The 288,358-nt window shown below is 42.2% G+C and overlaps 1 protein-coding gene across 1 annotated transcript; it reads left to right on the top strand.

The window, feature by feature from the left end:
• The first annotated feature begins 98,083 nt into the window (after positions 1-98,083).
• Positions 98,084-268,565, top strand: FGFRL1 (fibroblast growth factor receptor like 1). Its single transcript, XM_069744916.1, has 7 exons — positions 98,084-98,232; positions 105,088-105,182; positions 199,684-199,956; positions 256,806-256,886; positions 259,298-259,582; positions 260,788-261,141; positions 263,748-268,565. The coding sequence occupies exons 2-7, from the start codon at positions 105,122-105,124 to the stop codon at positions 264,146-264,148; spliced, it is 1,455 nt and encodes a 484-aa protein (XP_069601017.1). The 5' UTR covers positions 98,084-98,232; positions 105,088-105,121; the 3' UTR covers positions 264,149-268,565.
• The last annotated feature ends 19,793 nt before the right edge of the window (positions 268,566-288,358 follow it).

Raw genomic sequence — 288,358 nt, 5'->3', positions numbered from 1 at the left:
AACAACTGTTAAGAGGAGACTTTGTGCCTTCATGGTAAAATAGCTGCTAGGAAACCACTGCTAAGGACAGGCAGCAAGCAGAAGAGACTAATTTGGGCTAAAGAACACAAGGAATGGACATTAGGCCAGAGGAAATCTGTGCTTTGGTCTGATGAGTCCAAATTTGAGATCTTTGGTTTCAACCACAGTGTCTTTGTGCGACGCAGAAAAGGTGAATGGATTGACTCTACATGCCTGGTTCTTCAGACAGAAAGGCCCACAAACAAACAGCAACTGAAAACCACCGCAGTGAAGGCCTGGCAGAGCATCAAAAAGAAGGAAACACAGCGTCTGGTGATGTCCATGAGTTCAAGACTTCAGGCAGTCATTGCCAACAAAGGGTTTTCAACCAAGTACTAGAAATGAACACTTTATTTAAAATTATTTAATCTGTCCAATTACTTTTGGTCCCTTTAAAAACAGGGTGGCACATGTTAAGGAGCTGAAACTCCTAAACCCTTCATCCAATTTTAATGTGGACACCCTCAAATGAAAGCTGAAAGTCTGAACTTCAACTGCATCTGAATTGTTTTGTATAAAATTCATTGTGGTAATGTCTACAACCAAAATTAGAAAAATGTTGTCTCTGTCCAAATATATATGGACTTAACTGTATATATATATATAGATATATATATATATCTATAGATATATCTATAGATATATATATATATATATATATATTACACTGATGACTGTTTTTTTTTACTTTTAGCAAATTTGAGAAAGACCCAGGCTCGGGTCGAAACGTGATGAAATTGCTTGAAAGAGAAAAAAATCTTTTCTGCCTTTTTTAATTTGTAATTTAACACTGTGGTGGTGAACTATTTTGCAGAAGAAACTGTATTCTTTGAAATATTTCTCGTGAGTGCAGCTGTTAACCATATACTCTTTCTCCTCCGGTACTGATCCTTTTCATTCCTTCATTTCCCAATTTGATTAATACAGATTTTCCTATTACTGAGATAGGAGATGATGTTGATCAAAAAGTTCTATGGAAGAACTGTCACTGTCATTTTAGGAGAACTTGCAGCAGAATGTCCCATTCTGCCTCTAGCTCCTCCCTCTCCATATAATTTCAAAATCACCAACTGTCATTTCCTATCTCAGAAATGGGGAAATCTGTCTTCACTGAATATTGATATTACGTATTTTAACAAGCAGTAAATTGCAAAAGTGCTTGTTATTTCCAGCACTATACATCAATACCCGTTTTTGAAGAAGGGGAATAACCCTTTAAATGCCTCTGGATCAATTTTTCCATGCCGTTTACTAGACTACACCCACGTGAAACCACTGATGCTGTTTATGGATCACAAGTGGAGTTTTATTTTTATCCAATGGCGCTTCTATCAAGGCAAGGATTCCCCCCTAGAGTTTTATATTAGGACCAGATATGTATTCATAGCTCATGACTTCTTATTAAAGGGACCTCTATGAAGTGTGATAGGATTACTATGAGTCACTTTATATTTATTTTATTTTCCTTTGCTCGCCGCTTAAGGTATTTAGACGGCTCCATCTGTTCTGCTCTGACTCACTTATCGTAAATTGGTCCCCCAGAATGAAGAGTTCTCATCACATTGCTGGATGAGCGGTATGTGACACTACATGCATTACATCAAGTGGAAAACTGGGGCTGGGCTCCACCATGGAATATGTAATCCTCGTGCTGAGAACTGGAATGGCACGGCCTCTGTTCATCCTTGGAATAAACCCTAAGAAATCATTTCACTACATGGGTCCTCCCAGCTGATATTTTTGCTTCCAGGCATGCAATGACATAATATTATCATCTATTTAAATCTTAAAGGCCCAGAAAATAACATCTAATGTTGCAAAAATATGGAAAAAAAATCACTTAATAGGGAGTTCCACAAATTGTGACTCATTAAAACCAGAAACTACAATTGAGATGCATTGTCTTATGGGAGCTTCTGGTAGTCTGAAAAATCACTTTCTGTCTCATCAGAAGCTTAGGGTATGTGTACACGTTCAGGATTTACAGAAGAAAATTCTACTGAAAATCCTGATGTGTTGGTTGGAAAAACCGTAGTAAATTATGAGAGTTATATTGCTATATATTTGGTATATTATTTTCAAGCATATTACATCCTTTATAGACACAGATCTTATCCCACTCATTATTATAGCTGCAAAAATTAACATGCTGCATATTTAAATCAGCTGTAAATCTGCTTAGGAAGTTGCCATGGATATTGCACCCCCCCTCCCCCCCCCCCCCCCCCCCCCCAGGTACAAACAGCACTCAGCCACCCCAGAAAAGGCGCATCTCTAAGATGTGCCAGCTTCGGCACTTAGCCTCCTCCCACTTGCCCTGTAGCAGTGGCATATGGGGTAATAGTTGTGAATGAATGCCAGTTTATTTTCCCACACTCCAGAGTTCAGCACGGATCAGGCTGTGAGAGAGCGCAAAATCAGTGACATCAGTGCTAGTCTCTGAAGCAGCACCGGCAGCATCTCATTTATTCATCAGTGGTTTACAGCTGGGGTGGTCGCATCTCGGCACCGTCCTGGCTGTAAGCTGTATATCCCCATATATGGATAACGGCGTGGGACACAATGACGGACAGGTATGGTACATTGTTGCTTTTTTATTTTATATTTATTACAGGAGATTGAGGGTGTTGCAGGAATTAGGTGTATAATAAAATGGGAAAACTGTGTTTAGTGTTTTATTTCATGAAAAGACTTTATTCTGGCTGTGTCTTTATTTAACATGTAACGACTATATGACTAGTAATGGAGAGGTATCTTATTGACACCTCTCCATTACTAAGCCGTGGGCTTGATGTCACCTTACAATACAAAGGTGACATCAACCCCACAAATATTACCCCACTTGCCACCGCTACAGGGCAAGTGGGAAGAGCGAGGCTAAGTGCCAGAATTGGTGCATCTTAGAGATGCGCCTTTTCTGGGGCTGCTGAGTCCTGATGTTTTTAGCCAGGGGGTCGATATCCATGGCTCCTTCCTAGGTTATTAATATCAGCCCACAGCTGTCTGCATAGCCTTTGCTGGTTATTAATTATGGGGGACCCTACATCATTTTTGGGGGGGTCCCCCATTTTAATAGCCAGTAAATGCTAAGTATTCAGCTGTGAGCTGATATTAATAGTCTGGGAAGCTCCATGGGTATTACCCCGTTCCCAGGCTATAAACATCTGCCCCCTGTCACTGGCTTTCCCTCTGCTGGTTTTGCAAATTGCGCGGGAGCCCACGTCATTTTTTTCCATAAAATAATCATTTATTAATTAAGTACATGTCCAGTAATTTGCACACACACTGTACTAATTGTATTTGTCATCTATATATCTACCTATTCTATATGTATTTACGGTATGTAATCCATCTCTTCTATCCTGTCGGCTCCTGCAGTGATTTTACAGAAGGCGGCAGATGTATAACTGACTTTTCTGCTATCTTTCTGTGCAATATAAATACATATAAATATATGTGTGTGTGTATGTTACTGACATGTGTATATATATGTATATATATATACTAGATGGTGGCTCGATTCTAACGCATGAGGTATTCTACAATATGTATGTTTATTTATGAAGATTTAAGAATAATGCAATGACTACACAGGATTTTCCGGGTAAAATATATACATTATCAGTGAAGCGGTGTTTAAATCCCACTCCAATTTCGCTGATTGGTCGCAGCCAGCCAGGCGCAACCAATCAGCGCAGTGGGGTTCAAATTCCCCCCAATTCGCGGCCGAACTGCGCCTGTTGCTGATTGGTAGCTGCCGGCCGGGCACGACCAATCAGCGAAGCGGTGTTTAAATCCCACGCCAATATCTCTGATTGGTCACGGCCGGGCCATGCGCAACCAATCAGCAAAGCGTGGTTCAAATCTCGAGCCAATTCACGGCCGGACTGCACCTGTCATTGATTGGTCGCGGCCGGCTGGGCACGAACAATCAGCGAAGCAGTGTTTAAATCCTGCGCCAATATCTCTGGTCGCGCCCGGCCAGCCACGACCAATCAGCAAAGCGTGGTTCAAATCCCGGGCCAATTCGCAGTTGGACTGCGCCTGTAACTGATTGGTCGCGGGCAGCTGGCAAGACCAATCAGTGATGCGGGATTTCCGTTACAGACAAACAGACAGAATTAGACGATTATGTAGTAGATACCCGATGCGTTTGAATCGGGCCACCATCTAGTATTCATATAAACATTGGTGCTTACATTTATGTTTTAACCTATTGGACACACTGCCATTGTTTTTCTCCTGTCTTTATTTTAAGAGTCAAAACTTTATTAGTCATCTATCGCTGTATGACAGCTTGTTTTGTACAGGATGACTTATAGTTTTCAAAGACACCATTTATTTTACCATATGATAAACTTAAAAATGGGGAAAATTTCTATCCTCTACCTTACACACTGTCCTCCATGTTGTTTTCTCCCTCACAGACTGTCCTCCATGTTATTCTCTCCCTCACAAACTGTCCTCCATGTTATTCTCTCCCTCACAGACTGTCCTCCATGATATTCTCTCCCTCACAGACTGTCCTCCATGTTATTCTCGCCCTCACAGACTGTCCTCCATGTTATTCTCTCCCTCATATGTAGTCCTCCATGTTATTCTCTCCCTCACAGACTGTCCTTCATGTTATTCTCGCCCTTACAGACTGTCCTCCATGTCATTCTCTCCCTCACAGACTGTCCTCCATGTTATTCTCTCCCTCACACACTGTCCTCCATGTTATTCTCGCCCTCACAGACTGACCTCCATGTTATTCTCGCCTTCACAGACTGACCTTCATGTTATTCTCGCCCTCACAGACTGTCCTCCATGTTATTCTCTCCATCACAGACTGTCCTCCATGTTATTCTCTCCCTCACAGACAGTCCTCCATGTTAATCTCTCAAACACACACTGTCCTCCATGTTATTTTCTCCCTCACAGACTGTCCTCCGTGTTATTCTCTCCCTCACAGACTGTCCTCCATGTTATTCTCTCCCTCACAGACTGTCCTCCATGTTATTCTCTCCCTCACAGACTGTCCTCCATGTTATTTTCTCCCTCACAGACTGTTCTCCATGTTATTCTTTCCCTCACAGACTGTCCTCCATGATATTCTCTCCCTCACAGACTGTCCTCCATGTTATTCTCGCCCTCACACACTGTCCTCCATGTTATTCTCGCCCTCACAGACTGACCTTCATGTTATTCTCGCCCTCACAGACTGTCCTCCATGTTATTCTCTCCCTCATATGTAGTCCTCCATGTTATTCTCTCCCTCACAGACTGTCCTTCATGTTATTCTCGCCCTTACAGACTGTCCTCCATGTCATTCTCTCCCTCACAGACTGTCCTCCATGTTATTCTCTCCCTCACACACTGTCCTCCATGTTATTCTCGCCCTCACAGACTGACCTTCATGTTATTCTCGCCCTCACAGACTGTCCTCCATGTTATTCTCTCCATCACAGACTGTCCTCCATGTTATTCTCTCCCTCACAGACAGTCCTCCATGTTAATCTCTCAAACACACACTGTCCTCCATGTTATTTTCTCCCTCACAGACTGTCCTCCATGTTATTCTCTCCCTCACAGACTGTCCTCCATGTTATTCTCTCCCTCACAGACTGTCCTCCATGTTATTCTCTCCCTCACAGACTGTCCTCCATGTTATTTTCTCCCTCACAGACTGTTCTCCATGTTATTCTTTCCCTCACAGACTGTCCTCCATGTTATTCTCTCCCTCACAGACTGTCCTCCATGTTATTCTCTCCGTTACACACTGTCCTCCATGTTATTCTCTCTTTCACAGACTGTCCTCCATGTTATTCTCTCCCTCACATACTGTCCTCCATGATATTCTCTCCCTCACAGACTGTCCTTCATGTTATTCTCTCCCTCATATGCTGTCCTCCATGTTATTCTCTCCCTCACAGACTGTCCTCCATGTTATTCTCTCAAACACACTGTCCTCCATGTTATTCTTTCCCTCACAGACTGACCTCCGTGTTATTCTTGCCCTCACAGACTGACCTTCATGTTATTCTCACCCTCACAGACTGTCCTCCATGTTGTTCTCTCCATCACAGACTGTCCTCCCTGTTATTCTCTCCCTCACAGACTGTCCTCCATGTTATTCTCTCAAACACACATTGTCCTCCATGTTATTTTCTCCCTCACAGACTGTCTTCCATGTTATTCTCTCCCTCACAGACTGTCCTCCATGTTATTCTCTCCCTCACAGACTGTCCTCCATGTTATTCTCTCCCTCACAGACTGTCCTCCATGTTATTCTCTCTTTTACACACTTTCCTCCATGTTATTCTCTCCCTCACAGACTGTCCTCCATGTTATTCTCTCCCTCACAGACTGTCCTCAATGTTATTCTCTCCCTCACAGACTGTCCTCCATGTTGTTCTCTCCATCACAGACTGTCCTCCCTGTTATTCTCTCCCTCACAGACTGTCCTCCATGTTATTCTCTCCCTCACAGACTGTCCTCCATGTTATTTTCTCCCTCACAGACTGTTCTCCATGTTATTCTTTCCCTCACAGACTGTCCTCCATGATATTCTCTCCCTCACAGACTGTCCTCCATGTTATTCTCGCCCTCACACACTGTCCTCCATGTTATTCTCGCCCTCACAGACTGACCTTCATGTTATTCTCGCCCTCACAGACTGTCCTCCATGTTATTCTCTCCCTCATATGTAGTCCTCCATGTTATTCTCTCCCTCACAGACTGTCCTTCATGTTATTCTCGCCCTTACAGACTGTCCTCCATGTCATTCTCTCCCTCACAGACTGTCCTCCATGTTATTCTCTCCCTCACACACTGTCCTCCATGTTATTCTCACCCTCACAGACTGACCTTCATGTTATTCTCGCCCTCACAGACTGTCCTCCATGTTATTCTCTCCATCACAGACTGTCCTCCATGTTATTCTCTCCCTCACAGACAGTCCTCCATGTTAATCTCTCAAACACACACTGTCCTCCATGTTATTTTCTCCCTCACAGACTGTCCTCCATGTTATTCTCTCCCTCACAGACTGTCCTCCATGTTATTCTCTCCCTCACAGACTGTCCTCCATGTTATTCTCTCCCTCACAGACTGTCCTCCATGTTATTTTCTCCCTCACAGACTGTTCTCCATGTTATTCTTTCCCTCAAAGACTGTCCTCCATGTTATTCTCTCCCTCACAGACTGTCCTCCATGTTATTCTCTCCGTTACACACTGTCCTCCATGTTATTCTCTCTTTCACAGACTGTCCTCCATGTTATTCTCTCCCTCACATACTGTCCTCCATGATATTCTCTCCCTCACAGACTGTCCTTCATGTTATTCTCTCCCTCATATGCTGTCCTCCATGTTATTCTCTCCCTCACAGACTGTCCTCCATGTTATTCTCTCAAACACACTGTCCTCCATGTTATTCTTTCCCTCACAGACTGACCTCCGTGTTATTCTTGCCCTCACAGACTGACCTTCATGTTATTCTCACCCTCACAGACTGTCCTCCATGTTGTTCTCTCCATCACAGACTGTCCTCCCTGTTATTCTCTCCCTCACAGACTGTCCTCCATGTTATTCTCTCCCTCACAGACTGTCCTCCATGTTATTCTCTCCCTCGCAGACTGTCCTCCATGTTATTCTCTCCCTCACAGACTGTCCTCCATGTTATTCTCTCAAACACACATTGTCCTCCATGTTATTTTCTCCCTCACAGACTGTCTTCCATGTTATTCTCTCCCTCACAGACTGTCCTCCATGTTATTCTCTCCCTCACAGACTGTCCTCCATGTTATTCTCTCCCTCACAGACTGTCCTCCATGTTATTCTCTCTTTTACACACTTTCCTCCATGTTATTCTCTCCCTCACAGACTGTCCTCCATGTTATTCTCTCCCTCACAGACTGTCCTCAATGTTATTCTCTCAAACACACTGTCCTCCATGTTATTCTTTCCCTCACAGACTGACCTCCGTGTTATTCTTGCCCTCACAGACTGACCTTCATGTTATTCTCACCCTCACAGACTGTCCTCCATGTTGTTCTCTCCATCACAGACTGTCCTCCATGTTATTCTCTCCCTCGCAGACTGTCCTCCATGTTATTCTCTCCCTCACAGACTGTCCTCCATGTTATTCTCTCAAACACACATTGTCCTCCATGTTATTTTCTCCCTCACAGACTGTCTTCCATGTTATTCTCTCCCTCACAGACTGTCCTCCATGTTATTCTCTCCCTCACAGACTGTCCTCCATGTTATTCTCTCCCTCACAGACTGTCCTCCATGTTATTCTCTCTTTTACACACTTTCCTCCATGTTATTCTCTCCCTCACAGACTGTCCTCCATGTTATTCTCTCCCTCACAGACTGTCCTCAATGTTATTCTCTCCCTCACAGACTGTCCTCCATGTTGTTCTCTCCATCACAGACTGTCCTCCCTGTTATTCTCTCCCTCACAGACTGTCCTCCATGTTATTCTCTCCCTCACAGACTGTCCTCCATGTTATTCTCTCCCTCGCAGACTGTCCTCCATGTTATTCTCTCCCTCACAGACTGTCCTCCATGTTATTCTCTCAAACACACATTGTCCTCCATGTTATTTTCTCCCTCACAGACTGTCTTCCATGTTATTCTCTCCCTCACAGACTGTCCTCCATGTTATTCTCTCCCTCACAGACTGTCCTCCATGTTATTCTCTCCCTCACAGACTGTCCTCCATGTTATTCTCTCTTTTACACACTTTCCTCCATGTTATTCTCTCCCTCACAGACTGTCCTCCATGTTATTCTCTCCCTCACAGACTGTCCTCAATGTTATTCTCTCAAACACACTGTCCTCCATGTTATTCTTTCCCTCACAGACTGACCTCCGTGTTATTCTTGCCCTCACAGACTGACCTTCATGTTATTCTCACCCTCACAGACTGTCCTCCATGTTGTTCTCTCCATCACAGACTGTCCTCCATGTTATTCTCTCCCTCGCAGACTGTCCTCCATGTTATTCTCTCCCTCACAGACTGTCCTCCATGTTATTCTCTCAAACACACATTGTCCTCCATGTTATTTTCTCCCTCACAGACTGTCTTCCATGTTATTCTCTCCCTCACAGACTGTCCTCCATGTTATTCTCTCCCTCACAGACTGTCCTCCATGTTATTCTCTCCCTCACAGACTGTCCTCCATGTTATTCTCTCTTTTACACACTTTCCTCCATGTTATTCTCTCCCTCACAGACTGTCCTCCATGTTATTCTCTCCCTCACAGACTGTCCTCAATGTTATTCTCTCCCTCACAGACTGTCCTCCATGTTGTTCTCTCCATCACAGACTGTCCTCCCTGTTATTCTCTCCCTCACAGACTGTCCTCCATGTTATTCTCTCCCTCACAGACTGTCCTCCATGTTATTCTCTCCTTTACACACTGTCCTCCATGTTATTCTCTCCCTCGCAGACTGTCCTCCATGTTATTCTCTCCCTCACAGACTGTCCTCCATGTTATTCTCTCAAACACACATTGTCCTCCATGTTATTTTCTCCCTCACAGACTGTCTTCCATGTTATTCTCTCCCTCACAGACTGTCCTCCATGTTATTCTCTCCCTCACAGACTGTCCTCCATGTTATTCTCTCCCTCACAGACTGTCCTCCATGTTATTCTCTCTTTTACACACTTTCCTCCATGTTATTCTCTCCCTCACAGACTGTCCTCCATGTTATTCTCTCCCTCACAGACTGTCCTCAATGTTATTCTCTCCCTCACAGACTTTCCTTCATGTTTTTCTCGTTCTAGTATATGTATGTAGTTTATTTATAAACAGTGATTGGTCGACGCCGGCCGGAGACTGTCCTCCATGATATTTTCTCCCTCACAGACTGTCCTCCATGTTATTCTCTCCCTCACAGACTTTCCTCCATGCTATTCTCTCCCTCACAGACTGTCCTCCATGTTATTCTCTCCCTCACAGACTGTTCTCCATGTTATTCTCTCCTTCACAAACTGTCTTCCATGTTATTCTCTCCCTCACAAACTGTCTTCCATGTTATTCTCTCCCTCACACACTGTCCTCCATGTTATTTTCTCCCTCACAGACTGTTTTCCATAGCAATGTGGGCATCATATCCCTGTTAAAAAAAGAATTAAAATAAAAAATAGTTATACTCACCTTCCGGAGCCCCCGGATCCAGGAGAAGCGGCCGGATCCAGGAGAAGCGGTTACTGACGCTCCTCGCGCGCTCCGGTCTCAAGAGTGCATTCCGGTCTCACGAGATGATGACACAGCGGTCTCGCGAGACCGCATGTCATCTCGCGAGATCGCAATGCATTGAGCGGCCACCGGAGTGTTGCGAGGAGCTGTAAAGGCCGGTTCTGGATGCGGGGGCCGAAAGGACGGTGAGTATATAACGATTTTTTATTTTTTTTAATTATTTTTAACATTAGATCTTTTTACTATTGATACTGCATAGGCAGCCTCAATAGTAAAACGTTGGTCACACAGGGTTACTAGCAGTGTTAAGGGAGTGCGTTAAACGCAGCCTTTAACCCTGTGTGAGCGCTGACTGGAGGGGAGTATGGAGCGGGCACTGACTGCGGGGAGGATGGAGCGGCCATTTTTCCGCCCGTCGCTGATTGGTTGTGGCTGTTTTGCCGCGATCAATCAGCGACTTGGATTTCCATGACAGACAGAGGCCGCGACCAATGAATATCCGTGACAGAAAGACAGACAGACAGACGGAAGTGACCCTTAGACAATTATATAGTAGATATATATATATATATATATGTAGTTTATGTGTATATTTCTATTCTATCTACTCTATTCTAACCTGTCAGTGTGATTTTACTGTACACCGCACATGAATTACCGGCTTTTCAAAGGACACCGGTGCATAAAATACGGACAGCACTCGCATGGTGCACTCATCCGTTTTTCTCGTAAATAAGTATAAGCCCTAAAGGTCTGCATATATATGCAATTGCATTATTTTAGAACTTTATTTTTCTTTTTCCACCTGAAAATATTTCAGTTCATTTTTTCAACATAATTGTACAGATAGGTGACATTAAAAGGTGGAAAAAGTTCTGAAATTATTATTTTTGGCAGAATTTGATTTTACGTAACAAAAATCTACACGGGGCGTGTAGTCTTTTTATATCCACTTTCTTTTTTTTTTAACTTCTTCAGACTTCGAAAGCTGTGATGTGGCTATAAAAAAAAAAGTGACCTGACCGTTCGCCACTATTTTAAAAACGGTACATATTTTTTTAAAAAATCACGCTGGCGGCGGAGCAGTTGCAAAAACTGCAAGAAAGATGACAAAGCAGATGCTCAAGGAAAAATACAAAAAGTCATGTGCCCACACCCTAAAAAGTAATTACATGAACGCACTATAAACTTTACTTTTTAATATAGTGGGCGGAATTAATAGATTTTTTTTTCTCCCTTAAAAGGCAATCTATTGCTCTATCTTTCCCTTTTACCTTCCTGTATATAGTAAATTTCATTGCTCAACTTTTATGCTGCGGAAATGAGACTCTCCCCTCCATATAGTTCTGGAGCAGAGGTGTCCACGGCAGGTGCAGATATAATCCACATGACATTTATCCTCTCCTTATCGTTTTTTCTATGCAAAACATTTCCTTATCTCACATAGAAGGTGTGAATTGTAATCTCATACATGCAGCATTTTACAATGTCATATTCATGTAAGTTACCACATTAAGTCACAATATATTGTTCACACATGGCATAATTCCTGCTGATATTACTGCATCAAAAAAAGAATGTTGGCAGGAAAAATGCTACATTTTTTGCTTTTTTTATGAATATTTTTGAGCGCTTTTTTTTAAATAGGTGAAAAATGCTGCAGCTACGTTAAAAGAATAGACATGCTGCAGATTTTAAAAAAAAAGGCTCAAATCTGCAAGGGTATGGTATTCTCATCTTCCTAATGATACTAAAATAAAATTTTCCTATTCTTTATCACGGAGCTGTCGACTGCAGTAATTTTCCTTTCGATCTGTAATTTACTTCTGGATTACCTGCCAAATATATGTTAGCACGAAGTAGAGGACAAATGGAATAAAATGTGAGACGGCGGGATTACACTATAGCAAATTTATTTGGAGAGGTTTGACATGGAGATGTAGAGTTCTACATAAGAGGTGCAGTGAAAAACGGTAAAAAAATTGGAAGATTTGCTTAATTTTTCACTTTTGATTTATGGGCACAAATAATAAAAAAAAACAATTTCAAAGGATTATACATAGTTTCTAACAGTCTATGAGAAATATTACATAATTAAAATGCCCCAAGATCCTGAAACGTTATCATGATCACAAGTCTAGCAAATTCAATCTTTCGAACTTATTAACTCCTGATGAAGGTAGAGACCTGCGAAACACATTGATGCCCTTTATGTATGTGTTTTTTTTAATTATAATATTGATGTTCTTTTTTACTTTAGTACTGAATACTTTTATTCAAATAAATACTATTGCATTGGTAGGAGTTCACTATTTTTGTTGGTCGCTAATAAGTAGATTTGAAATGTGGAACTGGAGGGATGGAAACGCGATTCTGCTAAAAAAAAGTAACTGACGCTGAATGAGAAGCCCTTGGTGTCAATGATAGCTAAGTATAACTTTATTTTCTTCTTGTTTTTACATAAAATAGATGAGCCAATCGATTTGAGCTGAATTAATGCATTTTAAGAAATTTGCAGGACCTGGCAAATTTAAACAATTTGCAATTTGATTCATGCAAATCACCATAAAAATGACTGCTACACCCATTTTACACAGACAAAAAGACTGCATCATCAAGAGCACTTTCACCTGACCTCAGACGCAGGCCCATAATGTCTTGCATCAATCACATCACATGATATAGCCCAGACCATCAGAAAGGACTATCATAGTCTGTATAAAAGCCAAGGCAGAGAATGCAGCAGCCACTTTAGGGTGAATCTGGAAAGTGAGAAGATGTCAGAGATTTAAACAATAGAGATAGGGAGAGGAAGCCATAAAAGAATGAATAAACACTACACATAATGTGTGACAGCAAAACATTGAAATACAGCTACCATTCTTTTACCCATATCCATATAGGCCTGTATTTGTGTTAAAGAAGTTTAAAAGTTTTCATTCCTAGGAGACCTCAGACTGTTACACATATCTTTTCAGGGAAAATGGAGACTTCGTACTTGCAATTTGCCGCAAATCAATTTGCTAAAAATCTAATTTTGGGGGAAAAAAATTGAGTTTCGAAAGATTTACTCATCACTAATGATCAAATCATATTTCCTTAGTTCCAGACAAAAAAATGTCTGGGTATCAAATTTGGATAAAGTAAAAAAAAATTTTAAGAAAATTAAAAACAAGAAACAGATTAAAGAAATTGTGATCACGAGTGGTTTAAACTATATCTAAAGGACAGCAGAGAAGCTGCAGAAAAAAGTAATCTTAAAAAAAAAGTCTTTCCCTAAACTTTTTTGTTCCCCAAATTTTCAAATGTTTCTAATTAGTTGGAGGTTTTCCCAGTGAGGGTTTTGCTCATATTGATCTAAAAAAAATTTTAAAAATGAAAAACTCACAATAATTAAACAATGGTCTGTCCCAAAAGAGATACCAAAAATTCCAGAAGTGTGTTCTCCTGTGTCCTTTGGCTTTAAAATAGACGTCAATCTGTTTCCAGCCTATTTTTCAAAGGAGGATTTAAATGGAGCCTTTAAATGTTTGCGTTGACCTCTAGGGTTTCTCTGGTATAAGAACAGCTGTTTTAAGTCTTGAAGCTTCTGACAAACCTTTGTGAGGGCCATGGCAGGGACTGCTGATCCCAGAACAAGATTAGGACAAATAGGGAATCTATGAATGTCTCTGTGTCACTGACATTGATTAAGAAGTCCTGTTCAATATGGCGCAGTGCAAGTTACATGGGCAAATATTTGACTTGGCCGATCCTGGAGGTATTTGCTCATTGGTCAGCAAATAGCATCTTCCTCCATTAAAGCTGAATGGATAACAAAGGCGAGAAAACAGGAGAAGGTAAGATAATACTCTTGTATCTATTTTCCTCATTAAGTATTTGACTGAAGCATTTATCTAAAAACTTTGCCTATTAAATGGATTTCCTGTTGCAGACAACCCTTTTCAAATACGCTATTAGTGTCTTTTGAGTTAATGAAAGGGGTTGACGATTGCAGACCTCATATTTAGGTCTTGTGGTAAATATTAGCTGCCCTTTTTAAAGGAGGACGCCTTGGTGAAATGGGAGTCAAGACTTTTGAAAAAGGCAAATTTTATCCAGTATAGCATGTGAGGTATAGACAGCAATCTCAGTGTCTCCTATGTGATGTGTATAAAGCCATCTCGGTGTCTCCTATGTTATATATACATACAACAGTTTTGGTGTCTCCTATGTGATGTGTATACAGCAGTTTCGATGTATCATATGTGGTGTATATACAGTTGTCTCGGTGTCTCCTGTTTTTTCTGTATACATCTGTCTAAGTGTCTCCTATGTGATGTACTTACAGTTCTCTCTAGGTCTTCTATGTGATGCATATACAAGAAGACACAAAAGCGCACAGAGAGGTCAAAAAATACTCTGTTGTAAAAAAGTCACAGTAAATAAGCAAGTGCTAGTCAAAAAATGAAAAAATACAGGGTATTTAGTTAATACGTTTTTTTGCAAAAAAAAGTATGTTAAGCTGCTCCACCAAACGCCAAGGTATACCCATAATAGAGCAGTCCTATCTAATGTATATAATCCCTATCTGATGTATTTAAAAACCTGATCATCTGTATAGTACCTGTATGAGCAGGGTTCAGAGAGAAAATATCCATGTAGAACATGCAGGATGGAACAGCTACAATGCAAATGACCCACAGAGGAGTGGTGGACTCCCCAGTCTTGTAGAAACAAGAGAACAATTATAAAACCAAAAACACATGAGCTACTTGCACAGTGAACAAGTCTGTAGAAACCTGTTCACACCACCAAAGAACTTGAAGACACAAAAGCGCACAGAGAGGTAAAAAAATACTCTGTTGTAAAAAAGTCACGGTAAATAAGCAAGTACTAGTCAAAAAATGAAAAAATACAGGGTATTTAGTTAATACGTTTTTTTGAAAAAAAAGTATATTAAGCTGCTCCACCAAACGCCAAGGTATACCCTGTTGTGAATTCTGTTGTCGAACTCCCTCCTGTGGTCGTGAATGGTACTTCGGCGAGTTCTGTCCATGGACTCCCTCTGGTGGCTGTGAGTGAAGCTGCTGCTTCTGAGGTTCCTTACTCAGGTGACGTGGTTTATCCATTGGTTGGCTGCTCTATTTAACTCCACTCAGATCGTTACTCCATGCCAGCTGTCAATGTTCCTGCATTGGTTCAGTTCGCTCTTGGATCTTTCTGGTGACCTGTCTTCTCCAGCAGAAGCTAAGTTCCTGATAGTTATTATTTGTTCATTGTTTCCTTGTCCAGCTGGTTATCATGATTTTGTCTTGCTAGCTGGAAGCTCTGGGATGCAGAGTGGCATCTCCGCACCGTTAGTCGGTGCGGAGGTCTTTTTGCACACTCTGCGTGGTCTTTTGTAGTTTTTTGTGCTGACCGCAAAGATTCCTTTCCTATCCTCTGTCTGTTTAGTAAGTCTGGCCTCCCTTTGCTGAAACCTGTTTCATTTCTGCGTTTGTGACTTTCATCTTTACTCACAGCCAATATATGTGGGGGGCTGCCTTTTCCTTTGGGGAATTTCTCTGAGGCAAGGTAGGCTTCATTTTCTATCTCTAGGGCTAGCTAGCTCTTAGGCTGTGAAGAGGCGTCTAGGGAGAGTCAGGAACGCTCCACGGCTATTTCTAGTTGTTGTGATAGGATTAGGGCCTGCGGTCAGCAGAGCTCCCACATCCCAGAGCTTGTCCTGTGTGAGTTTAACTATCAGGTCGTGTCGGGTGCTCCTAACCACCAGGTCATAACAATACCCATAATAGAGCAGTCCTATCTAATGTATATAATCCCTATCTGATGTATTTAAAATGCATATACAGCAGACTCTCAGTGTCTTCTATATGATGTATACAGCTGTCTTGGTGTTTCCTATGTGATGTATATATAGATGTCTAGGTGTCTCCTATGTGATGTACATACAGCAGACTCGAGGTCTCCTATGTGATGTATATACAGCAGACTCTCAGTGTGTCCTATGTGATGTATTTACAAGTTTTAGTGACTCCTATGTGATGTATACAGCTGTCTCGGGGTCTCCTATGTGATGTATATACAGCAGACTCTCAGTGTCTCCTATATGATGTATTTATAGCAGTCTTGGTGTCTCCTATATGATGTATTTACAACAGTCTCGGTGTCTCCAATATCAGGGGTGTCAAACTGCATTCCTCGAGGGCTGCAAACAGGTCATGTTTTCAGGATTTCCTTGCATTGCACAGGTGATAATTTAATCACCTGCAGAGAATGATTCCAGCACCTTGTGCAATGCTAAGGAAATCTTGAAAACACGCATGGTTTGAGGCCCTCAAGGAATGCAGTTTGACACCTCTGTCCTATACGATGCATACAGCTGTCTTGGTGTGTCCTATGTGATGAATATAGAGCAGGCTCAGTATATCCTATGTTATGTATATAGCAGTCTTGTTAAAACCATAAATTTACTTGTATAGTAATATTACCAGGAACATTTTTATTACATTACCTTTGTGTATGGATTTGTTATTTGATGACTGTATGTTTGTATAATTTGGCTACCATGAGTCACAAACAGAAGGCACAGCACAGGTACTGTCCAAGTTAAGACCGGCCCTAGAGGAACCTTCAACGACTTTATCATTGGACACCAGACAACCTCCAATAATGGGATCTAATATTTACATGGCAGTCATATGTATGTAACAGGTATTAGGTGACAGCTCACAGCTGTTACCACGGAAGGTTTTCATATAGCTTTTCACAAAAGTTTAATGGCACATTATTATTTAAAGCGGGAGGAAAAAGGAATGTTGTGAGATTGATATAAAAAATAAACAAAAGTAAGGGGAAATGAAAATTATTATCTTTTAAGAGTAATTATCATTTTTTTTAATTTTTTTGTAACTCAATAGTGCACCTGAAAATAATAAACTTTGTTGAATATCTTATTAGAGAAATCTGCCTCTTTCTCCTCCTGGACTGATCTTTTATTCTCAAAATGTGTCTTTGGTGAATACAGATTTTCCCATTATGGAGATAAGAGATGACAGTTGGTGCTGATAAAAATTCTACAGAGATCTGTAACTGTTGCTTCAGAATGTCTGTCTAAAGGTACCTTTACACTAAACGACTTACCAACGATCACGACCAGTGATACGACCTGGCCGTGATCGTTGGTAAGTCGTTGTGTGGTCGCTGGGGAGCTGTCACACAGACAGCTCTCTCCAGTGACCAACGATCAGGGGAACGACTTCGGCATAGTTGAAACTGTCTTCAACTATGCCGAAGTCCCCCTGCAGCACCCGGGTAACCAGGGTAAACATTGGGTTACTAAGTGCAGGGCCGCGCTTAGTAACCCGATATTTACCCTGGTTACTATTGTTAAAGTAAAAAAATAAAAACACTACATACTCACATTCTGATGTCTGTCACGACCCCCGCCGGCGTCCACAGGGTTAAAACTGCTTTCGGCAGGAGCGCTGCTAATGGACGCGCTGCTGCCGAGATGCACTGACTGTGTCAGCGCCGACAGTAACAGCGGTGACGTCACCGCTGTGCTCTGCTTTACGGCCGGTGCTGACACAGTCAGTGCATCTCGGCAGCAGCGCGTGCATTAGCAGCGCTCTTGCCGAAAGCAGTTTTAACCCTGTGGACGCCGGGGGACGTGACAGACATCAGAATGTGAGTATGTACTGTTTTTTTTTTTAACTTTTACAATGGTAACCAGGGTAAATATCGGGTTACTAAGCGTGGCCCTGCGCTTAGTAACCCGATATTTACCCTGGTTACAAGTGAACACATCGCTGGATCGGCGTCACACACGCCGATCCAGCGATGACAGCGGGTGATCAGCGACCAAAAAATGGTCCTGATTAGGGTTGAGCGACTTTTCCTTTTTTCAGGTCGAGCCGGGTTTCACGAAACCCGACTTTCTCAAAAGTCGGGTCGAGTGAAATCGGCCGATCCAATTGAAAAGTCGGGGTCGGGGATCGGCCGAAACTCGAAACCCAATGCAAGTCTATGGGGTTTTTTTTTTTATATTTACTTCAGGGCGATATAGCAGAAAAGCCGGTAATTCAATTACCGGCTTTTCATTTCTCCTGCCAAAACCCGACATGATATGAGACATGGTTTACATACAGTAAACCATGTCATATCCCCCTTTTTTTTGCATATTCCACACTACTAACATTAGTAGTGTGTATATGCAAAATTTCGGCGCTCTAGCTCTTAAATTTAAGGGTTAAATCGCGGAAAAAATTGGCATGGGCTCCCGTGCAATTTTCTCCGCCAGAGTAGTAAAGCCAGTGACTGAGGGCAGATATTAATAGCCTGGAGAGGGTCCACGGTTATTGGCCCCCCCTGGCTAAAAACATCTGCCCCCAGCCACCCCAGAAAAGGCACATCTGTAAGATGCGCCTATTCTGGCACTTGGCCACTCTCTTCCCATTCCCGTGTAGCGGTGGGATATGGGGCAATGAAGGGTTAATGCCACCTTGCTATTGTAAGGTGACATTAAGCCAGAATAATAATGGAGAGGCGTCAATTATGACACCTATCCATTATTAATCCAATTGTATGAAAAAGTTAAAAAAAACACACACATTATTAAAAAGTATTTTAATTAAATAAACACACCGTTTGTTTTAATATTTTATTATACAGGTAATCCACCCGAAGACCCTCGTTCTGTAACAAATAAAAAATAATAAATCAACAATATACATACCTTCCGTAGATCTGTAACGTCCCACGTTGTAAATCCACCTGAAGGGGTTAAAATATTTTACAGCCAGGAGCTCTGCTAATGCAGCTGTTCTCGTGGCTGTAAACCCCAGCGAATGAAGGTAATGTAGGTCAATGACCTGTGGTTACCTTCATTCCCGGTGATGCGCCCCCTGCTGGATGTCCTCACATGACCTGGGAACTTTTCCCACGCTCCAGGGACATCCAGCAGGGAGCGCATCACCGCGAATGAAGCTTTTCTGCTATATCGCCCTGAAGTAAATATAAATATATATATATATATATATGTGTTTCTATGACATATATATATATATATAAAACGAAACCCGACTTTGGACTATAGATCGCCGACCGCCGACCCGATCCCAGAGTGGGATCGGGTCGCGTTTCACGAAACCCGACTTTGCTAAAAGTCGGCGACTTTTGAAAAGTGCCGATCTGTTTTGCTCAACCCTAGTCCTGATCATTCCCCAACGACCAACGATCTCCCAGCAGGGGCCTGATCGTTGGTCGCTGTCACACATAACGAGATCGTTAGCGGGATCGTTGCTACATCACCAAAAGCGTGACGTTGCAACGTCATAACGATATCGTTATGTGTGACTCCAGCTTAACTCCAGCTCCTCCTCTCTCCATAGAATTTTAACCCCTTTCTGCCATCTGACGTACTATCCCATCGAGGTGACCTGGGACTTAAATCCCAGGGACGGGATAGTACGTCATAGGCGATCGGACGCACTCACGGGGGGAGCGCGGCCGATCGCCGCCGGGTGTCAGCTGATTATTACAGCTGACATTTGGCACTATGTCACGTACTGCTCCTGGTACATTAACCCCCGCAACACTGCGATAAAACATGACCGCAACGTTCCGGTGGCATAGAGAAGCATTGTGCAGGGAGGGGGTTCCCTGCGTGCTTCCCTGAGACCCTTGGAACAACGTGATGTGATTGTGTTGTTCCTAGTGTCTCCTCCCTGCAGGCCCCGGATCCAAAATGGCCGCGGGGCTCCTTCCGGGTCCTGCAGGGACAAGGCTTGCAAGCGCCTGCAAAGGCTTGCAAGCGCCTTGCAATATAGCATGATGTCCCACCCTGGGACAAAGTAAAAAAAAAAATATTTACATGTGTAAAAAAAAAAAAAATTCCTAAATAAAGAAAAAAAAGTATTGTTCCAATAAATACATTTCTTTATCTAAATAAAAAAAACTATAAAAGTACACATATTTAGTATTGCTGCCTCCGTAATGACCTGACCTATAAAACTGGCCCACTAGTTAACCCCTTCAGTGAACACCGTAAAAAAAAAAAAACAAACGAGGCAAAAAACGCTTTATTATCATACCGCCGAACAAAAAGTGGAATAACACGCGATGAAAAAGACGGATATAAATAAACATGGTACCGCTGAAAACGTCATCTTGTCCCACAAAAAACAAGCCACAATACAGCATCATCAGCAAAAAAATAAAAGTTATAATCATCAGAATAAAGCAATGCAAAAATATTTTTTTTTATATAAAAAAGTTTTTATTGCAAAAAAGCACCAATACAATAAAAAATGACATAAATGAGGTATCGCTGTAATCGTACTGACCCGAAGAATAAAACTGCTTTATCAATTTTACCACATGCGGAATGGTATAAACGCCCTGGTTTTTGGTCATTCTGCCTCACAATCGGAATAAGAAGCGATCAAAAAATGTCACGTGCCCGAAAATGGTACCAATACAAACGTCAACTCGTCCCACAAAAAACAGGACCTCCCATGACGCTGTGAACCAAAATATGGAAAAATTATAGCTCTCAAAATGTGGAGACGCAAAAAGCTATTTTTTGCAATAAAAAGCATCTTTTAGTGTGTGACAGCTGCCAATCATAAAAATTCCTCGAAAAAAGCTATAAATAGTAAATCAAACCCCCCTTTATCACCCCCTAAGTTAGGGAAAAATAATAAAATTTAAAAAATGTATTTATTTCCATTTCCCCATCAGGGTTAGGGTTGGGGCTAAAGTTAGAGTTAGGGCTACAGTTAGGGTTGGGCTAAAGTTAGGGTTAAGGTTGGGGCTAAAGTTAGGGTTAGGGCTACAGTTAGGGTTGGGGCTACAGTTAGGGTTGGGGCTAAAGTTAGGGTTAGGGTTGGAGCAAAATTTAGGGTTGGGGCTAAAGTTTGGGTTAGGGTTGGGGCTAAAGTTAGGGTTATAGTTGGGGCTAAAGTTAGGGTTAGGGTTGGGGCTAAAGTTAGGGTTATAGTTGGGGCTAAAGTTAGGGTTAGGGTTGGGGCTAAAGTTAGGGTTAGGGTTGGGGATAAAGTTAGGGTTAGGGTTGGGGATAAAGTTAGGGTTAGGGCTTGGATTGCATTTACTGTTGGGATTAGGGTTAGGGGTGTGTCAGGGTTAGGAGTATCATTAGGGTTATGGTTGGGATTAGGGTTAGTGGTGTGTTGGGGTTAGGGGTGTGTTTTGGTTAGGGGTGTGGTTGAGATTAGGGTTAGGAGCGTGTTCGGGTTAGGGGTGTGGTTAGGGTTATGGTTAGGGTTGGGATTAGGGTTAGGGGTGTGTTCAGGTTAGGTTAGGAGTTAGAATTGGGGGGTTTCCACTGTTTAGGCACATCAGGGGCTCTCCAAACGTGACATGGCGTCCGATCTCAATTCCAGCCTATTCTGCGTAGAAAAGGTAAAACAGTGCTCCTTCCCTTCAAAGCTCTCCCGTGCGCCCAAACAGGGATTTACCCAAACATATGCGGTATCAGCGTACTCAGAACAAATTGGACAACAACTTTTGGGGTCCAATTTCTCCTGTTACCCTTGGGAAAATACAAAACTTGGGGCTTAAAAATAATTTTTGTGGAAAAAAAGATTTTTTATTTTCACGGCTCTGCGTTATAAACTGTAGTGAAACATTTGGGGGTTCAAAGTTCTCACAATACATCTAGATAAGTTCCTTAGGGGGTCTAGTTTCCAGTATGGGGTCACTTGTAGGGGGTTTCTACTGTTTAGGTACATCAGGGGCTCTGCAAATGCAACATGACACCTGCAGACCAATCCATCTAAGTCTGCATTCCAAATGGTGCTCCTTCCCTTCCGAGCTCTGCCATGCACCCAAACAGTGGTTTCCCCCCACATATGGGGTATCAGCGTACTCAGTACAAATTGTACAACAACTTTTGCGGTCCAATTTCTCCTGTTACCCTTGGGAAAATACAAAACTGGGGGCTAAAAAATAATTTTTGTGGAAAAAAAGATTTTTTATTTTCATGGCTCTGCGTTATAAACTGTAGTGAAACACTTGGGGGTTCAAAGTTCTCACAACACATCTAGATAAGTTCCTTAGGGGGTCTAGTTTCCAGTATGGGGTCACTTGTTGGGTGTTTCTACTGTTTAGGCACATCAGGGGCTCTCAAAACGCGACATGGCATCTTATCTCAATTCCAGTCAATTTTGCATTGAAAAGTCAAACAGCGCTCTTTCCCTCCCGAGCTCTGCGGTGCGCCCAACCGGTGTTTTACCCCCACATATAGGATATCGGCGTTCTCAGGACAAATTGCACAACTTTTGGGGTCCAATTTCTCCTGTTACCCTTGGGAAAATAAAAAATTGGGGGTGAAAATATCATCTTTGTGAAGAAATATGATTTTTTATTTTTACGGCTCAACATTATAAACTTCTGTGAAGCACTTGGTGGGTCAAAGTGATCACCACACATCTAGATAAGTTCCTTAGGGGGTCTACTTTCCAAAATGGTGTCACTTGTGGTGGGGGGTCAATGTTTAGGCACATCAGGGGCTCTCCAAACGCAACATGATGTCCCATCTCAATTTCAGTCAATCTTGCATTGAAAAGTCAAAATGCGCTCCCTTCCTTCCGAGCTCTGCCATGCACCCGACAGTGGTTTACCCCCACATATGGGGAATCAGCGTACTTAGGACAAATTGTACAACAACTTTTGGGGTCCAATTTCTCCTGTTTCCTTTGGTAAAATAAAACAAATTGGAGCTGAAGTTAATTTTTTGTGAGAAAAAGTTAAATGTTCATTTTTTTCTAAACATTCCAAAAATTCCTGTGAAACACCTGAAGGGTTAATATACTTCTTGAATGTGGTTTTGAGCACCTGGAGGGGTGCATATTTTAGAATGGTGTCACACTTGGGTATTTTCTATCATATAGGTCCCTCAAAGTGACTTAAAATGTGATGTGGTCCCTAAAAAAAATGGTGTTGTAAAAATGAGAAATTGCTGGTCAACTTTTAACCTTTATAACTCCCTAACAAAAAAAATGTTGGTTCCAAAATTGTGCTGATGTAAAGTAGACATGTGGGAAATGTTACTTATTAAGTATTTTGTGTGACATATCTCTGTGAGTTAAGGGCATAAAAATTCAAAGTTGGAAAGTTGCAAAATTTTCAAAATTTTCACCAAATTTCCATTTTTTTTCGCAAATAAACACAGGTAATATCAAAGAAATGTTACGACTATCATGAAGTACAATATGAAAACAGTGTCAGAATTATCAGGATCCGTTGAAGCGTTTCAGAGTTATAACCTCATAAAGGGACAGTGGTCAGAATTGTAAAAATTGGCCCGGTCATTAACGTGCAAACCACCCTTGGGGGTTACGGGGTTAAAAACACCAACTGGTATATATCTCATTAATTAGAAAAAGTATTGTCGCTGAATACAGATTTTACAGCTGTTACCCATGAATTGAGAGTGAAAGATCAGTCCAGGAGGAGAAAGAAGCAGATTTCTCTTATAAGATATATTACAAAATGGCGTATATTCAAGTATATTTTTGATTAATTAACTAAAAATTAAAATGATGGTTACTCTATAACCAAAAATAGTAAGAGGATGTTCACACTTTGCATTTTTGCATAGTTTTTTTCTGCACCAAAAATCAGTGTTGGAAGGAAAAATGCTCAATAAAAAAGTGTGCATTTTTGTCACATTTTTACATGCGTTCCTCACCCATTCATTTTAATGGAAAAACAAAGCAAGTCTCAAAATATGCAGCGTATGCATGAGATTTCAGAAATCTCATGGATTATATTGCTGATTGAAAAACACTGCATGTATCACTCCAGGGCCTTTATTTGCCACTAGGCACTCGAGGGCACGTGCTTAGGGCGGGGACGATGCGGGGGGCAGCACCAGAGCAAGGTTTTTTGTTTTTTTTTATAAAGTCCGGCAGGGTCACCTTAAGATGCGGAAAAACTGCCCGGTCTGCTGCAAAGGCGACTTTCACAGCAGCGATTCTTGCCAAAGTCACTGCCGATAGTGTCATACTCACCAAAGTGGGAGGCAGCGCTAAAAGTGCCTAGGGCAGCAGAAACTCTAAATACGGCGCTGTATCACGCACCAAATACACTATGGAAAATATGCAGCAAAAAAAACGCAAAATATGCCAAGTGTGAACATGCCATATTTTTTCATCAGTAGAGCTAGCCATAGATAAAGCATTATTGGTAACTAAAAACAATTACCATATTTTTCTGACCATAAGACACACTTTTTTTCCTCCAAATTTGGGAGGAAAGTGTGGGTGCGTCTTATGCTCGGAATGTAGCATGTGGGGAGGGGGGGCAACGGCTAGTGTTATCCCACTTCAGGAGGCAGAAAAATGTCCCCGCTGCCCGGAATCGGCGCTGGGGAAACCACATGGTCCAGATGATTAAGTGCAGCGAATATTCATTAGCCGCTTCCCCGCCCACCTATCAGCTGAGCAGTGAGCAAGGAGCAGCAAATGAATACTCCTTCACAGGGACACACATGGTTTCCCCAGCGCTAGATTCCTGCAGCAGCTGGGGAGATCTGTGTGTCCGGGGGAGGAGGAGGCAGCAGCAGGGTGGCAGAGGAAAGGAGATGGAGATCGCTGCATACCTGCCTGGGCAGGAGGTTGAGTGCTGCTGTGCACAAGGAGGACCTGTGTGATGTCAGAAGTGGGCGGGCTGGAGCATCACATGGCAGTTCAGAGCCCTCCCTCTTCTTGACATCATCACAGGTCCTTCAGACTCCAACACTAGAATCTGCTGGCTTCCTCTTATAACCTGTGCTGTCACATCTGTGCTGGAAAGGCAACAAGAGGGAGGGCTCTGTGTGTGCAGTCATGGGATGCTTTTACCTCACCACAGTGTGGCTGGCTGCCACAATTAAGAGGTTAGTCTTTGCAAAACACAATAAAGCACTCTGCCACTCCTTTGGTGAACTATAACTTCCAGCATGTCATAGCATCTGCAGGACCTGCTGGGAGTTATAGTTCTTCCATGGGATTTTAAAGCAGCACTCCAGTGTTATTTTGCAGTGCTGGAGTGGTGCTTTCAAGCCCTGTGCCCCCATTCTTATACTCACCCTCCAGCATCTTCATATAGTACTTCACAGACACCACACTGGTCCCGCAGCTTCCAACATAATAACATACTATTATATATAATAACACCACATATACTAGTATGTTATTTATGTTATTAGATACTTTACCACATTTTTTTGCTTCAAATATTTTTTTCCCTATTTTCCACCTCTAAAACCTGGGTGCGCCTTATAGTCCGATGTGTCTTATAGTCCAAAAAATACGGTAATTCCTACCATTAAGAATCTGCTCCATCTGCTTTCACAGATGCCACTCGTACCTATGATCTTCTATTGGGCCATGCACATGATCCATGTTTTTCCTTGGACCGACTGGTCAGCAGAGAAAATTGGAGACAGGTCCGATTTTGATCCACGTGTCAGATGATCAAAATGCAATGCAAGTGAGTGGGTCCGATTTTTGTGGACTGACAGAATGGAGAAGGTGAAGAAACTTCTTCTTTCTCTCTTCCGACAAAAACTGATGCCACGCGGATCAAACTCTGATCCAAATAATTGGACCATTTTTCTCGGATGCGCATAAATCGGTCGTGTGGCCCAACCCTTACAGCGACAGCTTCCTTGAAAGTTAAAGTCTATAGTCAAACAAAGATGGTTTGCTTAATAAGTTTCACACATAACTGGGAACAGGAACCACAGACATGAGGGAAGCAGAGTAAAACAAGACAGAATTCAGGTAATAGGTTTTAGGCAGGATAAACATGCAGTACAGAAGAAGACATTATTATAAAATTGATGTCCTCTTGTAAGGGGTGTTGCACACCCGTCCTGGGTATCCCAGGCTCCACTTCCTTCCCCAGTGTTCATTGCACCATGTTACGCTCCACGTCCGGTTTTGTAGGTTGTCCAGTGTGGGATCAGTAACATAATCTCCCTGAACCTATGTAAGTCCCATGTAGACACGCACCTGTGTCTTGGCATTGAGTCTCTAGACCTCTACATCTGGTGTGCTCCACCATTGCTGCATTTTTTGTTTGTGTTTCCAGTTGCATTTCATTTCTGTTGGGTTCCTCTTCAACCATCCTGCTGCTCCTGAGATCCCTCAGTTTACCAAGTCTTTGGTGCCCATTTGTCTTCCAGCTTGCTGCATCAACAGCTGGGGTCCGTGTGCCCACCTGGACCTGGGACTCATTCAGACATGAGTGATTTTTCTTGCGTTTTTGATCAGAGTCATCAGAGCTTGGTCAGTGTAAGTTCTTACCATCACGGTTTGGTCAAAGTTTCTTCAATTGTTCATGTTTTGAGATAAAAAAAGAGGTTTCTAAAGCTTCTCCTATCTAACAGTCAATGAAAATCAGACAGCACATACTGTAGATGACATCTGAGTGCTGTCTGATTTTTTTCACTGACCCATAAACTTGCATCGCCAATTTTTGATCCAAGACTCGGATCCATATGGAGACCATGCTTTTGGGTAGACTACTTAGTCCAAGGAAAATATCAGACACGTGAACTACCCCATAGATCATCAGGTACGAGTGCTATCCGTGAAAAACACACAGCTCTCGTACAAGAAAAACTTATGTCTGAATGAGCATTTAGGCTGAGGGACTTTTTGCGTAGGTATTTTGTGAAGTGTATCGGCTAGAAGAATCCAACCTTATTTCGCGGCAAAAAAAATCTGAAGAATTTGCTGAGGATTTGAATTAGAATTTCACAAACATTGAAAGTGGTGAAATCTGCACTGAAAATCTGCAAAATGAATTTCGATGTTGAAATTTTGTCAGTTTGCATACGCAAGGCTGGTACTGTCTTCCGCTGACATGGAGAGTCTGCAGCATTTTTGCTACCTATGCTTTTACCTTTAATACTTGGTAATATAAAATTATTGAAATATTAATTGAAGGTTGGGGGAAAAGGTAATTTTAGATCCTGTCTGTAGAGTTTGTTCCACTGAGGAATATTTGTGGAGCGCCTTAAACACCTTAGACATAATTAGAGGTATTTACTAAGTGTTGCTCAAGTAAATTGGAAGGCAATTACGGTACTTAATGACAAATTAGCGATTCTGGTGATTTAATAGGAATGGCTCGAGTGTCTTGGCGTGACGCTGATGTGATTGTGTCTGGGATACGTCATTACAACACTATTCCTAAATTAGCATTGCACTCGCAGACGAGACAATATTTTCCACAGAAACCTTTAGATATTGGAGGTTTTCTGTTCACTTTTGGAAACATTCCCAGACCAAACTGGGACACTGTCCACGTTGTCCAATAAATGATCCATTACTTTTCAGTGTGGATGTATTCCACGCCATTTTCAGTAGCCTCTTTATGCCACCCAAATATCTAGGTACATGTTGGACTATAGTAATTCCAAGTGCTGATGAATCACCTCTGACTCTTTTGGATACTCCACATATTCGATTGTGTCTGATCTCTGATATCTGGATCTTGGCTTAGTCCACTATTCTCACGTGTCTTTCAAGCTAGAGCACATTTGATCCTTCGGTTTTTGACGTGTTGGACCACACTCTCCAATCTCCATCTCTTCATTCTACCCTCCCAGCAATCAATGGAGAAGGACATTCTAGTCAAAAGAATAAATACAACAAAGTGAAGAGGAAGGCCATCAACCAAATGGCTTGGTACAAGCAAAATAATGATGGAGAAGACTCAGGAGGACCTATCTAGGCTTGTACAGAATCGATCTTCATACAGATTGTTCATCCATCAAGTCGCCATTGCTTGAGATTGAGCCAAAAGCAGTTAAATAAATAGCTTGTTCCTAGTGACTTTTGACCTCAGCAATCACACCTTCATCCATCCCTTTAAGCTTTCTCCTCTCATGCAAGTTGTCCAAGTATATTTGACCTGGCCATATATCCTGATAGCAGCTGACGTTGTGATAAAATCAGGCGCTATAGGTAACCAAGTAATTCTTTTCCTGGATATCACAGCAAAATCCTGAAAGTGCCGACCCTTAGGGCTTGTGCACATGATTGTTTAAATTGGACGAGTGCTATCGATTTTATTCTAGGGACTATGGACTATGCACATGGCCAATTCTTTTCTCGAACTGAGTGATCTGAGGAAACAAAATCACAGAATGCATTATTTGCATTCGAGCTTCGGATGGCTCTCACTCATTCAAGTCTATGGGACCAAAAAAATAAAAAATTGGACTGCAATCAGATGACATCCAATGGAACATGGTCCGATTTTTACTGACTGATATAATGGAGAAGGTAGACAATTTTTTTTTCTCTCCACCACTGAGAAAATCAGATCAGATTCTGATGACAGCCTGATTAGCATAAATCAGACCGGTTTTCTCGGATGAAGAAAAAAAACGTCGTGTGACCCGAGCCTTAAAAGGATGATATGTTGGGGCCATCTTCGGATACCAGGGCTGATGAAGTCAGTCTATCAGTGTATTGGTACTGTTAGCTTAGCAATGGTGTATATTCGAGGGTGGCCTGCCATCAAAGTAATCTCCAACAACATAATTTAGGTAGCCCAGACCAACCTTAAGGGATCACTTTTAGTTCTGGTACAGGATCCTGGTTCTTTGTGTTCAAATTGTCCTCAAAAGACTGTGAAAGTTGCGTCTTGCACAAGTGCAATAAAAATGTTGGCACAGTTCATCAAGGAAGTCTTCACGCTGCATGCATGCATTGCCCTAATTGTGGTTTAGGGTCAAGCTGGGTAAACAACTGTCCTGACAAAGGAATCATTCCCCGTGTAGTAATGTTCTTGGTCAGCACGACAGGCGGCACAACCATCGAATAACATCTTCTCCGTGCAACATGATATCACTGAGCAACTAAGAAATGGTTGAATTTTATAAGTGCTTGGACAAAAACAATTCTTGAAACCCTCTTCTTTTTTTAAAATGGGAAATAATTAGCAGGACACAAGTGACAGTCTATCCCAGTGTAAAGCTCTCTGCCAGCTGCCGTGAGTAGGGTCTTCAAAGCTTCCTCCCGGAATGTATGGCATAGATGTAGGACGCTGGTGGCAGCTGTACCGGGTGGAGTTGGTTTTCAATCCGCCACCATGTAATGGTAAACAGCAGTTCAATTTGTTTCACATCACCAAGGACAAGACATTACTGATGAAGGAGCAATTCATGAAAGACAATGACATCTCAGCTCTTACGGGAGGGATTTGTACATAGGCCCAAGTCCTGTGCTGTTCCTTCCATAGACAATGGACAGCAATGTGCAGGCAGGATCATCACTTAGTTAATGAAGGATGGGGAGACAGTCAGATCAGTGCCCCCTTGCTTGCTAATTTTGTAAAAGCAACAGCAAAAATAAAATTCCCATGCAGGTTCACTATGCAAACTATAAAAACACATTACTCCGCTGCACAAGAATATAACTAGTCTAATACTGTCCCGTATGTACAAGAATATAACTACTATAATACTGCTCCTATGTACAAGAATATAACTACTATAATACTGCTCCTATGTACAAGAATATAACTACTATAATACTGCTCCTATATACAAGAATATAACTACTATAATACTGCCCCCTATGTACAAGAATATAACTACTTTAATACTGCTCCTATGTACAAGAATATAACTACTATAATACTGCTCCTATGTACAAGAATATAACTACTATAATACTGCCCCCTATGTACAACAATATAGCTACTATAATACTGTCCCTATGTACAACAATATAACTACTATAATACTGCCCCTATGTACAAGAATATAACTACTATAATACTGCTCCTATGTACAAGAAAATAACTACTATAATACTGCTCCTATGTACAAGAATATAACTACTATAATACTGCCCCTATGTACAACAATATGGCTACTATAATACTGTCCCTATGTACAACAATATAACTACTATAATACTGCCCCTATGTACAAGAATATAACTACTATAATACTGCTCCTATGTACAAGAAAATAACTACTATAATACTGCTCCTATGTACAAGAATATAACTACTATAATACTGCCCCTATGTACAAGAATATAACTACTATAATACTGCTCCTATTTACAAGAATATAACTACTATAATACTGCTCCTATGTACAAGAATATAACTACTATAATACTGCTCCTATTTACAAGAATATAACTACTATAATACTGCACCTATGTACAAGAATATAACTACTATAATACTGCTCCTATCTACAAGAATATAACTACTATAATACTGCTCCTATGTACAAGAATATAACTACTATAATACTGCCTCTATGTACAAGAAAATAACTACTATAAAACTGCCCCATGTACAAGAATTTTAACTACTATAATACTGCTCCTATGTACAGGAATATAACTACTATAATACTGCCCCTATGTACAAGAATAGAACTACTAGAATATTGCCCTCTATGTATAAGAATATAACTACTATAATACTGCTCCTATGTACAACAATATAACTTCTATAATACTGCCACTATGTACAAGAATATAACTACTATAATACTGCCCCTATGTACAAGAATATAACTACTATAATACTGCCCATAAGTACAAGAATATAACTAGTATAATGCTGCTCCTATGTACCAGAATATAACTATGATAATACTGCCCCCTATACACAAGAATATAACTACTATAATACTGCCCATAAGTACAAGAATATAACTATTATAATACTGCCCTCTATGTACAAAGATCAGTACAATAATTATACCGTAACTACTCAGTGGGTGCTATTACTGTGAGAATAAATTGACACAAAGCACCAGAATGAGCAGAGAGATCAAGGGGAATAAGAGTAGAAAGTGACCTTCTGGTTCAGCCATGTAAAGGTTATATTGCTGCTCTGTATAAGCACAAGTCTCAGAAAACATCACAATGAAGGTGCCTAGATTGTTGTAAGAATCACAGCCGTCTTTATACCACACTGTCAGCAATACAACGGAGATTGCAGCAGTATAAATACAGAAAATATTCCTAAACACATGCTTGTAGCTTACAATCGCTCCTTACTGGCGACAGTCTACTGCGTTACATACTGTAGATGATAAGATTGGAAGAACTTGTAGATCCATCAAGTTCAAACTTTAAAACTAACGCATAAATAAAAAAAAGGGCGCAAAACCCCCACTGGACGGTTATCAATTCCACATTTCAGGGCAAAAATACCCTAGACTTTTTGGTATGTGGGTATTGGGCTCGGTCTTACACCTAGCGTCCAATTTGTAGAGGCAGTGCTGCTTTATGAAATGACGGTAAAGGTGGCAGAGACAGGAAGGAATATTTTAAAGTTACATTTTTCAACACATTTTTCAAATAAATTTTTGATTTAATTGACCCAAACAAATCATTGGAACAATTTTTTGGTCGACAGCCCATTTTAGGTAAAAAAGAAAAATTGGAGTTTCTGACTCTTCTCCTTTTAAAATGATTATGAGGGAATCATGCAAGAAATAATAAATTAAAGGTGTTACCCAGGATGACGATATTGTTATCTTATCCTTCGGGCAGGAGCAAATCACACACTGATCAGAGTGTGAACGTAGTTTGCTCTGATTTTCTTGGATGTGGAGAAGATGGAGAAAAAAAATCTCTCCGTCTTCTCCATTCTGATCAGTGGTTGAAATCGGTCTGCGCTAAGATGTAGTCCAATGTTTTCTACGGACTCATTGACTTGCATGGCCCATACGAATATCTAGTTGCAAATTTTTGCTTGGACTGGCACTATCCGAGGAAAATATCAGACATGGAATAACATTTGTCTGAGTGCATTCTGATGCTTTGTCAGATTGCAATCGGACTCGAAAATATGGTCGTCTGCACCAGCCCTTAGGAGAGGTCATCAAAATTAGATCAGTGGACGTTGTACTCTTGGTATTCCCACCAATTAGCAGTTAGCAGATCCCGTAAAGAAGTGCTGAGGCTCACACTAGACAGATGTTATCAACTGGTATTTTTTTAATCGTTTATGAAGTTGGTCATATCAGTTTTCACATCTTCTTGCTCAACTAACTGCCTGCAACTCTTGAGGGAAAGGTTGGCTCAACCGTCACAATTCGTATTACTCTGATGCCCTCTTATTACATCCTTTTATTGCAATATATTATGTTATTATATATCAAAACGCCTCAGCCCAAGCAAAGTGGTTTGTGGGAGCCCACCTTGACACTCAGCATCACGGACAAATGTCCTGGTTCACTCTCGCCCCGGCCTACAGCTAAGTGCTTGGGTTGTAGACAGTGTTGCATCTCAGCACAATTCTCATTATTTCATCTAAACATCATCCCAGGATCTAAAATTACATCACAGAGACAGTCCTAAGGCCAGATTGGTAGGAAATTTGCCTGTGGATCTTGAAGCTTTAGGGTTTGTCTAGTGTGACAGGTGTTTACTGAGGCTGGAGATCTGGAGAAGAACAGTTACCTGTAAACACTTGAACTTCCATTAACCTTGTAAATCTGATAATCTGATACCCTGTTGGGTCACCAAACTGTTCGAGATCACTGAGGATTTTTTTTAAAACCTAGATCAATATATCTGTTATAGAAAGACAGGAAAGTGGTCTATGAAGATCATGTTTCAATCGTTCCAGCCTAAAACCTTAAGATGTAGATTATTCTTCATCTTGGACCTAATCATAGAAAGGTTGGAGGAGATAACACCACAGACAGCTCATCCAGAAACTGTCTACAAAGGATGCCTCTACACATAAGACATATATTCTTTGGTAAGACATCAAGATCAAGTCCAGCGCCCCAGGGTCCTGGTCGTTGCAGTAATGTCATTTTCCTCTAGGGGAGAGGGGTGCTACGTTTGGAGGCAAAGAAGGACATCTGCATCCAGGTATCACAAACATGCAACACATTTCACACTCCCAGCCACCAGGGAGAGCTCTGCTCCTATTTATTAGTTCACTCCCCACACTTTGGTAAAACTGGTGACCTGTAGGGAAAGTTAGAGAGTTGCTGGCTGAGCTTCGCTCAGGTAGTTGGTCCCTGGGATGGGTGGGATCCTGTCAGAGATCGAGGAAGAAGGACGCGGAGCTGTGCATGCCCTGAGAGCTGCAGCTTCTAGAAAGAGACACTGATCAAGAACTGTATTTCAGAGAAGGTGAAAGAAGTCGTAGCAAAGGAGTGGATACCAGGAGGAGATCAGCCCTACACAGGCTGCCTCCTTCTGAGGCGCAGGATCCCGGTAGCTGGAACACCGAGGGAGCAACGATCCTTTATGCCTTGCTCCAGAGACCGGCAGGACAGCTAATTTCATGTTACCTGTCCGCCCCTGCACCCAGGAGGCAAGGTGGCACCCCTTAGAGGCTGGGGCATAATAGAGTCCCTGGAAAATGCCTCAAGCCACCGGTCATACAGGTTTGTCCTATCCATCTGGAGGACAGAGAGAGAGACATAACATCTACAACATCTGTGAGGACCTTATGAGAAGCTTAGCAGTAAGGGACTACAACAACACAGCCCTAGAGGAAGGCTACTGATTTCCACCTGGATAAGGGGACTCTGGCCTCCAAACCGTCCGGACTCTGTCTGCCATATTATCTGGTGCTCTGGACTGTGGACGCTGAAGTCTTCAGTAAAGGTAAGTGCAGCGCCCCAGAGTCCTGGTCGTTGCAGTAATGTCGCTCTGCCACTAAGGGGAGTGATGTTGTGTCTGATTGCACTAAAGGAGTTCACCTGACCAGGTATCACAGTCACACATTACACTTCACACTCTGGCCACCAGGGGGAGCAAAAGGCACTATGTATTAGGCAACTCCTCACACTCTGGTAAAACTGGGGGTTGGACAGGAAGTTAGGGAGAACGCAGCCTGGGAGAGCTCCAGGGAGGACCTGTCAGGGGTGGTTTCATGGCAGGTACCTAGCAGAAAAGACAGACAGCTACAGAGCCGCGCCTGCACTACCTTGCGGCGGCATCCTAAGGAAGGACACGAAGCGAAGGATATTGTGGAGAAGTGAGAAACGAAATCGCAGCACAAGGAGATAACCAGTAGGAGTCGTGCCCCGAGATCGGCTACATCCTACTGAGGCGCATAGCCAGTGGCCGGAATGCCGAGGAAGTAACAGACTTCAAGCATTACTTCAAACAGCGGCAGGACAGTTGATCATAGGTTGGCTGTCTACCTTACATCACCTAAGCAGACATAGGGGGCAAAGTTGGAGAGGGGCGTCTCTAGGGTCCCAGAATAGCTCCGAGCCTACCCGTCATACGGGTGCGTCCTAGCCAGATAAACTTGGGGGACGGAGAAGAGAAAGAACCAACACGAAAGTTGTGAGGACTATCCCGAATGCTCAGCAGGGAAGGACTACAACACACAGGCGCTAGTTGGTAGGCACTAATTTCCACCTGCAAAGGGAACTCTGATTGTGCCTTCGAACCGGCCGGACTCAGCCAGCCCTGTTAGCAGTGCTCTGGATTACGGATCCCGAAGTCTTCAATAAAAAGGTAAAGAGACTGCAACCCTGTGTCATCGTTATTAACTGTGCCTCACATCATCGCCACCTACACTACTGGGAAGCTCTGGGGATATACTTCACCTGTGGGCAGGTATACCATCTAGCTGCCATTCCATCACCCCAGCGGACCCCTAAGCAGCGTCAGTTACCCTGACCGAATACCACAGGTGGCGTCACAAACACTTGACAAACTTTCATCACCCCTTTTATTGGACGCCCCTTAGCAGGGTCACAGACCGGGTTCAGCCACCGTGACAACCCCAGTACCGAGACAGAGAGGACCGGTATCGAGTACCCCGCGGCCCTGCGTCTGGGGGCGCTCCATAAAGAGACTGCAACCTTGTGTCCTCGTTCTCTGCACCTCTCACCATCCACGATCCACACACTGGGAAGCCCTAGGGATACACTTCACCTGTGGGAAGGTATACCATCTAGGTGCCATAACATCACCCAAGCGTTGGTCACCCTGACTGAATACCACAGGTGGCGTCACAAACATTTCCCCTTTAAAGACCTTTCCCTTTTATTATTATTATTATTATTATTTATTTATATAGCACCATTGATTCCGTGGTGCTGTACATGAGAAGGGGTTACATACAAGTTACAAATATCACATACAGTAAACAAACTAACAATGACGGACTGATACAGAGGGGCGAGGACCCTGCCCTTGCGGGCTTACATTCTACAGGATTATGGGGAAGGAGACAGTAGGTTGAGGGTTGCAGGAGCAATGGGGGGTGATAAAGGGGGGGGGGCATTTACCTTTTTTTTTTATTTTGATCACTGTGAGGTTATCACAGTGATCAAAATGTGCCTGGAACGAATCTGCCAGCCGGCAGATTCGGCGGGCGCACTGCGCATGCGCCCGCCATTTTGGAAGATGGCGGCGCCCAGGGAGAAGACGGCCGGACGGACACTGGGAGGCCCGGTAAGTATAAGGGGGGGAGATTAGGGCACGGGGGGGCGTCGGAGCATGGGGGGTGGCATCGGAGCATGGGGGGGGTGGGATTGGAGCACGGGGGGGCAGCCACACTGCAGCGGTTCTGCACCACAAACCGCAGAAAACCCGCAGATATTTTTTTCGTCTGCGGGTTTTACTGCGGGTTTGACCTCACAATGGAGGTCAATGGGTGCAGAACCGCTGCAGTTCCGCAAAAAGAAGTGACATGGTACTTCTTTTTTACCGCAGCTATTCAGCGCGGCTTTTTTGGGGATTTTCCGCAATGTGGGCACAGCAGTTCCTGTTTTCCATAGGGTACATTGTAATGTACCCTGCATGGAAAACAGCTGCGGACCCGCAGCGGGAAAATCGCGGCGGTTCCGCATTAAAAAAAGGATGGTGTGAACATGGCCTAACACCTCCTCACTACTACTGCCCCCACCATTACACCTCCTCACTACTACTGCCCCCACCATTCCACCTCCTCACTACTACTGCCCTCACCATTACACCTCCTCACTACTACAGCCCTCACCATTCCACCTCCTCACTACTACTGCCCCCACCATTACACCTCCTCACTACTACTGCCCCCACCATTCCACCTCCTCACTACTACTGCCCCCACCATTACACCTCCTCACTACTACTGCCCCCACCATTACACCTCCTCACTACTACTGCCCCCACCATTACACCTCCTCACTACTACTGCCCCCACCATTACACCTCCTCACTACTACTGCCCTCACCATTACACCTCCTCACTACTACTGCCCTCACCATTACACCTCCTCACTACTACTGCCCCCACCATTACACCTCCTCACTACTACTGCCCCCACCATTCCACCTCCTCACTACTACTGCCCCCACCATTCCACCTCCTCACTACTACTGCCCCCACCATTACACCTCCTCACTACTACTGCCCCCACCATTACACCTCCTCACTACTACTGCCCCCACCATTCCACCTCCTCACTACTACTGCCCCCACCATTCCACCTCCTCACTACTACTGCCCCCACCATTCCACCTCCTCACTACTACTGCCCCCACCATTCCACCTCCTCACTACTACAGCCCTCACCATTCCACCTCCTCACTACTACTGCCCCCACCATTCCACCTCCTCACTACTACTGCCCCCACCATTCCACCTCCTCACTACTACTGCCCCCACCATTACACCTCCTCACTACTACTGCCCCCACCATTACACCTCCTCACTACTACTGCCCCCACCATTACACCTCCTCACTACTACTGCCCTCACCATTACACCTCCTCACTACTACTGCCCCCACCATTACACCTCCTCACTACTACTGCCCCCACCATTCCACCTCCTCACTACTACTGCCCCCACCATTCCACCTCCTCACTACTACTGCCCCCACCATTACACCTCCTCACTACTACTGCCCTCACCATTACACCTCCTCACTACTACTGCCCCCACCATTCCACCTCCTCACTACTACTGCCCTCACCATTACACCTCCTCACTACTACTGCCCCCACCATTACACCTCCTCACTACTACTGCCCCCACCATTCCACCTCCTCACTACTACTGCCCCACCATTCCACCTCCTCACTACTACTGCCCCCACCATTCCACCTCCTCACTACTACTGCCCCCACCATTACACCTCCTCACTACTACTGCCCCCACCATTACACCTCCTCACTACTACTGCCCCCACCATTACACCTCCTCACTACTACTGCCCTCACCATTACACCTCCTCACTACTACTGCCCCCACCATTACACCTCCTCACTACTACTGCCCCCACCATTCCACCTCACTACTACTGCCCCCACCATTCCACCTCCTCACTACTACTGCCCTCACCATTACACCTCCTCACTACTACTGCCCCCACCATTACACCTCCTCACTACTACTGCCCTCACCATTACACCTCCTCACTACTACTGCCCCCACCATTACACCTCCTCACTACTACTGCCCCCACCATTCCACCTCCTCACTACTACTGCCCTCACCATTACACCTCCTCACTACTACTGCCCCCACCATTACACCTCCTCACTACTACTGCCCTCACCATTACACCTCACTACTACTGCCCCCACCATTACACCTCCTCACTACTACTGCCCTCACCATTACACCTCCTCACTACTACTGCCCCCACCATTCCACCTCCTCACTACTACTGCCCCCACCATTCCACCTCCTCACTACTACTGCCCCCACCATTCCACCTCCTCACTACTACTGCCCCCACCATTCCACCTCCTCACTACTACTGCCCTCACCATTACACCTCCTCACTACTACTGCCCCCACCATTCCACCTCCTCACTACTACTGCCCCCACCATTCCACCTCCTCACTACTACTGCCCCCACCATTCCACCTCCTCACTACTACTGCCCCCACCATTCCACCTCCTCACTACTACTGCCCTCACCATTCCACCTCCTCACTACTACTGCCCTCACCATTCCATCTCCTCACTACTACTGCCCTCACCATTACACCTCCTCACTACTACTGCCCCCACCATTCCACCTCCTCACTACTACTGCCCCCACCATTCCACCTCCTCACTACTACTGCCCCCACCATTCCACCTCCTCACTACTACTGCCCTCACCATTCCACCTCCTCACTACTACTGCCCCCACCACTCCACCTCCTCACTACTACTGCCCCCACCATTCCACCTCCTCACTACTACTGCCCCCACCATTCCACCTCCTCACTACTACTGCCCCCACCATTACACCTCCTCACTACTACTGCCCCCACCATTACACCTCCTCACTACTACTGCCCCCACCATTACACCTCCTCACTACTACTGCCCCCACCATTACACCTCCTCACTACTACTGCCCCCACCATTACACCTCCTCACTACTACTGCCCTCACCATTACACCTCCTCACTACTACTGCCCCCACCATTCCACCTCCTCACTACTACTGCCCTCACCATTCCACCTCCTCACTACTACTGCCCCCACCATTCCACCTCCTCACTACTACTGCCCTTACCATTCCACCTCCTCACTACTACTGCCCTCACCATTACACCTCCTCACTACTACTGCCCTCACCATTCCACCTCCTCACTACTACTGCCCCCACCATTCCACCTCCTCACTACTACTGCCCCCACCATTCCACCTCCTCACTACTACTGCCCCCACCATTCCACCTCCTCACTACTACTGCCCCCACCATTCCACCTCCTCACTACTACTGCCCCCACCATTCCACCTCCTCACTACTACTGCCCCCACCATTCCACCTCCTCACTACTACTGCCCCCACCATTCCACCTCCTCACTACTACTGCCCCCACCATTCCACCTCCTCACTACTACTGCCCCCACCATTCCACCTCCTCACTACTACTGCCCTTACCATTCCACCTCCTCACTACTACTGCCCTCACCATTACACCTCCTCACTACTACTGCCCTCACCATTCCACCTCCTCACTACTACTGCCCCCACCATTCCACCTCCTCACTACTACTGCCCTCACCATTCCACCTCCTCACTACTACTGCCCCCACCATTACACCTCCTCACTACTACTGCCCCCACCATTCCACCTCCTCACTACTACTGCCCCCACCATTCCACCTCCTCACTACTACTGCCCCCACCATTCCACCTCCTCACTACTACTGCCCCCACCATTCCACCTCCTCACTACTACTGCCCCCACCATTTCACCTCCTCACTACTACTGCCCCCACCATTCCACCTCCTCACTACTACTGCCCCCACCATTCCACCTCCTCACTACTACTGCCCCCACCATTACACCTCCTCACTACTACTGCCCCCACCATTACACCTCCTCACTACTACTGCCCCCACCATTACACCTCCTCACTACTACTGCCCCCACCATTACACCTCCTCACTACTACTGCCCCCACCATTACACCTCCTCACTACTACTGCCCCCACCATTACACCTCCTCACTACTACTGCCCCCACCATTACACCTCCTCACTACTACTGCCCCCACCATTACACCTCCTCACTACTACTGCCCCCACCATTACACCTCCTCACTACTACTGCCCCCACCATTACACCTCCTCACTACTACTGCCCCCACCATTACACCTCCTCACTACTACTGCCCCCACCATTACACCTCCTCACTACTACTGCCCCCACCATTACACCTCCTCACTACTACTGCCCCCACCATTACACCTCCTCACTACTACTGCCCCCACCATTACACCTCCTCACTACTACTGCCCCCACCATTACACCTCCTCACTACTACTGCCCCCACCATTACACCTCCTCACTACTACTGCCCCCACCATTACACCTCCTCACTACTACTGCCCTCACCATTACACCTCCTCACTACTACTGCCCCCACCATTACACCTCCTCACTACTACTGCCCCCACCATTACACCTCCTCACTACTACTGCCCTCACCATTACACCTCCTCACTACTACTGCCCCCACCATTACACCTCCTCACTACTACTGCCCTCACCATTACACCTCCTCACTACTACTGCCCCCACCATTACACCTCCTCACTACTACTGCCCCCACCATTACACCTCCTCACTACTACTGCCCCCACCATTACACCTCCTCACTACTACTGCCCCCACCATTACACCTCCTCACTACTACTGCCCTCACCATTACACCTCCTCACTACTACTGCCCCCACCATTACACCTCCTCACTACTACTGCCCTCACCATTACACCTCCTCACTACTACTGCCCCTACCATTACACCTCCTCACTACTACTGCCCTCACCATTACACCTCCTCACTACTACTGCCCCCACCATTACACCTCCTCACTACTACTGCCCTCACCATTACACCTCACTACTACTGCCCCCACCATTACACCTCCTCACTACTACTGCCCTCACCATTACACCTCCTCACTACTACTGCCCCCACCATTACATCTCCTCACTACTACTGCCCCCACCATTCCACCTCCTCACTACTACTGCCCCCACCTTTTACACGGACGTCCCAGGGCCACGGACTGGGTCAGCCAGTACCGAGTACCCCACGGGCCCATGGGGGCGCTTCACAAGAGGAGGCTACTATCGACAAAGCATGGTGTCAACAATCATGACACATTCCTACACAGCATGGAAGTAATAATGTCCAAACTGGAAACCCTATCAAAGGGGATTTGTACATGATGTCATTTAGATGTCGGCACAGTCACCGAATTATACCAGGCGAAACCTCATCTGCAAAACACCAAAGTCTGTTTTCAAGCCTGAATCCCCCTGAAAAAGACATTGTTTACAGATACCCTAAGGGAACTTTTTTAGGGTTTTTTTTAAAAACACTAATATAATGGGATAAGGCTAAGTATACTTAAAAAGTAATATTGAGCCTACAAGAAAAAGTTCCCATTTGCTCAAAGTTTACATCTGAGATGCTGAAGGACAAACTGTTCCCATGCAGATTAGTCTGTCATCAGAAATGGTCAGGAGTGACCCACGCACACCTAATGTCTATGGCCAACTTAAGGTCACAGTGTCCCTAGTGGGTTAATGATCACCTGGGGGTGTAAAATAAATTCTATCTCGTCCTGTGCTGCTTCTAACAACACCCAATAGTGTTGTATTCCAGATATTCCCATCCTGAAGGAATGTGTGAGCTCAGCTGACTCAGGCAGTGGTGGGATTCACACCTTCTCCTCCTCCATGAGACACCACCAAACCGTTCTCATCAAACAATGACATTTGCAGATGTTTATCTGACCCCTAGCATTTAGACATGGTGGGAATCTGGTGGGTTTTATCTTCTTAAAGTAAATGTATGCATACCGGCGGCACACAGCAGGGTATGGCGAAATGATCTTCTGAACATGGCTGCATAGATTGTAAATTGTAGGTGAAACTATGAGACAACTTCTACAAGACCACAACCTAAAATATGGCTCAATTGTCAATTTTGTGAACCCAATGAGGAAATTAAAATTTATCAGTTCCTGCTGTAATATTTAGATTAATTATAACATTTTTTTACAGTTGTACAACTCTTGGCTAAAGGAAGACGACTGCCATACATCTTCGTTGCAAGAGGTCATCAAGAGAGACTTGAATGAGAGCAAAGTGAGTGAGAAGCTGTCATGACAAGGTTTGGAAAGAGTGAACGGTTGAACAGGTTGTCTCATGACTTGAACCCTTTGTCCATATACTGTTTTATGATATTTGGGAGCAGATTCATTAAGACTAATTTTACGCACCCAGTCTTAACGAAGGGCTCACTGGAGTACGAGGTACCAAATTCATTAAGAAAAACATTCCACTCAATAAATTTAGTGTATCTTCTCAGTGGCGTATGCCTCGCCAGAAATGCTACTCCTGTTAGATCCTGGAGTAGTATAGTTAGCGTAGGGAACACACTTTTAATGAATATGATGGATGCTCCTCCCCAGCTCCACCTATTTTGGTGGCGTGAAAAAGCCAAGTCACTACATTTGTGCACAACTTCATTAGCACAGCTAGTGCTGTCTGAGTATTCAGTAAGCTTTACATTAAGTTACCAAACATATTTCTGGAATTTGCTAGTGAGGGATATGTAAAAAAATAAGGGATATAAAATGGTTTCCTGTATGTAAACCATGTCACATATCCTGTCGGGTTTGATAAGGAGATAGCAAAAGCCGGCAATTGAATTACCGTCTTTTCTGCGATCTAGCGCTGTATTAAATATAAATATATGTATATATATGTGTCTCACTGACATATGTATATAGACTGTATATATGTTTTTACGAATATTTGAGGCCATGGATCCATTCTATGTCCATTTTGCAAGAATCTTTTCGGCAAGCATTTATCCAGTTTGCCTGTTCATCACTTCTGACTGCGGTTGAACATTTGTTTGCTGATTGCTTATGTCTCTGCTATTGCCATCTGTCTCCTGGTAGCATGCAATGCTGCCATTAACCATTTGTTTTCTGCAAGTCCAGGCTTGACTTCTTCAGTTCCTGTGCACATTCACTCTCCCAACTTTGTTTCTTCTACTGTATTCTGCTTTTCTTGCCTCCCTCCATACACTGATCTACTGGTCCTCAGTAGAGTTGAGCGACCTTGACCTTTTTAGAGTCGAGCCGGGTTTCGCGAAACCCGACTATCTCAAAAGTCGGGTCGAGTGAAATCGGCCGATTATGACGTAAAGTCGGGATCGACCGAAACACGAAACCCAATGCAAGTCAATGGGGCAGCATAGTCGGCAGTGAGTGGGGGCCAGGAAAACACCTAGAGTGCCCATTTTAATGTCAAAACCATCCATTCTTCTTAATGAAGCTTGTCAAGCGTAATTTACCTTATAATAATTGGAAGGCATTTGAAATTGGGGTTCATTTGGCTAAAGTTGTGGTGGGTAGGGCTGGTTCAAGTAATTAGTGGGCCCAGGAAATCTGGACCACGTCACGGCAGTGGAGCAGGGAGAGGTAAGTATTTCAACTTTGCAAGTGCAGTGAACCTGAGCAAGCAGGGGGGGCCCACTCGTTGGCATTGGCACTGGCACAGGGCCCCTCAAAGTACAGCGGTGTGTTTGCACGGCGGGGGCGCCTCCCACCGGCAGCAACACTTTTGCGTACCATGAGAGGCCCTGTGCCAGTGACGTCGCCAACTAGTATTCCTCCCCCCACCTGATGAAGGAACCTGCACTTTCATCTGCACCTTCCTGTTTGTCCCCGTGTAAGGTGGTATGGTATGCGGGAAGGGGGACCTGACTTTCAGCAGGGTCACAATCTTGCAGTGTAGCGTGCACGGGAAATGTTGCGTTATGGGTCAATGTACCAGCAGACTCATCTATCACTGGCTGGGCAATGGGCAGGATGAGGAGGAAACACAGATATAGGCCCAAAGAATAAAGTGGGCTAAATGCAGTTCAAAATTGGTAACACAGGACTAATCAGGGGGCATTGCAGTGGAGGACAACTGGAATGAGAGGCTGACACAGAGAGTAGGCCCAAATCAGTAAGTAGTCGAAATGCAGTTCAAAATTGGCAACAGTAGTAAACAGGCGGCACAGCTTTGTTCAGTGGAGGAGAACAGCAAGGAGTGGCAGACACCGATAGTAGGCCCCAACCCAACTAGTAGGCCAAATGCAGTCTAACATTAACAACTACTTAACGAGCGCCTGAAAACGGAATTTCAGGACAGGAAACCAGGAGAACAGCAAGGAGCGGCAGACACCGATAGTAGGCCCCAAACCAACTAGTACGCCAAATGCAGTTGTTCCGTTTAACCACAATTTAATGAGAGCCTGAAGATAGAAGTTCAGGAAAGGCAACCTGGAGAACACCTTGGAGTGTAACACACCATCTCTCTACACCCCATACCCAATTTGTAGGCCTAATGCAGCGTAGTTTCCAACAACTACTAAACGAGAGCATGATGATCGAAGCATTGGCGAGGAAACCTGGGGAACACCTTGGAGTGGAACACACCATCTCTCTACAGTGGAACACACCATCTCTCTACACCCCATACCCAATTTGTAGGCCTAATGCAGCGTAGTTTCCAACAACTACTAAACGAGAGCCGGAAGATCGAAGCTCAGGAAAGGCAACCTGGGGAACACCTTGGAGTGGAACACACCATCTCTCTACACCCCATACCCAATTTGTAGGCCCAATGCAGCGAAGTTTCCAACAACTACTAAACGAGAGCCGGAAGATCGAAGCTCAGGAAAGGCAACCTGGGGAACACCTTGGAGTGTAACAAACCCTCTCTCTACACCACGGAAGGGCTGATTCTTAGGAAGGAAGGCTGTCGGAAAGAAGCAGGGCGCGTCCGAGGGTGATTATATTCTTATTAGGTATATACTCACCCTCGGACGCGCCCTGCTTCTTTATTTGTAATGAATGTTTATTTGCAATGTGGTTTTGACTTACTCTATTTTTTTGGTAAATAATGATTTTATTATTTTCATTGTTTTGCATCTTCTTGGCAATAATATAAAGAAGACGCGACAGGACAACACTCGGTGGATGTCATATCTGTGTTTAAAATTGAAAAAACCTTTCAGTTAACTACTTGCAGGAGAAAGTTATTGTAGCTGGTGGCCATTTTTAGTACTGTACCAGATTTTTGTTGTATGTGTTTGTTTTTAATGTTAAAATGTCTGCATTTGATATCTCTCCAGTATTTTCTTTTTTATAAGCAAAATACTTATTTTTATATTTTCTGATGTTGGTTCCAGGGGTACACGGGCAGCAGTGGTGTGGTCAGTGGAGGACTAGTGGAAGGAGTGACCGCAGACAGGCATCGAAGGCCTAAAATAATAACACATGGCTGTAGGCAATTTTAAATTGGTTCCAGGGGTACACGGGCAGCAGTGGTGTGGTCAGTGGAGGCCTAGTGGAAGGAGTGACCGCAGACAGGCATCGAAGGCCTAAAATAATAACACATGGCTGTAGGCAATTTTAAATTGGTTCCAGGGGTACACGGGCAGCAGTGGTGTGGTCAGTGGAGGCCTAGTGGAAGGAGTGACCGCAGACAGGCATCGAAGGCCTAAAATAATAACACATGGCTGTAGGCAATTTTAAATTGGTTCCAGGGGTACACGGGCAGCAGTGGTGTGGTCAGTGGAGGCCTAGTGGAAGGAGTGACCGCAGACAGGCATCGAAGGCCTAAAATAATAACACATGGCTGTAGGCAATTTTAAATTGGTTCCAGGGGTACACGGGCAGCAGTGGTGTGGTCAGTGGAGGCCTAGTGGAAGGAGGGACCGCAGACAGGCTTCGAAGCCCTAACATAATAAATTGGGCTGGCTGTAGGCAATTTTAAATTGGTTCCAGGGGTACACGGGCAGCAGTGGTGTGGTCAGTGGAGGCCTAGTGGAAGGAGTGACCACAGACAGGCATCGAAGGCCTAACATAACAAAAATGTCAATACAATGGTATTGTCAGTGGCAGGCATTGAAGGATGTCAGCGCATAGACTAAACATTGGTGGAGCTGTGAGATAATTTTTCAAGTGGTAGAGCACTGTTTGAGCTGGGGGGGGGGAACTGTCTTGTGGCCGGCGGTACAGGCCCAGGGCCCCTCATATTACAACGGTGTGTCTGACGTTGGGTGCGCACCACCACCGCCAGAGACACTTTATTGTACTAGGAGGGACCGAGTGGCAGTGCCGTCGACCAAAAGCGGGCTCACCCACCTCTTCAGACAAACTGCACTCTCACGGGTGCTGTCGCCAAGTGTCGATACCAAGGCCCCGTGTGGGGAGTTTGGCCATTTAGTGAGGTGTAAACATGTCGTATGCTGGACAATCAGGTGCAGAAAATTACGAGATTGGAAAAGGCATTCAGAATAGTCCACAGGCAAGACCTTTTCATAGGAAAGCTAGGTGTCAGCCGGGCAAGGTGGGGCAAAAGATTTCGAAATCCAGTTGTGGTTCATTTTAATGAAGGTTAGATCATCTACATTTTGGGTAGCCAGACGAGTCCTTTTTTCTGTTAGTATTGAACCTGCAGCACTGAATACTCTTTCTGATAGGACACTAGCTGCCGGGCAAGCAAGCTCCTGCAATGCATATTCTGCCAATTCTGGCCAGGTGTCTAATTTTGATGCCCAGTAATCAAATGGGAATGACGGTTGAGGGAGAACATCGATAAGGGATGAAAAATAGTTTGTAACCATACTGGACAAATGTTGTCTCCTGTCACTTTGAATTGATGCTGCAGTACCTGTCCTGTCTGCGGTCATAGCAAAATCACTCCACAACCTGGTCAGAAAACCCCTCTGGCCAACGCCACTTCTGATTTCTGCCCCTCTAACTCCTCTGGTCTGCTGGCCCCTGCAGCTCGTGTGAGAACGATCACGGGCGCTGTGTGCACGGAATGCCAGAAGCAAACGGTCAACAAGAGTTGATTGTTTGGTTGCTAATATTAGTTCCAAGTTCTCATGTGGCATTATATTTTGCAATTTGCCTTTATAGCGAGGATCAAGGAGGCAGGCCAACCAGTAATCGTCATCATTCATCATTTTAGTTATGCGTGTGTCCCTTTTGAGGATACGTAAGGCATAATCCGCCATGTGGGCCAAAGTTCCAGTTCTCAAATCTGCGGTTGTGCTTGGTTGAGGGGCAGTTTCAGGCAAATCCACGTCACTTGTGTCCCTCAAAAAACCAGAACCCGGCCTTGCCGCGCCACCAATTTCCAGTGGCCCCGGAAAAGCTTCCTCATTAAAAATATAATCATCCCCATCATCCTCCTCGTCCTCCTCCTCCTCTTCGCCCGCTACCTCGTCCTGTACACTGCCCTGGCCAGACAATGGCTGACTGTCATCAAGGCTTTCCTCTTCCTCAGCTGCAGACGCCTGATCCTTTATGTGCGTCAAACTTTGCATCAGCAGACGCATTAGGGGGATGCTCATGCTTATTATGGCGTTGTCTGCACTAACCAGCCATGTGCATTCCTCAAAACACTGAAGGACTTGACACATGTCTTGAATCTTCGACCACTGCACACCTGACAACTCCATGTCTGCCATCCTACTGCCTGCCCGTGTATGTGTATCCTCCCACAAAAACATAACAGCCCGCCTCTGTTCACACAGTCTCTGAAGCATGTGCAGTGTTGAGTTCCACGTTGTTGCAACGTCTATGATTAGGCGATGCTGGGGAAGGTTCAAAGAACGCTGATAGGTCTGCATACGGCTGGAGTGTACGGGCGAACGGCGGATATGTGAGCAAAGTCCACGCACTTTGAGGAGCAGGTCGGATAACCCCGGATAACTTTTCAGGAAGCACTGCACCACCAGGTTTAAGGTGTGAGCCAGGCAAGGAATGTGTTTCAGTTGGGAAAGGGAGATGGCAGCCATGAAATTCCTTCCGTTATCACTCACTACCTTGCCTGCCTCAAGATCTACAGTGCCCAGCCACGACTGCGTTTCTTTCTGCAAGAACTCGGACAGAACTTCCGCGGTGCGTCTGTTGTCGCCCAAACACTTCATAGCCAATACAGCCTGCTGACGTTTGCCAGTAGCTGCCCCATAATGGGAGACCTGGTGTGCAACAGTGGCAGCTGCGGATGGAGTGGTTGTGCGACTGCGGTCTGTGGACGAGCTCTCGCTTCTGCAGGAGGACGAAGAGGAGGAGGAGGGGGTGCGAACGGCTACAGCCAATTGTTTCCTAGACCGTGGGCTAGGCAGAACTGTCCCAAACTTGCTGTCCCCTGTGGACCCTGCATCCACCACATTTACCCAGTGTGCCGTGATGGACACGTAACGTCCCTGGCCATGCCTACTGGTCCATGCATCTGTTGTCAGGTGCACCTTTGTGCTCACAGATTGCCTGAGTGCATGGACGATGCGCTCTTTAACATGCTGGTGGAGGGCTGGGATGGCTTTTCTGGAAAAAAAGTGTCGACTGGGTAGCTCGTAGTGTGGTACAGCGTAGTCCATCAGGGTTTTGAAAGCTTCGCTTTCAACTAACCGGTAGGGCATCATCTCTAACGAGATTAGTCTAGCTATGTGTGCGTTCAAACCCTGTGTACGCGGATGCGAGGCTAAATACTTCCTTTTTCTAACCATAGTCTCATGTAGGGTGAGCTGGACTGGAGAGCTGGAGATCGTGGAACTAGCGGGGGTGCCGGTGGACATGGCAGACTGAGAGACGGTGGGAGATGGTATTGTTGCCGCTGGTGCCCTAGATGCAGTGTTTCCTACTACGAAACTGGTGATTCCCTGACCCTGACTGCTTTGGCCTGGCAAAGAAACCTGCACAGATACTGCAGGTGGTGCGGAAAATGGTGGCCCTACACTGCCGGAAGGGATGTTGCGTTGCTGACTAGCTTCATTGGCCGAGGGTGCTACAACCTTAAGGGACGTTTGGTAGTTAGTCCAGGCTTGCAAATGCATGGTGGTTAAATGTCTATGCATGCAACTTGTATTGAGACTTTTCAGATTCTGTCCTCTGCTTAAGGTAGTTGAACATTTTTGACAGATGACTTTGCGCTGATCAATTGGATGTTGTTTAAAAAAATGCCAGACTGCACTCTTTCTAGCATCGGATACCTTTTCAGGCATTGCAGACTGAGCTTTAACCGGATGGCCACGCTGTCCTCCAACAGGTTTTGGCTTTGCCACGCGTTTTGGGCAAGATACGGGCCCGGCAGATGGAACCTGTTGCGATGTTGATGCCTGCTGCGGCCCCTCCTCCTCCGCTTCAGAACTGCTGCCGCCTGCACCCTGTTCCCCCAATGGCTGCCAATCGGGGTCAAGAACTGGGTCATCTATTACCTCTTCTTGTAGCTCGTGTGCAACTTCGTCTGTGTCACCGTGTCGGTCGGTGGTATAGCGTTCGTGATGGGGCAACATAGTCTCATCAGGGTCTGATTCTTGATCAGCACCCTGCGAGGGCAATGTTGTGGTCTGAGTCAAAGGACCAGCATAGTAGTCTGGCTGTGGCTGTGCATCAGTGCACTCCATGTCAGATTCAACTTGTAATGGGCATGGACTGTTAACTGCTTCACTTTCTAAGCCAGGGACGGTATGTGTAAAGACCTCCATGGAGTAACCCGTTGTGTCGCCTGCTGCATTCTTCTCTGTTGTTGTTTTTGCTGAAGAGGACAAGGAAGCGACTTGTCCCTGACCGTGAACATCCACTAACGACTCGCTGCTTTGACATTTACCAGTTTCACGAGAGGAGGCAAAAGAGCTAGAGGCTGAGTCAGCAAGATAAGCCAAAACTTGCTCTTGCTGCTCCGGCTTTAAAAGCGGTTTTCCTACTCCCAGAAAAGGGAGCGTTCGAGGCCTTGTGTAGCCTGACGACGAACCTGGCTCCACAGCTCCAGACTTAGGTGCAATATTTTTTTTCCCACGACCAGCTGATGCTCCACCACTACCACTACCCTCATTACCAGCTGACAATGAACGCCCCCGGCCACGACCTCTTCCACCATACTTCCTCATTGTTTTAAAAACGTAAACAAACTAACGGTATTTGTTGCTGTCACACAAATTACACGGTGAGCTATAACTTCAGTATGATTTAGCTACCCCTTTACAGGTGAGTGAGACCACAACGAAAATCAGGCACAATGTTACACACTCTGTTGTTGGTGGCAACAAATGAGAGAGATGCCACACACGCAAGACTGTCACTGAAGTACAAATGTAAATATTAATCTCCCACTGATTTGATTTTTTTTTTTTTTTTAAGGGAGACTTTAGGAAAAAAAAAAAAATAGAATAAAATGATTTTTTCAGGAAGAATTTAGAAACCAAATAAAATAAAATGATTTTTTCAGGGAGAATTTAGAAAACAAATAAAACAAAGCCTTTCTATGGCCCACTGAGTGAGAGATGACGCACACAGGAGTCAGGAGTGGCACACAAGCCCAGAGGCCAATATTTATCTCCCACTGATTGATGTAGTGATTTTTTCAGGTAGATTTTGGAACCCAAATCAAGCTAAAAAAAATAATAGGCTTTCTATGGCCCACAATTGGAGAGAGAGAGAGAGATGGCACACCCAGGAGTCAAGACTGGCACACAAGCAGAAAGGGCAATATTAATCTCCCACTGATTTGTTTTTTTTTGTTTTTTCAGGGAGACTTTAGGAAAAAAAAAATAGAATAAAATGATTTTTTCAGGAAGAATTTAGAAACCAAATAAAATAAAATGATTTTTTCAGGGAGAATTTAGAAAACAAATAAAACAAAAAAAGGCTTTCTATGGCCCACTGAGTGAGAGATGACGCACACAGGAGTCAGGAGTGGCACACAAGCCCAGAGGCCAATATTTATCTCCCACTGATTGATGTAGTGATTTTTTCAGGTAGATTTTGGAACCCAAATCAAGCTAAAAAAATAATAGGCTTTCTATGGCCCACAATTGGAGAGAGAGAGAGAGATGGCACACCCAGGAGTCAAGACTGGCACACAAGCAGAAAGGGCAATATTAATCTCCCACTGATTTGTTTTGTTTTTGTTTTTTTCAGGGAGACTTTAGGAAAAAAAAATAATAGAATAAAATGATTTTTTTCAGGAAGAATTTAGAAACCAAATAAAATAAAATGATTTTTTCAGGGAGAATTTAGAAAACAAATAAAACACCAACTGCACCCCAGCTTATCTTATGCGTGCAAGACCCGGCCAATTACCAATCGATCTAGAAATGGGAATTCTGAAACCAGACGCAGAAGTTCAAGACTTCAATTGGGATATCATACGGCAAAAGCAGTATCGCCAAGTGCAAGAGAGTGTGGAAAGAAGCGTTCAGCAAACTAGAGAAAGACAAGAGCGAACTTTCAACCAGAATGCTCTAGCGACCCCATTAAGACCGGGTGACCAAGTGCTCAAGAGAAATCGTCGAACCAATAAACTGGACAATCAGTGGGAAGCCGTACCCTACACAGTTTTACCAACAAGAGTGGATAATCCTAAAATGTGTCTCATTAGCAAAAACGGAGGCTTAACATCTGTACTAGTGTCAAGAGACAATCTTAAATTATGTCCGGAAGCATTGAAAGAGCCAGACGTTGTCCAGCCAGAACCAGAAGTTATTCAACCCATACAGGTTCAACCAGTAAAGGAAAAAGAAGAGGAAGTGTATCACACCTGTATAGGAGACTTTCCCAAAACCCTACTAACATACCATGGTGCAGTAGTGGTTCCCATGGTGGCCTTTTATCCAACACCGAACCCAATACCAGAAGTCCCAAGACAGGAAGAGGCTGACCCCGTACTACAGGAGGTTCCAGGCCAGGAAGAACAGATTCCTGAAAAGAGTAATCCCATTCACGGTGGACTTGCCAACTCCATAGTTATGGAATTATCTTTAGCAGAGCGGGCAGATACTACATCCGCAGTAGACAGTAGTACTCCACATGAAGAGATACCGCTATTACGTAGATCACAGCGTAGTACCCAGGGTCAATTACCGGCTAGGTATGCAGATTACCAACTATAAAGCTCATAATGTGAATTGTATATATGTTATGCCGTATATAGTTAAACAGAAAATGTAGTATAGTCATTGTTATCAGTCTGCAACGTTTAAGCCCAGTACCTACAGAGACTTGTCTGTATGAACTTCTTGCATATTCTTGAACTTGTTATCAGCCCGGAGGCACTAAATCAAAGCTCCGGAAAGACTGCTTTTTTAACTTTGCTTTTTCCTCTTTTTGAACTTTCTTTAGACTTTATATTGACAACTTCGTTGGAAAAATGGAACTAAATTCCTGGACACTAAGTACAGTGCCTTTCCTAATACCTTCAAGGATAGAACTGTATTAATGGACGCTATTTGAAGTGACTTTTTACAGAACTCTATTTTTGTTTCCTTGAGTGGTTTTTGTAACTTTTCATTTTTAAGACTCTGTACATATTAATTGTTATTTCAAAATGTTATCGTCCCACAGTCCCGGAGTACTGTTCTTAACTAAGGGGGAATGTGGCACCCCTAGGGGTATTTTCCACAAAAATAGTTACTGACAGTAAATACAAATACTAAAATAGCAAGACTGCACTACCACCTCCGGCCAGAAGGGGGAGCTCCAGAGACTCCCCTTGATCCATTCTGGTCTGAGAGAAGAAATGGCAGTTGGGCTAAGGAGCTGAAAGTGAGAGGTCATACAGTTGAATATCTAACAGCCCTGTGACTGTTACCAGGCCTAAATCACCGGCCTGAGGAGAAGAGGGATAGAGAAAAAGGACATTGTGAGAACCGGGTAGCATTAATCACTACCCAGAACAGGCGCAAAGACGGATACCGGATCCGTGGCTGTATTCATTACATATAATACAGCAACCGGAAAAACGTGAGGTGATATCAGCTTCACTAGGGCCGGACGCAGCATCAGATACAGAGTTCAGCGGTACTCCCAGAGGGGGTAAACCGATAAAAGGACTCGGGTTGCCCGTCGAACCAGGACCCGGAGGGGACAGATTGGGCCGGCACCCAGTTCACATACAGCAGCAGGGCCACACAGAAATTGCGCACAATAAGAGGCGAAGACCCCGGCAGGGTCAAAGTAACTCAGAGTTCCCATACAGACTCCGGTGACAGGACTGGTTGTAAATCCCTTTATGTTGAAGTAAACTGGTTAAACGTTTCAGTGCCTCAGTCTTTCATTTGGACAATAGTCATCTATCCAGGATCGGGATCGTCACCGCTGGGAGAACCTGCTGATGATCAAGTAAGTGCCTGTCCCCTCATGATACCCCTTACACTGTGCATTGCCTGAGGCCACAGCACCGGGTCAAGCCACCCGTGACATCCCCCTCAAGAGACAGACTCCATTGGTCCGGTGCTGGGTATCCCGGTCTCCTGGGCGTCACATCCTCATACCTAATTGACTGGACATTCAGCGTCTCCCTTTCACACACCACCTCGTCACATCGCCCCCTATCTGTCGGAGTCCCGCAAGGTTCAGTTCTAGGGCCCCTGCTCTTCTCCATTTACACCTTTGGCCTGAGACAGCTCATAGAATCTCATGGCTTTCAGTATCACCTCTATGCCGATGACATACAGATCTACATCTCTGGACCAGATATCACCACCCTACTAACCAGAATCCCTCAATGTCTATCCGCTATTTCATCCTTCTTCTCCGCTAGATTTCTAAAACTTAACATGGACAAAACAGAATTCATCGTCTTTCCCCATCTCACACGACCTCCCCAACGAACCTATCCATTGCAGTAAACGGCTGCCCACTCTCCCCAGTCCCACAAGCCCGCTGTCTTGGGGTAATCCTTGACACCGATCTCGCCTTCAAACCACATATCCAAGCCCTTTCCACTTCCTGCCGCCTCCAACTCAAAAATATTTCACAGATCCGTACATTCCTAAACCAAGAATCTGCAAAAACCCTAGTCCATGCCCTCATCATCTCCCACCTCGACTACTGCAACCTCCTGCTCTGTGGCCTCCCCTCGAACACTCTCGCACCCCTTCAATCTATTCTATACTCTGCTGCCCGACTAATCCACCTGTCCCCCCGCTATTCCCCGGCCTCTCCCCTCTGTCAATCCCTGCACTGGCTCCCCATCACTCAGAGACTCCAGTACAAAAGCCTAACCATGACATACAAAGCCATCCACAACCTGTCTCCTCCATACATCTGTGACCTCGTCTCCCGGTACTTTCCTGCACGCAACCTCCGATCCTCACAAGATCTCCTTCTCTACTCCCCTCTTATCTCCTCTTCCCACAATCGCATACAAGATTTCTCTCGTGCATCCCCCCTACTCTGGAACCCTCTACCACAACACATCAGACTCTCGCCTACCATGGAATCCTTCAAAAAGAACCTAAAGACCCACCTCTTCCAACAAGCCTACAACCTGCAGTAACCACCAAATGACCAAACCGCTGCACGACCAGCTCTACCCTCACCTACTGTATCCTCACCCATCCCTTGTAGATTGTGAGCCCTCGCGGGCAGGGTCCTCTCTCCTCCTGTACCAGTTGTGACTTGTATTGTTCAAGATTATTGTACTTGTTTTTATTATGTATACCCCTCCTCACATGTAAAGCGCCATAGAAAAAATATAATAATAATAAATAATAATAATAATATCACCTGGTGATTATCATTGCTCTGACACAGCAGCACGAGCCTGGTAGTCTGACTCCACCTACTCCTGTGATAAGCAGCTCACTGTCTATGGACATTGTATATAGCCTGATGGGGTGGGGTTAGCTTTCTCAGCTCTGCTACATTGCTAAATCTAAAAGCTCTGATTGTGTCAGAAAGGCTGCACCCAGTAAGTTAAATGATACATCATTGGATTCAGTGACTCTTTGCCTACATAATGCTGCTCTCAGATGAGGTAGTAAAAACCTGCAGAAAGATTCCCTTTAAGTTAGCTTCTGTGCTCGTTAACTAACCGGATCAGAAAGAACTCCAACCTTGGCAGCTAACCTTTTAAGTGCCATGATTGGGACCTTTCTTGTATGTGTGATTACTGCCGACAGCCTGAGGGCAAATAAATGTGCCCATGGCTATGTCTTCTGAAATTATGTTAGGGAACACATTATGTATTTTACTAGGAAGATGTATAACATATAGTACTGACATAAATACATTATATAAAAGCTATGAATAGTAATATTACTTCCACATGTTTAATGTGGCCATAACCATCAGAACCAATTATTTAAAATTAGTAATGAACAATGTATAAACAAAGGCTTAAAATATTCTAGAATTATAATTACTCTCACTCTTTTTACACACACAAAAAATCATAATAATAACAATAATTGCAGATTGGTGAGTTAATGCAAAAGTTAAAAAAATAACTTATTAGTTCTGGAATTATGAGCTGCAAAACCTGAAGCCAAAATGGCTTTGTTCTTAAGTGGTTAATGGTAGCTGGGACTATCATCCTGAATAGGCAAGGCTGTGTTCCCACCATGAGCATTGTAAGAAAGTCCTTACTGAGAGCTGGAAGAGCCAGGAAAAATATGTAGACAATCCTCTTATCAAGCTGAGACTGAAGTTTATTTGGAGATTTTGCAGCAGAACAGCACATGGAATAGTCAGTGAGATGAAGCGTGCAGGCGCGAACAGGAGTCCAGACAGACAAAGTGACGCTGGGATATCTGGCGATGGTTTGGCCCTAGCCTCGATGGAATGGCCCCGAACAACAGTAACAGGGGCTTTTTATAGATGATACAGACAAAGAAAGCACATTGCGGCAAAAAGGGCGTGTACATGATAATAACATCATATTGCGGAAAAGCACAAAGGACAAAACAATGGTTAAATGTAATGACTTTGAGGCTCTTTTCCCCAAAGTCAATTAGAACTCGTAAATTCCATGTTCCTTTTAACCACAGTCATTAATTACATTACATGTCTATTTTCCAATATCACTACAACAAATGCACTTGTTTATTACGTTACCCTTTTTCTGATCCAAATAACCTGTGTGAATGCCAGACATATCTGCTAATGACCATGATCTCATATTGTGTCTCCAATCTGTCTGACTTTCAGAAGAAATAATAATAATAATCTTTATTTTTATATAGCGCTAACATATTCTATGGACCTATCACCTATGTTTTTAAAAAAGAATGGAACCAAATTCTCACTAATTGCTCTATAAATTTAATGAAATTAATCATTAAAAATGAGGGAATGAGGCTGGAGGAAGTCCAGAAAAATGTGAGCGATATGAAAAAGACCCTGGAAGAATATAAAACCCAGCTGCAGTATGATTTGTCAATTAAACAATTGCAGGATAATGTGTGTGCCTTTGAGGATGAAATTACAGATCGTAAAAGACGCAAATTTGAAAGAGACCTGAACGACTATTCAACTGATAATGTTTATGAATGGGGGAAATGGGAAAATAAATACAAATCACCCAAATCCATCCTGAAAAATAGTCGAGCACGCCAGAGACCAACCAATAGACCTCAGGTGTATTTTTCCTCTACTGAGCCCGAGTCATCAGACAGTAATGCTAGTATATCGGATCTGGCTACAACCAGTAACACGCATGAAAGAAGAAAGGGAAATTATAAGGTGTCAAAAAACAGAAAAGACGTGGCGGAAGGAAACACAAAAGAACATCTAGGGGTAACGACACGTCACAGGAGGAAATACAGACAATAGAAAGAGAAAATAATGTATTGAACCTATCGTCACATGAGTTTACTCAGGATCATTTGGATGTACTGGCCTTGGGTCTCAACTTCATTCCTGATGCTAATTTCAACTTATTTTTAACAATTTTGGATATTAATAAATTTATTAGGAATTTGACAATAAAGAAACATTTTTTCTCAGACCATGAAGTAGTATCGGAGGATATGGGGAATCCAATAATTAATGAATTTGAGAGTCTAGATTTTAGGGAACAAGTTGCCCTGAATTGTTTACTGAAATTATCGAAAGAACAACAAGTAACATCGGTAGAGGGACCTGAGAATTTTTCAAGAACTTTCAAAACAAAAAATCCTTACTTTTACCCGATTCAATCAAGAGCTGAATGTATGGACAGATTTCAGGAATTAATTGAAAAGGATCTTAAGAATCTTCAAGATTCTAGCCCTATTAGAACCCATAAGAATAACTTGTCACATAAACAACGTAAAGCATTGGAGGAGTTAAAAAATATGAAGGATATTGTTATAAAAAAGAGTGACAAAGGGGGACTTATTGTAATTATGGACATAGGGGATTATAAAGAAAAAATGACTGAACTTTTGTCTGACACTGCCACGTATAAAAAATTGAAAGAAAATCCAACTAAAAAAATCAATGAGCAAACAGCCAATTTAATTGCTGAAGGTGTTAGTTTGGCAGTGCTAGACAAAAAACAAGCAGATTATATTTACGTACAATACCCAAAACTTCCTGTTATGTATGGCCTCCCAAAGGTGCACAAAAGGGATGGCTTTCCATCAATGCGTCCTATAGTTTCGGGTATTGGATCAGGTCTGGAACATCTATGTGAATGGGTGGACTCTTTGCTTCAGCCCTTGGTATTGAGAATGCCAGGGTATATTAAGGACTCACGAGAAGTATTGAAAATCTTTAAACATAAAAAATGGGAACAAAGTTACACATGGCTCAGTTGTGATGTTGTATCTTTGTATACAAGTATACCACATGAGGTGGCAATAAGAGCCTTACAATTTCACCTCACTGAATGTGGAGATTACTCTCAGAATTTAATTGATTTCTGTTTACAGGTTATATCTTTTCTTATGAAACATAATGTGTTCACATTTGGGGATGAGATATATGTGCAGACATCAGGAGTTCCAATGGGAGCGAAATATTCCCCATCTTTGGCTAATCTAACCATGGCTTTATGGGAACAGGAGTATATTTACTCAGCCAGTAATCCATTCATTGATTACATCTCCTGGTATGGCAGATACATCGATGACACCCTCATTATTTGGGGGGGCGATGTGTCTGCCATACCGGGATTTGTAGAATATATAAATAATAATAACTTTGGTATAAAGTTCACTTATGTCTGGGACCCTTGCAGTATCTCATTTTTTGATCTTGACCTGTGCGGTATAAATGGTGAATTCATTGTAAGTAATACGCACATTAAACCGATAAGTGGGAATACTATCTTGCATGCTGCTAGCAGTCACCCTGCTCACACAATCAAAGCTATACCAGTTGGCGAATTCACCAGATCTAAACGTAATTGCAGTAGGGAGGAAGACAGACTCAAGGAATATGGGGATTTTATAGAAAAAAATTCAGTGACCGTAAATATCCGTATTGGTCGCTTGATAGGGCCAAAAAAATAGTGAACAAGAAATGCAGGGATGATTTATTAACATCAAATAAAAATAACCTATCTGCGAGACACAATTATAATAATAAGCCCCATGTATGTCTTCAGTACAGCCCCCAATTTGGACAAATTAAGAATATTATTAATAATAGATTACCCATCCTCTATGAGGATCATATTCTTACGGATATCCTGAAGGATGGAGTTAATGTGGTTGCAAGAAAAGCTCAAACTATAGGGGATATTGTTGCTCCAAATACTATTACAATTAAACCTGAAGGGAGTACATGGTTGGAGTATAAAGGTTTCTTTAAATGCGGCACAACAGCGTGTAGTACGTGTGCACACTCTATAACTGGGAACACATTTACGAACTCAGAAAAAAATAAGAGTTATAAAATAAATAACTATATCAATTGCCATACAAAAAATGTAGTATATAAAGTGGAGTACACAGCCTGTCAATTAGCATATATAGGCTGCACAACACGTAAACTTAAAACGCGCATTACGGAACATATCAGAGACGCTAATATCTCTAATTTTACCACCAGGAATGTATCCATGGTTTCCAAACATTTTAATACAGTACATAGGGGAGACATTAAAACGTTAAAAGTTCAGGGTATTGAAAAAGTTCACTCACATAGACGTGGAGGTGACACTAAAAGGCGGCTACTTACCAGAGAAGCCTTTTGGATGTATAATTTAAATACCCGTTCCCCTGCAGGTCTTAATAAAAGAAATGAAATTTTGTATCATTACTGTTAATAAAGAATTTTTTTGATGCTATTTCTATACATGTCTCCTGTATTTAAGCTCATTTGACTGCGGTCTTTAGGACCTTATGCACCATCATGTGACTCTGGTATAGTGGCTAAAATTTTGTTTTCCATTTCTCTTTTTGGGGTCAAAATAGAAGGAATGACATTTTATATTATCATTGTTAATATTTTATATTAGTATTTACTATTTGTATATATTTTCTGCTATTTTCCGCTTTGTCTTGCGATAGAATTTATGCAGCAGTGACCTGCAGGACCTGTCTATTTGTCATGTGATTTCAATGGAATATGTGATAGGTCCATAGTATATATATAAGCAAGACCAAACGTGGAATGTATATGGGCATGAATAAGATCCTGCGTGATCGAAACGCGTTGCCTACATTCATGTAACCACCGGTGTCCTTAGTAACCTGTAAGGATGTCCTTTTAAATGAAGATGGACTAATAAAGATTTTCACCATTTTTTGAGCTGGAGTTTCCACGTTTTCGTATATTGCTGCTGCTTGGCGTCTCGGTCTGGACGCATCTCCGTGCTCAATCATCTATGGTCTGGTTGGTGAGCTGGCTACGGCTTTGTGCCGTTTTTTTCTCTTTATTATAGCTAACATTCTGCAGCGCTTTACAGTTTTGTACACATTATCATCACTGTCCCCGATGGGGCTCACAATCTAAATTCCCTATCAGTATGTCTTTGGAATGTGGGAGGAAACCGGAGAACCCGGAGGAAACCCACGCAAACATGAGAAGTACATCTTATTAGCTTTTTAGAAGCAGAATTAGTTAGTTTATAACTTTGCACAAGATGACTGCTAGAGCCAACATGGCTGTTCAGTATACTATGACTGACCATTCTCTTACAAGCATTTGATGAATTTTTGATGATGCCAATTTTCTGCATGCACCCATTAAGTAAAATAGGTTATTTGCATTTTTTTTAATACGAAGCTGTAGTCAAAAACTCATTGTGAGAATGTAGCCCGATAGTGATTGAAATATGTCTAAAAAAAAGTCTCACGTCTCGCTGTACATGATGCACATGTAACTTGAGTGACGCAATTTTATTTTCTCCCCATAGGGGTCATTGGAAGTGTCATCTTACGGTTATACAACTGTCAAATGGTGACAGTGGTGCTATTGCAGTATGTGCCATAACCCACAACCGCGATCGACTCTATTCGTGCAGTAAACATTCCGCCGGGTGCTACGAAGGATTTGAACAATGATTGTTTGGCATCACGGTCATGTAATCTATAGTGAAGGTCAACTCGAGGAATCGTAGTTGCGAAGTAAACAGTGCAAAAGAAAGGCAAACAGTAAAGTCCACCAGGCAGCGAGATAAGCAAGACAGCAGTTTATTGCCCTTGTGTATTACTCCTCTGCTACTTGTTTTATATTCTAGAAGTCAGGAGGACTCCGGGCACTGACCACCTCATACCAGATGCTGGCGGCAAATAAAACTCTGACCATATTTAGGAGCCTTGAAGCCCTCCCTGATCCTGAGTTGAGTGTAGAGGACAACAGACCACTGCTCCTCTCAGAGGTTCACAATGCAAAAAGGACAGTTCCAAAGGAGATAAAAAATTGGACCCTCTGGGCCATATAGGCTAAAATCTGAAAACAACACTTCTCAATCACCGCCTTAGTCCATATTTTTTGAGTGCAATGAATGTGTCATGGCAATGTTGTAGGATATTCCGAGGCTAGGAGCTCCTTCCCTATCCCTAAAGCTAGGATTGCCCTAGCTATCCCTGCTCTCTGGATTACTTCTAATGGTGAAGACGTCGGTGCCACATGCCTTGCTGAGCTCTTATATCAGCCCTTATCTGTCCCCTCCCCACTAAGGAAAGTGGAGAGTAGAGGTGCATAAGAAAACACAAACCAGCCTAACAAGGCAAGATATACAGGTATAAATGAAAATATCAAAGATACAAATATGTACTCACAAACAGAGTGGAACATCGGGAAGTAAAGGAAGGAAAAAAACAAATAGGAGAGGATGAGGATATGCACATAGACAATCACCAAGCAACAGTCTTCTCGGCAACACTCCAAACGCCTCCTCAAACAACCAACACCTCCAACTCCAGAACCAGGCAGTATTAAACTAACATTGGCAATCCCTGATTGACAGAGGAGAATATATATAGTAGAGGGGAGAGGCCAACACTGAACAGATAAGATCTTCAAAGCATGGTAGTTCCAGGAGCTCTCAAATGAACAGATTAACCCCTGCACTGCTAAGAGAAACCTACACTGTCTATTATTATGATGGGGAAGTACTGCTAATTAGTGCAGCAGTACGTGAAATCAGACTCCGCGGTTTTCTGGCCCCTCTTTGTTGTGGTAAACCAATTACAGAATTAATCTAAATGCCACCGTACACATTAGGCTAGGTTCACATTGCGTTAGGGCAATCCGTTAAGCGCATAGCGCTAGCGGATTGCGGTAACGCATTGTTTCTCTAGGGTCCACGTTTGCCGTCCCCGCTCTGCGCTAGCGAGGGACGGACCTCGGACGCTGCAAGCAAGCAGCATCCGAGGTCCGTCACAAAAGAACGGCACATCGCTAGCGTGTGCCGAAAATGGCATGCGCTAGCGATGCGCTACAGGCACAAATCAGATTGCTGTCAATGGGTGCGCTAACAGACCCGTTGCATGGCGTTAATTGCGACATTTTCGCCGTGCAACGCAGTCCGTTAGCGTTAACCCATTAACGAATGTGAACCTAGCCTTAGAGTCTAATGATTATATGTATATAAGTTTGAAGTCAGTGTATCAAAACCATAAGGCAGATTTCGAAAGAAAAAGTTTGATAAACTTTTCTATCCTTGTTTCTACTTCTGGGTCTATTCCTTGAGGAATGGGTTCCTCCGAAGCTAATCTGAAGGACGTTTACTAGACAAGGAGTTGTGCGACCATATGTGACCCCTATTACTTCTTTAGTTCAGCTCAAAAATGAATTTGTAGTCCATAAAAGTGTCCGCACATCATGAACAACATTCCTGTGAACCCAAACAATGTAATAAATTCATCTTCCATGAGAGGATCTGCAACGGATTCCATGATTTCATACGTGACTGCACTGAATCCACAGAGATTGTATTATTCATAGACATCCCGATGACAACCACTGCTATGACGTTTGCTCCTTTTTATTGTTCGTTTGCTTCCTAGGCGCAAAGTTAAGCAACTTTCATAATAGTCTTCATTAAAAATATTCTTCCATTTTCCAGCTGCAGAGAATCTAAGTTCTTTATCTAGCGGAGTGCTCTGAAAAATGTTACAAATCTAACAAAGATCCTGGTTCTGACAGCTCTCTCTGCTTCTTCTGTTCCCTTCTCTCAGTGTTAGAGATAGCAGCAGGATAAGGGTTGATCTGCAATGGAGAGGTGAGAAAGTGCCTCAGGGAGGGCAGAGAAAATGATCTATAGATAAGGAGGAAAGCACATGAAGAGAAAATCAGTGCAGGATAGAAGCTGTGTCAAGTCAGGACATCTTCTATGCTGGATCCACACAGACCCCACATCCAGCCTGGGAGAGAAACTTTTACCTATGTGCACATGTCAGGAATGTTTGCAGAAAATTCCTGACCCAAACCGGACTTTTTCCCGCAGGAAATCCGCATGCATTTTTTGCACGTTTTTGCGCGTTTTTGTTCGAATTTTTCATGTTTTTTTTTATTTTTTTCATGGAAAAAAATGCAACATGTGCACAAAAATTGCAGATTGCATTCTATTAATAGGATGTTTAATGGATATGGTTTTTCACAGTTTTATCGCGTTTTTATAGCGAAAAAAATTGAAAAAAAACACGAAATATCCGGAACGTATGCACATAGCCTTAAAAGAGAAAAATCTGAAACTTGGATCGGGATATAAACTACTTATCTGGGGTTTCTGAAAATAAATGCATGAAGGAATGAATAATGAAGATGGAAACTTACTGAAATTTAATTAACGATTTTATTTTTCTATGTGACTAAAGCCTTAAAAGGTACTTTCCAATTTTGGGTTAATAATGGTTAAAGGAATTGTCCACTTTTTATTTTATTTTCTTGCTTAAGTGAATGTATTTTAGGCTAAAAATATTTTTTTGCAATGGGGTTTCAATAAAAAGTTTGCCTTCTGTAACCTCTGTGTCGCACGGTCTATTGTTGGCTGCAGAATGAGTTAACTGAGAATCTATCAGAGAGCTCAGTCTGAGATCTTGTAACTCTTTTGTGTATCATTTTTTTAGCTTCTCTGAGCTGATTTAGGACCACAGACCTCATCAAAACTGAATGTGTCAGGACCCAAAGAGTCTGTAAAAGCCAAACGATGCCAAAGTTATATTGAAACCCAATTGCAAAAATTATTTTTAACCCAAAATATATGTGCATAAAATAAAAAACATGGTCCCGAAAAGTGGACAATAGTGATGAGCGAAAGTGGTCGGATAAGGCGACAATACTTGAATTCCTATGCAGTAAAACTGTACAGAACAAGCCCTGCTGTTTCCAGTCTAGACAATGCTCTGTGAGCGGCACATGAGAAGCAGCTGCACAAATCTGCCCGCTGCACACAGAGTATCAGCCTGGAGCGGTTTTTCTCACCTTTCCTTACCAAGTGGCTCATTTTACAAGGGTATGACAGCAATGTGGGGAAAAAAGGGGGAGAATAGTCAAAGTTGCTATCCAAAAATTTGGTAAAACTGGGATGTGGGAGCGGGTGGTGGACATATAAGCCGTCACCCATCTTCCCTAGATAAGAAAATGCCACATGTCTGGTTTACTCTGGAATTCGAGGATGGAATTCTATAAAATTCCAATCACAACGTCATTGCCGGTAATTTTTTCATTTTCGGCTGATACGTTCTGCTTTCACAACAATGGATTCCCAGATATTCCCCGTCCTCATCTAGAGAAGCATTTCCAGGGGTGTAACGAGAAGGGGCCTTAATGCAAAATCCTTAACAGGGTTCTCAACTATCACGGGTCTTTAGCAGCATGGTACTTCACACTTCCAATTTTTTAGTGTATGAGAAAATCGGACCTAATATTCTGATAAGACTGATCTGCATTTGGTCAGAGTTTGATCAGAGTTTGGTCAGAGTTTGATCAGAGTTTGGTAAGCGTTTGTTCAAAGCTTGGTCAAGGTTTGGTCAGATTTGATCAGAGTTTAGTCAGAGTTTGATCAGAGTTTGGTCAGAGTTTGGACAGAGTTTGGTTACGGTTTTGTCAAAGTTTGGTCAGAGTTTGGTCAGAGTTTGGCCAGAGTTTGGTCAGCGTTTGCTCAGAGTTTGATCAGAGTTTGATCAGAGTTTGGTCAGAGTTGATCAGAGTTTGGTCAGAGTTTGGTCAGATTTGATCAGAGTTTAGTCAGAGTTTGGTCAAAGTTTGGTCAGAGTGTGGTCAAAATTTTGTCAGAGTTTGATTAGAGTTTGGTCACAGTTTGGTCAGAGTTTGATGAAAGTTTGGTCAGATTTGATCAGAGTTTGGTCAGAGTTTGATCAGAGTTTGGTCAGAATTTGGTCACAGTTTGGTTAGAGTTTGGTCAGAATTTGGTCACAGTTTGGTTAGAGTTTGGTCAGAATTTGATCTGAGTTTGATCATTGCTTGGTCACAGTTTGGTCACAGTTTGATCAGAGTTTGATTAGAGTTTGGTCAGAGTTTGGTCAGAGTTTGATCAGCGTTTAGTCAGAGTTTGGTCAGAGATTTGCCAGAGTTTGGTCAGAGTTTTTATCTGCGTTTGGTCAGAGTTTGGTCAGAGTTTGGTCAGAGTTTGATTAGAGTTTGATCAGAGTTTGATATGAGTTTGGACAGAGTTTGGTCAGAGTCTGATTAGCGTTTGAAGTCATAGTGTGGTACGAGTGTCGTCTAATTTTCTCGTACATGTAGAAATGAAAAAAAAAAAGTTTCTCCACCTTCTCCATTCTGACAGTCTGTGAAAATCGGACCTCACTCAGATTTCATCCCAGTGCCGTCCAATTTTTCTCACAGACCCATTGACTTGCATTGCTGATTTTGATCCAACCCTTGGCTCAAAATCGGACGTGTCTCCAACATTTTCCGTAGACCTCTCAGAAAAAGTCAAACATGTGAATAACCCCAAAGAATATCACATGTAGTCGTGAAAAACACTGATACGCAAAAATTGGACGTGAGAACGAGCCCTTATAATGGCAAAAGGGACCTATTGAGTAATCCTCGGTCCCGGGGTCCGGGTGAGACTGCAACCCCTGCACCGTCTATTCTTACACCTCATTTTTACCTAGATCATTAAGAACCCGAGCACAGGAGCCCTGGCATTTTCCCATGTTTGCCTGGTTTGCCGTGCTACCATCAATCTCTCCTGGATAGAGAAATAACTCCTCAACGGTTAAAAAAAAATATTTGTAATAATAAAAAAAGGGCAACTCAGCGACTCACGTCTATCTTTGATGGTCTCATTTTATGTACATTTAAAAAAAAAAATCAAATTATTTTTTTACCATATTTATTGTTATTAATATTATTTTTTTTACTGTTATTTTATATATATTTTACTGTTTTTTTTTCTGTTGATTTTCTTTGCAGGTGTAAATAATTTGCCAAAGCTGGAACATCTCTCATCCCCTATGACTGGAATAAAGGCAAAAATGAGGCAAGGACCTTGGACCAGCTTTGTTTGTTATTCAGTAAAGTTTGGCTGTCTAGCAGGGGCGCAGGACTGAACAGCTGCATACATGAAACCACCCAACCAAATGTCTTTCTCGGCGTTTAACCCCTGCACGACCCTAGCCCGGGACGCATGGCTCTAGACTCGACGCACCTGTGTGCTTAGCCGTGATGAATGAAATTTCAATCCAGGGTGAGACGGGCGAGAGGGGCTTCACCGGGGTCCCCCAGTCAATCGAGAAGCAAACTGAGTGCGGCGAGTCTGTCTGTGCTTGTCTCCCGGCCCATTGTGTTAGTGACTGAGGGGTTGAAAGATTTAACGACTGCAGTCTACGTTCAGACATGTTTTAATGCAGCGAGTATGCAGCCTGACGTTTTATTGTGTCCCGGCCTCCCCGCCCCATGCACAATAAATGTGCTATACGACTGATAAAAAGAAAAACCCTCTTGGCTTCTGGATCCAACGCTCTAATGAGGAGACCAAACTTACGTCTTATTGCATTAGGTCGGACAGGAATACTCGCGGCATTGGGTTACCATTGTGGACGCTCACGGTTCATGACTTCATCGTGGGATTGGCAAAGTTCGGGAAGAGTTCTAGGAATAGACTGAAAGTCCATGCGGACCGCCGCCGGCCTACGGAACGTTACACACCCTTAATAAAATTTGTCACACTTGCACCTAATTTACCAGCGCTGGGAATAAACATCTGACGAAAATAGAAAAGGCATTCTGGAAGTTTGCAAAAGTTTTTATGTCGTGGGAGTTGGACTGTGAGTTATGCGGAGGTTTTAGGCAGGGGCTCAGCAATTACATCATTTGTCTGTAGCCCGGGAACAGTATTGTCAGGACATCGGATCTGCCAACACATCGCAACGTACTCGCTACAGATGAACTGCAAAACACTATTAACGCCGACCGCCATATACAGGAGAACAGGAAAGAAGCAGCACCTAGTGATGAGCGAACGTGCTCGGGTAGCACCTTACCGGAGCATGCTCGTGTCCTAACCGAGTGACTTCGGCATGCTCGAATAATATATTTACGTGTCTCGTGGCTGATCGACAGCCATAACACATGCAGGGATTGCCTAACAGCCGTGAGACATGCAGCCGTGGGGACTCGAACATATAATTCAAGCACGCCGATGTCACTCGGTTAGCAGCCGAGCATGCTCAGATAAGGTGTTATCCGAGCATGCGCGTGTGCTAACCGAGTGACTTTGTCATGCTCGACGTTCGCTCATCAACAGCAGCACCCTTCCCAAAAATATACACAGTATGGGTGCAGTCAGGAAAGTATCCCGGTCCAGAGACACACCAAAAACCCAAGTAAAAAGTAGAAGCCTGCAGACAGCACTGTATATAGGATCATAGGAGGAGCATCAACTCCTTCACGACACGGCCAATTTCCCTTTTTGCATTTCCATTTTTTCTTCCCAGAGCCATAATTTTGTTATTTTTCTATCCACATAGACATACGAGGGATTTTTTTTTGCGGGACGAGTTGTACTTTTGAATGACACCATACAGAGTACTAGAAAATGGAAAATAAAAATTCAAAGTGGGGAGAAATTGTGAAAAAAAATTCGATTCTGACATTGTTTTTTGGGACTTGTTTTTACAGTCTACTTTTTGTGATAGAAATGACCTGAAAATATAATTACGGTAATCTCAAAAGTGCGATTACCGCGATACCCAACATGTCCAGTTTTTTATAATTAATTTAGCGGTGGAAAAAAAATCAGAGGTTTGAAATAACAAAATTTGAAGTTCTGTCCCAGTTTTTCCAGGCTCGTAACTTTTTTATTTTTCAGTCGATGTAGCTGGGAGAGGGATTATTTTTGAACGGTGAGATGACTTTTTATTGATAGCATTTTTGGATTGATGCAACAATTTGATCGCTTGTTACAACAATTTTTGTGGAAATGCAGTGACCCAAAAAACATAACTTTGGCATTATGGATTTTTTTCCCACTTACAGTGTTTATTGATCAGGTTAATTTTTATTATATTTTGATAGATCAGACTTTTCTGAATGCGGCGATTCAACATTTGTGTTTTTATTTACAATTTTTGCATATCTTTATTTTTAATTTTTAATCCCTTACCGACATGCGCCGTACTAATATTGCTCTGTGGGAACTGCGTTCCCGGAAAAAAAACAGTACTAGTATGGGGCATCAATCGCATGGCCTCACGCTGTGCACTGCAGCGATCAGGTGGTGCGGGTGTCACATGTATGTGACAGCTGACACTCCGCAGTAACATTTAACCCCTCAGATGCCACTTTTCATCATGAAAATAAAAAAATAAACAATAAAAGTACAAATATTTGGTATGCCGCGTCCGTAACAACCCGCTCTAGAAAACTGTCCCACTAGTTAACCCTTTCAGTGAACACAGTAAAAAATAAAAATAAAAAAACGAGGCAAAAAACAATGCTTTATCATCATACCACCAAACTAAAACTGCAATAAAACGCTATTAAAAAGATGAATGTAACTAAAAATGGTACCAATGAAAATTACATCTTGTCACGCAAAAAACAAGCTGCGATACAGCTCCATCAGCACAAAAATAAAAAACTAGCTTTTACAATAAAAAGCCAAACATAGAAACCCGATGTAAATCTGGTATCGCTGTAATCGCACCGACCCGAAGAATAAAGTCACCTAATCGCTTATACCGCACGAGGAACAGCATAAACAATAAATAAAACCAATTCTTCACCAGCTGTTGATTTTGTCATTCTGCCTCCCAAAGATTGCAGTAAGGCTTGACCCACATTTATCCTGCGCTCTGCGTTGAGCTCTCACACTGGGGTTTCTGTGTAAATTTTTGAATATATAATGAGGTAGATGGAGACATTGTAGATGCCGTCTGACCTGTGGTCCGGCAGTGTCTGTCTTTTTAGGATTGCATAAAAGTGCCGTCGGCTACAGTTTTGTGCACTTCTGAAAAGGACACTACTGTACAGAGGCCAGATGGAGTCCAGAGTAATTATGATGCCTCATTACAGTGAATGGATCCATCTGGGGTTTCATCTGTCACGTCAATCAGAGATTTAGATGGAAACCTCGATGTAAGTGCTCAGCGTAGAGTGCCGGATAAATGTGATCATAAATGCTGTGTAAAATGTTCCCAATAAAAGCTTCAACTTCATCCACAAAAAAGCAAGTCCTCCCTCAGGTTCGTCATCTGTCAGTGGAAATAAAGGGGGCTTCCACGTTACTGGCAGCACCAAGGCTCCGGAAAAGATAAATGACTCCTCACCCGCCAGAAGAAATTCAGCAAATTCTCCTCTCCCAAATCCAAATGCCCCCTCTCTTCTGAGCCCCAGTGTGCCTAAACCACATTTACCATCCATGTTTGACATTTCTGTAGTGATGAGAGCCCGCCTAATTACAGGTGGTGGTCTCCAGAATGAGCTGGGCATAATGAACTGGTGACGGCAACAGCAGTTTCCAATTTTCATGGAGTCAAAATCGTCACTACATCTGTAGATAAATTCCCAAAGGCCGGGGTAACACTTGCAACTGCAATGCAGGAAACTCGCCTCAATACCCGAAACTGCCACCGGCACTCGGGACCGGAGTGTGCGGCTGCATGTATTTCTATGAAGCTGAAAGCTCCGGTCTGAACCGCCGGTGGCAGTGCCGGGTATTGAGGCGAGAGACTCTCGCGAGTTTTTCGCATTGCAGTTGCAAGTGTGACCCCGGCCAAAGGGTTATAATTTCCAAAATGGGGTCACGTAAGGGGGAATTCTGCTTTTCTAGCACTTAGGGGCTCTTAATATGGAATCCGCAAACTATTCTAGGAGGCAAATAGTGTTCTGTCCCCACTGAGTCTCTCTGTATGGCTAAGTAGTACTGTACAGCCACATATGGGGTATTTCTACATTCAGTAGAAATTGTGGGACAAATTTTGGTGCCATTTACCCATTTCCCAGTATGAAAATGTAAAACTTGGGGCTAACACACAATCTTGGGGGTAAAAATGTAAATTATTTTTTCTTCACTGCTCAATGGTATAAAAGTCTGTGACACACCTGTGGTGTCAATATAATCAGTGCACCTCTAGATGAATTCATTGAGAAGTTTAGTTGGTAAAATTGAGTCATATATCGGGAGGTTCAGCTGTGTTGGCACCTCAGGGGCACTGCCAATGTAACATGGCACCCTCAAACAAGTGCAGCAAAATCTGCACTGTAATATGGCGTTTCTTCCCTTCTGAGCTTTGCACTGTGCCTCAAAAGTAGTTTTCGATGACCTATGACTATCGTAGAACTCATGAGAAATTGCACAGCAAATTTTGGGGTAAATTTTCTCTTGTTACCCTTGTGAAAATACAAAATTTGGAGCTAAAAAAGATTTTTGTGGGAAACATATGATTTTTTTTATTTTTACGGCTTAATATTATAAACTTCTGCAAAGCACCTGGGGGTTCATGATAAGCTCCCAAAGAAGTCTAGTTTCCAAAATGGTGCCACTTGTGTAGGGTTTTCACTGTTTAGGCACATTAGGGTCTCTCCAAATGAGACATGGCATCTACTAATTATTCCAGCAAATTTTACATTCAAAAAGTGAAATGGCGCTCCTTCCCTTCCAAGCCCTGCCGTGCGCCCAAACAGTAGATTTCCCCCACATATGGAGTATCAGCACAAATCTGCACAATAAATTGTAAGGTCCATTTTCTACACTTACTTAAAGTTAAAAAAACAGGACTAAAGGAATATTTTTGTGAAAGAAAAGTAAATGTTTATTTTTTCCTTCCACATTCCAAAAATTCATATGAAGCACCTGAAGGGTTAATAAACTTCTTGAATGTGGTTTTGAGCACCTTGAGGGGTGCAGTTTTTAGAATGGTAGACATGTGGGAAATGTTATTTATGAACTATTTTGTGTGACATAACTCTCTAATTTAAGGGCACAAAAATTAAAAGTTTGAAAATTGCAAAAAATTCAACATTTTTGCCCAATTTCCATTTTTTTCATAAATAAATGCAAGTTATAGTGTAGACATTTTACCATTATCATGATGTACAATATGCCATGAAAAAACAATGTCAGAATCACCAGGATCCGTTAAAGCGTTCCAGAGTTAAAACCTCATAAATTGACAGTGGTCAGAATTGTAAAAATTGTCTCGGTCAATGTAGGAAGTAGAGAACTTTTTAATTTGTTTATGTTGGTTCTGGATGGTTTGTTGGACATTGGGCTGCTGTCTTGGGGTTATATTTGAGCCAGAGTTTTCCTTCACTCCATATATCCTATCATTGGCACCTTCATGTCACCTGCACCTCAAAAACATCTGTGAAATACGGCATATTTAGACCAAGGAAACCGTAAAACCTCTTATTTTTGCTCGAATTCGTTCTTGTGTTGACTACTGCAGTTCACTACTTATGATTCTTCCCCTCACTGAACTATCCTCTCGCCAATCTATCCTCATTAAAGCATAGAGGCTCAGCATCATGTCCAATTATTACACCGATGCCTTTATGCTCTAGAAATCATTGCCCATCAGACGGAGTACAATATAAACATATCACACTCACAAAGCTCTCCACAGTGCTGCACCACCCTACATCTCCTCCCTCATCACTGTCATTCACTCTTCTCTTGCTCTCTATTTTGCTAATGTTATACAGTAAAATGTATCATCCTCCACAATCCGAACCTTCTGCTTTTGTCTTCAAAACTTTTCTCATGCTGCACGGGATCTCTGGAATGCACTACCCCAGAAAATATATTTCTACCTTGTGTATTACCCCTACTTTCTTATAGATTGGTAACCCTTGTGAGCAGGGCAAATTGTAAATTGTTGTGGTAAATGGTGGCATAATGTAAATTTTTATTTATTTTACTCACTTAGATATTATTATTATTATTATTTATTATTATAGCGCCATTTATTCCATGGCGCTTTACATGTGAGGAGGGGTATACATAATAAAAACAGGTACAATAATCTTGAACAATACAATTCACAACTGGTACAGGAGGAGAGAGGACCCTGCCCTCGAGGGTTCACAATCTACAAGAGATGGGTGAGGGTAGAGCTGGTCGTGCAGTGGTTTGGTTGATCGGTGGTTACTGCAGGTTGTAGGCCTGCCGGAAGAGGTAGGTCTTCAGGTTCTTTTTGAAGGTTTCAATGGTAGATGAAAGTCTGATATGTTGTGGTAGAGAGTTGAAGAGTAGGGGTGATGGCGAGAGAAATCTTGTATGCGATTGTGGTAAGAGGAGATAAGAGAGAAGTAGAGAAGGAGATCTTGTGTGGATCGGAGGTTGTGTGCAGGAAAGTATCGGTAGACGAGGTCACAGATGTATGGAGGAGACAGGTTGTGGATGGCTTTGTACGTCATGGTTATGGTTTTGTAGTGGAGTCTCTGGGTAATGGGGAGCCAGTGAAGGGATTGACAGAGGGGAGAGGCCGGGGAATAGCGGGGGGACAGGTGGATTAGTCGGGCAGCAGAGTTTAGAATAGATTGGAGGGGTGCGAGAGTGTTAGAGGGGAGGTCACAGAGCAGGAGGTTACAGTAATCGAGGCGAGATGTGTGGAGCCAGAAGAGCATGATTCCATATGTTGTGTGTTGACCATTCTTGTATAGTAGAGCTCCTCTACTATTGAAGCTCTGTCTCTGTACACTGTTTATGTCCAGCTACCACCGGCGCCTTACGATTGTACGATTATCGGTTGTACGATTGCTAGACCCTTGATGGACAACCCCTTTTAAATATGGTTTACGTGAAGTGTCAAACTCAGCTTTAAAAGTACTTTATTAGAAGTATATGATCTACTATCTTCTCCGTTCTCTCATCCTACTGACATCCTTTTATTTGGATTTTTTGAGCTTCTTTTGGGAAGACAGAACGTTCGATCTATTTTAGGAACCGCTTGACATTCTAAGTTAAGAGATTTTACATGATCACCGACATGGGTATGTCACCACCTCTTCAAGTTTACAAGTCTACACAACTCTGGACTCCAACAGGGACCAAATGACATCTAATTTTGGACCCTACAAATACTTACTGGAGGACTCTGATCAGAATCTTTGTAAATAGTGTACATCACATTCCTCATCATGAACTGATCTTGAGTCTTTATTATAATCCAGAGTTGCCTTCACAATTCTGCTGGCTTCACATCTCAAACCCCCCCAGAATATTTATTATTTTATCTTGTATTTACAAAGTTACTTAGCTGTTTATGTAATTCCTATAGAGAACCTCATGTAGCTCAGACATGTCACATTGCTCCTAAGCCACTGGTTGGGAAACTAACAATTCTAAAGGAGAATATTCAGCGTTTTAGAGCTTAGACCCTAAGGACAGTACTAACCATCGAAGGTATCTTCACACTGAACGATATCGCTAGCGATCCGTGACGTTGCAGCGTCCTGGCTAGCGATATCGTTGAGTTTGACAGGCAGCAGCGATCAGGATCCTGCTGTGCCATCGTTGGTCGGAGCAGAAAGTCCAGAACTTTATTTCGTCGCTGGACTCCCTGCAGACATCGCTGAATTGGCGTGTGTGACGCCGATTCAGCGATGTCTTCACTGGTAACCAGGGTAAACATCGGGTTACTAAACGCAGGGCTGCGCTTAGTAACCCGATATTTACCATGGTTACCAGTGTAAACGTAAAAAAAAAAAAAACAACTGTAAAAGACTTCCTCCACCATTGTCCAGTTGCCATCTTGTCCCATCAGCGATCATTGTATAGATTCTTGTTGCGGGCAAGCCATTTGGTCTTTTCACCAATCACTTAGTGTCTAAGATGCCTGAACACCAGTTATATGTGTACGTCGCTCGGTTTGGCTATGAATTTGGCTGTTTTTATTTTTAACACAGATTTCACTTCGCTAATTTGACTCCTAGGTCTACTTGATCGTCTTTACAATTACCTAGCTCATCTGTCAACTCTCCTTAGCTTACAAGGCAATATGTACTCGCCATCCCTGGTACCACATCTGTATCTGCCTGTGCAGCGCCCCAGAGATCTGGTCATTGCGGTATGACACTCTGCCACTAAGGGGAGTGATGGTACGTCTGATGGCACTTAAGGAGTTCTCCTGACCAGGTATCACCAGAACACATTACACTTCACACTCCGGCCACTAGGGGAGAAAAAGGCTTGATTTAATGGGCCACTCCTCACACTGGTAAAACTAGGGGTTGGGGAGGAAGTTAGTCAGAAGCTGACTGGGGTGGATTCAGGCAACATCCTGTGGCAGGGGGTGTTGCAGGGAGAAGACACAGGGGGTCCCTGTCAGGCGTGGGAACCTGGTAGGTGCCTAGCGAATAGAGCAGAACGTAACAGAGCCGCGCCTGCACTTCCTTGCGGCGGCATCCTAAGAAAAAGACACGAAGGGAAGGATATTGTGGAACAGTGTAAACGAGATCAAGCACAAAGGAGTACCAGTAGGAGTCGTGTCGTGAGACTGAGGCAACATCCTACTGAGGCGCGTAGCCGGTGGCCGGAACACCGCGGGAGTAACTGACTCTAGGCCTTACTTCGAACTCCGCAGGACAGTTAATTATAGGTTGGCTGTCTACCTTAAATTTCCTAAGAAGACATAGGGGGCAACAGTGGGAGAGGGGCGTCTCTAGGGTCCCGGAAGACCTCCAGGCCTTCCCGTCATACGGGTGCATCCTAGCCAAAACACACTGGGGGACAAGAAACTAGTAACATCTGGAACTAAAGAAAGAGAGAGAGCTGTAGAGAACGAACGAAGGAGAACAGCAGTTGTGAGGACTATTCCGAATGCTCAGCAGGGTAGGACTACAACACACAGGCGCTAGTGGTGGGCAACGATTTCCATCTGCGAGGGAAACTCTGGAAGTGCCCATCAGACCGGCAGGTCTCTGATAGCCCTGTTAAACGTGCTCTGGATTGAGGATCCTGAAGTCTTCAGTAAAGAGGTAAAGAGACTGCAACCTTGTGTCCTCGTTATTGTCTGCACCTCACACCATCACCATCCACCTTACTGGGAAGCCCTGGGGACATACTTCACCTGTGGGAAGGTATACCATCCAGCTGCCATTCCATCACCCCAGCGGACCCCATAGCAGCGTCGGTCACCCTGACCGAACACCACAGGTGGCGTCACGAACCCCTGACAGACTGCACCACCTTTATTGGACGCCCCTTAGCAGGGTCACAAACCGGGTCTAGCCACCGTGACAGCCTCAGAACCGAACCTAGAGAGGCCCGGTACCGAGAACGCGTGGCCCTGTGTCTGAGGGGCGCTCCAACTGAATCCCATTACCATTTATAATTCCTCCAATCTGGAAGAATGTCCTTTTTGCCAGCCACTATCTTGCATATCAACTATCAGACCTGGTAGAAACCTAACCAAAGTTGGGGAAAACGGGGATCACTGAGTAAAATTATGCCCTCCGGTTGGGTCTTTACCGGAGTATTGCAGGAATAAGACTATTAAATGGATTGCACCAAAGACAGTGAAGAACCAACGCCTTCAAAATTTGGTGCTGGAGAAGGATGTTATCAATACCACAGGTGGCAAGAATAACAAACAAATCAATTTTGGAACAAATTAAGCCAGATATGTCACTCGAAGCAGGGATCACCAAGCTATGACTTACCTACTTTGGACACATCATACGAAGAGAACAATCAGTGGAGAAGGACATCATAGTGGGAAAAATAGAAGGAGCAAGACGAAGAGTAAGACCAGCAACCCAATGGCTTGATACTATCAAGATAATGGTGGAGAAGACCGTGGCGGACCTAACTAGGCTTGCACAAGATCGATCTTCCTAAGGATCTTTCATCCATCAAGTTGCCATGAAGTGTGGTCAAGCCTAAGGCTGTTAAATAATAAATAAATCATCTGGTTGTCGGCTATTTAGACCCCCACAGAACTCCTCCTGAGTTCTACCTGAATGGAATGAAGAGCAAGACCAGCAACCCAATGGCTTGATACTATCAAGATAATGGTGGAGAAGACCGTGGTGGACCTATCTAGGCTTGCACAAGATCGATTTTCCTAAAGATCGCTCATCCACCAAGCTGCCATGAATCGAGATCAAACCTAAGGCTGTTAAATAACAATAAATAAATCATCTGGGTGTCGGCTGTTTGGACCCCCACAGATCTCATACTGAGTTCTACCTGAATGGAATGGAGGTCGAGAGTGCACGCCACCGCATCATGCTTTCTCTATGGGACTGTCAGAGATAGCCAAGCATTATACATGAGTTATTGCATACAAAGCCCCTATTTCAAGATCTCTGGGTGTCGAAATGGTCAGACAGCCGGGTATCAGAAATGGCTATAGAAAAAATAAAAGAAGAAAAGAGAGCACTCACCGACTGCTGTGATGATTACAAAGACCCGTTGAAGCGCCGTTAGCGCGAAACGGCCGTAGTCTTCAGGAACCACATTTTCTCCCTGCCGCCTGTTTGAAATTTGTATGTTATAGCCACAATAAAGTAAGGACAATCATCACAGCAGTCGGTGAGTGCTCTCTTTTCTTCTTTTATTTTTTCTATGGTATTTGTGCGATTTTCAGAGTATGCACCCAGATACTGTCAAGGTAGCTGCAGATTTCTCCACGGGAACTATTACCGGTCATTTAGGCTGATGTGCGGCAACTTGTTTTTCTATTTTTTGGATCAGAAATGGCTATGCATAGGGAATAAGTTATAAAGCTCTTTGAGAGAAACACTCTTCTAGTAGGCCATCACTAAAAGTATGGGTGATCTTCTCATAGAGTGTTACTGTATTTTCTTGTTTAGCACACGGTTGCCCCAGAGGTATAGACTTTGGTGTTCGAGGATTAACGCGAGGCTTTTAATCATGGCATAAACTGTTTATATATAGAGCAGAACAAATCGAGGATCATATAACAATTTACATCTCCATCTTATCCAGCACCGAGAAACCACAATTATCCCGAAAACAGGAAAAAGGAGATCAATAACATAAAAAAAAAATCACATTGTTCTTGCCACAATTAAAATCTTCTCACAGTCAAGAGTTAGAAAAACAAAGCCGCGAGTTTACGTGTGATGTCGGCCAATAAACAAGTGATTTTCTACATTTCCATAAACACATCTCAATGTTTAGAGATTTGCACAAATTACCATTCCAAACAGAATTCTGCTGATTAGATTTTCATCCCTCAGTCTGGAGCGGCCCCGGGATGTCAAAAGAAATTGTGAAAATTTAATTAATGTGCAAAGAAGAGGAAGGATTCATCGTTGCAACCCAAGACATCTTGGACGCTCGAAAGGGATTCTAAAAAAAGGTTGTCCAGCTTGGAATATCCATTTCCATATACCCTGTCAAAGAATTGTAAGGGGGGTCCTCTGTTCAGGATCTCCATCTCTTGCATCCTGAACAGATCTCTCTCTGGAGGACCAGAGGACCCGTCACAGTGCGATACTTAATTTTTCCTGAAGAGGCACTGCAGGGAAAATGAAAACTTACTACTAAGTTTCCCTATCAAATCACAGTTGATCAGTGGTGATTACAGCAGGAGGACACTTTGTGATCTGCTAACGGTCCAGGGATTGCAATAAAGATTATTAGAAGTAGAGAACTCCTCCACGGTGGCGTTGGACAAAAAAATGAAATTTGGGTTGCCCATTTATGTGCTTTTCCAAGATTTCTAGGACCTGTCATTTGCTAAAAGAAAATTCTATTAAATACCAAGTAAAAATCCCTGAGGTCGCTTGATTATGCCTCTTTTTTCCATTTTTTTCTGCGTGGTTCCAATGTGGAGATATTAACAACTTGTTGCTTTCGGTATGTGAAATTTTTGCTTGCAGACCAACTCGGAATTTCTTCAGAGTCTTCTCTGGGGGTGTTAGCTTTTACCCCTCCCTCCCAGAAGCTGCCAATCAGAGCTCAGACTGAGACTGAGAGACTACTGGATCAGCTGCCCAGCTGTTATTGGAAGCAACTGGGAGGGAGAAGACTGTAAAGAAGCGCCCGGTTGGATTACAAACAGAGATTTCACATACTGTGTTTTTCAAAAGTAATAAATGTGAATATCTCTGTGATGGAGCATCGCAGAGCAAAATGGGAACAAGGTGCAAAATCAGGGGAGCTCGGCGGTTTTTACAGACTAACTCATTTTCTTTTAGCAAGTGATAAGAACCCTTCACAATTTTCATATTTTGAATAAATTTGGTCTAAAGCGTAATTGGATCAAAAGTCCTCAAAGTGGATGAAAAGAACCAAAGCAAGCTAGTCAAAAATATTAGACTCTGTCCTTCTTTTAAATGAGGAAAATGATCCAATATCACATGTCTGTGAGTGGCAAAAGTATGTGAACCTTTGATTTCAGTATCTGGGGTGACCTCGTGTAGCAATAATGACGTATGTTAGAATGGCAATTGAAAAATGAAATCCTGGTGATAACTCTAAAGGTCACTGAACTCCACATATATGGAATGAAAGTTATCAGCAATATCCATATCACACCTGTTATTGCAGTGTCATCCAGATTAGGAAATAGATGGATGGATAGATAGATAGATAGATAGATAGATAGATAGATAGATAGATAGATAACAGATAGATAATAGATAGATAGATAGATAGATAGATAGATAGATAGATAGATAGATAGATAACAGATAGATAATAGATAGATAGATAGATAGATAGATAGATAGATAGATAGATAGATAGATAGATAGATAGATAATAGATAGATATATAGTAGATAGATAGATAATAGATAGATAGATGATAGATAGATAGATAATAGATGATAGATAGATAGATAGATAGATAGATAGATAATAGATGATAGATAGATAGATAGATAGATAGATAGATAGATAGATAATAGATAATAGATGATAGATAGATAGATAATAGATGATAGATAGATAGATAGATAGATAGATAGATAATAGATAATAGATGATAGATAGATAGATAGATAGATAGATAGATAGATAGATAATAGATGATAGATAGATAGATAGATAGATAGATAGATAGATAATAGATAATAGATGATAGATAGATAGATAGATAGATAGATAGATAATAGATGATAGATAGATAGATAGATAGATAGATAGATAGATAATAGATAGATGATAGATACATAGATAGATAGACAATAGATAGATGATAGATAGATAGATAATAGATAGATGATAGATAGATAGATGATATATAGATAATAGATAGACAATAGATAGATGATAGATAGATAGATAGATGATATATAGATAATAGATAGACAATAGATAGATGATAGATAGATAGATAATAGATAGATGATAGATAGATAGATGATATATAGATAATAGATATATAATAGATAGATGGTAGATAGATAATGGATAGATGATAGATAGATAGATAGATAGATAGATAGATAGATAGATAGATAGATAGATAGATAGATAATAGATAGATGATAGATAGATAATAGATAGATGGTAGATAGATAGATAGATGATAGGTAGATGGTAGATAGATAGATAGATAGATAGATAGATAGATAGATAGATAGATAGATGATAGATAGATAGAAGATAGATAGATAATGGATAGATGATTGATAGATAGATAGATAGATAGATAGATAGATAGATAGATAATAGAGAAAAAATAGATAGATAAATAGATAGATAATAGATAGTAGGCAGATAGATTTTCCTCCCCAGGCTTCCTTCTCTCATTACTCTTTTTGTGTGAATTATGACCCTTCTTGCTCAAGTCTGAAGGCGCACATCCCAATCTCATTGATCTACAGTTTTGTCTCTTTTTTCCTTGGCCGGACTGTATTTTCTGTGCAATAGTCCGTTACACGAGGAATATACAGCACTCATGCCATGGATAATGCTGTGCCCCTCCCCCACACCACGATTGACATCCATGGAAAATGCGTTAAACATACGGTCTCCCACCGTCGTCTGTAGGGGGGGGGCAGCGCCATGATAATCATAGAGACGGGATTATATTGTACTGCTAATCGCATGTCGTCTTAAATTGCCTAGCAACTTGTACCAATAGATTTTCCACTTGAGATGTTTACATTGTGTGATTTATAGGAAAGCAATAAGCCACGACAGGCGATGCATTAAGGGATTTGGATGCACACCCTGGGTGTGGTCCTTCGCCCTCAGCAATCTGGACGTGCGGCTAAATCCTTTAATACACACCCCGCAATGTAATAACTCAATAACAAGCCTGAGATTGAAGGAAATTAACAATTAGTCGAGGGGGGAGGGGACAATTAGGAAGGGAGAATAGAGTCATTACATGGGAAAAGATTCATCATTGTTACTATAAAGCCTCCGAATACATCACGTGCCATCATAGAGTAATTGTATCCGGTTACATTCTATCAATAGATCACCCACAGTGATCGCAAACAGCTATAATCAGAAAATGATCTACTGTGTAAACTAGGTGTTTGTGTTATTGTGTTACATGCATTTTGTTTTTTTCCCAAAATCTGTATTAAAAATAAAAATTAGAAATCTTGCAATTCTCACACCTGCCACCGGGGCTTTGTTAGATTCTTAACTTCCTATTGTTTCAGGAAACAACACATGTACATAGCCAAAATGGTCAACCCACGACTATATCTTTTTTTATTGGAGGATCTGATGAGCGTGTGCACGGATGTTACCTGTTATTGTAATCCTGTTTCTTATCATAAGGAAAGTGTTGTAAACTCTGGAAGGGACTAGGAGTCTAAAATAGCCCCAGTGGCCAGTGTGAAAATTGCAAAATTACTATTTTTTTTTTTATAAAGATTATCAGATAAAAAAAAACATTAACAAAACGATAAGTTATTTTCTGCTGATAGCTTTCCATTAAGATATCCACCTAGAGCTGCGGCGCCCCTTAGGTAACTGATGGCTGACTACATCTGACATTGGAGGAAAGTTAGGACACCCCCTTGTACATCCGATGGTCAGACCAGACCATAATTATCTTAGAGGTCCTTTCACATTCGTGATAAAACTGTAATTTTTTTTTACTGCAGTTCTGCACTGTAATATGTAAAGCAATAGAGGAGGACATGATGGTTGTCTCTAGACCATTTACACAGAACTCATGGCAAGTGTGCTAATATCCTTCTAAGGCCTTAGTCACATGTCAAGACAGATGGCAACACAGATGGCATACATGCATTGTCTGTTGGAACCCAAACCACCAGAATTTCTTCTTTCTTGATGATCACCGTTAACTTTTCCCCAGCCATAATAACTTCCCACCCATAAAAAACCTCCGCTATGCTCCCTTTCTTCATCTGAGTTATTACTATTACTTATTTTTAGAGCACCATTGATTCCATGATGCTGATGAAGTGGCTGCTCCAGCTGTGGTGCAGTGGCAGCTCCGGTGGTGATGAGGTGGCAGCTCTGGTGGTGATGAGGTGGCACTCTGGTGGTGATGAAGTGGCAGCTCTGGTGATGGTGAGGTGGCAGTTCCAATGGTGATGAGGTGGCAGCTCCAGTGGTGATGAGGTGGCAGTTCCGGTGGTGAGGAGGTGGCAGTTCCAGTGGTGGTGAGGTGGCAGTTCCGATAGTGATGAGGTGGCAGCTCCAGTGGTGATGAGGTGGCAGCTCCGATGGTGATGAGGTGGCAGCTCCAGTGGTGATGAGGTGGCAGCTCCGGTGGTGGTGAGGTGACAGTTCCGGTGGTGATGAGGTGAGAGTTCCAGTGGTGATGAGGTGGCAGCTCCGGTGGTGATGAGGTGGCAGTTCCAGTGGTGGTGAGGTGGCAGTTTTGATGGTGATGAGGTGGCAGCTTCAGTTGTGGTGTGGTGGCAGCTCCGTTGGTGATGAGGTGGCAGCTCCGGTGGTGATGAGGTGGCAGCCACGGTGGTGATGAGCTGGCAGCACCGGTGGTGGGGAGGTGGCACCTTAGGCCGTAAACTTTCTTGAAGAGAGTTTTCAAGTTCCGTCTGAAGGTTCCAAATATGGCAGATAATTGGACGTGTTAGGGCACAGAGTTCCAGAGGATGAGGGATACCCAGGAGAAGTCTTGGAGGTAACTGGGTGAGGAACGTATGAGTATGGAGGAGAAAAGGAGGTCTTGGGAGGATCGGAGGAAACGTGTTGGAAGATATTAGATTAATTGAAAGATACATGGAAGAGATGGCTTTGTAAGTCAGTGTAAGCCGTTTTAACTGGGTACGTTGTTGAATTAGAAGCCAATGAAGGGATTTGCAGAGGCGAAAAATGGAGGAGTAACGAGGAGAAAGGTGGATTAATCCAACAGCGGAGCTAAGGATGAACTGGAGAGGTGCGAGAGTGTTAACAGGAAGGCCACAGAGGATATTGTAGTAGTTAAGGCAAGAGATGATGAGGACATATACAAACATTTCAGTAGTTTCAGGGTTAAGGAATGCTTTATGCATGTTTTGTGAGGTTTTAGCACAGCTCAAGAGATTTACCAACTTCTCCAGGGGTCCAGGATGTCGCCTGTTCTCTGAAGCCTCCTAGTTATTTTGGGAAAGTTGTCAATTTTAAGTACATTAACGTTTTGGCCCTAGTCCCGAATCTTTGTCAGAATGTGGCGGATTGCTGAAAGAAACAGATGCATGTGGAGGAAGCGCTGAGGTAGAGCGTCCATAGTCGTACATGTAATGGTGCCGTATAGAGGAAAGGAGTCAAGCAGGTATTTAAATACACGTACTGAGTTGGGGGCATGACAGAGATGTGTGTGGGTGTAGCTGGGTATGTCACGATGACGTCAATGAAGCCGTGGGGTTTACACTCGGTGAATACATCTCCGTAAATTAGGCGGGCTCTCATAGCTCCAGAAATAACAAGCATGTGGACGTCAAATATGTTTTAGGCACATTGAACTCAGAAAGGAGGGGGTATTTGGATTTGGGAGCGCAGAATTTGCAATGTCTTTGGCGGGTGAGGAGCCATTTTGCTTTTCCAGAGCCTTTGTGCTATCAAGAACGTGGAAGCCCTCTATATTTCCGTTAACAGATGACAGACCTGAGTGGGGACTTGTATTTTGTGGATTGAGTTGAAGCTTTTATTGGGCACATTTTACATAATGTTTGGGATAACATTTATCCTGTGCTCTACCCTAAGCACTTACTTTGGGGTTTCCATCTAAATCTCTGAGTGACGTGATTCAGATGAAACCCTTGAGGGATCAATTCACTATAATGAGGCAGCAAAGTTACGCTGGACTCCATCTGGCCTCTGTTCAGTGGTGTCCTTCTTTACAGAAGTGCACAAAACAGTGGCCGATGGCACTTTTATGCAATCCTAAAAAGACGGACACTGCCGGATCACAGGTCCTATGGTTCCTACAGTGCCTCCTCATTATAGGGAATCTTCCGCCAGAGGTTCCATCTGAATCACATATTTCAGAGATTTACATGGAAACCCAGGTGTAAGCGCTCAGCACAGAGCACAGGATAAATGTGTGCCGAGCCTTAATGCGATCTTTGGGAGGCAGAATGAAAAAATCAACAGCATGTGAAAAATTGGTTTGATTTATTTTTTACGCCGTTCCTCATGCGATATAAGTGACTAGATGACTTTATTCTTCTGGTCGGTGCGATTACAACAATACCAGATTTATATCGGGTTTTTATGTTTGGCTGCTGTCACACACTAAAATACTTAAAAAAACAAAAAAAAAACCAAGTTTTGTATTACCATATTTTGAGAGCTATAATTTTTCCATATTTCGGCTGACAGAGTTCATGTGACGCCTTGTTTTTTGAGGGACGAGTTGACGTTTTTATTTGTACCATTTTCGACCAGATACCATTTTTTGATCGCATTGTATTCTGATTTTCAGGAGGTAGAATGAACAAAAACCAGCAATTCAGGAATTGCATCTTTTTTGTTTTTATGTTGTTCGGTGTGTGGTAAAATTGATATAGAAGCTTTATTCTTCGGGTCAGTTCGATTACAGAGATAGCTTATTTATATGGTTGCGCTTTTACACAATAAAACTATTTTATGGAACAGAGAATTATTTTTGCATTGCTTTATTCTGAGAGCTATAACTTTTTTATTTCTCCTCTGATGGAGCTGTATCGCGTCTTGTTTTTTGCGGACCAAGATGACGTTTTCAGCGGTACATGTTTATTTTCAATCGACTTTTTGATTGTTTTATTCCACTTTTTATTTAGTGGTATGATGAAAAAGTATAGTTTTTTGCCAATTTTTTAATTTTTTTTTATGGTGTTCACTAAAGGGATTAACAAGTGTGACAGTTTTATAGTTCAGGTTGTTCCGGACGCGGTGACACCAAACGTGTACTTTTTTCTGATATATATATATATATACTGTATAGTACTTAAGGTACCGTCACATTAAGCGACGCTGCAGCGATCTAGACAACGATCCCGATCGCTGTAGCGTCGCTGTGTGGTCGTTGGAGAGCTGTCACACAGACCGCTCTCCAGCGACCAACGATGCTGAAGTCCCCTGGTAACCAGGGTAAACATCGGGTTACTAAGCGGAGGGCCGCGCTTAGTAACCCAATGTTTACCCTGGTTACCAGCGTAAATGTAAAACAAAAAACAAACACTACATACTTACATTCCGGTGTCTGTCCTCTCCGGTGCTCTGCTTCTCTGCACTAAGCGCCGGCCGGAAAGCAGAGCACAGCGGTGACGTCACCGCTGTGCTTTCCGGCCGCTGCGCTTACACAGTGCAGTGAAGCAGAGAACCGGAGAGGACAGACGCCGGAATGTAAGTATGTAGTGTTTTTTTTTTTTTTACGTTTACGCTGGTAACCAGGGTAAACATTGGGTTACTAAGCGCGGCGCTGCGCTTAGTAACCCGATATTTACCCTGGTTACCAGTGAAGACATCGCTGAATCGGTGTCTGCGGGAGATCCAGCGACGAAATAAAGTTCTGGACTTTCTGCTCCGACCAACGATGGCACAGCAAGATCCAGATCGCGGCTGCCTGTCAAACACAACGATATCGCTATCCAGGATGCTGCAACGTCACGGATCGCTAGCGATATCGTTCAGTGTGAAGGTACCTTTATATGACTCTGATCACTGGCATAAAGCATCACAATACCCCAGCACTGCAATGCATTGGTGGCCGGCTGCTACAGTGATGTTGCTTTTCCTTCGAGGAAGGTAATGTCATGCTCAGAGGCAATGGAGTTCTCTTCACCAGGTAAGGCACCCACCCACAACCTATTCCAAATCCAGGCCAGGAGGGGGAGCTCAGGACCCGGATTCAGGGGAGCTTCCCAAGGCTTTATGTATCCTGACCTAAGGAGGAGCTAGTTAGTCTCCAGGAGGGAGAGAGAGAAGAAGGAAGTCTGGAACTGAGTGCAGACAGAGAGGCCTGGCAGCCATGAGGGAGCTGCAGCCTCTGGAAGGACACATAACCTGGAAGGGTTGGCTGTGGAGTAGCCAGAAGGGAAGGAGCACAGGAGAGGAACAGAGCTCAGAGGGGAACTGTGGCAGGGCACCCTCAGAGCTGAAGCGCAGTACTGGGAACCGGGAGCTCGAGGCTTTTGTGGGACTCTAGGACACAGAGCAGAACCGGAGGGTACGACAATACACGATAACTGCGCGCACCACGCCTGAGACGCAGCAGCAACTAAGGAGCCCGGGGCATGATAGAGTCCCTGTAAAAAGGCCCAAGCTGCCCGTCATGCAGGTACCTGTCTTAGGACAGGGGGAATAGAGGACTCTGCAGGAAGCGTCAGGCAGCAGGGACCTCACCTTTAACGGCGTTGGAAAGGCTCACGGACCTCTACTGGAACAAGGGAACCCTCCATTGCCTCTGAGCCGGCCGGACCACCATCACCCATGCCTGGTACCCTGGACTGTGACCTACCAGACTTACAGCTTGTCTCCTCCATTTATTCATCGGCACATACCACATCTTGACCACACACCATAGGACCCCTGGGGACCCCGCTTCACCTGTGGGAAGTGTAACACCCGTGCTGCCACAACATCCCCCAGGGGACCCCTTTAATGCAGCGCCGGTCCAACTACTGACCGAACTCCACAGGTGGCGTCACGACAAACTTTGAACATTTTCCCCTCTAACGTTGAGGCCAGGGCCACAGACCGGGTCACATCCCCCTTGCGACCTGACCCGGTACCGAGTACCCCACTGCCCTGTGGGCGACTCAATTACACCTGTTAGTGATTCACTGACAGAAGCCTCTTAGACCATAATCTAAACAGGCCACCATAGCTGGCAGACTGAGAGGTCGTCATGATGATCTCGAGTTGTCATGACAACGATCGGCAGCCCACAGGGCCCTCTAAATGCTGAGATCATTACTGATCGTGTCATTTGGGGGGGTTAATAGCCAGGATCTTGGCAATTACTTAAGCCAAGGCGATAAAAAAGTCAAAATGGCAGAATTTAATTTTATTGGTCACCTCACTTCCCTACAATAAAAAAATGCAACAAAAACATTGCATGTACCCCATATTGGCAGCAATAAAAGCGTCACAAAAGAAAATAAAAGCCCTCGATCAATAAAAAGATGATACAAACCAAAAAAACGATATTTTTTTACAATATGCAGAATTTTTTTTCCATCACTTACAATGAATAAAATCAGCACGAGTTTGATATTGCCGTAATTGCCCCTGATCTGAACACTCATCTCTCTGGATCATTTTCATGCACAATAAATGGAGTAAAAACAATAGCCAAAAAATAATTTTAAATTTTTTTTTTTTCACCATGAGATTTTTTTTTTCTTATCGTGCAGGGCATTATATGATGTCATACAAAAGTACAAAAAGAAAAAAACAAAAAGAAAAACAAAGTCTCATCCAAAATTTGGATGGCACTCGTCAATGAGTCCGTGGAGAAAAAAAAAAAATCAGACTGAAGGCGGATGACATATGAGTGCGGTCCGATTTCCACCATCTGACACAATGGAGAAGATGGAGAATTTTTTTCTCCATCTTCTCCTTATTGAGAAAATGAGTCCAACCGTGCTAATCACACTCTGATCAGCGTCGGCACAGTGTCATCCGATTTTCCCAGATGAGGATCAGATTTGAAAGAAAAATGTCTCCATCTTCTCCGTTCGGTAAGTCAGTGAAAATCGGACTGCGCTCACATGTTATCCGACTGCAGTCCGATCTTTTACACGGGTTCATTGGCTTGTTATAGCCGAGTCTGATCTGAATGTTGGAGGCAATTCGTGCTGATTTGGTCAGGGGAAAAAATTGGATGTGCACAGCCCCGTAGAATAACGTTGGCCCGGTGCCATCCATGTTTGGTCAGACAGAAAATACTGTCTGATACATCGTGCAGAGGGGATGGAATAAAGCAAAAACTAAAGACCATGACCTGCACGGTGGTACGTGTGACCGTCGCTCTCCCTGTGTTTTCCAAGACTGGAGATGAGCAAACATTGACTCCTGTGACTTGAGGAACCACAAAATGACGTTTCTCTACACAAGGACCACCGTGTTTGATTCCATGCTCTCAGCCAGTCCCCCGACATGAGATGAAAGCCTTCAATTCATCATCACATGACAAGGACAACCCTGCACCAAAATGAGCAGAGGTTCTTCAAGGGGGATCCAATGTGACAAACAGCTGTGACTCTTTAAGGCTCTGTCTACACTTGTCTATATTCCCCCTCCATGTCTGTACTGACCCTGTACGCTGGGAGCAGTCATGGGGAACCGAAAATGGATCCTTTCTAGTGATGAGCGAATATACTCATTACTCGAGATTTCTCGAGCACGCTCGGGGGTCCTCCGAGTATTTTTTTAGTGCTCGGAGATTTAGTTTTCATCGCCGCAGCTGAATGATTTACATCTGTTAGCCAGCTTACGTACATGTGGGGGTTCCCTAGTTGCTAGGGAACCCCCACATGTAATCAAGCTGGCTAACAGATGTAAATCATTCAGCTGCGGCGATGAAAACTAAATCTCCGAGCACTAAAAAATACTCGGAGGACCCCCGAGCGTGCTCGAGAAATCTCGAGTAACGAGTATATTCGCTCATCACTAGTCTTTTCCCTATCCGTTCCCGCAAAGCTGGAAGCTACAATTGTCCACAGTATCTGAAAAATGAAGATTTCCAAGGCCGACCCCTGAGGAACAAGCCCAGAGCATTATCCTCCTCCAGCATATGTACAGGGGCACAGTGTAGTCAGGGGGCAACGTTCTCCTGCAATTTCCAAACCCAGGCTCCTCCATCCGAGAAGTGTGATCCATCACTGCCCGGAATTTTGGCTTAATTTTGCTTGAAATGTGACATTTGTGGAATTCAACATTTTTGTGATTTTTTTGATTTTTGGCAGCTGTACCCCAGTCTTGGACAACTCCGTCAACTTTTTTTTTAAAAGTAGGAATGGCTGGAGGGGAAGAGGGCCCCCCGATAAAATCATCATAACATTCGCTGCTCTGAATTTTTATTTTTATCGCTAATCGTACAGACCTGGAGATCATTTTCACCTCAAAATAAAAACCTTAAAAATATTACTTTGAAAACAATGGTGGAATTTTTTGTTTTTTTTTCAAAATGTCACCTAAATTTGGAATTTTTATTCTCCCATTATTAAGTTCATTAAATGGTAAAATGAATGGAATCATTGTAAACTACAAATCATCCTCCACAAGAACTAGCCCCGGTACGGCCATAGTGATGGAGAAGTAGAAAAAAAAAGTTATGGCTCTTGGAAGAAGAGGAGGAAAAAACGACAGCAGAAAAAAAACAACTAAAAATCGTTGCAAAGGGGGTTTAAATTCTGAAAACTCCCAATTGGCTATTTCCTCTTGTTTTGATATTTGGTCAACTTTTTACATCCATTGGTTAAGTGACGGGTATATCACTAGGGGGGAATTAGGATCCTTATGACCGCAAGCGTCTGAATAATAAACTTTAGATTTAGGGGTGTAAATAAGGGTGAGGGCTCGTGTAGAAGGCTGATTTTCCCGATCGAGCACTATCTGTGATTTTCTCGCATAGCACTCGTTCTACTGGTTCGGATAAAGTGTTATCTGAGCATGCTCGGGTGCTAACCGAGTGTTTTCGGCATGCTCGAATAATATGTTTGAGTCCCGGCGGCTCGTACCCATGATATTCTATGGAGCTTTGAACATGTCCAATTTTTTTCTCGGACCGAGTAATCCACGGAAAAAAAAATTGATGACCTTGATGATCCGAGTTGGGGAGCGCAGGGACAGTGAATCTGGCCACATCCATTGCAGTGCTTGCGAGATGCAAAGCAAAAAGCTTTCAAGTGCTGAGCTTCTTGCCAAGAAGACTCCATTGCAGAGGTATCATCCACATGATAGGATCATGGATGGGGCACACATCTTACCTATAGTGCAAGTATTAGGACTAAACAGTGAGCGTCCATCCGGACCTTGATATCCCATCCTCCGCGAGTTCTCCAGATTCTGCACCTGTGCAAACCCCATTATATGGAAATGACAGACGCTGCGAGATCTTCTTCCTGAGCAAACGGTTCTGTTACTAGTTAATCCGAGCAATCATCTCCTGTCCACCGCTCTATCCGCCTCCATCCATCATATGCATCTACATGAGAGCAGATTACACTGGTGGAGCATGTGATTTAGGACCTCTTCCACTTTGAACATTCTCTAGAGAAACCCTTTGGCACTGCTCAGAGGCTTTTTGGCTTTTTTCAGAGAAACTGTATGACATACAAACGTTTGTTGCCATTTGGAAACCATCAGCAAGTTGCTATTGACTGTTTCTGTTGCTCAAACTCTAGGTTGCACAAAGAGACAGGAACACTGGTGCCTTATGAGTTATTACTTTGAAACGATCAGCTTTCTGCTGTTTACCGATTCTGTTATTCTTAGATTTTTATTCTTACTATAAGTTGTATGCTTAAATGTACTATTTTCTAAAGCAATCTCCTTTATAGGGGACCTGTTACTTGCTTAAAAAATGTAGTTATCCCTTGGCTCCCCTGATTCTGACGCTCTTTTCCGTTTTGCTCTACGTCGCTCCATTGCAGAGATATTCACATTTGTTGCTTTTGGAGTGCAGAATGTGAAATTTCTGTTCATAGTACCACTGGGCGTTTCTGCAAAGTCTCCCATGGGGACTCGGCTCAGGATCTAATCTAGCAATTTTTCAGTGTTAGAAACTGCCGAGTTTGTGATTATCAGGCACTGGGAGGGTATGGTGAAAGCAGAAAACTCTAAAGAAACGCCCAGTTGCACTACAAACAGCGATTTCACATACTGCTCTCCAAAAGCAATAAATGTGAATATCTCCGCAATGGAGCGACGTAGAGCAAAATGGAAAAAAACAACGGAATCAGGGGAGCGCAGGGATTTTTAAAAAAATAAGGTATTTAACTCAAATTTTTGTAGCAAGTAACGGGTCCTCTTTAAGTGATGAACACCTATAAAGTATGAAATGACCCTTTTTTATGATAAAACATTTTGAACTCACCTTTCACCAGAATGGGGCTCTTTTATGCCAGCTGCAGTGGAGGAGCATTAAGCATAAACTACAGCCACTCCTTTCGTTACAACAGTACAATAGAAAGAGAATAAATAGGGATAAAAGTGGGCCACATGGTGGGCGTCCCAGTGGTCAAACCCTCATTAGATAGGTGATGTCTTTCATCTACCACAATTTTGACCACCAGAGAACTGGAGAACCCCATAAACGTCAACTTTGGGTTGACTATGAATAAGCCTACCCTCTTTTTGACTCCCATTGTGGGATTGTCTGGGGGAAAGTTGGGAACGTTGGCTAAGTAAGCCTCCATGCTTAGACCCCCCCCCAAACCCTGATTTTAGGCTGCAACAGAGTTCAAAGTTCAAACCAATAAAGCTGCAGAGAATCCAGGTGAAATATGGACACTAAATGTGACGCTGACCGACCCCATGCCATGAAAATTTACAAAAGGGGATGTGAGAACAGCAAATCATTCACAGCCAACATCAGAGCGCACTTACCACATTACACAGAATAAGATTACTGGATCCATCAACAGCACCTTGCTGACAGTTTCCTATAACAATATTTTTTTTTAAAGTTAACTAAAAGCGAAGCATAAAAAGTAATGAAGACGTGTTAAGCCTGTGCTGGATCCTACGTGTGCATAGTATACGGCGATCGAGCGTGGGGGGGCGCACGTAGAAGAAGGGACCACGCTGGTGCTCAGTGACCACTCGTCATCGCAGTTATGTCCACAAGTAAAGCCGGATAATCCCAAACATGTCCGAAAAAAAATCACCTGTTATGAAAGGGGCTGGTGGGGGGACACTGCGGCCCCCGGTCGTTATTCAGGCTTCGATTTCACTCTTTTTCATCACAGGATCATATGATGAAAGAGGCGGCCGGCCGTATACTGCCATCATTACCCACCATAAACAGTATAGACATCAAAGCCTGGAAAATAATCCGGGGCAACTCATATTTGTGTCTGGCGTGGTATGTCCTGTGTATGTGTGCTATGCCGGGCTGGGGAGGGGGTCCGCACAGGGAGGGCACATTCTATGGGGGGACGGAACAGACCTCATCTATGGGATAGTCATCAGTGATGGCTGCTTTACAGTATTATTCCAGTAGGGCACAGCCCAGACCAGTGACACCAGCTCACCTGCACTGGGAGCCTAAAGTCAGGCTGTTGTTCTCATGTCAATGATTTTTCATGGGACGAGCTCGGTCAACGCAAAATCACAGAGTCGTGATCACTATGATCTGAGTGCTCTTGTTTATTTTACTCACCTAATAATTCCACAGTATTATCAGCACTGTCCCTATTGGGGCTCACAATCTAGATTCCCTATCAGTATGGAGTGTGGGAGGAAACAGTGCTAACCACTGAGCCACCATGCTGCCCACTGCACATTGCTAACCACTGAATCACCATGCTGCCCACTGCACATTGCTAACCACTGAATCACCATGCTGCCCACTGCACATTGCTAACCACTGAGCCACCATGCTGCCCACTGCACATTGCTAACCACTGAGCCACCATGCTGCCCACTGCACATTGCTAACCACTGAGCCACCATGCTGCCCACTGCACATTGCTAACCACTGAGCCACCATGCTGCCCACTGCACATTGCTAACCACTGAATCACCATGCTGCCCACTGCACATTGCTAACCACTGAGCCACCATGCTGCCCACTGCACATTGCTAACCACTGAGCCACCATGCTGCCCACTGCACATTGCTAACCACTGAATCACCATGCTGCCCACTGCACATTGCTAACCACTGAGCCACCATGCTGCCCACTGCACATTGCTAACCACTGAGCCACCATGCTGCCCACTGCACATTGCTAACCACTGAGCCACCATGCTGCCCACTGCACATTGCTAACCACTGAGCCACCATGCTGCCCACTGCACATTGCTAACCACTGAATCACCATGCTGCCCACTGCACATTGCTAACCACTGAGCCACCATGCTGCCCACTGCACATTGCTAACCACTGAGCCACCATGCTGCCCACTGCACATTGCTAACCACTGAGCCACCATGCTGCCCACTGCACATTGCTAACCACTGAGCCACAATGCTGCCCACTGCACATTGCTAACCACTGAGCCACCATGCTGCCCACTGCACATTGCTAACCACTGAGCCACAATGCTGTCCTCTGCACAGTGCTAACAACTGAGCCACCATGCTGCCCATTGCACAGTGCTAACCACTGAGCCACAATGCTGCCCACTACACATTGCTAACCACTGAGTCACCATGCTGCCCACTGCACATTGCTAACCACTGAGCCACCATGCTGCCCACTGCACATTGCTAACCACTGAGCCACAATGCTGCCCTCTGCACAGTGCTAACAACTGAGCCACCATGCTGCCCATTGCACAGTGCTAACCACTGAGCCACCATGCTGCCCACTGCACATTGCTAACCACTGAGCCACCATGCTGCCCACTGCACATTGCTAACCACTGAGTCACCATGCTGCCCACTGCAATGCTAACCATTGAGCCACCATACTGCTCATTGCACAGTGCTAACCACTGAGCCACCATGCTGCCCACTGCACATTGCTAACCACTGAGCCACAATGCTGCCCTCTGCACAGTGCTAACAACTGAGCCACCATGCTGCCCATTGCACAGTGCTAACCACTGAGCCACCATGCTGCCCACTGCTAACCACTGAGCCACCATGCTGCCCATTGCAGTGCTAACCACTGAGCCACCATGCTGCCCACTGCACATTGCTAACCACTGAGCCACCATGCTGCCCACTGCACATTGCTAACCACTGAGCCACCATGCTGCCCACTGCACATTGCTAACCACTGAGTCACCATGCTGCCCACTGCACATTGCTAACCACTGAGCCACCATGCTGCCCACTGCACATTGCTAACCACTGAGTCACCATGCTGCCCACTGCAATGCTAACCATTGAGCCACCATGCTGCTCATTGCACAGTGCTAACCACTGAGCCACCATGCTGCCCACTGCACATTGCTAACCACTGAGCCACAATGCTGCCCTCTGCACAGTGCTAACAACTGAGCCACCATGCTGCCCATTGCTCAGTGCTAACCACTGAGCCACCATGCTGCCCACTGCACATTGCTAACCACTGAGCCACCATGCTGCCCACTGCACATTGCTAACCACTGAGTCACCATGCTGCCCACTGCAATGCTAACCATTGAGCCACCATGCTGCTCATTGCACAGTGCTAACCACTGAGCCACCATGCTGCCCACTGCACATTGCTAACCACTGAGCCACCATGCTGCCCACTGCACATTGCTAACCACTGAGCCACAATGCTGCCCTCTGCACAGTGCTAACAACTGAGCCACCATGCTGCCCACTGCACAGTGCTAACCACTGAGCCACCATGCTGCCCACTGCTAACCACTGAGCCACCATGCTGCCCATTGCACAGTGCTAACCACTGAGCCACCATGCTGCCCACTGCACAGTGCTAACCACTGAGCCACCATGCTGCCCACTGCACATTGCTAACCACTGAGCCACCATGCTGCCCATTGCACACTGCTAACCACTGAGCCACCATGCTGCCCTAGTGTTGGATCAAAATCAACAATGCAAGTCAACAGGACCGTGAAAAAAAACGGCCGCACTCGGGTGCCATCTGAGTTTCCCACTGTCACATAGGAGAAGGTGGAGACACTTTTTTTCTCCACCTATGAGAAAATTGGATGTCTCCTGGACCAAACTCAGCTGACAATAATCCGTCTATTGTTCTCGTGAGAAGCTGATATCTGAATGAGGCGCAATACACGGCACTCGGGTCAATATCAGACAGATCGCTGCGATTTCATGCAGACTGCTCGGCCCGAAAAAGATCACGGAAATGTAAAACGCGCCGTAGACTTCATAGGTGAAAAACAGCCGTGTGAATGAGGCCGTACGGCACAGAATGATCTCTGTCCCCGCATAATGGCAGGGCTGAGATCAGTAACACGCTGCTGCTATTCACTGATCCGGGTTTCCTTTTCCTTCTGACTGTTATTATGGCTGCTGAGGGCAGTGTGAGGATAACATTGGTCAGTACAGATGTAGCAGAGCTGGGGCGGTGTGAGGATAATGCCTTCCAGCAATGGTCAGAACAGATGTATGATATATATATATGTGTGGTGTGTATATACCATATGTGTGCGTACAAGTGTATGTATACATACAGGGCCGTATTTAGAGTTTCTGCTGCCCTAGGCACTTTTAGTGCTGCCTCCCCTTTGGTGAGTATGACACTATCGGCAGTGACTTTGGCAAAAATCGCTGATGTGAAAGTCGCCTTTTGCTGCAGATCCGGCAGTTTTTCCGCATCTGCTGCGTAACGGATCACTAACGGCAACACTGCGTTCGGCCTCATTCATTCCCTATGGGATTTATGGCACTTGCCGCGATCCGGCAAATGCGGTATCATACCTCCCAACTTTTGAAGAAGGGAAAGAAGGATAAAGTTTGTGGCGCGCCGCGGCAAAATTTAGGCCTCGCCTCTGACCACACCCATTTCACAACTAGTCACACCCATATTCACACCCCCAACCACACCCATTTAGCACTGCTGATCACACTGTTTCATAAACAATAATTATAAACAAAAAAAAAATATGGCCACACAGTGCTCCATACTGTATAATGGCCCCACATGATGCTCCATACTGTATAATGGCCACACATGATGTTCCATGCTGTATAATGGTCACACAGTGCTCTATACTGTATAATGGCCCCACAGTGCACCATACTGTATAATGGCCCCACAGTGCTCTATACTGTATAATGGCCCCACAGTGCACCATACTGTATAATGGCCACACAGTGCTCCATACTGTATAATGGCCACACATGATGTTCCATGCTGTATAATGGTCACACAGTGCTCCATACTGTATAACGACCCCACATGATGCTCAATACTGTATAATGGCCACACAGTGCTCTATACTGTATAATGGCCCCACAGTGCTCCATACTGTATAATGGCCCCACAGTGCTCCATACTGTATAATGGCCACACATGTTGTTCCATACTTTATAATGGCCACACAGTGCTGTATACTGTATAATGGCCACACAGTGCTCCATACTGTATAATGGCCACACAGTGCTCCATACTGTATAATGGCCACACATGATGTTCCATGCTGTATAATGGCCACACAGTGCTCCTTACTGTATAACGACCCCACATAATGCTCAATACTGTATAATGGCTACACATGATGCTCCATACTGTATAATGGCCCCAAAATGCTTTATACTGTATAATGGCCACACATGATGTTCCATACTGTATAATGGCTACACATGATGCTCCATACGGCATAATGGCCACACAGTGCTCCATACTGTATAATGACCCCACATGATGCTCAATACTGTATAATGGCTACACATGATGCTCCATACTGTATAATGGCCACACATGATGTTCCATACTGTATAATGGCCACACATGATGTTCCATACTGTATAATGGCCACACATGATGTTCCATACTGTATAATGGCCACACATGATGCTCCGTACTGCATAATGGCCACACAGCGCTCCATACTGTATAATGACCCCACATGATGCTCCATACTGTATAATGGCCACATATAATGCTCAATACTGTATAATGGGCACACATGATGCTCCATACCTTATAATGGCCACACATGATGCTCCATACTGCATAATGGCCCCCTCCCACCCATCTTGTATGCATGGCTCATCTCATCCCCCTCCCATCCTGTATGCATGGCTCATCTCCCCCTCCCATCCTGTATGCATGGCTCATCTCCCCCCCATCTTGTATGCATGGCTCATCTCCCCCTCCCATCCTGTATGCATGGCTCATCTCCCCCTCCCATCCTGTATGCATGGCTCATCTCCCCCTCCCCCATGCATGGCTCATCTCACCCCCCCCCCCCCCCCTCCATCCTGTATGCATGGCTCATCTCCCCATCCCTCCCATCTTGCATGCATGGCTCATCTCCCCCTCCCATCCTGCATGCATGGCTCATCTCTCCCCCCCCATCCTGTATGCATGGCTCATCTCCCCTCCTATCCTGTATGCATGGCTCATCTCCCCTCCTATCCTGTATGCATGGCTCATCTCCCCCTCCTATCCTGTATGCATGGCTAATCTCCCCCTCCCATCCTGTATGCATAGCTCATCTTACCCCCTCCCATCCTGTATGCATGGCTAATCTCACCCCCACCTCCCATCCTGTATGCATGGCTCATCTCACCCCCCCCCCCCCCCATCCTGGATGCATGGCACGGCTCCCCGCTCCCATCTTGCATGGCTCGGCTCCCCGTCCTCCTTCATCCTTCCCCCGTCCTCCCTGGCTGTCATACTCACCTTCCCCACACCGCGCCGAACATCCCTCCATCTCTGTCCCGGAGCAGCACCTTCTTCCTGCGTAAGCGGTCATGTGGTACCGCTCATTAAGGTCATGAATATGCATCCATATTCATCACCTTAATGAGCGGTACCATGTGACCGCTCACACAGGACGAGCTGCCAGCGCTGAGACCAGGCATCGCTGGAGTAGGGTGAGTATGAAGTCTTCAAGGAGGCAGGCAGGCCGGGGGGGAACGGTCGGTTGGGATGTATCCCTGAACTTTAATTAAAAGAAAAAGCAGAAACACAACTTGCTCAGGTGCCGTCCCCCCGCATTGTCCCGCCCTAGGCACGTGCCCTCAAGTGCCTAGTGGCAAATACGGGCCTGTATACCTATATGTGTGTGTATATATGTATGTGTATATATATATATATATATATAAAGTGTGTGTGTGTGTGTGTGTGTGTGTGTGTGTGTGTGTGTGTGTGTGTGTGTGTGTGTGTGTGTGTGTGTGTGTGTGTGTGTGTGTGTTAGGCATTTAGGACAACATTGGATCATTCAGAGATCCACAATGAACTTCTGGAGTGAGTTTGCTGCACTGAAAGTAAAGAGGCCGAATAATATTGCACGCCCCACTCTTCAGTTTTTGAATTTCCACGAAAATTTAAAATAACCAATAAATTTTGTTCAACTTCACATTTGTGTTCCAGTTGTTGTTGATTCTTCACCAAAAGTTTTACATTTGGCATCTTTATGTTTGAAGCATGATATGTGGGAAAAGGTTGAAAGGTTCCAGGGGGCCGAATACTTTCGCAAGGCAGTGTATGTATGTATATATATTCAGTATATATATATATATTTTTTTTAGAAAGGCTCAGTGTGAGCTGAAACGTCACAATGCCATATGGGTCTGAATGAAATCCTCTTTCATCACTTTTAGGCCGGGGTTACACTAGTGCACAATACAGACGCGTGTTAGGTGAGAACATTTTGCACAGCACTCGGCCCGGTGTTAATCTATGGGGCAGCTCACAGCACCGTTTATTTTCTCGGACGTATTCAGCACGCTGCGATTTCGCCAATACAAGTTGCGCATTCGTGTGCGGATATTGCGGATTTCCTGTGTTTTTTGTGCGGATTCCTATTAAGGAACAGGTGTAAAACGCTGCGGAATCCGCACAAAGAATTGACATGCTGTGGAAGATAATCTGCGGTATTTTCCACACCATGGGCGCTGTGGATTTGGCTTTCCATAGGTTTACATGGTACAGTACAATGCATGGAAGACTGCTGTGCATCCTCCTCCTCCTCCCAGCACTGGTGCTGTTCTGCACTGATGTAGCAGAGCTGACTTTCACGCTTTAACCCTTCAGGACACGTCTGCCCCCTCCTGCCCTCACAGCAGGCTGGATCTGCTTTCCTGCCCCTGTGTAGATATATATATATATATAGTGTGTTGGGGCCGGTGACAATACAACCAGTCTGGACGGTCCAATATCCTTTGTGGCCAACAGAAACAGCTGAGACTTTGTTGCAATGTGTCAGTGCAGGTAATCGCATCAGTCAGCAGCACAGTCTATTGCTGCACATCCAGGAGTTGTCAGCCCCGCCGCATCCTGCCCGGGGTTATCCCGTCCGCCGTGTCCTCCGGCTGCCCGGGGCTCCGCCGCTCGCTGACGGCCGCCGTGTCCTCCGGCTGCCCGGGGCTCCGCCGCTCGCTGACGGCCGCCGTGTTGCTCTTCCCCGGGGATCGCTTTACCTTGCGCTCACAGTCACACACAACCGAGCAGCTAAGGGTTAAAACTCTAGACACTTTCATTGGCTGACAAGGAGAGCAGTCCACGCCGATTGGGTGAAAGTTTTGAAGTGGGAGGGGCTTGTGTTCTTGCTTGCGGTCCCTGGAATCACAAAGCCTGCGGGGAGCGCACAGGACGGAGCGGGGATCCCGGGGCTCTGTGTGACCGGGGCCAGCGGGGAGGAGGAGGACCGGAGCAGGGAGGCAGGCTGCTCCGCACCGCCGGGATATACCGGGGATATTACCGCACGGAGGAGGAGAGCCCGCACTGCACGGACTGCCCGGAGGTGGGTGATCGGTGGCGGCAGCAGCGCTCCAGATACACGGCATCCATCCATCACTCACCATGTGCTCCTGCATCTGATGGAGGCACCGACCACATACAATGACCGGCAGCACCGAGATAGCAGACTGCAGCCACTATATGTCACCTACCCCAGAGTACAGCCACCTATATACAGGGCACTATATGTCACCTACCCCAGAGTACAGCCACCTATACACAGTGCACTATATGTCACCTACCCCAGAGTACAGCCACCTATACACAGTGCACTATATGTCACCTCCCCCAGAGTACAGCCACCTATATACAGGGCGCTATATGTCACCTACCCCAGAGTACAGCCACCTATATACAGGGCACTATATGTCACCTACCCCAGAGTACAGCCACCTATATACAGGGCACTATATGTCACCTACCCCAGAGTACAGCCACCTATACACAGTGCACTATATGTCACCTACCCCAGAGTACAGCCACCTATACACAGTGCACTATATGTCACCTACCCCAGAGTACAGCCACCTATATACAGTGCACTATATGTCACCTACCCCAGAGTACAGCCACCTATATACAGGGCACTATATGTCACCTACCCCAGAGTACAGCCACCTATACACAGTGCACTATATGTCACCTACCCCAGAGTACAGCCACCTATACACAGTGCACTATATGTCACCTACCCCAGAGTACAGCCACCTATATACAGGGCACTATATGTCACCTACCCCAGAGTACAGCCACCTATATACAGTGCACTATATGTCACCTACCCCAGAGTACAGCCACCTATATACAGTGCACTATATGTCACCTACCCCAGAGTACAGCCACCTATATACAGTGCACTATATGTCACCTACCCCAGAGTACAGCCACCTATACACAGTGCACTATATGTCACCTACCCCAGAGTACAGCCACCTATATACAGTGCACTATATGTCACCTACCCCAGAGTACAGCCACCTATACACAGTGCACTATATGTCACCTACCCCAGAGTACAGCCACCTATATACAGTGCACTATATGTCACCTACCCCAGAGTACAGCCACCTATACACAGGGCACTATATGTCACCTACCCCAGAGTATAGCCACCTATACACAGGGCACTATATGTCACCTACCCCAGAGTACAGCCACCTATACACAGGGCACTATATGTCACCTACCCCAGAGTACAGCCACCTATATACAGTGCACTATATGTCACCTACCCCAGAGTACAGCCACCTATATACAGTGCACTATATGTCACCTACCCCAGAGTACAGCCACCTATACACAGTGCACTATATGTCACCTACCCCAGAGTACAGCCACCTATACACAGGGCACTATATGTCACCTACCCCAGAGTACAGCCACCTATATACAGGGCACTATATGTCACCTACCCCAGAGTACAGCCACCTATATACAGTGCACTATATGTCACCTACCCCAGAGTACAGCCACCTATACACAGGGCACTATATGTCACCTACCCCAGAGTACAGCCACCTATATACAGGGCACTATATGTCACCTACCCCAGAGTACAGCCACCTATATACAGTGCACTATATGTCACCTACCCCAGAGTACAGCCACCTATATACAGGGCGCTATATGTCACCTACCCCAGAGTACAGCCACCTATATACAGGGCGCTATATGTCACCTCCCCCAGAGTACAGCCACCTATACACAGTGCACTATATGTCACCTACCCCAGAGTACAGCCACCTATATACAGGGCGCTATATGTCACCTCCCCCAGAGTACAGCCACCTATACACAGTGCACTATATGTCACCTACCCCAGAGTACAGCCACCTATACACAGTGCACTATATGTCACCTACCCCAGAGTACAGCCACCTATATACAGTGCACTATATGTCACCTCCCCCAGAGTACAGCCACCTATACACAGGGCACTATATGTCACCTACCCCAGAGTACAGCCACCTATACACAGTGCACTATATGTCACCTACCCCAGAGTACAGCCACCTATATACAGTGCACTATATGTCACCTCCCCCAGAGTACAGCCACCTATACACAGGGCACTATATGTCACCTACCCCAGAGTACAGCCACCTATATACAGTGCACTATATGTCACCTACCCCAGAGTACAGCCACCTATATACAGGGCACTATATGTCACCTACCCCAGAGTACAGCCACCTATACACAGGGCACTATATGTCACCTACCCCAGAGTACAGCCACCTATATACAGGGCACTATATGTCACCTACCCCAGAGTACAGCCACCTATACACAGTGCACTATATGTCACCTACCCCAGAGTACAGCCACCTATACACAGGGCGCTATATGTCACCTACCCCAGAGTACAGCCACCTATATACAGGGCGCTATATGTCACCTACCCCAGAGTACAGCCACCTATATACAGGGCGCTATATGTCACCTCCCCCAGAGTACAGCCACCTATACACAGGCGCTATATGTCACCTACCCCAGAGTACAGCCACCTATACACAGTGCACTATATGTCACCTACCCCAGAGTACAGCCACCTATACACAGTGCACTATATGTCACCTACCCCAGAGTACAGCCACCTATACACAGTGCACTATATGTCACCTACCCCAGAGTACAGCCACCTATATACAGGGCACTATATGTCACCTACCCCAGAGTACAGCCACCTATATACAGGGCACTATATGTCACCTACCCCAGAGTACAGCCACCTATATACAGTGCACTATATGTCACCTACCCCAGAGTACAGCCACCTATATACAGGGCAGTATATGTCACCTACCCCAGAGTACAGCCACCTATACACAGTGCACTATATGTCACCTACCCCAGAGTACAGCCACCTATACACAGTGCACCATATGTCACCTACCCCAGAGTACAGCCACCTATACACAGTGCACTATATGTCACCTACCCCAGAGTACAGCCACCTATATACAGGGCAGTATATGTCACCTACCCCAGAGTACAGCCACCTATACACAGTGCACTATATGTCACCTACCCCAGAGTACAGCCACCTATACACAGTGCACTATATGTCACCTACCCCAGAGTACAGCCACCTATACACAGGACGCTATATGTCACCTACCCCAGAGTACAGCCACCTATATACAGGCACTATATGTCACCTACCCCAGAGTACAGCCACCTATACACAGGGCAGTATATGTCACCTACCCCAGAGTACAGCCACCTATACACAGGCACTATATGTCACCTACCCCAGAGTACAGCCACCTATACACAGGGCGCTATATGTCACCTACCCCAGAGTACAGCCACCTATACACAGGCACTATATGTCACCTACCCCAGAGTACAGCCACCTATACACAGGGCGCTATATGTCACCTACCCCAGAGTACAGCCACCTATACACAGGGCGCTATATGTCACCTACCCCAGAGTACAGCCACCTATACACAGGCACTATATGTCACCTACCCCAGAGTACAGCCACCTATACACAGGGCGCTATATGTCACCTACCCCAGAGTACAGCCACCTATATACAGGGCACTATATGTCACCTACCCCAGAGTACAGCCACCTATACACAACTTCTAACCCTGTAGTGTCCCATACTTCATAGCATAAGGCTCAAGAACAATCACTTGCCTTGAAAATGACATTTAACACAAAATACCAAATAAGCAAGTAATGCTTATAAATCATAAAGAATCTAATAAAAATAGCTTTTAATCTATAGAATAAACGTTTAGCAGTTGCTGCAGCAGTGAAGATATACAGCGCCCCATATACCATGGGATAAAGCATGAGAATGACAATGACCACTAACCAAGAAAATGCTATGTTAGCCACAGAGCCCCCCATGAGAACAACCACTAAACTATAGAACCCCATAACTCCTATAATATCCTGTAACCATATACAGTGCCATATGGTTATAATATCCTATAAGGATTACCACTAACCCATAAGGTGCCATTCTAATATCCTCTAGGAGTAATGTGTAGCCCATGCAGGACCCTATAAGAATTACAGCTAACCCACACAGTGCCGTATAACCCTTAATAGCCCTAGAAGAATCGCTAACCCATATAGTGTGTTACACCCCATCGAAAATTACATTGAACCTATAAAGGTCCCTAGACCCAACCACTAACCCGCACAGTGTGCTCTGACCTATAGATTGTGAAAAGCTGCATATGGATAACCAGTAACCCGTGTGTAAATCCTATAGCAATGCTTTGTGCAGTGCATGTGAAATGTTTCCGCTGTGGACATCTGTTACCATGTGCTGGTGTTCATATATGTAAAGACTTAACCTGTTCTATACAAGTGTATTTTATATATACTCTCCATCTGTGTATGCAACCCTTCATCTGTGTGGTGCTTTGTACATACAATACATAGAGGGCCCTATACAGGCAGCCCGCACACAGGTGCCCTATACAGGCAGCCGGCGCACAGGTGCCCTATACAGGCAGCCGGCGCACAGGTGCCCTATACAGGCAGCCGGCGCACAGGTGCCCTATACAGGCAGCCGGCGCACAGGTGCCCTATACAGACTGCCTGCACACAGGTGCCCTATACAGGCAGCCGGCACACAGGTGCCCTATACAGGCAGCCGGCGCACAGGTGCCCTATACAGGCAGCCGGCGCACAGGTGCCCTATACAGGCAGCCGGCGCACAGGTGCCCTATACAGACTGCCTGCACACAGGTGCCCTATACAGGCAGCCAGCACACAGGTGCCCTATACAGGCAACCCGCACACAGGTGCCCTATACAGGCAGCCGGCGCACAGGTGCCCTATACAGGCAGCCTGCGTACAGGTGCCCTAAACAGGCAACCCGCACATAGGTGCCCTATACAGGCAGCCCACGCACAGGTGCCCTATACAGGCAGTATAGGGTTCTGGTGGCGTTTTTAGGGTCTCTGAGTAGAGGGTTCTGGTGGCGTTTTTAGGGTCTCTGAGTATTGGGCTCTCGGGGGCGTTTTTAGGGTCTCTGAGTATTGGGCTCTCGGGGGCGTTTTTAGGGTCTCTGAGTATAGGGTTCTGGTGGCGTTTTTAGGGTCTCTGAGTATAGGGTTCTGGTGGCGTTTTTAGGGTCTGAATTTGGATTTGAGTCCGGGACTCTTTCTGCGTTTTGAGCTGTTGTATCTCTGCAGTAGATTTTTCCGCACGGAATCTGCAGAACTTCTTTTCTCTGTGGCGCAGACGAAAACGTGTGCAGCATGTGAGGTGGGTTTACGGAAACCCCATTCATGAGCATGGGATACGGATCAGACGTGGATTTTGAAGAACGCATGCGATCAGGACCCATTACTCCAGTATAAATCAGCCCTAAAATAGATCCATTTTCTCCCCCCCCCCCGAGTCGCTTATATTTACTTTAAACCTCCCGGAATTTGATATTTTGACTAAGAAACGCGTCTGAGCGCGATACACAAATGCCCTGTGTTCACCAGGATCCCCCCCGGCCCGGACCTTACCCACTGAATGCAGCTTTTCATTCTCAACCCATCAACGTGACTGCAATCGTATAGGGAGTCGAGCGCTGGGCCGGTATAGACCACGGGATTAACCCCTTAGGCTGTTGTATATTTTGGCTGACAAGGGGTTAAGAGCCCCCTCCTCCGCCTCCTCTTCTTTTTTGCTAAATTTGTCTTCCAGATTGTAGGTGTAATTATTTAACTTGTTGGACTCAATACCAGGATTGTTGTGTGTCCCCAGGGTGGGAAGCGTTTACAAGAGCCAGGAATTTTGACACTGTTTAGAGAGCGAGAGTTTAGCAGTGTACTTGGCTGCAATTAATGTGCACCTCTGGGCTGTTTGTGCAACGCGTTTGTAAGTCGAGACGCCCTTTGACACGCGCGTCGTAGGATGCGTTGGTGGAGACGGTCGCGTGGTCACATGTGCGTACGGGGGGGGGGTTTAGATTGCAAGCATTTGTGGCCAGGGCGATGTCGTTGGTAATAAAACAAAAAACAAAAAAACCCCCCAAAAAACGAATTATAACCGCAGCTAATAGGAAGAACAATAACCGCACCCTCATAAGGATTTTAAGAAATTCTGTCTAATAGAGTGTCAGTTCTTAGGGTCACCATTAATGCAGCAGACCTCTCTATGTGCTCCACAATGCATTTATTTTAAAATAATTTTCCAGAATTGCAGTATTAATAATTTATTAAAGCACTTTTACTGTGTTTTTTTTTTAAAGAAAAAATAAAGCGCTATTATTATTATTATTATTATTATTATTATTATTACACCTCTGTGCTGACAGGATATTTTCAGTCATTCCATCAGTCGTAGATTGTAAGTTCTTGGGTTTAGAGATCAGGTATTTTCTCTATCTAGCCACTGATTTGTGTCCCATGCCTAAGAAACAAAAATTTCTTGTTGTTTTTTTTTTTTTTTTGCAATGTTGTACAGCATTACAGACTATGGCGGCGCTATGTTATTACTATTATTACTAATTAGTTGTATTAATAATAAGAGTTGGTCATTAGGATTGCGTATTTAGTTTGGTTAGTTTATTGACTGTTGATTTATTTTTTGGGCATTTTTTCTCGTAATTACATACAGTTTTTTTTATGCACATATGTACATTTTAGGGTCATAGAAATTTTTATATCATATTCATATCATTTTTTTTTCAGACATATAAAAAAAATAAATAAGATTTGTGATGTCTGAACACCTGTAACTGGAAAGATACAGAATTTTCAGATTAATGTTAATTAATGAAACTAAATTTTAATTAATTTTCATATTAAATTTAATTATTTAATATTATTTAATTGTATTAAATATTGGACATATTTAATTCTATATATATATATATTTTTTATTTTAGGTATTTGAAAGATTTTTCCACCAGAGCTCCCAACATGGAATTCCAGTTTGCTTTCCTTATTGTTGGACTTATTGCATTTTGCGACTCTGCGAGAGGTAAGATTGATGGCTGTAAATACGTCAGGCATGATGCATGAAAAAAAACAAAAAACGGATCTGGAGAGAGAAGTTGGCCATAACAGCCAATCAGATGGCAGCATTTCCTAATCTATTGCTGGTTAAAAAAAAATGAAAGTTGATTGGTCACTCTAGGTGATATTTGCATATTTGTCTGCAAATGGGTTTTCTTTGATTACCAATGAGCTTTATTTCTGGTGGTTTCCTTTAAAAATATTTGTGACACTTTTGTTTTTTTTTTAGTCTTGTTCTTTGCTTTGTGTTTAAGCTTCGGTCAAGTCACATTTGTGATGTGTTATCAATGCAAAAAAAAAAAAATCCAATTTGCGATATTGCCTTTTTGATTAGTGATTCTTTTTTGTATTATTCTGGAGCTAAACACGAATGTTTTCCTTCACTGACAGCATGCAGAGATCCTAAAAACCATAAAAATGCGATTTAAAAAGTTGGATAGCTATTTATTATGTGAGGAGTTTGTGGTATTCCTTTTAGCTTTGACAAAGTTTTTAAAAAGTTTTGGAAGATGATTTTTTTTTTTTTGTGTAGGCTAATTTGGAGTGGAATCCACCAGGATCCGCTTGGAAGAAGTGACATGCATTTTCCAAATCTAAAAAAAAAAAACACTACAGAAAAGCTCTTATGAACCTATGAACAGTAAAGAGGATTTTCCATAGAAATGAATAGGAAGAGTTTTCCAAGCTTTATTTTAAGCCAAAAAGAACAAAGCTTCAGGCAGTGTTCAAATTCAGTTTTTTTTTTTTTGTGGTGTGGATTCTCTCCAGTAACTTCCTTAAAAAAGGCTTGAAACACTAATTTGTTTTCATTTTAATGTTAAATCGCTTTGTCATTCGTATGAGGAGTATTTTTTTAAACATGTTTTTCCCCAATTCAGTTTTCGAAAAAAAAAAATCAAACAAACAAACAAAAAAGCAAAAAAAACAAACAAAACAAAAAACTGTAAAAAAAAAAAAGTGAAAACCTAGGAGTGCAAAAACTGGACACTTATGGCCTGGTGACAATTGTTGTAGGTTTTAAAGGGACATAATCATTCTTGGAAATTAGTGCATAAACAGTAATAAAAAACCAAAACAAACAAAAGTGAACAGTTGTTAGAAAATGTTATCAGTTGTGATTACAGAAATGCCCCTCTAAATGGGTCTTTAAGCCGTAAAGATAGTAGAAGATAATGGTTCCACTAATGGATTCATCAGAAGGAGCTTTTAATCCCCTTTTGTTTTTCCTGGGGGGTAAAGCAAACAAACAATCTTGTCCTTCCCACCCCCCCCCCAAGTGTGAATTATGACGGCTCCTGTGGTGCGGGCCCCTTTGTTATCACTGTGGCAGGATAATGGCTGCTGCTGAAGAGATCACTTCCTTATCATGGAGGAAGCCAGACACTAAGTGCTTTATGACCTTTTAAGAAATTGTCCCACTGGGAGTAGATTGTAGGTTTTGGGATGTGGTAATGGTGGCTCCCATGTACAGAAGCAGATGAGTTTGGGTCAGGACACCGTCTGCCGGTGCGGACAGACCGTCATTCACACACACGGTCCTCTAAAAAAAAGACCACGGTCATCCTCTCAGTTTCTACTCTAAAAATTAGTGATCAGCGAGCGTGCCCGGATAAAGTGTGATTCGACCATGTTTGAGTGGTATACGTGTCTTTGGTGTGCTTGAAAACAAAATGCTTGAGTCTCCGCGGCTGTTGGACAGCCATAACACATGCACGATTGCCAACAAACATGTGTTATGGCTGTCAAACAGACGTGAGACATGCAGCCATGGGGACTCAAAACATATTTTTCGGGCACGCCAAAAATACTCAATTAGGACATGAGAGTGGTCAGATGCCACCTTATCTGAGCATGTGCTCTCATGATTAGTGCTCGGATATGCTCCAAGTATAGCGGGTGCCCGAGAGACATGTTCGGGTCCCCATGTCTGACAGCCACCATACATGCGAGGATTGCCCGTGTATATCAGGCAATCCCCCAACGTGTAACACGGGGACCTGAACATGTCACTCGAGCACCCGCGATACTCATGCCTGATCATCCTCGTAAACTCAAATAATGAGCATGTATTAGATGACTGGCGGCGAAATAATTGATCGGCAGTCTTCTTGGCCGACTCTCCCAAGGTTCTTCCCTCAGATGAACTCCTGTGTTCTCTATGAGAAGGCCACCAGCTGACACTTCGGCGGTTTACCTCCCAGGAAAACATTATGAACGCCAGTCCGAAATCACATTTCCCCCCACAATAAGTTGTCGGCTGCACTCATACATGTTTTAGAAAGTCTGTCAAACCCATCTAATGTGTATGGAGGGAATGAGGATGTGTTCACACAGATTCTTTTTGAAGAGGTTTTGGAGCAGAAATTCCAAGAGGGGGCTATTCATCAAAGCTTTTCAGTAGATTTCTGTGGAAAAATGTTTTGAAATGTCACAAAAAAATGCCACTCCTGGCGTTTTTACGTCATTTCTGCCCCAGCTTCGACAAAGTGGCGTGTGGCGACCCCCCGCTAGTCAAATCCGTGACGAATGTTGGAGTCCGCTGCGCCACAAATCTTACACCTGCAGAGGCAGCAGTAAGATTTGTGGTGAGGCGCTCATAGCGGTGCACGCCACTACTTGTGTCTCTTAATGAATCAGGAGCGTCCGCTCCATCATGCCACCGAGAGAATCGTCGGTCTTGATGAATCAGGGCCCAAGTTTTTGAGTTACAAGATTTGAGGAGGATTTTGGAGCATTTTGGCTCCAAAAACTCAGCAAAAAGACCAACCCTAAGGATGTGTTCACACGTTGCGCTGTGGCTGCGGTTTTTTTCTTCAGGCAAAACCTGATCTCTTGGCCGTAAAGAAGTTGCTTACAAAAAGTATGTGTTAGGCTAAGTTCACACTAGCTATTTTTACTGCTTTTTTATGCTAGTTTTCAGCTGTGTCTTAAGGTACCGTCACACTGGACGATATCGCTAGCGATCTGTGACGTTGCAGCGTCCTGGCTAGCGATATCGTCCAGTGTGACAGGTAGCAGCGATCAGGCCCCTGCTGTGATATCGCTGGTCGGGGCAGAAAGTCCAGAACTTTGTTTCGTCGCTGGACGTCCCGCAGACATCGCTGAATCGGCGTGTGTGACACCGATTCAGCGATGTCTTCGCTGGTAACCAGGGTAAACATCGGGTTACTAAACGCAGGGCCGCGCTTAGTAACCTGATGTTTACCCTGGTTACCATCGTTAAAGTAAAAAAAACAACCACTACATACTTACCTTCCGCTGTCTGTCCTCGGCGCTGTGCTTCTCTGCTCTGGCTGTGAGCGCCGGGCAGCCGGAAAACAGAGCGGTGACGTCACCGCTCTGCTTTCCGGCCGCTGTGCTCAGTCAGTGCAGGAAAGCACAGCGCCGAGGACAGACAGCAGAAGGTAAGTATGTACTGTTTGGATTTTTTTACTTTAACGATGGTAACCAGGGTAAACATCGGGTTACTAAGCGTGGCCATGCGCTTAGTAACCCGATGTTTACCCTGGTTACCGGCATAGTTGGTCGCTGGAGAGCTGTCTGTGTGACAGCTCTCCAGCGACCAAACAGCGACGCTGCAGCGATCCGGATCGTTGTCGGTATCGCTGCAGCGTCGCTAAAGGTACCGTCACACTAGACAATATCGCTAGCGATCCGTGACGTTGCAGCGTCCTCGCTAGCGATATCGTCCAGTGTGACAGGCAGCAGCGATCAGGCCCCTGCTGTGCTGTCGCTGGTCGGGGAAGAAAGTCCAGAACTTTATTTGGTCGCTGGACTCCCCGCAGACATCGCTGAATCGGCGTGTGTGACACCGATTCAGCGATGTCTTCACTGGTAACCAGGGTAAACATCGGGTAACTAAGCGCAGGGCCGCGCTTAGTAACCCGATGTTTACCCTGGTTACCATCCTAAAAGTAAAAAAAAAACAAACACTACATACTTACCTACAGCCGTCTGTCCTCCAGCGCTGTGCTCTGCACTCCTCCTGCTCTGGCTGTGAGCGTCGGTCAGCCGGAAAGCAGAGCGGTGACGTCACCGCTCTGCTTTCCGGCCGCTGTGCTCACAGCCAGTACAGGAGGAGTGCAGAGCACAGCGCTGGAGGACAGACAGCGGTAGGTAAGTATGTAGTGTTTGTTTTTTTTTACTTTTAGGATGGTAACCAGGGTAAACATCGGGTTACTAAGCGCGGCCCTGCGCTTAGTTACCCGATGTTTACCCTGGTTACCAGCATCGTTGGTCGCTGGAGAGCGGTCTGTGTGACAGCTCTCCAGCGACCAAACAGCGACGCTGCAGCGATCCGGATCGTTGTCGGTATCGCTGCAGCGTCGCTAAGTGTGACGGTACCTTTAGTGTGACGGTACCTTTACAGTACCAGCAAAGCCCATGAGATTTCAGAAATCTCATGCGCACACATTGGTGTTTTTGTCATCAGTATCTTGTGCTTTCCATGTTTTTTGGACATAGAGCATGTCACTTCTTTCAGCGTATTTTTGAGGTGTGAGATTGGACAATTCCGGTGGCTGACCAAGGTGTGAGATTGTGGAAAATGCAGGTGGCTGACCAAGGTGTGAGATTGGACAATGGCGGTGGCTGACCGAGTTGTGAGATTGGACAACGCCTGAGCAACTCAATGGCTGACCAAAGTGTGAAAGTTAAACAGTGTCCTACAAACTCAATGCATTGCCAGTGTCTTAGGTTCAGATTGCGTTAGGGCAATCCGTTTAGCGCTAAGCGCTAGCGGATTGCGCTAACGCAATGTATTTTTCGGGGTCGCGTTTAACGTCCCCGCTAGCGCAGATCCCCGATCTGCGAGAGCGGGGAACGGACATCGGGCGCGCCTCGGACGCTGCAAGCTAGCGATGCGCGTTACCATTTCTGCCAATGGGCGCGCTAACGGACGCGTTGCACGGCGTTAATTTCGCCGTGCAACGCTGTCCGTTAGCGTGGTCCCATTAATGCAATGGGAACCATAGGGTAAATTATTCCAGAACAATTTACCTGCCTCATCTGTTACATTTGTATATGAATTTTTCATGAACATATGTCTTGCATTGGTGACCTGTTTTCCTGCTTCTGTGGCGAGAGCAAATCTGAACTTTGGGATCATGAAAAACACAGCAAAAAACGTACCAAACATTTTGTTTTGACGCTCCTTCTTTTCTGCTAATGAGTGCAGGTTTTGCTGCAGAAAAAAAGCATGCCTAGTGTGGGCTTAGCCTCTTAGTTTTTGCTGCTTTTTTTCTTGTCTCTTGTGCATGCTGATAACGTTTAGTGCCACCACATCTTCTTCAGGTGTTTTCACCAAAAATGTAGCAAAACCTGATAGGCTGTGTTTTTTTTTGCTGTGTTTTTGCATTTGCTCATCACTTTCTATGGGTGAAAAAACACTGCAAAAACTCTGAAAGAAGTGACACGCTGCAGTTTTTAAAAACGCACGAGTTTTCTAATTGTCAGGAAAAAAAAAATGTGCAGGAGATTTCTGAAATCTCATCGCTTTTGGTGGCATTGTAAAACGCAGCTTAAAATTTACATAAGAAAAAAACGCATCAAAAAGCGCAGGTATCAGGTTTTTTCTGTGCTTTTGGTACAAAAAAACCTAAGGAAGTTTTTTTTTTTTTTTTTTTTTTTTTAATAGGGGGGGGGTACACTAAACTTAATTAGCATTCAGAGGAGACTATAAAAACACAGCAAAAAACGCAACAAACATGTGAACACAGCGTAAAACAAATTTCGACATTGCAATGAAGTGGTTTTTGGTGCTGATCGACTTTGAAAAAAATAAAAGTCTTAAAAACTTCTGTGTGAACCAAGCCTTAACGGATTACATCCCCTTGTGTGAGTTTTTCGGTTTCGGCACCCTGCCCCCACCCGCTGTGTTGGCTTCCTCACAACCTGTACTTGATCCTGTAATGGTGTGGATCACTTAGTGAAGCGTACAAAAGTGTGAAACTACACAGATTTCTACCCGAACAAAGCCGGAGACTGAGGGGAAAGGGGGGGATGGACGGGTGCAGAAAAACACGCAGCACATCTGGCTTAATTTTCATGTTACGTTCTGGCGCTACAAATTTCTCCATAATTTGTAAATTCATTTCCTGAATCTGCAAGTTCTCAATGAAGGCGTTACTTGTGTCGGCCATGTTGGAATTCCTCTCAGTCACATCTATCCACTTTATGTAGCAGGTGTCGGTAGCCCCGGGCTCGGCCGCTGATGGTGCGCTACATGTGCCGTCAGTCCATGCAGTGTAATAATGAGGCCGGAGCTTTCTGTATTACAACAGCGACATATTTGTGCTAAGACCCCCATCACGGGAGCATGGCGGTACCTGGTACAGTAGTAATGTGACTTTACCTCAGGATGTCGCTCACAAAGGAGCTTTTGTTGGCTCGGTGGAAGCTAGAATTTATTCTGTGAGCTACTGTTTAATTTTTTTTTTTTTCCTGAGCAATATTTTTGAAGCCTGAGTGAAATATGTTATTGGCTTCTTTTATTTATTTTTTTTTTAATTTTATTTATTTATTTTTTCTCCTCTTGCTTCAAGAGCGTTTTTTCTTGACTAGTAGTGATGAGCGATGGTGCTCGGATAAGGTGTTATCTGATCATGCTCGGGTGCTCACTTTGGCGCGCTCGAATACTATGTTCGAGTCCCCACGGCTGTTCGACAGACGCAACACATGCAGGGTTTCCCTGTTTGTTAGGTGAATGTATCGCGGCTGTCGAACAGACGCGAGACATGCAGCCGCGGTGACTCGCACATATTTTTCAAGCACCCCGAAGACACTGTTAGCACCAGAGCATGCTCAGATAACACCTTATCCGACCACGTGCGCTCATCACTAATGACAAGCCCTGAAAAACAGAAAAATAAATCCCAAATATTGTGAAATGGTGACTTGGCAACGCTAAGATGATGGTGGTGATGCCAAACTTTTTAAAGTGGTTACGAAAAGTTCAGAAATTAATTTAAAAAAATGTTTTGTCGCCTCTTTTTTTTTTTTAATCTTTCTATTGATGGAGCCATTTTACGGTTCTATTTTTTGGTATGTGCGATGTTTTGATGGCTTTTTGTTGCTTTGTTTAGGGTAGATGGGGCAATGGAAAACACATTTCTGGCTTTTTTGTTTCTTCATGGCATTTAGGCTATGTGCACACGTTGCGGATTAGCCTTAGGAATTTCTGGTGCGGATTCTGCCTCTCCTGGCAGAAAGCACACCTGCGGATTTGTCGCGTTTTTTTTTTTTTTTGCGGATTTGCTGCGTTTTTTACCCCTGCGGCTTTCTATAATGGAATGGGTACAAAAACGCTGCAGATTCGCAAAAAAAGAAGTGACATGCTGCTTCTTTTAAACCGCAGCGCTTCCGCAGCAGATTTTCCGCAAAGTGTGCACAGCATTTTTTTTTCTCATTGATTTAAATTGTACTGTAAATCAATTGCGGATCTGCAGCGTTTCTGCACCACAAAATCGCTGTGGATCCGCAGAGAATCCGCAACGTGTGCACATACCCTTACCTCTGTATTAACCCCACATCTGCAGTTTATTTTTACCAAAAACGCCACAAACCATATTTCTGTGAATGTAGTTTTGTGACAAGAAGGGCAAAAAATGCATCATTATAGGGGCAAAAAAATGCCTTCTAACCACAACATAGCAATATATCTAAGGCCATGTTCACACGCTCAGTATTTGGTCAGCTCAGTATTTTACCTCAGTATTTGGTCAGTATTTTACCTCAGTATTTGTAAGCCAAAATCAGGAGAGGAAAAGTATAATAGAAACCCATCACCATTCACCACTTCTGTATTTATCACCCACTTCTGGTTGGCTACAAATACTGAGGTAAAATACTGACCAAATACTGAACGTGTGAACGTGGCCTAATCGTGTGCTGTGATCTGTCTTTATTGCCCATAGCAGCCAATCAGAGTGCAGCTTTCATTTCTTAAACTGCTCTGGTGAAATGAAAGCTGAGTTCTGATTGGTCGCTCTGGGCTACAAAGGCTGCACTTTTGTTATGCAGAGAATATGGCTGCCCAGTTATAAATCACTCCTTACTATTTAAAGGGGGACTCTACTGCAGAAGAGCTCAACACGCACCATTTATTAGATAGACACAACCTGCAAAAACAGCGTCACGTGCAGCCATTCCTTTGCGTTCTAGGGCAGCTTTAACCTTGCGGGCAGATATCAATTCTTCCGCTATCGCCTGGCCAAGCGGTTTTTGGTTTATGGTACAAAATATTCATTGCGGGTGGTTTTAGATCGTCAGATAGGAAAAATGAATACATTAATGTTTTGTTTTGTTTTTTTTTGTTTTTAGAAATACATTATTTTTCAAGGGATCCTAATATAGCAGAGCTGTGTTTGTCAATGAGAAAATAAGATTTCATTTTTAATATAGATTTTTTTTTTCTTTTAATTTTACATTACTATGTCCCGTAAAAAATTATTATATTATTATTATTTTTTTTTTTTTAGAATTTTCAGAAATTAAATTTAGATTTTCATTTATTTTTTTGATTAATTAGACTTGGTCAGATGTTCTCTATCATTATAATGTTATAGACTTTTGCTCTGGATGTGTAAGTATAGGCTCGGTGGCCATAATTACAGGCGGCTGACCCCAGGCGGTTGGAGAGCTGTTACGGTATTTTGTTTGTTCTCTGTCTATTCTGGATCTGAACTTTGGACGGGTGAATTGCCCAATACTCCACAAAGACAATATTGTGTTTTTACTTTTATTTTGTTTTCCAAATCATTAGCTATGTCGTTTGTTTTTTTGCGAAACATGGCAGTAGCTATGTTTGTCCTGAAAATCAGGCATAGTGGCCATATATTTCCTATGGATTTATCCGTTTTTGGATGTCTCATTCCTTATGGCCGTCATTATTCCCCTTCTGTCAGATGTTTCAAAAACTCTTGGAAAACTTTTCCTATTAATAGTGAGTTTTTTTTTTTAGACATTTTTTTAGACATTTTTTAGAGTGAGGTTTTTTTTAAACATTTTTTCTTTCCTGAAGAGTTTTTCAAAAACACCTGGTGGATAAAAAAAAGCGCATGCCGCCTGATGGTAATACTGTCCAATCCCAATCAAAAGGCTGCAAATAATCTGGAAAATTCTTCTCCAAAACCCTTCAAAACTTCTTCAGTAAAAAGAAAAACTTCTCCAAAAAGAAACATCTCTTAAGGGTATGTTCACACTTTGTTTTTTATTTTTTTAGGAGTTTTTGGAGCAGAAACTGTGCGGAAACCCTCCAAAGTCCTCCTCAAAACTCCTAAAAAAAATTTGGAGTTTCTGCTCATTTTCCACTCCAAAAACTCAGCAATCAGACTCAGACCCTCGGGGTACATGTTCACACTGTAAATTATAAAAAAAAAAAAAAATAGCAAAAGACAGTGTGGGCATGCCTTATGTTATGCCAAGGTGATCGTCTGATGGAGCCCCTCTAGAGGCTCTAGGACTTTACAGTTCCTCTGTAGCGGCCACTAGAGGTGAAATACGGTATTACAGCACGTACAGAGATCATAATAATGGCAGCTCGTGTCATCTATGGATGGTGGGGCTTGTAGGTCCGTGAGATGGGAATGAGGAAAAATGTATCTGGTCACTGACCATCAATACAAGAGCAGGGAAGGACTTGGGTAGCGACTGTGTTGAGCACTGGGCCGCGGAGCTTACACTCTAGCAATGCAGCCATATATGACAGATGTGTTGTGACACGAAGTGACATCAGCCATAATTCCAGCTTTCTCCGTCGCCCTCATAGTTCTGTAGGTGCAGTTTCTCAGAATGTAAGTGATGTTGATCCATTAGATTAGGGGGCGCTTCTGTAGGGTGCTGGTGAATCTTATACTGGGGGGACTGGTGCTGGCTACAGCGGAGGATTCAGGTATAGGGTCTGTGCCCGGCCCCCTGCACTGGTGACACCGGATATATGGAGCCTCCATAATCTTATATCCTGGCTCCTATGTTAGCAGCCGCTCAGGACCCCCGGGGGTCTGCACTCGTGTCCAGCTCCGTAATTAGGGGCACAAGACACAAGCAGGTTATCTGCTCCAAGAAACTGGATTTTTTTTCCTTATTCAATAAATAATTCATGCATCAAACGTCTTTTGTTCTATCCTTCTTTGTTTCCATACAACATACTTCTTTATTTCTTTCTCTCTTTCTTTCTTTCTTTCTATCGTACTTTTCTTTCTATCTTTTTCTTTCTTTCTATCTTTTTCTCTTTCTTTCTTTCTTTCTTTCTATCGTACTTTTCTTTCTATCTTTCTTTCTTTTTCTTTCTTTCTTTCTCTTTCTTTCTTTCTTTCTTTCTTTTTCTTTCTTTCTTTCTTTCTTTCTTTCTTTCTTTCTTTCTTTCTTTCTTTCTTTCTTTCTTTCTCTTTCTTTCTTTCTTTCTTTCTTTCTTTCTTTCTTTCTTTCTTTCTTTCTTTCTTTCTTTCTTTCTTTCTTTCTTTCTTTCTTTCTTTCTTTCTTTCTATCGTACTTTTCTTTCTATCTTTTTCTTTCTTTCTTTCTTTCTTTCTTTCTTTCTTTCTTTCTTTCTTTCTTTTTCTTTCTTTCTTTCTTTCTTTCTTTCTTTCCATACAAATTCCATACATCACACACTTTTTTCTTTCCTTCTTTCCATCCATTGTACTTTTTCATTTCCATATATCCTTCTTTTTTTCCAACCATCGTAGTTCTTTCTTTCTGTCCTTCTTTGTTTCCATACATCACACTTTTTTTTTCTTTAATTCTATCAATCCATTGTATAGGATGGGCCATATATGGGGATACACCTGGGTGGGCCATGTATATGGATGCACCTAAATAAAATGGGAATGGTTGGTGATATCAACTTCCTGTTTGTGGCACATTAGTATATGGGAGGGGGGAAACTTTTCAAGATGGGCGGTGACCACCTTGTCCCACCCTGTACTTCATTTCCATATATTGTTTTTCTTTCCATCCATCATAGTTATTTCTTTTTTTCCTTCTTTCTTTCCATCATCGTACTTTTTTCCTTGATTGTTTCCATCCATTGTACTTCTTTCTTTCCTTCCTTCCTTCCTTCCTTCCTTCCTTCCTTCCTTCCTTCCTTCCTTCCTTCCTTCCTTCCTTCCTTCCTTCCTTCCTTCCTTCCTTCCTTCCTTCCTTCCTTCCTTCCTTCCTTCCTTCCTTCCTTCCTTCCTTCCTTCCTTCCTTCCTTCCTTCCTTCCTTCCTTCCTTCCCTGATTTCTAGGCCCCAATACTGATTAAAGTTGTCCTACCTGCAGATATTGCTGGGTTGGTTGATAGTCCAATGTGTATGGGGGTCTCTGGACTCTTCTCCCGCTGGATAATGTCAGGAATAAGAAGGATCCGGCCTGTTGAATTTCAGCACCCATCATTATACTCTCCACAAGATAAGCCACTATCAGAGGAGTCTGGCAATGGCTCCCTCACACAGAGGACAGGAGTGTTTGACTGAGCAGAAGGTTTCTGAATATGGGGAAGATGAATGACAAAGCTGTCAGCCAAATTCTCTGTCATATCCAATGCGTATAATGTCTTTAATGGCTTTAATGGGGTGTGCGTTTTTTTTTTTTAAGCCTGCCCCTCTGCTGTAGCTTGTGTTAGGAAAATAAACTCTGCTTTTCCCACCATACCTGGGTCCAGGGCTGAGTCTCCACCACAGCTCCCGATGCCTGACATTGTCTGGACTTCTGTACGTCTCTTCAATAGCTTGATCTTCAAAACTAGGTAGCTGACGTACCAAAGGAAATTTTGGGAAGTTCTTATCACCTGGTTCTTGTCAAAGTCAGATTGACTCTTGGAAAAGACGTCTCGTTGCCCCTTAAGTGTACATTTATCTGTCCACCTCCGTCTTTGAGCCCTTGTTTGTGTCTGTGAGGCACCGCCTAACGCAAATGTCAGGAAATTCCGAAAGAAAGTTTCATATTCCAATCACTCTTTTTAATCTCCGACATGCAGGTATGTTTAATACATCTACATTTCATTTCTTTTTAAGACGCCGGTTAAAACTATGCCTTCAAACCTGTCGAAAGAAATAAAAACACGTCTGGGTTTCTTAATTTGGAAAAGTCTGCCATCTTTTCCCCTCCCAGTGTTTATTAAGAGTGGATTTCAAGAGAGATGTTTAGTTTTCCAGAGACAAGAAAAACCTGTGACCGCATTATGTGGAGGCACGTTGCAGATAAATGCAGCCGTTAATTAGCCGGTAATTTGGGGCGCGAGACGTTTCGTATGAGGCCTTTACTGAAAAGAGCCTTTGAATTAATAACATAATAATCATTATTTTGGACAATTCCTGGCAATACATTTAGGAATCTGTCAGATGACATCTGGCGCTACTAATGGATTTATAAGAATCCCTTACAGTAAACTTTTTGGAAACAGATATTTTTTGGGGTGGAATAGAGGGGCTAGATCGGGGGTTAGGATTTTTTTTTACCAATTTTTGCCATTAAAGTAAACCTGTCAGCAGATTTGGCCGATAAGAGATGCGGCCATCACCTTTCAGGGTTGATATACAGCATTCTATAATGCTGTATATCTGCCCCCAACCCGACCTGCAAGAGAAGAGAAATAACTTTTATTATACTCACCTAAGCGGCGGTCCGATGGGCGGCTCTGGTCTTGGTCCGGCACCTCCCATCTTCTTACGATCCCCGTCCTCCTCCTTACTTCGTGTGGATGACGCGTCTCCTTGGCACCGAGCTCAAAAAAATATGGAAAGGAAGTCTTCTCAGCAGAACCAAAGCTCCTTCTCTAGACAGCACTGTTTGGGGTTTTTTGCTTCTCATCAGGACAAGGTACTGGTTGGCTGAATGAAAAGCCTAAAAACAGCCCAGGGAAAGTACAATCTCTCATTTTTGCAACCTAACTATGTATAGAGAATTATTTTCAAGGATATACTCCATGGGAGAAATTAAGCAAAGCTACTCTACGCCCCACTTTTTCAGCCAACCCAGTACCCTGCTTTGTACTGATGAGTGTCAAAAAGCCTTGCTATCTACAGACAGGCCTCTGGTTTGACTGGTATGAGTTGGTTTCCATTTTGTCCCATGAAGCATTGCTTTGAAAATCAGTCTCTCTACATAGTTGGGTTTCATCATTGAGAGCCAGTACTACGAATCTCAAGATTCTGTAATGGAGGTATTTCAATAATGGTCACCGTTCTGAGTTTTTCATGAATAGCACGCACTAAGGGTGGGTCTAGAGGACTAAGCTTAGCCACCAATGATCTAAAGATGCCCATACATAGTAGAATAATGTTGATGAAAATGGAAGTTTTTCAAGCATATAGAATGTTTGAGTGATGAGTTTTTGATGAAAAACATGCACTATGGGTGGATCTAGAAGACCAAGCTTGGTCACCCTGTTTTAAAGATACCCATACATAGTTTTTCAAGCATAATGAATGTTTGCGGGTGAGTTTTTGATGAAAAACATGCACTATGGGTGAATCTAGAAGACCAAGTTTGGTCACCACTGGTCTAATAATGCCCATACATTGTAGACTAAGGTTGATGAAAATTGATGTTTCTCAAGCATGATGATTGTTAGTCCATGTTTTTCATTAAAATCTCACCCCACAAACATTCATTATGCTTAAAAAGCATCCATTTTCATCAACCTCGCTTTGCAATGTATGGGCATCTTTAGACCAGAAGTGATCAAGCTTGGTCTTCTAAATCCATCCATAGTGCATATGTTTCATCAAAAACCCACCATACGAACATTCATTATGCTTGAAAAAGTCCATCTTCATCAACCTTGGTCTACATGGGCATCTTTAGACCAGTGATGACCTACTGTAGTTTTGGTCTTCTAGATTCACCCATCGTGCATGTTTTTTCATCAAAAACTCACCCCACGATGGGTGGATCTAGAAGACCAAGCTTGGTCACCACTGGTCTAAAGGTGCCCTTAGATTATAGACGAAGGTTGATGAAGATGGACTTTTTCAAGCATAATGAATGTTCGTCAGATGAAATTTAACAACAAATTATTGTTTTATCAAAATGATTAGACACCAATACGGTCTCACCCCAAAGCCCCCCCATACCCAGTAGAGGAAAGATCATCTATTGCAGCTGTATCACCTGACAATCTGATGAGTATAGGTGCCTCTTGTCTTTCCATGTAGAGAAGGATAGGGCAGTTGGAATTTTAGCCTCCAATTCTTTTTGTTTTAAGGGAACTTTAGACAACACATGGCCACATGATTGACTCCGGTTTCTTAAAAAAGACAAACAATTAAAGTGCCGAAACCTTAAAGGCGTCATCGCTTCTAGAGTCCGGAGGAGTGAAAGTAGATTCCTGGGGATGAATGTTACTACTTTTATAGAAATGGTAGATTTGAAATTTCCGCCACTGCTGCCACATATCTACCGGAAGATCAGATAGGTTTGCCCTAACCTCTCCCAGCCTGAGATTGTTGTGTTCTTACTAGAGGTTTTCCATCAATTATCCAGAGTTTGCAGGTTAATAGCGATTTTGTCTATTATGCCGATGTCCATATGTATCTCCATCATGACATCAGCTAGATTCCTGCCCGGGGGGAATTAAAAAAAAAAAAAAAAAGACCACATCACTTGTGACATCAAGTAACCTCAACACATGTTCTTCATCAAGTCAAAATTGACTACTGCCACTTTTTAAGAGTTCACTTCATCCGATGCCCGTGGATAACCTGATTTGGCTTATGTCCTACGGCAGGAGTTGCCTTTTGGAATCTGTCTCCAAAATCTTCTCCATCGAACCCCCCCCCATTCCTTAAGTAACACCAGGAACTTAGAGAGTGCGAATCCCTTGGGCGAGATCAGACGTGGCATGTAACAAGGTAATAGATGTCTTCTGACATTGTGTTCATTCATTTTTTTTTTTTTCTCTTCTCGTTTTTTTTTTTTTTTTTCCACTTTTCTCCGAGTCAAATAAACATCATCTGTACGGTGTTGCCCTGATTAGACAGTCGTTCCATTGTATCCCAACAGAAACATATTATTCCTCCGTTCCGTGAACAACCTAGAATTTTCATTTCATCAAAGACTCTTCAATTATCGGGAGGAAATCTGGCCAGGTTCTGTAGGCTACGTCTTCCATCCAGTACGTAGCTTGTGTATATATATATGTATTCACCTTTTTTATTTTTTATTTTTTTGCTCCGAAAAAATTGAAAATTTTTCCTTTCTCTCCAAAAAGGCTTATTCTGTTTTCTGTTCCTGCTGAGATTTTTTTTTTCCCCTCTGCGTAACTCAAGAAGTCAAAGTGGTTTTTCGTTTTTGGCAGCCGTCTTGAGTTATTTCCCCCCCCTTTTCTAGCCTCCTTCTTCCCATCTGGTAAATTTAGTTCACAAGCGTTTCATGGAATTTGAGGTGTCGCATCACCAAAGGGTACATAGCGAAAAAAAATTGAACTCCCCCCTTCCTTCTTCCCTTCCCTAAAACTGCAGTGACTTCTGGTGTTGGCTTTACGTCTCGGAGCTGATGCTCGAGAATGAAAAACGCGCTGTTTGTAAAATAGTTTCCCGTTACCCACAAATATGACTCCGCTCATATTCTGGACGTTCTTTATGATGCCAGTAAATTGCAAACGGAATTTTGGCAAGCGTTGGGTCCTTACATGCTGATTCTATTTTTACTTTTTTTTCTTCTTTTCTTTTTTTTTTTTTTGTTTCCCCACTCCCGTCCAGGTACTATCAGTTTCTGTTGTCCAAAAATAGTAGTTGAATTGAATAAAGCAAGTAATGTCTACGGTTATTATAAATAATGTTATTCGAGGTACATTCTATTCTGTAATCGATGACGGCTGCAGAAGCGGAGTGTGCTGATCTTGTAGAGGGAAGTGACCTGTACTTTTGTGAATCTGAGGGTGTAGATGAAGGGGTTGTATCGTGAAAAAGGCAGCAAAAAGATATGGTGAAGCAGGCAATGAGAGCTTAGGAATAATAATGGCTGCAAGACACCAATGAACTGATTTTGAGGGAGAAAGTGACCTGTTCACCAAAGCATAAACGGTAAGTAAGTTTGTTAGTGGGTAAGAGAGAAATTATAGTGAGCAAAGAAATGTATGTAGCAGGGTAACATTTGTGGTAAGAGAGAGAGTATATAAAACCGTACAGCCAATTAAATAGAGAATGATGACAGCAGCAGAAGAGTAGTGTGTTGATAGTGTGGGAGGCAGTGACCTGTTCATTCATGTGATTCTTTTAGTGAAAATAGGCATACTGTAATAGAGTAGCATAATATTTGTTGATGCATGAATAGCAATGGTCTCAATCAGATGATAGTGAAGAGGGCAGCAGCAGAAGTGTAGTGGGATGAATGTGTGGAATGCAGTGACCTCTGCATTCATGTAATCAGTTTAGGGAAAATAGTGGTACTGTAATAAAAAGCATGAGATTAGTATGATACGGGTTGGTGCAGGAATAGCCATGGCGGCAATAGGATGATAATGAAGATGTCAGCAGCAGAAGAAAAGTGTGATGAATGTGTGGGAAGCAGTGACCTGTTCATTCATGGGATTATTTTAGTGAAAACAGTAGTACTGTAATAAACATGCAATAGAGTAGTATAATATGGGTTGGTGCAGGGATATCCATGGCGGCAATCAGATCATAGTGAGTCAGCGGCAGAAGAGTAGTGTGATGAATGTGTTGGAAGCAGTGACCTTTTCAGTCATGTGGCCGTTTTAGTGAAAATAGTGGTACTGTAATAGAAAAGTAATAAAACAGTATAAATATGGGTTGGGGCATGAATAGCAGTGGTGGCAATTAGATTATAGTGAGTCAGCGGCAGAAGAGTAGTTTGATGAATGTGTTGGAAGCAGTGACCTGTTCATTCCAGGGATTATTTGAGTGATAACAGAAGTGCTCTAGTAGTGAAGCAGTAGAGTAGTATCATATGGGTTGATGTAGGAATGGCAGTGTTGGCAATCAGATCATGGTGAAGATGACAGCAGCTGTAGAAGAGCATGATGATCTTGTAGGAGGCAGTGACTTGCACTTTCATGTCAGTATATGATTGAGGACGGTCCTGCATATGATAGAGCAATGTAAGGAAATGATCTGGAGAGACAATACAATAAAGGAGCATTAAAATTTTAACAACCGCAGGAGAGGAGTGTGCTGATTTTGATGGAGTAAAGTGACCTGTATGTGATTTTTTTTTTTTTTTGTAAATGGGCACAGGGCTACAGCCTGCAGCTATAATGACCACTTGGAATGGAGAAGCCATAACCACAGTCTAATAAAACAAGACAATAGCGGGTAATTAACCCCATATTATGCCCACGCTTCTATTTTGTGCATTAATTAGTGTTGGTATTACAGCCCAGCGGGAGTTTTATAAGATGTTTGTTTTTCTAACCAGTTTTGATTGAAGGAGACACAGTAGCTATAAACCAGTTGTGGGTGAATGGCCCAGTACTGTATGTGTGAATGACCGAGCGCTATCTCGGGGGGCTAATGGCTGCATTCATGGCTTGCCAGCCCCTGTCATTTCACTCACTCTCTCCTTTCTGCAGTGTGAATGCCTGAATGGATTTTGCTTTGGCAATTAAGCAGCCCCCATTGTCCTGCCAGTCTCTGCCCTTTCCAGGGCATGATGGATTTATAAGTTATCCACTTTATCATTCTGAGCATGCAGCGCCTTCTTATTATAACTGGATGTAACATAAACACTATCAGAAGGCGAGAACCTGAACGTTCGCCCCTAAGATCCTATTATTTTCCAGAGGATGTCATCCACCTTTCATAATTCCTGCCAGTCTAGTTGCTGAATGATATATCGCTTGTAAACAAATATCAGTCTTTGTATTTTATGTTTTTTTTTTCTATTTTTTTTTTAAATCTATTTGATATTCTGAGTTATAGCCTGGATTATACTCCAGAGCTGCTTGCACAATTCTGCTAGATAGTTTTGAACATGCTGCAAACTTAGTGTAAAGGTACCGTCACACTAAGCGACGCTGCAGCGATACCGACAACGATCCGGATCGCTGCAGCGTCGCTGTTTGGTCGCTGGAGAGCTGTCACACAGACCGCTCTCCAGCGACCAACGATCCCAAGGTCCCCGGGTAACCAGGGTAAACATCGGGTTACTAAGCGCAGGGCCGCACTTAGTAATCCGATGTTTACCCTGGTTACCAGCGTAAAAGTAAAAAAAACAAATGCTTCATACTTACCTACCGCTGTCTGTTCCCCGGTGCTGTGCTTCTCTACACTGTGTAAGCGCCGGCCGTAAAGCAGAGCGCCGAGGGACAGACAGCGGAAGGTAAGTATGTAGTGTTTTTTTTTTTTTTTACTTTTACGCTGGTAACCAGGGTAAACATCGGGTTACTAAGCGCTTCCCTGCGCTTAGTAACCCGATGTTTACCCTGGTTACCAGCGAAGACATCGCTGAATCGGCGTCACACACGCCGATTCAGCGATGTCAGAAGGAAGTCCAGCGACGAAATAAAGTTCTGGACTTTCTGCAGCGACCAACGACATCACAGCAGGATCCAGATCGCTGCTGTGTGTCAAACTGAACGATATCGCTATCCAGGATGCTGCAACGTCACGGATCGCTAGCGATATCGTTCAGTGTGACGGTACCTTTAGACTCCTCCAACTAATAGCTCAACTATAAGTTACACATATAACTTTACTAAAAAGACACTTCTCTGAAACATTGGGGCGAATGTACACAGTGAGTGCACCAGCAGAATAGTGAGTGCAGCTCTAGGGTATAATACAGGATATAACTCAGGATCAGTAATGTATGTACACAGTGACTGCACCAGCAGAATAGTGAGTGCAGCTCTGGGGTATAATACAGGATATAACTCAGGATCAGTAATGTAATGTATGTACACAGTGACTGCACCAGCAGAATAGTGAGTGCAGCTCTGGAGTATAATACAGGATGTAACTCAGGATCAGTAATGTAATGTATGTACACAGTGACTGCACCAGCAGAATAGTGAGTGCAGCTCTAGGGTATAATACAGGATATAACTCAGGATCAGTAATGTATGTACACAGTGACTGCACCAGCAGAATAGTGAGTGCAGCTCTGGGGTATAATACAGGATATAACTCAGGATCAGTAATGTAATGTATGTACACAGTGACTGCACCAGCAGAATAGTGAGTGCAGCTCTAGGGTATAATACAGGATATAACTCAGGATCAGTAATGTAATGTATGTACACAGTGAGGCCGGCGTCACACTTGCGAGTTTTACGGACGTAAGAGCGCAGAAACTACGTCCGTAAAACTCGCAAAAAATACGGCACAATTATTCTCTATGCCCCTGCTCCTATCTGCCGTATTAAACTGATCAGTATTATACGGCTTTCTACGGCCGTAGAAAATCGCAGCATGCTGCGTTTGTCACCGTATTGCGCAAATAAAACGTCAATGAAAGTCTATGGAAGCCCCAAAAATACGGATTACACACGGACCAGCAGTGTGACTTGTGAGGAATACGCAGCGCTGTTAGAGAGAAAAGCCGGCAATTCATTGCGGTGTACAGTAAAATCACACTGACAGCTTCCAGTAGAATAGGTAGAATAAATGTGTACACATAGAATAGGTTATATATATATATATATATATATATACCTATTCTATGTCATTGAGACACATATATGTATATATATATTAATATTTCATCCAGCGCGATATAGCAGAAAGTCGGTAATTCAATTACCGGCTTTTGCTTTCTCCTTCCTAAACCCGACATGATACGAGACATGGTTACATACAGTAAACCATCTCATATCCCCATTTTTTTTGCATATTCCACACTACTAATGTTAGTAGTGTGTCTATGCAAAATTTGGCCGTTCTAGCTATTAAATTAAGGGGTTAAATGGCGGAAAAATTTGGCGTGGGCTCCCGCACAATTTTCTCCGCCAGAGTGGTAAAGCCAGTGACTGAGGGCAGATATTAATAGCCTGGAGAGGGTCCATGGTTATTGGCCCCCCCCTGGCTAAAAACATCTGCCCCCAGCCACCCCAGAAAAGGCACATCTGGAAGATGCGCCTATTCTGGCACTTGGCCACTCTCTTCCCATTCCCGTGTAGCGGTGGGATATGGGGTAATGAAGGGTTAATGTCACCTTGCTATTGTACGGTGACATTAAGCCAAATTAATAATGGAGAGGCGTCAGTTATGACACCTATTCATTATTAATCCAATACTAGTAAAGGGTTAAAAAAACACACATTATTAAAAATTAATTTAATGAAAAAAACACAAAGGTTGTTGTAATAATTTATTCTACTCTCAATCCACTCACTGAAGACCCTCGATCTGTAAATAAAAAAAAAAAAATAAACCAAGAATATACATACCTTCCGAGGATCTGTAAGGTCCAACGATGTAAATCCATCTGAAGGGGTTAAAATATTTGGCAGGCAGGAGTTCTGTTAATGCAGCGCTACTCCTGCCTGCAAAACCCCAGCGAATGAAGGTAAAGTAGGTCATTGACCTATATTTAGCTTCATTTGCGGTGAGGCGCCCTCTGCTGGCTGTTCCTAGATCGTTGGAACTTTCCTAGAAAGCTCCCTGGCTCGAGATCATAAGAGGGCGCCCTCTGCTGGTTGTCCTCAGATGTGCCTTTCCTGGGGTGGCTGGGGGCAGATGTTTTTAGCCAGGGGGGGGGGGGGCAATAACCGTGGACCCTCTCCAGGCTATTAATATCTGCCCTCAGTCACTGGCTTTACTACTCTGGCGGAGAAAATTGTGCGGTAGCCCACTGCAATTTTTTCCGACATTTAACCCCTTAATTTACTAGCTAGAACGGCCAAATTTTGCATAGACACACTACTAACATTAATAGTGTGGAATATGCAAAAAAAATGGGGATATGAGATGGTTTACTGTATGCAACCATGTCTCATATCATGTCGGGTTTTAGGAAGGAGATGGCAAAAGCCGGTAATTGAATTACTGGCTTTCTGCTATATCGCGCTGGAAGAAACATTAATATATATATACATATATGTGTCTACTGATATATATATATATATATATATATATATATATATATATATATATATATATATATATATATATATATATATATATATATATATATATATATATTAGACAGTATATATGGGTCTTTTTTTTTTTTAACACATGGATCCCTTGTATAGCCGTATGTCGGTTTTGCAAGCCTGCGATAAAAACACGCATTACGGCTGCCATACGGATTACATACGGAGGATGCCATGTGCAAAAAACGGTGACACACCCTGCCTACGGAGGAGCTACGGACCACTATTTTCGGGACTTTTCAGCATATTACGGCCGTAATATACGGACCGTATTTTCATACGCTGTGTGTGACGCCGGCCTGACTGCACCAGCAGAATAGTGAGTGCATTTCTGGGGTATAATACAGGATGTAACTCAGGATCAGTAATGTATGTACACAGTGACTGCACCAGCAGAATAGTGAGTGCAGCTCTGGGGTATAATACAGGATGTAACTCAGGATCAGTAATGTATCTACACAGTGACTGCACCAGCAGAATAGTGAGTGCAGCTCTGGGGTATAATACAGGATGTAACTCAGGATCAGTAATGTGTGTACACAGTGACTGCACCAGCAGAATAGTGAGTGCAACTCTGGAGTATAATACAGGATGTAACTCAGGATCAGTAATGTATGTACACAGTGACTGCACCAGCAGAATAGTGAGTGCAGCTCTGGGGTATAATACAGGATGTAACTCAGGATCAGTAATGTATCTACACAGTGACTGCACCAGCAGAATAGTGAGTGCAGCTCTGGGGTATAATACAGGATGTAACTCAGGATCAGTAATGTGTGTACACAGTGACTGCACCAGCAGAATAGTGAGTGCAGCTCTGGGGTATAATACAGGATGTAACTCAGGATCAGTAATGTATGTACACAGTGACTGCACCAGTAGAATAGTGAGTGCAGCTCTGGGGTATAATACAGGATGTAACTCAGGATCAGTAATGTATGTACACAGTGACTGCACCAGCAGAATAGTGAGTGCAGCTCTGAAGTATACTTTGTCTCCCTGCAGCCATTGGTTTCTTCATTGTGTTTGTATAGCATGTGATGGGATCCCGTCTGTTGAATACAAATCCACCAAATATTTCACAATAACCTAATTCGGCAGTCCAGCTCCTCCAACAAACGCCATAATTTTTAGAAAACCTCCACTTCCTTTCCATCCACCTGAAGACGTAAGAGACCTGCATGAGACCGTATATAATGTAAGGGCCCTTTATATAAAGGAGGAGGGAAAAAGGAGCATTTGTTGGGTCTCCCCCAGTGGCCGCCTAATAGAGTCTTGTTTATCCTGTCCGCCACTGACTCCCCTTAGGTTTACTACCAGTATTTGGCCAGAGGAAATGAATTAACATAATTTACTGTTTTTAAAACAAGACACATAGTGAACCCACTTCCCCTACCCAACTAGGAGCCTCTTTACAGAGTCTGGGTCCATTTACTGAGAACAATCACATGATTATGAGACATGCAATGTTAGTGTCCTCCACCACTATGGTAGATTCAGACTCCGTTTTTGTCAGTTTGTAAACTTTAAAATAAATAAATTTTGGGCTTATATATACCTTAGCGAAAATGTCCTCCACCCAGCTTCTCACAGATCAGAAAGGAAAATCTGCTCATGGGTTAATTTGCCAAAACCATAGAACATCGGGTCTGGTGGCCCAACCTCACAGCATCTTACATGCCTGTGGCCCAGTTGGACATATACAGCTGGTCTTATAAGCTCATATGACCAAGCTCAATCTTGCTGGAAATCATTAGTGTTGTCACGTAAAGTTAGTTTGGCTAAATCGGTGTACTTGATTTGTTCCTACTGATCTTCCTGAATGACTATCGGGATTACTATGACACACAGGCCGAGCTGGAGGAGTTCAGAAGGTCTATATTGTGGGTGATACTCGCAGTTATTTACAGCTCCAGACAAAGAGAATCCACAGGCCGAGTTCATAAGTCAACTGCTGTGTACTCTCCAGCAGGGTGTCTGGAATTTCTGGAGCTCCTGGATGAAGGAATAAATATTAGCGTAGGTCTGAACATCTTTCCTACATCACCTCGAAGATTTGTGAGCCTTGGGGGTAATTAGATGGTTAACTGAAAAGGGAGTGAGCAGTTTAAGGTCAAGGGTAGGTGACTTAACAACCTTTCTTAGCAAGTTTTGTAACAACAGGGCAGGTCTCTGGTGCCATGGGGGTCTTTAATTCTATGAACATGGTTTTTGACGGAAACCACATTGCTGGCTCCCCAGCTGTTCTTCTTGTCACTTAACAAATGGTATGCTGAGAAGCAAATTGTAGGCTTCGGGAAGCTCCTGGCTTTGGGAAAAATAAACATTTTTGGGGCCTAAAATTAGCTGAAGTATGACCTCCGCATCTCCTTGGTTTTCTCATCTTTAGTGCTGAAGCATTTATGGATTCACTGTCTACTGCCACCTTACCAGTCACTATGGCTCCATGGTATTTTGAGAAACAAGTTGTAGGTCTTGGGAAAGTCCTTGTTTTTGGGAAACAAAGACTTTTTCAAACTTATTGTATCAGTTCAAGTTTGACCTTCGCATGGGCGTAGACACAGAGTAAGTCTTCCCCTAGGCTTTCTCATCTTTAATGCTGAACCATTCATGGATCTACCACCTATAGTCTCCTTACCAGACACTAAAGGTCCATGGTATTTTGAGAAGCAAATCGTAGGCCTTGGAAAGCCCTTGTCTTTGTGAAATAAAGATTCTTTCATACTTATTATAGTTAGTTCTAGTATGACCTTTGTATGGGCTGAGACACAGTGGAAGGTTTGTTTTCCTTGGCTTCCTGTTCTTTAGAGCTGAACCATTTATGGATCCACCATCTACCACCACTTTACCTGTCACTATGGGCTTTTGGTATGTTGAGAAGCAAGCTGTAGGCCTTGGGAATCTCCTGTCTTTGGTAAAATATTAGATCTAGAATGACCACTGCACGAACTGAGCTGTAGTAGAAGTCTGTTGTCTTTGGTTTCCTTTTCTTTGGCACTGAACCATTCGTGGCACAACCACCTTCTGCCACCTTATCAGTCGTCACCACGGATTCATGGTGTATTGAGAAGCAAGTCGTAGACTTCAAGAAACCTGTTGGGAATAAAAAACTTGTATGTGCTTATTGTATTACTTCTAATATGACCTTTGCATGGACTGATGCATAGTGGAAGCCTTGTTCTTTTTGTTTCAGCCCTAAAGATATGAAAACCAATCATGGATCCACCACCTTCGGCCAACTTTAGTTGTGACATCATGGTGTCTAGTGACATATTGGTTTCTCTTGGGCCGTGAGGGAAATCGGTTTGTGCCGGCTCCTGTTAATAGACTGGAGTAACCTGGTCGAATAGTTTACTTATACATTTTTGCACATTCTTTCATAGTCGGTCACCAAAAGTTGAGTTTTTGGAGTTGGTGCTTCCCAAACACTTTAGGATCCTGTTGGTTTATCCTGCTGTTTTCATATAATTGCACTAATATTTTATCAGCACTGAAAACTGGCAGAAAACCTTTTTGGACAACCACGTAAATGAGTCATGGAGTAAAAGTCTTTGTTTATTTCCGACCCTACGAACTGATCTTCCATCCATTGCAACGTCCGATTGGCCTTGGGATAATTTCTGTATAGTTGGAGAAATACAGAAGTATAGTAAGGTCACCTATTCTTCTAATGATGATATATCAGAACTTGGATGTTTTACGGAGCCAAAATACAGCTGTTTCCACCAATCCCACCTAGTCCTCTTCTGTTCTTGTGAAATTCCACATTATATTGCAGTGTTTTGCCGGATTATGAGACTTTCCAGATACTAGATTAAAGGAATTTAACTCTAATATGACTGGCAGAAATTCGATTTTAGAAAAGCAACATAGTCTTCTTTGTGGATTTCTGTGACTCAAAAATGGGAAATTTGGTAAAAGACATCAATTTTTGATTTTTCTTTTAATTTTTGCTTAATGTTTTGCCTTTTATTAAAAAAAGTACATTAGGAGGTTCTCAGACTTATTTGCACGTAAAATGATATTTTCTCTATAAAATTAGGGAAAGTCTTGTTCAATTCACTGTTAAGTAGGAAACTCAATCAAAACTTTCTTCAAACAGTCCCGAAGCTTCATTTCAAGTTTAGCAGGTCGTATTTATAAAGGGAAAAGTGGGGGAAGGTTAGCCCTATTACTCACTGTTGGTTACTCATAATATATCTTCCCCATCATCATTTTATTACCCTTTTGCAAATATGAGATTAGCTCAGGGCTCCCTCCAGCTCGAATGGTAATGAATGTTCTCCGCCACCAGGTTCAAGTTAATTGTTCACACCTGTAACTTGTGGCCTGGACGTGATGTGTAAGGTATGACAAGTAAATTAAGGCCAGATATAAAATAGGGACGGCGCGCTTTCATGTTCCATTCGAGAACACTGGATATACTGTTTGCCTTCTGTAATGGGAGTTGGCACGCAGACGTAGTCAGGTAGTGACTGAACAGTAATAGGATTTCCTGTTGTACCTCTCGTTTGATTGAATCGGTAACATAGGGAGCTCTGATGAGGCGCCACAAAGAGGCTCGCAGTATACGGTTTCACGCGGACTGGAAAGAGTGTGAAAATGTCATGAAAATAATATTACCCCACTGTTAGAATTGCTTCAGCTGCTCCACAATCTTCATACCATTGTGTACTTTTAATTTACATCTTAATTCGAACCAAACGGTGAACTGGGTTTCAAAAATATTTGGATGGAAGATCTGTGGAAACGATATGCTTCGGGTAATTGTAAGGCTTTCATGAAATGATCTTGCCATAATTACTGTGAAATGCCTTTTTTTCCCCCCTAGAATTAATTAAGGCTTTACAGAAAGGTTTATAATGTATAGGAAATTCCTGATGGTATGGTCCAGGTGGTGGAGGGATGACGGAACAGTCGGTCGTTTGCTTGGAGAGGGCCAAGAATAGAGTGAGCCTTTGTATTCTGAAGTTTTTAGCAAGAATCTATGATATTCTATGGTAGACTTTGACAATTTCATAGTATGGACTTTTTTTTAAAAGAAATATGAATATAGAAAAATATCTAATTTTTGTAAGCCCTGCAACATGATTGAAAAAATTATTCAAGTGAGGAGAAAATACCACTTGGTCTCACTGATGTAACAGTGACATCAGGCGGGGTGGCGAGGTGCGGGTTTGTCACAAGTAGTGGCAGCGGTGGGATTCTGCGTGATCTCTCTGATGTCCTTCTTCACAAGTCCAATCCAGAGCCTGTCATGTAGCCAAATCAGTTCTCATACTTTCCACTGACAAGGGCTAATAGCCCGAATCACCGTGTCTGCAAATTTATTTGGCTTTTATTCCAAGTCATATTGCAAGACTTGTTAAAGGGTCAATAGTGACTTGTAGGATCGCTGCTTCCAACAGGTGGTGCTATAGAGTTCAAGTCATCTTCCTCTCTGAAGAGGCAATTTGCATATGAAAAATTATTGGATCTTTTCCTGAAAATCTGTCTTTGGGGTCTCATCCTCCTCAAAAGCATCTGTCCTATGTGTATGGAGGACTCTCAATTCTCCATAATAGCAGATGTTGAGGAAAAATTGGATCCAATAATTGTTCCTCCAGCAGTGGCGTATTCCCTTTTCCCTCTAGATTGTGGTTGAGTCAGGAGAAATCTCGGATTCAGCTTTTTGCTATTATTTATTTAACGGCCTTTGGCAAAGTTTTAAGCCATGGCGATCAATGAACGCTCTGCAGGAAGATCAATATTGTGCAAGCCTATATAGGTCCACCAAGGTCTTCTCTGCCGTTTTCTTGATAGTATCAAGCCATTGGGTTGCTGGTCTTTCTCTTTGCCTTGCTTCTTCTATTCTTCCGACCATGATGTCCTCCTTCAGTGATTGCTCTCTTCTTATCAAAAGTAGGCAAGTCGTAGCTTGGTGATCCTTGCTTCAAGTGACATGTCTGGCTTGATTTGTTCCAAAATTGATTTATTTGTTCTTCTTGCCATCCATGGTATTGATAACCTCTTTCTCCAGCACCACATTTCAAAGGCGTCAATTTTTCTTCTGTCTTGTTTCTTTATCGTCCAGCTTTCCCATCCATATGTTACCACAGAAAAGACCAAACTATATACGTCTTCGGTGTCTTCGTCACCGGTGAAATCTTCCTCGATTTGAAGACCTTCTCCAGTGACTTTATTGATGATTTGCTCCTAGCTGTTCTCCTATTGACTTTTTTTTTGCCAAACCTATTAAAAATATCCATAAAATTAAACATTGTTGGTTGCCTTTTTCCAATTCAGAGAGGATCCTGTCTTGTTGTAGGAGCTATATATATATATACGCAGTTTGGGGTGGGAAATCCTGCTGACAGAATCACCTTTACAACCTCTATAGATATATATTTTTTGTGATTATTACTTACCATATATGATCTTTATATTTTGTACATCACAATATAATTTTTTTTTAAAAACACCTATCACTGCCGATTTTTTTTTTTTTTATTTTATTTTTTGAGTTTTCTTCAATCTTAAGTTTCTCTTTTTTTTTTTTTGTAGAACAATGGAACAGTGTATATAAGATCGTGTTATCGGCCCGGGTACAATGTTTATTTTTCAGCTAGTGTTGACATAGGTAAAAATTGCAGCATCTGATATTAATTTCAACCAGCTCTCCAATTAGAGGCCTGTTAGCCGTACAAGTCTTCATTTATAAAGCTGTGTTTTTTTTTTTTCGGTACAGGAAGGTGGTTTTGGCAGTTTGCTGCAAACTGTACTCACAACACAAAGCCTTTACTGTGCCATTAACATTTGTAGTCAATTATATGTGCAGGTCATCTATATGGGACACTGTGCAGAGGAGCATAGACTTGTACTGACTTCTTTAGCACAAGGCTAAGTACATTTTTGGGTTTTATTTGACTGCAGTTCCTGGCATGCATAGAACCTACTGGTATTTCATCCTGTCTTCTGGAGAACACCGGTCCTTTGACAAGCAATATACAAGTCAAAATGACTGTTTAGCATAGACATAGATATTTTACCATCATGGTTATGTCTTTGTCTTGTTCTTATTGGGTTCATTTTGATATTGTAATAAGTATGTCTTTTTAAAGGGTTTGTGCATGATTAGTTTTTTTTGCCTTGTTGACTATACTTAGAAGAGAAAAACCTTAAGAGTTGGAGGCTTCCCTTTAGTAGTCAACCCTGGTTCTACTGGTTCTAAGCTCTGGTTCTGATCATTACTGGATCTCCGGGAAGTCCGGTGTAAATAGAAGGTTAGTGACTATAGTTAACTACATTGACCTTGTGAGATGAACTAGAACTCACATGGTGCCAATTCATCAAAGTTTTTTTCTGGACAGGGTGAGGCTACGCCAACCCGAACAGTTCATGAAAAGTGCTGTCATTTTTCATGCCAGGAATGAGTTTGGCTCCTCGTTCTGCAGCAAAATTGACGTAATATAAGCTATACTAGTCTTAGTGTTACGGAATTGGCCACATAATCTGTGAACAACTTGGTCCAGAATTTAGGCAACACGAACAACGAAGAATGTTGTCATTGGAAGGGGACGAAAAGGATCCAGCCTGTTAGATTTCCAATGTACAATTAATTTGTTTTCCGAGGAGATAAGCCATTGTCAGAAGAACCTGGCAGTGGATTTCTTAACGAGAACATACAGTCATGGCCAAAAGTATTGACACCCCTGCAATTCTGTCAGATAATACTCGTTTTCTTCCTGAAATTGATTGCAAACACAAATTATTTGGTATTATTATCTTCATTTAATTTGTCTTAAATGAAAAAACACAAAAATAATTGTCCTAAATCCAAATTGGATATAATTTCACGCCAAACATAAAAAAGGGGGTGGACAAAAGTATTGGCACTGTTCGAAAAATCATGTGATGCTTCTTTTATTTGTGTAATTAACAACACCTGTAACTTACCTGTGGCACCTAACAGGTGTTGGCAATAACTAAATCACACTTGCAGCCAGTTGACATGGATTAAAGTTGACTCAACCTCTGTCCTGTGTCCTTGTGTGTAACACATTGAGCATGGAGAAAAGAAAGAAGACCAAAGAACTGTCTGAGGACTTGAGAAACCAAATTGTGAGGAAGCATGAGCAATCTCAAGGCTACAAGTCCATCTCCAAAGACCTGAATGTTCCTGTGTCTTCCATGCGCAGTGTCATCAAGAAGTTTAAAGCCCATGGCACTGTGGCTAACCTCCCTAGATGTGGTCGGAAAAGAAAAATTGACAAGAGATTTCAATGCAAGATTGTGCGGATGTTGGATAAAGAACCTCGACTAACATCCAAACAAGTTCAAGCTGCCCTGCAGTCTGAGGGTACAACAGTGTCAACCCGTACTATCCTTCGGCATCTGAATGAAAAGGGACTGTATGGTAGGAGACCCAGGAAGACCCCACTTCTTACCCCGAGACATAAAAAAGCCAGGCTGGAGTTTGCCAAAACTTACCTGAAAAAGCCTAAAACGTTTTGGAAGAATGTTCTCTGGTCAGATGAGACAAAAGTAGAGCGTTTTGGGCAAAGGCATCAACATAGAGTTTACAGAAGAAAAAAAGAGGCATTCAAATAAAAGAACACAGTCCCTACAGTCAAGCATGGCGGAGTTTCCCAGATATTTTGGGGTTGCTTTGCTGCCTCTGGCACTGGACTGCTTGACCGTGTGCATGGCATAATGAAGTCTGAAGACTACCAACAAATTTTGCAGCATAATGTAGCACCCAGTGTGAGAAAGCTGGGTCTCCCTCAGAGGTCATGGGTCTTCCAGCAGGACAATGACCCAAAACACACTTCAAAAAGCACTAGAAAATGGTTTGAGAGAAAGCACTGGAGACTTCTAAGGTGGCCAGCAATGAGTCCAGACCTGAATCCCATAGAACACCTGTGGAGAGATCTAAAAATGACAGTTTGAAGAAGGCACCCTTCCAATATCAGCAGTTTGCCAAAGAAGAATGGTGTAAAATTCCAGCAGAGCATTGTAAGAAACTCATTGATGGTTACCGGAAGCGGTTGGTTGCAGTTATTTTGGCTAAAGGTTGTGCAACCAAGTATTAGGCTGAGGGTGCCAATACTTTTGTCTGGCCCATTTTTGGAGTTTTGTGTGAAATGATCAATGTTTTGCTTTTTGCTTCATTCTCTTTTGTGTTTTTTTTCATTTAAGACAAATTAAATGAAGATAGTAATACCAAATAATTTGTGTTTGCAATCATTTTCAGGAAGAAAACGAGTATTATCTGACAGAATTGCAGGGGTGTCAATACTTTTGCCCATGACTGTAGGAGCGTTGGCCAAGCATTCCTGTATATGGTTGAGTCTGCCGAACAGTTTGGCTCACAGCCATCTAATGTCTATGGGTGCTGTAAGGCTGGCCATACACATCAAATAGCTACTTCTTATGACCACCTTCATTACTGAGTTTGCAGAGAGGAGTAATCACCTACCAGACAACTTTGGGACAGCTTGTTTTCCCAGAGAACAGATCGATGGAGTATGTTAACCTTAAACTGCTTGATCCTTCTCACCCTTGACACTTGCCATCAAGGGGAATCATGACACCCACATACACATTAGATGGTCTGTTGGCCCTGACAAAATATGTAGGATCTATCTATATTTCAAGATCTATCTCATTTCACGTTGGCCATCGATTTGCAGATGCTTTGCTGACGCTGATACCAGACACTTTGTCTCCCTCAAACCTTGAAATGTGCTCTTACACATTAGACTTATGTGATAATTGGAAGGTCCCAATGATATTGATGGTTTGGCCCATTATGCCCCTCCTCACATGAAAAAGCGCCATGGAATAAATGGCGCTATAATAATAAATAATAATAATTCAAATAATGATGTAGAAATATTTGGCATATGTCGAAGGAAGTCAACATGTCCAATAGTCTGCTCTCACGAGAGGTAAACCAAAGGCTTTTTCCCCTCTCCCCGAAGAAGCCATTTATGCCCAGATGAACTGAGCATGCATGTGTATGGGAATTCATCATATGTCAGCTGAAAAGTATTGAAATTGCATGACAATCTTAAAAAAACATCTTCCAAATTAGGACTATGGTAATCGGAAAACTGTTTTTGATGAATGATTCTTTTGTGGTTGATGTGTCAGCCCAGTCCTTATCAAGCTTATCAGATCCTAGAATATTCTGAAACACAATCTGATCCTTATTTTTTTTTTAACTATGCAAATGTAGATTATTCCATTTTTTTTTTTTTTTTATGAAGATGACTTGGTCTGATCCTTTTATGAAGTAGAGCTTTCAACTCTCTCGCCTTTTTTGAGACTTCTTTGAAAAATCTTCCGGATCTGAAACCAGTCCCAGTCCAGCTTCCATTTGTCATGTGTGACTTGTTATATTATGTTTGTCCTGGTGAGTGTAGTCCTCTTTGTAGCACTTGATAACTTTTTTAGCCCTCCAAACATAACCCACTAGCCTTTATTTTTTTGAAGCTCCGATTACATAAAACAACATTATGGAAGGTGGCGCTTGTACATGTGAGACTTTAGAAAAACAACGGTCTCTGTTTCATTGTGCTAAGGCCACAAATCTTTTCTTAATTAAAGTCTTAATTTTCTGTTTGTTTTTCCATTTATTTTTTAAGTGACCCCCAAATTAATTTTACGGTTTTCTATTACAGAAATCCGAGATATTGAGAATGTACTTGACCTTTTCTACTAAAATGTCATTCTTCTGGAGGTCCTACTGCTTAGATCACGATAGGAAAAAAATAATTGTAAAAAAATATTATGTTTTCTTTAGAAATGTTTTCCCTTGAATGGCAGTGTCCCCCTAGTCAGTCTTTGAAGGCCAACAAACAAGATTCTTTAATCATTTATTTTGTAATAGACTATTGCTCTAGACCTACAAGTAATGCAGTGTTTTGCCTAGTGCATGATCCGCGCAGGCCATACATGACACATGGATTCAATGTTTTATCCTCCGCCCCCGCAGAGCCTGCACTAGACATAACATAGCTTATCAATTTTGACTACAGCATTTCTTTAAGTGATGAACGGCTCTTAGACAACTTCTGACCGACTTTTCCGAGTCCTTTTCCATCATGTCAAAATGTTCTATTGGAAGGAATGCAAACATATGATGTCGATCAAAAAGATTTCTGAAACAAATCTATAAATAATATACCAGAACTCGTTGTTCATTTATAATATTGGTGTTTTTTGTATCATCAGATCCCCAAAAACACTGTAAATTTTATATGTGGATCAGCTAGGCGAGCATAGCCGGTGGGGATCGGATAGTCACATAAAAACGTTTAGCCTGTGGTCACATTATTGGTCCGGGATATTTTTCTCCAAAACTGTAGATGATCCTCTCAGAAGAAAGTAGTAAATTCCCAAAAGATAGGTTTACCTTCTGTTCCATCTTGGACTCCTAATCTGTTCTTAGCTAGATGTACACGAGCATAGCCGGTGGGGATCGGATAGTCACATAAAAACGTTTACCCTGTGGTCACATTATTGGTCCGGGATATTTTTCTCCAAAACTGTAGATGATCCTCTCAGAAGAAAGTAGTAAATTCCCAAAAGATAGGTTTACCTTCTGTTCCATCTCGGACTCCCTAATCTGTTCTTAGCTAGATGTACACCATCCTAAGAAGGGCAGAATGTGGCTTGTGAAGGTTTTTTTGTAGAACACAATAAAAAAAAATGATGGTAAGAAAGGTTGTAAATCTGCTATTTTATGTGAATACCTCCTGAATTTCCCAGCAATGGGTATATGTGGAATCATAGGGTCAAGAATTTTTTGGACACCCTTTATTTAGCCTTTTCTAATCTCTTAGAGTTGTTTCACTTCTTAGAGCTTTCTTTTCACTTGTTCACTGTTCATAAGATTTTTTTTTTTCCATCTTTTTTTTTATTGTGACTCCTTATCTTGAACTTTTGGCTTCTTTCGTAAATATTTGAGAAGGTATCAAAACCCCCCAAAAATGCTCTGGCTTGCCAACGATGTGGGAGTTCTATCGAAGCCTCGAACTAGTTAATGAGATACGCGATGACAAGGAACTCCCGGCCATATCAGTTTTTTTTTTGCAGGCGCTGTGTTCTTTTATTTTTAAAAGCGCTGATTGGGATGATCAGACACATTCTCATGCTTCTTACATGACCTTCCCCCTTCTTTTTTGAAGTCAGAGTTTAATAAGCTTGGGGTGTGAAGAGTCTTGAGGTAGCCAGTAAAAGGATCTGCCATTGTTTCATCATTGCCATTATAAGCCTCCCGGAATGACTTGGCTCTTAGAGCGTAGACCCGGCATTTACACTTCGAGAAAGGAAACTCTATGTCAGAGGATCTCAACTCAAATTATGGTGGTGAATCAGCTCTACCACCCAAGGTTCAGGACTTTATTAGTGATGTGCCTCCTGTTTATAGATTTACTATATTAGCCTTCACATAAATTAAATTTTTTTTCGATTTATTGGAGCAGTGGAAGCTTCGTGAAGCCATTATCCGGTTGTATAAAAGATTTGTCTGGAAAAAACGTTATCAGGACGTCATCGTGCTGGCTTTAGAGTAAATTTGCAATAGGACCTTCTTACTGTTGCTGGTTCGTGCTCCAAACTTTTTTTTTTTTTTAGCCCATTCCTTGTAGGAACCATTAGGTTCATGATCCCAAGGCCATTTCAACATTTTTAATTTTTTCCAGACGCCCAGACTGACTACTGGATGACTGATCCAACCGAGTCACCTGCTGACTACTGTGTTGGTCACTAAGCACCAGGTGAGATCATTTTAGGTATTTCCTTCATTAAAGTGTCTCAAGCCTTCTCTAATGAATAGATACATAAAATTATTTTTTCTTTCATTTTAAAGAGATCGTCCAGAATTAGAAAAAAAAATAACATGGCTGCTTTCTTCCGAAAACAGCGCCACTATTGTCCACAGGTTGTGTGCGGTATTGCAGTTCTGTTCCATTCACTTCGCTGCAGCTGATTTGCTGCATGCAGCCTATGGGCAGTTGTGTGACACCATGCTGTAATGATGACGTTGCACTGGGCCTATGAATCAAAAGACATCCCAACAGGTCGGAGAAGGTTTCCAGATGGATCATCAATATGGCCTATAAACAAGGGTTTTGCAAATATTTTTACTAAACTCTAAAAATTTACTAAAGAAAATACATAGTCGGCCTCCTCTCCCAATCTGCTTCTGGAGGTTCCCAAATGGTCTCCATGTTTCGTCTTATAGAAGACACATCACCACTTGTGACCAATGCACCATTATTGTGGCAGTTGATTGTCTGCAGCAGTCACGTCTTATTACCGAGAAAAGTGGAAGCTAGGAAACTAGTGGTGGGGTGGGATGTGGGAACAATAAGTGAAAATATATTTTTGTCTACCATTTCCACTACCTCCTTACCACGCAAGGACCCCCCTCTAGTTTTGTAGCTTCCTCTTCTGGTGGGACTGAGACGTGACTACTGCAGACAGTGAGCAAAAGGGATTTCAGGGCCCAGATCTAGCGGCCGCATCGGTTGTCAATGGCTGCCGGACCAGAGCCTTGCACATCTCCTTCTACTTGTGATATTCCTAGCGCCTCATCTGATTACTATCCTACCGTGACATCCTGCAACATAATAAAGGTCTGTAATATTATATATATATCTCTATATAATTTTTTTTTTAAATTCTAATATGGGTTCTTCATGGTGTACAAAAAAATAAATAAATACAATAAATAAATAAAAATATAGTATATTTATTATTATATTATATTGTGTATATATGTATGTGTGTGTATATATATATATATATATATATATATATATATATATATATATATATATATATATATATATATATATATATATATATATACTGTATATATATTATATTTTTTTTTCTTTTTTGCACCACAAAGGACCCATATTAGAATTAAAAAATTATATACAATGTGTATGATATGTAATATATTTAATGTATTAGAATGTATAATTTTAATATTAAATTATTATTAATTCTATTATTTTTGCTATTACTACTTTTTACCATGCAAATTGCCTCTTCTGAGAAAAAGAGGACTTAAACTCTATAGCGCCACCTATTGGAAGTAGCGATCCTACAAGTCACAATCGACCCTTTAAACGAGTCGTGCAATATGACTTAGGATAAAAGCCAAATCAGTATCTCAATTCGCAGACACGGTGTTTCGGGCTGTTGGCCCTCGTCAGTGAGAACTGATTTGGCTAGGTGAGAGGCTCTGGACTGGGGTCTAAGGGGTATCGTGTCTCCTTATGGAGAGTGACATACCAGCTGGCTTGTCTAGGTAAGGAGACTTATTCGCTGTGCAATGCTCCTCTGGGAAATATAATATGCAAATTGCCTCTTCTGAGAAAAAGAGGACTTAACTCTATACTTTTTTCCATTTTTTTTTAAATTATACGCATTAAATATGAATCCAGGACACACACTAATTGCCTGTACAATTCCAGATATTCCCAACATTTAACGCGCAATCATTAATTATTAAATATTCAATGTTATTGAACCTCTAGTACAAATGATATTTCGTATTGATTTTTCTTTTTTTATTTCTCCTTTTAATTTCTTTTCATGTACTTTTCTCTCCCAGTTTTCTTTTATTCGCGGCGCCTTTTCCCTCTATATCTGGAGGATCGTCTGATCCATTATTCGCAGCGGCTTTCGCCATGTTGGCTTTTGTCCTGTTTATTTGATATACCTGAACACCTGGTGCACGGTGAAGTCCTAGCAAGTTTGCACACCTCCAGGTTCCTCTCTCCAGCGTCCCAGCGTCTTTCATCTTCCAGAGCTTTTGTTCCTTATTTCCTTTACCCCTAAAAAGGATATTTTCAACAAGGCGTATTAATCCCCTATGGCTGGCCCCCCATGAGTGGTAGTCTGGAAATGAAAACCCTACCTTGCTAAAATAACATGATTGCCGGGCTCTCCTATCCATCTGCATTCCCTGACTTAAGTATTCATTGCAAATCTCCCATGGTTTTAAAACTCCTTCCTTTGTTTTGTTCTGCTCTAAAGGCTTGATTGAAAGTGACTGTGGCAGCAGTAATGCCTGGCTGACTCTGCAGAAAACAAGCCCCGGCCTCATTTGCACACTGGAGTTGAAAGAAGCTTCCATTATCTGTGCTCATGGCGGCCAACGAAATCATCCATATTGTGTCAGTACAGAGAATTCCCATTCTAAGGATAACTCAGGTGAAATTCTTCTCGACTCTGAGACTAATGTTCCTGCAACTGAAAGGCTTGTGCAAATATTATCCATTACCCGTGTCTCTGGGATGGAGCGTGAATGCGAAATAGCAGAGTCTTTAGTTTCAGGAGTCACAATTGAGTAATGACGGAATTTTCTTTTTAAAGCAGACTTGGTTCATGGAGTGTTTGCTGATATTCCCCGTTCCTGTCTGAAGAGTCTGCCATATATCACTCAATCTGTTTTCTATCTTGAATTGCCTACTCTGGTACATCACCCTCTCACTTTCCTCAACACTTTTTAACAGCTACGAGGAAAGTAGTAGAGTTTTGTGTAAATCTGTCTATCTATCTTATCTATCTACCATATATATCTATAACAAAAACTACATCTACAGAATGGGAAGAATAGAACTGAGCAACAGCACGTATGAAAAAGACTTGGGTATACTAAGAGATCACAGGCTGCACATGAGTCAACAGCGTGATGCAGTAGCAAAAAAGGCCAACACAGTTCTGGGATGTATTAAGAGAAGCATAGAGTCTAGATTACGTGAAGTAATTATCCCCCTCTATTCGTCCTTGGTCAGGCCTCATCTGGAATACTGTGTCCAGTTCTGGACATCACATTAAAAAAAAAAAAAAAATTGAAAAATTAGAGCAGTTCAGAGAAGAGCTACCAGGATGGTGAGCGGACTGCAAAGTATGTCCTACAAGGATTGGTTAAAGGATCTTGGAATGTTTAGATGGCAAAAAAGAAGGCTTAGAGGAGACTTAATAGCTGTCTGCAAATATCTGAAGGGCTGTCACAGTGTAGAGAGATCATCCTTATTCTCATTTATACATGGAGGCACGAGAAGCAATGGAATGAAACTGAAAGGGAGAAGATACAGATTAGATATTAGAAGAAACTTTTTGACAGTGAGGGTGATCATTGAGTGGAACAGGCTGCCTCGAGAGGTGGTGAGTTCTCCTTCGATGGAAGTTTTCAAACAGCGGCTGGACAGACATCTGTCAGAGATGGGTTAGTGAATCCTGCATTGACATGATGATCCTGGAGGTCCCATCCAACTCTAATATTATATCTATCTATTTATCTAATATCTTTCATTCTGTTTTTTTCATCTGACATCATCCATAATTCTGGATAATATGAACCGATCATCTTTCTTTTCTTCCGCCAAGTTTAATTCCTCTTCCTCCGTAGATCCTATGTATTGCCATTTGGCACTGTGTAGAACTACATGCATGTACGTAAAGAATAAGTGGTTAATGGAACGAGCTGAGGACTTTCCGTCTGCATAGATTACACAAATTATGGTTGTTTTGAGTTTACAGAGATGTTTTATGTCTGGATTAAGCCTTTTCAGTGCTGACATTAGTCCGTCCATGACAAAATCAATCTGACCGTGAAATTCCTTTATCTCGCATATTATATGTAAGACATTTTTTTTTCTTCTGCACACTGCTCCACGCGGCTGCATATTTCTAGAAGCATTGACTTAGCTGGTGTCATTCCTCAGCTGCAGTCTCTGTGCCTGTCTTTCTGTCTTCCCTGGGCAGCGCTCTCCTGCCGAGAGACAGACAGGTTTAATCTCCCCGGTTTCACCAGCTGGAGAACTCCCAGTAGGTTCCTCTTCCAGCCGGAGCCCATTGGGTCACCTGTGCCCTCTCATCGATTAAAACTTTGAAGCCCGAGACATCACACGGTCTTGGCATGAGTTTCATCAGCTATTGAAGACGGTCTCGTTTCGTGAACCGGTGTCTGGAAAAAGTCTATGGCATAGGGAGAATGAGCTGCCTCCTAAATGAATTATGCACATTCATACATCTTGAAAGGCCCTTATTATCGCAGCGGGGGGTCTCTTTTTAATCGAAATCTAAAGCGCGACGTGAATTTATATTTCGTGTGCTGTATACTGTATGTGTTCCCTTGTAATTCCTTTCTAAATAGAAAATATCATTGAACGTGTAAATTTAAAGGGGTTCTCCGCTAGCCTCTGGACAATAAAATTACCAGAAAGTGTCCCCTTGTTTGCAACTCCTTGTGATCAGCTTTAATCCATTAGTAAATTTAGCAGTAAGTATTCAGTTTCCCTACAGCACCACCGCAGGGAAAAAGAAGTATTACACAACGCCCAACCAGATCGATAGGGTGTCTGTGTAATGTGGGACAGGACAGGTCCTCCAGCGAGAGAGACGCTCTATGTAATCATTCTTTACTCTGGCTAAGAAGTGAGGATCCAAGTCAGATGACTTACCCCAATTAAGTCAGAATTACCTAACTGGGGGTGTAAAGTAAACCTTAAATTGAAGGTTAGCCTGATGATGTAACCTGAGTGTTTCCTAAACTAGTCCTCGAGGAATTCCATCACCTCACGTCTTAAGGATTTCCTGTATAGCTATACATGTGCTAATTATTAATGTAGTGAAATTACTGATCAAATCACCCGGCTGGTTGGGAATTTATAATAAGGATTGGATAGAAAAAAAACTGATGTAGACAGTTTATAGCCTTTTGGTCTAATATTAGGTTATCTTTATAGAAAGGATAGATAAGTAGTTGGTAGACATCTGACACCACTTATCTCAAAAGAGGACTTCAAAAAGAGGCCCCTTTTTACGGCAAATGGTGGCTCTATCCCGTTTCTTTATTGATGTTGTTACAAAGATGGAGTAAAGCCCCCATATACATTAGATGGCTGTTGGCTGAATGAGGGTTTGGTGGGCAACCATCTCAGCTGTCTCTTCCTTCTATCGCTCAACCAAGTTCTCCTGTGTTCTCTGAGAGTGCAGTTGCTCCGACCTAATTTTTCCTGACAATTATCAGAGGGTTTAACCAACATTATTCAATTGTGTTTGGGGGAATCTAATAACGGTAGTCTTGTGACACTCTAAATTCAGGTCAGTAGTCTGACCTTCAGTGTCGTCATTTAGGTCCATGTGCAAACTGTGAAATACAGCTTCCTGATCCCAGTCCAAAGCCTGTTTCACACGTTTGGTGTTCATGGTTCAAGTATATCCCTAGATGTTCAAGTTGGCTTCTGGTTTTCTGACCCGAATTTAATAGCCTCCGACTGTTGAGATTGAGTTCAGGTCAGGACACCCATAGCTGGTCCTTACATCATGATTCATACTTGGACCATGAATGTCAGACCATGAATTGTGGTGTTGTGTTTTCCCCAAATTTCCAGTTTTTACCAGGCTGAAGAGAGACAGTTTTGTTTTGCTTCACTTCTCATAGGAACTCCTTGAACTGCCTGGAAATAATATATCACTTTGCTTCTTCAATTTGTCCTTGTATGTCTTCCACTCCCTTCCCCCCACCTCTACACTTTCCATTCATTGAGATAAGAAACCTAGTGAAAGACAGTGCAAAGCACCATGTCCATTCACTACTCTACTGAGTGGGAAATTTGATATAGTGCAGTGAGTGAGTGGTTCCACAGACATGAACCATTGGGGAAAGGATGCAAGAGCTGGTCTAAGGGTACCGTCACACAGTGCAATTTTGATCGCTACGACGGCACGATTCGTGACGTTCGAGCGATATAGTTACGATATCGCAGTGTCTGACACGCTCCTGCGATCAGGGACCCCGCTGAGAATCGTACGTCGTAGCAGATCGTTTGAAACTTTCTTTCGTCGTCTAGTGTCCCGCTGTGGCGGCATGATCGCATGGTGTAACATATATCGTATACGATGTGCGCATAGTAACCAACGGCTTCTACATCGCACATACGTCATGAAATTATCGCTCCAGCGTCGTAGATTGCAATGTGTGACAGCAGTCTACGACGCTGGAGCGATATTGTTACGATGCTGGAGCGTCACGGATCGTACCGTTGTAGCGATGAAAATTGCACTGTGTGACGGTACCCTAAGTCTTCAGTATCCTGTGAATCACCGGGGTGGTGCAGGTTATGCTTCTGCTTTCAGCTTTTAGTATAATACCATCTTAATGGAAGTCTTGCTGGTGTTATCATTCCCTGTCTGCAAAAAAAAAACAAAAAAAACAATCTGGTGTTTTGTATTTTAGAAGGGAATATAATGACATTTCTGGATATAGGATCCTTAGTGTGTGCCTGGTCTTGACAAAAAAATGAGCCTTAGACTCTACCATAGCTTGGGTCATCAAATGGATAGTCTTCTAATGAATATCTGGAGGACTGTTGACCCAATATTGAACTTACGGTGTCATCAATATCTTTGGTTTGTAAAAAAAAAAATCTGGATCATTGAATTTGGAAAAATAAATAACCTTTTTGGCAGGTCACACACACTCCATCAACTTTCTATTATGTCCCCCTGAAAGCCTCTATGGATGTTTTGGGGTAATGCTGCATTCCTGGAGAAACCAGGAGGCTTCTGAAGCACCTCGGAGATTTGTCAACTCATCTAGGAGTCTGGGAAGGTTTTTTTTCGGAAACCTTCCATACATTTCAGGAAAGTTTTCAAATGTGCCCTGAACAGCATTCACGTAGTAAATGGCACTACTGTGTTTGCGCTCTACTAGGCATTCCCTGATATGACCCCAGGGGAGTATCTAGTGGGGTAGGTATCGCACTCGTCCCATATCTATATTTTTCATTATAAAGTACTTTTCAACTTTATTGAGGATCTTTGGCTCTAAGACTAGTTTTTCTTGTTCAGAATTTTATTTTGCACCTGACTTTTACTAAAGTTGGAAGAGCTGCACCTGGTCCACAGGCCAATGGTTGGTTTGACCCAGGTCTATTGTTATACGTTTTCTATTGTTTCAATTGTTCTCTTCAGTCATTTCATAAGGAGAAACGTTTCCGCCTGTTCCAATCTCTGTGACTTGCTCCGTATCTAATTATTCAGCGCCCTGTGAAATTTTCCTGTTCTCCTGAGACACAAGTGTCTCGTGCTTTGTCATTAGATAACAGTGCTTTCCCCGACACAAGCAAGGTCACTAGACATGTCAGACACACAGACTACAAAAAATCATTCTGTGCACAGATTACGGGGCCTCAGCTGACATCCTCTGACTCCTTCTCTCCAGATTATTTCCCAGTATCAGGACATTTTAATGGGAGATTAAGTTAAATAAAGACCAATTACTTGCATAACTAGATACTTAGGTCAACTAAGAGTGACCATGATTGTTTTTCTTCATTTATTTTATTGACATACATATGGTTATCATATTCCACAGCGCTTTACAGACATCATCACTGTCCCCATTAGGGCTCACAATTTAGATTAGCTATCACTATGTCTTTTGAGTGTGGGAGGAAACTGGAGAACCTGAAGGAAACCTAAGCAAACACGGGAAGAACATAAAAGGTCCTTGCAGATGTCTTGGGTGGGATTTGTACCCAGAACCACAATGCCAACAACTAAGCCACCGTGCTGACCATATCTAAAGGTACCGTCACACTCAGCCACGCTGCAGCGATATAGACAACGAGCCGATCGCTGCAGCGTCACTGTTTAGGTCGCTGTAGAGAAGTCAAACACACCAGAACGGTGCAGGAGCGATCCAGTGACATAACGGCGACTCACTTATCGTTGTAGCTGGTTGTTAGTAAAACATTGCTGGCATCGTTGCTTTTGCTGTCAAACACGACGATACATGCCGACCTGACGACCAAATAAAGTTCTGGACTTCTAGCTGCGACCAGCGATATCACAGCGGGATCCAGATCGCTGCTGCGTGTCAAACACAACGAGATCGCTCTCTAGGACGCTGCAACGTCACGGATCGTTGTCGTTCTCGTTGTAAAGTTGCTGAGTGTGAAGGTACCTTTAGCTTGTAATAATATATCATTCCATGTGTGCTTACTTTTAGAGTATGTGATGATGAGATTCTTCGTCATGGGAACAATTCTGGAAAAATATAGTACTAAGTTGCAGCAGAGATAATATGGTGCAACCTCTGGTCATTTGCTTAGAGTAACATATTGAAAGAGTGGTGGAAGTCGAATGGGCAAGAACCTTTGGTTACAACCTTTAGCATTGTTTGAGCCCCTACATGACTCTTTGACTTACCTAGGGTTTTGGGTATTATGTTTTACAAACTTCAAAGGTATCCATACTTTCATGGCTGTATAGTCGAGAAGCCAAGGTTCTGACTCTATCACCTCTATTTTTCTGTGCTCGCGACTCCTTCAAAAATGGCCAATAGTTAGTAATTACAAATACATACTAGTAAATGGATTTGTGTCACTTCCATGCATCTGTGTGTCACTGTCCGTGATGTACAGACTTTCTGTGGGTCTCCTGACCCGTACTTGGCATAGACATACAGTATATGAGGTTATCAGATCAGCATACCCTTGGGTAGTCCATGACCACGGAGGTGTAGATGCGTGGACGCGACTGATAGAACTAGCTCCGACACCATAACTCCAACTCCGCAGCCCTGTATGACTGACCATAGACTTCATTATTTCATCCACCCCGATACTTAAATATTCTTTCCATGACATAGTTCATCAAGAAGTGGATAAAGTGTTAAATTTTGGTTGCACGACTGCTTGGTAAAGGTTTCGAAATGCTCCCATTAGATTCTTTGTAAATAGAAGTCAATACCGCCAAGCTCCCAAGAGTCGGGTAAGTGTTCCAACCTGAAATAAAGGAAGCAAAAGAGGGGGAGGCAAACTATTCAGATCTTAGTCGGCCATATCCTTTTTTTTTTTCTTTCCTGCAAGACCTAAGTAGGAGCCAAGTTCTGGACAGTACCGTTTAGTGGCCTGCAGTATACAATAGCCACATAAAAGACTGTAAAGGGGGGAGAAACTCTCTCTAGAGGTAATTCCGTTTTTTTGAATAGCGTGATACCTGAATTATTGGCTTTAAAAAGAGCTTTTTTTCAATCAAGCAGATAAATGGATACTTAATGGATGCTTGGGGGGGCAGAAAATTGGCAGTCGAGACACAGAAGGTCCTTGTTTGACTTTTAACTACCGAGCCAAAGCCCCTGACCTTGTGTGATTGTCGGTAAAAGAAGCTGCTTAGTAAGATTGAACTGGCTGCTCGCTTCTCTCGGAGGTGGGAATCGGTGTGTAATGACAGGTACAACAGGGTTGCGATGACAGATTCATTCAAACAATATTCGGAGACTGAATATGGCCTTTAGATCGTCAGCGAGCATTTGGCAGCCCCCACTTGCGACATAGAGGGGGAAAAAAAGGGGGAATAAGGGATTTGGCGGGGTCCGTGCCAGCGCTGACGTAAGGCAGGTGACTCGGGTTGATTTATTGCCACAAGTGAATACTTTGACACAAAGCAAAATGTTGTGTATTCACTGTTATTTCCTAAGCTGTGCCGCCATGTCGCTGCCGTGCTTAATTGCCTTCTGTTCAGGGCCACTTACCAACTGGAGGGCTGCAATGAAAATTTATAAAAAAAATTAAAAAAATAACATTATTTTAGTCATTTTTCTTCTTTGTCTAACCAGGTGTGTTTTGCCTGCAATGGGTTCCATTATGGTAAAAACAAAAAATATAGTCTAGGCCCTGTTTTTAGGATAAAAGAAATACTCGGCACAGTATTAAAGGAGCTATTTTAGACTGGAAAAAAAATCAGCATCACTTTTGTCTATATCCTTTGTCTGGTATAGCTCATTAATCAAATTTAACAGAAGGAGGGAGAGATGGAGGTACAGATGGTGCTGCTTTCTGTTAAGGGTTTCATCTCACCCCAGTGTTGGATTCACAGCTACAATGCACAATACTGCTGTGTGATGGATTCCAAGCTGCTGCTTCTAACTATAGGTTTGCGTGTAGAAAAGCCGCGGAGACACCATCACGTGTTTCTCAACGCAAGCAATAAATAGCCAGGTCTTTCATCGGGAAGGAACAACCACGGGGAGGGTAGCATCCAAAAAGGAAAACCACCTATGCCAAAACATGGTATCCATCCACAAACAGCTGTTTTGGGGTATTTGCCCCTCATCAGCGTGGAGTAGGAAACTGGCTATTAGGAGCAGTGCCTAGTGAAAGGACTATAAACATAAGGATGAATGACCTTGGGGAGATCAAAACATCCAACACCGCGGAGACACCATCACGTGTTTCTCAACGCAGTGATCCAGAACACTGCCCCCATCCCTTATGGAAAATATCCAAATGCATGTAGAAAAGCCACAGAGACACCATCACGTGTTTCTCAACGCAAGCAATAAATAGCCAGGTCTTTCACCGGGAAGGAACAACCACGGATGTTCTGGATCACTGCGTTGAGAAACACGTGATGGTGTCTCCGCGGTGTTGGATGTTTTGATCTCCTCGAGGTCATTCATCCTTATGTTTATAGTCCTTTCTAACTATAGGTTCACACTATAAAAATCGAGTTTCACCAAGAAAGCGTAGAAGATATTTTTCTCATTTGTCATCCAGATACAATTCGTATTTATTAATCAGCAAAATTTACAATACCAAACACCGTTTTCTATGTTATAGCATTATATATATATTTATTTATTATTATAGCGCCATTTATCCCATGGTTCTTTACATGTGAAGAGGGGTATACATAATAAAAACAAGTACAATAATCTTAATACAAGTCACGACTGGTACAAGAGGAGAGAGGACCCTGCCCACGAAGGCTCACAATCTACAAGGGATGGGTGAGGATACAGTAGGCGAGGGTAGAGCTGGTCATGCAGCAGTTTGGTTGATCGGTGATTACTGCAGGTTGTAGGCTTGTCGGAAGAGGTGGGTCTTCAGGTTCTTTTTTAAGGTTTCGATGGTAGGCGAGAGTCTGATATGTTGTGGTAGAGGGTTCCAGAGTAAGGGTGATGCGCGAGAGAAATCTTGTATACGATTGTGGGAAGAGGAGATAAGAGGGGAGTAGAGAAGGAGATCTTGTGAGGATCGGAGGTTGCGTGCAGGAAAGTACCGGGAGGTGACAGGTTGTGGATGGCTTTGTATGTCATGGTTAGGATTTTGTACTGGAGTCTCTGGGCAATGGGGAGCCAGTGAAGGGATTGACAGAGGGGAGAGGCCGGGGAATAGCGGGGGGACAGGTGGATTAGTCGGGCAGCAGAGTTTAGAATAGATTGGAGGGGTGCGAGAATGATCGAGGGGAGGCCACAGAGCAGGAGGTTGCAGTAGTCGAGGCGAGAGATGATGAGGGCATGGACTAGGGTTTTTGCAGATTCTTGGTTTAGGAATGTACGGATCCGTGAAATATTTTTGAGTTGGAGGCGGCAGGAAGTGGAAAGGGCTTAGATATGTGGTTTAAAGGAGAGATCAGTGTCAAGGCTTACCCCGAGGCAGCGAGCTTGTGGGACTAGGGAGAGTGGGCAGCCGTTAACTGTAATGGATAGGTTCGTTGGGGGGGTCGCGTGAGATGGGGGAAAGATGATGAATTCTGTTTTGTCAATGTTAAGTTTTAGAAATCTAGCGGAGAAGAAGGATGAAATAGCGGACAGGCATTGAGGGATTCTGGTTAGTAGGGAGGTGATATCTGGTCCAGAGATGTAGATCTGTGTGTGTCATCAGAATTGCAATGTATTCATAAAAAAAAAGTATGCTATATGGTGGATTCATATACCATCTGATTTTTTTTTTTTTTTTCCTGCACACATATGGGGAAGTCTCATACAGCACATAGAAGAAACTGGTGTATGCTGTGAATTTTTCACAAGCGGATTTGGTCCATGAAACAAAAACAAAAGCGCTCTGCACTGCTCTATTGAATAATGCTGGTCTGAGTGCCATTCATTTTATCACAAACCAAAAGTGCGCTCATATGAACCTACTCTGAAGATGTGTTTTAGAGATAAAGGGAGCAAGTAGCTCTCATGTCTGTATGGGAGCCATTATAGCAGCTTGTCTCTCCCCAGTAGCTCAGAGACAATTACAAATTGGAGCCTAAAGAGGAGAAACTGGTGAAAAATCCAGGATACAAGTAATGTAATGGGCAAAAATAGTGTCAATCATCATGTACACACAAGAGTTTATGAAAAGTTATCTGGATTGACAGGTTGTCACCTCCTATAATGAAGCAATATCAAAGCTCTTCCCATAATGGAACAGCTAAGAAAATGATGGCTGGAAATGATGTATCATAGGATCTTAAAAATATTTATTCTATATTAATTTATATATATAACTGGAGTTGTAATGAGTGCACATTTAGATGTTTTGGTAGTGGGAAATGATGGACACCTAAATTCTTGTTTTCCCACTCACAAAGTATTGTTGAATTAATAGATCTTGGAATGAAAATAAATTCCACAATTGAATGCGTTAAAAAAAAAAAAAAATGTTCCTGTGCTGAGATAATCTTGTAAACGTGTCCCTGCTGTGTACTGTGTAATGGCCGTGTCTCACCATACAGGATCATGGTCTGATCATACCACAGCTCCTGGGCAGGGGAGGACGCAAAAGAGAGTATACAGACATTACAGAGCGAGATTGCAAATTATTCGTTTTGTGAAGCAAAACATTTTGCTGCCTGTTTTTAAGCAATATTTTACCTAAAAGAAAGAATTATTTGTGATCCCCTGCTGTCTTGTCTGTATACTCTTTTTTTTTTTTTTTGTTTCCTCTCCTGCTCAGGAACATCTCAGCACAGGAACATTTTTTATAAACGCAACCAATTGTGGAATTTAATATTATTCAAAGATCTGTTGATTTAAAATGTTAATTAAAATTAACGTTGTTCATGGGAAAACCTTGTTTTGGTGAGAAGCAATATATTGTATACTGATGAGATTTTAGGGATGTGCTTTACAGCTCCTAGGCAGCCAAGTTGAAGTATGACATCTTCTTAATTGATGTAGTTGTCGTTCACTGACTTGCTAGCGTGAGATCCAGGAAAATCACTGTAGCCACTAGAGAAGGCTCCCACTATAATGAGAGAATAACGTCAACATGTGGGATGCTATCCCCTTCACATTACTGCACAGTAATGAGGGACTGTGATTGAGCAAGACCTTCAGGGTCACAGCTCAGTTCCTAGGAGGTCTTCCTGTGGAGGAGTCAAGAGGAACCCAGCTGTGGAAACAGTGCAGTCTGGGGTCTTTATCTTCTGCAACACATTCAATTGGTTGGCTTTTTTCTTACATGTTTTTACATGGTTGATAGCTGTATACAAACCCATTAATCATAGTATACTCCCAACACTCCTACGTCATGTGAAAAGTGAGGAGTCCTTCCCGGTCATTTGGTGTAAGAAAGCGTGGTTTGTACTGTTTAGATTTTTTTCCCACTGCATGGTGAATGGTCTTTTAACAAGCTACAGTCTCAGCCCTCTACAAAAGCACCATCACCATCCTAAAGTATTCTCCTCATCATCTGTAGTCATAGGTATGTACACTGATGCCACCACCATCTCAAAGTGGCCTCTTCAACAGCCTTTAGCCACAGTCCCATAATTTTGTTTCACCACCAACTCCGAGATATCTCCTCAACAATTTGTAGCCACAATCCTGTATTTAGGTTTCACCCCCATGTCAGAGATACCTCATCAACCACCTGTAGCCATAGTCCTGTACTTAAATTTCACAATTTCACAGTTACTTTCTCAACAATCTGTAACGACAGTCCCGTACTTACAATTCACCCCAATCTGAAAAATACCTCCTCAACCACCTTTAGCCACAGTCCAATGCTTAGGTTGCACCACTGTCTCAGAGAGATTTCCTCAACCACCTGTAGCCAAAGTTTAATACTTTAAGTGCCACGACCATCTCGGGGTTATCTCCTCAACCATTTTTTGCCACAGTCCAGTACTTATTGTAGGTGTCACCACCGCCTCAGAGATATTTCCTCAATCATCTGTAGCCATTTTCCAATTTATAAGTTCCAGCACCATGTCAGAGATAACTCCTCAACCAAGTGCACCAGAAGTCAAGTACTTAGGTGCCACCACCATCTCAGAGATATCTCCTTAACCACCTGTAGCCACAGTCCTGTAATTATGTTCCTCAGAAGCCACCTACTTAACCATCTGAAGAAGAGACCTACATTAACGAGTTAGTGATTCGTCTTGATCCCTTCAGTTCATGTAATTTAAGATGATCTCCAAGCAGGTTCTTCTCTTCCAGACAGAAATGACTAAACAATTCACTTTGAGCAGCTGACTTTGTGTTCTGGGATGTGTGAAGTTGACTTTTGGTCATGCTTGTACATGTGAGTTTTACATGATTGATACATGTTCAGGAATGAGGGGCCATCGCATGTCATTCAGCCAGGTCTGCGTAATTGGATGGACCTATTTTGTAGTACATAGGGACATAGGGATATACTATTCTTTCTTTTTTTACTTGTCACTCTGTACTTTTCTCTCTGTTTTCGCAGCTGAGGTATGACCACCCTCATACCGATGGAAGAGGGTCATAATTGCTGAATTCTTAGCTGTGTTTCACACCTGTTCACACCAGCTGCCCTGTCTCTTCACTTCAGGAACATAAACAAAATCTACGGAAAGCTTATGTAAAAAATTCCAAAAATGCTAAAAGAAATGGTAAAGACATTGATTGAGGCTGTGAACAAAAGTTGATGATGTTGTCATCATAAATTGTTGATTCTATGGTCTATTAGATAAATATATTGGGTTCAATCATCTATTGGTGTGGTGGTCATATATACGCTGGTAATGAGGGCCAATATGAGGATTAAGGAGCACCTTAAAGATCACCTCTGAGTAGATAAAGAATGTATTTTACTTTACCAGCTTTTTTTTTAACATTTTCTTTTGAAGGGGAAACTTTTTAACTTTTTGTTTGGCCCAGGGCTGTATAGTCTGAGTCGGTGTCCATTTTGGTGGAGTTGATAAAAAGTGGACTGACTCAGATTTCTAAACTATATAATAAATTGGGTACAGTAGTTCACTGCAGTCTGTGCTGTACATTTTTTTTCATAAAAGTTATGAAAAGACCTATAAATGTTTGTTCTTTCCTGATCTAAGCATCTAGGCTTTTAGTTGAGGTGAATTCACTTTATGTACATGCTCAGTAGTGACCAGTGTTGTGGAGTTGGAGTCAGGGAAATTGAGGAGTCGGATGTTTGGCTTACCGACTCCACAGCCCTGGTTAGGACAACGGACTGACCAGGCTTGGAAAGAAACTCCTCTTACTCCTGTTTGCATTAGATGGTAAAACTAAAAATTTGAAGAAATCTAGAGGAAAGTCAAAATTCATTTTGAAAAGATGGAAATTTGCAATCCAGTTTTTCTTTTTAATTAATTTCGTCATCAAAACTTCTACAGATATTTTGATCTCGTTAGTTTTGGGCTGTGCCTATTAAAGTGTTACAATGCCATAACACAGAGAGTGGAGTGTAGCTACCAAATTTTTCAGATTCCACCAGCCTTAGCTGGCGCTGTGTAATCTCCGACTCCTTTCGATATCGCTTTCCCGGCTTGTGAACTGTGAGTTCCCAGTACTTCTGCCTCCCCGCCTATAATATCTGCTCCTCGGATGCTGGAATGTAGGCCATGTCTGAGCTCATAGCCCTCTTATCAGCTGAAATGTAAAGATAAATCTGAGTGGTGCGAAGACGTCCACATGTAAATATTCCTCACATTTGCTTTATCTGTTGGACGTACATAAAATAAAGCACAAAATAACTGACATATTAGTATTCCTGTCACTAAAGCATAGCTCACCTGCCTTTTTAGTTCTTCTTTATTTTTTCTATAATCCTTTTTTGTAGTTTTTTTTTTTTTTATTCATTATTTGCTTTTTATTGAAGTATCGGTAACTTTGCTTTTTTTTGTTGTCTTGTAGTTTTTTTTGTCTTTAAAGCGAACCTGTCACCAGTTTTGGCCGATATGAGGTAAAACCACCACTTTTCAGGCCTGATATACAGCATTATGTAATGATGTATATAAACCCCCAACCCGATCTGAAAGGGAAGAAAAAGAGATTTTATTATACTCACCTGTTGGTCGGTCCGGTCTGATGGGCGTCTATGCTCTTGGTCTGACGCCTCAACTTCTTACGATCGCCGTGTTGCTTCGTGTGGCTCTCTTTTTCTTGTCTTGCAGGTCAGGTTGGGTCAGCCTTGGAAGGTGGTGGTCTTACCTCATGATCTGCCAAATCTGGTGACAGGTTCGCTTTAAAGAAGGCCTCCCTTGACTTTTTTTTTTTTTTTACTATATTTACCTAGTGCCTCTGTCTCCGGAATCCAGCGTCGTTCTGCTCCTCTTCTCAGTGACATCACTTCTCTTCACGCTAGCCGGCTCACGCTATGCGTCAGCTGGAAGTCTCTTTTAGGGCTTGTGCAGAGCGTTGTTTCAGTCCTAGTGCAAAACTGCACATGTCCGAAATTTTTCCTTGGACTCAGTGGTTCAAAGAAAAAAAACCGCATCATTTGCCTCCGATAATCAGAGTTCACTGTTCAATGCAAGACTATGGGTCCGTGAAGAACATCGGATGACATCCAAGTGTTGTCCAATTTTCACGGACTGACGGAATGGAGAATTTTTTTTTTTTTTCCGTATCTGAAGAAACTGATCCCACTCTGATCAGAGTCTGACTAGCATAATCGGACTGCTTTTCTTGGATGGAAAACATACGGTCGTGTCACCCTAACCTTACTATGTAAGTCTATGGAGCTTTGTGTTGACTCCCGATAGGTCTACATTGTAAAAGCCACTTCCGGGTTGCATTGCTTTCTATGTTTGCAGAGCGGTGAAGTCACTGAGAATCGGAGACGAACGGTGCTGGATCTCGGAGAAAACGGCAGTAAATGAGTATATCATCACACCCCTACTATGCTACATGCACATATACACAGATGTAATTAACAAAAAATATTCATTGAAAGGCTTCTTTAACCAGTTTTTGCAACTTTTCGGCATCAAAAGTCGTAAATCCTATAGAAAGTCCCGAAAATGCGCCAAATTGATAACGCCTTTGGAAACCTTCCTCCAGTCAGGGACTGGAGTGAAATGCCCAATTGGTAAAAGTCACATTTCAAAGTATCTGTAAATGTAATAAAATATCTGGATAAGCAATGTTGTCGAGGAGAAATTAAAATAAAAAAGACTTAAAAAAGAAAAAATGAAAGACAACTTAAAAATTGACAAATTACTCGAGAAAAATGAAGGAAGAGCAATGATGAATTGGGGTGATAATGTTCATATTCTAGCATTTGTAATTAGAAATAGAATAGTAGAAAAAAAATAACAAATATTAGATTAAGAAATATTAAATTATTACAAATTCATAATTTTAAAATGAAAAAAAAAAAAAAAAACGTACAGGTTTTCTCATACCATATTGTTTTTCGGAGAAAAAAAAATACGTTGGAAAAAGAGCTAAAAAAATTAACCCATTTTACAAAAAAAAAATGTAATTCTGCGGAGCTGATTAGAATTTTTGTGTATATTGAGTAATTTTGTCTTGTCTTGATTTGTCACTTTTTTGATGTTACATCATGTTTTTTTTTTTTTTTTTTTTCGGTGGGGGGGAAGGAATTTCTTTAGACATTTTCAAATTGGGTCTATCCCCCACCCTATAGGGAGAATATTACCAATGAATCCACGCTGGAAAAACGTATAGGAAGTAGAAAAAAAATGTTTTGTATATAGTATTTATTTTACAAAATTAGAATCGTAGACAAGAAAGAAACAACAAGAAAATCTAAAATACTCAGTATGGATGTATTAAACCTAAGCTGGTAGAAGCACATATAACTCTTCTTCAGGATGTGAGGGTTCTCTCCAATTCTACAAGTGATAACTTGTGAATTTGGAGATTGGCGTCGTTTTTCGTTTAGTCTGTGCACGCAAATGTAGAGATTAGCTGTGAATATGCTCTGTTGTTTTATGGGTTTGATTAGAGAATTTTATAGAGGAGCGAGGAAAAGTGAGTGGAAAGCTGGAGAGATTAGAGAGACAATGCCGCAGCCCGGGCTTCCTGTTTGGATCCTGGATGCGTCTCTGTACAAGTAAAGCTTGTGAAAATACCCACATCCACTCAACATAAAGGAAGACTTTTCTCCAGACTTAGATGGCATGTTGATAGATTGTTATCATTAGTGAGTGGCTTTAGAGGGCATGACCCGTGGTCTCCTTCTGAACCATCATAACTGCTGCTGATTTCACACTAATCCGCGGAATTCTCAAATGTTAAGTGGAGACAGAAACCGAAGAGCTGGAGACTTTGAGAACTTGGAGACTTGACTTCTGCCTTGAGTAACTAACATTTTGAATCCATTGTTCCTGCAATACTGGAAGGAGATGGCCATATACAATCTAACCAAACATTTCAGGGCACCTTCTCACCTACTTTTTTCATCTATATCTGACCTTCTAACTAGAAGGTTGGAATATAAACCACTTGGCCACTCCAAGGGTGCAGTGAGCGATAGTCTTGGTTTGAACAATAATTTTCACACACAACCCAAGTACAGATGTAGTTCTGTTTTTGAAAAAAAATTCTGTGTTTTTCCAGTCCTGTAAAACCTAGCTTGGATTTTCTTATTGGCCAATGCTAAGAACTTCCATAGACATTCTAAAAATTCAGATACATCTTATAAGAGCACCCTAAGTGAAATGATTAATACATTTAGTATCTCCCCTACATGGCCAAGTTCTAGGTTAGGTCCAAAAAACATTAAGTTCAGTTGTTTTCAATGGACAAATTTTCGGTGAGAGCTGTGGATGGACAAGATCCTTATGTCAAGGAAATCTTTGTCCTTCATTGAGTGTAAATATCTGGAGGTCTACAAGATCCACTGTGAACTCTCTAAAGGCCCACATACATTTTAGACGATTGATATCAGTAGGATCAGCGGAGAGCCTAATGTATATAGGCCTCCTGACTCTCCCAGGACAGATGATGTCGAGGGAGAGAAGTAGCCATCACTTTGGATTTCCGATGACTGATCATTTTGTTCTCCGGAAGATAAGTTGAGGAGGGGTGAGACAACGACTCCTTCATGGAGAATACAGAAGATCTTGGTCGAGCGTTGCTGTGTGGAGGGCTTGGGAATGATATTCTGAATGATTATTCAGCCTCCAGCTATATATTGTGTATGGGGGACTCTGAGTAGAAAAGTTCTATAATAATTTTATTTATATAGCGCCAACATATTCCGCAGCGCTTTACAAATTATAGAGGGGACTTGTACAGACAATAGACATTACAGCATAACAGAAATACAGTTCAAAACAGATACCAGGAGGAGTGAGGGCCCTGCTCGCAAGCTTACAAACTATGGGAATGTCCAAAACTGGCCACCATATGCTCTTGAGTGAAGTAAAAAAAATGTCCTCGTCTTTACGGACAAGCCATAGCACACACAGAATATATTTTGCTTGCTTTTGGGTTTTGACAAGTGTATTGAGCATCAGGTACGTACAGCCTCACACCATACTGATTTTACTGTCTGGCACCTACAACCCCTTTCGGAAACTTTCCTGTGTTCTTACATTTTTACGAGTTTAGTATCGGTAGCAGCTTTTGTCTGTGGATGTGAACATGATACTTTTACCAGATGGCAAGTATTCATCTGTATTGTTTGATGGATCCAAGTTGTGGTTTGTTATCACCTTTAACATATTGTTCCAGTGTACCCTGCTGAGATCTGGCTCTCACCTGTACTCCCGGCATCAGATATCTTATTATAACATCGTCTATACAGCTATATTACTGCCGCCAGACATGTTCTCATGGTGTAAGCTGAAGATAGTTATGTATGAATTAGATAACATCGAGAACCTAAGGTACACATTATTTGGTGTAGTAACGTTGAAATACCTACGGCAGGTTCACCGGCTGCCTTTTTTATTATTTAATCTTTGTATTTATATTCACGCTTTTATGTATAAATCCATTTTTTCTGATCTATCTATAGTGTTTTCTTACAGTTTGTAACTATGTCATTTCTATTTTTCCACATATTGGGACAGATTTATCAACAAAGATGACTGAGACGTTAGTGTCAAGAAAAAAATTAGATTAATGTAAATTACAATGATCTACTACCGATTCCCCTCTATGTAAGATAGCGTGTTGCTAAGTATCACTGCATATCAGCCGGGTGCTACAAATAAATTTAGAATGAAAGATCATGGAGTCATCCACGTCACATGGAATGTTTCGTAGAAAATTACATTTTCACTATGTGGGACTATGTCCTTGTTCATTGTTGAATTCTTCATCTCATCAGTACCAATCATTTTCTGCCCTTGTAGGTTATTTGTGGCCATAATCCTACCCTCATGTGGACATCTTTAAGCAGATCGTTTTGAAGTCATGCTTTGTCTGAATTTTGGTAGTACCTCCATGATTTTCTATCCATGCATAGTGAATTCTCCCCTAAAATTCCACCTTTCAGGTGGTTGGCTCGCTAAAGGTTGAGTACTTTGTTAAAAGGTTATATGGCTAGTGGATGATTTTTGACAAAGTTTGAGGCCTCAGATTAATCAAGAATGGCGTTGTACTTGCCAGTCTTGATGAAGAGTCCACTGGAGTAAGATGCACCAAATTTATGTAAGGAGTTGTCTAGTTCTTTATATTAATGGCCCATCCTTAGGGTAGATTATAAATAACAGATCATTGGAGGTGCAACACTTGGCACCCCACTAATCATCTGTTCTAGATGCCGGCGGCGGTCCATCAACTGCTCAGTAGCCACAGATGGGTCCTGCACATCCATCTACTGTATTTTTCAGACTATGAGACTCACTTTTTTTTTTCTCAAAATTTTTTGGGAAAATGTGGGTGCGTCTTATAGTCGGAATATTCTTACCAGTAGTGTGGTGACAGCAAGAGTCAGGCCCCCGCACCACAAGCACTGCCGAACGAGCTGCACCAGTCTGGGTTGGGAGTGATATCGCCAGACCATCGAACACCCCTTGTGACCATGCTCCACCAGCGCTGCCGATTTTCCCCTGGTAAGCTGAATTCGGAATGTTAGACGGACCATCATTTGACGCATTAATTTTTTTTTCATATTTTCCTTCTGAAAATTTGGGGTGCTTCTTATTGTCTAAAATATACGGTATATTCAAATGGATTGGAGTGGATCTGCTGTAACCTTCTGTGGCCTGTGTTTCGCTCTGAAACTGATCACTTCTGGCTGCCACCAAGAATTGTTGATCAGTGGAGTGCTTGTTGTCTGGAGTGCCGGTTGTCGCAGCCCCAACGATCTCATATTGATGACCGGTCCTAAGGATAGATCATCAATATAAAGTATTGTAAAACACCTTAAAAAAGCGTGGACCTCCTAATGAATATGGACCATCTTTCAGCTGACGAGCGCCAGCGTGAGAAATGTACTCCAGTCCTTTACTGTTACTGGTGAGAGAAAAGCAGTGAGGAGTACTTTACCACAACGGTTAGTTCTAAAGAGTTTTCATGTTACCATACTATAGTTTTCTTCCCATACTATATAGTGAAGCTTTCCAAAAGTCCAAGTCTAAACCCAAATTTCTTCTGATTTTTAACTTTTTACCTATTTTCTTTATTGGGCCACCCTTCTAGAAGAACATTGTCCTTCTTCCAGAAGGTTATTTTCTGAAAGCGTGAATGCTCAAAAGATGAGTAAATGTAGAACATTTTCCCATGGTTCATTATATGACATAATAGGTTTTGCGTCTCGTATAGAAAATTAGGCTTTTGAGGATTTTTATTTCCCTTTTGCAATCAGTGATCATTTTCTTTAATTGTAAGACAGCTTAGAGGCGACAGTGGGGAAAAGAGCGAAGCTCAAAGATGCTACTGGCAAGAAGTTAAATAAATAGGGCTTTTAAGAAGAAACCGGAGAAGTCGAGGATTACAATCACACAGGATGGTTATTTATTTAAGGCTCGGCTGTGTTATTTCATCTCAGCTGTGCACTGAGGTGTTTATGAATCTCCTCTGTGATTGCAGCTAAAGCAAGCAAGGCTTTTAATTTTTACATTAAATCAATGAAGTTAGGACCCTGGAGTTAGCTTGAAGTTCCCGGCAATGTCTGTGTATGGGTCTTTGTTCTGCACCTCACCATGATGACGGTGGCTTGAAGGACCAAGGTTCTTTGGTGGCATTCATAATATTTTGAAGATATATGACTTCTACAGAACTCCTCAACATCCATAATCCAAACACTAAGATTGATAGTTTTCAAGGAGAAATGTACCAAGCCAAGGCTGCCAGTAATGTTTTGTTAATCATCTGTGTTCCAGGATCTTTAGAGGCTTGGATAAGAGTGTCTCCATGTTGTGTATGCAGCAGTCTGCTGTGGCCTCTGAGATATCGGTCAGGTTATTTCCTTTTACAGACCAGTTTCCGATAAAAAGAGAAGCTTATTTTATTATTATTATTATTATTATTATTTATTTATATAGCACCATTGATTCCATGGTGCTGTACATGAGAAGGGGATACATACAAGTTACAGATATCAACTTACAGTAAACAAACTAACAATGACAGACTGATACAGAGGGGCGAGGACCCTGCCCTTGCGGGCTTACATTCTATAGGATTATGGGGAAGGAGACAGTAGGTTGAGGGTTGCAGGAGCTCCGATGTTGGTGAGGCGGTAGTTTCGGTAGTGATGAGGAGGCAGCGGGGTCAGTGCAGGCTGTAGGCTTTCCTGAAGAGATGGGTTTTCAGGTTCCGTCTGAAGGATCCGAATGTGGTTGATAGTCGGACGTGTTGGGGCAGAGAATTCCAGAGGATGGGGGATATTCGAGGGAAGTCTTGGAGGCGATTGGATGAGGAGCGAATAAGTGCGGAGGAGAGAAGGAGGTCTTGGGAGGACCGGAGATTACGTGAGGGAAGAGATCGGGAGATTAGTTCAGAGATATATGGAGGAGACAGGCTATGGATGGCTTTGTAGGTCAGTATTAGTAATTTGAACTGGATATGCTGAGGGAATGGGAGTCAGTGAAGAGATTTGCAGAGGGGGGAAGCGGAGAAGTAGCGAGGAGAGAGATGAATTAGTCGGGGAGCAGAGTTAAGGATGGACTGGAGAGGTGCAAGGGTGTTAGCAGGGAGGCCGCAGAAAAGGATGTTGCAGTAGTCAAGGCGGGAGATGATGAGGGCATGCACTAGCATTTTAGTAGATTGACGGTTGAGGAAAGGACGGATTCTGGAGATATTTTTGAACTGGAGGCGACAGGAGGTGGACAGAGCTTGGATGTGCGGTTTGAAAGACAGGGCAGAGTCAAAGGTTACTCCGAGGCAGCGGACTTCCGGTACGGGGGAAAGCATGATGTCATTGATTGCGATAGATAGGTCCGGTAAGGAAGATCTATGAGATGGAGGAAAGATGATGAGTTCACATTTGTCCACATTGAGTTTGAGGAAGCGAGAGGAGAAGGAGGATATGGCTGATAGACACTCTGGGATTCTGGACAGCAGAGCGGTGACGTCTTGGCCACAGAGGTAGATCTGAGTGTCATCAGCATAGAGGTGGTACTGGAATCCATGGGACTTTGAGTTGTCCCAGGCCAAGTGTATAGATTGAGAAGAGTAGGGGTCCTAGAACAGAGCCTTGGGGGACTCCAACAGAGAGAGGGTGGGATAAGGAGGTAGTGTGGAATTGGGAGACGCTGAATGTGCGGTTGGAAAGGTATGAGGAGATCCAGGATAGGGCGAGGTCTTTGATACCAAAGGAGGAGAGGATCTGTAGTAGGAGGCAGTGGTCAACTGTGTCGAAAGCAGAGGACAGGTCTAGAAGGAGGAGTATAGAGTATTGTCCGTTAGCTTTGGCGGTAAGTAGGTCGTTAGTGATTTTGGTCAGGGCTGTCTCAGTTGAGTGATGGGGGCGGAAACCAGATTGTAGATTGTCAAAGAGCAAGTTAGATGAGCGGTGGGAGGAAAGTTCAGAGTGGACACGCTGCTCCAGGAGTTTGGAAACGAATGGGAGCAGCGATATTGGGAGATAGCTGGACATAGCAGTTGGATCGAGGGTTGGCTTTTTAAGGATAGGCGTGATTGACCGACTGGGGAGTATCAATATGCCCAGATGAAGCATGCTTTTAAAGCTCAAAACAAGGGCGATGGTATTGAGATCCAAGAGGACATAGTTTTGGAATACGTGTGTGGGGAAGGGTCCGCAAGGGGAGTCATTTCCACCCTTTATAAGGACCTACTGCATGCCTATTTGCTGGATTTCCCTCTAAAGGCGAGAGCTAAGTGGGAAAGAGATTTAGGCCCAATGGAGAATGAAACCTGGGAGTCGGTGTTGGAGTGGGTTCCACGAGTGTCACTAAGTGAGCCGTATAGACTATCGCAGCTGTACATCTTGCACAGAGTCTATAAATCACCGGAAGTGTTACACAGAGCGGGGTTGCGTGCTGACTCTGAATGCCCGAGATGTGGGACTGAGAATGCAGGAATATACCACATGATGTGGACATGTCCAAGATTGGTTGCTTTTTGGCTGGTGGTACTGAGCCGTGTGGAAGGGGCGTATAAATGTAGAGTGCCGAGAGATCCGATGGTGTGCCTACTGGGATATGTGGAGGAAATTAGAGTGGATAACACCTGGAAGATAGCAATAGCTAGGCTATTATATATGGCTAGGAAGGTGATAGCAAGGAATTGGATTAAGGAGGAGCCGCCTACAAGGGGTGAATTCCTGAAATATGTTAAATATGGTCTCAGTCTGGAAAAGGGGGTTTACAAAAGACGTGGGAAAACAGAAATGTTTGACAAAATGTGGTCTCCGTGGCTCGAGCTGGGATGAGTAGGTATGGGAAATGGGTGAATGAAGACCTTTTGAAGGGGGGAGAGTGCTAGAGGAAAAAGCGGTCATAAGTGAGTCAAGCGGCTCAAAGAGCCATCAATACTGGTAATAAAAGTATAATTGGGAAGGAGCTGTCATGGGAGGGGGAGGTTTGGGGTTTGTTGGGATTGTTGGGGGTTTGGAAAATGAAGAAACTTTGTAATATATTGGAAAATCCATAACATGTAATGTTCATGTTTATTTTCAATAAAAATCTATTTAAATAAAAAAAAGGATAGGCGTGATTGTGGCATGTTTGAAAGCAGAAGGGTAGGTGCTAGAAGTTAGTGATAGGTTGAAGAGGTGGGTTAGGGATGGGATAAGTATGGTGGTGAGGTTGGGGAGGAGGTGGGATGGGATGTGGTCGAGCGCACAGGTGGTGAGGTGCGATTTGGAGAGGAGACAATTAAGCCCCCCTTCAGTGATGTTGGATAGGGAGGTTATGGGGTTTGGGCATTGGTCTGGTATACAAAGGGGTTGTGGTTGAACAATGAAGACTTGCCTTGTCTGGTCGATCTTATTTTTAAAGTGTGTGGCAAAGTCCTCAGCAGAGATGAGGGAGTTTGGAGGTGGCAGTGGGGGGCGGAGGAGGGAGTTAAAGGTTTTGAGTAACTGTTTGGAGTTGGAAGATACGAGGGTTGTGAAGTAGGCCTGTTTAGCAGAGGTGAGAGCAGATTTAAAAGCTAGTGTTGCTTGTTTGAATACAGTGAAGTCATCTTGCGAGTGTGTTTTCTTCCAACGCCGCTCTGCAATCCTGGACACTTGCCGGAGCTTTTTAGTGGTGTTATTGTGCCAAGGTTGTCTATTGATACGTCGCACTCTGCCCTGGACGAGAGGGGCAACCGTGTCAATAGCAGATGCGAGAGTGGCATTGTAGAAAGCAGCGGCACTGTCTGTGTCGTGGAGTGAGGATATGGATGCCAGTGGTAGGATGGAGTCAGAGAGTGTGTGGGTGTCTGCGGGGGTGCGCATGTTGCTGAACAAGGGTGACCGGTGAGGAGGACAGGGATGAGAAAGTGAGCAGATGGTGGTCGGATAGAGGGAGAGGGGAGGTGGTGAAGTTAGATAGAGAGCAGAGACAGGTGAATGCCAGGTCTAATGTATGTCCATCTGTGTGGGTGGCTGTGGAGGACCACTGAGTAAGTCCAAAGGATGAAGTAAAGGACAAGTTTGGAGGCTGTTGACTGAAGGGTACCAATGGGGATGTTGAAGTCACCCATGATGATGGTGGGAATGTCAGCCGAGAGAAAGTGAAGAAGCCAGGTGGAGAATTGGTCAATAAAGGCAGTGGCCAGGCCTGGAGGTCGGTATATGACGGCCACTTGGAGGTTGTAGGGAGAGTAGATGCGGACAGAGTGGACTTCAAAAGAAGGGAAGATAAGGGAGGGAAGAGGTGGGATTGTGTTATAGGTACAGTTTGAAGAAAGGACCCACTCCACCATGTCTGTTGCCGGGGCGAGGGGTGTGGGTGAAGTGGGGGCCTCCGTAACACAGCGCAGCAGGTGAGGCGGTGTCAGAGGGTGTTAGCCATGTTTCTGTGAGGCCGAGGAAGGCAAGATTGCGAGACAGAAAAAGGTTGTGAATCACATGAAGCTTATTGCAGATTGAGCGGGCATTCCTGAGTGCTCCAGAGAGAAGGAGCAGGGGGGTGGGCATTAGGGGCATGGGTTTTATGTTGGAAAGATTGCGGTAGTTCATATTAGATAGGAAGCGATAGGAAGGGGTAGTAACGGGAGGCATGAGGGTTGGGAGATATGTCTCCAGCAATGAGGAGAAGCAGCGAAAGGGAGAGCAGGTGGGAGAAAGAGAGTGGCCAGCTTATTTTATGTTTTCTTAGGACAGATTTGAGGTTGAGGAGCAGGTCAGCAGGGGAGGATAGGTGGGGAGGTAAGAGGGAAGGGGAGATGATTATTAGGCTAGAGAGTGCTGGGGTTTGTGATATCGAAGGAGAGAGAGGGTAAGTGGAACAAACACTGTAAGGGCATAGGTAAACATGGTGAAGGAGTAAGATGGGTTAATAGAAAAGCTAGGTCCAAGTAATAAGAAGTGCTTACACAGCAGACATACCCAAAAAAGACAGATACATAGAGTGGAGTCCTGACTCCTGCCGTTACTAACTGCCGTTGAAATAACTGCGGCGTCTTTATGCTTAGCTGCATGATGCTTTGCTGCAGGGATGCGTGTGCCTGACCCCACATGCACCCCTTAAGATGCTACTAAATTTATAGGACTGAGTAAAGGATCAGGTGAGAGGGATTGTGGGTCCTTATTTGGAATAAATTAGCAATTGGCCAACGCCCCAGGGGAGGTTACATGATCAAAGGCACTGAGCCTGGCTGCAACCATATGCTCTAACACCTTGAACACGATAATATCTCCTGTGACCCCAGCATGGATGTACAGCAGTAAGTAATACAATACAACAAATGAAATTAGCAAACATTCAGCAGGTACATTAAAGGCAGTGTTGCAGGATGATAGGCAGCAGATAACGGCGAGCAGAGATGTTTGTACCGTTAAAGGGGAAGGTTGCAGGATGATAGGCAGCAGATAAGAGCGAGCAGAGATGTTTGTACCGTTAAAGGGGAAGGTTGCAGGATGGTAGGTGGCAGATAACAGCAAGCAGAGATGTTTGTACCATTAAAGGGGAAGGTTGCAGGATGATAGGCAGCAGATAACAGCAAGCAGAGATATTTGTACCATTAAAGGGGAAGGTTGCAGGATGATAGGCAGCAGATAAGAGCGAGCAGAGATGTTTGTGCCTGTATGAAGAGAGGAGATGGACGTCAACTCCTGGCCGTCGAAACAACTGCGGCGTCTCCATGCCTAGCCGAGCAATGCCTTGCTGCAGGCATGCGCGCGCCCGACCCCACACGCGTGCACCCCCCAAGATTCTACCAAATTTATTCTTATTTATAGCTTATCTATATAGCTCCTTAGCTCTAATGGCTAATGCATCATACTCTACCAAGCTTTATTTTTTTTTTTTACTTCAACATGAACTTAAAGAAATGCTCTAAATCCCACTCTGCATGCTGGGATCCCACTTCTCAAAAGTTTGGAATCGGAAGTTCAAACTTTTAAAAGTAAAGGTACCATCACACTAGACGATATCGCTAGCGATCCGTGACGTTGCAGCGTCCTCGCTAGCGATATCGTCCAGTGTGACAGGCAGCAGCGATCAGGCCCCTGCTGTGATGTCGCTGGTCGGGGAAGAAAGTCCAGAACTTTATTTCGTCGCTGGACTCCCCGCAGACACCGCTGGATCGGCGTGTGTGACACCGATTCAGCGATGTCTTCACTGGTAACCAGGGTAAACATCGGGTAACTAAGCGCAGGGCCGAGCTTAGTAACCCGATGTTTACCCTGGTTACCATCCTAAAAGTAAAAAAAAAAAAAACACTACATACTTACCTACCGCTGTCTGTCCTCCAGCGCTGTGCTCTGCTCTCCTCCTGTACTGGCTGTGAGCGTCGGTCAGCCGGAAAGCAGAGCGGTGACGTCACCGCTCTGCTTTCCGGCCGCTGTGCTCACACAGACAGTACAGGAGGAGTGCAGAGCACAGCGCTGGAGGACAGACGGCTGTAGGTAAGTATGTAGTGTTTGTTTTTTTTTACTTTTAGGATGGTAACCAGGGTAAACATTGGGTTACTAAGCGCGGCCCTGCGCTTAGTTACCCGATGTTTACCCTGGTTACCGGCATCGTTGGTCGCTGGAGAGCGGTCTGTGTGACAGCTCTCCAGCGACCAAACAGCGACGCTGCAGCGATCCGGATCGTTGTCGGTATCGCTGCAGCGTCGCTAAGTGTGACGGTACCTTAAGTCTAGTTCCGGTTTTCCTACATAAAAAGGGCAGCCCCAGACTCATGATAAATACTCTAACGGGAATCTTTCAGCTGATTTTTGCTATGTAATCTTAGAACAGCATGGCGTAAGGGGAGAGAGTCTGATTTCAACGATGTATCACTTACTGGGCAGCATGGTACAGTTTTGATAGAATCACTGTTTTCCCTGTAACAATGGTCAGAATGCTGAGCTGTGTATAACTGTGTATAACCCCGCCCTCACCACTGATTGGCAGCTTTCTGTTTACACTGTCAGCAAGCTGCCAATCGGTGTTGGGGACGGGATTACACAGATCAGCCTGACTGGTCTGCATGTGATACCTAGTCCTGCACTGATAATCTCCTGTTAATAAAATACTGATTTTTGTATTGAAACTTCAACACACAGCCCCAGATATGTAGTGAATCTGGCTTTCTTTCTCTATATTATATTGCTCTCAAATTATATAGCAAAAACCTTCTTACAGATTCCCTTTAAGAATAGTTGATCATTATGAAACGCCCAGAAAACTCTAAGTGTGTGTGTAAAAGATGTGTGTTTTGTTTTTTTTGCCGCAGTGCATTAAAAATAAAAAAATAAAATGTTTGTAATAGTTGCGCAGAGCTGTAACCGACTGTCTCATTGAAAATGAAGAAAATAGAAGTGCGCATGCTTGATCCCCACTCCATTTACATAGGTCTCTTAAGAGCCCCGTTCATGAGTTTAATAGGGGTCCCAACATTTAGACCTCTAGTGATCAAAGGAATGCTGTCAAATCTTGGTCTGATGTCTTGATTTATTATTTTTCTACCATTTTGGGTATACAAGTCCATTACAGACTAACGTGTCTGCATGGTTATATACTACAATCAATCTGCGTGGTCTCATCCTCCATCCTGATTTTACTCCCTTCCTTAGTATCCATTTGTTTTAGTTTACTTCTGCTCCCAGTCATATTGTTCAGGACATGCTGGGAGTTGTAGTTTTTAGAACTGGGGAGCCATCAAGTTGTGATCACCTACTATGAAGAAGGCATCTAATAAGACAGTCATTAATATCTTGAGAGACCGGTTAATTAATGTGTTATCGTATTTTTTGACCTCCCCAAAAAAACAAAATCTTGAAAATTATTTTACCTTAAGATTTAATTTAATCCTTAAAATATAAGAAATAAAATATAAAAAAAAAACAGGCTGGCATTTTGGCGTCAAACATTGTAAAGCTATGGAAGCGTAAATGATTTTCGTTTACTGACTCAGTGTTCAGGATGATGCCAAGAAATCCTGCATTTTTCTAAGGCAGTAGAGATCTTCAGGAAATTGGAGCCCTTCTATATTGTTGACCATTACCATTTGAATTGGTTTGAATTCTGATGAGTATCCTGATATAATCTGATGGACCATCCTAAAAAAAGTCAATGAAGTGGTTCTTTTTACTTGCAGCCTTTGTGATCGGCCAGGATCATGTTCTTCAAAGGATGCCTGTCTATTTCAAGTCACCAAGTCCATATCACAGCCGAACATTAGAGTCACCCGATAGGCCTTGCATCCAGCTTCACGTCTTCCTTCCCAGTCTTGTTTTTTTTTCTTCCTTTTTGTGGGTAAGAAATAAGGAATAAAGACGCTTTGTACATTCTTGGAGTCCATTCTGCCCAATCGATTATGACGGCTGGATTGGTTACCAGCTCCTGATAACCTGTTTAGTTTGTCTTGGGACCTCGTGGAATGTTTAGAATCTTCTTGGTTCTTATTTCGGGAGAATGATGTAATCTGCAGGACTCTGAAACACAAATCCTTTTGGGAGAAGATTACTGACTCTAAAAATCGGGGCTATTGGATTTCCATGCTTTGCAGTGGACAATACTAATGGTTCATCATTTCTGTATCTGTTTTCATTCGAGATTACATATGATGTTCCTTGAATCATAGATAGCTTGGTCTTCTCTTTCTCCTTGGGTGGATTTTGAATGATACATTCTTTTTGGCAATGTTTGGAAATATAGACAACATAGAAAGACTGTGTTTCTGTTCCCTCCTAAGCCGTGTATATCTGTATGCAGGTTGAATTAAAAAAAAGCTGAAAACAATGATACCTTGACATCTATGATGTCTTATTGCAGAGGAATACATGTTTTTCTTAATATATAAATAAGCTGTTAAGATCTATGGGCGGGACACAGATCTCATAGAGAATCTGCCTCCAGATCTTAAGTGGGAGGGGGCTATCAGTGTAAGACATCTAATGACTTAGTCTGTTCTCCTGATCTACATGTCTCACACTAGTAACACCATCTTTCATTTATAATAAGCTCTGGAGGCAGATTCTCAGGGATATCTATGTCCGGTCCATAGATCTTAACAACTTATTTACATATTAAGAAAATAGTGGATTTCTTTGGAATAAGACATCAAGATATCATTTTATTCAACTCTCTATGACCTACATGCCCATATAGATGTCTTAGGGTACCGTCACACTATAACATTTCGATCGCTACGACGGTACGATTCGTGACGTTCCAGCGATATCGGTACGATATCGCTGTGTCTGACACGCAGCAGTGATCAGGGATCCTGCTGAGAATCGTACGTCGTAGCAGATCGTATGGAACTTTCTTTCATCGCTGGATCTCCCGCTGTCATCGCTAGATCGGTGTGTGTGACACCGATCTAGCGATGCGATCCAGCGATGCGTTCGCTTGTAACCAGGGTAAACATCGGGTAACTAAGCGCAGGACCGCGCTTAGTTACCCGATGTTTACCCTGGTTACAAGCGTTAAACTAAAAAAAAAAAAAACAGCACATACTTACATTCTGGTGTCCGTCAGGTCCCTTGCCGTCTCTGCTTCCCGCACTGTGACTGCCGGCCGTAAAGTGAAAGCAGAGCACAGCGGCTGTGCTTTCACTTTCACTTTACGGCCGGCAGTCACTGAGTGCGGGAAGCAGAGACGGCAAGGGACCTGACCGGACACCAGAATGTAAGTATGTGCTGTTTGTTTTTTTTTAGTTTAACGCTTGTAACCAGGGTAAACATCGGGTAACTAAGCGCGGTCCTGCGCTTAGTTACCCGATGTTTACCCTGGTTACCCAGGGACCTCGGCATCGTTGGTCGCTGGAGAGCTGTCTGTGTGACAGCTCCCCAGCGACCACACTACGATTTACCTACGATCACGGCCAGGCCATATCGCTGGTCGTGATCGTAGGTAAATCGTATAGTGTGACGGTACCCTTAGGGTAGATCCTACAGACTGATGCCCTTTAACTCTTAATCGGATTGACTCTTCCTTAACTGAGGCATTGATGGCTACTTTTAGTCTAAAGAACCTCCTAGTTCTTAACCCTTGCACTACATCAAGATTATATGGTCTTTCCATATAGGATTCCCAGGTTGTGGTCGTTGGAAAAGTCACCAATTGGCAGTGCGTACAGTGGTGAAAAACCAGAGGAGAAGATGAAAGCACAACCAGAAGACAGGTCATGGGTCAAAACTAGGAGGTTTGTCAACAAGCAACAGGGGCAAGACTGAGGCAAAGTCCAATGTTGAAGCTAAGGCCAATGTTATAGTTAAGGTGGCCAAATAGTAATCAACCAACTTTTGTCACTCCTGACTCTCTGATGCACATGAGTACTTGGCACAGCTATGAGTGCAAGTGTTGTGGATTATGTGTAGAGCAGAGTGCACCACTGCCAAACATCTCCGACAGTGGCTTACTTTCGGAAAAGACAGAAGGATGAGACTTCTAAATTCAGAATGACTTATCCTTCTCTCCTGAACTCTTGGTTCCGGAAAAGTCAGGAGGCTTCAACATACATTTGGTGGATAGTAACAGCTCAGACATCTGCCGAAGTTGAATTAAGAGCAGTCTACTCGTTTTCATGATAAAATGGGGCTATGTTTAAAGACCTGGTGACTTTGGGTAAAAGAGTGGTGGTCAAACGGGGTGAAGTGCGTCTTTAGTATATACAAAGTAAAATCTTCCCTTGACATGCTGTATGTTGAGGTTTTCTAATGGATTATTGAGTACCGAAGCTGTCCTGAGTGTAAAATGGTTGAATGGAAGATATGAGGAGGGTATAAACAAAAGACTTGTCTTATACAGTTGCTTCTTCTAGTGAGCAGAATCCAGTCATTTGTTTTTGCCAATCTGCTCTTATCCAAGATAGTAATCTCAGTAATGGAAAAAGAATTTGCTTTACTGTTCTTTATGATGTTCAAGACTACTACCAAGAACAAACTTTATAAAAGCAGCCTCATTCAAACTCATTACAGCTCCTACTAAGGAGATGACAAGTTTACCTTGGCGCCAACAGTTTTATAGCTGGCATCAAACATAGAACCAATGACTAATGTAAAAATAAAAATGTTAGTACTTTATTACTCATCTACATATCATTCATACAGTTTTAACCACATTTATCGCAATGGGATTCTTGTCATCTTCAGGCTATATCTGTTTTCTTTTAGGCTTACAGAGAGCCTTCAAAATGTCAAGGCAGTATTCGGTTATCTGGTCCTGGACAAAGTGCGACCTGCATCATGTGATGTGTTAGTTATGGGAGTACTATTATGGAAAATGTACTTTCAAATAAGTATCTTACATGGTACAGCTTTGGAGAAATAACTGGATTGATGGAAGAATATCCACCCAGGAAACTTCTTGTAGAATTGGGCTTTTTACCATTTGCTGTTTTTTACCAGGTGCATTATCCAAGTTTTTTAAAACCGACATAATTTAGAGGAACGTCCTGAAGAGATTTATCAACAAATCAAGTAATATGAATTTCCTAAAATACAATTATACTTAGACAACAAATAGCATTAAAGACATAAAGAAGACCACACGAGGCAGAACCTTTTGAACTTAGCTAACATGACATTTACGATACCCAAATCCCGCTCTTGTTTGGTAGTTTTGTTCTATTGCCAGACTTCACCCTCCACAGAAGACTTTATTGGTTTTGCTCCTCGTGTGTTGTGTCTATTGAGTGTCTTGCACATGAATCTTGTTTTTTCTTGCTTTGAACGTGTCCTCAAAGCCTCACAGATTCTTATCCATGCAGAAATATTTGCACTTAAAATATACATCCTATTTCGGTAATATAAAGAAGCCTCCGCCATTAGCTTTACATTTTGTAATTGCCGGCGTCTTATCATAGTCCACCCATTCTGGTCTAATCTTAGAGATATTCCGGTATGTATGTGCAGCCAGGGTTGCTCTTCCATAGAGTGCAGTTCGCAAATATTTCACAAGTAAGTAACTATAAAGACTACTTTTTGTAGATGATGGCCACTATGGATTTGTAGACTTTCTCGAAATCTTCTCTGAAGTTATTTGACTTACAGACTTCAATTATTGATTCATGGATACGCAATGGAATATTATTCTGGATCATTGAGGGTCGAAAAATAGGTTGCGATCTACTTGTAAACCATAGACTGGAAACCGGTGGATCTTGTTCTTTGGCCACAAATCTATATGCCTCTTCATATTATAGGTGCATGATTTTTTTTTTCAAGTGGATGTCAAATTGTAAAGTATCTTGTAAGTCTGGAGATTAAGTGAAATGTCACTGAGCTGAATGATTTCATTACTGTCTGAGAGTCAGGAGTCTCCAGTGGCTCCCTCATGGCAGATGTATCGAAAGATGGACCAGGAATATTGGATTTCATCATTTTACATATATTTTATGGGAGACAGGCATTTTCCAGAAGAGACATATATGATTCTCTTTCAATTTATGCAAATTGCCTCTTCTGAGAAAAAGAGGACTTAAACTCTATAGCGCCACCTGTTGGAAGTAGCGATCCTACAAGTCACAATCAACTCTTTAACGAGTCGTGCAATATGACTTAGGATAAAAGCCAAATTAGTATCTCATTTCGCAGACATGGTGTTTCGGGCTGTTGGCCCTCGTCAGTGCGAAGCATGAGAACTAATTTGGCTAGGTGAGAGGCTCTGGACTGGGGTCTAAGGGGTATCGTTTCTCCCTATTGCACGGCGAATAAGCCTCCTTACCTTGACAAGCCAGAGATGGTATGTCACTCTCCATAAGGAGAAACGATACCCCTTAGATCTCTTTCAATTGGAACTAATATGCCAGGCTTGATTTGACTGGCAGAGTTAACTGTTGACTGAACGGTATGCATGGGTAACTTTGTGCTGGTGTGGGACACTAACAATGCAACCAATATGCTCCAGTAAAAGTAAAAGTGGGGCAGAGGAAAAGGAGAACTTTGGTCATCTATGAAGTTACTGTTGGCAGCCATCTGTTCCACCCGATTTGGGGAGAGTAGACTAAGCCACTACTAAAGGCCTGTGGAGGTGGCTGGTCTTCCGAAAGAGTAAAAAAAAGTTGGGTGTTGAAATTCAACATGACTGATCCTTCTCTCCTGACAAAAGTTGTCGAGGCAGAGCTAGGACCTTAGATGGTCTACAGATCCCTACGAAATCAGCAAGTTAGAACATATTTTCTCCAATGTGTATCGAGAACATAACAGTAGTTATTTTTTACCACTATGGGGGTGAGAGGGACAGGGACATATGGAAAAGGGTTCATGACCCTAGCCCCTAAAAACACTTAACCAAGACACCGCACTAAAAGTAGCTGGCCAATATTTTTTGGAAAATAAGGTTTGATGCATGTATGGAACCTACGGTAGACCTTTCAGTGTTCAACTCTTTAGACCATTCTGCTCACAATGCTTATTGAGGAGCCATGTACCATATCGAGCAAAGAAAAAACAAAGCCTGGCCATTCAGTGGGTTGGCAGAGCATGACTTGTAATGACTCGGTTGCGGCTGGTGAGGCTTAGCAGAGACATTGTGAAGCAGACGGGAGAACAATCTGTTTTGAAAGGTGTTGAATTTAGGAAAAGCCTGGCAGGCAGACAGATTGTCTCAATAGCTTACGTTGGTTGAGCACATTGATCCCTCTTCCTGGACTCCTAATGTAATTGTGATTTAGGTAGGCTTGTTAGTCATCTCTTGGCAGACGGATTCTCAGCGCAAAGAGAGAAAGGAATCAAATTCTTTTGTCTTCTGCAATCTGCCATGGAAAGATGAAAAAAAAATGAAAGCAAAATCAAACCGCCTCTGTTATGTATGTTGCTCCTCGAAATGAAGGAACCATATCGGCTTTTGTTTTCTTGTCTCGTGGGTCACATTTCCCTGTGCACTTCGGTGGCACCAAAGTAGACGAGTTCTACCGGGGATGTGGTGATTTTTCACATTCTTCAGGAATTTGAAGAAAATGGTGAATCAGCTGGGACGTTGGGTACGTAAAGGTGCTGAGGTCATTTCAGGAGCTTCGTCATCTTGACAAGATGAGAGACTAGGGTAACCCATAATTACTCACTTCCTTTCCCCATCTTGGAAGGACCCTAAAAATGTAGATTAAGGAAAATGCAAGTCGTGAACACTTTGGCAAGTGCATTCACAATAATAATAAAAAAAAGGCTTGGATAAAAAAAATTTTTTTTTAGTTTTTTTTTTTTTAAAGGCTATAACCATGCAAACCCATTGATCTGCATGGGAGCTGGATACACAATGATTGGTGATTCTTAATAATAAAAAAAAATTATTTTGTAAAATCACTTTTAACAATTTTAGATTCAAAGGAGCGCTAGAAATAAATTGGTTTCAGAGTTTTCTTTCAACAGATGAGTGTGCTGTTTGCTTTGACCTGATGGTGTTTTCACAATGAACGCCGCTGCTTGCACAGAGATTCCATTGAGGCCATTGTATTTTCTCTCTATGTCACATTAACATTGCCTGGCTGGATAGCACATGCCATGGTTGTGGGTAGGCTTATTTTGTCCACATGTTGCAAAAACAGTAAGATTAAAACCCTTTGGTGTTTATCTCACATTTTAGTTTTTAATTCCTCCAGTTGTTTGTATTGTGTCAGGCAGTGTGCGAGCACAAAAACAACCCAGATAACAGACAAAAGGTATCACCACATGTTCAGGTCTATGTTTCAGCCTCTAAGGCCCAGTATTATAGTAGTTATATTCTTGTATATAGGAGCAGTATTATAGTAGTTATATTCTTGTACATAGAGGCAGTATTATAGTAGTTATATTCTTGTACATGGGGGCAGTATTATAGTAGTTATATTCTTGTATATAGGAGCAGTATTATAGTAGTTATATTCTTGTACATAGGGGCAGTATTATAGTAGTTATATTCTTGTATATAGGAGCAGTATTATAGTAGTTATATTCTTGTACATAGGGGCAGTATTATAGTAGTTATATTGTTGTACATAGGAGCAGTATTATAGTAGTTATATTCTTATACATGGGGGCAGTATTATAGTAGTTATATTCTTGTATATAGGAGCAGTATTATAGTAGTTATATTCTTGTACATAGGAGCAGTATTATAGTAGTTACATTCTTGTACATAGGGGCAGTATTATAGTAGTTATATTCTTGTATATAGGAGCAGTATTATAGTAGTTATATTCTTGTACATAGGGGCAGTATTATAGTAGTTATATTCTTGTATATAGGAGCAGTATTATAGTAGTTATATTCTTGTACATAGTGGCAATATTATAGTAATTATATTCTTGTACATAGGGGCAGTATTATAGTAGTTATATTCTTGTACATAGGGGCAGTATTATAGTAGTTATATTCTTGTACATAGGGGCAGTATTATAGTAGTTATATTCTTGTACATAGGAGCAGTATTATAGTAATTATATTCTTGTACATAGCAGCAGTATTATAGTAGTTATATTCTTGTACATAGGGGCAGTATTATAGTAGTTATATTCTTGTACATAGGGGGCAATATTACAGTAGTTATATTCTTGTACATAGGAGCAGTATTATAGTAGTTATATTCTTATACAAAGGGGCAGTATTATAGTAGTTATATTCTTGTACATAGGGGCAGTATTATAGTAATTATATTCTTGTACATAGGGGCAGTATAATAGTAATTATATTCTTGTACATAGGGCAGTATTATAGTAGTTATATTCTTGCACATAGGGAGCAGTATTATAGTAGTTATATTCTTATACAAAGGGGCAGTATTATAGTAGTTATATTCTTGTACATAGGGGCAGTATTATAGTAGTTATATTCTTGTACATAGGGGCAGTATTATAGTAGTTATATTCTTGTACATAGGGGCAGTATTATAGTAGTTCTATTCTTGCACATAGGGAGCAGTATTATAGTAGTTATACTATACAAAGGGGCAGTATTATAGTAGTTATATTCTTGTACATAGAGGCAGTATTATAGTAGTTATATTCTTGTACATAGGGGCAGTATTATAGTAGTTATATTCTTGTACAAAGGGGCAGTATTATAGTAGTTATATTGTACATAGGTGCAGTATTATAGTAGTTATATTCTTGTATATAGGGGCAGTATTATAGTAGTCATGTTCTTGTACATAGGGGCAGTATTATAGTAGTTATATTCTTGTACATAGGGGCAGTATTATAGTAGTTATATTCTTGTACATAGGAGCAGTATTATAGTAGTTATATTCTTGTACATAGCAGTATTATAGTAGTTATATTCTTGTACATAGGGGCAGTATTATAGTAGTTATATTCTTGTACATAGGAGCAGTATTATAGTAGTTATATTCTTGTACAAAGGGGCAGTATTATAGTAGTTATATTGTACATAGGTGCAGTATTATAGTAGTTATATTCTTGTACATAGGAGCAGTATTATAGTAGTTATATTCTTGTACATAGGGGCAGTATTATAGTAGTTATATTCTTGTACATAGGAGCAGTATTACAGTAGTTATATTCTTGTACATAGGAGCAGTATTATGGTAGTTATATTCTTGTGCATAGGGGCAGTATTATAGTAGTTTTATTCTTGTACATAGGAGCAGTATTATAGTAGTTATATTCTTGTACATAGGAGCAGTATTATAGTAGTTATATTCTTGTACATAGGAGCAGTATTATAGTAGTTATATTCTTGTGCATAGGGGCAGTATTATAGTAGTTTTATTCTTGTACATAGGAGCAGTATTATAGTAGTTATATTTTTGTACATAGGGGCAGTATTATAGTAGTTATATTCTTGTACATAGGAGCAGTATTATAGTAGTTATATTCTTGTACATAGCAGTATTATAGTAGTTATATTCTTGTACAAAGGGGCAGTATTATAGTAGTTATGCTCTTGTACATAGGAGCAGTATTATAGTAGTTATATTCTTGTACATAGCAGTATTATAGTAGTTATATTCTTGTACATAGGAGCAGTATTATAGTAGTTATGCTCTTGTACATAGGGGCAGTATTATAGTAGTTATATTCTTGTACATAGGAGCAGTATTATAGTAGTTATATTCTTGTGCATAGGGGCAGTATTATAGTAGTTATATTCTTGTGCATAGGGGCAGTATTATAGTAGTTTTATTCTTGTACATAGGAGCAGTATTATAGTAGTTATGCTCTTGTACATTCCTTTTACCCCAATCCTCATTACAGCTCATAAAAGTGCCCTACTCCACAGGGGGCACCAGTGAGCACAGAAAACATAATCTGTTAAATAGTGTGAAACTCGACCTCTGTTCTTGGACATCCTGGGACGACAATCTCAATATTTTTCATCCTTTCCCCCAAGTTTTATTATGAACGTATAATACTCCCACCCATGTCTGAAACAAACATTGTGCAGGGAACGCCCAGAACGGCTTGGAGTACATGTAATGTAATTGTGACAAGAGATTTCATGCCCTGTCTCCTGTAATACAATAAGAGGTGTTTTCTTGTCTGTTGATTTGCTCCTTGTGTGGCATCTCCTTGTAATTAACCTGAGGAGTGATTTTGCTTTACTAATTTGTAGGAAGCAGTTTGTGTCATCTGCTGGCGCCCCGGGGCCCTTCTCGATAAGGTTGTGTTCCAGTTTTCTTTCACTACTGAACAAATGTGAGCACTTTTTTATCGTAAATTCCTGTAGGACATTGTCAAATTTGTTTGGCAGCTCTTTCGGATACGTATTTGTAAATCTAAGTGCACTTTAGGCCATTTTTACTCCAGAAAAGGATTTTGGCTCTATGTGTGATTGCATGATTAGATAGTTGGGTTATTCTCCACTTGGATCTAACCTTGTTGTGAAAGCAGGAATCTATGTAATGTTCAATGTATAATTAATTAAAGTGGAGTTGAATTTTACAAAAATCCGCTTTTGCCAACATGTGGATTTTTAGCAATTCGCTTCCGAATGTGGATTCGGCAAATGTGTTCATCAAAAGGTTAAAAATATGTAAAAAATCCTTAGATCCCAGCTCTCCTCAACTTGACTTGTATGGTCCTCATCACATCTTCTTTTTCCTGTTGCTCGCGCTAAAATCTGTAGGCCTTTTGCGCTAAGCCTGGACTTTCTACCATAACGAGGCTCCGTCCGGTTCTGCGCATGCGCGCACAAGGTCGGGTCGCACATCGTGACGTTATGCGCTCGTGCACAACTCTCCCAAGCCTCTTCAGCCCAAGTAGCCGAGATTAGTAGATGGAAAGAGGACAGGTTGGATTACGGGTGAGGAGTGGAAGGGCTGGAGAGTTGAGAAGATTTTTTTTCTTTTAATCTTTTTTATATATTATATTTATTATGCCCTGGGGTTAGTTAATAAGGGACATTAAATTTGCAGAGGATACCTTCTCCAGGAATCAAATTTCTAGTCGAATTTGAAATTTTGCCTGATCAGCTAATCTCCAATAATGGGGTGTTTTGTTATAGATTTTTTTTTTTAATAAAAAAAACCCTGAGTTGAACTAAAAACAATAAATTGTCACCCTTAACCCCTTAAATATCTAGTGTTTTTCTCTGACAAATGGCTTCTGTAACCTATCTGCTCCCTAGAGGAGGCAGATGAGTCAGGGACACAGTTTGGATGACATAGGAAGAAAAATTCATTCTTCAGTGAGATGTGTTTTATATTCTACATTTTCGCTGGTTTGGAAAACAAAAAACGATAAATGTCTGGAGCCTGGCCGTACCATATCGCATAACCGTGACCGGTTGTCATTGGCATTACGAAACACTAGTGTCATCTCTTCACTTTCCTATGGAACCATTAGCAGCTTGTAAGTGGATGAAGTAATGTGCTAGACGTGTGGTTTTTCTTTTCAACACTTGGTTATGTATTGCCATCTTGTTATTCATGTTCGCACGAGACTTTACTGTTGGAGATCTGCTCAATTAACTTTTATTTTTCTATAAAAGGCTTGTGCTACAGAAGGTGACACTATTGTGAGGACAATGTTAATTCTCTACATTGTTTTATAGTACTATTGTTTTTTTGTGCTATGAATCGTCGTTTTTAACCTTTTGAAAAACTTACTCGGAATCTTCTACGTGCCCTTCATTTTTTTACTGCAAAAATGTCGAACACTTGCTGCTTCTGTCTCCTGGATCCCATTATGGAACTCCTGGGTATTACATAATATCTTGAGCCGTCTGAACATCCCATGTTGAATGTCACTAAAATGACTAATTTGCTGATGAGTCAACCAAAAAAGATCGTCTGATCCTACCAAAACCCACCTACTGAGTAAATCCCTCTAGTTACATTAATTCTAGTTTCTCAAGGTTAAAGAGTATTCATGTTTATTCACTGATCTTGGGTGGAGAAAGATAGACACATACTAATAACTAGTTAAAATTTATTGAGATTTTTGAGGCTTTTATCTTAGCAGCAGGTCAATGAAATAGTTTCAAGTCAAGGTTAAAGGCACTCAATGTATTTTAGACCAAAGTCGATGAAAAAGGAAGATTTGAACCATAGCCAAAATACTTTTGTTTAAAGTTGGCCTTGGTCCCATTTTTCATCTGATAACCGAGGGCCTTTTGTCCACCGATGATCTTTCTTTGTTCTGGAAAATTGGTAATTCTTTGCCTGGGGTCATTGAACATGTATGACGTAATGATTGTTCCTTCAGAGGTTCTCCAACCATCAACCAAGTCTTATCGTAATGGATATGGCCTCCTATAGAGTTTCACTGTGAGTTACTGAAGGTCTTCTAAAAACTATACTGCAAAACTTTGAGCACTTAACCAAAATGTCAAATATTCATAGTTGGGATTGTAGTATGGAAGAATTTACACCATGTACACAAAATTCTGAGTTATAAATATATTCTTGAAGTATCACAATTTGTGAGGACAAGGGGTCCTACAATGACTTTTGTAGTGGACTTAAGGGTTCCTACTGTAGTTTCAGTGGTGGTTCTAATATATCTTCATCTGTCGTTAGGTGGGCAGTCGGTTAAAAAAAAATGTAGAGATAATCTTGATCTGAAAGTTAAATTCCAAAATTCAACCAAACTGTAGTCTGAGGGCCATCTAGCACCCTGATCAGAGGGTCACATAATTGTTAAGGACTTTGTATTAGTCATTTAACGCTTGTCTCAAAGTTGTATTTTTGGCAAGAACACCCCCCCGTATACACATATCACTTGCTTGGCCAGAGTGCTGATGTTGGAGTGCAACACTGTATTCCCTTTCCATGAAAGGTCTAGATTTCACACTCCAGGTGTTCCCATGGCGGAAGGTCAAGTGTTGAAGACTAGAACAGAATCATGAACCCTGGGGCCAAATGCAACTGGTTGCCTGCAGTTGACCTGTGACAGCTCAGCCGGTTAAACGTGTGACCTGTTTAAGTACAGATAAGTTGACTCGGGGTCGTTATTCTGTCACATCAGGCAATCTCTTGAGGTCTTCAGAATAGAATAGACAGCCAAGAATAGAGTCAGAATGTTTCTGTCTGCACTTCATTACATTTTTATTCTGGCAGGAACAAACACATTGACAAAATCCTATCTGCTATGTTGATGTCACAGGTGTGGCCTGGGAATGCTCTGACGGCTGGTCCTCTGGCAGTTTCATTATTACATATCAATACATCTGGACCCATCATCTGGTCCTTATCAATCTGTAATAGATAAGTGACAAATATCTCTGCAAACAAAAACTTATTTAGACAGTCATGTATGCAGCTTTTTGGTTAGACTCTATTAATTAGATACAGAATCATTAAACCTTCCTTGTTCAACTTTGTTGAATTCCTATGAAATTCCAGAAATTACCCCACATGCAATATGTTGCCTCTTCAGAGAAGAAGAGGACTTGAACTTTATAGCGCCACATGTTTGAAGGCACAATCCTACAAGTCACTATTAACCCTTTAAGGAGTCTTGCAATATGATTTAGGATAAAAGCTAAATCGGAATCTCAATTTGCAGACACTGTGTTTTGGGCTATTGGCCTTCAGCAGTGCAAAGTATGAGAACTGATTAGGCAAGGTGCCAGAGCTTTTCACCTAGTCAAATGAGTTGTCATACTTTGCACTCCAGAGCCTCTCACCTAGCCAAATCAGTTCTCTTACTTTGCACCTCCAGAGCTTCTCTCCTAGCCAAGTCAGTTCTCATACTTTCCACTCCTCCTTACCTTGGCATGCCAGAGCCGGTATGCCACTCTCCACAAGGAGAAACATTACCCCTTAGACCTCAGCCAACATGCAATGGGAAGACTTAATGCTGATCTTATAGTACTTTATATACAGCAGGGAGAGTTCTTGCAAATCGATTCACAAGACATGGACTATCGGACATGTTTGTAATGTCTGAACTCTGAGAACTGCCTCCTCCCTGGTGGCATTCGCGGCTCCTCAAAAGTAGAGCCTTGGATCTTAGTAGATGGTTCTCAGGTCTCCCGTCTGACGTCCAGAGATTACTGACGTGACTGATGGACCTGGCCCCCTACGAATTGTTGCACACCAGCAGCAGGTGGAGAATCTAATGTCAGCACCAATGAAGCCAAAGCCGTTTTTTGGGTTCTTCACCTTGAAAATACGTCTTGTAGTTTTTGTTCCATCATATCAAAACATCTTGTTAGCTGCTGAGTATATTGGCTGCTAGCGTTCTCTTTGTCATATTTGATTTACGAACCTAATTTGAAAAAAGTTTTTTTAAATGACTTTCGAGAAGCCTGTAGTTCTTATGAGCTATTAAAACTACGTTGGACAGAACAATCTTGCCAAGAAGCTGGGTCAATTCTTCTTGGAAAAGAAAAAGGAAAGCAATCTTTATTTTAACAGTGTCTAAGGTTTCACTCTAGGTTCCATAAATATTTGTTGGTGTTCCTTCTTCTAAGACCCTCACGTGCCCCTTGGCAGTAGCGAGTGCTCTCTACTGAACAGTGAATGTAAATATATTCATTGGAGATAACCAGAAACTGAAGGGTGCCAAGGGACTGCCGCCAAGGAATCGGATCCCGGTTAAGATTTGAAGAATGTTCCTAATTTTTGTACAATGCGACCTGCCAAGCAGTAATAGTCCAGGAGGCCTCGGTGTAAGAGACACAATTTTCTACAATGTGTTATAGAAATACACTTTTTTTTAAAATAATGGCTTTGCAGTGGGAAAATACATTCTCCACCATGATGAAAATTTATTTTAAAAACAGACGTTCTCTAAGTGTCATTGTGGGAACGTGTACCTTTTACTCGTCTACTTAAATCCGTTGGATTTTTTGGGAGGCAGGTGGTTGTTTCCACAATGTAGACCAGTGCCTTAAATTTGGGTAAGTGGTGAAAAAGAAATAAAGTTATATTACTGAGGTGTCAAAAGGTTTTCTTGTTCATAGAAACCAATCAGATTTAGTTTTTTTGTCATTTAGTTTATCAGCAAAACTATTGAGAGCTGTAATTCCATATTCGATTCTATTTATTTATTTATTTTGTGTACTTTTCTTTAATTTCTTACTACTGTACTTTTCCATTTTTTTTTAATTTGGCCAAATACTCTTTTTTGACTTCCACATGACCAAAAACTATCAGTTAAGAGAACGGTAGTACATGGTGGATCCACTGGAGAAGTACCTGTCCTAACTCTATGTTCTCTCTTATTCACACGTCTGTCTTTCAGCCACATGGTCCATATGTTTTTTCCATGGATAGAATATTTATTTTTTTATAGTCTTTGGGCATATTCACATCTTTTTTTTTCTTTTTTTTGCTAATGCATGGATCCGAGAAGTTTAATTTTTTTTTTGCATATGAGAAAAATTGGTACCAACTGGATGGTACAAACGGAAAAACTGACTAAAAATGTATGAAATTTTTAATTTTGGTACATTGATAAAAAAAAAAAAACTTGCAAGCAAAAAAAACTAAACTTAGTCTCAATGAGGCACATGGCCTCACAATGGGTCAGAGGGGCTCATCCCGGTACCTAATGGCAGTCAGGGTACCTCTGGCACATGGAGGGCTGTGCGACCCTCCAAAGAATTGCCACATCACACCATTAATGACCCACTTCTAAACCGGTCATGATGGAGGATGTTGCAGGCAGCAGATTGCTCTCCACGGCATCTCCAGGCTCTGTCACGTGCTTAGTATGAACCTGCTCTCATCCGTGAAGACCACAGGGCGCCAATATCGAATCTGGTGTTGGGTTGTAAGCACAACACCCACTTGTGGACATCGGGCCCTCATATTACCCTCATGGAGTCTGTTTCTGACAGTTTGAGGAGACACATGGATGTTACTGGCATGCTGGAGGTCATTTTGCAGGGTTCGGGCACAGAGAAGGAGGTAGCGGTCCTGCTGCTGGGTTGTTTCCCTGCTATGTCCCCCTCCATGTCTCCTGGTATTCTGGCTGTCTACTGGTATCTGCTTGGGCTCTGGACACAGCTACCCTTGTTGCCACAGCTCGCTGATGAGCCATCCTGGATGAGCTGCACTATCTGACCAACTTCTGTGGGTTATAGACACCGCCTCATGCTACTGGGCTGTACCTCTAGGGGTGAGAGCAATGACAAAATGTAAAAGTGACCAAAACAGCCAAAAAGGGTAAGAACACAGAAATGGTCTGTGGTCACCCCCTGCAGAACCATTCCTTTATAGGGTTTGTCTTGCTAACTGTCGATCATTTCTGCCTGTTGGCTGTTCCATTTGCACAACAGCAGTAGAAATTGTTTCACAATCTGTGTTGCTTCATAACTGGATGGATTTATTTCACAGAAGTGTGATTGACTTGGAGTTGCATTGTATTTAAGTGTTCCTTATACTTTTTTGAGCAGTTCGTGCATGTGTGTGAGTCTCTATCTATCTATCTAGTAGGGAATATCTTCTAAGGAGGAGAGAAGGTTTTTCCACCAACATAGAAGAGGATTCTTTACTGTTAGGGCAGTGAGAATCTGGAATTGCTTGCCTGAGGAGGTGGTGATGGCGAACTCAGTCGAGGGGTTCAAGAGAGGCCTGGATGTCTTCTTGGAGCAGAACAATATTGTATCATACAATTATTAGGTTCTGTAGAAGGACGTAGATTTGGGGATTTATTATGATGGAATATAGGCTGAACTGGATGGACAAATGTCTTTTTTCGGCCTTACTAACTATGTTACTATGTTACTATGTAAGTCCTCAAGATTGTACTAATAGGGTTATTACATTAGTCCATTAATTTTTTTGCCACTTTATTAGGTTCTTAAAATTCTAAAAGCGCAAAATAATGTATTAAACATTTAATATAAAATAAAGTAATATAAATTGCATTGTTATTATTATTATCAATCATGCTTTTTATGGCCTTTTCCAAAATGTTGTAGATTTTTTTTCCCATACCTTTGCCAGGGAATAAGAAAAAAAGTAAATGCCGCACGAACCACGAAAATGCACACAAAGTGCTGACAAGTGGGAACTATTCACAACTCAAGGATTTTACTTAATCAGCCTCGTGCGCCATGTTAAATGAGACCCGCTGCTTTGATGCTGGGTGTCTTTCGACTGGCAGAAAACCAGATTATCAAACTTACAATTTCAACACTGTTCTACGCGGGAGTCTTCTTTGACCTTGTTAACAGGACCCCATAAATAGTTGCTCTAGATTCTGATTGGCTGCGGGGGGACTTCGTCCTCCTCTCTCAGCTGTTCTTTAGCATTAGCCATGCAGACCGGCTTCATCATGGCAGACACCTGCCTAGCATGCGTAGACATCCAGCTTCTGGGCTTCTCTGGATGGCTTTCCACTTTGATGTACGGTGATGACATTGTTATGACCATTGTATATGTGCGCCGGCTCCCGCATACATCACAAATATAGAACAGGGATGATCGGTAGATGTTCCCTGGAGGCGACGTGCATCACCCCTGCTGAGCTGGAATGGGACATGAGCTTACATTAGGAAATCCTCACAACCGCCATTACTGATTGCGAAAAGGAAAAATTAGTATCCGTGCAGTTCCTAAATACGTTCTACATTGACGTAAAGAATCTGGGGGCAAATATTTTGTTCACCTCGCTGAGCATTTTAGACCAGGATTAGAAACCCGTGACCATGGCTATCCATAAACATCGCCACCCCTCTTTACAGGTTGTGTCTTGTAACTCTATTCAATCCACTTCTGTGGAGCGGATCTGCAATACCAGACCCACCCTATAGACAGGGGTGGCACTGTACAACCCCCTTGAATTTATATATTCATCTAAACAGAGACGTCACTGGACCCAATGCAAAATATGTATTATGGCTCCACTGCAACCATGGTCTATATCCATTATCGATCTATCTATCTTACATAGTGCCATTCATTTTCACGTGTGGAGAGTGTTAAGCAGGTGTAAGGAGACTTAAAGGCCATATAATGCTCCTCTGGGAAATTAAATTTGCAAATAGCGTTTTTCAGAGAGGAAGAGGACTTAAACTCTAACGCCACCTATTGGATTTAACAGTCCTAACAGTCAATATCGACCTTTTAATGAGCCTTCCCACAAGACTTAGGATAAGAAGGCAAACCAGACATGCTATTTGCAGACACGTGTTTTGGAGTGTTTGCCCCTCAGCAGTGCAGATTTGGCCGGGTGAGAGGCCACCTAACCAACTCCAAAATTTGCACTGAGGATGGGCAAACGCCCAGAAACATGTGTCTGCAAATTAAGTGTCTGGTTGGTTTTACTTCTTATCCGAAGTCATGTGGCAAGGCTCGTTGAAGGGTCGATATTGACTTTTGAGATTGCTACGTCCATTAGACGGCGCTAGAGTTTAAGTCCTCTTCCTCTCTGAAGAGACTATTTGCATAATAAATTTCCAAAGCGCATTAAAGACTTCATAACTGTCCCCATTGGGACTCACAATCTATATGCCTTTGGTGTGTTCGAAGAAACAGGAGGAAATCCACACAAACACTGGGAGATCATGCAAACTCCTTGCAGATGTTGTCCTTGGTGGGATTTGAACCTGGAATCCAACTACATAGATAATGAGATCGATAGATTGATCTAGCCATCTGTCTATCAATCTATCTATTGATGGATTTATTAATCTATCGATCTATCCATCTGTCGATCGATCTATCCATCTGTCTGTCGATCGATCTGTCCATTTGTTGATCGTTCTATCTATCATCTGTCGATCGCTCGATCTGTCCATCTGTTTATCGATCGATCTGTCCATCTGTCTGTCCATCGATCTGTCCATTTGTCAGTCGATCGATCTATCATCTGTCGATCGAGCGATCTGTCCATCTGTTTATCGATCGATCTGTCGGTCGATCGATTGGTCCATCTGCCGGTCAATGGATCGATCTCATTATCACAGCCTGTCAACTCATTTTTGGAATTTCCTCTTTACAATTAAATGTAATGTTAATTACTAGTCTTTGAACTGTATTTCAGCAAATCGTCTCCAAGGAACATTTTCATGACAAGGATGGAGGCCATATGTGCATTTCTCCAGCTAAACTCTCCTTCAAGTGCAGGAATGATCTCAGGACACATACTCTCTCCCCAGGATACCATTAAAAGTGGTTCACAGAAAGTTAGGAATGTGGAGAGGGATTTTGTCAGTGCCTTGAGGTGCAAAACATTTCCCACAGTACACATGATGCTGCTAATTATATGCAGAAAATACACACAGAGCCATGGCGCTAGCATCTGGTACCTGAGGTACTGGCGGCTGAGTGGAGTAAACAATGTGTATACACGGTAGTGTCACCCATGGCAATCAGTAGAATTCTAGAATAGAATGCTGTGTGTAACCGTCAGGTAATAGATACGCAGCATCTGATTGGTTGCCGCTCGCACCAACCATTTCCTATCAGAACCAACTCTTGTATTCTTATTATTCTGAAAGTATTTTATTACTGTAAAAAAAATCTGTTTAGGTCCATTACTAAATTTTTTTTAACAAAAATATATCATAAATGAAGCAAAAAAATAAACTTTTTGGGCAGGACTTTGTTATGGTTATTTTTAAAAACCAGAAAAGCAATAATTTAGGTGTTGTCCACATCTGCATTGGAGGCTCCATCCATCACATCATATTTGGTGTGTGTGGGGGGGTAATGTTTATGTTTTGAAAGCATGTTTCATTTTGAGGCCTGTGAGGCAGTGAGGGGAATTGTATATGAAGGTGGTAATTACAGCTACAGCTGTGGTTACAATGCAAAAGAAGAGTGTAGATTTAGTCAAGCTATTTGACTAAGATTTAGGAAAACCTGACATGGGCTTTTATTTTTGCAGAGATCTGTAGGAAGATAGTGGGACGGATCCCTCCCTCCACATTTGGTCTTGGGAGTGGCCCACATCCTCGATTCCCATTTAAACCTTCAGTTAAGGTTTGGGTGTGTCAATGTTTGGTTTGCAAGTTGCAGAGCAGGAGGCTCTGTGGAGGCCTCTCTGTGTGAGACTGAACACTGGCCACAGCCAGAGAAAGCAAAGCTATTGCTGGTTGTGTCAATGTTTGGTTTGCAAGTTGCAGAGCAGGAGGCTCTGTGGAGGCCTATCTGTGTGAGACTGAACACTGGCCACAGCCAGAGAAGGCAAAGCTATTGCTGCACCCGTGAGTTGCATACATGGTGGTACAGTCGCCCACTGTAACAGATTGATACGGACTGTTATGGACGATCCGGCTGTGAACGGCAGGATAATGTTTGAGTCTAAATCTAAATTGCCAAATTAAAGACATTTAAGTTGAACTATCTGGGGTCCGTGCCTCGTTGCCGCATCATCGTGAAAGTCACTGTTCTACAGGCCTTTATCGTGAAATATTTATTGGTTTTCATTCATTATTTTTTGGGTTGCTGTTCAGATAGGTATATTGGTCACTCTATACCTGTATCCTGTTTCCATATTCATTTTTGCTGCATATTTGTGCTGGGATTATCTAGATAAATATCATGTCGCTGTCTATTAAAGCCTTTTATTCACTTACTGTATATTGCTGCATCCCCTCTAGGCATGAGTCACCTTACATTTTTTTACGTTTTTTTTTTTTTTGTCATTTATTAATGTTAATCAAATATTTTATTATATTATGCACTTATTTATCCTATATTATTTTCTGAAGCCTGTATGTACTTCTCTTGCGAGTACGCTGAGTTTTATGTACCCCATAGAATTGCATTCGATGGTGAAAATCCGCATGTGCATTTCCACTAAATACCAAAACATAACAAAAACAAAGCGGCTTAAAGGGATATTCCCTTCCCAAAGATCCTATCCCGATATGTAGTAGGTGTAATAATAATAATATTAGTATATACCTCCGATTAGGAATGTAGTATAGTTTTTCTGATTCGCTATGTCTTTCCTCATGTGCAATAATTACAGGACCTTAGGTGTCCATGGATGCCACCACTGATAGTGACAGTTAGCTAGTTGCTAGTGGACGTAACCATGGATACCTAAGGTCCTGCATTGCCTGCACATGAGAAAAGAGACATAGGAAATCAGAAAAACTCTACTACATTTCTAATTGGAGGTAATATTATTATTACACCTACAAAATATTGGGATAGGAGCTTGTAGACGGGAATATTCCCTTTTAAATTAAAACATGACAAACCAAAAAAAAAAAGGGGAAAAAACAATAAAAATGCATGTACCGTATATAGTCGAGTATAAGCCGACCCGAGTATAAGCCGACCCCCCTAATTTTGCCACAAAAAACTGGGAAAACTTATTGACTCGAGTATAAGCCTAGGGTGGAAATGCAGCATTTACCGGTGAATTTCAAAAATAAAAATAGATCATTATTTCCCCATAGCTGTGCCATATAGTGCTCTGCACCGTTCATTGTGCCCCATTGCTGTGCCATATACGGTGCTCTGCACCGTTCATTGTGCCCCATTGCTGTGCCATATACGGTGCTCTGCACCGTTCATTGTGCCCCATTGCTGTGCCATATACAGTGCTCTGCACCGTTCATTGTGCCCCATATCTGTGCCCATATACAGTGCTCTGCTCCGTTCATTGTGCCCCATTGCTGTGCCATATATGGTGCTCTGCACCGTTCATTGTGCTCCATTGCTGTGCCATATACGGTGCTTTGCACCGTTCATTGTGCCCCATTGCTGTGCCATATACGGTGCTCTGCACCGTTCATTGTGCCCCATATCTGTGCCCATATACGGTGCTCTGCACCGTTCATTGTGCCCCATTGCTGTGCCATATACGGTGCTTTGCACCGTTCATTGTGCCCCATTGCTGTGCCATATACGGTGCTCTGCACCGTTCATTGTGCCCCATATCTGTGCCCATATACGGTGCTCTGCACCGTTCATTGTGCCCCATTGCTGTGCCATATACGGTGCTCTGCACCGTTCATTGTGCCCCATAGAAATCTCTGCCGCCGCTGCTGCAATAAAAAAAAACAACACATACTCACCTCCCTTGATTGCAGCTCCCGGCGTCTCGTTCCGGCGCCTCCATCTTCCCGGCGTCTCTGCTCTGACTGATCAGGCAGTGGGCGCCGCGCACACTGTATGCGTCATCGTGCCCTCTGCCTGAACAGTCAGAGCGCAGACGCCGGGAAGATGGAGGCGCCGGCCGGGAAGATGGAGCGGCGCCCGGCGGCTGGAACGAGGACAGGTGAATATGCTATACTCACCTAGTCCTGGCGATCCTCGCGCTGTCCCTCTGCCTGGTCTTCGGTGCCGCAGCTCTTCCTGTCAGCGGTCACCGGCACCGCTGATTAGAGGAATGAATAGGCGGCTCCGCCCCTATGGGAGGTGGAGCCGCTTATTCATATCTCTAATGAGCGGTCCCACGTGACCGCTGAAGAGGGGAAGAAGCTGCAGCACAGAAGCCCGTGGGACGGCAGGGACAGCGCGAGGATCGCTGGGACTAGGTAAGTATACCTCAGCGCCCTCACCCCCTCACCCGCCGACCCTGCCACCCACATTGACTCGAGTATAAGCCGAGAGGGGCACTTTCAGCCCAAAAATTTGGGCTGAAAATCTCGGCTTATACTCGAGTATATACGGTAATAAGCACATGCTCAAAAAATTAAAGTAACCAAATTTACTTAGTAGGTGAAGAAATCAGGAACTCGCCAAATACCTATCGTGGGAACGTAGCCATGGAATTTGCATGGTTTGGTGCAGGCTCAGCTCCTGAGCCCACTCCATAGACCTGCATCCGACAATAGGACGTAGGGGTTAAAATTGAATAACTTGTTCTGTCTTTTCTAATAAACCTTGAATTCATCTCGTAAACATCGGCCTCCACCATTAATTAGGAGCTCATAATTTCCTTCCGCAAAGTAGAAGCCAGCCAAAAAAAAAAAAAAAAGAAAAGAAATAAAAATAGCAGCAGTTTATCGGACTGTGTAAGAATGCCGCCGCACATGACCATAGCTATGCTTTGATAAATGGTTAGTCCTGCGTGTGCCAGTATGGCATCAGACGGCCTTTTCTATGTGCTCAGGGTTTGTTTGTATTGGCCGGGATTCCAATTCTGGATGGGGCCCATTCTAATCCTCCGCAGAATATACATTGAATGTTGCACAGCTGTTGACTGAACAGGTGCACGACTCCTCTCTTTTTCACACAATTGCCGCTGCAGTTGCTTATCCTTTACTGACACCAATACATTGCCACTTTTGTCTCCGTCTGGGAAAGGAGAGACGTAAAAAAAAGAAGAAAAAAATAATAAACTGCTTGCTATAGATTTTCTGAGCCTTCGTATCACATTGCGAAAAATTGGGTACGGAAAAGAACCAAAGAAAAGAGAGTGGTTACTGATTTGAGCCAAAAATATTAAAACGTTTGAACTTAAGGGGTCAATTAAAAAAAAAAAAAAAGTCAAAAAAATTCTTAATAGATAAATAATAAATCATGATAAGTTTTAAAACTAAATGATGTGAATATTATTTTTTTATTTAATATTTGTATTTTTATTATTCTTTACTTTCTTTTTTTTTTTCTCTTTCCCTTTTTGCCAGATTGGTTTAATTACAATAAATAGAATTTTTAATAAACAAGCCAAAAACTAAAATTATTTCATTTCACTTATAGAACCAGCAGAAAAAGACTTGTAAATTAAGGGCACCAAAAGTTTTTTTTTTTTTAATAGTATGAGCTTTCCAACAGAACACAATTAAAGGGCATCTGTGAGTAGGATGAATCTTCCTAAGCCGTCCATATGGGCATGTAGGTCATAGGAAGTTGAACAAAATGATACCTTGATATCTCCAATCTGATGTCTAATACCAGAGAAATTCACTGAGCAGTTAAGATCTATGGGAGGGACATAGATCTCCCTGAGAATCTGCCTCCAGAGCTTATTATAAATGGTAAATGGTACATTACCAGTGTGAGACTTGACATTCTGCTCTCCTGATCGACATGTCTCACACTGGGAATATTTAAAACAAGCTATGGGGGCAGATTCTCAGGAAGATCTATGTCCGGCCCATAGATCTTAACAGCTCATTTACATATTTTAAAAAAACCTGGGATTTCTCTGGGATAAGACATCGGATCACAGATATCAAGGTATCATTTTATTCAGCTTCCTTTGACCTACATGGCCATGAAGACGGCTTAGGAGCGTTGATCCTACTGACAGATTCACTTTAAGGCATCGGGATTTAGCTAGATATTGTGTCACATGGAATGGTATGAGAAATTCTCTTATTTTTTTTTGCAGGTGGTCTCATCACTTCCCAAGTCAGTCAAATAATTTTTTTTTTCCGCTCCTGTCATCAGACGAGGGTGAAAAATTCAGTGTGTACATATGGGTATATCATTAAACATACCAGAGCTCAGTGGAGGAGCTAAGCAGCTGATGTATTAAATATATACTGTGATAAGCCACTGCATTAAAAGTCAAATTTCAGAGGCTAATTATGTTGACTTAACGACGGCCCGAATTTCAGAATTACTAATCTGCTTATCTCTTTAACACCATTAGCGCAAAAAAAAAATATTTTGAAAATTTTAATATGCGTCTGTGCTTGTGTGTGAAATATTACCGCTTACTGTAGTATTTCTATCTATGTCTAGTCTTTTTTTATAGTAATATTTTTTTTAATTAAAAAAAACCTATAAAAAATAAAAAAAATAAATAAATAAACCATATCGATCTGGTTGTCAAATTTTTGTTAATTTTTTTTCTTTTTTTATTAAGCAGAGTATTAATCAAATGTATTTTGTTATAAAAGCAACATAAATAAATCACTGATACCGCCAATCTGAGCTTTATATCTTTTCTAGGTTTATGGTACAAAGGCTTCAGTAATGCCCTTTAGGCCTCATTCTGATGTCACTGATTTTTTTTTTTTTTGTCATATGCAAAAAAAAAAAGACTGATTTTCATCATTGTGTCTGTTTTTACCGTTGTTGTTTTATTTTTAATTTTCTCATGAAAGAAAATTAAAAATAAAATTGCAAAGTTTCAGGTACCAATGACAAGGGTAAAAAATGGATGGCATCCGTTCGCAGACCCATAGAATTGTATGGGTGATTTTGATCCATGACTGATCAAATTTTGGACATTACTCGTTTTTTTTTTCTGTGTTGACCACCAGAGCCACATAGACTAGGTACATGTTCTATTCTTAAAAAATACGGATAGAACTAGTACGGTATATGAAAAATGGACATCTGAAAAATGGAGGCCTTAAAGAGAAGCCATCGTATCTCCTGACGTGTTTATTTTGGAAAAGATTATGAATTATCATACTATACCGATTCCTGAGAATTATTCCTTTTTTTTTGCACTCCTACTAGAAATTTCTAATAAATAGGTGTTTCCTGTTGGGGGCGTGTCCAAATCTACTGTCCAATCAGTAGGGACACGCCCATATGACAAAGGGAATGGTAAAATCCAGTTGTCAATTTAATTATACATTTCCAGGAAGAATAGCACAATAGAAAAAAAGCTCCATAATCCTCATTTCTTAATCATTACAAGTATTTACTAAAGCAGAAATGCCAAAAGTGGTCCTCTTTAGTGAGACTTGCACAATCCCTTTTTTTTTTTTTTTGTTTTTGAAGAAGAAGAAGAAGAAAAGTCCCAAGATGACCAGAAAATTTTCTTCTACTGGGACCTATAATAGATGTTGAAACTTTAGAGAAAGTGTTTGGCTTTCCTACAGCACTCCCACAGGGCAAATGAAGTATTACACAATTCTTATTGAAATAAGTGTTCTGTTTATGTAATACATGGACGTGCCAGGTCCTTTAGAGTGAGATTCTGTACTCTATAGCCACGGGCATAACTGTAGTGGGTTCAGGGGTAGTAATGGCACCTTGTGGCCAGGAGGAGTCAAATTGAGCGGCTGATCGTGCACGCGCAATGACACTCCATTCCAGCTGGTCATCTCTTAAAATTTAGCCAAAGCAGGTCCCTTGCAGGATAAGGCCGGTTTCCTATCGTTGGACTATTTTGGGTATAATAATACATTTTAGTCTCGGATTCATAGGCTAAAGATCAAATATGGCCGGAGCTATGTCCTCTCGACTCAATGCCAGCATAAAGCTAAATGTTGGCTGGACCTCTGCGGATTGTAGGCTGCTGTCCAGTTTTTCCAGTTCCAAAGCACTAAATCTAATTTTTTTCCGTTCATAACATAAGATGGACATAAGAATTCTAACAAAAGGGTAACCGGCACCTGACCTCGTATCATCGAGATAATTTTTTTAGATTAACCCTATTGTCTTATTAATAAATATATATTTTTTTGCTTTTCATATGTGTGCAGCTTTGGTTGGAGGATTTGTGCCAATGGGCATCTAAACGTGAAAAATAGTTAGCAGCCGGAGGGCAGCGATTTAGCAAGCACACGCGGAATTCAAATGTATCACGTTGCTATAAAGTGCAGCGTAGGCGCATCGTAGTATAAAACCACATGAAGATTCCATAATCGCCTTTATACACTGTGCTGGCTCAGCGCTGACATATGTAGTGATTTTTTTTTTTGTAAGGATGAAAACTCGACACAAAAATAAAATTAAACTTGTTTTAATCATTGGATAATTTTTGGACCATTTTAAAAAAAATATTACCCGGTAACTTCCAAAATAATCCATTTTAATTTTTTTTAAGTTAATTGGAACAAAAGCCAAAATAAAAAAAGGCACTGGAAAGATTGAATATGTGCATGTATGTGTGTATATACATAAATTTTATTGGATAGATATCTAGAAAGGCAAAAATTAAAGGTCATTGACATGGAAGTGGTGATGGGGCTGGGGCCTGGCTCCAGTACTGAGAATCCATACTTGATTTATTGCCTTTTCAACTATTCCATGTAACCAAATGAAGACCAATTGACTCTTTGCCTCCAGTACTATTTAAAAAAAAATACATTTTGTAAATTTTTTTTTTCAATTTCGATTTTATATATATATATATATTAGCTGAAGAGCCCGGTGTTGCCTGGGCATAGTAAATATCTGTGGTTAGTTATAGCACCTCACGTCTCTTATTTTCCCATCACGCCTCTCATTTTCCCTCTCACTCCTCTTATTTTCTCCCTCACTCCTCTCATTCCCCCCTAACACTTGTCATTTCGACCTCACATCTGTCATTTTCCGATCACTACACTATTTTCCCTCATTCCTCTCATTTTGCACTCACACCTTTTCATTTTCACCTCAGTATATACATGTTTTTACTCCCTTATATATAGTATACACCTGTATGTCATCTCCTCCTGTATATATTATATACCTATATGGTCATCTCCTCCTGTATATAGTATATACCTGCTGTATGTCATCTCCTGTATATAGTATATACCTGTGTTAGGTGTCGAGTTCCCGCCTCTGCACAGGGGGAATCTCGAACCATCTCTGCTGCGGTCTCCCATTCTTCTCCAGCCGCAGTGGAGTCTGCTCAGCGCAGACGTCGGTCTCAGCGTCTTGCTCAGTCTCACTGCATAGGGTTACTGCTGCTTTTCCAGCTTCTGCCATTGAAGCCAGTGCTGGGCAGTGGCGAGCAGACGCTTCTGGGGCTAAGTCCTACTTTGCACACACTGAGCATGCCCAGGGCAAGATCTCTCAGTGGAGATCTAGGGTCACATGCACTGGTACTGCAGCAATTCCATTGGTCCTTCTTTGAAGGGTCCTGTACGTGCTGCAGCTATTTAAGGCTCACATGGCCGCACGGCCATGCGCTAGTGTACATTTGTAAACGTGTGTGTGTTGTGAGTGAAAGTCGCTCTTTAAATAACCCTCCCTATTGGATGACTGTTCGTGGAAGGTGGATGTTTGCTATCTAGCGCCCGACTTATCCAACAGCACGTTACACACTAATACAGCGTCTAGTTGCTGTGTCCGCCAGTGCGGCGCCTTGCGCTTTCACAGCGCTTTCCTGACCCAAGCCTGGGTGGTTAGTGGCGTCCGCCAGTGCGGCACCGCACGCACTCTCGTGCATTCCTTTGTTATTATTTTGGTTACGCTGACATCCCAGTTGCGGTGTTGACCGCAAGTAGTCTTCACAAACTCAGATCCCAAGTCATAGGACTGAGCTCGGAGACTCCTTGCTTGTGCTCTTGTGTGCGGTACCGCGGCCCTGTGACTTAACAGGGTTCGCTTCCTTCACACAGGGTGAAGTTAACCCGTGTGTATTCACATTGTACCGCCATATAGTCCGTCATTACTTGGCAGCAGGTTCCATCTCTGCACGGTGGACCCTGGGTTGCGAACGCACCTTATTCTACCTATATTATTTGGTGCGTTCCGCTAGCCCTAACAACCTGCTGTATGTCATCTCCTTCTGTATATTGTATATACCTGTTTGTCATCTCCTCCTGTATATAGTATATACCTGTATGTCATCTCTTCTGTATCTATATATATATATATATATATATATATATATATATATATATATATAATTGTCTAAGGGGTACTTTCGTCTGTCTTTCTGTCGGCAACTCCCGTCACGGAAATCCCCTGTCGCTGATTGGTCTCGCCAGCTGCCTGTCATGGCTGCCGCGACCAATTAGCGACGGGCACAGTCCGATTAGTCCCTCCCTGCCAGCGGTAACGGACCGCGTTATGCCGCGGGCAATGCACTCCATAACCGCTGCTATTAACCCTGTGTGACCAAGTTTTTACTATTGATGCTGCCTATGCAGCATCAATAGTAAAAAGATCTAATGTTAAAAATATTTAAAAAAACAAACAAAAAACCTGCTATTCTCACCTTCTGTAGTCCGACGATGTGCTCGCGCCTGCCGCCAGCTTCCGTTCCCAGAGATGTATTGCGAAATTACCCAGAAGACTTAGCGGTCTCGCGAGACCGCTAAGTCATCTAGGTAAGTTTGCAATGTATCCTGGGAAGAAAGATGGCGGCAGCCGCGCGCGCATCACCAGAGCTTTGCTGGATCCCGCCGGCGGGTGAGTAGATAACTATTTTTTATTTTAATTATTTTTTTTAACAGGAATATGGTGCCCACACTGCTATATACTACATGGCCAGTGTTAGATACCGCGTGGCTGCTATATACTACCTGGCCAGTGTTATATACTATGTGGGCTGTGTTAGATACCGCGTGGCTGCTATATACTACCTGGCCAGTGTTAGATACTATGTGGGCTGTGTTCTATACTGCGTGGGCTGCGTTATATACTACATGGCTGCTATATACTACATGGGCTGTGCTATATACTGCGTGCTATATACTACGTGGCCACTGTTAGATACTATGTGGGCTGTGTTATATATTACATGGCCAGTGTTACATACTACGTGGGCTGTGTTATATACTACGTGGGCAGTGTTATTTACTGCGTGGCCTATATTCATGCATCGGCTATTCTACAATATGTATGTATGTATGTATATAGCAGCCACATGGTATATACCACAGGCCACATAGTACTCCTATATACTAAGTAGCCTGTGCTATATACTATGTGGCTGGTATATACATATATACATACATAATCTAGAATACCCGATGCGTTAGAATCGGGCCACCATCTAGTATTGTATATACCTGTATGTCATCTCCTCCTATTTATCGTATATACCTGTATGTCATCTCCCCTGTATATAGTATATACCTGCTGTATGTCATCTCCTCCTGTATATACCTGTGTGTCATCGCCTCTTTTATATAGTATATACCTGTAAGTCATCTCCTCCTGTTTATAGTATATACCTGTGTGTCATCTCCTCCTGTATATAGTATATACCTGTGTGTCATCTCCTGTATATAGTATATATCTGTGTGTCATCTCCCCTGTATATAGTATATATCTGTGTGTCATCTCTTCCTGTATTAGACCGCGTTCACACGTTATTTGGTCAGTATTTTTACCTCAGTATTTGTAAGCTAAATTGGCAGCCTGATAAATCCCCAGCCAACAGGAAGCCGTATATATTAGCTCACACATACACATAATAGACAGGTCATGTGACTGACAGCTGCCGTATTTCCTATATGGTACATTTATTGCTCTTGTAGTTTGTCTGCTTATTAATCAGATTTTTATTTTTGAAGGATAATACCAGACTTGTGTGTGTTTTAGGGCGAGTTTCATGTGTCAAGTTGTGTGTGTTGAGTTTTGTGTGGCAACATGCGTGTAGCAACTTTTTGTGTGTCGAGTTGCATGTGACAGGTTAGTGTAGCAAGTTGTGTGCAGCAAGTTTTGCGCATGGCGAGTTTTGCGCGTGGCGAGTTTTATGTGTGGTGCGTTTTGAGTATGTGCAAGTTTTGTGCGAGGCAACGTTTGCATGTGTTGCAACTTTTGTGCATGTGGCAATTTTTCCGCGTGTGCAAGTTTTGCGTGTGGCGAGTTTTCCATGAGGTGAGTTTTGCACGTGTGGCTAGTTTTGCATGTGGCGAATTTTGCACGTGGCGAGTTTTGAGCGGCGACTTTTGTGTTTCGACTTTTATGTGGTGAGGTTGGTATATGTGTGCTGAGGGTGGTATATGTGTTCAAGCACGTGGTAGTGTGTGGTGCATTATGTGTGCGTGTTCATATCCCCGTGTGTGGTGAGTATCCCATGTCGGGGCCCCACCTTAGCAACTGTACGGTATATACTCTTTAGCGCCATCGCTCTCATTCTTTAAGTCCCCTTGTTCACATCTGGCAGCTGTCAATTTGCCTCCAACACTTTTCCTTTCACTTTTTCCCCATTATGTAGATAGGGGCAAAATTGTTTGGTGAATTGGAAAGCGCGGGGTTAAAATTTTGCCTCACAACATAGCCTATGACGCTCTCGGGGTCCAGATGTGTGAGTGTGCAAAATTTTGTGGCGGTAGCTGCGACGGTGCAGATGCCAGACCAGGACATACACACACACACACACACACATACATACACACATTCAGCTTTATATATTAGATATATATATTTTTTATGTATTAAAACAGTATTACAGGTAAAGTGGATCTCCACGAATCCCACCTTAGGCTCTATTTTGAAACAAAAAAAATGGTATAATTTTTGTAAAAAAATTTGGGAAAATTTAATTTACTAATTTAAACTTTTTTCCTCTTGCAGGTCCTCCACGCATTTCGGACAAAGTGATCCACCGGCAAACCGTAAGATTAGGAAGAACCATCAGACTGTTATGTCCAGTTGAAGGAGACCCCCCACCCCTTACAATGTGGATGAAAGATGGACGCTCAATCCATAGTGGTTGGACCAGGTTTAGGGCATATGGTCAAGGGCTGAAAATTAAAGATGTGGAAAGCGAGGACGCGGGAAGCTACATTTGCAAAGCCACCAATGGATTTGGAAGCATCAATGTGAATTATACGCTCATTGTAATTGGTATGTACATCCCCTTTTTCACAAAAATATTCATTGTGTTCATAAAGTAGTGCAAATTCTGTTTTTTAACTCCTTTTAGGGTTCACGTATAGAATGAATGTAAAAAATTCACAAAATTTGTAAATTCATTGCCATCCAAAGCTGCATTTATAATTCTTCAGCCTTCAGTGCTGAAATCTCCCAGCATTCCTGGGAGATTTGTCTTTTTAGAGCTTTCCCTTCTTCCAGTTAAAGGGATGCCAGATAATAAGCTGATCAGAGTATAGCGCTAATTCCCAACAATCAGATATAATCTGATATTGGACATTATGATGGATATAGATGGAAGTCCCTTGTCTCTTTCAATGCCGGTGACTCAACCATTAGCATCGGCTCCACGTTCGGTGGATAATACTACAGGGTTGGTCATGATGACTATTTCCCTAAATGAGTAATATTTGGCTACTGTTTTGAGCAGCTGCATCACTGAGGGAATTGGAGAGGTGATTCGGTGAAATCAAGGTCATCTTCTCAGTATCTGCTCCGAGGAGAAGCTTAGTAAAGAAGGCTATAACTTGTGGTGTGTGTTCTTGGCAGAATCATGCATGACGCTAGAAAAAGCTTGACATTTCTGTGAATTATTCTTTGGTTAATATAGAGATGCCGACAGCGCTGCTTGTGGAATTATAGGATTTTTTTTCCTTATAAAATTGACTTTTTTTCCCATAATTTTTGTTTACTTTTTAAAACATTTTTTTCGGCCTGTGTGGTTTCCTTTTTGGGAAGAAAATTTAGTGAAAAGTTATATCATTTATGGTTTCATACGCATGAAGATGTTTCTTGTATATACTTTTCTGGGGCTTTACTGTGCCGCCATTTTCCCCAAATTTTTATCCAGAGGTGGTTTCTGTTGAATCGGACCCCGGATTACGGTGCTCTGGCCATAAAGTTGGGGTTGGCCGTAAGTGGGAGGAGATATATGTATATACAGTATGAGTCTTAATAGTCTCAAGAGACAACAGCACCCTTAGCATATTATCGAACCACTCCTCTCCCAACTCAACTAATAATTTGAAAGCAGTGGAGTAAAAGTCATCAGTGATGAACTGGCCAGTTGGGAAGACTGGCCCATAGCACCTTATCTAATTCCCCCATCTTCATTAGGAGTCACTTAGACAAATGGTCAATCCACCACTGCTGATTTTTGTACATAAACCTTCTAAGTGCCTCCTAATGGAGATCGGGGAATTAGACAAGGTGCAGTGGACCAGTCTTCCCAATTGACCAGTCCACTACAGATGACTTTTACTCTGCCACCTGCAAATAATTTCTTAGTTGAGTTGGGGGAGGAGTGGTTCGAAAAGATGCTAAGGATGCCATTTCAACTGGGCCCTATTACACTGCCCCAAAGCTCAGCTCATCAATTCACCTCTGCCGTTGTCTCTTGAGAGTATTAGGTCTCTTGTACATTTATTTCCTTAGGATGGATGAGTTGCTTGAAAGGCCATGAGTCTCTAGCCTAATAGACAAGTAGTCAGTCCACCACTGTTGGTTCTTGTACGTAAACCTTATATTAGGCTAGTGACTGAGGTCCCATGGCCAAGAGAGACCTGTGGGCCTTCAAGCAACTCATAAATCCTAAGGAAATAAATGTACAAGAGGCCTAATACTCTCAAGAGACAGCGTCAGATGTGGATTGTCCAGTTGAGTATTACTGGTCGCGTCTAAGGTCCCATGTTTAAGTGGAGCCCCTGGAATCTTAACCTCCTCACCTTCATAGGAGGTTTATGTACAGGTTCTACAAGTGGTAGACTGAAAAGTTTTCTAATAAGTTAGTGCCTGAGATCTCGTAGTCAAGAGAAACCCATGAGCCTTCACCCAACTCATCCATGCTTACAAAATAAATGTTCATGAGATGTAATACTCTCAAGAGACAACAGTGGATATGCCAGTTTAACATTTGGGATATTGTATGAGATCCCATAGCATCTTACCATATTCCCCCAACTCCGTTAAGAGACCCTTTGGAGGTTTATGTACAAGAACCAGCAGTGGTGGACCGACCAGTTGGAATTAGGTTAGCTTCTAACCCAACATGGTCCCTTACTCTACTCTTCCATGCTTGGTATTAGGTCTCATGTGTGTAATACATACTATCAAGAGACAACAAGAAAGGTAGATTGGACAGTTGGGCATTATATAGCATTGAAGGTCTCATGGCCAAGGGGGTACCTATAATATCTTATAGGACCCCTTCACTTACATTAAGAGTTTCTTGGGACATATATGTTTAAGATCCAGCAGTGGCAAACTGACTAATTGAACATTAGGTTAGTGCCTTAGTTCCCATTGTTAAGAGGAGCATATGGGCCTTTACCCAACAAGTCTAGTTTTAGGATATATGTGTACATGAGACTTAGTACTCTCAAGAGACTACAGCAAAGATGAATTAGACCGTTGGGCATTAGGGTTACCATCGGAGCACAGGAGATTATCCAACTTATCCATTCTTTAGGATATGTATGTACATTAGACCTAATCCTCTCATGATATAAAAGCAGATATGAATTGGACAGTTGGGCGTTTGGGGTAACGTCTGAGGTCCCATTTCCAAGAGGGGCCCAGGGCATCTTACCAAACCACCCCCTACACACATCTCCATTGAGATACTTGATAAGTGCATATACAAGAGCTACAAGTGGTGAACTGACCAATTGGGGAGTGAACCAGCCATCTGAGCTCTCATGGCCAAGAGGGTCCCATAGACCTTTACCTCACCCTTCCCAACTTCCAACTTTTTGTGTCATATCTATGTTTGTGGCCTCGTGATCATAATTTGGCCCCAGACCAATCTTGGTCCATCCTATTTTTTTTCCCCACCCGTCATCATCCAAGACTGTGTGTCTTATAGCTCAAATCACACGTTAAATAAAATATACCCTATAATAGTGTATGTGAGTACGTTTTATGTCCTCGGGGCCCTTCAGTACAGGTTGTCCTGTCATTTTGACCCGAGATAATGCTTGCTCTGCCTAGAAATTCAGGCTTTGCTGTCAATCTGTTTTAGGGTGTAGAAACATAGATAGTCCTAGGACACGCAGGTTCTACGACCTCGCGCTGGATAATTAGGAAATGCTTACAGACCTGAATAATGGAATTTGTGGTTGACATAATGCTGCGGCCGGTACAGTAATTACCTTCTGCGAGCTTGACTCCGATTGGCCGCTGTGAGTTTCCTCGCATGTATTCTCCCCAGGCTAGTAAATAAAATGTCTTCCAGATTCAATTAGACTCCTGGACACTATTTCTAGTTTATCAGTATCCAAAACATATTTTCCTAATGCGGGAAATGACGTCCCCTTTAATGTTTTCAGATGTTTTTGAAAAGTCATAAAATTAAAGTTCTTCTTTTCGCCCACATAAGGCATCCATGCTTTCTCCAGATGTTGGGGCTTAGTGCACGGTGGATATAGGATAAGCTGGAAGGATTATGTATATATGCATGGAAATGAATAAACATCCACTTTTCAGCTTCCAAAAATGTCCTTTGCAGAGATTTCTCAGCTAAGCCGCCTGTGTGTACTGTATTTTGTACAAATAAATGTCAAGAGATGGGAATAATCCGGCCTTACAATGTCTGCAGATGTGCAACTTATCAGGCTACAGTCATCAGTTCAGAGAAGGGTGCAAAATAAAAGTTAGTAGTCTGCGGATTGAAAAGAATGGTTATCTTCGAACAAGTTTTTTTTTTTTTCATTTAATGAAAATAGATACTGTGAAATTTCATTAATCCTGCACCTGGTTCTCCTAGAAATCTCAATAATCTGATATAGGTCAAAAAATGCCAAAAAATTATCCACTTTTCCTACGATGAGACTTGGCGCCACTTTTCCAGCAGGAGACCTGGCGCCAACACCCTTGGAACGACGCCTGTGCAGGAGGTGAGCACTTATTCTAAAAAGAGGTTGTCCAGGTAGTGTTCAGCCCTATTAATCTTACAACAATTGGGAATGGCTGCAAGTTTTTTAACCATTCCAAGGGAATCCCTATAGATGCACCATGCCTATTTTACGGGTGGGAGTTTTTGCAATTTCTACCTTATGGGGGACCCCTTGGGGTATGTGCACTTGCCATCTCTAAGATGCCATCGGACCTGCCAAGGATTTTCTAGACCAAGCCACTTTCGGAAAGAGCCAGCTGTCTATTTCCTGAAGCAATTTCACTGGAAGTTTCGCCGGCAGCTCCGTCGTTGACATCTTTTTGCTAAAAATTTTGACTCTAACTAGCATTGAAAAACATGCTGCTTCTGTTACCCACTTCAAGGTTTCCAAACCCTTAGTAGCAACGAAAAACAGAAGATGAGCACAGCAGTGTCGTTTTGATATTACTGTGCATTATGTTAATTTTTTTGCTCAGGGTTTTGGTCGCTTTTTCAGGTGGAATCCACCTGAGAAAGACCCTGTGTGCACCTACTCATAATATAAAAATATACTAAGGATCCTCACATTTTACTTGACACCGTTTAAGAAACACGGATCTGTGACAACAACTTTTTGATTCTATGTGCAGCCAAAATCTTTTTGTTCTTTCTTGAACTTCTTGGCCTCGATTCACCAGATGGACATCGCCAGAACTCTGGCATAAAATAGTTTTGAAATGTCACAACTTTTTGCTTTTATACTTCCAACTTCCACAACTTTTAGAAATATGTGGGAAGCTTAACGGGAAGGTGCAAGGTAAAACCATGCTGATAAATGTATCATCATTTACACCAAACAGTTTGCGTAAATTACAAAAGAAATATACTTCGGTTCCTGCATTTCTTATATGGCAGTTAAAAGTGGCGCACAATTCTTAATGAATCTCGTGCATCTTGCTCCAGCGCTCTTTTCTTCAGGACATGAATTGAGTCTTACGTTTGGGTGCAAAATAATCCACTGTCCACAAGTACAATCTGAAAACCAGTAATCGAAAAAGTTTTGCAATTCTGCAGTTTCTTGAACTTAGAACGTGCCAGAAGCATGTAGAATTTCCGTGAACTTGAAGCAGACAGTCACGCACAATGGATTCATATTGCAGCGACGTTTCATCATTCTCATTTATGACCAAACCCAACATTTTTGATTTTCAAGTCTTCTGTAATTGTCTATCCTGCACTCAACATCCCTAATATCCACCACAGACCTTCTCTTCATGTTCAATTCATGTCTCAGGGTCGTGTTCTCTGTTGCGTCATTCTGATATCTTCCTCAATGTCTTTCTGTGCCTTTGAAGTCAGGAAGATGGGCGAGTTTAGAACTTCTGATTTCACTGGAAGGATTTAAATAGACATTGAATTGATTCTACTCCGGGTTCGTCAGAGAAAGCGCTTTTGACAAATCCACAGATTTAAAGACCCTTATACACATTAGACTAAAATCGGCCATATCCTCCAATATTGATAGCTTTCTGATGAAGGTGGGGAGCTTAAAGGAGTTGTATCAAGTATGGAAGTTATCCCTTATCCATGGGATAGGAAAAAACGTCGCAATCGTTGGGGGTCTGACTAACGGAACCTCAACTGAACCTAAGAACCAAGAGTTGAATGGAGTGGTGGTCGATCATGCTCACCTTTGCTCCATTCCATCTTAATTGGATCACCAGAGATGGCCGTTCAGCTGGTCTTCTGCACACCAATTAAAAGTGAATGTTGTGGAATGATTGACCACCACTCCATTCAACTCCTAGTTCTTGGGATCAGTGAGGGTCCCAGTGGTCGGACCTCCTAGCCATCAGGAAGTTATAAATTCCAAGCTTGATACAACTCCTTTAAGAGCTTCAATCTTTCACTCTAAGCAAGACGTACAAGAATGTACCTCACAACCTTTCAAGTCCATTCACTTCCATGTTCATTTGTTGTATTGTGCCTCCTTTGGTGATACAACTGCATATTGTGCCAACCCATCGTCCCATGGTGGTGGTGGTGGTGGTGATCGCTTCCTGTGGCTCTTATTATTCCTTAGAGTGCTAACGAGTGAATAAAATTACTCCAATTAAATCCGCTTTGATAATGCATCTTATAGATGCCCAAATGTGAAAAATTCCTGTTCAAAAACATCAGAAATTCTAATTTATGAAAAAGTTTATACAAATGTCAAGAAAATTTTTTGTCTCAAAGAGCTTGGTACTCGGTGACTGTGACCTTTTGGGTATGTTTTTCTTTTATTTTGAGTCCTTTTTCAGTATATTATATTTTTGTACAACATTTTGAATGGCATATTCTTTTTCTGTTCCCTTTATAGCTCTTAAAGAATCGTTGCGGAGGCCATGGCACACACACAAGTGCCTTATGAAGTTGTCTAGTCAGACTCGTGTCTCCATGCTCTTGTTTTCCTTGGTACTGTTGAAAGCAAATTTTTTTGATGGTTTGCTGCATCTGTAAATTTCTTCCCAGACTAATAAGAGCAGCTGAACTCCTTTACCTTGGGTGTTTGTCAGATTTTTTTTCCCTTGCTTATATTCCCCCAGTATGTAGATGTTCACTAATTTAATGAAGAAATGGGAAAGCCAAGAACAATGCGTGTAGTCTTTAACCAGTAGTCGAGTTAAACAGGCTTTGTGGCTTACCACAAGATTTGGAATGACAATTACTACACGAGAACAAAAATTACAAGTTCAACGGAAGGAATCCTTCTCTAAACCGACCAGTATTGAGACTCTGTAAAAAAAAAAAATTAAAGTTCAGTTTATGAAAGGACCAAAAATTAAAATATACAGAAATTCTGGAAAAAATAATAAGCAGCTTGGGTTGAAATGAAGAGTGAAATGAAAAACACTGTCCATTGTCTCCTTAAACTGACAAATTTAATTTCCTTTAGGGATTTAGAAGAAGCGAATGTGTTTTCCATTAATTTGTATGTTCCGGGTCAAACCAATTGTTTAAACAGAAATATCCACGCAGTAATAACTTATTGAAATAAATGTTCTCCATTTGGGTTGGAAAAATAGACATAATAATAGGAATAACAGGAGGTGCCTTAAGTGTAATCAATAAGTAAAATGTACCCATGCATAGCGATGAGTTGGGTTTCATCCTTAATGTGACATGGTGGACCTTCAGATGTTCTTCTATGTGTCAGCACATGCATTGTCTCAACAGGGGTAACGTTAATAGAAGTTCATGGTCATTTTTCTAAAGGGAACCTGTCATCAGATTCATGTTGCCTGGTTCCAGGATTTTGAATCAGACACTGGCTTTGGATACTATGGAAATCCGGCTCGGAGACCATGTGTCTCTCCTGACTAATCCATCGCCGCTCCCGAGCAGCTTCTCCCCACCTTGTTGCAGTTGACTGACAGGTCTCTCACATGGGGGGTGACATGACAGTCAATGGAAGCAGGTCGATGAGTGACCTGCCAGTTAAAGGGAGCAAGTCGTTGAGAGACCTGCCAGTGAAAGCGAGCAGGTCGGTGAGAGACCTGCCACTCAAAGCGAGCAGGTCGGTGAGAGACCTGCCAGTCAAAGTGAGCAGGTCGGTGAGATACTTGACAGTCAAAGAGAGTAGGTTGGTGAGAGACCTACCGTTCAAAGGGAGCAGGTCAGGGTGAGACTTGTAAGTCAAAAGGAGCATGTGGGGGAAAGACCTGTCACTCAAAAGGATCTGGTCAAGGAGAGACCTGTCAGTTAATGGGAGCAAGTCACGGCGAGACATGTCAGTCAAAGGGAGCGGGTCAGGACGAGACATGTCAGTGAAATGAGCAGGTTGAAAAGAGACCTGTTAGTCATGGAAAGCAGGTCAGAGAGAGACCTGTCAATCAATGGAAGTATGTCGGGGCAAGACCTGTCCGTCCAGGAGAGCAGGTTGGGGAGAGACCTGTCAGTCAAGTGAAGCAGATCAGTGAAAGACCTGTCAGTCAAATGGAGCAGGTCGGAGAGAGACCTGTTAGTCAAGGTGAGCAGGCCATTGAGAAAAAGCAGGTTGGGGACAGACCTGTCAGTCAAGAGGAGCAGGTTAAGGAGGGACCTGACAGTCAACGGGAACAGTTTACTGTAGATCAGTGCCAGTCACACATTGTGGCCAAAGAGTCCTGTTTTTTTGAGAATAGCAAAAAAGCTAGGCTACTTTGGATTTGGGCTGCTGTCAGTAATTTAGCACTAAAATTGGATTCTTGGTAGGAATTTTCCATAAGGATACTTATGATCCTATATTTTTATTACATATTTGTTAGAATTTTTTTACTGGCTACTTTTTTATATATCTTTAGTGCTGACCTGAATGTTGATTCCTGGCCAGTATGGATATCTGATTGAGAACATGGCTGATTGACTTGTAACATAAGTCTATGGCCAGATTCCCCTTTCAAGAAGTTTTTATGACCTTTGAATAATTGAATATGCCATGGAGTCTGCTATGATCTTGCTATCTCTTGACCTTAAAGATAGGCCCATCATCCAATTCTTTGTTCAAAACCATTAAAGTCCTAACATTGCCCAAATTTTCCAGCTGCTAACTATTCCGGATTTCATTGATGCCATGTGTTGTAACTGGTGCTTGCATTTTGTTCTTCTTTTTCTGATGGCAATGAGAAGATCAAAGATCGTTCAGATGTTTTACGTTGTCTTATCTTTACGGGTCTTCAGCCTCTGGGGTTTGTACTTTTAATCAAAGCCATCAAGGTACACACTCCGTCACCTTTTGGTGTTGTTAGGATATGGTAGGTTCATATTCTTCAAGATCTGGGACAATTGGAGACTCATTTAACACTTTGCCAGTTGGACATGGTACACTTTAAAATCAACCATAAAATGTTAAAAAAAAATAGGGCTGTAAAAAACTAAAGATGGTGAGAAGACATACTGAATGACATCAAACATGATGCATGACTTGATTCATGGGAATCGACACTTGCTCCTTCTAAAAGAAGTTGAGTAAGAGAACTGTTGAGTTCTAGAGATGAGGTACAACTGGCATTTCACAGTCCTATTGGATAAAAGGTGCCACCAACCGGTCGGGTCACTATTATGCTGCATTGTGTGGTGGATTTTGCTCTACCCCTGTCTTAAAGAGGACCTGTCACCAGATGATTAGTGGTCAATTTTTGCTCTTTTTTTTTGTCCTTTGCTCCCCTTTATATTATGTGTTTTCGTTATTTGAATGTCCGCCATACTGTTCCAGAGATAACAACCTTTTTATTTATTGCAGAATTCTTTGTGGGTGTGGCTCACAGGATAATTATGCAAAACAGCCTGAAGACACGCCCAGGAGGATCCTGTAAGCAATGTCCTCTTTAGTAAAGACAATAAAAATTAGCGCTAAATAAAAAGTCCCATATCTCCGTATGTTGGATATAAAAAAACAAACAACAAAGAACGTAATACTCGAGGGAAGCTGGAATAAAATAAGAGCAAAAACCGGCCAATTTTGAAATTCCAGGACCTTTTTAAGGGTAAGGCCATTTTTCATATCAAATACAGGATGTAGACCATGCTTTTAAAAAGTTTACTGCACAATTGCTAGTCATCAAAACGTCTCATTTGTGAGGCCTCTGCGCCTCTTCTCTTTGGTTTGGTCTACGAGATGTCCCTTTTCATAGAATGCAGCAGATGCTCTTTAAGAAACATATTACTACTTCTTTTCCTTTACTAAGAAATTATATTTTTGCTGAATTTCACATTATTGGACCTCATCCATGAGATTTATTATATTTTGCTGCAGTAAAAAAATTTTTTTTTTTGGCAGATAGCTTGGTAATTTATTTAACTTCACGTTCCCCAATTCCGGATGAAACGAAAAAAAAAAATCATATTATATAAAATGTCCCTTTTGAATAAAATCTTTGTTCCCCAATGTGGATTTTGCATATGTACACAAGGCTGCATGAAGAGCCATTTCAGAATTGAACTGGGGGCTGAAAGAATTTTTCTGGCAAAACGCTTGGAAAAGAAGACTCGAGACTTGAAGTCCCGAGAGTTCTGAAAAACTAGACTCTGCTTTCAGTGAGGGCCTGCTAAAGACATTAAGTTCCCTGCAAACATCCATCTATCAGCGGTAAAGCATTTGTAAAAGGCCTACTTTGTTCTGAACTCACTGGCCCACTGATTATTCACAGTGCCTTTATTGTGGAAATTGGTTGATGACCCTTTACCCTCAGTAATGATGACAGATTTATGTATTTTAACACCCAGGGTTGATGTGCTTTTTAACTGCGGCCAACCAGAGTCACTGCTGCCAATATCTATTTTTATGGTTGGTTTCTTTTTAAGGTACCCTGTGTATCTGAGGAACAAACATAAATTGGTTCAGCAAAAGAAGCAAAAATAGTCATATAGGGCCATAATGTCCCACCAGTTTTAGGCTACACCTATTTTCGCAGTGTTGTCCATAGTTGTGAGGTCTACAAGTAGCTGATGCCAACATGTAGAAGCTAAAGCTTCATGACTGTGGTGTGCTGCTACTGCCAATATTTATTTTAATGTTGGTCTCTTAAGGTACCCATTGTGTCAGAGGAACAAGAATAGTCATAAAGGGCCATAATGACCCATCAGTTCTAGGTTACCCATCATTACTCAATGTTGTCCATAGCGGTAAGGTCTACTGGTAGCTGATGCCATCGTGTAGCACTAGGCTAAAGCTAGAGGGCTAAACGGCATATTGTGCCACTGCTGGCAATATCTATTTTTATTGTTGGATGTGTTCGAGACATAAACATGAATCGGTTTAGCAAGAATAGCCATATAGTGCCATGTTTACCCATCGGTTCTAGCCTGCACATCATTAGGCCAAATTGTCCATAGCTGTGTGGTCTGCAAATATGGGAAGTCAACGTGTAGGTTAAAAATAGTGGGCTACATGGCATTATTGTGTGCCACTGCTACCAATATTTATTTTTATGGTTGGTGTCTTTTTAAAATACCTTGTGTGTCTGAGGAACAAGAATAGTCCTTTAGGATTATACCCTGTTGTCCATACAGTAATGCTGTACGGTCTACGAGTAGCTGATGTCAACTTATAGGTCTAGGCTACTGCTAGGGCTACATGGCATGGTGATGTGCCACAGTTGCCAATTTCGTTTTTTATGGTTTCAAGGTACTCTATGTATTAGAGGATCAAAAATTAATCAGTTAAGCAAGAATAGCCATATTGGGCCGTGTAGGTCCATCGGTTCTAGGCTACATATCGTTAGCTGTAAAGTCTACAGGTAGTTGATGCCAAAGTATAGAGCTAGGCTAACGCTAGAGGGGGCCACACTGCATTGTGGTGTGCCACTAATACCAATATTTATTTTTATGATTAGTTTCTTTTAAGGTAACCTGTGTGACTGAGGAACTAAAATAATCATATACGTCCACCTCTTATGCCATGTTGTCCATAGCTTTAAGGTCTACAGGTCGCTGATGCCAACATGTAGATGTAGGCTTTAGCTAAAGGGCTACAAGGCATGGTGCTACCAATCTCCATTTGTATGGTTTGTCTCTATTAAGATGCACCAACCAAATGGTCTTCAAGTCAATTTGAATATCTGGGCTTAAATCAGGCTTTATGTCTTGGTGGTGTACCATTGCCTATCCTACCAGTGTCTTGGCCATAAGGTCTACAAGAAGCTAATCTCGATGTGTACATCTATGCTAAAGCCAAGACTTTATGGCATAGTTGGTGACCTGTAAACACTGCTGCCAGTTTCTGTATTTATGGTGCAATTTTGGCACATTGATTTCTCATTGTCGGTGTTGTGCTCCTTCTTGAAGCCAGGGCTACGGTACCCCAAGACCTGTCTTGTTCTTCAACTTACCCAAGACAAGATATTGCATGTAAGTTGAAGATACAAATTCCTGGATAGTTCTAGTACCATACCACGGTTATGACCAGTGTTGAAATGTGATGTCCCCATGGGGTGAGGTGGCATTTTGATTGGTAGCCCAAGTCACTGGTGCACCATGATGGAGAAGGTCTCGTTTGTAAAGTCTATGACATCAGATTTAGAAAGTATTTGGTCAGGATAGCAACATACAGTAATTACCCAGCTTAGACAACCCTATCTGACTTGTAGGGCCTCCTCATCTAATCGGAGATTGGTCTTATGTGTAATCTTCACCTTCTGGTTGGATGTAATATTGACCTTCGCTTACCATTTCCATCCATTAATACATATGCATATAACGGACTCTCTTCTTTTGTTAATTTTTTAGCCTAAGACACCCCTTTATTAACCATACATCAAAAATTATATCAAAAACTATTCAATATCTTTAAAAAGTGTTTTTTTATGAGTCACGTGACGTTTATGATTCAACCCCAAATAAAATCACTACACAAGTGGTTGAAATTTATGCATCAGTTTTATGAAAGGGTTAACAGTGCTTTTCATTATTACGAAGCGCTCGGGATGGAGCGGAGAGGTCTGCTTCATGCCAGGTCTCTAGCACTTCATTTCTGTTAACCATATTTTTTTCCATTTTCAGTTTGTCCATAAAAACAAGGAAATATAATTAAATAGGCAGCATAACGAAACAAGCACAGGGACATCCGAATCCAGAAACCTTACAATAAATGGACTAACGCAAAAAAAAAAAAAGAAGAAGAAAACCTGGCAGTAAAGGAGCAAAAAAAAGTCCCTCTCCCATTCCCATTATGGCCAGTCCGGCATGCAGCCTTTATGGTTTGTGAATTGCTCCGTTCTACTTAATGGGAGAAGGAAAAATGTAGGCATGTATATTTTCGATTTAGGGCTTTCATCCTCTAGGGGTTTACTATCCACGCTAGGTACGGGGATGAATATCCTATAATCCAGAATTCCAGATCTCGGTGAAGGAACGCAATTTTTGTAGGCGCCCATCAGCTACGACAAGGCTGATTTTTATCTGGATGAACCCTTAACATTTCTATCAGATATGAATGTCCTGAGACAAAATCCTTCAACTAGGTCAAGTAGGATCCATCACTAATGAAAAACAGCCTTAGAGCTCATTCAGACATCATATTTTTCACACTCGAGAAAATGGTCAATGATTTTGATCAGACTTTGGTCTGAGTTTCATCAATTTTTCTCCACCTTACATAAAAAATGGACAGTAACAAATCAAGCCAGACATGTCATTAGAAGCCAGGATCACCACGCTACGACTTTCCTATTTTGGACACGTCATAGGAAGAGAGCAATCACTGGAGAAGGACATCATGGTCAGAAGAATAGAAGAAACAAGGAGAAGAGGAAGACCAGCAACCTGATGGCTTGATACTGTCAAGATAACGGTGGAGAAGACCCTGATGGATCTAGGCTTGCACAAGATCAATCTTCCTACTTCCATCAAGTCTCCATGGCTCGAAATCGAGCTGAAGACTGTAAATAAAAATAAACATAGATGACATCCAAGTGCTGTTCGATATTTTTCTTTTCTGTCCACGGATCTATAGACTTGCATTGTTTATTTTGATCAGGATGTTTCCAGAATTTTGGGTGCCCCTTTCGGTCCACAGAAAAAAAGGATCGGACATGTGAACGGTCCCATAGAATGTTACTAGTTGAGGGTTCTATCTAGAAAATTTATAGAACCCGATCATGCAAAATGTACGTCTGAACGAGGCCTTGGATTGAGCCGCGTGTTTTGCCCGATTATTAGACTTTCTAATATCGTACGTCAAGGATTTCACTGACTAAGATGGGTGACAACCAGTATGACCACAGCGTTACCGGTGTCCTGGAAGGTAAATCATGGCAGCGGTATAGCAGCAGGCTATGTATATCCAGACGACCAGAACCCAGAGAGCCGCGGCTCCAGTTGACAAGCAGCATAGAATTACTGTCTGTCTACCGCATAGAAATCCCAGGAATCTCGCAGAAGAGTGAGATGGCGCCTCGTGACTGTGTAACATAATTCCAATATTTGTGCCCAGTGTTCTGTGTTGTTAAACCACTGTTTGCTACCACTAGACGTTTCTTACTGAACTTTGAGGCCGTTCTTTACTTGTTTCTTCGATGGAGAACATGACTATGTCCGCGTAATTTTTTTTATCTCAGTAGCGCAACGGATTGTAGGATGTAACCATCTGAGCTGCTGTCCGGGATGTTTGTTTCCTGAGGTAACCTGTAGATGGACCTCCAGGAACAACCTGAACGGGAAGCAAAAAAATATACTGCTACGCTGTGAGGTACAATGGCTGGGCACTCGATCACACCGAATGGAAGGTACTGTGCTGCCGTCATGTCACCGCTGCACAGTCCTCGCTCTCCTGTGCTCAGCACTCAAGTAGTGTTTGTCAGATCATAGCGGTATTATCTGTAAGTATTAATTGGAGACTGTATCAGAGTAGTATTTACAGACTGTATGGCGATATAATTATCCAATTGACAAGAAAAACTGTATAAAATTAGTGAGGGGCCTTAGTTGGCCCATAATATTCAGCAGAATTGGGGTCAATAAGCCAGAATATATATATATATATATATATATATATATATATATATATATATATATATATATATATATATATATATATATATATATATATATATATATTATATTAAATAGGAAAAAAAACAAAACAAAATATATATATATATATATATATATATATATATATATATATATATATACACATATATATATATACATATATATATATATATATATATATGTGTGTATATGTGTGTGTATATATATATATATATATATATATATATATATATATATACGCGCACACACACACTATGGGCCCAATTAATCATTTGCGGTTTTGTGGTCATTTTTCTTTCTTTTCTCTTGTGGTATTTGCTGCATTTTTTTTTTTGCCGAATTCACCAAAACGGTGCCGTCAGTTCCCGAATTTGGCACAAGATCAACGCTCTTTAATTTTTTTACTTAACCAGTTTTGCCAACATTTTAGCACCAAAAGTCGCAAACTCTTTTTAAAAAGTGACAAAAAAGCACCAAACTGAAAATTCCTTACTACACTGAAGAGGACCGGAGCGACAGGTGCTTCCAAAAATTAGACATTTGGTAAAAGTCGCGTTTCATGAGGACAAATTAAAAAAAGACTTAGAAAGACAACTTAAAAAAAAGAGATAAAAAGTCCAGAGAATAAGGCGCTAATACTAAAACTCCTAAAAAAGAAGCTGAAAAGTTGATTTTGTCAGAACCCCTGAAGGAGCCCTGGTCTACCACACTTTGGTGTCCACCTACAAAAGATGGATATCGCTATAACAAAGGGCAGATCCAGCACAAAGTGACTCCATCCACCTCATTATTGTGAATGGCTCCTCTAACGGTTCTTTCCAAATCCTGCATTTCGAGGCATCAGATGGCAGCCCCTGATGGTGTTTCTAAGATCTGGCGAAACATGATGTTATCGTAGCCTAAGAAACATTTTGAAGAAAATCTGATAAATGTTAAGAGCAAGAGATCACTTCATATTTACCCTGAAATATTTTGAAATTTTAAGTAAAGTTCTAGAATATTCCTTTACATAAAAATTCTAATAATCCTCCCTGACTTGACCATCTGCCATCCTACCATTGTTATCTGCTGACAGAATTTAGGATTTTTGAAACTGATATGTGGTACTGGAATGTGTACTAGTTATCTTGTATTCATCTGGTGTTGTATTCTATGTTGTACTTCAGAGCTGTAATCACAATTCTGCCGATATAAATAGGCTATGCAAAAGAATGCAGAACTCACTAAATATAAATAACATCTATTCTTTATTAATGCATGAGTAAAAGTGTATATATTTTTATACGTTAAAAACTACATACAGCATCAGACACAAAAATGGGTCAACTACTGTAGAGGAGCAAGGAAATTCCAAACAATTGAATAAATACAATTAGGAATGATATAGATATATATTAATAGCACTCTAAATTGAGGTTGAATATTCAAAAGAAATATATTCAAGAGCTCAGAAATTTGCAGTGTATGAAAGATAGTTAGTGTTTCGCACATAGCTTTGTCAGGGAATACTAATAATGAAAACGGTCAATAAGCTTCTTAGCAAACACAACTATAAAGGGGTCATTGTCCCTAGTGAAAAACAGAAAAACATAGAGTTAGAAAAGATAGTGATATAAGTGTATTTGAGATGGTATAGGGTATAAAAACAGTGGCAAATGTATGCTCGCCAAGAAGAAACGCACCAGACGCGTGTTTCACACATAGCTTTGTCAGGGAATATTATTAATAAAAACACCTATAAAGGGGTCATTGTCCATTGTACCTGTCATAAAACATAGGTAGAAAAATATGGTAATATAGGAATATTTGAGATGGTGTAGGGCATAAAAACAGCGGTAAGAAGAAACTCACCAGATGCGTTTTTCGCACATAGCTTTGTCAGGGAATACTATTAATAAAAACACCTATCATTGTCCATTGTACCTGGCGTAAAACATAGATTTAGAAAAATATGGTAATATAGGAATTTTTGTGATGGTATGGGGTATAAAAACAGTGGTAAGAAGAAACGTATCAGACGCGTGTTTCGCACATAGCTTTAGCAAGGAATGTTAATAAAAACACACCTAAAAGGGGTCATTGTACCTGTCGTAAAACATAGTTAGAAAAATATGGTAATATAAGAGTATTTGAGATGGTGTAGGGTATGAAAATAGTGGTAAGAAGAAACTCACCAGATGCATGTTTCGCACATAGCTTTGTCAGGGAATACTATTACTAAAAACACCTATAAAGGAGTCATTGTCCATTGTACCTGGCGTAAGACATACGTTTAGAAAAATATGGTAATATAGGAATATTGGTGATGGTATGGGGTATAAAAACAGTGGTAAGAAGAAGCGTATCAGACTTGTGTTTCATACATAGCTTTAGCAGGGAATATTATTAATAAAAACACACTTAAAAAGGGGTCATTGTACCTGTCGTAAAACCTAGTTCGAAAATATGGTAATATAGGAGTATTTGAGATGGTGTAGGGTATAAAAACAGTGGTAGGAAGAAACGCACCAGATGCATGTTTCGCACATAGCTTTGTCAGGGAATACGATTACTAAAAACACCTATAAAGGGGTCATTGTCCATTGTACCTGGCGTAAAACATAGAGTTAGAAAAATATGGTAATATAGGTGTATTTGAGATGGTATGGTGGTATAAACAGTGGTAAGAAGAAACGTATCAGACGCGTGTTTCGCACATAATTTTGACAGTGATTGCTATTAATGGAAACAGTCAAAAAAAAATTGTCAGCAGACACCTGTAAAGGCTTTAATGTCCCTGGTTTAAAACATCCAAACAAGCTTTGTACAGAATTACAACAAGCGGAAAGGGTTTCAGCAGAATTGTGAATGCAGCTCTGAAGGCTATAACTTTTCTGTACAATATTGTCCAAAAGTGGACTCGCCCTTTATCTGTAATCACTATCTTATAGTTTCCACATACAATTTGCCCACGTTCCGTGCCATGCTGGCGGGCCGGGCGCGCTCCCAGTACCCGTCACCTGCCTGTAGTGGAATCCTCCTTCCTGTATATCCCAGGCGGCCTTATCTCCCCATCGCACAGGATGACACTAGTTAAGCATTGGTAGCCGTAGGAAATCCAGCGTGGAGGAAGTGGACGTCCAGTCACTGTTTACTTAGGATCAGTTCCACCGATCACTTCCAGATGTTGGCTTTAATTGTCACACTTTGCTATATTTGAGCTGTAATACTTGGAAAGGCCGGTTAATAAATCAATCCACAGGACTCATCTCTGGGTGAAGCTGCCAGGATTTTTTATTTTTTTTTGCATCGGTCTCCAAAGTCTCTGAATCTTGGAGATAGTCTAGCAGACAAACCAATGACGATTCCATCTAGCCCCGGGCTCATTCCTTTTTATTCAGTCTCCATGGACGACAGTGAAGCAACGGAATTGTGTGATGATTCCAAAAATCTATGTGAATGTTCCGTCATTCCATCCGATATGAGGCAGCCGTCAGGACGACTGATATCCCTCACTATAGAATGATTGATTCCTTAATTCCTTAAAGGGGTTTTCTCAAGATATTTCATATACATAGAGCAGGGAAAAACGTATTGATTACTTGTCTGAGTTCGATACTCAACCTTGTCCAACCGTCTCTGACAATAAGGCCGGCGTCACACTAGGTGTACGAAAATACGGTCCATTTTTTATGGCCGTAATACGCAGAAATGTTTCCAAATAGTGGTCCGTATCTCCTCCGTAGGCAGGGTGTGGCAGCGTATTTTGCGCATGTCATCCTCCGTATGTAATCCGTATGGCATCCGTACTGCGAGATTTTCTCGCTGGCTTAAAGCCGGTAATTCAATTGCCAGCTTTTGCTATCTCCTTCCCAAACCCGACATGATATGAGACATGGTTTACATACAGTAAACCTTTTCATATACTTTTTTTTTTTTTTTTTGCATATTCCTCACTACTAATGTTATTAGTGTGTATGTGCAAATGTGGGCGGTAAAATAAAGGGTTAAATTGCGGAAAAAACTGGTGTGGGCTCCCGCGCAATTTTCTCCGCCAGAGTGGTAAAGCCAGTGACTGAGGGCAGATATTAATAGCCTGGAGAGGGTCCATGGTTATTGCCCCCTCCCCCCCCCCCCTGGCTAAAAACATCTGCCCCAGCCACCCCAGAAAAGGCACATCTGGAAGATGCGCCTATTCTGGCACTTGGCCACTCTCTTCCCATTCCCGTGTAGCGGTGAGATATGGGGTAATGAAGGGTTAATGTCACCTTGCTATTTTAAGGTGACATTAACCCAGATTAATAATGGAGAGGCGTCAATAAGACACCTATCAATTATTAATCCTATATAGTAATAAAGGGTTAATAATACACACAAACATTATGAAAAAAGTATTTTAATGAAATAAAGACACAGGGTGTTATAATAGTTTATTATACTCTCAATCCAATTGAAGACCCTTGTCACCTGAAACAAAGTTAAAATAAAAAAACAACAATATCCTTACCTTCCGTCGTTCAGTCTTGTCCCACGCTGTAAATCCATCTGAAGGGGTTAAATAATTTTACAAGCAGAAGCCTGCTAATGCAGCCGCCCCTGCCTGTAAAAACCCAGGGAATGAATGGAAAGCAGGGGAACGTAGCTACCTAGACTTGCGGTGCTGCACCCCCTGCTGGCATAACCTCAAATGAACTCGAGCATGAGAAAATATTCAGAAAAATTCCCACGCTCGAGTTCATCTGAGGTTATACCTATATCTACACATACACACATATACCCTCATATACCTATACATACTTGTGCACACACCACCCTCATACACACATATTCATACATGCCCTCATATACTTATACACACATCCTCATATACCTATACACACATACACACATGGGCACACATACAGTGCCCTGTGAAAGTATTGAACTTTTCAACCTTTTCCCACATATCATGCTTCAAACATAAAGATACCAAATGTAAATTTTTGGTGAAAAATGTACAACAAGTGGTACACAATTGTGAAGTTGAACGAAATTTATTGGTTATTTTAAATTTTTGCGGAAATTCAAAAACTGAAAAGTGTGGCGTGCAATATTACTCGTTCCCTTTAACTTAATACTTTGTTGCGCCACCTTTTGCTGCGATTACAGCTACAAGTCGCTTGGGGTATGTCTCTATCAGTTTTGTACATCGAGAGACTGAAATTCTTGCCCATTCTTCCTTGGCAAACAGCTCGAGCTCAGTGAGGTTGATGGAGATCGTTTGTGAACAGCAGTTTTCAGCTCTTTCCACAGATTCTCGATCGGATTGAGGTCTGGACTTTGACTTGGCCATTCTAACACCTGGATACGTTTATTTCTGAACCATTCCATTGTAGATTTTGCTTTATGTTTGATATCATTGTCTTGTTGGAAGACAAATCTCCGTCCCAGTCTCAGGTTTTTTCCAGATTCCAACAGGTTTTCTTCAAGAATGGTCCTGTATTTGGCTCCATCCATCTTCCCATCAATTTTACCCATCTTCCCTGTCCCTGCTGAAGAAAAGCAGGTCCAAACCATGATGCTGCCACCACCATGTTTGACAGTGGGGATGGTGTGTTCAGGGTGATGAGCTGTGTTGCCTTTACGCCAAACATATCATTTGGCATTGTGGCTAAAAAGTTTGATTTTGGTTTAATCTGACCAGAGCACCTTCTTCCCACATGTTTGGTGTGTCTACCAGGTGGCTTGTTGCAAACTTTAAACAACACTTTTTATGGATATCTTTGAGAAATGACTTTCTTTTTGCCACTGAACTTCTGGAGTGAGTTTGCTGCACTGAAAGTAAAGGGGCTAGATAATATTGCACGCCCCACTCTTCAGTTTTTGATTTTCCACAAAAATTTAAAATAATCAATAAATTTCGTTCTACTTCACAATTGTGTTCCACTTGTTGTTTAAACTTCACCAAAAATTTGCATTTGGTATCTTTATGTTTGAAGCATGATATGTGGGGAAAGGATGAAAAGTTCCAGGGGCCGAATACTTTCGCAAGTCACTGTACATACCCTCATATACACACATACCCTTATACACACACACACCCTTATATACCTATACACATACCTACCCTCCTATGCCTATACCTGTACACACACATTCATACATGCATACACACCATTATATACCTACACACACACATAGCGTCCTATACACACACACATTCATACATGCCCTCATATACCTATACACACACCCCCTTATAAACCTATACACATACCTACCATCATATACATTTCACACCCACTTATATACCTATACACACACATACCGTCCTATACACACACATACATTCATACATGCACACATACCTACCCTCATATACCTATACATCGCTTCTATCACTAACCACTTCTCTCGGCCTCTCACAGCTCTCAACCTCTGAAACACACAAAGACGGTAACACCCTGGACCTGGTCTTTGCCCGGCTCTGTTCAATCTCTCTTACCTAGATAACTCACCACTTCCCCTCTCTGACCACAACATTCTCTCCTTCACACTCACATATCCTCGCCCACCCCAGCACCCTCCTACCTACCACACATTCAGAAATCTACAAGCCATTAACCCTCATACACTTTCAGACTCCTTACACTCATCATTGTCCCCAATCTCTTCTTTTTCCTGTCCTGATCTGGCTGTACATCACTACAATGACACTCTTAGAAGCACCCTGGACCAAGTATCTCCCCTCACCCTCAGAACCTCCAAACACAGAGTGAAACAGCCCTGGCTTACATCGCAAACCTGATTTCTCCAGCGATGTTCTAGGAGTGCTGAGCGCTTATGGAGAAAAACTCGCACCCCAGAAGACTTCATACACTTCAAATTTATGTTAAGGACCTATAACTCTGCCCTTCACCTTGCCAAACAGACCTACTTCACCACCCTGATCTCCTCACTATCCAACAACCCCAAGAAACTTTTTGACACCTTTCACTCCCTCCTCAGGCCAAAAGCACAAGACCCTATCACAGATATTTGTGCTGATGACCTGGCCTCCCACTTTATAGAGAAAATAGACAATATCCGTCAGGAAATCCGCTCCCAGACACCAAGTGCAATGACTCCCATTCCTCCCTGCATCTCCCCTGGCTCACTCTCCGCATTTGATCCCATCACAGAAGAAGAAGTCTCCAAGCTCCTCTCCTCTTCTCGTCCGACTACATGCACCACTGACCCCATTCCCTCACACCTCCTCCAATCTCTCTCTCCAGTCGTCACATCTCACCTAACTACAATTTTTAATCTCTCCCTCTCCTCTTGCATTTTCCCCTCCTCCTTCAAACACTCTGTCATTACACCATTACTAAAAAAAACCACCCTTGACCCATCATGCGCAAACAACTACAGACCGGTCTCCAATCTCCCCTTCATCTCAAAACTCCTGGAGCGCCTAGTCTACTCCCGCCTTACCCATTACCTCTCCACTCATTCCCTCCTAGACCCTTCACAGTCCGGGTTCCGCCCCTACATTCAACAGAAACTGCGCTCATCAAGGTGACCAATGACCTTCTGACAGCAAAATGTAACGGTGACCACTCTCTGCTCATTCTCCTCGATCTTTCTGCAGCTTTCGACACTGTTGACCACCCTCTCCTACTCTCTAGGCTCCAGTCACTAGGCATTAAGGACACTGCTCTCTCCTGGTTCTCTTCCTATCTTTCTGAACGCTCCTTCAGTGTTCTGTTCTCTGGCTCCACTTCATCTCCTCTTCCTCTCACTGTCGGGGTACCTCAGGGCTCAGTCCTTGGCCCCCTTCTCTTCTCCCTCTACACAGCCCCAATTGGACAGACCATCAGCAGATTTGGCTTTCAGTACCATCTTTATGCTGATGATACACAGCTATACACATCATCCCCTGACCTTACCCCCGCTGTACTACAGAACGCCACTTACTGTCTTCAGTCTCCAACATCATGTCCGCTCTCTATCTGAAACTCAACCTCTCCAAAACTGAACTTCTTCTGCTCCCACCATCTACTAGCCTCCCTAAATCTGACATTTCCCTCTCCGTGGGTGGCACCATAATAACGCCTAGGCAGCAGGCACGCTGTCTGGGTGTTATGTTTGACTCTGATCTCTCCTTCACCTCCCACATACAATCTCTTGCCCGCTCGTGCCGCTTACACCTAAAGAACATCTCTAGAATCCGCCCTTTTCTCACCATGGAGACAACAAAAACTCTCACTGTCGCCCTAATCCACTCCCGCCTGGACTACTGCAACTCTCTATTAATTGACCTCCCCCTCACGCGACTTTCCCCTCTCCAGTCTATCCTTAATGCAGCAGCCAGGGTTGTCCATCTGGCTAATCGTTACTCTGACGTATCCGCTCTTCGCCAGTCGTTACACTGGCTGCCCATTCATTACAGGATACAATTCAAAGTACTTGTTCTCACCCACAAAGCTCTCCACAGTGCGGCACCCCCATACATCTCCTCCCTCATTTCTGTCTATCGGCCTAGCCGACCGCTGTGCTCTGCAAACGACTTTCGACTAACCTCTGCACTAATCCGTACCTCCCACTCCCGACTCCAAGACTTCTCCCGTGCTGCGCCAATCCTCTGGAATGCTCTACCACAGGATATTAGGACCATCCACAACTTGCATAGTTTTAGGCGCTCGCTCAAAACTCATTTGTTCAGAGCGGCCTATCACGTTCCCTAATCAGTCATTTTATGTTTGTGTGTGTGTGTAGCCCATTCACTATCTCCATCTACCCCCCACCCCCTGAAGATGGCTGGACCATCATTGTAAATACATCATTGTAAATTCACACCTGTACTTTGTATCTCCCCCACCTCATTGTAGATTGTAAGCTCTCACGAGCAGGGTCGTCATATTTTGCTTTATTACTGTATTGTTAACATTGTTACCTATGACTGTTGTGTTTGAAACTGTTAAACTGTAAAGCGCTGCGGAATATGTTGGCGCTATATAAATAAAGATTATTATTATTATTATTATTATTATACATACACACCCTTATATACCTGTACACACATACCTACCCTCATATACCTATACACATACACACCCTCATATACACACACATTCATACATGCACACACATACCTACCCTCATATACCTATACACACACACATACACACCCTTATATACCTGTTCACACATACTTACCCTCATATAAATACACACATTCATACATGCGCACACACACCCTCATATACTTGTACACACATACCTACCCTCATATACATACTGTATACACACATTCATACATGCACATACATACCTACCCTCGTATACCTATACACACACACTTATATACCTGTTCACACATACTTGCCCTCATATAAATGCACACATTCATACATGCGCACACACACCCTCATATACACACACATTCATACATGCGCACACACCCTCAGATACTTGTACACACATACCTACCCTCATATACACACTGTATACACACATTCATACATGCGCACACACCCTCAGATACTTGTACACACATACTCTCATATACACACTGTATACACACACATTCATACATGCGCACACACACACCCTCATATATTTGTACACACATACCTACCCTCATATACACACTGTATACACACACATTCATACATGCGCGCACACACACCCTCATATATTTGTACACACATACCTACCCTCATATACACACTGTATACACACACATTCATACATGCGCACACACCCTCAGATACTTGTACACACATACCTACCCTCATATACACACTGTATACACACACATTCATACATGCGCGCACACACACCCTCAGATACTTGTACACACATACCTACCCTCATATACACACTGTATACACACACATTCATACATGCGCACACACCTTCAGATACTTGTACACACATACCTACCCTCATATACACACTGTATACACACACATTCATACATGCGCGCACACACACCCTCATATATTTGTACACACATACCTACCCTCATATGCACACTGTATACACACACATTCATACATGCGCGCACACACACCCTCAGATACTTGTACACACATACCTACCCTCATATACACACTGTATACACACACATTCATACATGCGCGCACACACCCCCTCAGATACTTGTACACACATACCTACCCTCATATACACACTGTATACACACACATTCATACATGCGCGCACACACACCCTCAGATACTTGTACACACATACCTACCCTCATATACACACTGTATACACACACATTCATACATGCGCGCGCACACACACCCTCAGATACTTGTACACACATACCTACCCTCATATACACACTGTATACACACACATTCATACATGCGCGCACGCACACCCTCAGATACTTGTACACACATACCTACCCTCATATACACACTGTATACACACACATTCATACATGCGCGCACGCACACCCTCAGATACTTGTACACACATACCTACCCTCATATACACACTGTATACACACACATTCATACATGCGCGCACGCACACCCTCAGATACTTGTACACACATACCTACCCTCATATACACACTGTATACACACACATTCATACATGCGCGCGCACACACACCCTCAGATACTTGTACACACATACCTACCCTCATATACACACTGTATACACACACATTCATACATGCGCGCACGCACACCCTCAGATACTTGTACACACATACCTACCCTCATATACACACTGTATACACACACATTCATACATGCGCGCACGCACACCCTCAGATACTTGTACACACATACCTACCCTCATATACACACTGTATACACACACATTCATACATGCGCGCACGCACACCCTCAGATACTTGTACACACATACCTACCCTCATATACACACTGTATACACACACATTCATACATGCGCGCGCACACACACCCTCAGATACTTGTACACACATACCTACCCTCATATACACACTGTATACACACACATTCATACATGCGCGCACGCACACCCTCAGATACTTGTACACACATACCTACCCTCATATACACACTGTATACACACACATTCATACATGCGCACACATACGCACCTATCTGGAACTCTACATCTGCTTTCTTCCATCCTGGGTCCTCACTGCGTTCCAGAAGACGTGCTCTATTGTGTGAGCTTGGAGGGAATAACTAGCTAGAAAATGCTGAGAATTTTTAGGCCACAATGTGTTTGCGCTAGGAGGCGAGGGACTTGCTGGAATGCAGAGCATGCGTCCAAAAACATTCCCTGCACTAGCCCTTGTTGGTTTATAACGGTTATTTTCATTGGCCCGCCGGTCCCATGAATCCCGGTGATGTCATTTCCCCTTATGGTGGAGATGAAAGTACAAAGAAATGTTCTGTGGTTTTTCACAGATTGCGCCAACAGCTGAAACGGCTCACGTGTGTTAATTTAACCCCTTCTCTGCCAGTGGGCTGGGATGGAGGTTGATAATGGTACACGAAGAGTTAAACAACAGCCTTTTTGTGGGAAAAAATGCCGCTCTTATTCTGCACCATTGTGATCCAAAAATCCGCGCTGCCACTCAACCAATCTTAGAGACAAAAACTGCAGATGGTTTCTGCCGCAGTCGGCGGCCATAATTAAAAAAACAAAACAAAATAAAGACCATCTAATGCCCTAGATTTCCCCCCATCCCAGACCTTTTCTTTTCACCTAAGAACAGCCTCCACCAGGAGTCATTGTCGTCAGCCCACCAGCCCACCAGGACACATACCCAAGGAACAGCTGTCCGTCTTTTTGTCGGGATGGACTCGGAGCGGACATAGTTACGCTTGAAAAAAAGACTGCTGCCCATCAAGTTCAACTTTGGGATTGGAAACATCACTCACATAGAGTGATTGCAGACTCATAGCAGAAGACTGGACAACCCCTTTTAATGAAAACATGCCTGGTGATCTAGGGGAGTGAAGCATTTTATTATAAGATCAATGGTAGTCTAGGACAGTGAAGGTCATAATGAAAACATCCCTGGTGGTGTAGGGCTGATAAAAGTTTAATTATAATATCCCTGGTGGTCTATGGCAGTGACAGGTTTATTGATAACTTTCATGGAAGTTTTTTTTAGTTTTAATGATAAAAAAATATAATGGTCTAGGGCAGCTAAGGTTTTAATGATAACATCCCCATTGTTCTAGGGCAGTGAAGGTCTTAATCATAATGTCCCTGGTGGTTTAGACCTCTGAATGATTTAGCGTTAGCATCCCTGGTGGTCTACGGCAGTGAAAGTCTGAATGATAACGTCCCTGGTGATCTTGGATACTGAAAGATTTTTGTGTTAGTATCCCTGGTGGTCTAGCACAGTGAAGATCTTAATCATAACGTCCCTGGTGGTTTTGAAATGTGAAGGACTTAGTGATAGCATCCCTGGTGGTCTAGGGCAGTGAAGGTCTTAATGATGATGTCCCTGGTGGTCTTGGATAGTGAAAGATTTAGTGATGGCATCCCTGGTGGTCTAAAACGGTGAAAGTTCTTAATCATAATGTCCCCTTGTGGTCTAGAGTGGTGAAAGATTTAGTGATAGCATCCCTGGTAGTCTAGGGCAGTGAAGGTCTTCATGATAACGTCCCTGGTGTTCTAGGGCAGTGAAGAATTTAGTGACAGCATCCCTGGTGGTCTAGGGTAAAATAATGAAGATGTTGGCTCATGGTGGTGGGGTCTGTAAATTGCCCATCTATTTAATTATCGCAGATGAAGTAAAGATGACGTGCGTAAGCAATCTGTATGTCCCCCCACCTTATACACACGGACCCCTCAGTTATATTACATTTTCAGGTAGTTACTTTTTATGAAATTCTCCAATTTCCTCCTAGACCAAAATATGTCATCGTTAAGTGTTTTGATTTATGGTCCGGAGTCTCGGGCTCATGTGCTTTTCTCGCGTCCCCCCAGGAATCCCGCAGCTATAAGCTAAGTGCTGCCTCCATACGTGCAGACTGATGCAGACCCTCCGCTGACAGATACACAGTGGCAGGAAATTGTGCAGTGTCAGGGTGTCCATTGTGATCCAGCATCGGCGCTGAGCCCCACAGTGAGGGGAGATTTATGGGATGTAGGGAGCCAGTGTTTGGGTTCTGGAGTATTTGTAATGGCTACGTATAGGATACTGTGTTATCCGTCCAATGGTCGTCACTACGGGGAGCCCAGACTTCCCCATATTAGCTACATACATGGTCATTTCATCCACACCGTCCGCCCACATCATAAAACTCCACGGCGGAACTGAAAAAACAGCCTGGAGATTTGTAAAATTATTATTATTTTTATTTGGCTTTTATGATTTTTTTATTTGGCTTTTATGCATTTTTTTAATTGAGTTTAATGGTTTTTTATTTCGCTTTTATGCATTTTTTAATTTGGCTTTTATGCATTTTTTTAATTTGGCTTTAATGCTTTTTTTATTTGGCTTTTATGCTTTTTTTATTTGGCTTTTTTTTAATTTGGCTTTTATGCTTTTTTTAATTTGGCTTTTATGCTTTTTTTATTTGGCTTTTATGCTCTTTATATTTTTAATTTGGCTTTTATACATTTTTTTAATTTGGCTTTTATACTTTTTTTTAATTTGGCTTTTATACTTTTTTTTATTTGGCTTTTATGCTTTTAATCTTTTTACTTGGCTTTTTTTTTTTTTTTTATTCATCTTTTATGTTTTTTTTTTTTAAATATTGTCTTAGGTTAATATTGAGCATTTCTATTATATTTTTATGCGCGCACGTTTTGTTTTTTTGTTCCAGGGTGGGCGGAAGCCCCCATAATTTACAAGCAGAAACCACATCGGTAAGGCTACGTTCACACAAGGAGCTTTTCCAGATTTTCTGCACCAATTATATAAATTAGGTTTTCATTGCGTTTTTCTTAAGGAAATTTACGCCAGCGTCAAAACCTCATCTTGTGCACACAGCCTTAGTTTTTGTTTTCCGAATGTGTATATTTGCATATTGTTTGGACTTAGAAAACCTTTTTCTCCTATAACAGTAATGTAAAAATCTATAAAAATCGCCATAGAACTTTATGAGCACCAAGTGTCATCTCATATAACAGTAATGGGAGAATCTGTATTCGCTGAAGACACATTTTACCCCGAAGTTGAGAATTTTGAGAATAAGAGATCAGTCCAGGAGGAGAGAGAAGCAGATTTCTCTGATAAGATAATGTTTTTTTATCTTACTTTTACTATACTATTGATTTATTAACTAAAAATATAAACAACGGTTACATTTCTTGTTTTTTGTGGCTTTAGAGCATTTTTTTGTAGCATTTTGGGTGTTGTTTAAAGTCCGTTCAGCAATGAATAAAATGAGAGCGTTTATTAAAGCAAAAACGCTCACAAAAAGCTCAAAAAATGTCCAGATCGAGGCAAAATCTCCCGTTGACGTGTATTGTACAGTATGGAGTATCTTCCTAGTGGAAATCGTCACTTCCTTTAACAACTTGGCATTTTTGAAAACCTGAAGCGGTTAAAAAATGCTCAAAAAATAAACCTTAAAACAGTGAGACATTTTTACCCAGAAATTAAGTGGAAGATTCTTTTGAGCATTTTTTGTGCGCTTTTTTTCAAAGGTTTTCACAGAGGACCCGATCCAAACCCATATGGAAAAAAATGCGAACATGCCCTTAGAATAACAATTCCTCTCTTATTCCTCCTGGAAATTAAAGGATACCATTGGCAATTAGCTTTATAGGGGTATTCCCAACTCCAAGATCCTATCCCAATATGTAGTAAATGTAATAATATTAGCAAATACCTCTAATTAGAAATGTAGTATAGTTCTTCTGATTTTCTATGAAAATAGAATGTCTGTGTTCTTCTAGCTCCACCCTTTAATGTCTGTGTTCCTTCTAGCTCCTCCTTAGAATGTTTGTCTGTTCCCCTAGCTCCTCCCTAGAATGTCTGTTTCTCTAGCTCCTCCCAAGAATGCCTGTGTTCCTCTAGCTTTTCACTAGAATGTCCGTGTGTTCCTCTAGCTCCTCCCTAGAATGTCTGTTTCTCTAGCTCCTCCCTAGAATGTCTGTGTTTCTCTAGCTCCTCCCTAGACTGCCTGTGTCTCTCCAGCTTCTCCCTAGAATGTCTGTGTGTTCTTCTAGCTTTTCCCTAGAATGTTCGTGTGTTCCTCTAGCTCCTCCCTAGAATGCCTGTGTTCATCTAGCTCCTCCCTAGAATGTCTTTTTCTCTAGCTCCTCCCTAGAATGTCTGTGTTCCTCTAGCTACTCCCTATAATGCCTGTATTGCTCTAGCTTTTCCATATATGTCTGTGTGTTCCTCTAGCTCCTCCCTAGAATGCCTGCGTTCTTCTAGCTCCTCCCTAGAATGTCTGTGTTTCTCTAGCTCCTCCCTAGAATGTCCGTTTCTCTAGCGCCTCCTTAGAATGTGTCTTCCTCTAGCTCCTCCCTAGAATGTCTGGTTTCCTCTAGCTTTTCCCTAGAATGCCTGTGTTCCTCTAGCTCCTCCATAGAATGTCTGTTTCTCTAGCTCCTCCCTAGAATGTCTGTGTTCCTCTAGCTCCTCCCTAGAAAGCCTGTCTTCCTCTAGCGTTTGAATGTCTGTGTATTCCTTTAGCTCCTCCCTAGAATGTCTGTGTGTTTCTCTAGCTCCTCCCTAGAATGTCTGTGTTCCTCTAGCTATTCCCTAGAATGTCCGTGTTCCTCCAGCTCCTCCCTAGAATGTCTGTGTGTTCCTCTAGCTCCTCCCTAGAATATCTATGTTCCTCTAGCTCCTCCCTAGAATGTCTGTGTTCCTCAAGCTCCTCCCTAGAATATCTATGTTCATCTAGCTCCTCCCTAGAAAGCCTGTCTTCCTCTAGCTTTTGAATGTCTGTGTTCCTCTAGCTCCTCCCTAGAATATCTATGTTCCTCTAGCTCCTCCCTAGAATGTCTGTGTGTTTCTCTAGCTCCTCCCTAGAATGTCTGTGTTCCTCTAGCTATTACCTAGAATGTCCGTGTTCCTCTAGCTCCTCCCTAGAATGTCTGTGTGTTCCTCTAGCTCCTCCCTAGAATATCTGTTCCTCTAGCTCCTCCCTAGAATGCCTGTGTTTCTCTAGCTCCTCCATAGAATGTCTGTGTTACTCTAGCTCCTCCCTAGAATATCTATGTTCCTCTAGCTCCTCCCTAGAATGTCTGTGTTCCTCCTGCTCCTCCCTAGAAATGTATGTGTTCCTCCAGCTCCTCCCTAGAATATCTATGTTCCTCTAGCTCCTCCCTAGAATGTATATGTTTCTCTAGCTCCTCCCTAGAATGTCAATGTTCCTCCAGCTCCTCCCTAGAATGTCTGTGTGTTCCTCTAGCTCCTCCCTAGAATATCTATGTTCCTCTAGCTCCTCCCTAGAATATCTGTGTGTTTCTCTAGCTCCTCCCTAGAATATCTGTGTGTTCCTCTAGCTCCTCCCTAGAATATCTGTGTGTTCCTCTAGCTCCTCCCTAGAATATCTGTGTGTTTCTCTAGCTCCTCCCTAGAATGTCTGTGTGTTCCTCTAGCTTTTCCTTAGAATGTCTGTGTGTTCCTCTAGCTCCTCCCTAGAATGTCTGTTTCTCTAGCTCCTCCCAAGACTGCCTGTGTCCCTCCAGCTTCTCCCTAGAATGTCTGTGTTCTTCTAGCTTTTCCCTAGAATGTTCGTGTGTTCCTCTAGCTCCTCCCTAGAATGCCTGTGTTCGTCTAGCTCCTCCCTAGAATGTCTTTTTCTCTAGCTCCTCCCTAGAATGTCTGTGTTCCTCTAGCTCCTCCCTAGAATGCCTGTGTTGCTCTAGCTTTTCCCTATATGTCTGTGTTCCTCTAGCTCCTCCCTAGAATGCCTGCGTTCCTCTAGCTCCTCCCTAGAATGTCTGTGTTTCTCTAGCTCCTCCCTAGAATGTCCGTTTCTCTAGCTCCTCCCTAGAATGTCTGTGTTCCTCTAGCTCCTCCCTAGAATGCCTGTGTTGCTCTAGCTTTTCCCTATATGTCTGTGTGTTCCTCTAGCTCCTCCCTAGAATGCCTGCGTTCCTCTAGCTCCTCCCTAGAATGTCTGTGTTTCTCTAGCTCCTCCCTAGAATGTCTGTGTTTCTCTAGCTCCTCCCTAGAATGTCTGGTTTCCTCTAGCTTTTCCCTAGAATGCCTGTGTTCCTCTAGCTCCTCCATAGAATGTCTGTTTCTCTAGCTCCTCCCTAGAATGTCTGTGTTCCTCTAGCTCCTCCCTAGAAAGCCTGTCTTCCTCTAGCTTTTGAATGTCTGTGTGTTCCTTTAGCTCCTCCCTAGAATGTCTGTGTGTTTCTCTAGCTCCTCCCTAGAATGTCTGTGTGTTCCTCTAGCTCCTCCCTAGAATATCTATGTTCCTCTAGCTCCTCCCTAGAATGTATGTGTTTCTCTAGCTCCTCCCTAGAATGTCAGTGTTCCTCCAGCTCCTCCCTAGAATGTATGTGTTTCTCTAGCCCCTCCCTAGAATGTCTGTGTTCCTCTTGCTCCTCCCTAGAATATCTATGTTCCTCTAGCTCCTCCCTAGAATATCTGTGTTTCTCTAGCTCCTCCCTAGAATATCTGTGTGTTCCTCTAGCTCCTCCCTAGAATATCTATGTTCCTCTAGCTCCTCCCTAGAATGTCTGTGTGTTTCTCTAGCTCCTCCCTAGAATGTCTGTGTGTTCCTCTAGCTTTTCCCTAGAATGTCCGTGTTTCTCTAGCTCCTCCCTACAATGTCTGTGTGTTCCTCTAGCTTTTCCCTAGAATGTCTGTGTTCCTCTAGCTTTTCCCTAGAATGTCCATGTTCCTCCAGCTCCTCCCCCTCCATAGAATTTTAAAAGCACCAACTGCCATCTCTTTTTGTCATAGAATAAAAATTTTACCCATGAGTTCAGAATGATCAGTCCAAGAGAAGAAAGAAGCAGATTTCTCTGATAAGATATTTTAGAAAGTTTCAGCTTTTAATTTTGTCTCTTTTATTTATGGAATAAAAATGTAAAACAAAGGTAACACTTTAACTAAATTTTTAAATGTCATCAATAGTTATTATATCTGAGCCAATAAAAGACGGTTGATATCGAAATAAGCAGAACAGGACCCTGGGAATATTCCTAATTTTGCTATAGGATAAAAACGTATGGTTTTGGAAATGCTTTTTAATGCATCCTGTAAAATAAATCCTACATTTCATAAAATCATATAGTCCGAGCCCCTGATTCTGGCAGGCGCTCCCTATTTCTGTTGGCTGGTATCTCTTAACTCCATTTCTCCCTAGATAAATATCATTATTCACATACCATGCTTATTACAGATGGACGTCTTTCTGGGAAAATCTCACATCTCGGCATATTTCATCTCCTTTTTGTTCTCCAGAATAACAGGCTCTAAGCGGACGGTTCGGCTACTGGATTCTTTGGGAGAATGTTTTTTTTGGCAGGAGCGGGGGACGTTGCTGCGGAGCTTAGATTGGTTACATATCGATTAAACAGGATGAAAGGCCAGGCACTAAATTATATATCTGAGAGGCTGGGGCCTCGGCCGAGGAGACGGGTGTGAGGCTTTAAGAGGACGTAAAGTAATTCGAGAGTTCTCTGGGGAAGTTCATTGAGAGTTGGGCGATGAGATAAATGGTTGGGTGTGAAAAGAAGTAATTAATAAAAAAAAAAAAAAAAGTTCAAAAGTTTAAGTGAATACATACGGCTGATTATTATTATACAGCTGATTATTAGATTGCACGAAAAGGAATCTGGGCTGTGTATTATCCTAGGGTGCCAAGTGAGGCATGAGAGTAGGTGGCACCAATAAGGGATCATTGATGGCTTACGTTGGGTCCTCCAAAAGTAACAGTCGGATGGAAAGAAGATTAAGAAGATTTTTGGGTCTTGAAACTTGTTGAACCCCAAAGTGTGGACCGCCACTTGCTTCATATGTAATTTACACAATTGACAATAATTCCGAATTTTGACAAGACTTGTTCTGAACTTTTGCAAACCATTCCCACAATTTTGGGCATGTCCTGATCTGAGAAGGGTTTCCATGAAAAAAAACTCAAGTGGTCGGAAAAGTGGCAGGGTTTACGTAAATACCTCCCCAAAAGTAGACGGTCCCTGGGACGGGATTTAGAGGGGTTATTCAGTTCTAGGATAATGATGACCTATCCCTAGGTCCGACACTCAGCACCTCCACCGATTTAGCTGTTATTAGCTCTGGTGACCGAATGTAAACTTTGACGGCAGTTGATCGTCACAGCTCTGTTCAGTGTGAAGGTAATCGATTTTATATGCCCGGAGAAATCCTTTAAGTGTCCCTGTTTTACCTATTTTTTAGCTCCGCGGTGTACAAGCCTTCTTGGGCGTGGGCAAGATGCATCTACTACCTCTGCACCGTGAGTAGCTAAGCCCCTACGTACATGTGATAGTAGTGGTCTGGAGGTGGAAACTTCTGTGCCTATACTAAGAAACTTGCCCTTTAGGACCAGGACAATGAATTTTCCTAATTTATTTAGAATATTTTTTCCACATAGAGTACACTGTATATACGCTCTTGTGCAGGCTCTTGTTATATGGCTACATACCCTTGGGTTTTGGCTGTTTTTTTAGCAGAAAGTCACAACTTCTCCTTTAATCTCAGACCCTGCCAGGAGAAATTACTTAATTGCGAAGAAAGACTCTGCTGACGTCCGAGGGCTGAAGATTAGAGACAGAAATTTAGAAAAAAAATAAGACCTTAATCATGGCTCATGAAGGATTTTATAATGTGGACTCTCCTCTTCTCTGTTATTTAGCCTGATGTCTCATTGTAAGCATTTAGTTTTGTGGGATGAGTCCTTCACATCCTTCGTGGTCAACTGTGTAGTATTCTGAATTATCATCTCATCTCATAGGGTCCAACAACCTGGCTTGGGCAGTTGCTTGTAGGAGTACGCTCCGTTATGTCCTCTCTAACATTAGTGGATCCTAAAAGTACCCACCGACAATCCTTTATCTGTAGGGACTTCCTGGTTTTCATTCTCTAAGAAGATGCTCTTAATGAGGACAAGGGTTATCTCAAGGACATTCATGTCCTTAAAACGAGATCCACTTGTACTGAGGGGTTTTTCATTAATATGTGAAAATCTCTCATAGCTATCACTGCATCCCCTGCTAAGACGTCTACTAAGACTTCATATACTAGCCCATCTGGGACGTTTATGACTTGAAGAACCAGACCCTGTCGCACATTATCAGTACTGGAGAGGTAAGTGGCAGCAGCTTACATATGCCATAAATGTCCCAGATGAGATACCTCTATAAACAGGACCTGTCATTTGCTCAAAACATTAGTTAAATATCTTGTAAAAATCCCCTCACTCTCCTGATTCTGCCTCCCTTTTCAGTTCTGCTCTGCCTCGCTCCATTGCTGAGATATTCAATGTTGTTCTTTTGCACCGCACTATGTGAAATCTTTTATTTGCAGTCCATCGGAGCGTTTCTTCAGTCTTCTCTGCTTTCTGTACATTTCCATCCCTCCCTCCCTCCGAGATGCTGCCAATCACGACAGCTGATCTATCCGTCACAGACGCTACTGAACTATGATTGGCAGCATCTGGGAGAGAGGGGCGAAAGAGTACAAATGCAGAGAAGACTCTGAAGAAACACATAGTTGCCCTGCGATCAGAGATTTCACATACTGCGCTGCAAAAGTTACAAATGTGAATATCTGCAGTGGAGCGACGTAGAGCAAAATGGAAAAAAGCGTCAGAATCAGGGGAGTTCGGGGATTTTTATCAGGTATTTAACTACATTTTTTGAGCAAGTGACATGTCCTTTTTAAAGAACTTGTCTAATAGAAGGAAAACGCCATTATTGGGGTATGCGGGAAAATAGTTGTTGGGAGTGGTTCCAAGTGGATAGCAGTAACTCAAAATTGAACCCTATTCTCTATGGGGCCCAATAATGATAAATTTTAGGTTTTATCACAGAAGTGTGCCATGTCGTGTCTACGATACATTACTTCCACACCTGTGTAAAAATTTCCCAAAATATCATTAGCCCCATTCCTCCATGCCTCGCAGGCCCTATGAGCATGAATAGTAAACAGCCTCTTTGGCCTCATAGATTGATTGTTCCCCAGCAGATGTTTCATTCCCATTATGGAGGAACATTATCTGTAGTAGTTAGTGACGTACGCCATAACATATGATTGTTTCCTTCTCAACGACGGGGTCACCTGTAAGTCATTTTCTATCAGGGACCTTCTGGGAAGAGGGTGAGTGGGCGAGAACTTGCAGGAACGGCCTCATTCTTAGCAGCAGATGCCTTCACTTTTCTTTTTCACTTTTTTTTTTTTGAGGAAGGCATTTTGATAGGCTGCGATCTGGACACCACCTGCTTCCCAGGCTGAAAGCATGCCAGAATTGGATCTTTTGGACCCCAGAAACCCTTTCATGTGCTAAATAAGACATTGTGCCTCTCAGCTTGGTAAATGTGTCTTTACTTGTCCTTCAGTGGCCCTCAATAGGCATGTGTCTGCGGACGGGCTGATGAGAGCACAAATGTTATGCATTAATTGGCCGACTGGAAGGAGGCGGTGGGGGAGGACAATGGGACTGGTTCGTATAGCAAGAAAAAAAAAGATGAAGTGTGAAAATAACTGCTGGATTGAATTTCTCAAAAGCTTGAAAAATGTGGAAATTCTGCATATTTTCTATTAGGAACTACCTAGATGTGAAGTCTTCGAAATAACCATATAGATGCAGCAGAGCTGAGCGTGTCAGACATACGGTAGTTTTATATAGTGTGTGCCCGGGTACATTTTCTTAAAGTAGAACTATCTGTAAAATTTTGGAACGAGCGTCAAGTACCACCACTCTCATGTGCATAGCCTTTTTTTTTAATTTTCTCCTTAAAGAGGATCTGTTACCAGGTCAAAAGCAGACAGTGTTTACTTTTTTATTTTATTCCCACTGCTCCCCCGAGTAGTCCGTTTTTTGTTTTTTTTAAATCCGCCTTACGGTTCTGGAAATATGGACCTTTTTATTTAGCGTGGGCGTGTCTCACGGGATATTCTAAAGACACGCCCCCATAGAATCCTGTGAGCCACGCCCATTTCGTAAAGGAACTAAATCAGAGCACTAAATGAAAAGGTCCATATCTCTAGAACCGTATTGACAATTTTAATTTTTTAAAAAGTTTATTACTCAGGGGTTATGTTGGAAGGAAATAAGACCAAAGACTGGCCACTTTGCACCTGGTGACAGGTCCTCCTTGAAGAGTGCTCCCCTGAGTATTTTTTGTTTTTTTAACTTTGCCATGTGCTTCCAGAGATATGGAACTTTTTATTTAGCGCGCCCAGTACGTGAATCAAGTTTTTATGATTTTTACCATGGCTGGGTGGGCTTTGCTTACAGTGTAATTATGCAAAGCACATATCTCTGGTTGTAAGACATAAAAAGAAAAGTAAGCTCCTCCCAGAGGATATATGATAACTGCTCTCTACTCTAAGTCATCAGAGGAGGTCCATTCAACATGAAATACTGGGGAAAATGAAGTATATTTTTGTGACAGGTCTACAGAACCTAACTTTGGAATATTTTCTGTATCATTGCCATAAATATTGTGTGTGACTGGAGATGCCCTTTAAGCACTCTGATTGGAGGCCTCCATTTCTCATCAGTGACAACTCCCCCGTCCGGTCCTCAGCTTATATGATACAGGGCTGGTTGTTAGTCCTGACATTTGCACAAACACTACGTTGTCCAGATTTCCAACATGTTCCGCTCTTCCATATAAATAGATTAATCATGTAAGCCGGCCATAATACATCCTTCAGACCATGGCTTCCACTCATTTACAGCTCTGAAACTTTCCTCAAAGTTCATAAATAACAGATTCAGCATTTTCCAGAAAGTTGTGCCAAAGGCTTGTACTGCACTTCACCTATTCCCAAAAGCGAGGGCAGTGAGCAATGTTTTCTGTCCTTTACAGCCTGGCACACAGAGGACAACATGGCCCAAAGATTTATAGACTACTGTGCCACCGGGGTACACCGAGCAAGTTATTCCACCAGATGAGGGCGCAACCGAGCAAATACCCAGAGTCCTGGACGGATGTACAAAGTAGTGCTAAGGATGGATGGATACTGCATGAATCCTGCAGAGAGCAGGGGGCCGAACACCATGACCCTGGAGGTCCCCCCAACTCTACCATTCTGTACTGTAGATAATAGATGGGTAATAAATAGATAGATAGATAGATAATAAATAGATAGATAGATAATAAATAGATAGATAGATAGATGATAGATAATAGATAGATAACAGATAGATAATAGATAGATAGATAACAGATAGATGATAGATAATAGATAGATAATAGATAGATTATAGATAGATAATAGATGAGTAATAGATAGATAGATAATATATAGATAACTCATAGATAATAGATAGATAGATAATAGATAGATTATAGATAGATAATAGATGAGTAATAGATAACAGATAGATAATAGATAGATAGATAACATAGATATAGATAATAGATAGATGATTGATTGATAGATGATAGATGGATAGATAATAGATAGTTAATAGATGGATAATAGATGGATAATAGATAATAGATGATAGATAGATAACAGATAGATAGATAATAGATGATTGATAGATGATATATAATAGATAGATGATAGATAGATGGATAGATAATAGATGGATAGATAATAGATAGTTAATAGATGGATAATAGATAAGATAGATGGATAAATAGATAAATAATTGATAGATGATAGATAGATGATAGATAGATGATAGATAATAGATAGATAATAGATAAATAATTGATAGATAATAGATGGATAATAGATAAATGATAGATAATAGATGATTGATAGATGATATATAATAGATGATAGATAATAGATGGATAATAGATAGATAGATTATAGATGATAGATATATAGTTAATAGATAGATACAGTATTTGATAGATAATAGACAGATAATAGATACAGTGGGGCAAAAAAGTATTTAGTCAGTCAGCAATAGTGCAAGTTCCACGACTTAAAAAGATGAGAGGCGTCTGTAATTTACATCATAGGTAGACCTCAACTATGGGGGATAAACTGAGAAAAAAAAAAACAGAAAATCACATTGTATGTTTTTTTAACATTTTATTTGCATATTATGGTGGAAAATAAGTATTTGGTCAGAAACAAACAATCAAGATTTCTGGCTCTCACAGACCTGTAACTTCTTCTTTAAGAGTCTCCTCTTTCCTCCACTCATTACCTGTAGTAATGGCACCTGTTTAAACTTGTTATCAGTATCAAAAGACACCTGTGCACACCCTCAAACAGTCTGACTCCAAACTCCACTATGGTGAAGACCAAAGAGCTGTCAAAGGACACCAGAAACAAAATTGTAGCCCTGCACCAGGCTGGGAAGACTGAATCTGCAACAGCCAACCAGCTTGGAGTGAAGAAATCAACAGTGGGAGCAATAATTAGAAAATGGAAGACATACAAGACCACTGATAATCTCCCTCGATCTGGGGCTCCACGCAAAATCCCACCCCGTGGGGTCAGAATGATCACAAGAACGGTGAGCAAAAACCCCAGAACCACGCGGGGGGACCTAGTGAATGAACTGCAGAGAGCTAGGACCAATGTAACAAGGCCTACCATAAGTAACACACTACGCCACCATGGACTCAGATCCTGCAGTGCCAGACGTGTCCCACTGCTTAAGCCAGTACATGTCCAGGCCCGTCTGAAGTTTGCTAGAGAGCATTTGGATGATCCAGAGGAGTTTTGGGAGAATGTCCTACGGTCTGATGAAACCAAACTGGAACTGTTTGGTAGAAACACAACTTGTCGTGTTTGGAGGAAAAAGAATACTGAGTTGCATCCATCAAACACCATACCTACTGTAAAGCATGGTGGTGGAAACATCATGCTTTGGGGCTGTTTCTCTGCAAAGGGGCCAGGACGACTGATCCGGGTACATGAAAGAATGAATGGGGCCATGTATCGTGAGATTTTGAGTGCAAACCTCCTTCCATCAGCAAGGGCATTGAAGATGAAACGTGGCTGGGTCTTTCAACATGACAATGATCCAAAGCACACCGCCAGGGCAACGAAGGAGTGGCTTCGTAAGAAGCATTTCAAGGTCCTGGAGTGGCCTAGCCAGCCTCCAGATCTCAACCATATAGAAAACCTTTGGAGGGAGTTGAAAGTCCGTGTTGCCAAGCGAAAAGCCAAAAACATTACTGCTCTAGAGGAGATCTGCATGGAGGAATGGGCCAACATACCAACAACAGTGTGTGGCAACCTTGTGAAGACTTACAGAAAACGTTTGACCTCTGTCATTGCCAACAAAGGATATATTACAAAGTATTGAGATGAAATTTTGTTTCTGACCAAATACTTATTTTCCACCATAATATGCAAATAAAATGTTAAAAAAACAGACAATGTGATTTTCTGGATTTTTTTTTTCTCAGTTTGTCTCTCATAGTTGAGGTCTACCTATGATGTAAATTACAGACGCCTCTCATCTTTTTAAGTGGTGGAACTTGCACTATTGCTGACTGACTAAATACTTTTTTGCCCCACTGTAGACACAGTATGTGATGGGGAGAGTCCGCTTCCAGTGTGATGGCGGCATTACTTCAGCCTCCGGTGTCGGTGCCCTCGGTACCCGGCTTGTTCTGTCGCTGTGACTTTGCCCCCAATATTAATAACGATGTGGGTGGAATGTGACAAGTGTCAGCCGTCGTTGTAAATCACAGATATAAATAATGTGACGGGGGCAGGGCGGCTGCTAATTAGAGCAACCCTAGCCCCTTGAAGATGAATGGATCCGTGTGTTTGCCGTCCACCTGCCTGCACACAACCCTCTTTCCTCCCACATTAGGAGATCCTGGAGTCCGGCTGTTGGGATGGATGATGGATCCCGCTCGGCTTCTTTCCTTCCACTTGCCTTGGTGCAGACTCATCATGTACTTCAGTCTAATGTCTAAACGTCTCTCGGCCTGGAGTCGGCCACTTATGGGAAGTTCTTAGAAGATCCTTGCTTAGTTTTTTTTCTTTCTGGGAATAATGGGTGACGAGCGGATGACTTGTCGCTTCATCTTCCTTGTAATCCGAGTCACTTGCCAGCTCAGGCTGCTGCAATATCGGACAGGGAGCCGCCATGTTTTATTCTTGTTTTCATATTTTTTTACCTATTTAAAGGGGTTTTATGAGAAAATGAACATGGCTGATGTCTTCTAGAAACAATTGACATTCACAAGAAAAGGGAAAAGCTGCAATACCAGACAAAACCTAAGAGGGCGCTGTTTCTAAAAAAAAAAGTTTCCCTTTTTTCACTTTCCTCTTGTATGTTTAGATTTTTTTCGGGGGCGTCACGTCACAGACCATTTGTTGGCAGAGCTCGCCTGCAGATTGCTTCCAGGCTCCTTTGGGTTAAAAACGAAGACAAGCGATGTATATTGGATATACTGTACATGCCCAGGTGGGCATCGGCCCATTTGTCACCGATTACTAGAAATCGAGCCCAGCGGCTGACACATGTCAGATGCCACACGGGAGAGTGCAGATTGTATTTCACGCTTCGTTGTTTGTTAATACGAGTCTGGGATATTGATTTCATAGAGACCGACGGGGCCGGACCACGAAGCAGACGTTCCACATGGATTCAGATCTGGAGACACTCGTGTGAGACATTTGTTGTCTCCACTTATGTGATAATGAAGTAATGTGATAGGCGGCCATTCATGGCTTACTTATTGATTGGGCTATTTTTCTGACTCACCTTCCCAGTGGATCAGAATGTGATCATAATCACTTTTAGAATGATGTGTGTGCACCTGTATGTGTGTAAATGTGTGTGTGTGTGTGTGTGTGTGTGTGTGTGTAAATGTGTATGTGTGTGTGTGTGTCGTGTGTATTTGTGTGCCTGTAATGTAAGCTTGTGTCTTTGTCAATAAATGTCGGGATGTAGAGAGTATGCATGTGTTTATAGGTGTGCGTGATCGTGTGTATCAGTCTGAGTACATGTACTGTATGCTTGTGTCATGGTGTATGTGTCACACTGTAGGCACACAGTTTGCCATGGATGTGTGTGTGCCAACCTGTAGGGTGTATGTGTCACATTGTAGGCGTACAAGCTGCCATGTATGTGTGTGTGCCAGCCTGTATGGTGTGTGTCACACTGTAGGTGTACAGGCCGCCATGTATGTGTGTGTGTGTGCCACCCTGTACGGTGTATGTGTCACACTGTAGGTGTACAGTCTGCCATGTATGTCTGTGCCAGCCTGTATGGTGTATATGTCACACTGTTGGTGTACAGGCTGCCATGTATGTGTGTTTGCGCCAGCCTGTACGGAGTATGTGTGTCACACTGTAGGTGTACAGGTTGCCATGTATGTGTGTGTGCGCCAGCCTGTACGGAGTATGTGTGTCACACTGTAGGCGTACAAGCTGCCATGTATGTGTGTGTGCCAGCCTATATGGTGTGTGTAACACTGTAGGTGTACAGGCTGCCATGTATGTGTATGTGACATCCTGTACGGAGTATGTGTAACACTGTAGGTGTACAGGGTGCCAAGTATGTGTGTGCCAGCCTGTATCGTGTATGTGTCACACTGTAGGCGTACAAGCTGCCATGTATGTGTGTGCGCCAGCCTGTACGGTGTATGTGTCACACTGTAGGTGTACAGGCTGCCATATATGTGTGTGTGACATCCTGTACGGTTTGTGTCGCACTGTAAGTGTACGGGCTGCCATGTATGTGTGTGCGCCAGCCTGTATGGTGTGTGTAACACTGTAGGTGTACAGGGTGCCATGTATGTGTGTGCTACCCTGTACGGTGTATGTGTCACACTGTAGGCATACAAACTGCCATGTAGGTGTGTGTGTCATCCTGTACAGTGTATGTGTTACACTGTAGGTGTACAGGCTGCCATGTGTGTGTGTGTGCTACCCTGTACGGTGTATGTGTCACACTGTAGGCATACAAACTGCCATGTAGGTGTGTGTGTCATCCTGTACGGTGTATGTGTGTCACACTGTAGGTGTACAGGCCGCCATGTATGTGTGTGTATGCCAGCCTGTACGGAGTATGTGTCATACTGTAGGTGTACAGGCTGCCATGTATGTGTGTGTGTGTGTGTGTGCTACCCTGTACAGTGTATGTGTCACACTGTAGGTGTACAGGCTGCCATGTATGTGGGTGTGTGTCATCCTGTACGGTGTATGTGTCACACTGTAGGTGTACAGGCTGCCATGTATGTGTGTGTGTGCTACCCTGTACGGAGTATGTGTGTCACACTGTAGGTGTACAGGCTGCCATGTATGTGTGTGTGCGCCAGCCTGTACGGAGTATGTGTCATACTGTAGGTGTACAGGCTGCCATGTATGTGTGTGTGTGTGCTACCCTGTACGGTGTATGTGTCACACTGTAGGTGTACAGGCTGCCATGTATGTGTGTGTGTGCCAGCCTGTACGGAGTATGTGTCATACTGTAGGTGTACAGGCGGCCATGTATGTGTGTGTGTGTGTGCTACCCTGTACGGTGTATGTGTCACACTGTAGGTGTACAGGCTGCCATGTATGTGTGTGTGTGCCACCCTGTACGGAGTATGTGTGTCACACTGTAGGTGTACAGGCTGCCATGTATGTGGGTGTGCGTCATCCTGTACGGTGTATGTGTCACACTGTAGGTATACAGTCTGCCATGTATGTGTGTGTGTGTGTGTGTGTGTGTGTGCTACCCCGTACGGTGTATGTGTCACACTGTAGGTGTACAGGCTGCCATGCATGTGTGTGTGTGTGCTACCCTGTACGGAGTATGTGTCACACTGTAGGTGTACAGGCTGCCATGTATGTGTGTGTGCTACCCTGTACGGAGTATGTGTCACACTGTAGGTGTACAGGCTGCCATGTATGTTTGTGTGTGCTACCCTGTACGGTGTATGTGTCACACTGTAGGTGTACAGGCTGCCGTGTGTGTGCTACCCTGTACGGTGTATGTGTCACACTGTAGGTGTACAGGCTGCCATGTATGTGTGTGTATGTGTGTGCCAGCCTGTACGGAGTATGTGTCACACTGTAGGTGTACAGGCTGCCATGTATGTTTGTGTGTGCTACCCTGTACGGTGTATGTGTGTCACACTGTAGGTGTACAGGCTGCCGTGTGTGTGTGTGCTACCCTGTACGGAGTATGTGTGTCACACTGTAAGTGTACAGGCTGCCATGCATGTGTGTGTGTGCTACCCTGTACGGAGTATGTGTCACACTGTAGGTGTACAGGCTGCCATGTGTGTGTGTGTGCTACCCTGTACGGTGTATGTGTGTCACACTGTAAGTGTACAGGCTGCCATGCATGTGTGTGTGTGCTACCCTGTACGGAGTATGTGTCACACTGTAGGTGTACAGGCTGCCATGTATGTGTGTGTGCTACCCTGTACGGTGTATGTGTCACACTGTAGGTGTACAGGCTGCCATGTATGTTTGTGTGTGCTACCCTGTACGGTGTATGTGTGTCACACTGTAGGTGTACAGGCTGCCATGTGTGTGTGTGTGCTACCCTGTACGGAGTATGTGTGTCACACTGTAAGTGTACAGGCTGCCATGCATGTGTGTGTGTGCTACCCTGTACGGAGTATGTGTCACACTGTAGGTGTACAGGCTGCCATGTGTGTGTGTGTGCTACCCTGTACGGTGTATGTGTGTCACACTGTAAGTGTACAGGCTGCCATGCATGTGTGTGTGTGCTACCCTGTACGGAGTATGTGTCACACTGTAGGTGTACAGGCTGCCATGTATGTGTGTGTGCTACCCTGTACGGTGTATGTGTCACACTGTAGGTGTACAGGCTGCCATGTATGTGTGTGTGTGTGCGCTACCCTGTACGGTGTATGTGTCACACTGTAGGTGTACAGGCTGCCATGTATGTGTGTGTGTGTGTGCTACCCTGTACGGAGTATGTGTCACACTGTAGGTGTACAGGCTGCCATGTATGTGTGTGTGTGTGCTACCCTGTACGGTGTATGTGTCACACTGTAGTTGTACAGGCTGCCATGTAGGTGTGTGTGTGCTACCCTGTACGGTGTATGTGTCACACTGTAGGCGTACAAGCTGCCATGTATGTGTGTGGTATGACATTGCTAGTACAAGCCCTGTGTACACAGTAATATCTCGGCTTTTGCACACTTGTGCTTGACATGGAGAGGCCATAACAAGACGAATGTCTGTGGAAACAATACAGAGTGATTGTGCTCTGACATGTCTAATAAATGAGCAGGCACAAGTGCACAGCGTACAATATTTACCCGCGATAACCCCCGTGTGATCAGACAGCTGCGGCTTTGTCCCGGGACTCCTTGCCGCCTTGTAGCTGAGGTGTGGCACAGAATAGGCGGATTTGCAGGTAAAATGAAGTCGATCACTCTTGTAAAGCCTGGCTGTCCGCCGTGCATGTGGGAACAGTCATTAGGCTTTACCAGACCTTTTGAAGGCAGAGAGGGTGAAGTTTACGGTACTGGGAACTCGCCGCGTTACAGGTGACAGACACCTCACCCTATTCTCTCCACACAATGGCTACATTTGTCATTTACCTTTCTCTTTTTTTTTAATGAAGGGGATTTAATTTTTCTTTTGTATGTGAAAAATTGCGCCGGGCTTTGATGTTGAAAACATCTTTATGGTCGAACAACTAGCTGACATGTTTTGTGTTTGTTCTTTGGTACAATTGAGATAATTCCTATTAAAGGTAAAAAAAAAAAATTCCGTCTTGCCTCGTCATGTAAATTTTGTGCCTGAGTGGTCTACCGCCATGTGGCTCCTCAGCTGTTCCCAAACTATAGTTTCCCCCTAACAAATTTCCCAATGTTTGACCTTGCCCCTTCTCTGGACAAGTGGCACATACCCCATGGCATCCAAAAACCGCCGGACCGAGGGGGCCGCCAACAACCAATGTTTTATTTTTGGAGGTAGGGGATATATGCGTATATATAACGATAAAAAAGGGAACAAAAAGCTTATTGCAATTGACAGCCTGATCCTTCCACATTTCCTGCGTTTCGCCGTCCTGGGGTTAAATATTCTTGTACGTTCTTCTTGGCTAATTGTCCCATTGTGGCCCGTGAAGATGCGTCTTTATGCCTCACAGCAGGTATCGGGAAGTCACGCCGGGCTCTTAGCGGAATCATATATGCCAGGTCTGAAAAGCCGATCTTTTGTTTCCCAGCGGTGGATGGCCCTTGTAAGCTGATTAACAGTCATTTTGACACCTTTGTACTTGCGGCTCTTAATAAACAGGTTTCTCTTAAACACCAGGCCTCTGGGGAGCGGAGAAGCGCGAGTGCTGCCCAATTGTTTCCTGTAGCAGAGGCCTAGTAAAAAGTAGAATTTTTTTTTTTAAATTTCCGTAAAGTGAATATCACTGGAGCACAGTTCCATTTTTAATAATTATAGTACAACACAAAAATATATATTTATTCTAAAGTTAAGTATTTTTTATTCTAACAATTATTGTAAAAAAAAAAAGACATGTTATCCCAGTATGCCATCCATCCCCATTATCAGAAACTGATCTATTGTTTAAATGATTTTTTGTTATTTTTATTTTTTGAAAAACTGTTTGCCATTTTTTCCCACATCACAATCTTTATTAAAAAAGTTTAAAAAAAAACATTTTTTGCAATTTTCACTGGAACTTTTTTTTCAGACTCTAACTTCCTGTAGTTTAAGGAAACAATAAATGTAGATTGGCAGCAGCAGAGTGAGTCCGACCCGATCTTTTTGTACAGAAGCATCTTAAAGAAATTGTTAATTTGACCCATTGTTTCATGTTTGCACAGTAAGCCAATCATATTATGAACAGAGACTGATTAATTTGCTCCCTTATGATTTGGATGCTAGGGTTTCTTAAAGGGAAGCTATCATCAAAAATTTAACTATTGGTTAAATAATTTTTTGTCATTACATTTATTTTAAAAACATTTTTGGTCATTTTTTTTTCCATATCACAAACATTATTTAAATTTAAAAAACATGCCGTTTTTACACTGGCCACTAAGACTTTTTTTTACACTCTAACTTCCTGTTGTTTCAGGAAACAACACATGTACACTGGTTGCAAAAAAAAATGGACCCTGACCCTATCATTTGTACAGAAGCATCTAATGAGCGTAAAACAGTAAAAAAAAAAAAATAACGTCAAGTTGACCCATTATATCATGTAAGCTGTCCATATTATGAGCTGAGAATGACTCTTGCTCCCTCTTATTCATCATCAAAACATGAACTATTGTTTTAAATCAGTTTTTTTTTTTTCATTAAATTTATTTTTAAAACATTTTTGGCATTTTTTCCATATCATAAAATTTATTACCAAAGCTTGCAATTTTCATACTTCCCACTGGGACTTTTTATTACGCTCTAGCTTCCTATTGTTTCAGGAAACAACACAAACATTAGCAGCAATAGACTGACTCCGACCCTATTGTGAATGGTAAATCCTGTGTTATCAGCTGTGTGTGGAGATGTTACCTGTCATTTTAATTCTGCCTCTTATAATAATGATCCTGCTGAAAACTCTTTTTGAAATGACAAAAGTATACCAGAGTGAAAATTGTAAGATTGTGAATTGTTTTTTTTTCTTTTATAAAGATCATAATATGAAAAAAAAAACATTGCCAACATTTAAAAAAAAAATACATGTGACCTGATTTAAAGAGATTGTCCGCTACTTTATCATTGATGACAATCCTTAAGATAGGTCATCAAAGTCAGATCAGTCATGGTCCGAAACCTGGTAGCCCCGCCGATCAGCTGTTCTTGGTATTGGCGGCGGCGGACACCAGCCGGAAATGCTCAATTGCGGAGCTGCTCGGTCTTCTGATAATGGTTGCGGCTGGGTACTGCACATCCTAAGGATAGGTCATCAATGATAAAGTGGTGGACAAACTCTTTAATCAATAGATCGTTTTCTGTTGATGGCTTCCCTTTACATATAAAGGGGAAATCACTCATCTGCAATGTATAGGCCTCTGATAAACTTTAATTTTGTTCATTGACATGGTGAGGGGAAGCTAAGGGACATCTTGGGTCAAGGACATATATGTGGAGCCACGGGAAGAATCAGATTTGTGGTAGAGAGCCAACAATCCACTAATCATTGACCATATAAATACGTTTTTGGGGAATCGGCCCAAAGACTATGGAAAGGAAATGAGGGGATAAGCAAGCACAAAGTCCTCCTATCCAAGAGCGTTAGGAGATCTGAACATTCGATAACCCCTAGCGTAGAAGCCACGTTAATTTTTTTCTTTATGGTCCACTTATTCACCAGTTTTTCTTATTTTTAAAGGAAAATTTCAGCAATTCCCTGATTCACATTTTCCTGCCTCTAGACATCGTTCCCACCAGAAAATTCAGCAAAACATCAACATTTTGTTCCGCACATGCATAAAACATCATCATGACACCATTGAAATAACAGATGCCCTAGAGAATCTTTTTTTTTTTCCCCTGTCCTCCGCATAGCAAAAGAGTTGTCTTTCTTAACTTAAAACACCCTTGCCCCCCTCTCAAAGCTTCACGCATTAAAATGGGGGAATGGGATTTTAACAGATACCATGGTGGGGACCATTTGTCCTTGATTAGACTCAAGAATGAAAAGAAAGCTTGTAGTTCATTAAGCGGTGGAGGGATTAGCAATGTCGGAAGGCTGCTTTGAAAAGGCACTTGGGATGGTACTCAAAGAGGCCGGGTACCTTCAAAAATCTTCCAGCCTGTGGATTCCTAATGGTCTCCCTTTTGTGTGACACATTGTAGGAACAAGAGTCCTTTCTCCTAATAGAACTTTCTTACAAGCAGCTTCCCTTTTGTCTTCCTTCTGGTTAATTACGGACTTGAGTAAGGCATACCAGTCGGGGCTGACCCATACATGGCTCAGGAAAAGATGGAAAAGAGATGAACCTATTAATTAAAACATGGCACCCCTCCCCTTCTTGCCCTTCCCCCTTCTGGGCCCATTCCAAGAACAAATAACAGATTTTTTTTCCCCGAGCTAATTCGGGTGTGGGAGAATGTCTCTTTATACTGATAGACTTGTTGCATTTTTTATTCACCTTTCTCTTTTTTTCGTTGTTTTTTCAGAACCTCTATATACATTTGCAAAAAAAAAAAAAATATAAGAAAACTATGAAACTCTCAATGTTTTTTTTTCGGCAGGACTGAAGGTGCCCCATGCTCCTCCAATACTCCTCGTCCCCCACACACACTTGTACGCTTGGTTCTCCTGAGCACTTCCGTTATATAAATCACCAAATGTCCCAAAAATCACATAGGGCACTTCAAAGAATACTATAACAACAAAAGTCCCATACCAATCTCAATGGGGCCAAGAAGAGATCCCACAAATAAAGAATAAAAATATTTTTATTGTCAATAAATATAATATAAAAGAACAGTTGATAAATCCGAGAATAACCGGTTATTCTCGGATTTATCAACTGTTCTTTTATATTATATTTATTGATAATAAAAATATTTGTATTCTTTATTTGTGGGATCTCTTCTTGGCCCCATTGAGATTGGTATGGGACTTTTGTTGTTACGTTATATGTCTTTAATTTGGAGAGAAGGGAAAGACACTGCTAGTCACCTCTGGTGTCCTCGTGGAAAAAAAGTAATAGATGCTGAAATTCAGCATTCCCGATCCATTATCCAAATGTGAAGAATATGAAGGCCACCATACACATTGAACAGTTGGCTGTAATGGTGCAGAAGAGTATTTTTTATGTAGCTTTGCTAAAAAAAAATTGTCTAACGGTAGGTTCATACGACTGATGTGAAAAATGGACCAATTATCCTGATCCAAATTTGATCAATGGCATCAGTTTTTGTCTAACGTGGAAAGAAAAAAAAAGGTTCTCAATCTTCTCCTTTCTGTCAATCAGTGAAAATGTCACCCAAGTGCCGTCTGATTTTTTTTTTTTTTTAACGAACTCATAGACTTGCATTGCCAATTTTGATTTGGATCAAAAATAGACGTCTCCAATTTTTCTCATAGGTCACTCAGTCCAAAGAAGAATTGGACATGTGCAGCGCCCCATAGGATATCCCCGTGAAACCATGGATCGTATGCGTACGAGAAAATAAGTCGTGTTCACACGCCCTAATAGTCTGACTTTTTTGGACGCTTCTTATCATTCAGAGTATTTTAAAATCCAAAAGTACAGCAGGTATGAGGTGCGTCAAAAGTCAGGGCCATCATTTTCAAGATAGAACAAAGAGTGATGATTAAGGTCAATCTAAGACCAAAGAGTGGCTATCAAATAAACCTATTTTATAAAGTCACAAAAGTGGATTTGGCAGCTGAAAACCCTGGGTAATTTGACCCTTCTCAATTGGTAACCTTAAATGTAGCGTTACCTGTTCCAGATATTGGGAGACCAACTAATAAGTCAGCGATAGGAACTCTTCAGAAGAAGCTCTTAGTTCACAACTAAAACAGATGGACAAATTCTTAAAATGATAATATAAAATAAATAAAGCAAAAATGTACAAATTATAATCAAAAGGTATGTATTTTGAACGATAACATTTGGAAGGACACATAAGTCCATACATAAGGCACTCTCTGGTATGCTTACAATGAGGAGCATCACAAATATGGCACAGCAGCTGGTATAATATAAGTACAGGGCTTAGACTATTCTCTGTGGGTCGGAAGATGAATATAGATGTCTGTATCATTAATATATATATATATATATATACGCGACCACATATTATTATTTACGGTGAATCCACTGCTCAAAATCAGGCTTGCTTTGGCCTTCAAGTCCTTTGTAATGGTGGAAATAATAGCGGTATCCTACCTCAACCACTTCTGTTGGTCCTTCCCATGGGACACCGGTGGGGGGTCGATGTTAATTATAAGGCCTTAGAAAAGCTATTTTGTCATTTGTGCTTGTAAGTGAGAAGTTATTGGATATTACAACGCGGCTCTACTGTAAAACAATGTGTTTCCCTCTGAACTTTTTTTGGGCTATGGTATGGAAAGACTGCAACAGTCTCCATGTAGTCAAATCCGATGCCGGGTATGAGTTTCAAAGGGAACGATGAGCAGTCAGTATTTGAAAAATTTTAATTCACTAAAGCCTCCTGTTCTCCTTGATGTTTGCTAGAGTTACGTTAAGCAGCTGTAGTGTAGTATGTGCACATGGAGAAGGAAGGGTCCGTTGTGTGTCTTTCCTCTTGTGCTATCATTACTTCTCGCTGCTCTGAAGGCTTTTTTACCTACTCATGAGCCATGCCCATGTTTGACAGGAACGTGCTTTGGGTGTTGAAAACTTTGATGTTAGATGAGGGTTAAGCAGCTGGCGGAGGTGTCCTCTACAGAGAGAAATGTCACCCGAAAATCCCTGGCCACGTTGTAAAATCCCACCCTCTTTGTAGATTAATCTTCACAGATTGACTTGTAGTGTTGATCGGGCAAGACCCGTGAGTGACCAGATTCCAAGAGAACAGGAGAAGACCTCTGGTAGAGGCAGTGGAATGTCTAGCACAGTGTCATGTCCCAAAAGTGACCTTGGACAGTTCACGTCAACCATTACGAAGAGTCTGATAGTTTACGAAGGTTGGATGTCCTCCACTTATCTGAGATGGTTTGGTTAAAATCATTATGCCGGAAATGACTCCTCGTGGTTGAAGTAGGACTTCTGCTTCAAGTACCTGATAAAAACTCATAAAACAAACTACTACTGACCTATAGAATGGCATATTTAATTTTTGAATTACATTGACTTGGGGGTTAACACTGTATCCCTCTAGTAACGAACATGTAGGTCCCGTTCCAACAAGGTTGATATGGTCTCCTAGAATATTTGTGAAACTTGGTCCCAGCTGGTGGGTGTGAGACAGTGAAATTTGATGGAATGCACCATAGAGACACTGCCCAGTTGATCTGACTCCACCATAGAAGACTGTGTCATCAAATCCGTAGAATATATCAGCACCAATTGTTACACTCCAGGGCTCTCTTCTATATTGTCAAGTAAAATAAAACATGCCACATGCTCAATCTGCCTCTTTCGACTTTGATGTCATCAATACACACCACCAGCCCATCCCTAGTAGCCACTTCTTCGGGAGATCAACCAAGTTATGAACGTGTTCCACCTATTGCTCAGAAACAGTGAGTAACTCTCAAGGTAGACCATTTTCTACAATGGGTCAGCACTCCCAAAAAGTGGTCTTCCTATAGCCCCATCTAGGATGACTTTCCAGAAGATACCTTGCAAACTTCAATTCTACTCCACTGGTCTTGAATGTGTGTTTTTCATTGATTTTCTTTCCGTTTTATTCTTTATTTTTGGTTACATTTTTTATATTTTGAACTTTAACAATCAATTATGGAATATAACCCATTGTAGCTTTCTTCTCTGGAGAGTTCATGACCTAAAGTAGGTAACTCTCTCTAGGTAATTTTTCACAATCCTACTTTCCTGGCAGGATGATTCCTTAAGATTTTGAACTTTTTTTTCTTTTTCTTTTTTTTGTTGTGGCAAGAAGTAATACCCTAGTGGTAGACTTAATGTTAATTAGAAATGTAATTATCGAAAAAGGATGGGGAAGTGTTAAAAAAAAATATTGCGAACACTTAGGTTCTGTAGAAGGACGTAGATCTGGGGATTTATTATGATGGAATATAGGCTGAACTGGATGGACAAATGTCTTTTTTCGGCCTTACTTACTATGTTACTATGTTACTATGTAAAAAGTAAAATCTGTCAACAATTTTTTGATTCTGTGGGTTCAGTAGAAAGTTACTTTGAGATATTCGATATTTAGAGTTTAAATTTGCAGTAGACTAGTGTTGGCCAAGCCAGCCAATATCGATGCATTTGGCCAACGATCTGAAGTTAACGGGGCCCTTGGCAGATGATTTTCGGGGGAGATAAGGATCCAGCATGAGATATTTTAGACTCTACTTTTCTGAGAGATACTGTAAGATCCCCCCGACATGTACCTCTCCTAAGCAGCACAAGAGCGCTGGGCATGTGTATGGGAGAATTGGGCCAAACGATCGGTTGAACCTTCATTCCGACAGCCATCTAAGGTGTATGTGGTGATGATACTATTAGCTCTTATTGGTGCAGTCAATATCCTCATTTGCTATCCTAATTTAGGAAACTTTAGCCAAAGTCAGACCTGTCCACATACTGGCCAACCAGACTCTTGGCACAATAATGGGCACCTTAGTTGTTAGAGCTGCAGAAAAACCACATGTTTAAAATTTGTATGGGCAAAATAAAATTAAATTTTTAATAATATATTTTACCTTTTTTTAAATAAACAAAACTGTTGATTTTTAATTCTTTTGGGATTTTTTCCATTATTTACTGTAAACGTATATTTTTACGTGATCTTGTCTTCTTTAGTCAAAAAAAAAATAAATGGGTGAATGTGAATTATTTTTAAAAAATTTGCTTACAAAATTTGCTTGTCCCCTAAATATGTAGTAGAAATGTTCCCATTTGGTTAACTGCCATCTGAGGAAGACTGAGCTATTCCGTTGAAACTCGTTGTGGAAACTAATAGATGAAGATTTTCTATCAACTCACCGTCTCGCATACGCTCCTATGACCGTTTTTTTTTTTGTCCCTTCCCATTTGGATAGGGGCTTTGACCATCGCTGTCCTCGTTACAACTTTTTACAATGGGAGGTCGTTGAAAACTGGTTTTGGACCGGTCAACCAAACCCACCCGGATATCTTTATCAGTATATCAATTTCTGGGAAAGGTGACAACCGGTGTGGAGGACCAAATTTCCGAATGGCAAAATTAGGTGACAGTTTACTATGGGGGAAAAAAAATAAAACTCTTTCAATCACAGGAGCTGAAGAATCCGAGTCGACAAGTGTTTGTCGTCTTTGTGCCATGATGGAGAGGACCGTAATGAGGTCTCGGCTTTTCTTCTGAAGATGTTGCCTCATTCCGTCTCATGACGGGATTACATCACTTTCCCCTTCATTTCACTACCCCCCCATCCTACTTTTTTGGCTTTTCTTCCCAATCCCCCCCCCCCCCCCCTTGTCCTTCCACAAGTGTGGAGTTGGGGGCTGCGTACCACCAGGAGGCTTCATTACCCTCCCAACCCTTTCTCTTTGATGTGGGCTCTGGTCTCGGGATTTAGGATCAGGGGTCACTCTGTATATTTATGCAAAGCTGGATCTCCTGTGAAATTGGACTTTTAGGGCCTCCGACATCAAACGCTACTGATGTGGCTGTCAGGTCGGAGCAGTAGCTGGCAACAAATTAAGGAACCTGCAAGGAACAGTAGTCCCATGTAAGGGCCATTATGGTGGTAATTACTGGGCAGGGGGCGAGTTCTTATTCAGCTGCACCAGATTTGGATCTTACAGTTAGAAACCTTGTACAGATGTAGCAGAGCTGACATTGTCATTTAAAGGGATTTAATTGTCATTTAAAGGGATTTTTCCCAACTTTCCGCGTATAAAGCCTAATGACTCCTACAGGAGTGCGGGTTGACTCATACCATATCCGGTGCCGATTTATAAGCTGAAATCCACCGCGATTCTGTATCCAAAATTCACAAATAGTTTGTGCACCCATGCCATCATTTTTATACTGCATGTAAGGCTATGTTCACACTTTGCAGATTCCACTGCGGATTTTTCCGCAGCAGAATTCCAAAATCCGCAGTGAAAACCGCAGCGCGTTTTCACTGCGGATTTATCGCGGTTTTTACTGCGTTTTCTTCTGCGGATTTTCAACTGCAGTTTTCTATTGGAGCAGCTGAAAATCCGCAGAAAAGAAGTGACATGCTGCGGAATGTAATCCGCAGCGTTTCCGCGCGGATTTTTCTGCAGCATGTGCACAGCGTTTTTTGTTTCCCATAGGTTTACATTGAAATGTAAACTCATGGGAAACTGCTGCGGATCCGCAGCGGTCAAATCCGCTGCGGATCCGCAGCAAAATCCGCAAAGTGTGAATATAGCCTTACGGTGACAGGCCAGCAGATTTGTGGGGGTGATCCCATTGATATGAATTGGTAATATCCGCCACGAGAAGGTGCAATCCGGAAAGAAAAGACCCTTTGCAGCGGATTTTACGAATGATGATGCATGTAAAATCTGCACCGAATCCGCAGCATGAAAGCCCGGCCAAAAAATTCAGCAAAGTTTTGCCCTTTTTTTTTTTTTTTTTAATTTTTTTCTCCAAGTCATTTTCTGTCTCAGATTTTGCATCAAATTTATCAAAACTGTGTTTCATGAATCGGCGCAAATTAAAAGGAGGCTTCGTAATTTGGGGGCTTTTCTGCTTTTATGTGTCATTATTCCTACGTAGCGTAAATGTTGGGAGTTTTTTCTTCTCCGCTGTGTTTTTTTTTTTTTCTGTGTGTAGAACATCCACTGCCTTTTAAGGCTGCGTTCCCACGATGAGTTTTTGGTGAATTTTTGACGCTGCGTATTTTCGGGGGGGGGGAAAAAAAAAATTGCAAATAACATATTTTAATTAATGAATGCAGAAAATCTATAACATCAAAAACTCACCAAAAGCTCATGGTGGGAATGTAGCCTAATAGTTTACGTAAAGTGGGTTTCATAAAAACTCACGCTCGTTGCTGGTTTAAAGGCGCTGATGAACTCTGCGGTTTTTGCCAATATTTTACCTTACGGGGATGCTTGGTGGTGACTCGATTATTATTAATTGATCCATACATTGTTCTGATCATTGCTTATTTCGGGAACAGCGCCACCCTTACCCTAATCCAGTGCGGGGGACTTTTGACTTTGACGGCCATATTTCCTTATACAATATAGGAACAGAGCTCGTCCTTCCCGCACCATAAAATCATATTTATGGCAAATATTAGGTCTACGTTATGGCAAATATTAGGTCTACGTTAAAGGTATTCTCTGCTTTTGGATAGGTACTGCTAATTAAAAAGGTCCCTTGGTTAAATCGGAAATCAGCTACAATCTATGGGAACACCTGTTTAGTTCCACTGCAGCACCCCCACAGGAAAAACTAAGTATTACACAGCGGATATTCAAATCAATGGGTGGCCTGTGTAATGTAGGAGAGGATGGGTCCTCCAGAGAGAGAGACGCTCTTTGTAACAGCTCTAAAATCAGTAGAAGAGATTAGTATCGTGAGCGGAGGACCCCCCTATATTAAATCAGATGTCCCAAATAGGGTATATTAAAATGGGTTTTCTAAATTTAAGAACTGTAGTGTATGGCCCTTTAAGGATCAGCACAAATCCCAGCGAATATTAAATAGCACATTGCATATTTATGTATATGAGAAAAGTGGCAACTCGATCCTTCTGATGGTGCCGGGCTTTGTCCCGTCGGTGAGCCGGTGGCAGAGGCTTCAATCAAGCTATTTGCAGAGTGGGCACAGCGCCCCTCCAAGCCGCTGCTCGCCGGTTCGGCGGACTGTGTTTTGTCAGTAAGTGCGCAGGTTTCTGATATTTGGCAGGATAACAAGGAGCGGGGAAGCGACATCTTCAAAGGATCAAATGGATTTCGAGCCTGACGGCTCACATCAAAGGCTTGGCAGCCGTTCAAGTGGTAGTTGGGGAATGCCAGTCACATGCTGGAAGTATATGTCAATGGTGGGCACAAGTGCAGCGTGGGGGGAGGGAGGTGGCAAGCTACATGTAACCCCTCTTCTCCTAACCTCTCATCTGGCACAATAAAGACGTGAGATTGGAACGTCGCACGCACGCGACCCTCCATGGGTTTGATCAGCGGAGGTGTTAGATTAGGAATGCCGTTATCTCTCCCTTCCAGCCAGTTCTCGGGATCCCAGAGGAAACGTCCTTGCCACAAGTAAAATCCATAAACTACTGCTTTTTTTTTTTGTGGATCCTTTCCGAGCCGCGTGGTTCACGAATAGAATTCGAGGACAGCAGTGAAGACCGACACCAAGGAAAGAGAATAGTCTGGAGTGTGGTGGCGAAATAATGGGGAGTGATATGTCGCCCAGTGCCTGGGGGGAAAGTTTAGGTGACCTCCCTTTTTGGTGCCTATGATTGATTTGATTCTGGTTTCACTGCCTAGGAGTGACTCAGAATTACCGTATATTATTTTTTTTTTTTTTAAATTTAATCATCTTATTAGTTATAACATTTAGGAAAATTTTTGATTAAAAGGGAAACTCCGCTTTTCAATAATTTTTGAAAATTAAAAAGAAGCACGCAAATTGGATAATTTTGTAAATCTGTTGCTTTTTGTACTTATTTATATGATTTTTTTTTTCCTATATATATATTCCTGACGGTTTTCCTGACACCAGCGAGCAGTGCACTGTGGAAGTTGAGGGGACAGTTACACAGGTGGAGCTTAGCAGTTAGGTCACATGACTGACAACGTGGTGAAGCTAAACTGTAGTCTGTTTCCATGGACACCAGTAGAATTCTGATTGAAATTTAAATTTGATGTGAAATTAAATATTTATATTTATGTTTTTCAGATGATTCCAGTGCAGGAAAACCCAACCATCCGCCCGACGGGCGTAATCCAGATTTAGAAGAGTTCTCCAACAAGCAATGGGGTGAGCCAGAAATTATTATTCATATTTATTTATTTATTTTTTTTTGGGGGGGGAGGGTGATTATGTAGAATATATACTAAAATAATGTTACCAGAACAATTCCTTGCAGCAGATTATCCCCATAGGCAGCATCAATAGTACATTTTTTTTGTAGGCAATAGTAAAAAGATAGAACGTTAAAAATAATAAAAATAATAAATTGTGATATTCTCACCTTCCGGCGGCCCTCACAGCCTCCTCGCGATGCTCCCGTTCCCAATAATGCATTGCTTCAATTGCTTAGCGGTCTCGTGATACCCACGTCATCACAGGTCATTTTCGCAATGCATTATTGGGAACGGGAGCATCGCGAAGAGCGGGAAGGCTGCGGGGGACGCCGGAAGGTGAGAATATCATGATTTTTTTTTTTTTTAACAGTGATATGGTGCCCAGTCCGTGGAGGAGTCTCCTCCTCTCCACCCTGGGTAGCAACCGCACATGATCCGCTTACTTCCCGCATGGTGGGCATAGCCACATGCGGAAAGTATGCGGATCAATTCATTCCTATGCGATTCCGCACAAAGAATGAACATGCTGCATTTTTTCCGCCGCAGAAAAAAACGCAGCATGTGCACAAAAATTGCGGATTGCATTCTGATAATAGGATGCTTAATGTATGCGGTTTTATCGCATTTGTATAGCGAAAAAACGCAAAAAATCCTGAACGTGAGCACACAGCCTTACAATTTGTATTTTAAATCTCATTTTTTTATACCTTCATTCTTTTTTTAATATAATATACAGTATGGTCCATAATGTTTAGTATTAATACAGTTTTTATGCCATAGAAGCCAATGGATTGGGTTTAAAAACACATGCTCCATGTTCTTTTTTTTTTTTTTTCTTTTTTCAATGGTTCCAGTCTAGGAAGGAATTTTCCTTTTATGAATGTCCCTTTCATTCTGTCGATCTCTTAAAAACCAATTAGTTTTCCCCCAAAAAACATTTATTTTTCTGCTGCGAAGGTCTGCTGGCTTCTGTACTGTGGGATTGTAAGGAGTATTGCGTAGAGTGAAGTCACCACCTCTGAATGTGGCCTTTCTTTGTATATATGAAGGGATGTTTGCAGCATATGTTCGGCGTTGACTTTGACAAGTATTTGAGTAAAAGCAACGGAAATCTATCTAAAAAAAAAAAAACAGTGAAAAATCCAATTGACAAGTAAACAGCATAAGTGATGTTATTGTAACAAATGTGCTGACTACGACGTCTGACGGTCGGGCTCAAGAGCCTCATTTATCCATATTTGACATATTTATATATACCTCTGCTCTCGGGTGGACGTATTCACGGGTGTTATCCATCATTTAGAATCCTTTTTTTGCCCCAGTGAATTGCTGATTTACTACGAGAGAACCCGTGTCCTCATATGGATAACTTAGAAGGTGGTTCCAATTTTTGAATACCCTTCTTTGAGCCAGGATGGAGAGGGACTTTGTAGGACAAGAGTTGTCCATGTATACTACGGATGGCCATTGTCTGCATGGAAATTTCCAAGTTCCCAGTTAACCTTGGCTGTTTACCTGTTGGGTGTGGATCCTCGAACCCAGACCGCAGGAATTATCTGATTGATGGAGGAGGTCTTTTGATGAGTCAACCTCTTTAGAAGACATTTCACCTGAAACTAAAGACAAAGGGTTACGTTAAAACCATTGTTTCAAAGTGACGTGTCAAAAGTGTTGATTGGGAGGTCCAAGTGCTGGGACTCAACCACCAGTCACTGAAATGAAATTCTGAGCACTGTGCCCCTATGGTTAGGATTGGTGCTGCTCAGGTCTCCTCAAAGAGGCGGACTTAGCTTTGAATGGACTCGTACACTTCATTGAACCCCTACACCACTGACTCCTTCAACCCAAGAAGATCATAGCTCAAGGAATGGGTGGAAATCTCAGCAACTTAGACCCCACTGATCAAACGATTCTAACATGTCACTATGACAGGCCAAAACTTTGGTGAAGTGCCAATTACTCACTTGTCTTTTGACAAGTTTCTGAGAAGTTGGATGTCACCACCATGACCACTATTACCACCAAATTCATCACAGTGTTACACACATTGAAGATTTTCTTTTTTATAGGAGCTGTAATGGTTGGGGTATTGAGGTAGTAGCGTTTTTAAGGACTTGACAGAAGAAGATATCTCATGGACAACCGAGGTTCTTGGGAATAGAAGCACTGGTCACTAAAGACATATAGCATGAGGTTTTTTGTCCAGTGCCCCAAATCTTTTGGCACCTGATAACCACATTCAGTTGGTGTTCTGGACATCTTCATAATCTAGAAACAGCCACCAGGAGTAATCCTTAATTTAAGATTAATATTCTTACGTATAATGTAAATATTTATTAAATAGAGTCATCTTTGTCTTCTCAGTTCGACCTCGTTTTACCCAACCGGCAAAAATGAGGAAAAGAGTAATTGCCCGTCCGGTGGGTAGTTCTGTTCGACTAAAATGCATTGCCAGTGGGAATCCCAGGCCGGAGATCACTTGGCTCAAGGACAACAAGCCTCTGACCACTCAAGAGATTGGTGAGAACAAAAAGAAGAAGTGGACCCTCAATCTGAAGAACCTGAAGCCAGAAGACAGCGGCAAGTACACGTGTCAAGTGTTCAACAGAGTCGGACAGATTAACGCAACCTACAAAGTAGAAGTTATCCGTAAGTACCATTCCTGCCATAGCGATGATGTTATCGGTAGGATTTTCCTGGCACCTTTCTTCTCTCTTCCGTATCAGCAGTGATGAGAAGCACATGAGCTGGCCAGCCTGGTGCTCTCATCTAAGAAAGGAGGAGACATCTGGTAGCAATCACCATTCAGCTGTGTAGAGACACTAAAAACATGTGTTTACACTAAAACCAGGAGCACAGACAGGAAAATGAATCAGCCCTCATCCCCATGTCAGATCTGGCATTTTCCTGTATCAGAACCCAGGATATAATAAGGACTACCGTACCAGGTCTAACAGTATACCTAACAACTTGTATCGGCTCCCTGAGACCTCTTGGCTGGGTGTCAGCAGGCTGCAATATAGTAATAGAAGGTATAACAAAATCACAAAGAGCAGCCAGTAAAAAATGAAAACTTTTACGAGGTGGAAAACTCTTGACGTTGGCCAGTATAAGACTAGTCCTCCTACCAGGGAGCCTGCCAGATACTTTACTTTAACATCTGTGAATCAATATTTTATAACCTTGAAAATAAATCATATATTTCTTAAAATGGCATGTCTGACTCATATTGTACATTCGAGAACTGGTTAGAAAATATTGGTTTCAGATTTAGAAATATTTCCCCTTTTAAATCAAAAAGTCCCTTGTTTAAAAAAAAAAAAAAAAAAATTAAAAGTTGGTGACAACTAATTTGGCCAACAATATTTTCTGTCCGGGAGTTTTCACCTACTGTTATAGCAAATGTGAAGCTCTCACTAAGGAAAAGTACAAACACTAGAAAAATTTAATTGTTTCATCAGAAAAGAAGTATATTTTTTGGGGGAACACAATTATTATTTTGGTAAGGATCAGCTTTACATTTTTTTTTTTGCAAGTTATAATTTATGTAATGTATTGCAGTTTTCATATTGGCCACTAGATGTCACCATAAAGCATATGCTCTAACAGCAATGCCACTTTACTGCCTGCTGTGAAATATCACATAATTAGTCCACACAGGAGAGAATTGCTGTGGATTTTACCTAATTTTACCCATTTTCTACAGTGCAGATTTTAAATTTTATAACATCTTTTTTTTTTTGTATCGGGGGTAATGTAGGAAACAAAAGGCACTGCAAGTGGACTTATGCCATAAGTGGTTATGCTTCACTGTAATACAAAAATACAACAAATCTTTTTATTTCCTTCATCAGAGCGAACAAAATCTAAACCCATACTGACGGGCAACCACCCAGTCAACACCACCGTGGATTTCGGAGGCACCACTTCCTTCCAGTGTAAGGTCCGTAGTGACGTCAAGCCGGTGATCCAATGGTTGAAGCGGGTCGAATACGGCTCCGAAAACAAGTACAACTCCACTATCGATTTCGGTGGCCAGAAATTTATCGTCCTCCCTAATGGAGATGTTTGGTCTCGGCCTGACGGCTCTTACTTAAATAAACTCATCATAACACGGGCAAAAGAAGAGGATGCCGGCATGTATATTTGCCTCGGCGCCAACACAATGGGATACAGCTTTAAAATTGCATTTTTGACCGTATTACCAGGTAAGATGAAACAATATTTTGTAAAAAAATATATATATTCTAATGACGATTTTATATAGACACTGTAGCGGCAGCCATCCATGGACTAATATTTGAAAGATTGCCATCTCGTCTCTCCACCCACAAAATAGCGTCTGTCTACGGTGGCCCACAGTACCCATAATGCCCAAACCCATTGGCAATGTCCACATACAGTATATATATTCAGACTGCGTTATACCCAGAAAGTATATAAACTCCACCCCTTTGTAAAACGTGGCCTAACAGCTGTCAGCTGTATGCTTTAAAGAGTAACCATCATTTTAATTTTTTTCCCCCCATAAATCAATAGTATATGTAAATCTAAGAAACCTTGTAATATATCTTATGAGAAATCTGCTTTTCTCCTCTTGGACTGATCTTTCATTTTTAGAGTTCTCAATTCAGGGGTAAAATCTGTCTGTTGTGAATGCAGAATTCCCCATTACTGAGAGAGGGCATGACAGTTGGTGCCCATAAAGTTCTATGGAGAGGGGAGGAGCCTGAGAAAGGAGATGACAGTTGGTGCTCATAAAGTTCTATAGAGAGGGGAGGAGCCTGAGATAGGAGGTGACAGTTGGTGCTCATAAAGTTCTATGGAGAGGGGAGGAGCCTGAGGTAGGAGGTGACAGTTGGTGCTCATAAAGTTCTATGGAGAGGGGAGGAGTTAGGGGCAGAACCTATTTTTTTAGTGCTTTTTTTTCCATATCACAATCTTTATTAAAAATTAAAAACATGGAAATCTTGCCATATTCTTCACATTGGCGACTGGGCTTTTTTTTTTAGACTCCGACTTCCTGTTGTTTCTTAAAATCCACACATACATTACAGCAATGAACGGACTAATCCTATTTTTTTTTTTTTTTAATTGAAGCGTCTAATAAGCGTGTGCAAATGTCATTGGGAAGGAAGGGGAAAGCAAGTGACATTATCCTTTGTGGTTGGTTCATTATGTGTTATCAACTGTGTATAGAGTCATTGAAACCCTGCATCTTATGATAAGGAAACTGATGTAAACTCTTCCTGAAATGACAGGAAGTATGAGTAAAAAAAAAGCACCAGTGTGAAAACTTTTTCTTTAAATACAGATCATTATATAAAAAAAACAAATAGTAAAAAAGAAATTATATATTTTCGTACCGTGTTAGCCAATACATGGAAAAATATTAAGAATTGAGCATCCTCAGTGGTTGATGCCTTTTTAATGGCTAATTGAAAAGATGGTCACAAATTGCTAGCTTAGTACATGTAACACAAAAACAAGATTTGAACAATATGTGATAACTTAAATATACTTAGTTTGAACAGAGCTTATTCGTGCCGAGCAAACAATAGATAAAATGGGTTGTCCAAAAAAAGTTAAAGGGAACCTGTCACCTGAATTTGGCGGGACTGGTTTTGGGTCATATGGGCGGAGTTTTCGGGTGTTTGATTCACCCTTTCCTTACCTGCTGGCTGCATGCTGGCCGAAATATTGGATTGAAGTTCATTCTCTGTCTTCCATAGTACACGCCTGCGCAAGGTAAGATTACTTTGCGCAGGCGTGTACTACGGAGGACAGAGAATGAACTTCAATCCAATATTTCGGCCAGCATGCAGCCAGCAGGTAAGGAAAGGGTGAATCAAACACCCGAAAACTCCGCCCATATGACCCAAAACCAGTCTCGCCAAATTCAGGTGACAGGTTCCCTTTAATGAACATAATATGCTGGGATGGTTTGCTTAACACTAATAAGCACTGCTCAAGCTTTTATAGTGGCTTCCATTCAAAATTCAGCCATGACAGCTGTCCTATAGTCTAGAATAAGGTCGCATGCTCGTGAGATGAGCAGTATGATGCTATGTAGAGTACTCATGCCGCCATATGGGGCTTAGTATATTGAGGCAATGATAACCTAAAAGTAGTGAATCCTAAACATTAGCATAATGTATGATATGAGGCATACAGAGGTACAGTAGGACCCCAAAAGAAGCCTATAAATGCCCCCCTATTATGGCTCTGTACATGAGTATACGGACTGAAATTGCATAGTAAGGAACAATTGTGCCGGGCAATTATCTGCTTGTGTATCTCAAAGACCCAGATGAGCACCACGTCGTCAGGCACAGCAGACTCAGCCATATAAAACTTTTCGCAAACCAACAGCATAGTTGAAATGATTGGCTTGTTGACATTAGAGAAAGGTATTAGTGACAATTGACCACATCTTATTTCTGAGCCGCTCCTGACGGCCAGACTCACTGCTGAGCGATGGTATTTTCGGAACCACATGTGGCCGGAGAAGGGTTATTCTGTTAAAATAAGGCAAAAGACAAAATAAAACAGAACCTCGGAGATCCGCGTCGAACAAAAGCTAACTGTTTGCTTGTCCTTTAAGACATTAATGGGACACCTACAACAAAGCCTCATTTGCTGGCGGCGCATGTTGCTGTTTGGCAGATGTTATGTTATCAGAAAACTGTTGAGCACTAGTAGTCAGTCGTTCTGCCTGACATCTGTTTTTCATTTTTCATTTTCTGGATTTAATCAGATGCATCCATATTATTTTTTCAACTTTTTTTTTTCTCTTTCTATCCTCCATCTACAGATCCGAAGCCTCCCACAGCACCTGTGAGCATGTCGCCCAGCAGTCTTCCATGGCCTGTAATTATCGGGGTTCCAGCCGGAGCAGTTTTCATATTTGGGACTATTCTCCTATGGCTTTGCCAAACCAAGAAGAAACCATGTTCTCCTCCAAGTGCGGCTGTCGTTCATAGACCTCAGCCAAGAGTATGTATACCGCAGATGGTGGACAAAGACTGCATCTCCTCCATAAACTATGAGGAGTACGTTGCTCAACAGCAACATTTACTTCCCCAAGGACCTATTTTGGCCAACGGAGTGGCATCAAAAATGTACCCAAAGATTTATACGGACATCCATACCCATACGCACTCTCATGTCGAAGGCAAAGTTCATCAACATCAACATATTCACTATCAGTGTTAATTGCTAGACACAAAGAACTTTTTCTTCTTCTGCGGTACCTCAAATTAAAAAAAAGACTGCCTGGTTCAGCCTACACTGCCAGTAGACATGAAAATGTAATGACTAATGGATTCATGAAGGATGATAGACTCTCCGAGTAATCGGGGACATTGTTGCTGTTTTTGTTTGTTTTTGTATTTTTATTGGAAGCACCGTGCTCCACCATTGAGTGGGTCATTTACTGGTGCTGTACCCCACTCAACGTCACTCATGCGCACTAGTTCAGTTCTCACATTTGTGCCTTTTTTGGTTCCCCAAGCTTTAGGTACTGGTCAAAGTTTGGCCTTCGCGAAAGGTCCACCGAAGTATCGACTAACTTGTATGAAGGCAGTATTTTTTTACTTTAGACATGAGCTGGCATGTTCAGCAGCGGAGAATAGTTTCTTCTTGAGTGAATTAATGTTCTCCCATGTTCCTGCTTTCATGTAGTCAAGTCTCTCCTAGACTTCCCTACGTCTTCTTGGTGGACATCATGGTTACTATAGAAGATCAAGCACAGTAGAAGCTGGAAGACTTATAGTAGACTTATAGAAGTCTAGAAGTAGACTTACAGAAGACATATAGTATGGATCCCCTAAGACATGTCTCTCGAAGCAAGGATCATCAAGCTACGACTTGCCTACTTTGGACACGTCATAGGAAGAGATCAGTCACTGGAGAAGAACAGAAGAAACAAGGCAAAGAAGGCCAACAACCGGCTGGCTTGAAACAAGATAACGGCAGAGAAGACCCTGGTGGACCTATCTAGGCTTGCACAAGATCGATCTTCCTACAGATCGTTCATCCATCAAGTCTCCATGGCTCAAGATCGAGCCGAAGGCCGTTATATAATAATAATTATAATAATAATAAAAAACCAAAACTGCTTAGGATAAAATGTGGATTAAAACTTTTTCTTAAAGAGTATTTTCGGGGAAAAAAATGTTAGTTAGTAAAAGCAATAACATTTCACCGTCTGCGAAAAAAATGCCTTATAATCAAGACTATATCGAGTACAGACTTTATACAGCAATTTCGTGACTATAGAAAAATGTGTAATTCTATATAGATTTTAAACTAAAGCCATGTATATTTAATTTATTTTGTTAAACAGAAAAAAAAAATGTCTATGTAAAATATTATTTTCGACAAAATGTAAATTTTTATTATTTTTACTATTTTTTTTTTGTTTGTATGCCTATTCCTAATGTGACTCCCAAACCTCCCTTATGAAGCAATCTATAATGGCCATTTAAAGAGTCCGGTACAGGGCAGGGGGGTATTTACTTTTTTTTTTTTTTTTTTAAGTTGTCAGATTCCTCACACTGCCCTTATTGTCATCGTTAAATGGTTCCCCAATTCAAAATGATGTTTTTTTTTCATACTTTTCTCTTGACAATCGTGTACAGAATATCCCCCTCATTTCTAAAGCTTTATAAGACATTTGGTTTAAAAAGTATATTTTTTACCTAGAGCATAAAATTATCGTCTGTTCCTCTTCAGCCATTTTTATTTCATTTATCAATTTGATCATGTCCAATTAAAAAAAAAAAAAATACATTTTTAGAATTAAAAAAAATCCATGGTTAATTTCTAAGACTCGTTGAATGAAACTTGTTAAAAAAAAAATTCAATATTGAAATTAGACAGATTTACTCAGCAGTGAACAATTTTTGCCGGCTGACATTCCCAGATTCGACACAACCCAAAGTATATATCTAATTTGGTCTGTAGAAAATTAAGACATTGAACTATTTTTGTTTTAGCTCAACTTCGATAAATTTCTTTTAAAAAAAAAAAATTGTGGAGTTGTAGACCATTAAAAAAAAATTGGGAAGGATTTTGGGAAAGACCCGTGTCTGCTATTCCGTGGCCCATTTGGAAGCTAATGCTTCACGGTCTAAGAAATTTTGATCAAAATTGCCAAGAAATCAAAGGGGAAGGCTGTAAGAAATAAACTGATCAGTATGTTTTGTTCCTTGAACCTCCAGTGATCAGTTGGAAACTGTCAGCAAGTGTTAAGATTCCCTGTGGCGTCAGAACACCCATTTTTCAGTTATTTTTGTGCTGTTTTTTTGCTCTTTTTGCAGCCCTTTTTTTGGTGCTTTCGTCTACAGTACGTGTTTAATAAAGTTAGTTTTCACTAAATATGCCGCAAAAACGCTATTTTGAAATTTTTTTCACTTTCTCATTGCTTTCTGTTGGGAGAACAAAACGCTGTAGAAACGCTGAAGAAATTGACATGCTGCAGATGTAAAAAATGCAGCTGTTTTCCCAATTCAGGAAGGATATAAAAAAAAAATCAAGAGTGTGCATGAGATTTCTGAAATCTCATAGCTTTACCTGGTACTAGATAAAGCGGCTTTCACTTTTCATTAAAAAAAGCAGCAAGAAACGCTGCAAAAATACAGTGTGTGAACACATGCAGAGGTTGCCTGTTTGTAAGACAATCCCTACATGTGTTGCGGCTGTCAAACAGCATACGCGGGGACTCGAACATATTTTCAGAACCCGAGCATGCTCCGATAACACCTTATCCCAGCACGTTCACTCATCATTGGAATAACCCCTTTGCTTTGGATTTAGAAGTGAGTTCCAGGGTGTTCAGCACCTGCACAAAGTGGAAGCAGACATGTTATTAGGCTAGCAAATATTGAAAAAAAGGAAAATAAAAAAATGTATAATGTACATCATAGTGTGTGTATTTAAATAAAATAATTGCCATATAATTAAAATATATATATACATATTTATATATTTTTTAACCCCAATTTTGGTTTGCATTCAGAATATCTTGTTCCACTATATACAATGAACCCAAATTTTAGTTGGTCCCACCTCATCGTAGAATAAAATCGCATTACACAATTAATTTAGTGTTCACACATAAAGAAGAGGAAACCTACAATGTTCATTCAGCACAAACAGGGCTGTGGAGTCGGTAAGCCAAACCTCTGACTCATCAATTTCAATGAAACCGACTTCACCAAAATAGGCTCCAACTCCACAACTCCAACTCCACAGCTCTGCCAGGAATGTGGAGTCGGTAAACCAAACCTCTGACTCATCAATTTCCATGAAACCGACTCCGACTCCACCAAAATAGGCTCCAACTCCACAGCACTGCCAGGACTGTGGAGTCGGTAAACCAAACCTCCGACTCCTCAATTTCCATGAAACCGACTCCGATTCCACCAAAATAGGCTCCAACTCCACAACTCCAACTCCACAGCACTGCCAGGACTGTGGAGTCGGTAAACCAAACCTCTGACTCATCAATTTCCATGAATCCGACTCCACCAAAATAGGCTCCAACTCCACGACTCCAACTCCACAGCCCTACCAGGACTGTGGAGTCGGTAAACCAAACCTCTGACTCCTCAATTTCCATAAAACCTACTCCGATTCCACCAAAATAGGCTCCAACTCCACAACTCCAACTCCACAGCACTGCCAGGACTGTGGAGTCGGTAAACCAAACCTCTGACTCATCAATTTCCATGAATCCGACTCCACCAAAATAGGCTCCAACTCCACGACTCCAACTCCACAGCCCTACCAGGACTGTGGAGTCGGTAAACCAAACCTCCGACTCCTCAATTTCCATGACTCAGACTCCACCAAAATGGGCTCCGACTCCTCAACTCCCGACTCCACAGCCCTGAACACAAAGTGGTAAATCCAAGTCCTGAATGATGTTTGCCCCAAAAAATGCAACTAACTCTATCAAGATAACTAAAAAGTTAATTTATCAAATATTCAAAAACCTCCGACTCCTCAATTTCCATGACTAAGATTCCACCAAAATGGGCTCCGACTCCAAAACTCCCGACTCCACAGCCCTTAGCACAAAGTAGTAAATCCAAGTCGTGAATGATCTTTGCCCCCCAAAAAATGCAACTGACTATCAATATAACTAAAAAGTTAATTTATCAAATATTCAAATATTGTACAAATTTTGGTGCAAATCTTTAGCTAACGTCAATTAAAATTATGCCTAAAAATCAGTAGCTAAGCCAAGGCAAACATTTTAGTGTACTATTAAAAAAAAAACATGGAAATATTCATCTAATTTTGTTAGGTGTGTTTGTACAGTTAAAAATAATAATCCCAACTTCTGGGCAAAAATATCTTTTTATAAGATTTTATTTTTGGTAATGGCAAAAAATGTTTTTGTTTTTCTGTTTGTAAATGTTAGAATGTTCCTGTTGTATCTAATGAAGCTCAATGTCTGATCTCTGTAATATCTCCTCCCTTTATGTTTTGTGTTATGGTTATTTTTTTTTTTTTTTGCAATTAGATATGTAAAAGTGTATATTATACATTTTTGTATAGTAAGACGTGTATAAAAATGTGCCATATGGAGCTTTCATAAAATCTGCTTATGGTTCAAAACCCAGTGGCTTATTTTTGTTTTTTATTTCCCTTTTTGTACCTTTATGTATTTTTGTATATTTATTATGGATTGTTAGTCAAAATATATATATATATATATATATATATATATATATATATATATATATATATATATATATATATATATATATATATATACATAGACACACGCACACACACACACATATATATATATATATATATATATATATATATACACACACACTGCTCAAAAGAATAAAGGGAACACTTAAACAACAGTATATAACTCCAAGTAAATCAAACTTCTGTGAAATCAAACTGTCCACTTAGGAATCAGCACTGTTTGTCAATCAATTTCACATGCTGTTGTGCAGATGGAAATTATTGGCAATTATCAAAACAGACTCAATAAAGGACTGGTTCTGCAGTTGGGGACCACAGACCACATCTCAGTACCAATGCTTTCTGGTTGATGTTTTGGTCACTTTTGAATATTGGTTGTGCTTTCACACTCGTGGTAGCATGAGACAGACTCTATAACCCACACAAGTGGCTCAGGTAGTGCAGCTCATCCAGGATGGCACATCAATGCGAGCTGTGGCAAGAAGGTTTGCTGTGTCTGTCAGAGTAGTGTCCAGAGGCTGAAGGCACTACCAGTAGCCAAGCCAGTACACGAGATGTGGAGTGGGCCGTCGAAGGGCAACAACCCAGCAGTAGGACCGCTACCTCCGCCTTTGTGCAAGGAGGAACAGGAGGAGCACTGCCAGAGCCCTGCAAAATGACCTCCAGCAGGCCACAAATGTGCATGTGTCTGCACAAACGGTTAGAAGAATATTTAGGATGGAGAGTCCTCAGTGGTTGATACCTTTTAATGGCTAACTGAAAAGATGGTAACAAATTGCAAGCTTTCGAGACTGCACAGGTCTCTTCATCAGGCAAAGACTAAAACAAATTCTGAAGAATCACATATTTATGCACAACATGGCATAGAAAAAAAAAGGGGAAAAACCATGGATATTCTTCTATCTACTGGCTAACACAGTACCAAGATATATTTCTTTCCTGTATCACAAACGGTTAGAAACCGACTCCATGAGGATGGTCTGAGTGCCCGATCTCCACAGATGGGGGTTGTGCTCACAGCCCAACACCGTGCAGGATGCTTGGCATTTGCTACAGAACACCAGGATTGGCAAATTTAACACTGGCGCCCTGTGCTCATAAAAGCAGGTTCACACTGAGCACATGTGACAGACTGGAGACGCCGAGGAGAGCGATCTGCTGCCTGCAACATCCTTCAGCATGACCGGTTTGGCAGTGGGTCAGTAATGGTGTGGGGTGGCATTTCTTTGGAGGGTCGCACAGCCCTCCATGTGCTCGCCAGAGGTAGCCTGACTGTCATTAGGTACCGAGATGAGATCCTCAGATCCCTTGTGAGACCATATACTGGTGCGGTTGGCCCTGGGTTCCTCCTAATGCAGGACAATGCCAGACCTCATGTGGCTGGAGTGTGTCAGCAGTTACTGCAAGATGAAGGTATGGACTGGCCCGCCCGTTCCCCAGACCTGAATCCAATTGAGCACATCTGGGACATCATGTCTCGCTCCATCCACCAACGTCACGTTGCACCACAGACTGTCCAGAAGTTGGCGGATGCTTTAGTCCAGGTCTGGGAGGAGATCCCTCAGGAGACCATCTGCCGCCTCATCAGGAGCATGCCCAGGCTTTGTACAGTAGGGAGGTCATACAGGCACATAGAGGCCACACACAATACTGAGCATCTTTTCCTTGTCATGAGGCATTTCCACTGAATTTGTATCAGCCTGTAATTTGATTTTCCACTTTGATTTTGAGTATCATTCCAAATTCAGACCTCCATGGGATATTCATTTTGATTTACATTGATAATTGTTGTTTTATTCTGAACACATTCCATTATGCAATGAATAGAAATTTGCAACTGTAATATTTCATTCAGAGATATCTAGGATGTGGTATTTTAGTGTTCCCTTTATTTTTTTGAGCAGTGTTTACGATACGATACACTTTATTGATCCTAGGGGGAAATTACAGTATATATACACACATCTCTAGATAAAATTAAGAGACCACTGCACAGTTTTATAAAAAAATCAGCTTCTCTACATGTCTGACAGCCATTCCATTCCAGTGTCAGTTGAATTCCAACCAGAGTACACCTCATTCTACTTAATGTGCTTCTAATTAGGTTATCACCTCAACCAAATCTTATTTGATGAAGGAAAGTATAAAAAACCCTGCTGTGGTTTTCACAATCCTCTTGCAATAGGACAAGCTGGATGGCAAAACAAGTGCTAGGAATATCCCAAAAGTAATAGGAATGAAAAAATAACACGCATGCCAAAGGAGTTGAAAATAAAACTCTTGAGTGAGGAAAGAAGGGCTCAATTCTGGCTTTACTAGCAGAGGGACACAGTGAGCGTCATGTTGCCTCCATCCTTAAAATTTCTAAGACGGCAGTCCATTACAACAAGGTCAAGCAGCAGACATTGGGGACAATAAAGCTACAGACTGGCAGAGGGCGAAAACGACTTTCCACTGACCGTGATGACCGTCATCTTATTCGAATGTCCCTCAGCAACCGCAGGATGACATCAAGTGACCTAGAAAAGGAATGGCAAATGGCAGCTGGGGTGAAGTGCACGACAAGAACAGTTCGTAACAGACTCCTAGAGGCAGGGCTCAAGTCATGTAAAGCTAGTAAAAAGCCTTTCATCAATGAGAAGCAAAGGAGAGCCAGGCTTAAGTTTGCCAAAGGACCATAAGGATTGGACCATAGAGGACTGGAGTAAGGTAATCTTCTCTGATGAGTCTAATTTACAGCTTTGCCCAACACCTGGTCTTCTAATAGTTAGACAGAGACCTGGAGAGGTGTAAAAGCCACAGTGTCTTGCACCCACTGAAATTTGGTGGAGGATCAGTGATGATCTGGGGATGCTTCAGCAAGTTTGGAATTGGGCAGGTTAATCTTTGCGAAGGACGTATGAATCAACCCGCATACAAGGTTATCCTGGAGAAATAGTTGATTCTAGGACTGGTTTTTCCAGCAGGACAAATGCCCATGCCACACAGCTAGGTCAATCAAGGTGTGGATAAAGTACCACAACATCAAATCTCTGTCATGGGCAGCCCAATCTCCTGACCTGAACCCCATTGAAAACCTCTGGAATGTAATCAAGAGGAAGATGGATAGTCACAAGCCATCAAACAGAGAAGAACTGCTTCCATTTTTGTACCAGGAGTGGCATAAGGTCACCCAAAAACAGTGTGAAAGACTGGTGAAAAGCATGCCAAGACGCATGAAAGCAGGGATTAAAAATCATGGTTATTCCACAAATTATTGACTTCTGAACTCTACCTGACTTAAAACATTAGTATTCTTGTTTCTAAATGATTGTGAACTTGTTTTCTTTGCATTATTGGTGGTCTGAAAGCACGGGTTTTTTAAAATGTTGACCATCTTTCTTTGTCAGAAAAAAAGTACAAAATTTATTGCTTGGAAATTCGGAGACGTTGTTAGAAGTTTATAGAAGAAAAGAACAATTTACATTTTACTCGAAAATATGCCTATAAAGAGAAAAATCAGACAAACTGAAAATTTTGCAGTGGTCTCTTAATTTTTGCCAGAGCGCTCTCTCTCTCTCTCTAATAGATAGATAGATAGATAGATAGATAGATATTAGAGAAAAAAAAACCAACCAGCACTCCTAATGTGAACACGTGCAAGCTGCATCATATAGATAAAGAAGAACACAGCAGCACATGTACATGAATCTAGGCCATGTGAAAACACAGACAAATATTCAATGTGAATTATACTTCTCAAAAATATTTTTCCATAAAAAATTTGTCTAACATTTTTTTTTCATAAAACTTACAGTTATAGATAAAATGAAGATTCTTAGCGCATAAATTGGCTAATTCATGTGTGCCCATCAACCACGGCAAGGTGATCTCCCTCTGATGGGTCCTACACTACCATACATGCCACTTCTGGGCCACCAGCCTACAACTATGGACAAAACATGTCACTCTGGGCTAAGCCTACAATTTATGGGCAGGTAGAGTAGATTACCACCACCTGCAAGGTCAATGGGAGGAGTGCACGATCAGTGGGGATGCAGCCGCATCCATACATCAAATAGAGAAAAAAACAACCAGTACTCCTAATGTGAACACGTGCAACCTGCATCATATAGATAAAGAAGAACACAGCAGCACATGTACATGAATCTAGGCCATGTGAAAACACAGACAAATATTCAATATGAATTATACTTCTCAAAAATATTTTTCCATAAAAAAATGCTAAGTAGGAACTCTTTAAAAATGTTCTTCAACTAAGTAACTCCTTCAACTACCCCATACCTACTGCAAGCATGTTGCTGTCTTATGGGGAACCTCTGACCAATTTTCAAGAAGCAGCAGTGTTATGTCCCATGAATGAGACATTTCACAGACTGTCCTGTACATTTTACATGCTGTATTGCAGTCTCTCATATTGTTTATTGTTGCTATGTGTTCCTGTATTTTGCATAGCTGAAATCTTCCCTTTCCATGAAGTTTGTCCCTTCTGTCTCCCTCTGTTGGGTGTCATGTCACTTCCTTCTCCCTGTGTCTCAGTCTCCATCTTGGCTTCATTAGAGGCACATGTGCTTTCAGCTTGTCTGAAGAAAGTCTTTTTTTACCTGCTGCTGTTTATGCATTCAACAAGAATTCTTAAAGAAATCAAAGTCTCTTCTGGATTCTTCATAACATGTGTGCCTGCAGCTGAGTTAAGCTTTCTGCGACCGTCGCCAATTGTAAGTAAGGTGAAGAGATTCAGCATCTCACAGAGCCATATTTGCAGCCACAGGCCCTGGGGACAGAATAAGCAGAGTTCCACAGAGCCTTGTCTGGAAAAGAATTGAATCTATCTTAAAAGGTCAGTTGACCCAAGGTAGACGAGACAAAGAATACATGATGTGGTCTACCTTGGCACTTCATTTTTTAATAACATCATATTTCATAAGAACACATTTCGAATTGCTCCTTAGATAAGAATTGCAACCAGCAATGGAATACATGACTGATTTACAAATCCCTTTGGGGCAACAATTTCTTTTCTACATTTTTTTATGTTGACTCAAGGGCATCTTGTGATTATGCAAAAACAATGAAACAAAGACTCTTAATAAAATGTCGTTATTAATAATAAAATAATCACATTTTATGGAACCTATAATTAGGAGTAAGTTTTAATATTTTAAATATCTTAAAGGGCTAGTATAATGTCATCCTCATCTGATCAGTAGATATGAGCAGATCATTTTGGGCAACCATTGTCGAGGTCCTTATTCTCTGGCCGTGGACAGTAGCTGCGTGAATTTCTTGAGCTTCCGGGCTCTCTGGAACGGCACATAATCGTAGTCCTTGCGTGAGGTCATAAGCCGAGACTGGGATCCCGCAGGGTCAGGAAATTCACACAACTCCTGTCCATGGTCAATGCTCTGACCTGGACCATGGACCTCGATTGTGCAAAGTAATCTGCTCATCTCTAGCTGTAATCTCTGATGAATCAGTACAACACAGTGGTATCAGCACTTCACTCAACTTTATCCAAAGGCCATTGTTCATATGTTGCCAACAATTTGCATAGGTTCTTATCCTGGCCATTTATTTCCTTAAGAGTATACACAAAATAAACTGAGTGGTAACACCAAAATTTTACAATGATTAATGATTTGCAAGTTTTTGTGCCCAGCACTGAGTCTTTGCTGACTTTCCACATGTCTTGGGCTGTTGATTAATCTGATTGTTCTCATTCCACTATGTGCAAGAAAGACTTATTTATTCGCATTTGGCCAAAGGCTGACTGTACACATTAGAGCATAGTCTCCCGTTTCCAAACCTCCATTTGTCAGTTGATGTAGGCCTATGGTCGACAGCATAAATGAGTTTACCCATAAAATATTGTTTGGCTTAAAAAAACAGAAAACTGAATCCATGCTCCCTAACTAGAAACTCATTGATTCACAAGCTTAAAGAGTTTGTTCGAAGTTTAGAAGTTATTCCCAATCCACAGGACTGACTCCTGGGATCCCCACCAATCCTTAGAGCCAAAGATCTGAAGACCCCGATGTGAATGGAGCAGTGGTTGATCATGGGCTGTTCATTTTCGATGTGACTGGAGATAGGGAGCACAGCATGCAGCCAGTCTTCGGTACACCCATTAAGAATTAATGGTTCGGAGTAGCATATGATCAATCATGGCTTCATTCAAATGGGACTCGAGAGCCTCTGAAGTGATGAGGGTCCCAGCGGTTGGACCCCCACCAATCTCAAACTTATCCTCTATTCTATGGATAGGGGATAACTTTCGAACTTGTCAGAACCCTTACAAGAACAGCCAAGCCTTTAGTGAACATCTCGATTTCAACCCTCCCCATGCACATAATTGTTTTTTTGCCAATCTCCGGATCCATCATTAGTGTTGAAAGATATATCCAGCAGAACTCATTGCACTAAATGTAAAAACCTATGGTTTTCAGAATCCCATTAAAAAAACCTTCTAGTTCTTACAGGTCTTATTCGGTTTCAAAAGTCTTTTTTCCCCTGTGGTGGTACTGTTCGGCAGTTGGACGCTTAGTGTCATGGTTAAGCATTTCATGTGTTAAGTGAGGTCTGAAAGCCTTCAAAGAAAAAGAGATTATCCAAAGTGGACAAAATTGTTTTAGTACTTATTGACCTTGATTCATCAAAGCTTTTACGCCAGAATCCAGAAATGATAAGGAGCAGAGTTCCTACTCGAGTGTTGTCCATTCTACTTCAACCACTCATAACCACCCAGGCAACTCGGTATTTTCTAATCGTCAAGATAGATAGAAATTAGTAGCCTCGACACCCAAATATTGGACTAATTAGTCATTAATATTATCACTCAGTGCTCAATGGTTGACCGACTGCAGTATATGTAGCTGTACAGTCAATATTTTGCACACGAGATACAAGGTGAAATTTAAAAAATGTTTTAAAAAAGTCTTGTAGAGTGTAGAAGGGAAGTGCTCCAAAATGTATATCTTTACGTAGAGATGTGTTTAGTGATATATAATTCCCCCACATGTGCTCAGTAGCCCCCTCCTCAAGCTGGTATATCAGGTTTAATTTAGGACTTAGGGATTGTACCTTTGCCAGTGGCCAATAGACTTGTGACCTCATCCCCACACACCTGGGGCTGGACACACCTTCTAGCTGGACATAAAAGACACATGTGCTCTGGCTCTTTTGCCCCTTTTGCATTGCCTGAGATGATGATGGACCCACATGGCTTAAGTATACTCTGTATGCCCTTTTCTAATAGGCCCAGTACTATTCATTAGGGTTAGCTAGCCATAGGTGGGAGGGCTGATATTGTATGTGTGATTTGGCTAATTAGGCATTTAAGTGTGGGTTTTTATATTTTGTGATGTTGTGATATTACTGGTTATTGTGGGTTATTACTGTGTGATATTGTTGGGATATCACTGTATACTGTAGTGATATTACTGTATTAGAGTTATATATCTGTATATTTGTATATATATATATATATATATACAAACTTATATTATATAACATACATACATATAACATACATACATATATATATATATTTATACTTGCCAGTTTAGATTTAAATATATATGTATGTTATAGACTGCAGACTTGTGTGTGTAATAAATACCCTTTATTGTTACACTGTTTTGTCTCAGTTAGTATATAGCATAAAGAAAAGATAACGTTGAGGCGTATTAAGTGGATATTAATTATTAATAGCTAAGTTCGGCGATAATAGTTAATATCGGACTTCAATAGAGGTGTAGGGAGAGTTCCTCTTTTGGTCAGTATTATTAGGGTGTAACCCTGCCTCTTTTCAAAGAGAATTTATCAACCAAATTTTTCTTTTTTCTATAAAAGGCCTGATGCCAATCCGTGCACAGAACAAACAATATCTTTCTTTGAACTGATTTTCTTGTAATATTTTTGTGGGTAACCACAGGATAATAAATAGTTTTTCTCCAGTAAGAATCAAAAGAAAATTATTAAGCTCAAGTTACCCAAAAATAGCCAAGAATTGTGGTGAAAATCTTAACTCATCAATCAAGAAAACTTTTTCTAATAATGTTGATATAGATCGCCCTTCAAAAGTATGTATTAAACTAGAAAGAATATTCCTATCTTGGGCTTTAGTATTGATGGCGTCTCCCGATTTCCCGGACCACCTCTGATCATTTGTACTTGTGGCTATGTCTGTTATCGAAGACCATAGTTCGGTCATAATGTGTCCATTTTTTCCCATTTCGTGCCTCCTCTTTTTAGCAGCCATCTTTTTTTTTTTTCATTGACGTGACTGTTAGGGACTGGCGGAACGCACCAAGAATCAGATGTTATGGTATTAGGTGCGTTCGCAGTCCGAGGTCCACCGTGCAGGTGAAAACCCTGCTGCTAGTAGAGACAGACGATATGGCGGTACAATAAGTATACACACATGGGTTAACTTCACCCTGTGTGAAGGAAGCGAACCCTGTTGCGTCACAGGGCCGCGGTACCGCACATAGAGCGCAAGCAAGAAGTCTCAGAATACAATCCCAAGACACAGGATTTGGGTTCAAAGACCTCATGCACCCGACACCACAACTGGGGTGTCAGAGAGACAGAAACAATAATATAAAAAGGCACGAGTGTGCGTGCGGTGCCGCACAAACGGACGCCGCTAACCACCCAGGCTTGGGTAAGGAAAGCGCACGGCGCCGTACAGGCGGTCACAGCAACTAGACGCTGTTATGTGTGTTTTGTGCTGATGGCTAGTCGGGCGCTAGATAGCTACCATCATCCGCAAACAGACAACAACACTAGGAAGGGATACTTAGGAGCTTTCATCCTTCGACATACATCCATCTACACACACACATATATTTTCAAGACAATACTAGCGCATGGCCGTGCGGTCATGCGCAGCTTATATAGTTGCAGCACAGGAAGCTGCTACCGCAGTTTTGCCCTTCCAGGACCTTCCTGGAGGACCAATGGGACATGCTGCAGTACCTGAGCATGTGACCCTCGATCTCCAACGGGAGATCTTGCCCTGGGCATGCTCAGTGTGTGCAAATAAGGACTTAGTCCCAGAGAAGCCCGCTCGCCGCAGATCAGTGCAGGGTACAACAGGAGAGCCAGAAAAGGCAGCAGTAACCCTTTGCACAGAATCAGTCCCAGCGAGACGGTGGGAGCGACGCCTCCGTTGAGCAGAGCCCACTGCGGCCGATGCCGAATGGGAGACCGCAGCAAACACGGATCGAGATTCCCCCTGTGCAGCAGAGGAAACTCGACTCCTAACAGTGACTGCATGAGGCTTTGTTTTATGCAGAACAAATTATAATATATTTTAGTCCTGTTTTGGGGTAAAAAACAAAAAACATTTTTTCAAAGCAAATATAGAAATAAACAATTTTCTTAGTTTTTTTTCTGTTCACATTTTACCCCAATAACCTTTGGAATGATTCCTCTAGATTATCATATTTACGTGATGTATGTGTTTTGTTTTGTTTTTTTGCTAGATGTATTTTGTTAAAATGTTAAAGTAGATTTTTTTCGTATGTTTTAACTTGGTGCTTCTTATTTTTTATTACTTTTTAAAGATGTTTGTTTTTATTTTTTTGTACAGAATTTGTTCCCCAAGGCATCATAATTTTTTTCATGTATTTTTCATTTTTTCCCCACTGTAACTTTGGCATACATGGAAGACCCAATTACAGAGAAAAAAAGTTTTTTTTGCAAATCTTTACTGGCAGAGTTGATCTGACGGGCCCAGCAGCTTTGCTATGCCAGCAGAGATCCAATATTAATATGATTGCGAGAAACATAGGCAGTGCTGATGCTTTTGTTTGCTATATAGCGCATATTGAACGCTATGTAGTTTGGGGAAGGAGGTTGTAAGCCAAAATCTCACGATAACCCCATCCATCCTCCCTTCAATACGGTGCAGATATCATGTGTACTTTGCAGAAAAACACCCACCAAAGAATGATGTTTCCCCCACCATGCTTCATGGTTGGGACGGTTTTCTTGGGGTTGTGCTCATCCTTCTTCCTCCAAACACGGCGAGTGGAGGTTATACCTAAAAGTTCTATTTTACTCTCATCTGACCACATGATGTTCTCCCATGCCTTCTCTGGATCACCCAGATGGTCATTGATGAACTTTAAATGGCCCTGGACATGTGCTGACGTGAGCAGGGGGACCTTGCGTGTCCTGTAGGATTTTAATCCATGAGTTTGTTGCTAACGATAATGTTTGAGACTGTGGTCCCAACTCTCGTCAGGTTATTGACCAGGTCCTACCATGTAGTTCTGCAATGATTCCTGACTTTTCTCAGAATCCTCCTTACCTCATGAGGTGAGATCTTGCATGGAGTCCCAGACCGAAAAAGATTGACAGTCATCTTGTGTTTCTTCCATTTTCTAATAATTGTGCCCACAGTTGTTGCCTTCTCACCAAGCTGCTTGCCTATTGTCCTGAAGCCCTTCCCAGTCTTCTGCAGATCTTCCATTTTGTGGGGAAATTTGCAAAATCGTGAGTGTATCAAACGCTTATTTTTCCCACTGTACACAAAGTACATTAAATCAATGATGCCAAAAATGTTAGCAAACATCTAAACTGCCTAAGTGAATAAATTTTTTCTATACCGCATAGAACTGTAGAACAAGACGGCACTAGAGCGATACCGCTTTCAGAAACCAGGACGAAAAATATAGGATCCAGAGTGCTAGGCGTCACGCATGCTAGGGGGTATTGGTGCTCAGCATACTAAATGAAATCCAATAGTTCGTATATACACATAAGAGAGAAAAAATATGCGGCACTCACCCCAATTCAGCAGTGAAAAGCGTGAATTTTAATGGAAAACATAGACAGATAAAAATCCGTTACAACATCAGGTAAGCAGGAGGGTGCAGTGTTGGAGCTTGGACGACGGCCGTTTCGCACAACAGGTGCTTCGACGGGTCCAGGACTGTTGTGCGAAACGGCCATCGTCCAAGCGCCAACACCGCACCCTCCTGCTTACCTGATGTTGTAACGGATTTTTATCTGTCTATGTTTTCCATTAGAATTCACGCTTTTCACTGCTGAATTGGGGTGAGTGCCGCATATTTTTTCTCTCTTATGTGAATAAATTTTTTCTTACTGGAAGAATGTGAAGAAACTGCAGCGCAGGAAATGTGTTCTCCTTAGTCAGACGTAGCCCAATGTATCACGATGGCAAAATAAGCAAGTAACTGAGGGATAGAATATTAACAATACATTAATTGCCAAACATATCAATGGATGCAAGGAAATATCTTCAGGCTGATGTAGAGGAGAACATTACTGCAATTTCACATTAAGGAGAAATAGAAGCCAAACACAATAAATGAGAAGTTATATGGAAAGTTTAAGAAGAAAAAATCTATTGAGGTTCTTCATTTAGAACCCCCCATTGGAAGGATTCATTGACAATAAGCTGATAATAGAGTGTACCTCTGCTTGATCTCCTAGCGATCAGCTGTCATCTTAGGAAGTAAGTGTTCATTTTCCTCACAGCGCCACCACAGGAGAAATCGAGCATTGCACAGTGCCTATTCAAATTAATAGGATGTCCGTGTAATGCAGGACAGGATTGGTCCTCCAGAGCATGAGATGATCTTTGTAGACTCTCACCAGTCTAGCTAATAATATTGCATCTTGAACACTACAATAACTATATTGATATTTCCTTAGTTAATATTTCTCATAAAATAATCCTAGTTTCTATGTTTAGTTTTGTCCATTAAATGGCCACAGTAGAGGAAAAGGAGGATTCAATCTGGCACAACCATCCAGGTAAAACATTACCCCTATTGAAAAAGCTAAACCGTGAAACGCGCGTCGGGGCGGCCCGGTGAGGTGAGGGTTGCTCCCCTGATTCTTACTATGGGTAAGTGTGCAATACTACTTGCTATGTAGCAGATTGTGGACCCGCTTTACATGGGGAAACCGTGATTTATAACTCTCTATAGGGCCCACCATTTTCTGCTCTGTATATATATAGATATGCACTTATTTCTTACCCCAGGGATGAATTGTATCACCCACATGTAATCCGGTGTACCGATATGTTTTCCCTGCGATACCTCTGTGTTGGTATATACTGCTTACAGCAGGTATACATATAACTTTTAGCTGTATTGTTATGTTGTATTATTTAAATAAATTTTGTATTTTATTCTAATTATGGTATCTGGAATATTTTTGCTCCGTTTTTTGGTGGTTCTTTGTTCTTGGAGCTATTCAGTTGATTTGGCACACTTGGAGTGTCTAGGGAGGGATATTTACCCTCAATTACTGGATATATTTGTGCTTTATGATTACATGTGTATATTAGTTTATTGGATCATGTAAAAAATAATTAAAAGAAACCTGACACGTTTTGGGAGTAATCCTAATTATAGGATGTGTTAAATGGCCCCAGTGTGAACATGCTCCTATACGTTGCACGTATACCAACTTATGCTTCGGCTCATTTTTTGGATTTTGCAGTAGATTCTTGTACTTTGCACAAACAGGGCGTAGATAGGCATTTCATTTATATAGTTTCCCATGGCTAGGTGCCTGAACAGTCAGGCCTCGGTCCTGCTCTCTATCAAGGTCGTCTGGCACAACGTGAGGTTTCAATGCTAGAGGATAGGGGCGTTCCGATTGGGGTACACCTTGTCGCAGCGGGATGTTTTTTGCTCTTTCTGATTAAAAAAACAGAGTTTACTAACTCCCCTATGTCATTTATATGTACTGATACAATTTACTTACTATGCACACATTTGGTTTTCACCATAGGTTTTGTTTGTTAAATGGCCACAGTGTGAATATGTTCCTATACGTTGCACATACGCCAACTTATTCTCATTTCTTTTGTTTTACAGATTGGACAGTGTTTTATTTCCTTTTTGTTTCATGTGAAAATGTTTATATGGCCAATCTAGTAGTTTCCCCTTTAGGAGGAGGTATAGGTATTTTGTTATACGGGTGACATGGTGCCGAGGAGAATTAGGCTGACACCATATTGAGGGGTGGCTACTCTCACAGGGAGTGAATTTATGAAGTGGGCTGCCCTCAGAAAGCTGGAGACTGTGCCAACGTTTCCAGCAAACCGATTTATGCCTGACTACTGTACAGTGATGGCAAGAAAATTTGAGTTGTGCTTGGTGCAAGCAGGTTTGGAGCAAGAGGCTCCCGGACGCTAAGAATCCAGGGATTATGGTGACGTCAGGTGGGTGTTGAACAAAGTCTCCCTGCAGAAAAACACGTTCTAAGAATTATTCTGACATTTCAGGGCGTAACTGTCTGAAAACTATTGATCTTAAAAGGAAAATCTCCACCTTAGCACTCCTCTACATGTGACTGCAGACTGTATTAATGATACTGGAGGACACAGGAGTCTTTTTGCGTGGAGCAAGACACTACAGAACACAGTTATAGGGACAAAAGTCTATATTATAAACACACGGTGCTTCAAATAAGTGCAGAGAAAAGTCAAGTCCACACTTAGGCTGGCATCACACTCAGAGTATGAAAATACGGTCCGTTATTTACGGCCGTAATATGCAGAAAATTCCCCAAAATAGTGATCCGTATCTCCTCCGTAGGAAGGGTGTGTCAGCGTATTTTGCACATGGCATCCTCCGTATGTAATTCGTATGGCATCCGTACTGCGAGATTTTCTCGCAGGCTTGCAATACGGACATACAATGGATCCATGGGCTCAAATAATCGTAAAAACATATATACTGTCTATATATATATATATATATATATATATATATATATATATATATGTCAGTGAGACACATATATATATTAATATTTCATACAGCGCTAGATAGCAGAAAAGCCTGGTAATTCAATTGCCGGCTTTTCCTATCTCCTTCTCAAACCCGACATGATATGAGACATGGTTTACATACAGTAAACCATGTCATATCCCTTCTTTTTGCATATTCCACACTACTAGAGTTAGTAGTGTGTATGTGCAAAATTTGGGCGCTCTTCCAGATGTGCCTTTTCTGGGGTGGCTGGTGGCAGATGGTTTTAGCCAGGGGGGGCCAATAACCATGGACCCTCTCTAGGCTATTAATATCTGCCCTCAGTCACTGGCTTTACCACTCTGCTGGAGAAAATTGCGCGGGAGCCCACGCCAATTCTTTCCACGATTTAATCCTTAATTTTAATAGCTAGAGCCACCAAATTTAACATACAGACACTTCTTCCATTACTATTAATATATACATATGTGTCTCACTGTGAGATATATATATATATATATATATATATATATATATATACCCCTATACTATGTGTAGACATTTATTTTAGCTATTCTATTCTAACCTGTCAGTGTGATTTTACTGTACACCGCACTGAATTGTCGGTTTTTCTATAGAAAACCGCTGCGTATTTCTCGCAAGTCACACTGCTGGTCCGTGTGTAATCCGTAATTTTCTCGCCCCCATAGACTTTCATTGGTGATTTTTTTTGCGCAATACGGTGACAAACGCAGCATGCTGCTATTTTCTACGGCCATAGAAGACCGTATAATACGGATCAGTAAAATACGGCAGATAGGAGCTGGGCCATAGAGAATCATTGTACTGTGTGCAATCCGTATTTTCTGCACCTCTCATATGTCCGTAAAACTCGCTAGTGTGACGCCGGCCTTAGAATAACTACTTTACAAGTCTGTGGGAAACCTCAGAGACAAATGCAATCAGCAAAACAGTCTGTGAAGCGCAGTTTGCACTTGAGGATGCTGGAAAAAAGTTGGTCCATCTCTAGTCCATGCAAGGATAAGCAAGTCCAGACAAGGTGTTCCAGGGAGGCCTGGGTAGGAAGTCTCAGATTAAGGAGAGCAGTCCAGAGCTTTGCAGCTAATTAAACAAAGGCAGAACCAGAGCAGCAAGCAGCCAGCTTACGTGTTGCGGGTGAAGGTCAGCGGCACCGAGGAAGCAGCACAAGTAGTCAGGAGCCGGAGGAACACTGGACCAGGTGAATACAGCAGAACTCAGAGAGCGAGGAGCAGGTTATTCACACAGGTTTGCAGGAGCACCTGGAAAGCCAGGAAACCACCAGGAGCAGAACACAGGCGGAATACTCAAGCACAGACTAGAGTATGGGGTGGAGTTATAAGGCGGGAAGGCAAGGGGCACATGAAACAAAAGATGCCATCTTGAAAAAGGGCAGGCATGCCCAAAAGGTAACCAAAAATATTCAGAGTCCTGACATCAGGAGCGGGCCTGTGACGAATTGGAATGTGGCTGGAAGTATGCTAATTGCATACCTGTGGTCACATGGCTGTCGGCACTGGAGAATCCTGACAACATAGAGTGACTGCTAACTTGTGCTCCAATCCTGGATAACCTCTTTAAGCGTTACATCATGCTATAGACTTGGCTGTCCTTTTCTCGATGGGTGGTGCCATCTTATTCCCTAGCTCGGGAATAATATTTTACATTTCGTGGTCTAAACTTCAACAGTAAGAAAAAAAAAGAAGAATGTTGTCAGCGGTAATCAGTCATTTCTGAAAGACGTTTTATTGCCTCTGGCTTTTGTCCACTCCAAGCCAAAAAAAAGGAACAATAGTGTCTTGGCCGGTCAGGATCAGCGTGCCGGTCTAGCTGGCCTCCACTCTTCCTCCTTGTTTTCCTTGGTATTGGTTATGACACACTTGATCCAAGTAATTTGCACTTCATCAGTCACGGTAAATGAATATTGTGTGAAACAACAGGTAGGTGCTACGTATAGTCAATGTGGAAGTCCGGCCAAGCCAAGCGAACGCCTCTGGCACGCAGTGCAGCATACTGCAAACACGCACCCTGGTCTATCGGTGAATTATATAAACATGGCCACTGCGCTATTTTTTCTTTTGCATATTCTTTCTTTGTTCTTCTGGTGCATTTTTTATCAATTCTTTTAAGCCAAAGTGGTTTGGAGTGGCTTCTCCGCCATATCTGATGTGCACGCAACGTTTGTCTAATGTCATGTCCAGACCGCTAATGTATCAAACATGGAGAATTTATAGATATTGAATATCCTCTACCCCTTTAAGGATCCAACCTCCGCTTTTAATATTAGTAAAATAATAACCGTAAAGCAGAGGTCCCCAACTCCAGTCCTCAAGGCCCACCAACATGTCATGTTTTCAGGATTTCCTTAGTCTTGCCCAGGTAATAATTGCATCACCTGTGCAATGCAAAGGAAATCCTGAAAACATGACCTGTTGGTGGGCCTTGAGGACTGGAGTTGGGGACCTCTGCCGTAAAGTACCTCCTTGGTGCTGCCATATCGGAGAACTACCTTCTTCTTGAATTGTCCATTTAAATGGCACAGCACGTGGTGCTCGCTTTCTGGCAGCTCTAATGAATGTGTAGTCATACTGTGTGTTTTTTTTCCGTTTTTTTTTTTTTTTTAAATGAAGCATTTTACAGCACCAGCAAAGTGAATAAAATTACTGAAACCTCATGCACTTGCTGCTTATTTTTTCTTTGAGGATTTGAGGGTATTTTCATGCTGATTCTTTCAGCGTTTTCACAACATTTTTCACCCATTAAAATGAATAGAGAAAACACATGGAAAAAATGCATCAAAAACACTTTGCGTTAAAAACCCATTTAGCATTTTTCCTGCCAGCACTGGTTTTTGCTGCAGAAAAACCTGATACAAATAATCAAGTGTCCATAGATAATAATTAAGACTCCAGCAAATAATGGCGTACCATACTTTTCCCAGAACCCAGGGAGCGAAAGGAGAGCTGCATACAGAGATTTACCTTCTTTCCACAACTTTCCTTAACTCAGCCATCCTATTTTGATTTTGAGATGACTCTGCTGATTGTGCACCAGTCTACACAGCAAAGCTGAAAAATGAGCTGCAGATAATATCAGTTTAACATTTTTTATACAGATAGTTCAAATTAAACATTGAAAACTTAACCAAAATGGAAAACAATACATTCAGAATAAAGCATACTACATTTTTTTTATGTATTCAGATATATTTTCAATGAAATCGAATTTAAATATTAATTAAATAATTATTTACTTTTCCAATATGATTCTTTTAAGTAACATAACACTTTTTTTTTTAATCAATTTGCTTGAGAAAAAAAAGTACTAACAATACTACAACAGAGTTCGCCAATTAGCACAACTCGGTATGATGTGTTCTTTGTGGTTTTCTATATCTACATCATCTTATCCAGACAATTCAGAGAGAAATCCGGCTCGGCTACATGGATCTCTGGAGTGTGTTGTGTACATTCTGCTATGACATTAATATGACAACACTTGAGGGTCCGGGGCTGTTATATTGAGCTCTCCGTACAGTACGCAGCTCGGTTATCTGTGTCTGCAGATAGCTATTAACACTCTTGTGAATGTTTTTTTTTCCATCTTAGCTTTATACAGTGGGAAAAAAAATTGACCAAATATGGAAGCAACCGGAGTAAGAAGTAACCTCAGTTCTGTAAATTGTTAGGGGGAATCCGTATTTATGTCACCGAATAACACAATGTTTGCCTTTGTGATAAACAATAATTTATGACTGGAGCTTAGTCGATCACTTTTATAGAGGAGCTTAGTGGAGACCAGAAGACCACACTTCCTTTACATCTATAATTCGCTCTTTTTGGAAATCCTTAACCCCTCCAGGAACTGTTTGCATTTCTTGGTCATTTTTTATAGTTTTGGAGGAACCCGAAGCATAAAACTTCTACAACGATATTGTCCATGCGAAGACTCGCAGGGATGGGACATTGACTTCCTTGATATTTACCTTTAGTCGTACCAAGACCCAACGTGTAAGACAAAATAAGGTCAATGTCAGTTCTATCAAAGGGAAAAAAAAATGTTATTCAATGATAAGGGAGAAGAACTTGAAGGAATTGTACTCCACACACCTAGATATTGTTCTGTTCTGCATCCTTATCATGACCCCAAGGAAATGTGTCTGAAGAAGACCGAAGATCTCATCAGAGCACCCCCCAAAAAAGTAGTTGTATATGGACCATCTTTTATACAAAGAGTAATTAATTTTATAAATGGAGATGATAATTAATGGTGCTATAGAGAAGTCCAATGCCTTCAAATTATAGTCACAAAGTTGTGAAAATTATAGTTTTTGATGAAAGTTGCCCATAGGTATAGAAGAACTACCTCCTCTCAGTTCACAAACATGCACATATAATATTAGATAAGACACTGGCCTTGATTCTTCGTTTGTGGGGTGGGGGGGTTAAGTCACTTTCCTTTTTTGTCTTGTGCTATTAGTTGACAATTTAGGCACCAAATTCGTCAAGATGATGCCCGCGATTCATGAATATGGCCTGAAGTCAAAAATGGTCTTTCATCCTATATTTATTTATTTTACACACTTATATAGCGCCATTAATTCCACAGCGCTTTACAGACATTATCATCATTGTCCCCATTGGGGCTCACATTCTACATTTCCTATCAATCTGTCTTTGGAGTGTGGAAGGAAAGCGGCGAACCCGGAGGAAACCCACGCAAACAAAGGGAGAACATACAAACTCGTTGCAGATGATGTCCTTGGTGGGATATGAACCCAGGATCCCAGGGTTGCAAGGAATATTAAACTGATTTATAACTAATTAATAAATGAGTTAGTGTCAAAAGTTGCAAAAATTGCACCAAAATACACGGAAAACTAAAAAATACACAGGGTGGGTTTGGTGGGACTGCAGTGGAGTTGCACTAAATTTTGCAACTTCTCAAAAATACGCAATTAGTGAGCCAGGCAAAAACATCTGAAATTGTTAAACTCTGCAAACAAAGTGGAAAAATAAAAAATACAAACAGGCAAGCAAAAAAGGTGCAAGTAGGATAAAGAATTTTGTACAAACAAAATTAAAGGTGCAAAACACACAAAACTAGAGAAAAAACAGGTTCAAAGATAGTGGTGAATGATGAATCGGGGCCACTGTGTACTGCTTAGTTTCTCCTAAAGGGAAATGAAAACTTAAACCTCTGTACACTGAACTAATGTTGGTGGAACCCGCCAATATCGACGGCTTTGGCCAACATTCGGGGTAGTTAAGGATTCGTCTTGTTCAGTTTTAGACTGCCAATTCTTTTGTTCTCCCAGTGTTTAGTGGCCATCAGAGATGTCGGCTCTTTATTCGAAAACACAGGAACACTCAGCAGGATGAGCACTGCTGTGTATGGGAGAGGCGGCCATCTAATTTGTATTTTGGGCCTTACTGGCAGGTTTTGCTACAGATTGCTTGTGATCGATCACTTGATGTCCCAGCAAGAGGACAAATTCTGATCAGCTCAAATGAAAATCCCCTTCCAATAGGTAGAGATTATCCAAAGCAGACAACCTTTTGAAAAGGTTAAAAATACAAAATACTAAAAAAAAATTTGGGAAACTTTCTAAAATATTACAGATGTCCTCATGACCATCTGTCTCTTATTTCGAAAAAAAATCTCTTATCGACAATGACTCGTAAAACACAATGTTCAGCTCCCGACCTGTAAAACCATGAACAGGTGTTGGTAGTAATACGGTAATATTACACATGAAGAGTGATGAAGTCAACACGGGGGAAGATCTAAGAATCTCACAAAATGCAAGGTTAGGAGGCATCAACAGATAAAAGGTTTAGAAGTTTACTAGATGATCTCTGACAGGGACAAGGCGCTGTCACCGGGTGATTAAATGTTTCCATTAGTT

Source organism: Ranitomeya imitator, chromosome 1 (genome assembly GCF_032444005.1).
Source record: "Ranitomeya imitator isolate aRanImi1 chromosome 1, aRanImi1.pri, whole genome shotgun sequence".
NCBI classification, from domain to species: Eukaryota; Metazoa; Chordata; class Amphibia; order Anura; family Dendrobatidae; genus Ranitomeya; species Ranitomeya imitator.
Note: the sequence above shows the minus strand (reverse complement) of the source record. Positions and strands in the feature narration are given on the sequence as shown.

Excerpts from the sequence above, each read along its gene's own strand:
- FGFRL1 (XM_069744916.1), top strand. The coding sequence starts at position 105,122 with ATGGAATTCCAGTTTGCTTTCCTTATTGTTGGACTTATTGCATTTTGC. Across the intron at positions 199,957-256,805 it reads TTATACGCTCATTGTAATTG|ATGATTCCAGTGCAGGAAAA; the intron begins GTATGTACATCC and ends TATGTTTTTCAG. Across the intron at positions 259,583-260,787 it reads CTACAAAGTAGAAGTTATCC|AGCGAACAAAATCTAAACCC; the intron begins GTAAGTACCATT and ends TTCCTTCATCAG.